Source organism: Gallinula chloropus (assembly GCF_964237585.1).
Source record: "Gallinula chloropus genome assembly, chromosome: 1".
In the NCBI taxonomy this organism is placed as follows: Eukaryota; Metazoa; Chordata; class Aves; order Gruiformes; family Rallidae; genus Gallinula; species Gallinula chloropus.
In genome coordinates, this window is record NC_140085.1 from 180,944,671 (window position 1) to 181,233,028 (window position 288,358).

Genomic DNA, 288,358 nt, shown 5'->3' on the forward strand with positions numbered 1-288,358 from the left:
GTTTTAGTGTCACCTGGGGTTCCCAGGACACTTGGAGTTTAATGCTCTGTAGCACGGACATGAGTGTTGCCTCCTGTAGGCTCCTCCTAGCCCCTTAGACTCCTCCTAGTCTAGCGGAGGCCAGTCTTAGACAGCATACATATGAGCCAGCGTGTGCCAGATCAATCTAGGACAAAGGCTCAGTCTCTGGCCCTATTTTACTTTGTATTGTAGATGCTATATAGACATTAAAGCATTTGGGCTTCCTAAGCATCAGAATGCCAGTGTATTCAGCCTCCTGAAATAAGCAACCCCTCACCAAATCTCAAACTTTCCCAAATCCTCCATAAGAACTTTATCTCAGTATTTGTATTTTTCTGGACCCACCAGAATGATCCTGTGAATTCTATCTGATGGTTTCTGTTTACAGCTGTCTAACATCCCTAACTGGACACAGTGCCGTGGTACATTGGCCATTGCTAGCAGGCAAGAACCCACACAGCTGCTGGCTCCCTTCCCTCCCCACCAGTGGGACAGGGGAGAACACAGGAAAAAGAGTGAGAAAATTCATCTGTCAAAATGCAGGGGTTTTGTCAGTAAAGCTCTGTTGCCTCCAGCTACTAACAACATTTCTTTCTTTATTTTGTGGGACATCAAAAGATAGAAAATGATCTTTCTTTTCCTTTAAGAAAATCCTTCAGTGCACATGTGAAATATTAAGAATCACCATAATTCCTCCCTCATCTGTGTTTTTCATTAAATTACAATGGCAAGACAAAATAACTTTGGTAGAGGAACATTCTATATTGACCCTGCATTTCCCACGTAGCAACACCATGACCTACACACAAAATGAGAAATACTGGAGATTCTTTCTCACTATAAATGATACTTAGAATCTCAGCCAGCCACCTCATCAGAATGTCTGAAGGGATAAAACTTTCTTCTATTAAATGGTATTTAAAAAAAGAGTATTTAATACAATGTAATATCCCCTATCTTTCCTTTGCTGAAAATACCTCTTCATTCTTCATTATTTCACTGTTGGTTTATGGATTTTAAGGTTTTGCATTTTTAACTTTTTTTCCACAACCACAGACAGCTTTTTCATTAAAAGCTAAGATTAATTTAATCCGAGGAGACTAGAAGCCTAAAGCCTGGAGCAAAGCATCAAACTGCAGGAGACTTTTGAGAAAGACAGCCAGGACAGGCTAGCTTTCCTACAGCCCACTCTGTTTTTCCCAGGAGCCAGCAAATGGTATTAGGCGGCCTTGACTGCCGCTAGCTAAAATACTTAGTGCTACAGCTGAGTATGATGCTCAGGGGTTCATATACACACTTTTCTCCCTGGGTATTCTGGCTAAGTAGGTAAGACACACAGCTGAATACACTGCAGAGCATATACATGTAATTGATCATTGGGAATATCTTCCTGGATTTTAGGGCAAGAACAAGGGATGGCAAATATACCTGTGTGTCTATAATTAACGTTACTTGTAGGTTTTTATACCATAACACTGATTTTTTTTTAAAAATTGCATTTTTAAAGACGCATTTTACTTTATCGAGGTTTTTCTGGCTGACTGTTCTAGCTTGCTGTACAATTAGTTGTGAACAGAAAACCTTAAAGTAGACAAGTAACGTTCATCTTGACTTTTAAAATACTTGATTTGAAACAGGCTTACGGAAAGCAAACTATCTGGGTGTAGAGCAAACCCACAAAACATGAATATGAATGGATGCTGTATTATCACTTTTCACAGAAAATATTTCCCTACAAGCAAGATTGCTCTTTTGTGAGGACAGTGTGTTCTGCAGGACTGAAATCACTAATTGTTACAGATCAGGATGCTGAGGAAGAGAAATTTCTCTCTTCCCTGGAGAGGTAGCCCCAAAAGGAGGGTGAAATGTCAACATCTGGCCATGATTTATTCTTGTTTAGATTTAGGTCTGGAATTTATCAGGCTCAGCAGAAAGAATGCCATTAGCTTTGACAAGTGCGTGCGTGCGCCTGTGTTGGGTAATCTATTTAGGAGATGTAAAATGCTGCACACACTTCCCATTTTATTGCAAAAAGCCAAAATTGACGGTACTTGTCAAAAACTATCATCTTCCACTCTCTAAAAGAAAATCGACCCTTGCTTTCTCTACAGTATCCTTCAGCATTAGAACAGGTCCACCTCGCCTTTAGCTAATACTACTTCAGTAGAAGAAAGTGGAGATTGAAAATATAATTGACCTGACGTCCAGAACTTGCTATATTGAGGTCCTGAAGTACTGCCTGAAAATTATTGCTACATTTTAGGAGTATTCTTATGCCTGGAGAGTGCTATGCATATCTATACTACTATATAAATAATACTAAATAATAAAACAGGGCTATTTTAAAGGTCTGATGTTATAAAAACAGTCAGCTACAAATGACTGTTTTAAAAATGCCTGCAACAATTCTATTGGAAAAGGCAGTATGAACTGGTAAACTACAAAAATGCTGTCAGAAGCAAAGAACTCTTACACCTATTTGGACCAAAAGGAAAAAGTCCTTGAGAATCATAGCATCATAGAATGGTCTGGGTTGGAAGGGACCCCAAGGATCACAGAGCTTCAACCCCCTTGCCACAGGCAGGGACCCCAACCTCCAGGACTGGATCTAGACAAGGTTGCCCAGGGCCCCATCCAACCTGGCCTTGAACATTTCCACCACCTCTCTGGGCAGCCTGTTCCAGCACCTCACCACTCTCTCTGTAAAAAACTTCCCTCTAATATCTAATCTAAACCTTCCTTCCTTTAGTTTTAATCCATTCCCCCTTGTCCTGCCATCGTCTACCCTTTTCAAAGGTTGATTCCCCTCCTGTTTGTATGCTCCCTTCAGGGTCTGGAAGGCTGCAATGAGGTCCCCCCGCAGCCTTCTCTTCTCCAGGCTGAACAAGCCCAGCTCCCCCAGCCTCTCTTTGTAGGGGAGGTGCTCCAGCCCTCTAACCATCCTTGTGGCCTCCTCTGAACCCTCTCCAACAGTTCTACATCTTTCTTGTATTGGGGGCCCCAGATCTGGACACAGGACTCCAGATGGGGCCTCACAAGAGCAGAGTAGAGAGGGACAATCACCTCCCTGTCCCTGCTGGCCACCACTCTTCTGATGGAGCCCAGGATACCATTGGCCTTGTGAGCTGCAAGAGCACACTGCTGGCTCATGTTAAGTTTCTCATCCACCACAATCCCCAAGTCCTTCTCAGCAGAGCTACTCTCAAGGAGAAATCTGACAGTATTAAAAAAGCATTTGTAACATTCCTGAATATATCTTTTTAATAGCTTTGTGGGGTTTTTTAAGCAAAGGAGATTTACTTGTGCATAAATTATTTTAACACTCTCATTCACAAGAGATACCTGAGCCTTTTGCCATATATACCATTTTCTTCAAGGAATAATTGTAGTCTTGTAATTCTTGAAGGCCATAATTAGTTCCAGTTTAGGATTTTGTATAATATAGTACCCTGTGGCACCTAGTCAACCAAAGGTGTCATACAGACTATGACCGTAGTATCTAGAAAGAACATTACATCCTTTATCGTTTAATGTTTCAGAATACGTTGCTACTTAAAGAAATTAGTAAAAGTCCACAGCTCATGCCTCTTTTGGCTTTGATAATATATTGCAGTAATTAATACAAACGCTTTTAGGAGCAAGGAACTCTTCCAGCCTCTAATCCTGGTGCAGTGGCTGGCAAGATTTATTCCTTATTCATTTGTATGCACATGACAATTCAGTAGGGCTCAAGTACTGACTCTTACTGGTTTTATATGATATGCCTTATAGTTTCCTTGATAACTCTCAATTATACTCTCTTTTCTGCCTGACCTAAGAAACTTTCATCTGCCACATGAAACTTTAGTCCCTGCCATTCTAATGTCACCCATCAGGTGCTGCACTCAGAGGTACTTTGGAAATTCTCAGTGGTAAAGAAGGAATGGTAAAAGGCCCCCCTTCTTGTTATCAGTTTCACAAGCTTTAGTCTGGTGTCTGTTTCTAGATTCTCCTTCACTCCTGAGAGAAATTCTTCCCAGCATCAATCACGGTATATTGGAGCACAGACTGTTTAGGAAAGTCATTCACAGGAAAAGTACAGAGACAACTTAACTTCAACAGCATAATAAATATGGACAACATTGCAACACATTAATGGAGACGGTATGTTGAAACACACCAGTGTTTAGGATTAACACAGCAATGGACAGATTGTCCTTACCACCACCATCCTGTGCACAGCGCAGCACACAGCTGTGCCACATTGAGAGGAGATTCAGGAGAGAACCACGACCAAAGACCCAGCTGCTTTCATTGCTCCACTGCTTGCTTCCAGGTGAAAAAACCTATGGTCTTTCTCCCCTAGCAAAGCATGTGTTTTCCTTGGGTTTATCACCTAGTTTGCTCTGCTTATATGCTTCCTGAGTGTCACTGTCCACAAAGTACTAGTACTAGCATAACTAGTAATAAAGACATTCAGAGCAGTTTTTCATGTCAGAGCTTGCTTAGACGTATGTGGAGGAACCATAGGATGATCCAGTGTCTTTAAAAGCCGAATTTTGCTACCCTTTACAATGATGTAAGGTGTTTCCTGAGTGCATTGATGATAACTTCCTTGGAAAGGTGACCAAGGAGCTGCCAAGGGATGATGCTCTTCTGGATCTGATATTTACTGTCCAGCAGTGGGTCTATCTTGGAGCCATCTGGTATTGGCTCTATCGGACATGGGGGAATCTTCTATCAGCTTCTTTCAGAAGCCACCCCTAGAATCCCCCTGGTATCAAGACCCTTCCAGGAAAACCCAACACATCTGGAAAAATACAGGTTGTTTAGCCTCACCTCAATCCATGGGAAGGTGGTGAAGCAAATAATTCCTGGTGGACAGCTAACCATAAGCCAGCATACGTTTGGGGTTCCTCACCCTGCTCTATTTCACATGGATTTTATGCAGTACCACTTCAGTTGACTGTGTAAATTATGTTTGCATACCTGCATATTAGAGGCATTCTTCTAAACTACTTTGAGTTTTGGTGGTCCAGAATTGCAAAGCACTGTTAAAATTCATTACACATTACTGATGTTCTGTTGATTTTTGTCCACTGAGTCTTTCAAGTTGTTCAAAGTGATGTAGCTATTGTGGGTTTAGAGCCACCCACATGTACTTCCTACAGTTACCAGGCCAAACACACATGGGTGCTAAAACGAGTAACTCCCACTTTACTGTCCCACTGGACTTAAAGATGCAACATTTATGAGTAGGTACTTCTTGTTGCAGAAGCTGGGAAAAAATCCCCATCATTTTCTGCAGTCTTTGATGTCATAGATTTGCCTCTTACTTTCTCCTAGTCTTGGTTTTTTTATTTCCTGATGTTATCGACAAACGAGACACTCACGCGGGGAGTGTGATTAGCAGCAGTTTATTCAGAGAGAAAGAAACAGCGCTGGGCGGGGGGAGACCTAAGTCTCACCACTCCGCGCCGTAGAGGGGTAGGATACAAGTATTTATACTCTTTAATAAACAAAGCAATCTATTTTCCAGTTATTCATTCATTTCTGTGATTAGCCAAGCAAAGTTCATATTCATTTTTCTTCGTCTTCTTGTACAATCATTAAACAGACTTTTTCATTCTTCCTTATCGATGACCCTGGTGTAAGATGTATTTCGCACATGGTTTCCTTTCACACTAGTGTGGTCACAAACTATTTTATTGGATGTTTTCCAAATCCGCCTCGTCTTCTTTCTCTTCCTCTGATCGCTCGTTCCATTTCATAAGCAAAGCATAATACAAAATAAGCTTAATATTAACTTCGAAATATTTTACCTTTAACTCGTACAAGCATAAAAAGAATCATTCCCTCCTCCTGCAAGCAGAAAAGCTTCTAAAGCATTCCGTTTATGATCATTCATCCAAACCTCGTACTATTTCAACTATTATCGGAAGAATCAGCAAACGTTCACTTGTCCCTTAGTTGGCCCCTCTCCCATATTTGGTCATCTTTAACAGCAAGCTCATACATTGGCTACTTAATTTCTATGGTTTTCACTTCTAAGTTACCTATAACTCAATTCCATGTCTCGTTAGCAACTAACAATATACGTTACACAATCATTCTTACAAAATCAGAACGTTACAACTTGTTTCAAGGTACATGTGGTTTACTGAACAAAGGCTCATCTATCACACCTGACATTTCAGTTTTCTCCTCTCTAAAAAATGTCTCTTCTCTTACAGCTGAATATCTTTTAACAAAGAGCATTACATCATCAGGAGAGACCCCGGATTTTTTTTTTTAAAGCAATTTGAAGCAAAATGCAAAAGGGGAAAATTAATGAAAAAAGCCAAACCAACCCCACCCTGAATTCCAATACTTTGTTTATTATTTTTTAAAATGAGTTTGTGGATCAAAAAAGTAGTAAGTGACATGTTATTCTGCATTACTTTTATGCAAATCAAAGAATAAATAATGATTACATGGGAACATTTTTATTGATTTTAAAATAGGTTTCAAGATTACAAGAAATTCAGTTCCACAGAAGGTTTAACATTAATCATATATGACTGTGTATGTTCAGAGAGGAAGCAAAAAGGAATGTATTTCTTCCCAAATGGATCATCATACAACTTCCAATGACTTCTATGCTGTAGGAAGTTAAATTTATGCGTCTAATATTAAAGAAATGTTGCAAGTGGTCAGCTCACTTTTATGGCAAGTACTTTCAAAAGATCCTTAGAGATGAATTAAAGCAGCTGCCTTTTGGTGTTGCAGGATTGACAACTATTAATCAGATACAGAAAACCATGACATGTGCTCAGCCCATGCCTCAGAAGAGCAATGGTTGTTTGAAATAGTTGGTAAGAAGAGTTAATTCCCTTTGTTGAGTCACACCGCTTGGCAATCTGCAGACCATTCAACTCCATTACTGCCAGAGAGGAGAGAAGGAAAGACAGTGTAAAGGTAAAAGCAGGGTTGTTATCCTGCTGTACTGAAAAAAATCAAGCCTTTTACATTTTCTGGTGTAGGACTAACGGTGATTGACAGCCTCTTTGTTTCAGCAGAGCCAACTGTCATCCTGTCAGCATTTTCAGAAAATCAAAATATGTGGAAACATATACAGACATCAACTAGGGTGCAAACATATAAACATTAAAAAGCATTTTTAGTACTTTCACTTGCTTTTTCCAGATGAATTTTTATCATTTACATGTTTTCCCCCTTTCTAAAATCCTATATTCTGAGGATGGACCCCTGCCCAAGTGTTTTCCCTGCCTCTTATCCTATTTTTAATGCAGAAATAATCTCTTATTCCATATTCTCCATAAGCCCACACCCCAATTATCGGTTGTTTTAGGACCGAGGAGGAGCAGCCACCTCCAGACTTCCAGCTCCTCAAACTGGTCAGGAGGACAAATGATGAAACACCGGCCTCCAACCCAGCGCCAGGCCGGTGTGGGCCTGGCCTCGCCCGTGACTGATTCCACTCCCCGCCGCCCGGGCAGCTCCCACACAACCATCCCCTGCCACACCGAAGCCGTGACGCACGAAGCCAACAGCGAGGTGGGACGCACGGTACTGCGTCACACACCGCACCCCTCGCACCGAAGATTGGCGAGAGGACTTGTTTCCGGGTCCGTCCTTCCAACTGGTTTGTCCCTCTGGGCGGCCCGTAGCGCTTTCCCCTCCCTCCATCCATCCATCCATCATGGAAGGAGCCGCGGCCTCCTCTGAAGGCTTGCGCTATGCCGAGTACACCAGGGTCCCTAAGGGCGCCGGCAAGGGCCAAGCCGAGCTGGACCGAGGGCTGGTGAGCACGCCGGGGGCTGGGGAGGGGCGGGGAGGCAGCACATCCCGCGAGTGGCGCCCAAGGAAAGGGGAAGGCATCAGCCTGCTGTGCCACTCCTCCTCATCCTTCTCCTTCTCCACCCTCCTGCTGCCCGCGGAGCTGGGGTGGGGGTTCTCCCTTCCCTTCGGCGGCACCGCGCCTAGTGATGTCCTCAGGGGCCTGGGTAGCGGTTACCCTCCGCGCACCCCGGGCTCCCTCCACCCGCCCTCCTTCCCGGTCCAGGGCTTGCACACCCCCGCGGGGTAACGTGTGTGAGCTCCAGGGCAGCGGGGCGGGGGGTGGGGCCGCGGGGGCCAGGCGTGCCTCGTCTCCCGTGGGCACGGAGGTGTCCCCCCGGCTTCGGGCCGTGCGTGGCCCTGGGGGCGCGGCTGGGCAGCGGGGTACGCGGGAGTGCTGCAGCCCCCGCGTAGGGCAGGCAGAGGCCTCAGATGTCGTTCCCCTGCCGTAAAGAGGCCGGAGCGTGCACGGCTCTGTAGAGATGCTCGGGGAAGTTGATGCTCACCTGGCAGCTCGTCGTGTGGGAGAGGTGGATGGGCGTCGGGGCGGGGGCAGGAGGCCTCTAAAGGTTCCTGTGGCATTCCGGGCTCTAGTGGGAAGGGTGCTGTAACCATGTCCTTTTCCTTTGCTCTGGACACTTTGGCTAGTTTGTGGAAAAGTGAGTTTACGTTGAAGTTGTGGAAAATACATGGAGGACTGTTTAAAGCATTGGGTAGTGAAGGCTTCATGGTTTTAAAACGGCTTTAAATTTGTACTTGTCACTCTTTATTGTGTATGTGCTGTTGCTCCTACAACATTTATTTTTTTAAAGCACAGTTTTTAAAATCATAGTTTTCTAGGCTACTTATTTATTTTTACTACAGCCTGGGACTTTTATTGTTTCCTCAGGTGAATCTTTGTGTGTATTTAAGGGACTTCTGGAGATCATGTAGTCCGACCCCCTCCTGCCAGAGCAGGATCACCTAAAGCAGGTTGTATAGGACAGCATCCAGTCTGGTGTTGAATATCTCCAGAGATGGAGACTTGACAAGCTCTCTAAGCAGCCTGTCCCAGTGCTTGCCACCCTCATTGAAGTTTGTGCCCATTGCCTCTTGCCCTGACACTGGAGACCACTGGGCACTCCATCCTCCTGACACCCACCCCTCAAGTATTTATAAGCATTTTATAATCTTAAGAACTTTGATACTTCTTACTATCATATCTGTGTAGTCTCCCTGTGGAATGGTACCAGGGAAATTCCTAGTGGATTTTGTGGAGTCTTTGTGTCTTCTTACTTGTCCAGGATAAAAATTCTGGATTGCTGCAATTTCCTATCAAAATGTATTCTTTAGCCAGGCCCGGAGAAGAATACAGTGCTTTGCAGGCATATCTACACTGTAAACTGTTAGTGTGTGGTTGACAGTAGAAACTATTTTAGAGTTTCTCTAGAAGCCAAAAACCAGGGCAGTGGTATTACATAGGTATTGTAAAAAGTGATTGTACCGATGCTGACTGGATTCCCAACTGAGGAATTCAGAAGAAGGTCAAGTTGTGTATCCTAAAAATCAGCCAGACAGAAATAGCAAGATCAACTGCAGTACTGTGCATCTATTCCTCTGACACCACACGGGGTTAATGAGGCCTTTTTGCCACAGTAGCAGGAAAGAGTAGCAGAAGCAGCAAAGTCCCAACAGCAGCATGCGTCTCTCAGCACTGAGAGAGCTCTCTCTTCAATATCCCCATCTTGAATCTTGGTCATAAGATGTCCTGCATGGTACCCACACTTGATCTTGGTCACTTTTGTAGTTGTTTTACAAAAGCGTTTGTGTGAGTGACAGAATAACAACAGTGGAAGCATAAAGAGCCTGTTCTCAAAGATACTGGCAAGAAACCTATGTTAATTAATGTGTGCTCAAGAAGATGATTTGAATGCCTTATGGTAACTCTTCTGTTAGCCAGTGTGTTGCTCAGGTACCATTACCTATGAAAAATTGTCAGATACTTTGCATGTAGTTTTATATGCAAATCTAAAAAGCTGATATGAAATAAATGATACAAGTTGACATGAGAATTAGGGGAGTATGGAGAACAGCACCCATCCAGAATTCCTTTAAATTCATTATGAAAAAGTAAATTAAATTTCATGGGAAGGTAAGACTGGAAGGAAAGCATTAGATTATGAAATCAAATCTGTTGCAGATAGTTTATGACATAATCCCACTTCAAAATGTATCTGGCTCCATGTAGAGTTAATTAGGTGATTTGCTGTGAAACAGTCTTCCAATAACCTGCAGTACCTACTTTCCTGAGGAAGAGAAGCCTTATTTCAGCTTCCATACCAAACAGTCATTTATTTCAGGTCAAGAATTTTTATTTAAGGGAAAAAGTAGTTCCAGAAATATTTTCATACAGTTGGTTAATATACTTGGGTATCCTACTTGTTAGTGGCACACAGCTCTTAAGAAGGTTTGATTTTATTTTTTTTTTTTTAAAAAAACCCAAGGTTTTTAGTTAAGCAAGCAATTTACACTTGTGTACTTATCTCCTTGTAAGTCTATACTTCATACTTACCTGTGATTAAGCATGTACTAAAACCAAAATGTTATCCAACACATGAGAACAAGTGATTATTTTCTCGGTGCTTTTTATTCTGTTACAATGTAGCTTTCTGAGGCAAAAGACAGTGGAGCTGTGTGTCTGAAAACTAGTTGTGAGAAGGGCAAAATACTTTCTGTTTGACCCAGAAGGGTTTTTTCACTCATTATGTTAGAAAAACCGCTGTATAAAACACAAATCCTGTGCAAGCAGGTATATTTTAACGTTCATAAAGGTGGTTGTTGTAGCTTGTGGTTAGCTGCAGTAGTGTTGGGCTGAAACTTTAAAATAATGCATTTGGAATTCGTTTTAGAAATTTTAACTGAAATGCTGCAAATTATGAGAGTCGTGGGTTTGGATTTTTTCCAGTATGATTATTGTCAGAGGCTCTGGATTAGACAGAATATCTTGTTCTTCCCTGTTTCTTCTGCTAAAAAAATAAAGCTGCTGGGAAATTATGTATGAAGGATTAGGCCCCAGGTGTCTGTATACTAACAGTGTATGGTGTATACCTCTAAACATTCTGTGTGTTAATTAATATGCTTTGTCCTCTTGTTTGCCAAACACTTTGGTAAGTCAGATCTTGAAGTTATTTTTCTAATGTAGGTGTTTCTTGTACACATTTCTGAAAAAAAAAAATTAAAAATCAGGCTTTGCACATTTAGCCAAACTTTGTAGTATTCTTTTTTTGATCCAAGAGTGTTACTGAAAACCAAAATACATAGTAAAATTAAAATACTGAGATCAGCAGAACAGTATAGGGTTGATGACTAACCTTAGGGAGCTGATTCATTGAATAAATAAAGGGACAGATGTTACTTTTTAATCTTTTATTTCTTTATTTTTCCCTCTTGGATCTTAACAGAATGCTTTCATTTAAAACCTACATCTTAGAAATTTCTTAATGGCTTTTTTTTGGAGGGGGAGGGAAAGGTCAATTCTGTCATAATTGAAAGCCAGTGAGTATTTATTTATTCTCTTAGCCTTTATGAATCTGAAATGAAATGCATTTTCAAGCAACAAGAGCAAAAATGTTTGTAGAGATAGTTGTATTAGTATTCTATAAATTAACTGATCCCTTCCACAGTGATAGTGAGTTGCTTTCATTTAATACTGACATGAAAGGAGTGCATTTAATTAAAGCTTTGCACGTTACACTCTGCATTTCAAAGCACCAGACTAACCTTGACTTATTCTTCTAAATAATCGACTGAGTTAAGTGAGCATGGAAAAGGAAATTGAGTCAAGCTGGACTAAAAGGACCTACTGGTTATTGCTTGAAGTTGCTGCTAATTCTGTGAGAGAGGCTGTGTCAGAAAAAGACAGACCACGGGATCTGTCTTACACTGTATCAGGTTCAATTTGTATTGCATGTGTATAGTTAGGAGATGTTCCCACTGTAAAAAGGAATTCAAGGTGCTTTGGCATGGCAAGTTACAGCTTCTTGGTTACTAAGTGGCAAGTGGCTTTTATCTAACCCACCCATAATGGAAATAAGGTGAATAACCTTAAACTAAGGTAACTTTTCTTGTGGTTGTATCTCACTTGAAAACATGGCCAGTCTTTGATGCCTCTCTGGCTTGAGCTCCCCATCAATTTTACCTAGTTCTCTGGCTTGTCTTTGTATTCCTGTTGATCCTGTGTACTGCTCCTATTCTAGAGCTGCTGCCATGCTGCTGGGTTTGGTTTTTTTTTTATTTTAACCTGCTTTTTTCCACTAGCTTTCCACTAACTGCTGGTGCTTTCCACCAGGATTGACAGAACGCATCCCAGTGGACACGGCTGACTATCGAAGGCCCTCAGGGGTGTCTACATTGTGATCCCAGACTACTGTGCAAAAACACTGCAGCTATTTCTGCACTGAACAGGCAGAGTCCAGCTGTTACTTGTTAACCTTACCTGGGATGAGGTGTCTGCTGCTAATGTCCTGTTGTAACCTCCATACTTTGTTGTAAACTGCTGACTTAAACCACCTTTTTGGTGGCAAAGCAGGTATAACTTAATTTGGACAGGCACAGGCTAATAAATACTTTTTTTTTTTTTTGCCACTGTGATCTATTTCACACATTATTGAGCTCTTAATTGACTGTAGCTGCTTAGTAAAAGAATCTCGCTGTCACTCTGAACAAGTCAAGGAAAAGTCTGTATTGAATATAAATCTGTCATCATAAACCACGGAACAGAATAATACAGCATTTCTGTAAGGGTAGGATAGGATCTTTCCAGAGATGTTGTGGCTGTGTCTGGTTAGTGTCTAAACAGAGGAATTAGAAGAAATTTTTAGAAGGTTTTGAATGCTGAGAGCCTGTGAATACTGATTTGCGAGAAAAATGGAAAGATTTTTAGTTTAGTGAGGAGAGGAACAGTATGCTTCACTGTTTTATATCCTCTACCATCTAAGGTAACATACTTACATTCTTTCATGGTCTAAAGATGAAGGGAAATTTTGTGGAACTGAAAGGAACAACAGACATAAAACTGCTACGTTATTTTTACGTTCTGAAATGAATGCTAATGTCGAGACTGAAGACTCCACTGAGATGAAAGAGTTAGGTTACAAAAATGGGATAGAGAGGCAGATTTTTAAGGCCAAAACTCCTCTGGTCTTAACTTCAGAGTTACAGAGTTAGGGGGGACCTAACTAGCTACAGAGTTAGGGGGGACCTAATTAAAGTCTGTAATTATCTGAAGCAGGGGATGCAGGGGGAATCAGCCAGCCCCTTTTCAGTGGTCTGTGGGGATAGGACAAGGGGCAATGGCTGCAAATTGGAGCACAGGAAGTTCCGCACCAACATGCGGAAGAACTCTTTCGCAGTGAGGGTGACAGAGCCCTGGGACAGGCTGCCCAGGGAGGTGGTGGAGTCTCCTTCTCTGGAGATATTCAAGACCTGCCTGGATGCCTATCTGAGTGATATGTCCTAGGGAGCTGCTTTGGCAGGGGGGTTGGACCTGATGATCTCTCGAGGTCCCTTCCAACCCCTACAATTCTACGATTCTCTATGATTCTGTGATCTACAATGTTATTTTATGCAAATACTTTGGATAACCCTGTCCAGGTAGGTGGGAAGTAGGTACTTAGTTAAAACTTTCAGGATCTAGAAAGTAAATATAGAATAATACAGCTTTGTAGATGCGCTCAAAGCAGGCTACCACTTTTTCTGTGCTGAGCTCATTACTACAGACAGGAAACATGGAGAGTAGCCTTCTGTAGCCACAGGAGCTTCTGTCATGTTGTAGAGTAGCCCATTTGCTGAGAAAGCTGTCAACCTGTTTTGCCGCCCCTACTAAGCCGGCTCAAGAAGACTTTAAAACCGGTATTTTCCAACTCTTGCCCTACTCCTCCTCTGTGTAGCGATGAGGTTAGGTACAAAGAAAGAGAATTTTAGCCCCAGTAATCTTAGTAGCCAAGGCAGTTCTAAATGGTGATTGTCCCTCTCTACTCTGCCCTCGTGAGGCCCCATCTGGAGTCCTGTGTCCAGGTCTGGGGCCAAATGTGAAAGGTGGAAGACACTAATGCACCTTTGTGGCTGTAGCTGTGGGATAGGGCTGAGTCCTCTGAAGCAGTACCAGGAGTCAGCTGGGATCAGGGGGTCTGTCTTAAGTGGGTGAGCCTAAGTAGGGCGTTTGAGTTAATATTCCAGTACCATTTTCAGGCAACGTTTTGATGAAATTCCCAGTGAAGATCTTTGCAAAGCAATGGCAATGCCCTTTGGTTTTGATTTGGTTTGAGGTTTTTTTTAAATGTTTTTGTAATAAACTGGTCAGCCTCCTCTCACAGATAAGTAGTGATAGGACAAGAGGGAATGGCTGCAAGTTGTGCCAGGGAAGGTTCAGATTAGAAACTAGGAGAAATATTTTATCAGAAAGAGTGGTCAGTCATTGGAATGAGTTGTCCAGGGAGGTGGTGGACTCACCGTCTTTCGGGGTGTTCAGGGAAAGGCTGGATGAGGTACTTGGGGGGTACTTGGGGACATGGTTTAGTTAGTAGTATATAGGTGGTAAGGGGACGGTTGGACTAGATGATCTTGGAGGTGTTTTCCAACATTAATGATTCTGTGATACTTTCCATTAAGGCAAGCATTTTCAGATTGTGTTTAACTAGTCTGTACCAGTAATTTTGGCTAATCCTGAATTTTCATTTGCCTTATGTTTTTATCATTACATACTGTGAGATGCTTAGTAACGGATTTACTGGTGGATAATTCCATCAGTTTGTTCACTGATTTACTGATGGGTAATTCCAAGTTCCACCTGATGCACTGGTGTGGGTGAATGGGACAGAGCTATAAAATTATACATGAAATGACCAAGTCAGACATGCTGTTAAAAGAAAGTTATTTATTTAAAATAAAAATTTGCACTTTATTCTGATTATTTGTTTTCTGCTTTAGGCCAGAACTATGATAGCAGTTGGACTTGGCGTTGCAACTGTTGCATTTGCAGGTAAGCTAAATTACCAGCTTAGTGTGGAACTGCCACTTGTCAGCTGCTGATTTCAGCAGGGTTAGTGATGTGGTTATGAATTTGAAGGTCACTTGAGAGTTCTGTGGAGAACTGTGTCCAGTTATCATTGCTGTCCCTTCAAAATCCTCCATGCATTTTCCAAACGTATTTTTGACAAGTCACAGCTGGAGCAACAAGTTTTGCAAGGTGGAGCCTTTTCAGTACAGAGGAGTGCAACAGGATTTTGTGATACGAAGGCTGACAAATTCAAATAGGAAAAGCCAGAAGGTTTTGGTGGCTACAGTGATTTTTATCATATTAAGCTGTCCCCATAGTACATTATTTTTTACCTGAAATCTTTGCATCTCAACTGTATGATCTTCTGAAAAATAGGTTCTAGTCTCAACACAAGCTATGGGTTTAACATGATTTATGCCCTAGTTTACTCAGAGTAGGTGACTGTGGTCTGTTCTTGTTTTGAAATGCACAAATCGATGTGTGTCATTCTGACCATATAGAAGGTATGTGCGAACACATACACCAAGAGCAGGTGGAATAGAACAAGCTGCACCAAATGTCAGCGGGTGTTTGGTAGGTACAGTTGTGGCTTTTGGGTTTTTGTCATTAGGAGAAGGGTCTATGGCAATGGATGCCCATTAAACAGGTGTGTTTTCTGTGTGTTTCTTTATAAGCAGAAGAGGAATGCGCTTAGAATTTATTCTGCTGTTTGAGCTGAAGAGTTAATGATAGCTAGCCCAGAAGTGGTAAAAGAAAGCATTGTGAAGAAGGTGAGGTAATAAGTACATCACAGCACTTCAGCAGTCATACTGGTAGTGGTTTTAAACTGTGTGTTAACATAGACACAGGATTAGATGATTAAAATAACCTATGGATACATTGTGTAGTTTAACAGTGAAAGTAAGATGCTATTTAGATGAAGCAGAGCTATGTTTTATAAAACGTTTTTCCATTGTGTATAATGGTAAGTTACATTGCTGATGAATAGTTAGTCAAAACAGTAACTGGGGAGAGGGGACTTCCAAAGAAAATCCTCCAAGTAACATGGCACAAACCTAGATTCTGAAGTCGATAGACCTGCTTTGTGCTTCTGAGAACACAGTCTGCCAAAGTTCCCTCTAGCCTCTACTAGCTGTAGATGCTCAATGCCAGCAGGGAGCTGAATGGCCCTGAATCCCATAAGGTCTTTCTGTAACAAAATAAAATTGCAGTACTTACAAAATGTGTGATTAATCATACAACATCACAGCAAGAAACATGTAGTACATAGATTTCTTTCTTTGAAGACGTAACCTTTGAACAGTATTTAATAAATAATGTACATGCAAAGCTAATGTTGGATACTGCCCTTTTTCTTAAAGTTCACAACGCAGATATATTCATTTATCATATTGAAGTGCATTTAAATCTATTTATTTTGTGAGCAAACACAATAAACTTTTGCAGCCCATGACTAGATTTTTAATGAAATATATTAAACTTTTCCTCCTCCCTTCCACAATACTAGGAAGATTGAAAGATGTAAAGCATACCATGTTTACTGTGGGACTATGAGTGGGCAGGATCCAAAAACAGCTGTTGAGGGAACATCTCAAAAAGCAACAAAGTGTAGCAGTGTCATACAGCAAATAGATGAGACAAAAAGGTGATTAACGAGGAAGGAATTTGATTTTATTTTCTTTTTAAACCAAAATTCTTTCTGCTGTAAGCTGATGAACTTAAATTGGAGACTTTTTTTTTTTCCTTCTAGTGAATGTTGGTTATCATTTCATTTAAGTTCAGTCTTTTTCAGGTCGTTATGCTTTCCACCTTTGGAAACCATTGGAGCAGGCAATCACAGAGACAGCGAAGAGGATTTCAACTTCTGTAAGTTTAGAGGTTACTTTATAATAAATACATAATTTTAAGGTTTTGAGTATGTAAAAAGGAGACATTTTTGATAAATATGGTAAATCCCAGTTAGATTTTTTTTTTTCAGGATACTCCTTCCTGTGTATGTTCTGACATACTGTCTAATTTATTTTAAACCAGTGTAGATGAAGCTACATTAAAAGACATTTGTGAGTTTGATAAATAGTTCTGATTTTCCTGGTGATGTTCCACGTTTCAGAATTCTTTGCATTAAGTGCATGATTAATTGTTCAAATGCGCTGTGAGAAAATAGCTAATGCTTAGATTACAATGTGATGACATTCAGTGTCATTTTAGGAATCACAGAATCTCAGAATATTATGAGTTGGAAGGGACCTTGAAAGATCATCTAGTCCAACCCCTAGACTAAATCACACAGGAACACATCCAGGCGGGTTTGAATGTCTCCAGAGAAGGAGACTCCACAACCTCTCTGGGCAGCCTGTTCCAGTGCTCTGTCACCCTCACAGTGAAACAGTTCCTCCCTATATTCACATGGAACTTGCTATGCTCCAGCTTGCCCCTGTTTCCCCTTGTCCTGTCATTGGCCATCACTGAGAGGAGCCTGGCTCTGTCCTCCCGACTCTCACCCTTCACATATTTATAAATATTAATAAGGTCACCCCTCGGTCTCCTCCAAGCTAAAGAGCCTCACTCCCTCAGCCTTTCCTCATAAGGAAGATGTTCCACTCCCTTAATAATCTTGGTGGCCCTGCACTGGACTCTCAAGGAGTCCTGTGTCCTTCCTGAACTGAGGGGCCCAGAAATGGACACAATATTCCAGGTGCAGTGTCACCAGGGCAGAGTAGAGGGGGAGGAGAAGTTCTTGACCTACTAACCATGCCCCAGGATGCCATTGGCCTTCTTAGCCACGTGGGGCACATTGCTGGCTCATGGTCATCCTGCTATCCACCAGGACCCCCAGGTCCCTCTCACCTATGCTGCTCTCCAACAGGCCAGTCCCCAAACAATGCTGGTACCTGGGGTTGTTCTTCCCTAGATGCAAGACCCTACACTTGCCCTTGTTAAATGTCACCAAATTTCTCCCTGCCCAGCTCTCCAGCCTGTCTAAGTCTTGCTGAACGGCAGCACAGCCCTCTGGTGTGTCAGCTACCCCTCCCAGTTTTGTGTCATCATCAGACTTGCTGACTGTACTCTCTATTCCCTCATCCAGGTTATCAGTAAAAATGTTGAATAGTACAGGTCCCAGTACTGACCCCTGAGGGACTCCACTAGATACAGGCCTCCAGACAGACTCCGTCCCATTGATCAAAACTTGCTGGCTTCTTCCCTTCAACCAGCTCTCAATCCACCTCACTACCATCCAGATCACACTTCTTCAGTTTAGCCAAGAGGATGCTGTGGGAGATGCTTTACTGAGGTCAGGGTAGACCACATCTACTACCCTACCAGCATCTATCTGCAAGAAGCTAAGAATAAAATAATTTAGTCATTTTTCTTTCAGATTCAGTGTTAAAAAACAGAATATGTGTTAAAAATCAAGAATACAAATTGATAAACTTCTAGGAACCATTGCTACCATATAGGTGGGGGAGCTTGTTTTCTTGTTCACATGTGAGGGTTTTTTTGGGTTTTGTTTTTTTTTTTTCTCTGAATATGTTGAACTTCTTTGTTTTGCCCAACATATTTAAAAAGTATAATAATGAGGTAAAAAATCAAGAGATAAGAGTGTTGTGAGAGGAGCATATGTAGGGAATACCCAAGAGCATTTGCTTTTTGCTTCAGCAGCTATGCTGTCCTGTGCTAAATAAATAAATATGTTCTGTTCCTGTTTGATTAACGAAATTCCCAGTGAGGTAGATGACTGCTTGTGGCAGCGTGTTCTTTCAGAGTTCACAGTCTGTGAATACTCACCCACAGTGGAAGGAATACAATTCCCCTCTCAATGCTGATGGGTAGATGTGAGTTGAGGGAGTAGTTGGAGTAGTTGTTGCAGATTATTTCCTGAAAAATATATTAAAGGTTGCTGCTTTTTTTTTTTAAGGGATCATTAGCATTGTACCTATTTTTGTGAAGCCATTTGCAACACAGAGCTTGTCTCTATATTGCCTATGCAGTAGATAGACAAGGACAAGACACTGGGGTCCAAATTCATTTGCCATCTGTACTCCTTGTTCATGTTCTTTTTTTTTTTTTTTTTTCCTTTTCAAGGTAATTTTTTAGGAGATTCCCAAGATTCCCAGATCGGCAGAGGGGACTTTAAATGATGCAAGTTAAATTGCTTTTATATGCTGCAGATACAGCCTGACTTGCAGGCTTGCTTAGAAGTAGCTAGCAATAAGGACATGTGGCTTCGGAGTAGGGAGTGCTTCAGTCTTTACCCTCTCTCCCCAGCAGTTTTACTCCAGCATTTCTCCATCTATCCATTTGTAGACACAGGTTAGAGAAGAATCTAAACTCAGAAGTGTTCATGTAAGAAAGCAGGCAGTGATACTTTCTAAGGAATTGAAATATGACATGCTGCTGCACAGAGGTGGCTGTTCCTAGGAAACTGTGCCCCTCAGTACTGGTACACTGGCTGAGCCAAGCTCATTACTGGTCTATTTCATTTTTACCAAAGTAGATTTCAGAGTCCTGCAGAATTGATGAACAGCCATAAAAAGCCACCCAGGAGCTTCTGCATTCTCAGTGTTCCTAGTCCCTGGAGCTGTGTCCCCTTGTCTGCTTTCACATCCTGCCTGACAGCCTAGAATTGTACATGCATCTCCAGTGGAGTGTCCCCTTTCTCTTACTCTGCTTCTGAACTTGAAAATGCAGATTTTCAGTATAACACGAGATCTGCTGAAGACAGTAAAAACTCTGTCGTATGGTTTGGTGTTAACTTCTATGTATTTGTCAGCTTTAGATTTACAGTAATACTGTTTTTCTTCCACATAGTCCTAATTCTTTGCCAAGATGATTTGTTTGTTTAAAACAGCAGAGAAGACATTAGGTACAAAGATCCTGTGTAAGTGCTTATCATGCAGATTTCTTATTTTAGTGGCCTTACATGAATTTCTTTGGGGAATTTGAAGCTGCTGAGTATAATCTGTGGATTAGCACTTTCATCACGTTTCTTTACACGTATTGCCCTCTACGCTGAGAAAGGAGATCAAGCAATTAGTACCTCTTCCTATCCTCACTGTAAAAAAAAAAGAAAAATCTCATGTAACATTTAGTGGCTAAGCTAAGTGTTACTTTGCTGGTTTCCTGTGGAGTTCAGAGGTGCCTAGCCTGGCCACTGTCATTTTCAGTGGTTACTCTGGCTTTCTAGAATCAAAATCTGTGCCTCGTTACTTCCTTTTTTGAGAGACTGAAGCACCTGCCTGTTTAAAAGCCAGGCTGTTTTCTATGTAATCCCCACTCTTCCTCTCCCTGTTTGCAGTAACAATAACAATTCCCATTCTTTGCAGTCACACAAGGTAATCCAGGTGATCCTTTCTTCCCGCTCACTCATAAATGATGTGCACAAGGTCAAGTTGAGCAATTATGGAGTGATCATTTAAAATGTGTGCTTGCTGCATCTTGAGTATTTGACACTTTCTATTTGCTTACCTAAATAAATTGCATGTATACTCAACAACTGCACTTTAGTCAAAAATAGTAAGCAGATGCAAGTAAAAGTGTTAGGTTTTATTCTGAATGTCTACCTCTCGTTTAACTTACAGCAGTTAAATATGTACTCTTAAATATAAGCTGTCAATGCTACTGTAATTTAGTCCTGAAATTTTCTACCATCTTCTTAGTGGAGAAAGACACAGGAGGAAATACTGTCATTTCCCCTCTATGACAAGTCATAATGCTCATTTCATGAGAAACCCTTTTTTAGTTTGAGCCTACTTCTGTTGCTGGTGTCATGAATGCCAGTGACACTGTCTTGTTTCTGTGTGTAGTGATTAAGAGTCTGTTGCCAGTAGAAAGTGCATAGTGCTAAGTGGTCATTTGGCTTTTCTTGCTCAGACTGACCTTATCCTGTTAATTAGAATGTTAATGCTTCCCTAAAATGGGAAATTAAAAAAAACAAACCAAAACAAATATTTCACTAGGATTCCTTACCTTTCTTTGTGGAAACATTGACATTGAAAGTTGAAAGATAAATGGAAGATATTGAAAACAGGGACAGCAATTTCAGACAAAATGAACTGTCAAAATACAAAAATCACATATTCATGAAAATTTCATGCTCCAAAAGAAATGAGGGTCTTCTGTAGAACTTGATTAGAGATTTTTTTGCACTGTGTTTTCCTTACTGGATCCTATTCTGCTCAGGCTCACAGAGTTCTGAATTGAGAGATAAGGGTAGCAACCATCTTTCTATCTTTCACTGAAAATAAAACTTGCAGAGAAAAATGGAATTTTCGGTCCATTTTATAACTGTTTTTCTAGCTAAAGTCAAGGAAGTTAAAGTTGCCCTTGGCAATTTTTAGGTTTTGTTATAACACAGCTTCTAAATAGCTTGGTATTGGAATTATTTTTTTTTTATTTCTGATACTAGATTTATTTTTTTCCCCCGTGTTTGTTACGTTTTCAGTGGAGAACTGCATGGTTGGTGGAACAGCACATGAAGTTTTCAGAAAAATTCACTCCATATAATAAGATATATGGTTTTGGTTATGGGATTTTGAATATCTCTTACCTGGCCTGAAACAGTGATTATGCTTTCCTGTGCTATGCTGGGAAAAGTATCTTGAAGATGTCACAATCAAAATGGATTGGATTTTCTTAGCTGAGTGCTTTTGTGAAAATTTGCAAGAGTGAGTAGACATTTGCAGAGCAATTCCAAGCATTTTCTGTTCCCTCATGTTGTCCAACCTCTAAATAGCGTTTGTTCAGGATGCGGAATTTGCTGAACAGTAGCAACATGCAAGGAAATAAGTAAATTAAATGGTAGCCCCTCCACCCACACCAAAGAGTACAAAGAAATAGAGAGCTCATTTCAATGAATTTTTTTTCCAGAATTTGGTTGGAAAAGCCGAGGCTAATAAATAAGAAAGGAGTGTCTTATAACTGCCTGCTCATTGATGAGTTCTCATAGCAGAAAAATGTCTTGAGTAGTGGTTCATTTCAGTCATGTTGGTGACAGCTGACATGGCTTCATTAAGGGGAAATTGTGCCTGACAAATCTGGTGGCCTTCTATGATGGAGACAACAGAAGGATGATGGACATCATCTTCCTGGACTTGTGCAAGGCATTTGACACTGTCCATTACGACATCCTTGTCTCTAAATGGGAGAGGTGTGGATTTGACCGATGGGCCACTTGGTGGATAAGGAACGGTCTGGATGCTCACACTCAAACAGTTGAGGTCAACAGTTCATTGTCCGTCCATGTGGAGGTCTGTGACGAGTGTGTTCCTCAGGGGTCAGTACTGGGATTGGCACTGTTCAACATCACTGTCAGTGACATGGACAGTGGGATTGAGTGCACCCTCAGCAAGTTTGCTGATAACACCAAGTAGTCTGGTGTGGTTGATGCGCTGGAGGGAAGGGATGCCATCCAGAGGGACCTGGACAGGCTGGAGAGATGGGCCCAGGTAAACTGTATGAAATTCAACAAGGCCAAGTGTAAGGTTCTGCATGTCAGTCAGCACAGTCCCAAGCACAACTACAGGCTGGGCGGAGAATGGATTGAGAGCAGCCCTGAGGAGAAGGACTTGGGGGTGCTAATTGATGACAAGCTCAACATGATCTGTCAGCGTGTGCTAGCAGCTCAGAAGGCTGTAAACATATCTTGGGCTGCATCAAGAATAGTGTGGCCAGCAGGTCAAGGGAGGTGATTCTGCCCCTCTACTCTGCTTCACCTGGAGTACTGTGTCTAGCTCTGGGGTCCCCAGTATAGGCAAGACATGGAGCTGTTGGAGTGAGTCCAGAGGAGGGCCACAAAGGTAATCAGAGGTCTGGAGCCCCTCTTCTATGAAGACAGGTTGAGAGAGTTGGGCTTGTTCAGCCTGGAAAAGAGAAGACTCTGGGGAAACCTAGTTACAGCCTACCAATGCTTAAAGGGTTCCTACAGGAAAGTGGGAGAGAGACTGTTCACCAGGGAGCGCAGTGATAGGACAAGGGACAATGGCTTTAACCTGAAAGGCGGTAGATTTAGAGTAGACATTAGGAAGAAATTCTTTACTGTGAGGCACTGGAACCGGTTGCCGTGAGAGAGGTGGAAGCCCCATCCCTAGAAGTGTGTAAGGCCAGGTTAGATGGGGCTTTGGGCAACCTGGTGTAGCGGAGGGTGTTCCTGCCCATGGCAGGGGAGTTGGAACTAGATGATCTTTGAGGTCCCTTTCAACCCAAAGCAGTCTGTGATTCTATGATTTCATAGTTCAGGCATTACTTAGAGTTTACAACTAGGAGGAAGGATTGCTTTAATTTGAATACCATGCAAAAGTTCTTTCATCAGGGAACAAGAGATTTACCAAGATGTTTTGTAAAATGAAGGCTCAGTATTTCTTCCCCTTATCCTGACCATTGGGAAAAATAGCTTTTATGTTTATTTTCCTTTGGCTTTAAATCCTGTTTAGGATCAAGATCTTAATTTGAGAATTGGTGAATCTTGCTCTGTGTTTCACTTCTGAGAAGAAAATGGATTTTCTTGATGACCAATTCAACAAACTGTTTTTGCTCATGTGCCAAAGGACGCAGACAGCTAAATTTCTTTTTTTTTTTTTTTTTTTACTCTTGGAAATTAACTGAATCACAGCTTCCTGACGTTAGAACAGTGCCAAGGAAGAAGGCATTAAAACATGAAAAAGTATTTCTGAATTTAAGCCTACAGCCATCCCTCCCTATTCTCGTATTTCAAATAGTATTTTAGATGAAATATCCCAAGAACAGAGACGAGCTGTGTTAGAGATAATTCAAATATTGCTCTTCTTTACATGAACAGTGAACCAGTGTCCTCTTGTATTAGAGTTGTATGCCAGTGTTGAGGGGCAGGGAAGAATTAACCTTTCCAGAAATCCATCTGTACCTAAGCTGCTTTGGGAGAAATTCTGGAAAATCTTTCAGAGGACGTTAAAGTGTGCTTTTCTCTCCTGGCTGTAGTAATTGTTCGGCGGCGTTGCAAATTTCTGTGCAGTTCTCCCTCCTCAAGGGTGTTATCTGGTAGCCATTAAATCATTAGCATAAATTCCTCTCAGAGGACTGCAGGAGCCTGTCTGTTCCCTCAGCGTTACATATTCTAACCTGTACTGTCGGTGTGCACTATAACAGGCCTGCTTTGTGTTACCCTGTAGCTATAGCAGCAGCTTCTCAACGGATCTTTGTTGTAGGCACGACACGTCCACGGTCGCTTCAGCTTTGATACCCGTCGTGTTGTGGTAGCGGTTGTTTTGTGTATGGTTTGTGATGGGGATAAAGAAAGATAAAATTAGTTTCAGATCATAGCAGCACACCAGAAAAAAAAGTCTTTTCTGTGGCTGTGCATGACTTTGTGGTAGCAATAGGTGAAGTATTTCTGAACCAGGCTGTTGGGTGAATGTCGCTCCTAAGCTTAATTAAAGGCTTTGCTTGGATATCCTACACAGAGCTCTTTAAATGCTCTAATGCTTTTGAAATTAAATAAGAGAGCTTGTGTAAACATAAGGCAAAATTCTCACTGAATATGAATGGATGTATTTAGTGAGAAAAGTGTTTTATTAAGGGCCAGGCACATTTTTACTTGGGGGTAAAAGGAACACTTAAAACTAAGCTCAGTTCTCAGGCCAGACTTCCCTTTGATAGCAACAAAAGAAGCATATTTTTCCCTAGTTGATAGGTTTTGCATGGAGGAGAAAACTTCAGTCTTCTTGAGTGATTTGTGTGTGCCACTTCCCAAAGGCAGGCTGTCTTAGAGCTACATCTGCTGCCTCCGTGACTTGTACAGCTTATACTACTATTTGTGTAGCAGTGGGCTAGTCACTAATTCTTCATACAGAAACTTTTACAGTGAGGAGATCACTGCTGACCATCAGTAGTGGTTCAGTAACTCTTGTTTGTTTCTGTTGTTATTATTTAAAACATATCTATGGTTGACATATGCTTTCAACCCATTCCCAATTACAATTAATTGTAACAATTTGCTCTCATCTCCATCTTCTTCTTTTTAATGTTCTTTTTCCATTCATGTTTTTCTTCCCCTCCCTAAAACAGTGGCTAAAGTCTCACATGCCAGTGAGTTTAAAAAAACCCTAACCCCAGATCCTGTATCTAATCTTCAGCAGTCATCGATGTGTTAGGAAGGATGCGAAGGCAAACATTGGTTAGGATTTTCCCATATACTGTGCTACTTTCAAGTGTTCTCCAGCTCAGTGATTGCCTGAAGTAGAGGTTGTGGCTTTATGCTTTTTTTTAGTATTTTTGTTACTCTTTCATTCATTTTTTGGTTTTCCTTCAAAGAACTCTTGATACCTTTTTTTGAAGTTTCTTTATGTGAAAAAAACATACTGACACTTTATCACTATATCTCTTGGGTTTTGGGGTTTTTTTTTTACCTAGTTTCTTTGTAGACCTATCTGGACTTCAGGATGATTGTACATAGTTCTTTGGATGCCAAAATATTGTGACTTTTGCCATTTTTCTAGTGCTTATTTACCAAAGGTCTTCTAATAAGTTTTCCCCATTCCCTCCCTTGCCCACTCCAACACACACAATGTACCACTTTATGCTAGTATGTACTTTGATTCTGGACTCTTTTGCCTGAGGGCAGGATTTTAATGGTTGTAGCTATTAATATCTCTTATTAGCAGTAAAAGAGAGTAAAAACACAGATAGTTATCTTTAAGTTGTTTTTTGTAGGTGTTAACACTTGGGAGAAGTCCTTTCATGCTGTCTGGTTTGTAGTCATTCCGTGTCTTCAAAATAAATTATAGATTAATCTAATACTCTGAACGAGGTCATATAAATATGATTTAGGTCCTGACACCTTGTACATTAAACTAATTATTGCTTGTTTTTCCTTTCTTCTTTTTAGAGTCTTTCATCATACTATAAAGGAGGATTTGAACAGAAAATGAGTAGGCGAGAAGCCAGTCTTATTTTAGGTGTGAGGTAGGTGTGTTGCATTAATATTTGTTTGGTAAGTACTGAATGGAGAAAATGCATATTGCCAAAGTTGTAACTTTAAAAAAATATATATTTCTAATGGTTTATAAGCCATTTGAATACTCTTCTTAAGCTAAAAATCAAACAATGAAATGCTAGTAAGACATGCGACTTGTATTTGGCTTGAAGGCACGGTAGCATGTTGCTGTAGAGAATTGGTGCTCTAGAAATAATCAGAATAGCACATACCGTGCTAATTAGTGTGATCACATGTCCTGGTCTCAAAACCCCCCCTTGAGATAAGTAATATTGTAGATTAATAAATGAGGAAAACAAATCAATTTCGCTTATGCTTTTCCTAAGTCAGTAATAGAGTAGGTAAGGGAAATAATTTCCAGCCCAAGTAATCAGCAGATTTTCCAACATATTTTTTTAAAAACATCTGGACAGCCCATGGTAGCACACACCTTATTTTTTTTCTGTAAAGCAGGGAGTGAGTTTGAGGCATTTCCAGATGAGAGGAAGAGATAGGTAGATTTCTTTGTTATGGTTTATGTCACATCTGAATCTTAAGATTAAAAAAACCCCAAAAAAAACTCTTGAGGGGAAAAAAAAAAAGACAAAACAAAAACAGGACAATGGCTTTAATTATTCCCAAAAGAAACTATTTCAGATGGTGAAAACAGGAATTTAACATCATGTTTCAGTGTGCTACCTGTGTTTACTTCTAGCGTAATGGAGGTTGTGCAGATTTAGCATTCATTTTAAGAAATTGTAAAATAAACTATTACACTTATTTGCAATTTATTTCCTTTGACCTTTAAGTTTGATAATGTATTAACAATTTCACTTTATAAGGGCAAATTCAGTGATATTCTGGAGTAGCACACATGGCAGTCGCAATACTGAGCCTGAACACTGCTCATGCACGTGCCTGAAGTTTTATCATGTCTGAAACTGGTCCCTTTTTAATAGTGTGAGTCTGCAGTGGGAACAGTGATGCTGCTTCATGTTCTTGGACTCAGTCTTGTAAACACCATTCTTGATCAGATTTGAAGAAAATTCTTAATGTTTAAAGGATTGAGCCTTTAATTGTATGGAAGCATGGCTAAGAACTTTATAGGAAATTTTCACTTTGTCTATAAACACTTTTCCAGACCAGCTTTAACTCACTGATTAATGTATTTATTTATATATATATATATAATTATGTATATAAAATAAATAAATGATTTATATATATATAGATATAAAATTAAAAAGAAATACCAGGAGGTAAAAGACCCCTGAGTTTTGAAGTGCTATAGAAAATGCCAGAGAATGCACAAATGAGATCTGTCTAGGCCCTGATCTTATTATTGTAACACCTGTCCTCTGTGTCATCACTTCCAAGTCATATTAAATTTTGAGGCAACTGCTTTCTTCGTTATTTCAAGTGCTGAGTATGCATGGGCAGTATAAATAATAAAGACAAGCCATGATAAAGGTGAGTATTTAATGGTAGCTTTTAAATTTTAAATATATTGGCCCATTACACATTCCAAATGTTATTGGCTATTATCTTGTAAGATTGTGGGGGGCTTGGAAGAAACATGCATGTGCATTATTTATATTTAAACTATGTAAAAGCTGTAGAGCACTGTATTGGAAATATTGACTGATTTTAAGTTTTATTGTTCTTTTATTAGTTGTTATGAAGCAGCACTGATTACTGAAATTCAGTATAAACATAGCAATAATTTTAACAACTATGTGCTCTGTAGAAGGAACTTCTGATGGGAGAGATGGAGGAATGTCTGAGATGACATGACAGTTGAAAATGTTAGGAATGTTTTTCAAGTATTAGGTAAACTAGATGCTAGAAAAATATAGCTATCCTAGGTATAATGGTTTATAACTATCAATCCTCAGTGCTGAACTTCTGCAGTTATAAATTATGTCTGAAATAATAAGTTAAAATTCTAGATAGAAATTAATAGAATTTTCCTTATTTCACCATTTCCTCTCTAAAAAAAAAAATGCATACATTTTATATCCATAGGAAAACTTTGTTTATATACAAAATTTATATGCATACCTTCAAAAGTTTGTTGTTATTCTTAAAGCAAATGACATAAGAAAAATCAGACTATTACATTTTAAAAATGCACAGTACATTGCACAAATGTACAAACACAAATGTATTTCAGTTTTAATTGTTGTGGCCTTTGCATTTTTTTAATTTATTTTTAAGTGCCACTTACTGCACGGGTATATCATATGATCAAAAGACCACTGAAGTTTGGAGGGATCTCAGGAGGTTTCTAGTTGTACCTGCTGCTGCTCAAAGCAGGGCCACCAGTGGGGTCCAAGCTGAGTGCTCAAGACTTTGTCCAGGGGGGCTTGAAGGACTCCCAAGCATGTACAATGCACATCCTCTCTGGGCAACCTGGGTCACTGCTGGACTGTCTTTGGGGTTTAGAAGCATTATGTCCAGCCCTCACCTCCCTTCTCAATTTTTGCCCATTTTCTCTCAACCTCCCACCACACAGGAGAGTGGAGAACCTGGACCCATGTTCTCTATGACTTCCCTGTAGCTGGAGAGGAGGCTGTCTCACCTCAGAGGGTGAGTTCTCCAGCTTCCAACTGTTGTAGTGGCTGTTGCTTAATCTGCTGTGGTTGGCCAACATCTCTCTTGTACATACATCCCAAAACTGAATGCAGCAGCTAGATGAGGTTGACTGAGAAGAGCTGTTTCTGTTGATCTGTCACAGAGTCACAGAATTAAAGGGTTTGGAAGGGACCTCCAGACCATGCTTGTTCATACCACCCAGGAAGTCTTTCTTTGCTGCCAGGGCAGCAGATGTGATTTTGGCAATAAAGAGTTTTTTGGTAGTGATTAAGAATCTTTAGAGAGCAGTTGGACTGCGGGATAAGCAGTATCTCATAAACTAAGCAAGTTTGGTGTAAAACCTCGTTTTCATGGCTGCTTCTTGGATCTTGCTTGTGTGGTTTCTATAATGCGCACCTGCAGCTTCTCCAGTTACGCTTTGGCCATCTGACTTCCTAAATGTGGTATATCAACTCCCCTTTTTATTGTTAAACAAAAGCTTTACAAATCAAACTCTAAATGTTTGTTATATTTAGCTGTCTGAAAAGAAATAGTTTTATTTTTGTGTTTATATAATTTAAAGCCTTTCACCCTCTGTTTAATTCTTACGTTCTGGGTTATTTTCTGTTCCATCCAAGTATTCTGTTCTTAGGCAGTTCTGGGAACTATTTTTGTAACATACCCTAATTTCCCTGTGACAGAATAATAATTAGAGGTTGTTTACTTCAGGAATATAGTTAGGCTGATACCTTGTGCTCAAACTGTATCTACAAAAAAGATTAATTAATTGAATCATCAGTGACTAAGAAGTTACCTGAAGTGAAAAACACTGCTTCATTTCTGCATGCTAACAGATTATGAAAAACTAAACTACTTTTAGAATGCGTAAGGTTGGAAGGGACCTTTGGAGGTCATCTAGTCCAACTCCCCTGCAGTAAGCAGGGACATCAAGCCTGACCTTGAGTATCTCCAGGGATGGGGCCTCCACTACCTCTCTGGGCAACCTGTTCCAGTGATCTACCACCCTCATATTGAAGAACTTTTTCCTCATGTCCAACCTAAATCTCCCCTTTTTGAGTTTAAAACCATTACCCCTCATCGTAGTGCTACATTCCATCATGAACAGTTCTTCCCTCGCTTTCTTACATAAGGCACCTTTCAGGTACTGGAAGGCTGCTATAAGGTCTCCCTGGAGCCTTGTTTTCTCCAAGCAGAACAAACCCAACTCTCTCAGCCTGTCCTCATAGGTGCTCCAGCCCTTTGATCATTTTTGTGGGCCTCCTCTGTATGTACTCCCAACAGGTCCATGTCCTTCTTGTGCTGAGGGCTCCAGAGCTGGACACAGTACTCCAGGCGAGGTCTCACCAGAGCAGAGCAGAGGCACAGAATCACCTCTCTTGATCTGCTGGCCACACTCCTTTTGATGCAGCCCAGGATGTGGTTGGCCTTCAAACTATGCTGTTGCAGACAATAGCCTTAGTGTGTTAGCATACGGTGTTCATAAGTGGTTATTTGTCTGGTAAGGTACATATTTAATTTAGACTGAGTACATATTTTATGTATCTGTCATTGAAGGAAACAACATTATGTAGCACTTGTAAATCAGCGTGTCCCTGAACGTAGCACATTGAACAGCTTTGCAAAAATAACAAATACAGGATTATTTTTTTTTTACAGCCCCAGCAGAATGAATTATTTATAGCAGCTATAAAAATATTTACAGTAGAATAAAATGTGATAATATTAAATATTTCTTTTTTTGTCACTAGTTATAAAAATACTTATTATCCAGGAGGAAAACAATATGTTTTCTGCATTTAATGATAAGAATAACTAGCTAGATACACCCTAGAGCTGCCTCAGTTGGGTTTTTTGTTTGGTTTTTTTTTTGGGGGGGGGTTTAATTGTTTATTTTAAATGGATGGATGTCATGTGTTTAAAAAAAAAACAAACCCCAAAACTGAAAGATAGTAATATGTGTTAAATGCACAGGCTTTTAAAAAATGTCCTTCTTGGTGTGTCACACACGCCTTTATTGTCACTTCCTCAGAGATGCAGTTTTATGCTTCGTCCACAAGATGGTGAAAATCTCAAGTTTTAATTATTTTTGAAACCAGTGTAAGCTCTTAATTTATAGCCCGAGTGCAGTGGCATTTATGGTAAGCACTTCAATTTATTTTTGCAGTCCGTCTGCTGGCAAGGCCAAAATCAGAACAGCCCATAGAAGAATCATGATTTTGAATCATCCTGATAAAGGTAAATAATTATTACTTTTCTTATCCAGAGCTGGAAGGGACTTAAATAAGCTCCTTGAAGTTTACTGATTGTGTAAATAACCACGCTGATTGCAGATGTATGTTGTTTATTTATAAACTTGAGCCCTTGTGTGTCTTCTCTCAGATAAATGAGGCTTTATGAACCAGAGTTTTACCCATCTTTCTTTAATGTTGTTTTCTAGATATGTGCTGTTTCAGTTAAAACTCTGAGCTCAGGCACCAGGGTTCCACACTTCAAAAAAAACTTACACAAAAAATAAGAAAAAATTTGCTCAAACATTTTTACATTAAACTGGCATTCCTGTTTTGAACTGAGATGGACTGGTCACATATATAAAAGCAACTTTCTGTAGGGAAATGTTCTGTAGTCACTAAGTCCATCATTGATGAATTCCAGACTTCCTGGAATTCGCTTGGAAAAAATGTAAAGCCGGGCGCTGTTGCTTTGCTGGCCAGGTTTTTAATGTAAATTTATCTTACAGAAAGGCTATTATTATAACTTTAACTACACTACAGCTGGTTGAGAAAGCAAGCCCATATGTTCATTGCTGTTTCTACTTTAAAATAACAGATGGTGAAGAGTTGCACTGTATTTCAGAAGTCAAAAGGGGAAATCGGAGGGTTTTTATATCTTCTTGACAGAATTACAGGGCTCCCTGCCAGCACCCCATATTCAGAAAATGAAAAAATAACTGTGACCACTGGCCATGGGAAGTCATTAGATGATGCTTTGCTTTTCTGTCTTCACCCCTCAGTTGTCCTGCTTAATCAGTTTCACACTTACATTGTTGTACTGACATACAAGCTGCAGAGACATAGAAAAGAAATTGTTCTGCATTTCTAATGTATTATGATGCTCAAAGGCCTCTTAACTACTGGAGAACCGATTAGGTCAAAAGTTTTTAATAATGAACTTCTAAGTTTATTGTAGAAGCACTTTGAGTTGTGGGCTGGAACCCTGAATCTCCATGTGGATGTTGAGTAGACCTAAAGAGGCAGTTTGCTCTTACAGCTGTAATGCACCTGCAATTGGGCACAGTGTAGGTCTGGATGGATGTAGTGAGCTCTCCTGAGTGCTGTTAAGAAGGAGCATTTTCTCAGTAGGAACACCAGTTGAAGGGATTTGTGCCTCTCTGCTGCCCCTGCAGCTCTTCTGGCATGGCCATAGAAAAAAAAAATCCCAACAACTTGTGTAATGTCTTCAGCTGCAGAGCGAGGGCCTGGAGTAATCTTGAACATGTGGCATCACAGAGAGACTTGTTTGCTTATGTGTATAAGTTGATTTCTTCTGGCTGTGGGTAGCACAGATGTGCTTTTAAAATAATACTCCATATTAGAATGTTATTTTAAAAGAATGCTTTGCCAGCTGGAGTTGATAGAAGAAATGTCAGTAGTTGCAGATTTTTAAAGTTACATATAATCAGAGTTTCAAAATGTTAGAGAATTATTATAAATAAGTAAATATATGTAAATCTGCATAGTAACTTCCCCAGTGAGCACTACTAAAATGGTTTCTCATTAACCTTTACAGTTCAGTTTTAAGGGTGGGTTTTTTTTTTATTAATCCATTGTATGGTAATTTATCAGTTACTAATTTTGTGAAAGAACACTTGCTCTCAGAAAATGAGGAAGACAGGCATCTTTTGGACTTGCCCTAATTATAAACAAACACTTTGGCAATCATGAGATTGAATTTTCTCTCATCGAAGGGCTGCAAAATTAATATGGCACTTAAAGATGTAAATGTAGGGAAAACACTTCCAGCAGATTGGAATTTACTTTAAGATCCTGCTCTCTAGGCATGTCTAAAATCAACACACATTAAAAAGTACTTGGGACACGTTGTTTATTGCAGTTTGTAGTCCTTACTGTTTGTTTGCTCGTCCTGTCTGCTCTTTGAAAGAAGTGACACTTGGTGTAGCAAATCATATTCCTTGCTAAAAAATCCTATTCCTGGTTTTAAACAAATCAATAAAAAGAATATTAATTTTCCAGTAGCACATTTGCTTCCCTTCCCTTGCCCTGTTTCACTTTCCTCCTGTGAGGCTTAACTATTAGGGCTACATTCAAACAAAACCAAACCATGTACAAGGGAACTTAATATTTTTTCCAGTATTTTATATCCACCATGAAATTACTTTAAAATTACTTGTTTTCCTGCAGGAATGTCCTAAAGAAGCCTTAAAGCAAGCCTTGCCTTTTCAGTTTTATTTATATATGTCTGCAGCTAGTTTTGCTTGTTTCTTCTGTCATTGTCTTTTCTGATGAATAGAATGAATGAAAAATCATGAACAGATGCCTTGGAAAAGGCCATTCAGTGCACAGTACTGCTGGAATCACATTTCCATGTAAAAAATACAGGTGTGTTATAATAAGTAGTAAGTTACTGACAGACCTGGTAATGTTTTTTGGTGACTGTAGGCAGATGGTTGGCACTCAAGGGGAGACTAAAAAAAACCAAAACCCAAACACAAAATGATCACTGAACAGTAATCAGATTGTTAGATGGAGCGTAAAGCAATGACGGTGTTCAGAATGAGAAGTTAGAAGGCATACCATGTTTGAATAACTTCAATGTGATGATTTCTGGCTGGTGATTCGAAGCATCTAGCACAGGATAGGCGGTGGAGTGTGAGTGTGTGCACACACCTAATGATTCTTTGTCAAAACCGTTAATAAAATTTTACCTCTTAGGTTTTGGGGTGCATGGAAACAATAGCTATTAGCTTGGGATGAATGTTCAAGGCAGCTGACCTTGCATACATTTGCAGCAGCATTGCACTGCAAGTCTAAATCACACTGATGTAAAGTGATTTCAGATTTCACTCTGCGCTGAGACAAATTGTTCAGCGTTTTTCTTCAGTGACTTCAGTTTTGATTACATTTCCCATGTTTCCTTATCAATTAGTTTACTTCATATCAATGTCATTTTTTAAGCAGTTATATGAAAAAGATCTATTTAGGATGGAGGAGCTAATAAGAGTGAGTAATAATGGGATGCTGCAAGTGAAGTAGTTGAGTACTTCATACTGATGTGTAAATGGTATTCCTTTCCCTTTTCTGTTCTCAGGTGGCTCACCTTACTTGGCAACAAAAATAAATGAAGCAAAAGACTTGCTGGAATCCGGTGCCAAAAATTGAAAATCGAAGCCTTGGATCGTAAGAGATGCAGCAGATACACTGTGCAGCAGCTTTCATATCTACTTGCTCCACACAGTTTCTTAACACTGCATTGATTATTCCTATTTATTGTCATAATTAAAAGCTTAAGGTTATTTAAAAGCAAACTGAAATCTTTTTACAGTTTTGTAAAGTTACCTACAGTAATGCCTCTGTGAGGAGCAGGGAGTTGGACTTGATGATCCTGATGGGTCCCTTCCAACTCGTGATTATATGTCTCAATTTTAGTATATTTTTACTGAATTATGATCTATTACAACCTTTGAAAGTCTTCTGTTATTGTCTGTGTTTTTCTTTAGAAGCAGTTTCTTCTTTCAGTAACTTTCAGAGCTTTTATAAAATATAGAAAATAGTCTGAAATACAGGCTTTTTCTTCACTCGTGAAGACCTGACCATTGCCATGAGTGTGGTTTGAGAGGTGCTGCTCAGAACAAAGTGACTAACAGGACTACAGGCTGCGTTTTCCATTGCCTGTGTCTATGGGCCTTGGAGATATGAAGGATGAGTCTTGGTTTTGGTTAGTTCTTTTGCCTAGTAACAGATCTCCGAAATGGTCCAACGGCTTTTTGGAGACACTTGGTCACAGAGTGCGTTTATTGTGTAGAAACTGGGGTTGTGCTGTAGGTAGGTCCATGTGGCATGGAGTCAGATGGATTTCATAGCCTGTAGTTGTCTAGGTCAATCAGGTTACGTCAGCCTGGTAAAAGGCTGATGTAGCAGGGAACAAGCATGGCTGTCATCAATGACTGATGACAGTTGCTTTGCTTACAGCTCTGGGTGGACTTACTGGGTTAGTTCTCCAGTAATTCTCACATCTTGGCATTATGCTCCATTTCCCAAAGTATCATATGTACCTCCTTCTGTAGCAAGCTAGTGACCTAGTGCTGGCTTCAGGGAATACTGAAGCCACGGATCTCTGGCTTTAAAGAGATCAAGTTTTAATTGACAGTAAATGTGTGTAGATGTTATGTGGGGCTGCTGCAAATTCCTACTGGAAAGTTGGCTGCAGATGAATTAACTCTTCTAAAGAGGAGGAGGATGATGATGAGATGAGACATTAGTCTAGTGGATTCAGTGCAAGACTAAAAAACTTTCTAGTATCCATTCAAACTCTGATTGAGGTACAACAAACAACTGAAAGTGCTACAAATGTAAGATTTAGCCACTTTCCTCTGGCTAAATAACCTAGAAAATGGGATATCTAAGAGCAGTTAAATAATTAAAGCATCCAATATATTACCCGCCAGAATGTGCACTTGTCTGTTTATGCAGTGGTAGATATCCAGATTGTACTAATTTTTCCTTGAAAAGAAGATATGTGAATATATATTTATCATGGTCTTCCCACTTCGTCGCAATTCCCTTACTTCCATTAAAGGGAGATCAAAAAAGTTCAATCTAATCCCGAAAGGAAACGCTACTGTTAGGTAAATTAGAGGCTTCTTGACAACTGGAGTGGCAGGACACATGACACAACTTGACTGGATAAAGCAAAAAGGGCTGCAGGGAAAAACCTGCCTGGGAAGGGGCGTACGCTGCTTAAGTACTACATACTTGCATCACTTAACAAATGCCCTAATACAAGAAAATGTTTAATTTAAAGATAACTTTATTCTGATACAATAGAATCATAGAATGGTCTGGGTTGGAAGGGACCCCAAGGATCATAGAGCTCCAACCCCCTGCCACAAGCAGCAGCTCACCACTATCTGTAAAGAACTTCCCCCTAATATCTAATATAAACCTTTCCTCCTTTAGCTTTAATCCATTCCCCCTTGTCCTGCCATCGTCTACCCTTTTCAAAAGTTGATTCCCCTCCTGTTTGTATGTTCCCTTCAGGTACTGGAAGGCTGCAATGAGATCTCCCCGCAGCCTTCTCTTCTCCAGGCTGAACAAGCCCAGCTCCCTCAGCCTCTCTTCAGAGGGGAGGTGCTCCAGCCCTCTAATCATCTTTGTGGCTCCTCTGAACCCTCTCCAACAGTTCCACATCTTGCTTGTATTGTGGGCCCCAGATCTGGACACAGGACTCCAGATGAGACCTCACAAGGGCAGAGCAGAGAGGGACAATCACCTCCCTGTCCCTGCTGGCCACCCCTCTCCTGATGGAGCCCAGGATACCATTGGCCCTACGAGCTGCAAGAGCACACTGCTGGCTCATGTTAAGTTTCTCATCCACCATGACACCCAAGTCCTTCTCAGCAGGGCTACTCTCAAGGAGCTCTTCTCCCAGTCTGTATCTATGTCTGGGATTCTTCTGGCCCAAGTGCAAGACCTTACACTTGGCAGTGTTGAACCTCATTAGGTTAATTAGTATGAACTGTGTTTTGTTAAGGGAGTAGCCACAAATTAATGCACATTTCAGATTAGTTACTCCTTTCATTATCATTTCAGTATGTTTTAGCAACCAAAAAACAAATCATGAAGGTTTTTGTGTTGTGAGGTAAGAAGGGGGATGGCCGTATTGTCCCTCATTTTCTTAAACTGAGTCTGTAAGTGATCTGAGTCGTTGTTCAAAAGCAAAACTGATGTGTATGTAGGTAGCAAAAAATGTTCCCTCTAATGATTTTTGAACACTGGATATTGTTGTCATATGATTGCCCTAATTTTATTTTTTTTCTCCTGAGTAGAAGTGAGATATAAAGAGCTATCCTAAAGTATCAGTTGAAAAAAATGCATTAAAAATGGCTACTTGTTCTGTTCTTAAAAATTAACTTCCCATGCCTTTGTAAGAAGAACGAGTTTTATTTTTGTGAGATTGTGCTGTTGATAATTTTCTTCCTGATCTAATTATTTTTATCTGATTATTTTGGAAGAAACACATTTTTCTTTGCTTTCAGCTATGAGAGAAATTGTCCTTAATAAAAATAAAACTAAGTTCTGTTTCTGCTGTACTCCCATCTTTTTCAGAGCAGACTACTGACCAATTAACAAATCTGACAAATTAACAAATTAAAAAAATTCAACAAATTAACTTTGACCATTAGGATCTTTTGGAAAGTGCTGTAAAATGAGGGAAGTTAATGACTAGTGGTTGTCAAAACATCATTACTGTTGGTGCGGTGAGGTAACGTCACACATACATACTGCTATTGTATCCATGGAAGCAACTCATTCGTCTCGCCTGTTTACTGGCAAACTTTGCTTTACCTACTAAGTGGTGTTTGGAAGGGTGAAGATAGGACAGGCAGAGGAAAGACACAGCATGGGAAGTCATGTAAATGCTCCTCAGATTCTTGCTTCTGATGGTTGGTGCAGAGTGAGGAACGTCTTTGGAGACTACCCAGGCCTGGTTTAATGGGCAACTGGATTAGGAAGAACAAGCTACTTGTTTTTTTAAATAGCACAGCCTATTAATTTAACATTATAAGTATTTAGCCTCTTGAGACTACGTTCTTTACTTGCCAGGTGCAGAACTTCTTTTAAGAGAACTGCAGAGAGGTTGATTTATTCTGGTGCAATTTTTGTCCATCCAGATCACCAGCAGTGAAGTAGTTTGTGTGTGTGTGTGTGTACGCTTTAACATTGAGAAAGCTTTCATCTGTAACTTCTTAACTGGGGAATTCCCAGGTAGTTTCCTACTTGCATGATAACCAGGCCCAGGCATCCTCTCTAACTTCAGAAGTCAGGCAAGACTGGGTTTATTAATTTAGCATTACTGTGGGCACTTCCCAGTTTGTTTAATGAAGCGCAGCTTGCTCATCTGCCTGGTCTTTGCTCTTAAGTCTGTAGGGGTTTTCTCTGAAATTCCACTTTTTACCCTTGCCACAGCAGGTTTAGGTATAGGTCCACAGAAAGACACGGTGAAATCTGGGTATCTGCCTGCATGAGTACCACCTTCAAAGGCTTTGCTGGCCTAGAATGAGATTGGGGTAGAGCGGAGACCTACAAACGATTCACAAAACCTTTGTCTGATCCCAGTAATTTTAAAGGCAAAAATTACCTTTCCTATGTACTTAGATTTCTGCATAGGTATAAAACTGCTTCCTTCTTGACAGGTCTCTGCTTAGTTTAAGGCTTTTCTTATCCTTGAAGCCACAGTTGTGATTGTAGGGTGTGGCCAATGCATCTTCAGCCTTTGTGTAAAAATTACTATCTGCCCTGGAACTCAGATGAGGCTGTTGATGGAGCTGGGCTGAGGAGGTGATGGCACATGCCCCACTTAGTGCTGAAGTTGTACCTCGCTGCAGAACAGAAGGTTCATAAAGCCTGCAAGATCTTAAGGGCCCAAATAGCGAGCTCCAGTCCCTGCTTCTGGGTCAGTTTAAAACATCTAATGGTGCCAAAAGAACTTCAAGAAGCCACCACAAAAGGCATTGCTAACTTCTTTGGGAGCACCACTTTCCATATGTCAAGCTTTAGGGTCTTCCCTTTCATTCACACTCTTCTGTGAGCATCTGCCTGTGTGTCTGTCCTTGACAAGCAGCACGATAGATTGGCACTAAATTGCCAGCTACAGATTCCAGAACTTTTTAGCTGAATGGTGATAAAATTAACATTTTCCTTGTGTCATCAACGGCAGCTTTTGGCATGGAGGTTGCCAAGATCCACTTGTTTCTGAATCGGCAACATCAGTGATGCCAACAGAATCTTGGGACTTCTGACTTCTGTCATTTCAACAGTTGCTTTCAAGCTACAGAACATATGTACATGTATGTATGTGCACATGTGCTTTTGCACATGCACACAGCTTTTCAGGAGCCCGTGAGGAATTTTGCATCCCTGCAGGGCCACACTTATTTTAAAATAACATTTTTCTTGATTTTTTTTTTTTGATTTACCATTAAATTTTCACATCAGAGCATTATAATTTGAGAGTGAGAAAAAAATTTTCTTCTCCATGAGTATATGCGATTTCTGACATACTTTAAAGACAGAAAAAATAATGCCAAATTAAATTACAGGTCTTAATTTAATTATTGTAGCGTAAATAGGAAGTTAATTAAAGAAACAGCAAAGCAGCATGCACCATCCAAACGTCTCCAATTTATGCTCTTTATTGAGTTTCTTCATGCCCAGTTTTGCTCTGGAGTGAGCACATACAACGAGTCTTTTAAAAGAACATTGGCACTGTTCTTCTGCCACCATTGTACTGTATGAGTACAGGCTATTTTGTTTTTACAGATCCACATTCCCAAGCTTTTTGGAATGAGGAGACTATAAACCTTCACAGAAAACAAATAAATGCTAGAGCTCTTTGGGTTGCTGCCCAAATAAAATTTTCTATTTGCAAATGATTAAAATTTCAGCTACGTTTAACATCTGCTTTTGTATTTTACTTCTGGTTTGTAAGTTTATTCACTTGCTCAGGGCAATGAGTAGGTGGGAGGGGATTTTAGATCATTATCTGATGTCTTACTGATTGTTGGTGTTCCCTGAACCATGGGGTAAGAAACTCCTCTCATGACTAACTTGAACTATCAGCCTAGATAGCGATACACCTGCTTCCTTTAATGCTAGGAAACCACAAAGCTGTATTTAGGTTGAGAAACACCATTTTGACAATCATCCGAGGAATATGCTTCAACAGTTAGTCATGGTACACAGAATAATTCCTGTACAGCTTCAAGTGACATTAAAACACCCCTACTGTGCTACTACAGTTTCCTTATTTACATACTAACTTATGCAAGGAGAGGTTAATTAGTTGGTGTGGAGAAGGGCTGTGGGGGTTTTTGTGGTTTTGGGTTTTTTTTTTTAAATATAGCAGATATTGCATCTCATAAACTCTTTTAAAGAGTGTGAAAGTTTTTTTCCAGAATGGTTCCTCTCCAAAATAGTTGTATGACTTAAAACACTCTGTACAGCCTAGTTCTGGGTGCAGGGATTTCTCCAGACCATTGGAATTACAGAATCAAAGAATCACTAGGTTGGAAAATTTATGTGAGCTCCTGGGATGTTCTTCACCTCTGGCAGATGAGTAAACATTTTGTGTTACAAGGAATCGTAGAGATCTTAAACACTGCAGTGAGTTCAATATAAAGAAAGAAACCTTAAAAGATATGTATGATTTAGTGGCCAAGGCAAAAGGTCTGGATGGCTGTGATCAGGAGGTAGTGGTTAAGGGGTTGTACTTGACTCAGAAGCTGATTAAATGACTGGAGCATTTCCCCTGTGAGGAAAGACTGAAAGAACTGGGGCTGTTCAGTCTTGAGAAAAGAAGGCTGAGAGGGGATCTGATCAATGTTTATAAATATCTCAAGTGTGGGACACATGGGGAAATAGTCAGCATCTTTTCAGTGGTCTGTGGGGACAGGACAAGGGGCAATGGCTGCAAGTTGGAGCACAGGAAGTTCCACACCAACATGCAGAAGAACTTTTTCACAGTGAGGGCGACTGAGCACTGGAATAGGCTGCCCAGGGAGGTGGTGGAGTCTCCATCTCTGGAGATATTCAAGACCCACCGGGATGTCTCCCTGTGCGACCTGTCCTAGGGAACCTGCTTTGGCAGGGGGTTGGACCTCATGATCTCTGGAGGTCCCTTCCAACTCCTACAATTCTGTGTGTGATCTGTCCTGGGACCTCTCCTATTTAACAGTATTATTAGCGACCTGGAGGGACCTTGGGCACAGCAAGAACATCAGCCAGGTGTGTGCCCAGGCAGCAGAGAAAGATTTCTCGAGTTGTATGAGCACAAGCATGGTCATAGGTCAACAGAAACAGTTCTTCTCAGTCAACCTCATCTAGCTGCTGCAGTCAGTTTTGGGACATCTGTATAGGAAAGATGTTGACCAACAACAGCAGGTCCAGAAAAGGCCACCATGATGGTTGAGGACTGGAGCATTCACCCTTTGACAGAGGCTGAGGGAGCGGGGCTTCTTCACACTGGAGAAGAGAAGGCTGCCAGGGACCTCACAACAGCCTCCCCTGCATCTAGAGGGAGGTCATAAAGAACATGGGGTCAAGCTCTCCACACTCCTGCTGGGTGGGAGGTTGAGAAAAAATGGGCAAAGATTGGAAGGGAGGTGAGGGCTGGACATAATGCTTTTACTCACCAAAGACAGTCCATCAGTGACCCAGGTTGCCCAGAGAGGATGTGCATTCTGCATCCTTGGGAGTCCTTCAAGCCCCCATGGAAAAAGTCCTGAGCAACCTGCTCAGACCCCACTGGTGGCCCTGCTTTGAGCAGCAGCAGGTACAACTAAGTTGCATTGACCTGTCCCATGAGTTTTAATGGGAAAGTCAGATGGCAGAGGTATAATAGCAGAACAGTTGTAGGGGGGGAAGTATCCTATAGTAGTTTCTGTGGGTGGGTTTTGTTTGCTTGCTTTTCATGAAGTACATTTATGGCCTCAGCTGAACTTTGAAGCATAGTTACAACAGTCTCAAATGTTTGGAGAGCTGTACAAAATAAAATACTGATATTTTAATAGCACTCCATGGTGGTGTCCTGGAGCCAACACTCCAGAGGACTCTGAACCCAGTCTTGGTGTCACTGGTTGGGTCAAGTCTTCTCTTCTCAATGCCAGGTGGTGGGAAGCTCTCTAGTCTCCACTGGGCTGAGAGCAAAGACGTTCTGCCTTGTAAAACTGCCAGTGGCCTAAACAGACAGAAATATCTCCTCAAATCATGAGCACCTAGTTAGCGGGTTCAGCAGCCGGCCAGCGCATAATTGTTTAGTGCTTCCCTCGCTGGCGTCAGTGGGAATTAACTGCGGTAGAATTGCTGTAGGGGACAAATTGATCAGCAAAAAAGAGGCTTAAAGATCTGAGTGCTGAAGTTACTGACAGCAGTTCAGGTTTCCCAAATTAAGCAGAGGGCTACAAGACTCCCGGTTAGATTTTCTTTACTCACAGTTGGGGAAGAAGCATTTTCCTCTTTGGGAAAAGAGTCCTTTGCAAGCCCTTGTTTGTGATGTTTCTCCTGATCTTACGGTATTATTTAACCATCAGCTGACATTACTCTACATGGTGCATAGATACTGTTTCTTCAGGGGCCCTAAATCTCTGGAGAGTGAGCTGGAAGCCAGGTGGTGTGCCACAGAGCAACATCTGCAGCTTGCTTAGGTGCTCGGTTGACATCTCCATATGCCACTTAAATATTTCAGTAAATGATGAGTCAGCTTTGGACTCTTCTACCACCTCCTTCATTGAGAATATAATCCCGCAGATGTTTCTGGGGCTCCTACCTTCCCTTCAAGCCACCTTCTTGCTAACAGTGAAAATGCACTCGCTATCCATCTTTTCCTCCATGCAGTCACTCTACCTCCAGTAATCAATAATTCATAAGCTTGCAGGAGGTGCACCAAAATGATTTTAGCTACCTCCAACTTTTTTGGACAGAAGGATAATAAAAATGATTTCACAGTAACTAAAGGAAGTCAGTTCACTGGTGAAAGCACTCAAATATAACTTATTAGCTATTCAGGAGGAAGGTTTCACTAAAGGTACAATGCATTTATGTAGTAAAGTGCAGCTCCGCTCCCAAAAAATGACTACGTAAATAAGCGCTTGTCACATCTTATTTTTGTTGATTTTTTTTCCTTCTCCTTCTAAATTTGTTTTCTGCTGTTAACTATACTGCTGCCACGAGTTTAACGGTGAGGTATTGGGATCCCAGTCCGAGCAGAGTTAATTGCCAGGGATTTACACTTGGCTGCTGCCGCTGACGAGGCAGTGCTACAGGCATTCATTCAAGAGAGAAGGCACAAATGGGTGTTACCCATGGCACAATCTGACACCAGAAACTTTCTGAGCATGATGTTTGAGGTTAAAAGATCAGGTAGATTAAAAGGTCATATTTTAAATCTGGGGAAAAAAGTTGTTAACCGAGAATTCTGAGATAAATCCATAAAATGCCTTAAACTCTTGATTTCCACTGGATATAACAGTGTAGATGCCAGCGTGTCCAGTGATGGATCCAGCATCACCTCAACTCCAACAGCATCTGCAGAACATCTGCTTTCTCTTGGGCACAGGGGAGACTTAAGCCTACCAATGTGCACCAGCAAAACATAGTTTGGGGGAAACAGAGGTGAAATCAAGCAAAAATTTAGCTGCAGTACTTTTCATAACCGAGGTGAAGAAGCAGCTGTGGAGGAGTTTGCAGAGTAGAAATCTGACTGCAGACATCAGAATTCAAGACTCTTTTTATCTATTTTGGATCTGGCTGTTAGCACCTTGGTACTTGTATACAAAGAATACTTGATAGCACAATCACAAAAGCAATAAACAGCCTTACAAAGGCATAGATCTAAGGTGACTCCTTCAAGTAGAATCTTACTTTAAGCAGGATTTCAATGTCACGTATCATAATTGCATCTAATATTAGAGACTGAGTTAATGCAACACAATGTCAATGACAATATAAAGACACAGAGAAGATAACTTTAAAACTTTGGGGGGGATGGAAGCAAAGATTACACTCTAACAAAGACTTCTGTAGACTTCACAAATCTTTTTCAGCAACACTCGGGATGATTTTTTTTTTCCCCTCCTGAGCTTCTGGACACTTTAACTGTGTTTCCATTTTGATACTGGAATCTGCCTGGAATCTCTAAATGTGATTTATTTTAGGTAATATTTTTTTCCCTTCCTCACACTTGCAAATCTCTCTACTGCTAAGCACTGAAGTTGCATATGTAAAGCTGGTTAGCAAGTTGATTACATTACCAGCTGCTGAGAATTAAATAAGAAAAGGTTTACTTCTTTCCCTCAGCAACACACCCCCCAAAAAGGGATATGATGTAAAAGGTGTGAAGTGAGATACTTTTGGCACTATCACAGGCTGAATGCAGAATAAAACCAGCAGACCTTCCCCTAAATGATGAGGGATTGCTATCAGATTTTCTGTGGACAAGGGTTGCAGCAGCATGACCTGATTATACCAATTTACTATCACGTAGCAACTGAAAGCCCCCTTGACTGGCACACGGTCCTCCCTTGCACTAGTGCTTGTGAGGGGACTGTAATTTTAATGAACCATGTAACCACGTGGTCTCTGGCTTGCACTGATGGGAATGAATAGGGGCATGCACATATGCTGGAGAGGAGCAGCCTTTGGCAGTGGCTCTTAGATCTGCTTATGCCAAATCACAAGCTGGCATCCTCCCCGTGCTTCATGACGGTGGTTTGGCTAGTGTGTAATCTCAAGTCCTCCACCCAAGCAATGGACACTTGCCTTTTTATGCTCAGCTGAAATCTGGAATTTTTAAGTGCCAAAAGCAGAGAGAGCCCCTTACAAAAGCCATGTGACCAAAGGAAGTTAAGAAACTCTGCAGAGGTGAATGCAGCAGCAGTAGTGAGAAAGCGCCAGGGGTTGGGCACTGAAGCACATAAGCTTTCCTGGGCTTTCTCTACTTATTTAAACAGCTTTCTTCCCCAAATCCCCCTCCATCCCACCCACCCCCACCCTCCACAGGAATCCCTCAACAACCCAGAGGTCCAAATAGCATCAGTCATACTCCAGTCTCACTGGTTTGTAAGGAAGGCCAGGTTGCTGGAGCTGAAGCTGAGGAAAGCTTTAAAGGTGACCCTACTGGAGCCTGACAATGCCTGAATTGCCAGGATCTCCTGTGATAGATATGAAGTCCCGTTTTGTTTCAGTGGGCTGCAATTCTAATGAAGCTTTGGATGTCAGCAGTTATAACTATTCCTAATTAGTCCTTCCACTTCTGGGAGGAAGGAAGGAAGGAATCCATAATATGAAACGAATTCTAATGAGGGACAAAACTCTCCTCCAAAGAAAAAACGCTCCGAGAGCTGCAGAGACTTGCCCCACTGGGACCTGGCTGACACTTTAGCTTAACACTCAAGAGTTTAAGTGACCCTACAGAATATAAATTAACTTATGCTACTTCGGTGTTAGCTGTTGTGAAGCCAGTGCTTGGGAAAGTTGACCTGTTTATTCAAGTTGACTTGAAGCTTAGCTGAAAAAACACACATTTTTTGTTAGATTGGGAGCAGAGGTGGGGACGGCACATAATTTGGTTATGTATTGTTAACATCTTATTTCAAAAGCCTGGTCACAGATGACAAGGAAACAGAAATAGCAGAGTGCTGCTGTGTCCTTGCTGCCTGGTGAGCTCAGGGCTACAGGACATCCCCAGGTGAGGATGGTGAACTTGCAAGCAGATGACTTTACAGCCCTGAAAATGGACCTTCTGATACAAGCTGATATTACCGATATACTTAATATATATACAAGCATCATCTTTTAAAACCCAATTTAAAAGTTGAAAACATGACAACTTGAAAGCTCTTAATGGTGCCAATGGGTAGACTGTGTGATTCTGAAGCAGAAAAGATCCATACTGAGTCCTTACAAAAGATGAGGGGGGGGAAGGCAACACCATTAGTTTACAATATTCCCCAAAATTCTGCAAAAAAGCGTGAACATAAAATGCTTTCAAATTTTTGAATGACTCAGTGTGTCATAAAACTACAGAGGAGAGAATGACTTCATAAAATACAGAGGCATCATTTCAATTAAATAACTCATCCATGCCTGGAAAAGCCACTCTCTGATTCACATTTTCCTCTACTGTATCAACCCAGCAGAGGCCAGTAATAATTCCCATTGCAAATATCCAGCTTTACTTTCATAAAGGTAAACTAAAGAATGCAGGGGTTTTCCCATCCTCCTTTGTGCCTGCTTTTGTATCCCTGCTTGCGCTTGTGAAAAAACATTGGGCAGGTGGAAAGGCTCTTCATCTCTGATACGTGGTACCCCGTAGCTATTCCCTGGCAGCCTTGTAGAAAGAAGGCTGCCTTGCTTCTGTTGCTTTATGAAATACTCAGGTTTTGGTTTTAGTTTTCCTGCAACCAGCAAATTGCTAATGCCTCTGAGTGGCAGACAGGACTACCTGATTCTCATTGCTACAGTTGTACCACCAATGCCCAGGGCTGAAGAGAACTTTTAACAGCATGAAAGACAGGCTGAATACCCCTAGGCGGTAGATTTGGGTTTGGATGTGGGGGTTTTTTTTCATGAGGACTTTGTTTCATTTTCTTTCATATCATATATTATTCTTAGGCTTGAGAGTGGGCAAAAATAGGTGTTTGCTGTTCTTTTGATATTTTTTTTTAAAGAGAAATTCTCTTCTCCCTGCAAACAGGATTGACAGGGTGAACCAAGGGGGTTCTCTTCACTTTTCTTCATCAGCCTGCTGCACACCTTTGTGGAGGTTCAGAAAACTTCTGATCCTAGTTAAGCACTGTGTGGTAACAGCTGTAATGTATCTGGAAATCCTAATAACCCACTCCAAGTTACAGAAGGCAAACCCCACAGAAATTATCTGAGAATTAGAGCTGTGGCGTCGCACGTATTTTACATCTATCAAATGTGAATAATGAAAACCAGCAACCATTGCTCTTGACTGTATAAAGAGTGTGCATGAGCCCGTAAGCACTTTAAACAAGAAATATAGTGCCAAAGTCACGTCTGCTATAATGTCCTCAGATTCATTGGATTTATAGCAGGGATTAATTTGCTTCATAATGTTTGAAGACTGGAGGAAAAAATGACTTAAAGCTTTCTGCCAGAAATTCCAATCAGTATCGAAGACATGAATGAATAATACTAAACTTTTTCTTTTTTTTTCCAAAAACCCCAACCCTCCTCTTACCCACCTCAAGGTTTAAATGGACGTTTTTAATCTGTTTTTCCTCTCTATGCAGTTGCTTTGCATAGTGAAAGTTTTACTAGCACAGTTTGGCAAAACAGACTTTACGCCCAGGCACAAGTGCTAAGAGGAAACAATTTGTGAAATTTTGCATGAACTGTCCAAATGATGTCCATATCCACTGAGATAATGGCAAGAGAAGAGCTATTGTGATTAAACTCAGCTCAAATACTCTGCAGTAACTATTTGCGTAACTAGAGTAAGAAGAAATATTAGTGAAATAAGTAGAAGAAAGGAAATGGCAGTCTGCTTGTAGATACATCTTTTTAGAGCAAAAATAGAAACTAATTTGTACACTTGAATTATTCTACTGTGAACTACTCAGATTTGTCCCAGTGTAATGGATTAAGATGAAGATCTGATAGGTTGTTACAAAATGTGTGCTCTCATTTGAAACCTATTCCAAACAAAATAGAAACCTTTTTTTTTAACATGTCAGTTATGAAATCAGTGGCCAGTTGCCTGGTGCTAAGAGAGAAGAGGGAAACCTTGATGATTAAGTTAGGTGAGTATGGTACAATAAATTATTCAGCAAAACTGTTGCAACATCACAGAATCACAGAATTGTAGGGGTTGGAAGGGAACTCCAGAGATCATTGAGTCCAACCCCCCTGCCAAAGCAGGTTCCTTAGGATAGGTCGCACAGGTAGGTGTCCAGACAGGTCTTGAATATCTCTAGAGAAGGAGACTCCACACCCCCCGTGGGCAGCCTGTTCCAGTGCTCTGTCAACATCTATAAAGGCAACAAGCTTTAGTTTCTGGCCTGATGCTATGATAAAGAAAGCGCAATCTTCTGTATTGTCCATCTCCTACAGATTCGTTTTTCATGACCATAATTGAAAAAATTACTGGGAATTGCTTCGGTATTGTCTTTCTGGGATTGGGTTTTACCAATCTGCTGAATAATTTACACTGAAGCGAGTGGTTTCTCTAAATACTTTTGACCCTTAAGGTGAAATAACCCCATGCATAATCTTCAATGCAAATGTTTATAGCTGCGAAACAATTTTCCAATGCAGCTGGCCATTTTTATATCTTGAAAAACTAGTAATGATACAAACAGTTGATTGTGGTTTACAATGGCAATAAACCTCTCAGTATTGGTTGTTACCAAAATAAACTGCCATTCTGTTAAATGTTAAATAACAACTCATAAACTGCTGAAAACAACCAATTTCTTGTGGATTATTGCCTGAATAAATTTTAGTAGGAAGTGCAGATCATGAAGTTTGGATCAGCAGATCAGGCCTAAGGAGAGTTTATGTATTTTAAAAAGCTGAAGGATCTCCAGAATATGATGCAAATGGTAATGCACACTAAGCAATTTTAAAATGTCGTATTTCCTGATATTTTTTTTAAAAAAAAACCTTTATCTTTAGACACAAACTATCTGTTTTCCATTGTTTCTTTGGGTGCTGAAACACTCTATCAATACCAGCATATTAAGCCCACCAAGAAGGCAGAGGAGAGCCTGGTCAGATACAAAGCATCTGCACAGAAGCAGATGGGCTAGTATCTGTGTTGGAATAATTACTATGGCTAATCTCGAAAGCAAAAATGCCATCAAGCATTCACAACACCGGCGCCATCTTCCCAACAGTGAGTGACAGAAGACGTCTTCACCATAGCAACGAGTGTTATCTCCTAAGAATAACATTAACCTCCCTTGTTGCTAGTTTTAAATCCTTGAGTATAAACAGCAGTTGCAAGGCATGTGTGCCTTGATTGTGCATTTTCATTACTTAATACGTACTGAGAGTGTATTAGCTGAAGTAGGACTAAAAAAGACATCACCAGAAGAGGAAGCAATTAAAGGGATGGAAATACAACCATTAATAATCCCGGCCTGAGAACACGATCAGGGAGAGGTCTTCTATGCATGCTCATGAAAATCAAACCTCTGCACGAAGAAGCCTGGCAGAGAGTGCTCTTCAATAGCACATCCTCCTCCCCCTCAATCCTCAGGTTGATTTTGAACATCATAGAATGGTGGGAAAAGAGAGCAAAGAGGAGAAAGGGAGAGGGGGTTATTTCTAATTCTCTCCTTCTCCCTCTGCACCTCCCTCCCCACACACCCTTCTCTCTGGAAGGGCTGAAATCCAGGAAACTTGAACAAAATATTTTCTCTATTTTAAATTGCTGCATTATGCATTTTTTCAGAATGTCACCAAAGCTTTTTTTGAGAAAAGCAGATGAAATTCCCCTCATAATAGCCCTGTAGGCTATGGTGATATCCTGGGAGTGCCATAAAGATGCCATTAAGAGACATTTCATTTTGTCCTCCGGAGGCTCTACACTTATCTATTTTGACTTAAACTCTTTCTTCCATTTCTGCAAGAGAGGAACATGACACAGGAGTTGCACAAAATGAACTCAGATCAGGGAAGACAGATTGTAAATCGAGACTTGCTAGAGCTAAATCATGTTCTCTCTCTTGATCTCTTATCTGATAACTTTTATCCAAAAGGGTATTGAGGAAGTTAATTGCAACTGCTAAGTTGAATCTTTAGGAAATATTCTCAGAGCATTCTCTCCCCTGTTCCCCAAACCCTATGTGTCGGTTTTTTTCAAAGCTTCAGGTTCAAAATGGTTATCTTGAGAATTGTAACCTCCTTATCCTTTCCCATGGAACTGTTCAGGTGGAGAAGAAAACTGTAGCTTTTAATTTGCAAGATTTAGGAATCCAGAGAAGCAAAGCACAAGGGGTAAAAGGAAGTGGTTTTCTGAATTCAAACACTCACTGTACTTGGCAAACTAAAGACAAAGGTAAAAAAGGATGGCTTATTTTCAGAGACTAAAGTATTATCGATAGTCTTAGATTAGAAACAGGCTGAAATTTAGGTTGTAAACTTCTAATTACCTTGTATGGTACAGCTTCTAGATATATTATCTTGAAAAGGTGAGCCCTATATGCACCTTCTTTGACTTTGAGAGAGTCACTCATATTTTGTGCCCTCAGCAGGTCCTATGTGGGCACTTATGGCATAGCTTTAGGCCTACAAAAGCAAGTATGACTATTGATAAAGACAGTGGGAGACATAGTTTGCCTCTGAAAGTAAGTATCATAAAGCTCTTGATGGGAACACATCACAACATATGCTTTGCCAGTGTGCATTTTAATATTCTCATGTCACCAAACTAACAGCAGAACCTGTTGTTGCTTAATTGAAAGACCACAGGCATCAGCTGACACATGACTGAAGGAAGACAAAAATGTAATCAATAGCTGTTGGGAAAGGTTGTATCACGCTTAAAAGGAGAGTCCTTCCTTCCAGGCAGGGAATGCGATGCACTGAAAATCCCACAAGACTACTGCTGGTTTAAATGTGAGTAAAAGTCTGTAGCTGCATTATGGACATGTTGAACTGAGACAATCTAAGCTCAGATCCTAGAAACATCCTTTCCACTGCTGCCCTCTCTGCAGCTGGCACAATGAGGCTGCATGCAGTGGGTTTCTAGTGCTGAAGACATCTGGTGCTGGAGATTCTGCATCCAGGTGCAACCAGAATCACCTACAGCCTTGCAGAGCATCACAGTCCAGAACCACCTTGTCAGTGGAAAGAGCAATGGATGGCCCCTAACCTTTACCTCTCCAACCACAACTGATCTTGCATCTGCTGTCGTGCTGCTCCCTCTGCAAATGATTGGAAACATCCTTTCTGCTCTGTGCCCTGTGAGGAAAGAGAAAATCCTCTAAAAATTCCAAATATAGAGCTCTCAGATCCTGGCCAAACTCTTGATGAAACATATTAGATGTTTTGCAATACCAAGGATCTTCACTGTTAGTTGTGCTTTGAGGATGCCTAGAGGATTGGCCGCTGCACAAAACATTTTATCAGGTGTGGGTGTCTTTCAAAGCAAAATGGGAAGTGTTCCTTTGATATTTTTGTGTTTAGCTCCCTTCCCTTGCAGAGGGGCTCAAGCACAGCTCTTACCTGTCTTTGAGAATTCCCACAGAATATGTCTCATGTTGAGGAAAGGGATGGGAAGTCTTGAGTTTGGTTCTCTGCTTGAAAAACTGTTTGCTTAAAACACAGTAGCAACCCTTGAAACAAGAAGAGGAAAAGCAGCTTCCACCACATGACAAAAGACCTGCCTCTCTTGTTGACATTTGTTACCTGCACAACTCACTTGCATCTCTCTCCTTTGCAAGGACCTACTGGGAAGTCCTGTTTGATCCACCACATGTGAAGGGGTTTTCCACATATGCTGGGGTTCTGCTACACACAGTGTGCACCCGTGAAGTGCTTAATCCTGGTGACACTGGCTAACCAGCAGTGGCAAGCCCTAGCCGTACGCACGGGAGCGGTTGGTGTGCCTGCGGTGACACAGGCTAAATACAGTTCATAGGAAGGAAGAGTCCCCATCTATTTGACACCAAGGCAAGAACAAACAGCTTCTAACATTTTGCACACTTAAAATCAAGTAAATTACCAGCTCGCTGACAGCTTCAGCAGTGGCATCAAAACTGATTGGATGCAGCATCTGAATTTGAGTATTATCTGCTTCAAAATCTAATGACTTTGTATTTTAATGTGGTAAAGAAGTGGAGAAGAGTCTGGATACTGAGACAGTGGGTGTGTAGTGATCTTGATTGCTCAGGAGTACATTACGGCTATGGACATATGGGGAGGGAAAGGCATCCCTAAAACATTTTCATCATATGCCAGAGGGAGAGGGTAGAAAAGTATTCAGCAGTACCACTAGATCCATTCATCAAGTTTTTCCCTCTTTCACCTCAACACTGTGTACAGTTAACGGCAGCAGCCACACAGGTAAGCATTGGAACTGGCATAAGGCACAAGAGATGTGTAAGTGTCTGGTCAAACATGTCTCATTCACGCTGGAGCACCTCCCCTACAAAGAGAGGCTGGGGGAGCTGGGTTTGTTCAGCCTGGAGAAGAGAAGGCTGCGGGGGGATCTCATTGCAGCCTTCCAGTACCTGAAGGGACCATACAAACCGGAGGGGAATCAACTTTTTAAAAGGGTAGACATTGGCAGGACAAGGGGGAATGGATTAAAGCTAAAGGAGGGAAGGTTTAGATTAGATATTAGGGGGAAGTTCTTTACTGAGAGAGGGGTGAGGTGCTAGAATGGGCTGCCCAGAGAGGTGGTGAATGCCCCATCCCTGGAGATGTTCAAGGCCAGCTTGGACGGGGCCCTGGGCAACCTTGTCTAGATCATGCCTGGACATTGGTGTCCCTGCCTATGACACAGGCATTGGAACTGTATGATCCTTGGGGTCCCTTCCAACCCAGATCATTCTATGATTCTATGAATTGTGTACATGGGGAAGCACACCCATTGCATTCATTGATCCCAAGAGGAGCTCTGTAGAAGTCATAATTTTTTTCCTAGGTGCCACTGTAGTTTGTATATTCACCTCCAGTATCCATTTAATTTTTGAACGATAGTAGTGTCTGGCGTAGCTACTGATGAGGCATTAAACAGAGTATTACTTTCACAGCACTGCTGGCATCCACAGGACATTTGGACAAGAGCATGCTATTGTTTACAAGTCAAGCAAAATGGCTAGCTCACAAAACCAGCAACAGGTAGGGAGGATGTGCAGGAAGCAGAGGAGGTGGTATAAAAAGTAAGCAGTGTGAAGCAAGAAAGAAATAAATATTTTTTTCTAAAGACACATTTTCTAAAGAAGAAAGAAGATTATCTAACCTTTATTACAAAGAATTTTCCTTTTGGCATTTTTCTTTTTTTCTGAACATGGCAGAGCAGAGCTCCACTGTGAAATCTAGCAAAAGAAGAGAGCTTTGATGACAGATAAATGTAGTATTTTGTTTGCTCAGTATCTAAAGAGCTGTTCTAAGAGTAAGGTTAGAGGTCATTAAACAAATGCACCTCCTTTTGTTTTGAAAACACTTAATGGCACATAAATTTAATATTTTGCACTGACAGTTTCTTCTGTGTTGTATTTTATACTCACAGTTTCTTCATACAAAGCAATCAGCACTTTGGGTGTTTTCTTTACATGCAAGTGCAATCAAGACAAAATAAACAAAATCACTGAAACTGTTTTTACAGAGTTATATTGCACTAGAGCACTGGCAGTAGCAAGTGGAAGCTCTTTGTGAGGAAAGTGCTGGATAGGTGTTAATGTAACACCATTTTCTGACCACTATTTTCTTCCTACACTCTGAAGCAGGTAGAAGTTTTTCAAAAGGTGGGGTCCCTGAGCCAGCCACATTCTCCTCTATATCTGCAAGTAGACAATGAAAAGCACAGGCTGGACTATGTGTGTTTCCCACCACACCTTACTATTTTTACTGGCCAGTTCTTCCCTTAGGGCTCACCACCCTCTATATGTGGAAGGATGCTCCGTGCTGCCTCAGTGCCATGCCATGCAGCTCATCCAGTTGCAACTTCATCTTGTTTAAGCCCCATCAAAGGTAGGTGGAAAAACCCTTGGAAACTTGCACATCCACCTAGGGACTCCTGAATTTGTAAGGCAGGTGACCCACCAGACTGAGCCAGTGGTCCTGCCTACCCAGTCCCCCATAGTGGTACATGTGTATGCCACAACTACATGCCAGTCAAAGGCACACCAGCTAGTGGGCTTCCAGTGGGGTCCCAGTAAGCAAAGGGTTTTGCTTTGGAAGACAACTTTATATCCCTTTTCTATTTTCATCCATTTGCTCTGTCTACAGCTGTTCTCATCATCTTTACAATTGCCCCATACCATTGCTCTGCTGGATTTCAGAGTGTGGCTGTGGAAGAGGTCTGACATGTCCTGTGGCATACAGGATGGAAGCAGAAATGTATCCTCAGGACCGTTCCAAATTACCCTCATTTTGTGAAGCTGTCAGAAACTGCAGTAATAGCCTTGCTGTGGAAAGGGAGCTTTGAATGGCAGTTTGTTTTATGACTCTTAATTTATTTCTCCTTCAGTTGTTGGTCTCATGACTGACTCCTCCTTCCCTCTCCCACTCACGCTGTGCGGTGTCGTTCTGCAACAGCTTTCCTTCCATTTCACTGTACGCAGCCTCATAATTTTTACCACTGTGAAATGCTTTGGCATATAGGCAGTGAGGAAAAATCTGTGTAACGAGCCTGATGCCTTAGAAATATTTTGTGTGTTCCTCTGCAGAGCACAGGAAGCGTTTTCAGAGGGAAAGTGTTCAGTGGGAAAAAAAATGCATCGCTGTATGTCACATGAACACAGTTTGGGAGCAACGGATTCCTGCACAAATCGTAATGAAGCATAATAAACAATGGACTGGCTAGCAACCTGTGTGAGAAGCCACAGCTGAGCTGCCATGAGTCTTGGTAGGAAAGGGACAGGAAAGAGAGAGGGAGGGAGAAAACAGGAGCCCTCAGACTCTTCCAAGCATATGGCACCCTGCCTTTCTCATTCACACACTCGGACAGTGTGTGACACAGATATCTCTGCAAACCCTGAATCCACGCTTGAATGAAGCAACAAGCTGTGATGGAGATGCTCCTGCTTGGCCTTTTCTCAGGTCTTGCTTGGAAACGCTCTCCTGCAGACACAGCTGATGCTGAGCCAAGGTGAGATGGTAATTTTCTTCCATTCCCTCCACCCACTGCATTGCCTGCCTGATGGGGGTGCCACCATGGCCACTCTGGGGTGGGGAAGAAGGCCCTTCTTCCACCTCCCCTCTTGCTGTGACACGGTACCCACCCTTCTCTGCACTGTACCTGCCCAAATAGCACTTTCCTCAGGAGAAAAAGGTGGTGTGGGCAATGGGAGTAGCCATGGACTATCTCTGAAGCAACCTGAAAGTTCTTGGCTGGTGTGAGAGCATGTCTCACTTGCCCATCAAATGATGGGAAGGGAGGTCAAAAGAGCTCAGTTGGAAACAACTGCCAAGGATAGCAAATTCTTACAAATTAGTGTGCCTTTGGGGAAGGAGGAAGGCAGTGCAATTTTGATGAGAAAGCCTGCTTGCATTTTGGGTTTAATCATGCAAGGTGCTGAGTATTTCAGTCCTCATTCATGTTGATGGGAACTGACTGTCCTCAGGCTACCTGGCAGGCATGGTTGCTAGGTCAGTTCTCATTCCCCTCTCCCCCGCAGCCTGTCACTTCACTTCCTAAAGAATGTCTTATTTGATGTCATCGGTGGCACAGGGAATTAATGAGGTTTTCTTTCAGAGTCTTCCCATTTATCCCCAGAAAAATCAGAGGGACAGATGTTTCCCTCTGCTAGAAAATAAACCTCTAGAAAGATGAAGAAAAATAGCTGGTTGGATGCTAGCACCACCTTTTATTTCTCAGAGCAGAGAGGGATTTGAACCTTCTTTGGATCATTGCAAGCAGTGCTGAAAATAAGGGGCAACTGCTGGGTGTTTGACTGCCCTTATGAACTGAGACTCTTCTTTCCTTTTAAAAAGTATTGCCAGCCTTCAGGGAGCACCTCTGAGCAGCGACCATGCCGTTCCTCAAGAAATGGATGCAAGGCATACTTAATGTCAATGACATCTTAATCATATGGTCTTTGAAAAGTGAAAAGGCCAGGACAAGCACTTCTGTTAGCATGAGAATGATAGCGTTTGGTAAGTAGGGACTGCATACATCTACTTAAGATGCTCATATGCTGAGCTGTGCAATTCACAAAATGTAAATGGGGTGCTTATCAGATGGATTATTTTCCAGAAGCACAGGCAAAATTACAGTAATTATTTTTCCTCCTGCCACATTATCTGTATTCCCAAGAAACTTTATAACTTCATACTGAAAATAAATAAATATTTACTTAAAAGATCAGAACAGCTGAGTAAAGGTTCCCTTCACTTCCCAGAAAATCAGCATTTCTTGTGAACAGAAAGCTGTTCCTGGAAGCACAAGCGTTTCACAGGGAGGGGTAGGAACAGGTATCATCAGTGAAAACTTTCTTCATGGAGATCACTAGATATTACTCTAGATTTTTAAGAAGCTAAAGTTGTCCTAAATTCCCACTTCTTTGACATTATCTTGGGTGAGAAACAAGTTATCCCTACTCTTCTTCCTTCAGCAACTGAGAGCTTAAGGCTCAGCTTCTCAGATGTAACCACCAAAGTTATTGCCTGGGAATAATCAATATAAAGGATCTGCCATTTTAATGTGAAATAAAGATTCATCTGCTTTGTCAAACCACAGCTTTTTTATCCCCTAAGCCTGCTTACATGCATGCATTTGTTTGCATTTTGTGATTCACAAAGAATAAATCTAAAGGGCTGGCTTTAACTTAAAAAAAAGCACCTGCCAGGGCTAGTTCAGCTCACCGAACTGTGTAAATCACAGTGTAATTCTAACACCAACTGGCACTACAGCATCTCAGAGCTCCATAGACAAGAAACAAACAAACTGTATAACACCCCCATCCATCTCAAATGAAAGCATTTTAACCTGGTTTAGGTTTTATTCTTTATTTCTTTATTCTTGCATATGAAAAGCAAAAATTTTCTTGGGCACTTGTATCCATCCTTACTCTAGCAAGATAGAACATGCCTACAGTCTTTACTGTGGTTATCCTCAAAATTTCCACCACGTGTAGGAAGAGCTATTTTGTTATAACCAAGAAACTGAACTGCAGGAAAGGTAGAAGACTTCTCTTGTTGCCACTTTGAAAAGTCATAAAGGGTCCAGAGTTCAAGCCATGAATTCAAGCCAGAACCTTTTCACTTCTTTTCAAGAAGTTAGATTTGAAAGAAAATGGGTCACAGCATCTCCCATCCTTGACCTGGGCATAATTCAGTGTCTTCATGGGGTATGTCCGGATCTAAGATGTCTGAAACAGCTTCAGATTGTTCACTTCATTCATTACACTGTTCACCATGAGCTGTGAGGACAGAAACAAACAGCTGGGTGGTGCTACGCGCTTTTGCAAAAAAGCCACAAGGACATCTATTCCCTCAGCAATAGCAACAGGATCTGAGACTACACCTAATTCCTAGGAGGCTGCTTCTGAAGTAACCTTCTTCCCATAAAATACAAGCATGCACCACAACTGTGTTAACGTGCAGGTGTTTGGTAGCTGGGCAGAGACCTTATAATGGGAGCTATGTCATGCCCAAAACACCCATTTGAGCCTCAATAAGCAGTCCAACTTCAGTCAGTACATCCCATGCCCTAAGTCTGAGGAAGTGTCTCGAGAAATGTTCCTGTCCTGTAACACACACATGCAAATAGTTGGAAAATATCTCAAAAGATACCAAGTAGATAACTGAGCTCCATGACTGCACCACCACATAAGCTCCTTGAAAGAGCAGCAAAGGGTGAAAATTGCTGATGGCAATTTCCACAGTAGAGTAATTTAGCTCAGAGGCAAAGAGAGTGGTGAAGGAGAGAGAATATATATGTCAGCGTGGGAGAGGGTGAGTTTGTACAAGAAGGAGTGCATTAGAGTATGTGTGAGTATGGAGGAGGGTTAGAAGTGAGTTTCTCAGAATTAGGGCAAATTCTGCATTCGTAGTAGACCTTGCAGAGAAGTTGCATGTGTGCATATGTATGTGTGCACACACATGTTTGGGCTTGATCATCTTGGGTCCTTGGTGTTTTTTAAGACAGTCCTCTGAAATATATTGCTATGTCTTGTAAGTGTAGGTTAAAAAAACCCCAAAACCAAACCAGCACCTCAAAGGTGGGTTCAAGGACAGCTGAGGACTCAAACCCCAGAAGATTTAGCAGGGATTTGGAAAATACATCTATAAGTAGCAAGATTCTTTCTTTTTTCAGGGGGTGAAAAGATGGAGAAGGGGAGATGGCAAAGAGGGACTGTTGCTATAATTGCCGTTTGGAAAGAGCCTGGTGCATAGGCAATAGTTTTCAAAAGAGGAAATACAGGTTGGGTGGGTGTTCCACCTCCATCACTGAGCAGAGGAAGACATGTAGAGGGTCCTGTGTCACTGAGAATAAGGAGTAGGAGTTAAATTAGCACAGATGCCTCCTTCTACCCTCTCACCACACCAGTGTGTTCACTGGATGCACACAGGAGCACACTACTTCTAAAAAATCAAAGGTTGAACTAGTGAGAATTTATGTTCTACAGCAATTTAGGAGAAAATATCTCTTTATTGAGATATGAAGTGAAGTAAATCCAAGGTCTTTATGCACACTGCATCTCCAAAATATATGCCAGGCAAACAGAGTCAGATGTTTAGACGCTGGTTCCTACACATTGCTGGTTTCCCTGGTAATCCACTCTAGCAGTATTCCAGCTTTGAGACTCCTAAACACAAATTTTTGGGCTCATTTCCAGTCACTTATCTTTCCAGCGGGAACAGTCTATTTCTTACTTCTCCCACTTAGGCACAGCAATTTATACTTCTGATTCATGCTGTGGAGGACTGAGGGGAAGCTTTTATAGTGGTAATACCAATTGTCCCCTATCCCACTGTAACTTTAAAATGCTTAGCACAACCTCGGGAGGTGTGGGAATGCATGACAGGAAAATTAAGTGTTCATGTAGGTATCAGAATTGCCCTTTACATTTCCCTTGGCCCCCAAAAATCATGTTTACAAACCAAAATCTTTTCTAATTAAGAAAACACCTCACAAGGCCACATTTCACTTTTAAAGATATTTCCTTTGCCCCCATTTCTGAAAGTGTTGCGGAGCGAAGCAAATATATTCTCAGTGGTCATTGATTGTAACGAGTCACTGATCTCTCGGTCAGTAGCTAAAAGACTTTACTCTGACCACATTAACCTATGGATGAATCTAACTGTACGTTACATTGTCTGTAGTTCCTTTTCCCTTGTAGCGATTCAGTGCATCATTGGCTAAGAATGAACAAAGTTTATTGGGATAGTTTGTGTGGAATGGTTATGTTCACCAGTTTTTCCACAGTTAGAAACTCCTAGCACCAGTAGTCCCTGCAACCAGTGTTAGGTTCATGTAAAGGATTAAGCAAGCCCATCATTTCTTAATTTTGTCCTTTTGCATTACTTCTGTAAGGGAAATGGAATACAATCCTGAGATTTGGGCTGGCTGCATGCTGACTTTACGGGGCACAACCAAGCTATTGGAGATTAATGTTTCTCTCAAGATGTTTTTTTTTTTTTCTATTATGGTCTTCTCTTGGAGTGGAAACCATCTGGGATTGACTGTTCTAATGGAACTTGATTTCTAGGAGCTTTACAGCTTTACTACATACATGTGGCAATAACTACTTGCAAAATAAAGGCTGTGTGGATTGTGTTTTACCAAAATGATTTGAGTATTTGTGATAGATTCTCAACTGTTCAAGTTTTGATTGTCATTTCACTCTACACAGAAAAAAATATAGGGAAGGATCAGCATTGTGTAGCTGAGATAAACACCTCTTGATCTCCCAAAAACTGCATAATTGTTTCCCATTGTTGAAATGTCCTCTTGACTGTGGACTATCACAATCTCTACATATAAATTTTTAAACTGGTTCAAAGCATTAGGCCACAAGCTGCCAGCATCTCTTTGGAATAATTTAATGGTAATGAAGATAAAGATAGCACTCAAAATAACCCCTTTAAGATGCCAAATCATTAACACACACTTGCATAAATTCCACTTCCAAATGAAAGCTATTTTACAAGATCCTGAAAACTTTTGCATGTTAGAACCCAAGTACATTTATGCACAACTCAGAATGACACTGTATAAGATAAAAAAGTGAATGAAAAGACAGCAAGGCTCATAGACCAAAAGCTACAAGAACGCCAATGTGCTCTTTGACTATGGATGAAATTAGTATTTTTATAGACTGGAGAAATAAATGGGAATTCTGGGTCTCAATTTCCACCTTGGCTCTGGAAGGCAGATATGGTCCACATTAACCTAAGCTAAATCCCACAGAAATGAACTTGTGGCTGCCTTCAATGAGGATGACTAAGCTGCTATCATACTGCTGGTGAATGAAGACTGGAGAGCTACTCAGCTGGCTTCACACAGGAGTGCATACGTCTCCCTAATAAAGGCATCGACATCTGGGTAACTGCAGAGTCTCTCAGCTTAATTTACTGACTCACTTTTCCATTCCCTGTAGTGGGAACACAGGCACCCTGCTCACACACCAGCCCATACCTTTGGGAATGTAAACTAGAACCTCATCCTGTGCAGAACCTGCATCTCTTTGAGCCAGGTAAGCAAAGGCTTCTGCTGTGTCTCTGTGACCAGCTCCTTGTAGACATGGATGGGTTTGGAAATCACCTGCAAGATATTGCATTGTGAGAGACTGGATGCTGTGCCATGCAGTCCCCATGGCCTGACTGCACAAGAGAGCACTGGGCATTAAGGTTCAGGTCCTGAGATCCCTTTCTCACCAAAGAGTCTTTATATACCTGCCCTTGACTGATGGTCAGGAGGGAAGACACAGACATGCAAGTGTCCAGTCTGCCTCAAGGCTGCTGAGCCATTCTCTGTTTAATTTAGGTGGGACGAGTGGCTCAGTGAACGTGGCTGAGCTGGGCTTCTGGGTAATCCATAGATGAGCTCCAGCTCAGTCCTTCAGAAGAAAGCTGAGGACTTCGGGGAGCGCTCTGTCATGAAGATGTTTCTCAGTTGCTCTGTGGCCTTGGGAAGAGCTTTCTGAGTTTCTTCCAAAGCTCTCTCAGCCAACTCTTCTGATTTTCCATATTAGACTCAGATACTGGCTTCTTGATTGATGGCAGTGAAGAAGGACACCAGCTTCTCTGGAGACTAAGGTTTGACCCTCATATTTAGATATATTGAATCTTTGCAGACCGGTTTGCTTTACAACTGCTTGCATATTGTATCTTGAGAAAAGAAAGACTCAGGCTATTTTGCACGTGGGGACTAGTTCAAACCAGTGTGTTGATAACAGCGAGGTTGTGATCAGCCTACTTAGGAGGCAGTAGATTGCCATTGAAGTTAGTGCAACCAGCTCTGTAATAACTTTATATGTCAATCTACCATGCCCAGTTACATCCAGACTTACCATTAAAATTACATTCATTCATCAGACTGTCATTACCTGGGATGACACTGCTGATGTTGGTTGGAAGACCTCCTTATCCTCACAGAGCTGAGCTCTTTCAATACAAGGAGGCAACATGAAATTAAACTGTGTGGTTCAAAACCAAAGGAAATACTTCTTCACAGTAAGCAGTCTAGCTGTGTAGCTCCTTGCTGTATGGCACAACAGATGCCAAAAATTTGCATTAGTTCCCAAAAGAAATGGAATAAATTAATGGGAGAAAAATTAATTAAGGGATAATAAACACATGGGCACCAGCTCTGGAAGCCACTGCTTGGTATGGGTCCCGGGATGGTTACGACTTTGTCTAACCCATTATGTCTGCATTTATAATTCCCCTCTTTGAGAACAATACTGTCCACAAACAAAGCTCCATTTCAGCCTTGCAAGATTTTGCAAGATACATTTTTTTCCAGTTTCCAATGTAGAGAAAACCGAGGGGACACTGGAGAGGAACAGTGTTTGCCTGGCGCCAGCATCACAAACCCATTGCTGCAGGGCATGGGCAAAGCAGGCGCCAGGGTCAGAATTATTGCCATGCCTGATGCATCAACATTACAGCCTGAGAGTCAGAGGTGTGCACATGTGTGCAGATCCCAGTCCTGCACTCTTTTCTGGGAAGCCACAGGAGTGAAAAACTGCAACAACTGGGTTTTAAAAAAGCCTCACTGGATCTAAGTTAGGGTCCAAATTCCTGTTTAGCCAATTGCATTGTTCTCTCAGGGTTTCTTTGTATTTTCTGACCGCCTCCTGACAGAACAACCAGCTGCTGTCTGGCATTGTATTTTCACATGTACGTTTTTGGGGGTTTTTTGGACATCCAGGATCATTTTTGTGTGTCTGTGACATTTTGTCATGGAACATGAAAGCTACCTGTGTCCCTTCCACATCAGTGTAGATCTCAGTGTGGCTGTCTAATCACTTGACAACTTTATCTGCCTACCTTACAGCAATCCTCTTCTTACTGTCAATACTTGGGACAGGTCAATCACTTTGAAAAAAAAGTTTCAGATTAAATCTATGGAATGGGAGGGAGTTTACATGATTTGGGCTAACAGAACTGTATAGGGGCATTAACTATTTAACTATTTTTAGAAAGTGTTTTCTTTTAAGATGCATTTACGCTACGTATCTATGTAGCGTTTTTTCCCTAAGTGTCTGGGATTGGAAGCAGTATGAAAAGTCATTTCATGTTTAAAATGACACTCTATTCTCCTGGCTGGTGATAAACATGGAATTTGACGCTGGGGAAATGCTCCCCTATTAATCTGATCAGCTTTTTTGTTTGGTTGGGTTTTAATCTGTCCCTTTAGAAACATTCTGGTAACCCCTTGGACATATTTTTTTTTCCTTTTCCTCCTCAGAGATCCTGAGATGATATTGAGTTACTTGGGAAATTAGATTTGTCAGCTTTATTTCTGGTTGCTGTCTACATTAATTTTATAATTAAAACCCAAAGATGTGTGTCTAATATGTATGAATCTACAAAAAGCAGAAAGGGGAAGTATGCCTAAGCCCATACAAAAGAAGTAGTTTGACACGTGTCAGCGTTACATTTCAGTGCAAGGAAGGAAGTAGGGTTTTGGCAAAGAGCTCAGAGAGTATGGAGGCAAACCAAGCAAAAACTCATGAATCTGAAAATTAGCCTGTGAAGTGTTTGTAGTCACAGTCGGTTTTTTTGCTAAAACATTCAAATACAAATTATTGGATTGCAGATTTTGTATGCACTATGGATTTTTCTCATTTCTATATCTATTACATATGCTACATTTTGTACTTAAAGCTGGGATAGGGAAGGAGAACAAAGTTCAGTCGGCGAACTCCTCTCCTACCCACATCCTCTCAACCATGTTTTCCCCTGATTCTGATCATTCAAAAAAAAAATTAAACAAAGGGAAACACGTTTTGCCCTCCTTTCCTCTATGCTATAATGCCTGGCATTATTATTCATCACATACATTACAGCGAGGTATTTGCTTTGTCTGCAGCACCACGACCTTTGTGTGACTTACCTCTTTCGGAGGTGGTGGGGATAAATCACTGCCTGCCTGCCTGCGTGTGTTGGCAGTGGCAGTGTTCTCTGCTGACTGATACCTTCCCGGAGTCTTGCTGCTTTCGTGGGGAAGCACCAGCAAGGTGGTACAGATTTAGGGGCACCCCAGGCAACAGTAATTGTGGTCCCCATCACTGGAAATCTTGCTTCAAGTGGCAATACTTACCAGGTGTTCCCTTGTTTCACTAAAATCTGAAGGCTGGGAGAAGGCTGATGAGCTGTGGCCTCACATTTCCAGTGAGCCACAGATGAAGATGGGCTTGAAATTCAACACCCTCTTAACGAGGTGGCAATGCAGGATCCTGGACCAGACTGACCACTAGATCTATCTGCTTGAGAGCCTAAACTGGGATGAGATAAAATCCCTGCCCCAGACACGCTCCAGCCCTGTGTGTCTGGAATAAAGTTAGCACTGGCTGGATATTGTAACCCTTGATTTTCTAGCAGCTGCCTGTGGAGAAGACTAAGTGCATTTTCCTTAAGCTTCCTCCCCTTCAACTAACTGCAGTATTACACACCTTGTCATGATGCCTGAAAAGCAAAGTGTCCTCTGTGAATAGTGGCAGCTATTTCTCCTTTTCCAGCACAGCTGGACTGTGAAGACAAGGTACAGCCCTGTCTGAATGGGACCTCTTGAACTAAGGCTGGATTTTCCCCTTACCTGCTGAATGCCAGACTGAAGTTTTGTAGCTACTTCCACAGTCGTATGGCAGGAGCCTTGAATTGCCCTTGTTCTCTTGCATTTAGGTGCTGTAGTGGTGTCAGTGCCTGAAACTAGGCAATCCATGATCTCAGGCATCATAGTTTTGGGTTCTTATTTCTTGTATTTGAATAAAATTTAAGTAACTGAGATCTTTTGGTCCATCAGAAAAGACTAATATTATGTATTTATATAAATCTTTATGGGTTCTCAATTAGGGTTGCTGGTCCTTACTGCTTTGTAAGATTGGACAGGTTGCCATTTACATGTAGATTTGCCCTATAGCTATTTTGTTATGTGGTTTGGTAGACATTCTTCCTTTGCAGTTCCCCTCTATCCATATGACTTCTAGTGAAATAAACAGGATGTATATAAAGAACAAATAAACAGGTGTGATGTGCTGAGGAGATAAAAGAGGTATAGTCCACATGAATGGTCTTGAGACCTTACGCAGACACATATGCAGACCCACACCAATCTGCAGACAAGATGAGAGGAGATAAAGGTCAGAATTAAGAAGACCTGAAGAGATACCTCCTTTGAAGCACAGGAAGAATGTCTTACCCATCCATGTGCTACACTTCAAGGCCTGGATTTTTTGTGTTTCCTTATGTTACGCAGAACTCAAGTGAGTGATTCTCAGACTTTGAATTCAGAGGACCATGGTTATCAATCATGGCTACACAAAGGTATGATTCAAAGACTTCTGAGTAGTATCTGAAAACTCAGCAGTGGGTGGCCATAAGAGTGCTGAGCAGTGAAGTGTGCACCTATATCTGTCTCTGGAGGATCAGTCTGGCGTGTATCCTCAGAAAATGCTGGATAGATAAAACCTTGCACAAAGTGATGGAAACTGGGGCACTATGACATTTTGCTTATCCAACAGTTTAGCAGATAAAATGTTCACCTGGACAAGGAAAAAATAGGCTCTGTAACAGAGCATGAAGTGGTCACAAGATGTTTTGGGAAGTTATTTCAGTGGCTAAAATCTCTCACATCATTAGTTCTATGTCCACATTCCAGTGGAAAACCTGGTATCGATGGTTTTTAAAAGCAAATTCTTGGTAGGAAACATACACTGTTTAGCTGCATTTTGGAGTATTGCTGAGTAGCTTTAATATCACTTTTGGCCAAAGATTCCCTTGCTTGTATTTTTGGTGACAGCTCTCAGACACTCAGTGGTTCAGAAAGAGAAGTGGCAGTGCCCTACCCCAAGTCTGTGCACTGTCAAATAATACATCTGTCATAAACAAGAACTTTTCAGTAGTGAGAGTGAGTTATACTTCTTTGACGTGGCACCAAATGGTAATTTCCCAACATCTCTGCTGGGAGAAGAGCCTTGGTACTCACATGCAGCTTTAAACTTGTCCATCTCCTGCTCAGCTGCAAAACCGAGACCTTGTGTACCATGAGTTATTTTCTTTGTTACTCAGCTCTTGATGTGTGCTGCTTAGCTGGGCTCATGTGGGATTTTTTTTTGCCAGCCTAAACCTTCTCATTCGGTTTGTTTCACAATGCATCAAATAAAGAGAGTTAATGAAAACCTTACTTTAGATTAGTTACACAGAACAGTAGCATTGATCTTGGGATTGCTCGCAAGGGACTTTTTTGTAACCTTCCCAAAGCTTTGAATTACTCACATGACTTAAACTCTGGAACAGCTTTTGATTTTCTGTGAATGTTATTGTGTGCCTGGGTTGGGGAACTTGGGGCAGGTATGAGCCAAATCGGTTAGGCAGCTGGAAACTTACCGTGGTTATTTCTGGACACTTTTTTGCCACTCCATGTCCTTTGGAAACTGGCAAACAAAGTCATTTCAAGGCTTTTAGAAAATTTAGGAAGAAAGTGTCCAGGTTCTTTTTTCAATTAGGATCCACTCAGTCTTGCTGCAGATATTTCATCATTTTCTGTTTACAATACAGCTAATTAACGGCCTGCCACAAGGCCTGAGCTACCTCAAACTTTTCAGAGGAAGAAGCCATGTAGAAAGAAGAAATCCAGAAGAAGACAGCCTAGATGGTACCATATCACTCAACCTAGCACCTGGGAGCAATAACTAGAGTGTATTGGGCTGGACAGAGGCCATACAAACGTAGGTATGATGTCTCCTGTGGCCAAACTATGCTGTTCACTGCTAGTGTGCATGTCTCTGCACAGTACTGTGTGACAGCTGTGTCACTAGTTAGTCTTTAATTAAGGCTCTTCACCCAGACCCATCCAGTTTACCTTCCATTGCTTTTCCTCAAGGCCCTGTATGACAGAAATCTCATCAAACAAAGAAAATGAAGTCTGAAGCATGAACATGTACAGATTACTTGCTGGTTGCATGACCAACATATGTCACTGAACTTCTGATTGTCTGCCTGAATTTTATTGCTGTAAGTAAAAGCTCTGCACTGCAGAAAAGCAACAGCTCTGTGTTGCACAAATGATGCCCCCGTTCCATTTCACCTGGGCACGCACCTCCATGTTCTTCTTTGGACGTTTGAACTTCACGGACCACAAAAATCAAAGAAAGGCTGTAAATCCCATGTTATTCCTGCTTTTGACTGTAACCTTTTGAAACAATAGGTATTTCAGATTCTGCATTGAAATCTCTTCAAGGAGGAAGAGCAGTGAAGTGCTCATAAAGGATAATACTTGTTTCATTGTTGCTCCATTTCCCCGTACTAACCTTTGTTTTAAGAGCATCTCATGGCTATAAACTACAGAGGATTTTCTTTAGACTTAAAAATCACCTCAAAACATTCTGTCTGAACATAGCATGAGCTCTTTTTCTGTCTATGCAATAGGATGAACCTCTTTGCCAGCTACATAGTTCCAAATTTCCTTGCTCATTGTGAAGGTTAAGGGGTAAGAATGGGGTCACAAAGGCATGCTTCTTCATTTGTATTTCAAGAAAGGCTGCTTTCTCCTTCTTGGTCTTTGGATAACTTCCCATTAGGACAGTAGGATATCCACTCTACAGATCAGAGATCAATTCCAGCTATGAAACTAAACTTTTAACTAGCAGAAGTTCTGTGGCCTCAAATCAGGGTCAAATGTACATTCTGCAGATGCCTCCTTCCCCTGCAGTTTGCACAGATGAGACAAGCACTTCATAGGGATGGAAATGAAATGGCAGGTGATTTCCGTACACCTCTGCTGGGACAATATTAGATGCCTTCCTTGTCCTGCCCTGTGGACAAATAAAAAGCCTGTTTCCAGAGCTGTCAATCAAGAACCTCTCAGGGTAGGAAATGTATTTTAGAAAACTTCTGCTGTTGAGCCACCATCTGGCTTCCTTCTCTGTCAATATGTTTTATTGTGCAAAACGGGTTCCCAGTATCATCCTGCAAAGGAGTTCCTGTCTTGCAATTCTTTGTTAGACAAATCAGCCTCAGACTGGTGGCATGATGTTTACCCATGTTCTTCTGAAGGCAAAAGTGTAAATTCTGCATTGAGGAGGCTTTAGATTTTTTGTCTTCATCTAACCTAGTGACAAGGCCCACTGAGGTGAGAGCCAGTCACAGTGGAGGGGTAGAAATGATATGTGGAATTAAGTTCTGACTGCCTGGCAAATACTTGCTTTTCATAAGCAATATATGTCCTTGATAGCCTCCAAGGACAAGAAAAGGGTTTTTTTGCTACCATCACCATTCTTTATCAACCAGACAACTATAGAGCTAGGGCTGCACATCTTTTCTTGGGGGGGGGGGGGGGGGGCTCCTCTAGTAGTATTTGAGTAGCTTATTTCTGGGATAGAGCCAACTGCAGAGTGATTTGGGAAGGTTCCTCTTTTAAGTCTCAGGCCCAACACTTTTGTGAACCAACTCCATGATCAGAACTGCTAAGGAAAATCCCAAAGCCTCACTCATTCAATACTATACCTAATAACGATTTTAACTGTAAAATCTTATCACTTTTTCTTTCCTGTTCCCCCTCTTAGTTTATAACAGGCTTCAGGGATGTCCTGGGATTTGTGTGGATTTTTTTTGATGGAACGCCAGGTTCTAACAAAATCCCTCCAGTCTCTATTTTTAATCCTATTTTATGGTCTTCTGTTGCTCCACTCCCATTCCTCTCACAAGCGTACCATGTCTCCCCCCCTGTGAAATGCAAGTCAGCTTTTAACGTCAGCAACCAGATCTGCAGAGTGTACAAGTTTTCCACCCTCCTCCCCAGACACGAACAGGCTCATCAGCTCTATTCAGTAAGGAGCAGTGATGAAAACAAAAATGTGCCAGAGGGTTAATTTTTAAATATAACGCCTCTCATATGAGAACAGATTTTTGGGGAAGGTTAAAAAAAAAAAAAGGTGGAGGGGGCAGAAAACTTACCTAGTTAACTGTATAATACTATTTTACAGAGCTATTTTAGAGCAACTACTTGAGAATTAATCTCTTTCTGGCCTTAAGAGTCCGGGAGTAGCCCTTTAAATTCATAGCCTATCTTCTTCCAAATTAACTGGTCTTTGCAGACAAGCCCTTGGCTAACTTATTCTAAAACTCTAAAATAGACAAACCAGTGTCAACACCAATGCCCAAGGGCCTAACTCAGCCAGCTTTTCACATTAAAGGCATTATGCCTTGTCTGCATCAGACTTTTAAAATGTATCAGCTAATATGTGCTAATGACACGCATTTAAACCCTAGTCTAGACAAAGCCTGTGCGATTGCCCTCTGAATGCTTGATGCGATCAGTTAACATCCTGACAGCAGATCTGATTACCACATTTTAATCATGTAAAGCTATAAACACCATAGAATTATCCAGATTTTCCTCATAGCAAAGAACGAACCCTAAAGGCTGTGCATGGGATCTAAGCCCCAAAACACCCTCACTGTGTGGATCTTTGCCCTTGCACAAACAAGCCTATCAGTGGGGATGGAAAATCTAAGCTTTGGCATACGGGAACACATATATGTGGAGGACATATATGTGGAGGAATCTGTTAAGGAATCTGGAAGGATTCTGATTCTGCACCTGGGAAGGGGCAGCCCTGGCTACACATGCAAACTGAAGGATCAGATGCTGGAGGCCAGTCATGCTGAGAGGGAATTGGGGGTCTTGGTCGACAGCAAGTTAAATATGAACCAACAGTGTGCCCAGGCAGCCAGGGGTCCAACGGTATCCTGGGGTGCATCAAGTACGGCATTGCCAGGTGGTCCAGGGAGGGGATTGTCCTGCTCTACGCTGCACTGGTGTGGCTTAACCTTGAGTACTGGGTGCAATTTTGGGTGCCACAGTACCAGAGGGACACAAAACTATTGCAGAGTGTCCAGAGTAGGGCAATGAGGATGGTGAAGGGTGTGGAGGAGAATTCTTATGAGGAGAGGCTGACGTCCCTTCCAAGGTTTGTACAGCCTGGAGAAAAGGAGACTGAGGGGAAACCACATCACGGTCTATGGCTTCCAGATGAAGAGGAGTGAAGGAGCAGGTGCTGATCGCCTCTCTTTGGTGACCAGTGATAAAACCTGAGGGAACAGTATGAGGTTGCAACAGGGGAGTTTTAGGCTGGATGTTAGGAAGAGGTTCTTCACTGAGAGGGTAGTCGGGCACTGGCACAGGCTCCCCAGGGAAGTGGTCACAGCACTGAGCCTGGCTGAGTTCAGGAAGCATCTGGATGATGCACTCAGTCCCATGCTCTGACTTGGCTGGTCCTGTGTGGATCCAGGAGTGTGACATGGTGATCCTTCTGTGTCCTTTCCAACTCAGGATATTCCATGATTCTGTGATTCTGTGATGAAGAAGGCGACCTAACAGTGATTACTTTGACAGTTGTTATTAGCTAATAGTCTAATAGGAACAAAAGGCAGAGAACTGCATAAGAGCAGAGATGTGACTTAATGTCTCTATACAGCATTGATCGGGCTAATACACATTAACAGCTTTTCCTGTACCTTTTAAAAGCAGGTGTTGAAAAATTGGAAAGGATATTAAAAAAAAAAAAAGAATGCAATGATTTGAGGAAAATAAAGGAAATGCTTTATGGCAAAACACTTAAAAACTCAATCTGTTTAGTTTATGAGCAAGAATACTGAGAAGTAAATAGGCTAGAATATATAAATATCTTCACAGGGAGAAGATTTGCAGTACTAAAGGATTATTTAATCTTGCAGAGTAAAGCAAAACTGGCTAGAAGCAGCCAGAAAAAAATCAAGTTAGGAAGTAAGGACACAGTTTTGACAATGCTAATCTCTTGTAACAAACTATCAAGCAAAAAAAGTATCTTTTCTATCACTTGATAACTTTGATTATGGCTGGATGCTTTTATGGGAGATGTATTTTAATCCACCATATGCTACTGGGATCATTACAGAATTAACTGTGACATGGCTAAGATACGAGCAGTCCAAGTGGATGATGGGTTCTGTTGGGTTTTTTTAGACTTCAATATTATGTATATAAAAGCACATAAATTGGCAAGAAGTACTTACCAGCCAGAAGTCTGAGCAAATGTTTATAATATGGCTGTGGTAGGATTGCAGGAGTGTTCTCTGCTGAGTTTAAGGGAATACACATTTTTTTTCTCTTGCTGCCCCACAAATATTGAGAGGGAGTGTGACAGCAAACTCAGCCCATTAAGTCTGAACAGGGACAGTGTTTATTACCCCATGTAAGGCAAAGTAATTAATCAAAGGTGCATCCATTTGGTTTTCTCTACAAATGAGGATTCCACATATTCAGTGCAATGCATTTATGTAGTCAGAAGATCTGCACCTTGGAAGCATGATTTCTTGGTTTGGGTGCTTTTTCGGTTGACTTGTGTTTGAAAGAGGCAGTTTTAAGTCAGGAAGTAGTTACCCTTTGCAGCCTGAGAAGTTACAATGACTGTGCTCCCAGAGAGTCTGGGAGAATGGTTTCCTTTGGACCTCATTCTTCTTTATGGGCACTTCATGGCAATAAATGTAGGGAGATTTCTGTTTTCCTGAGCATCTCAGCAGTTGCTTCCAGAGGAGACTGACTACCAGACAAGAAGGAATTTACTTGCTGTTTGAGGGAAAAAAAATGGGTAAAAGAGATGCAGATCTTATCAGGGTAACCAGAGTGACAAGCCAAGGGACAGGAAAACTTGTACCCTTTCACAGGAAAAAGATGATAAAAGCCTCAAGCTTTCAATGCTAAACTCCAAGATGCATTTATTAAGCTCTTGTTGTGGCAAAATGGACAGAGTGTGATGCAAAATGGACATCATCCCTGTATCAGACCTAGTTACTACTGGAAGTACAGAAAGAATTTATCTCCCAAACCAACCAATTCTCCTTTCCTTCTTCCTCCAAACCTCATTCCCTGAATCAAATCACATCAGCACAGAACATTTTTGTCATACTAATACTGACTGTCAAAGCCATTCTGATTTGAAATAAAACAATGCTTGCAAGACCAGAATTTTGACTTAAACAAACCACACAGAATGCTTTTATGACAAATTTTCTGGCTTTAGGTTCCATAGCATTTACAGTATATGATGTGAAACTAAATGTGGCATAGTTTGATACAGGATTTTCTCTAAATCTCAGTATAGCTGTTCCTCAAGTGAATGTGATGCTCTGGCAGTCATGAACATGCAAGTTTTACCCGAAATATACACACTTCAATAAACAATTAGGCTCCACTGTGTGCAATAGCGTAAGGCAATATTGGAAATGTCCTTTTTAAGTAATGGGGTTAATGTAGTCTTCATCAAACATTGCTATCTGTTGTGGGCATAAAATGCAGTTTAACAGAGAGGTTACCCTTGAACACGCAGGGTGAAATGCACATTTCTCCAAGAGGTTTTGCGCAGCCTATCTCTTAAGCCTTCAAGTGGGAATCAAATACATTTCAGTAAGAGGCGGCCCTCCAAACTGATGAGTCAACCCTGCCACTACTCCAAGACAATTCAAAGCCAAGGATGAGGTAAAAAATTCTCCTGGAAGAACAGGAGGTCAGGCCAACTGAGCTTACCTCCCTGCAAAATACCCTTGTCGTATTTGGTCAGTTGGAAAACAAACCTGCAGTTTCACTAGTTGTATTTTTGGTAAGGGGAGATACTGCTGTAACTTTCAGCCATAATTTGAAGTTGTATGCCAGGCTATTACATAGTCTGACCTCTTGAGCTCATGGTTAGCCTGGTGGTGTGGTGTTTCTTTGGCCTATCCTTTAAAATTTTTTCCCACTACCATTGTCAGGCTCCTGCTAATAGAAAACCTTTTTGAGTCTTTGCAAAATGTGTGTCTTTCTCAACCTGAATTGGAGAAACTTGTTTCAGGTCTTGCACTGCCTCATTTCACAAAGTACCACTTGGCCACCTCAACATCTTTCTGGAGGAGAGCATGCTGAGTTCTGCTGCAACTGAGCAAGCCTCTATTCCAGTTATCATGACAAAATAACAGAGAAAAGCTAGTTTTCTCTTTCAACATACTGACTTCTTTTATTATAGGTAGGTGGCATCACCTCATGTTATTTTCACAAGTTGCTTTGCTCCAATGCCCAACAGTGCTTAGTATCACTACTCAAAGGCATGTCCCCAGTGGTTTACACCCATCCTCAAATGATATGCTTCATATGGAGTACATCTTTCTTGGCCATGATGGCATCAGATTGACTACTGCTCAGTCAAACTGGCTAGAGAGTACATCACCAGAATTTAACACTGGCTTGCAGAATATCACTGCCATCTCCATATAACTGTAACATATCTGCAAGAGATGCCTTTCAAAGGTGTCTTCCTTGATATTCATCCCATTGTATCACTTCAGGACCCCCAGCCAGATTCCCCAGGGGTCATCAGAAGGATATTTCAGCAGCTAAGTGATAGATCTGAGCATTTTAATCCAATCTCCCTCAAAGCCAATGAGCAGACAGTGTTAAAGCCTGTTCTGGGGCCCAACCTGATCCTCCTGAGGAACTCACTGAGTTTCAAGGTCTCAGCTGATACGTTGCAATCCTGCAGGATGGCTGCATGCTATACTTAAAGTTTAGATCTTCTATAGTGACATTTAAAGGCTGATGGAGAAGGTTGTCTTTGAACAGGGTCTAGACTAAAAACTCATTCTCCTAAAGCACTCATATCCTATATAGAGAGAAGAAAAACCCTGGAAGGAAAAGGGAAGAGAAAACACATACAGAGCAAATACAGTAATTAGCTGACAAGGTCCTGTCAGTTTTGAGATACTTTGTGGCTGTCTGGGATGGGAGTGGTTTTGTGGGAGAGGAGATGAGTTAAAAGAAATGAAAAAAAAAAAAAGAAAAGAGGACACAAGACAAACAGGGAAAACAGGGAGGACAGAATATAATGAATAAGTATGTCATGAAGAAAGCTGAGGTGAAAGTTTTCTCACATCCTTTTTCCCCAGCCTAAGTGCCACCCATACACATTTATGTTACAGTACTTAAATAAGAGCTGTCAGACCTAACACATTTTTGCCTGAATTATTCATAAATCTGCACGATCACAAGAGAAGAAAGAGTTGCTATTTGGATTAAACTAGTTAATTTTCATTAACATAACTGGCATATAATTACTAGTTTCACCCGAGTGACTTACGTTAACACAGGTTCTGTAGCAACCATAATAGAGATATATGTTCTTTAAAACAACTTTTGTGTGTACTGGCTGAAAGCATAATTTTCTCCCATAATAGAGCTGCTAAGCCTCTTTCTTTTTCCCTTCTGTACACAATTAATGTTTCATTTAATATTTCTATATTCCAGGTAGATGCCAGGAAAGAAATAGGTCCTAAAGCAGTGATCACTAACAGCCAAGTATGAGAGTTCCTTCATGACTAATTGCATTTGACACTAATTGCTGTTTATTGAAGAACCTGAGTGAAACATCACCCTGACATGTATCTGGATACTCCCTGCATCTGTTGCAATTTGCCACGTTTCCTGCTGTTGGTGCCGCAATTTATAGGGCCAGATCTTTTGTGGCCAGCTCCTCTGCCCACATAGAGGTGGAACTAGGAGGGGGCTTGGTTGGCACACGCAGTTCTTCAGCCTTCGCTGGCACTTGCTGCTGGGCTGTGTATTTGACAGTTAATGCTAAATGATAATTCACATCAATGTCCCATCCTAAGGGACACCACCAAAAGTGAGTTATTCCATTCCTTGCCTGGCCAAAGGCCAGGAGCTTTCAATGTGAGCTAGAAGGAGTAACTGATTGGATGCATCCCGACTACCCAGCACAACACTGAGAATGAGAAATTTGAAGGTGTTAATTTTTAACCTGGCTGCTTGTCTAAAAAAAAATTAATTAAATCTGTTCAGCTAAGCAAAACTCCATGCTGGTGCTTTCTCTAGCAATGATTTTAATTTTAGCTAGGATTTCAAGCACTTTTTTTTTTTTTAAATCTAATTTAACCAAGTCATCTACAATTAATAGTTTAGCTAGGAGAAAGATAAGTGCCAGGAGGATCTTGTTGAGTGAGTAAAAATTCAAAAACATCAGAAGAAAATCTTGTACAAACAATATGGTAGAAGTCATATTTATTGATAAAAATTAATATATCTGCTATAAAATTTGTAACAGTAATGCAACTGAATATTTATTTTTATGCATAAACCTGAATGTTACATACCAAATACAATACAGTAACACTGGTTTCCTCCTTATTTACATGTTTATGAAAATTGATATGCAATCCATGTTAAAAGAACTTGTAATGGAGAATAGTTACATTAGAAAAATAATATTCTTGATAAAGCATTCTTGAGGACTCCAATCACATTTTCAGGCCTCTTTCAATAAGGCAAAAAATCCCTGGTACAGCATATAACTTAATTTACAAAATACAATAACTTCAGACACATCTTCAAGTTTTCTTTTGGTATGTTTTTCTTCACTGTAAAATTACTCAGTTTTCTTACTAAACAGAAAGAACTTTCAATAACGAAACTTAATGAGTTCTACTACATATTACATATACATCGCTGTAGCTTAGCGACCATAACCGGGCAATCTTTCTCCTTAACTGTTTGCTCAATGAGCTTTTCTTAGATGCAGGACATGTAGTATTTTGAAATCATTATGACTGTGGAATCTTTCTTCAGTTTTCATAGGAAACAGATCTGTCACGTTTTGAATTATTTTTTTAAAGTTTTATTTTATTTTAGGAACTGGTGCACTACTACATTTCCACTCACAAGAGAACGTCACAAATGTAACTAAAAATTAGGCTTGGATAACTCTGAAATCATACTACTATGTGCCCAAACCCAAATTTCTTACTTTAATACTTTATAACCCTGCCATGCTCTAGGAATTCTTCTTCTGCATAGCTTCATTACCAGTCCCAGTCAGATAGTTTTAATTCCTTCAAAGGCACAAAACTTCCACCTCTTTTCCAGTGTTGCTCCTACACCAGTGAATTCTTGCTTAAACATGCGTGGCAGTCTCATCAAAAGCATTTCTATCTCATTTGCAGAGATCTGAGAAAGAGAGAAAGGTAAAATTATAGTTGGAAAGCTGCTCTGTAGATGGGAAAGAGGAAATATGGAGAAGAGAAATATGGGTGAGTGAGGGGGATCAGGGAAATTCAGGGCAGATGAAATCCAGTAACCATTAGTATTTTTTTAACCTCAGCCTGACATGATTTTCCAGATTCCAAAGCAAGTGCAGATTCCTTGCAGGAATGATTTTGCCTCTGTAAGTGTCATCCCACTGTAAAAGAATTACTACTGCTATTTGTGAGGGCTGTTGCCACTCAGTGTTGTATGAAGTCCACCTGAGAACTACAGTTACAGGTAATCTTGTGAGGAATAGGAAGCAAATGAGACCTTATACTCATTTCTTATTCCATGGTCTCTTGAATCCTTCTCTTTCCAGCTGCATCAATTTTTCTCTTTCAAAAATCCTAACAGAGGGACTTTATTTTCAATTAACTAACTTTTATTACTTAGGGCTGACTATCCATGGAGCCATCTTCTCCCAGTCTGGCTCAGGTCAGGATCCCCAGAAAACTAGGCAGTGAAGTTCCTCACTCAGCATTGCTCAGAAAGTATTTATGGTCTTGAAACCTTAACAACTGGCCACCATCCTGATGGGGAATATGCTCTTATTGCAGATAACACCTCCACAAAGGCAGCTTCTTTGGTTTAATCAGTAGGGAAGTCAAGAAATGAATCATTTTATCCTATTGCTACTTCTTCTAAAGCAATGGCCGTGGAAGGAACAGTCAAGAAATCTATGTTATCCACAGGTATCTCCATAGTTTGATAGACCTCTCTGGCAATAATGATATTTCTGTGTACTCATATCAGTAGGATCCTTCCATGGTGAAGGGCTTTATTTTTTAAAGCAGCATATAAACATAAAATATGCTAATTACACCTCATTCCACCCAAGGGAGGTGAGAAAATATCTATCACCTCTTATTTTCCTGAAGAGGTTAGTGCGGCAGAAAGATTAAGTGATTTGTTATGGGTGATGCTGAAAATCAGTGTTGGAGGCAGAGTAATCAGTAAGCCCCAGAGTAATCAGGTCCATCTTTTATGTACTCTCATGGCAGTAACACATAGCTGGTTACCTTTGGGTAATGTATCTGAGCTCTATACCGAGCCCTCAGCCCACATGGGGTATGCTGACCTTATCATTCCTGTTCAGGTGAGGAATGACAGGCTAACTATGGAAAGTAATTGAAATTAATCTCTGAGATTGCATCTCTGGATTGCGCTATTAAAAAGTAATTTGTTGCTACAAGCAAGTTACTTCCAAAATAAACCAGTGAGGTCAAATTTTGTGTCTTGTGTTTATTATGCAGCAGGTAGCCCAAGTGGTAGCTGCACAGGCTGGTACCTCCATGTACCTTGGGCAAGGGGCACCTTGGAGCGATGGAGACAATGCTCCTTCCATGAAGCCTTGCAGAAGCACCAGGCTACTCACATGAATAGAAATTCAGGGTCCTAAGGAGGGCTCACAGCAGTGAAGGGGGATAAAGAGTTCAGTGGGCAGAAGCAATGAGCAGCAAGGCTGGAGCCCAAGGAGCCTGTATGTTAAACAATTCTCTTGTCTACTCAAGAGGTAGAGAGCTGAAGTGCTCAGCAAAGGGAAAAAGCAGTTGAACCACAGCCAACTGCTGTGTGTTAAGGAAGGACTGGAAAGGTGGCTGAGGAGATTGGGCAGACTGGGTGCTGCAGGAACTGGGGACAAAATGAAGGAAAGTGTAGACGTGGCAGAGGCGAGGAGTAAAGAAGCAGAAGAGAAATGGTTTCTCTGTGAAGCTGTGAAAGTACTGGTTCTTGATAAAATCAGATTTAAAAAACACTAATTGAAATTCACCGATTTCTCTTGTCTTTCTATTGTCCTCATCCCTTACTCCTTTTCCATTGTGGGTAACAGTGGACTGTAAAGCACTAGAAAATTTGAGCTGTCATGGCCTGCAGGTAGTGCCTAAGAACTTCATTGTCTTTTTCTCCGTGCTTATTTCCCGTGGGCTTCTAGCTCAGGATCTCCTCTGCTTTTAGCTACACATTTTCCATAGAAACAGAAGAAGGGTCCCAGAGGCATAAAGCAGACCACTGAAGCAGCTCATCACAGCAATTGGAAGGGGATCTTGGCTACGGGTGGCTGAAGGAAATCTTCAGGAAGAAAATGTTACCAGCATCAATGATCACCACACAAGGAGTGCAGCTTGCATTCTGAGTCCAGGTGGACACCATAGCTGCATCCTGCTTCTGTGTTGCAAGAAGATGTGAGCCAGCACCATCATCCCCATGTCCAGTGGAAGTACTGGCAGATGTGGATCAGAGCTGTGTCTAACTGCAGGGCAACCCTTTCATCTGTGAAGTATATCATGCAGTGTAGTGCCCTGCAGAGCCGTTGTTTAGCACTTAGAGTAGCATTCAGCTGGTCGAAGGTGGATATTTTACATCTGAGCTTCTCACCCTTGACTTCCTTAATATTCAGTGGATAGGAGTAAGCACTTTTGGGGCTTGATTTCATCTCATCTTACAGTCAATATCTAAAAGTAAGGCAAAGAATCTTATCCTACAGGTATGTGTTGACTATGGACTCTAGTAACTGATGTATTAAAACCCACTTTGCACATTGTAGTGTGTTGGCCTCTCCTTTATGTTGACCACACCTTCTCTGAATTTAGCAGGAGGGTCAGCCAATTCTTTTCTGAGGTCCTCTCTGCTTCCACATGGAGACAAAGGGCATGCTTCAATGTCTGTTCGGGTATCCATGAAAGTTCATGTTTAGTCTGACCAATGACTATCAGCTTTTAGAAGAATAAGAAATCATCTACAAAAACTCTGTGCAGTTAAATGGCAGAGAACTTGCCTCCTCTTCTGCTTTCGTTCTCCTCAGCTGTATTTCAGGATTGTGTATCATAAAATCAGCTGCTAGCCCCTGCCATTTAATGCTCTGCTCTTCTTTCTCATGAAGAATACCTAAGCAGCTCTACACAAGCATGTGCACTGTGATTTGCGAATGAATAAAGACTGCAAACCCCCAAGCCCCATATCCCATTATCTTTCTAATGGAAACGCACAAAGAGTTTAACCTGCAGTAAAGAATAATACAATATTTCTATAGAGAAAACAGATTTTGATTAAATTTTTTTACCCTAGAGTCCAACTGCTGCATATAAGACCAAAGATATTCTATATTGGCTCCAAAAGGGTGGACGTGAAGAAATGTGGATATGATACCTGGATTAAAAACAAATGCACACAAAGTATTGAAATTACCTCAGGTAATATATCATTAAAATAAACAAGATAATTCCAAATAATCTGTTCTTGCAGGTTTTTCAGTATGAATTATGATTCTTATTTTTCTTACACAACCCAATAAACACAACGAAATGGCACATTTTTAATACAGTCATAATAACATGGTAAACACAATAGCTCATCTTCAGGAATGACAGCAGTTAGCAAGTAAGTGACCAAGATAATATACTGATGAATAAAGGAATTTCTAAACAAAGACTTGCTGGAAGCATTTCAACTACCAATTTTATGCTTGATTTACCAATATAAAATTGTGGATATTGTAATGGTAAAATTATTGCTTTTTTCCCCTTCACTGGATGTTCTGTTGTGAAAACGTTTCATATAATTGTGTCAGAAATCTCACTCCCTCAAATTTTTCTAGTAATTACGCTGATGCTGGTTATGAAAAGTGTTTAATCCATATTATCCCTAACTGCTGCTGAAGAAAACACAAATGCTTTATGACATATTTACTTTATTTTCTTTTAAAAGAGAGCCAGTCCTGTCTGTCTTCTTTGTTATTTGCAGGATTGTTGCAAAAGGTATGGGAATAAAAGTGATTTAGGAGGAGTAAGGATGATTGTGTGATTCTGTGGTTCAGTGAAGGATCTAAGTCTAGAGATTTTTTTTTCCTGCAGTGAAAATCAAGTGACAGCACAATAATGATGACCAGAGAAAACAAGATTTGGGGCATCGGAATTGCAATTAAAAGCTCTATCCAATTTATCCTCTTCTAAGCAAACAGTGAAAATACAAAATGGCATGTGTGTTACTTACTGTTTGGGGAGAGTTGAACTGTAAGGATCACAGCAAATATTTTCAACTCTGTTTGGATGGGTTTCTTAGCTGAAACACCCTAAGGGAAGTTCCTTATATTTAAAGCACAAACACCAGGATTAAAAATGCTTACAAATGACAAAAATGGGTCACTGTATCTTGTGTACTGCAGGCCATACTGCTTTCTTGATGCTGAATGAATTAGGATAATCTTGGATTTCATTTCTCCCCAAATGCTAGCCATGGTTGAAAATGATAAGTAAAATTTGACTGATTTTAAACAGGCTTTGCAAAGAGCACTTTTTTTCCTCCCACATTTTTCTAACAGCATTTACAAACTTGTAATCCTGGAAAGGGAGGGTCGTGTAGTTAATTTTATACTACGGCAAGTCCAACCAGCAGTTGCCTTATTTGTTCTGTGTGTGACCATAAGAACACACACTAAAACTCAGGAAGCAAAAGCTTGGGTGGGTTGACTGGAAATCCAGTTTGTATTCAAATCACATTTTACTAGTTGCATTGCATTTGTTAAATGTGTTCCCAAGGCTTCTCAATTCAGGATGTTCAAAGCTAGCTCTTTCATATAATGTAAATAAAAAGTAATTTTAAAATGTTTTGTAGTTATTTACTGGAGTTCCATGATAACTTTTTAGTAATTTTGTTTTCATTTGCTATTCTTTTGCAATATTTTTTATTGACTTTTCCAAGACAATATTGACGTTTGTAAAATATAGACAAACTTTGTGAGTGGTTGGAGGCGAGGCCCGTTTTTCCCTTGCCAGGTCTGGCCATGCCTCTGAAGAAGGCATCAAATCCATCTTGAGCAATATCTTTTGCCTTTGACCTGGAACAATGATCCAGTTGTGGGGGTATTAGGACCAGCAATATCTGGACTGAGATTACACCGTTTATCTGAGTGTGCCACTGGGCAGCTGGTGGATGAGACCCACTTTGGGACACTGCCACCTCTTGTTACAGTCAAATAATGAGTGACCTAGAAAAAAAAAGTACTTTATTCTGTTCCTAAAATCCCAGCCTTGCTGCCATTCTCAAAGAAGTTATCTTTGAACAGATAAAATACTGTCCATTGCAATTCAAAGTTCAAAATTTCATTATAACAAGCAAAATTATATAAATTTATACATTTCTGTACATCTCACTGTTCCACAGTCAGAGGAGGTTTGTGTACTAAACCTTGTAAACGTTTAAATACATTCTTCACTTTTAAATGACCTTTTTGGTCTGAACTGTCTGAATCGATGTCCTGGCAATAAACCAGCAACTTTCCTGGTACTTAGCAGATGCAAATGAGCTGCATTTAAACAAATTAAGGTAGTTTCAGAACTATCACCTACCGAGATGCTGCTGATTTTGTGAAAAGACTGAACCAGAGAAATGAAACCTGGCCTCTCAGGTCAGCATTCTGGTGACTGGCAACCATGCCTTAGGGAGCACTTTGGACCCCAGGGCTTTAGGCTCCTTAAAAATCTGCCCCACTGAAGCCAAATGCAAATCACACCTGGATATAAATGGGCCGTGTTCCCTCTGAGGGTAGTATGGGTACAGCCAGCACTCCTGAGTGGTACCCATTAGCTGGCCCACCGCCTGTAAGCTTGAGCTTTTGGGCAGTCTTAAAGAGTTTATTTTAAAGATTTTATTCTAAGTAAAGGAGATGACAGTCCTTGTGGTACTCTTTATAAATATTCATATTGTTAATTCCCTCACCTAATCTCAAAACCATAAATCTGGCTTGCTTAATACAGCCAGTATACGTGGGGGTATTTTTGCTTGGTAGTTTGCTAATGTTATTTCCATCCCCTTCTCCTTCACCACTTTGTGTAATGATCAGCTAATGAATTATACAATTCTAGCCTGCTAAATCTTGATGTAAATAAAGTCTTCGTACAGCTATGCTGCAAGTCTAAGTGCACATCCTGCAATTTTCTTCATACTTGAAATCTTTTCATTAAACTCTGCAGAATTTTTCAGGAAGGAAAAGTTCACTTGCATTTTAGGATTTCTCATACTAAAATTCATTATGAATACAGATTTTAAAAAAATCTTAAAAAAAAAATATTAGCTCAGAGTTGCATGTAAATACATATGCAAAACAAAAACTTGTTAAAAGACTTTTTATTTTCAAAAGACTTCTGTTGGATTATCTTACCTATTAGTAGTGCCTCTTTCTCTGATTTTAGACCTGGGCTTCGTTTTTCTGAATTTTTTTCTCTGTCTTGGTTGACCAGTGCTACTGTCAATACATTGATTTCCTATAAAGTTTAAAAAAACAAAACAGGTGGTCATGTAGATTTGATTTACTTCAATTAGACCTGTCTGCTTCCTTTCAAATCTATAAAAAAGATCATTACTTTAATTCACATCTAAAGACAAGACAGTTATAAATAATTGATTTGTTTGCAGAATATTAAGACACTTTTTGAAGTACCTTTATGCTAAGAGCTACCAGGAAGAGAAATTCTGCTTGTGGAGTAAGTAATAACTTTGTACCTAGTGCTCCTTCATTATAACAGCTTGAACGATGCGCCATAAAGTGTGGGGATGGTCAGAAAACTCACATTTTCTAGCTATTAAAGCTGTAAACAAAGACTGCCTTTAGGGAACATGGATGGAAACATTCAGCTACAGCTATAAGAGTAAATTCACCAGTCACTAGAAATGTTTCTAGCTACTGGAGCACAAACATCTGCCCTGTAATACTCTCCAACCAGTGCTGGCATGGTGTTGGCCCCTGTCCCAAACAACTCCCGGGCATGTTTGGGGGGTCAGCACATTTCAGGGACCATTCCTAACAGGACGTTTGCATACAGGTACCTCATTCTGAGGCCTGAAATAAAGCCAGCCTTGAGGGCAAACCCATCAAGGCTTCAGCTTTGAGCTGCTTTTCTGCAACCAGGGGGCCTGAACTGTCTGTTTCTTGGCCAAGCTATCACAGGTCAGATGCTCCATCAGAAGTACGCAGGTGGTTGTGTGACACAGATTGCTCTTCTCCTGGGTATATATGAAGTAAACAAAATATCTCTATTTCAGAGAGATGTAAGTGGCCTTAAAGTGCATTTCACAATATTCAAGCCTATACACAGGCCGTTTCCATGGAGCAACTGATATGCAGTAGCTCGTTCCTTAGTGAGGCAGTGACTCACACTGCTGCATCTGCTCTGTGAAATGCTCAGCAGTTGCATGCAAAACCTTGGAGGCAGAGAGCATGGAGCTGCAGATATGGCGATATGAGGTGGCACTGCACAGGAATGGGGCTCTTGTTCTGGTTTGGGGGAGCCAAGGTAAGCAGCTAGAGCTTGCATGGGACTGGGCAGCTTTAAATGCAAGCAGATTTGGACTCTTCCATGTAATGATGCAGCCCATCTAGAACACGCACTGGATGCCTTGCTCCAAAATTCTGGGCAAACATTTTTGGCAAGAAAAGAGACACTGGGCTTGGGTTGCTCTAGGGCATTTCTGGAGGTGTGAATAATCCACCCTAAAAAAAAGCAAAACCCTCTAAAATATGTCAAATATGCCTCTATATAGATGAGTAAAGGCTCTGCAATCTGTAAGACTGGTAAAAAGAGTCAGGCACTTCCTCATTCTCAATTAAAAAAATAAAATATAGCACACACACACACACACACCCCCCCCCCCCCAAAACCAATGGTGATGTACTCCCTGCTCTTCATAGGCTGGCTCCAAGGAGCAGCTGCCCCATATGCCATGGCTGAACGCCTAGCTGCATCACAGGTTCAAATGTTGCCTCACATTGTGAAAAGGAACAAATTTCCATGGGCCAGCTAAGAAACTTTACGTGTATTTCAGTGACATACACGCTTACATCCACCCTTAGGTGCCAGCAACAATGGGCTCTGGCAGACTAGCCCACAGTGGAGGAGGAGCAAGATGCGTTGAGTTCCTCATCGTTCGCTGTGGTTGTAGTGACCAGCTGAGGCACATCTCCTGGCCAGAGACCTATGTCAAGTTGTGTACATGTAAGCTAGTCAGCCCTTGTTGCCTTTTTAGTCAGTAGAAATGAAATAGCATTTTATTCATGTATTTTAGTTATTTACTTCAGGTTGAAATAAATTGGACCTTAGAGGCACCTATTTTATATTCCTCATTGGCTGCAAAGGGAAACTTACAGCACAGATTTAGACACCTGCAGGTAGGAGGGAGTCTGCAGTTCAAGGGTTGCAGTGTTCCCCTCTTAAAGTAATGGTGTGCCTGAGATTTCTGGCAGCTACATCACCTTAATGCTAACACAGGGCACATTATAGCAGCAGGAGTATACTCTAAGTTGTCCAGTACTTTGATTCCCTCCTGATATGGCCAAAGGCTAATGCAAATACTCATCTGCTGCTGGTCATGACACCCAAGAACACTGAGAGAAAATCCAGGCAAGAAAAAAAAATGAGAAGTGTTCACATGAATTTCTCCATAAGGGCAGTAATGACAAGGGGGTTACAGATCAGAAGACAGAGCTGGATGACAGATTTCATGATACTGCAGCAGAAGAGCAGAGCAACATATGCCACCAGAGCTTGTATAGGTTAAGATGTAACTTTTGACTCCATCAGAGATAGAAAAGCGGTCTAAAAATAACAATTCCAGAGAGGGGAAGGAGAGAGAAGAGAGATATGTATTTGATATAACAGGCCCCAAACACAACACACTAGCAGCTTCAGATGGGATTAGAAGTTTTGTCAAGCAGTGATGCAAAGAAAGAAACTATATTCCCATTGGGAGCAACGAACAGATGGATTCTCATTTAATGCCTAGATTTGAGCCTGTGCAGAACATTTTGTATGATTTATAGGGCAGCGTAAAGGGATGCTAAAGGGAGTCACATCAAGTCTTCCTTAACTGTGCGTTGGTACAGAGGATAAAGGAGTAAAAAATTGGTTATGGGGGAGCCTGTGGAAACTAAGAGTGGCAAAGATAGCTACTCAGCAAACGACTGGCTTGAGAAGAAGATTGCAGGTTCTTGGAGGTGTGAAAAGGGGAGGTTTCTGCCATCCAAAACTGCCTGCCTCACAGAAGATGATAAATTAGACCACTCTGATGTATTCAGCTGCCAAAATAAGCTTGCACAGGCCATGGGAAAATCCAGGGTGTGCATGGACATATATAGGATTCAGGAGCAATGTTGGTAAGAATTAATAGTGATTTAAGAGAAATGGGCATAACTGTGTCTAAAAAATGAGTGTGAAATTCACCCAGAGACTAGGCTAATTATAGTATAAGTGAAAACCTTAAATATCTGACTACAAAGTACAGATACTAATCTGGTACCTATGAAGCCTCTACAACAAATCCTCACACAGCTAATTTGCACATTTTTAGAGGCACTGCTTCTGCCAACCCACAGAAGATAGACTTTTAAGAGCACAAAGGTGAATGAGGCAATAACTAATTGGAAACAAACAGTTGGGTTACCTCTCTGTCATGAAAAAAAAGCTACCAATCACCAGATGCCTGAGGAAAATTACTTAATAAATACTACATTATGGTATTTCCTTTCTTTCCTGGAGACCATTCTTTATTTGGCAAATTATATTTTCTGAGGGCCTAAGCAGTCTCCTTCAGCAGGTTTCATTATAAAAGGAATATTTTGTTACCATCTGTCAGTTACTGCATTAAAGGACAAGAACGCAGCTGAGCATGTGTGAAATGACCTTGCAAGAACTAAATACAGTATGTGGAAGGCTTAATCCAGGTTAAATCACACCCGGAGATCATTAGGGACCTGGCCCTATTCATTATTCACAAATTATGTCAGGTATCGGAGAACATGGAGGCCCGATTTGATGCTGACAGTTCCAGAGCTGCTCAGCATGAATGCAACTGTTCCGTGTGATGCTCTCACCACTGCCAGCTTGGAGCTTTTCCCTGCAAATGACACTTTCATCCTTCAGCAGATGATGAAAAGATATGAATTTCCCTCGTGGGCTTGACAAACCCTATGACAAACCCAACGTTTTTATTTGGGGCTCCCTGCTTTTGAACAAGGGACGGAAAGACAGAGAAAGTGTCTTTTTTGGAAAACTTTCAGGAGAACTTCCCAGATAAAACAGGGGATGGCATACGAAAAATTTTCTCACATGGACTGTTCATTTCCACAAGCAGACCTCTGACACCACCACTGACGCAGAGCTGATGGCTGTGGAGAGTCGTACATGGCAGTTTTGTGCATGGATGTACACCTTAGCCACGTACCAGCTGTAAGGTGGGAACAGAACTTGTGTTTGAGTCATACTCTCATATACTCTGGCTTCTTTTGGAAGCAAATGCAGAGGCATGGGCAACTGAATTGCTCCAAAAGGTCTCACCGTCCACCTACCACAGAGAAGCTGGGTCCTACACTGAAAACACAGCAAAGAGTGTGACTCCTGAGAGAGCTGCATTTGCCAGAGGGAGGCACAGAAGTCGTGAAGAGTAGAAGAGATGTGGTGACCTACAGGCGATAGTCACAGGTACTGTAAGAGCAAAGGGCTAGTCCAGGGGACTAGCAGACCAGAACACCCCAGACATTTTAGCTGGATGGCTCAGGTCTTTCAGTCCTTCACTGGTTTCTTTTTTCTCTCTATGGGAAAGTATGATATTAAATAAAAAGTACTCAATCCAGACATTACTTATTCTCTACAGGCCAGTCTTGCACCAGTACAAAAAAAGCAGCATAATATAAAATGCCTGCTTTTGCCTGGGGCTTCCCTCTTTAGGAAAAAACATTTCTCTTGTACCAAAAATGTTTTCTGATCCTGGAAACTTATGCTCGCCAACATCCTTAAAAATAGAGGGACTGAGGATTTGTCATTCCCCATAAATGATGACCAAGAGCTGAGCAGGATTTGAGCAGCAGCTGCCATACCTGGAAAGTACTCCTGCTGGAGTGCAGCTCCCCATCACTCGATGTTCAGGATTCTCCTTGAAAGGCTGAATATGGGTTTTAATGAATGTGACATTGAAGACACCTGGCGTGTGATCAGGATGCAAATCACAAATATACAAAGAGCTGAAATATTCTCTCCGCTATCTAGGTAATACAAATATTTGATAATTACCTTTAAATCTAGGGGGAATTATGACTACTTGCATACTGTCTTCAAAGACCTTTGTTGTAGTACATGTGATTCTGCAGAATTGTGTGATGAGAGGGTAAAAATAATATTCTGCCTTCTGAAAAACCCAGTTAGAAAAAATCCTACCAGACTCTGGAAGAATTCGCAGGGTATACTGGTGTTTGTATTATATGCACAAAGCCAATTGTCTGAGGCATTGAAACAGTAGCAGAAGAAGGAAAGACTAGATGTTGGACAGAGAAGGCATATGACAGAACAACTGCTGAATGTTGTTAGATGTAAGGGATACACGATGCTTTCTCATCAGCCAGGGGATTTATGAGATACAATGAGTAGGAGGAAGAAAACCCCGATATTTCAGAAACATAAGCAAAAAACTTGCAGGCTATTAGCAGCAGGCCAGAGAGATGCTGTAAGCTTTTAAAGAAAAGGTAGTTTTATTATTCTTATAGAAGAAAGAACCATGTACATATACCAAATTTTTAGTCCTTTAAACTCCTGAAAGGCATACGTGTACCTGTTCTAAGTCCACTGATCTGGGCTTAGAATGCAGATGTGCTGGCCCAAACTATGTACTGACAGCCAGGCAGATCTCATGATTCTACTGCAACCACAGGTATTCACATGGCCTGACACATGAAGACTGCACATTTTTCATTTATTTTCATTTACCTGGGGTCTCTTAAAGTCCTGTATAGATGCATTTGCTTTGTTGGCCTTTTTAAAAATGTACTGCAGACCCTCATCTGAAAATTTAATCTTGCTGTTTTAATGTGAATGGAGCTTAATTCAATTTCCAATCAAGTGAATGGAAGCCTTGCAATAGTTTCAATGCACGTCAAGTCAGGCATCTTAAATTTATGGGGACAAGCAAGGTTGAGGTACAGGACAACTTCTACCAGCTTAACATCATTGTCAGCTGAGAATGGGCTACTGTCCTTGTCTATGTTGTAATCCATGGTGAATACAAAATTCTTCAATTCAAGTTGAGCTAAACTACAATAAAACAGCTGATTTAAATTTAACTTAAATCAAATTTCCCTGCAAATGCAGTAATGTATGAATACGCTTACAGATGCGATTGTGATTCAGATGATCACAGGTTCACAGAATCACTCAGGTGACCTTGGGAGGTCTCTAGTCCAACCTCCCACTCAAAGCAGGATCACCCACGGGGTCAGAGCTCATGGATGTGCAACAAGAGGTAATAGTCCAATGGCTGGATAAGCCTCAGCAGTTTCTCTGCAACATCCCAGTTCTGTGCCCTCATCAAACAACATGTGGGATGTATCATCAGCAGATGTGTGCCTCTGTTCCTTGCAGAAGGGATTTTCTAACCACCACTTGCTGCTTCCTCTTTCTACTTGTGATTAAAGTCTTATCTCCATGAGCACAAAAAAGGACAGAGGTACCATCACAGATGGAGAAATCTGGATAACATGCTAAGAGAAAAGAAAGTCCCCTGATCCAGCTCCGCCCAGGGCTGTCACAGGAGAGCATAAGCCCCACGACACCTATCAAGAACAGACAAAAGAAATGCTCTCTGGCTCATCTTACAGACCAAGGGGGCACTGTCTTCAGGGGCATGGGACTTGTGGGATCCAAGGGAAGATAATCTTGGTATTGTACAAGACATAGCTAAGGGTCCCTAGCAGGGAAAGAGAAGGCAAGAGAAAGGAGGGATCATGGGGGTTTGGGAAAGGGGTAAAAGTTCACATGAAAACAGGTTGCCAGTCAGTACACTTTCTGGCTATCCCATGACCTGATGATCGCATTACACTCATCAAATTCAATTTATAACTCTTTCCCTGGTTGAGGGACTCTCTATTCATTCAGTGTGTATGGGGTGTGCATGCAGAGTGTGTGTGTATGCTGCTCTGTAACCACTGGTGAGCACCAAGTCAGACTAACCACTGAGCAGGTTAAGAAGCTTAGGAGCCTTGTATCAAAGTGGCCATAGGTCTGGGATGGATCCAGGATTGACCAGAGAGCCCAAGGAGACTGTGCGTGATCTACTCAGTGGGTCCAAGTCAGTAACCAGAGACATGAGGTCTGAAAAGACCTGTTTGTAAGCAGGAGGCATATCCCAGTTGCTGGAGGGATCCACATTGTATATATGTAAAAGTCTGCATACACGTTTCCTACTAATGGACCTTTATCCCAATCAGCTAGAAAGGAGAGCAAGATGAGTGCTGTTTATGAATGCCAAGCTTATACTGAACTGTGTGGCAGCCACGTGTATCCATGTGATGCATGTGTTGTGCATGTGTGCCTGTGCAACATGCCTGAGGGGAATTCCTGCTCAGCCTTGTGGCAGGTTGGTTGCATGGAGCTATGACGACATTGCATGTGTCAGGCTGCAGTATTCATCTACCAACAGCAGCAATGTTTGGTTTGGGCTCTAATTTTTCCTTTAATGGAGCCTGTTCCCCTTCATGGGCTGCTATGGCTCTGTGCTCTGATGTGACGTGTGGAAATTCAGTTGATTGTCTGAACTCGGAAAGCAACAAAAAATTCCCCAGGAATATGGTGTGTGTTACACAGCTCTTCTTTCTGCATGTCCTCTTACAGTGACTGTTCCTGACTCTCTGCTGACTATTCCTCTAAAAATAGTCTAATGACTAGAAAATTGCTCATAATCTTTGATTAATAATTCTTTTGTTACCACAAATGAATTGATCTTGTGCTAGAAAATTAACCGCTTCTTAGAAATATACTTCACATGTCCTGGTTCCTCACAGCCTAAAAGCTGATGTCAGTAAAGCGGCCAACATTGAGTTAGGTGGTCTTGCTCACACAGTATCTATTGTAGAAGTTTCTTGGCCTTTTCTATGTGCACTGGGATAACTCAGTTTACAGCAACAAATTACACTGCTGCAACATGTATTAAAAAATAAAAAATAAGGTAAGGAATGAGGCATCCAACCATCTGCCCAAAACCAGAGCTCTCACAAGAGGCCTGCGCTACTTTGAGAGTTAGCACCAGGTCAACAATTCAGTAATAAAACACCTTAGGTTTTGGTGCTTTTGCCCAGGGTCTCAGAGGATCTTTCTCTTTCTACTACCTAACTAGTGATGCAGAAGAACGTATTTGCCATATGCTACACTGCTGGTGAATGTGATGGGTCTATTATTAGAAATGATACAGACCAGGTGTCACCTTTTCATTCAGATCAAGCCTAAACTTGATAACTTATTTTGTGCTATGCGAGAGACCAGTGTTGGTTTTGTCAGCCACAGTACACTGTAATTACTTTCAAAGTACACTAATACAGAAATTTACTTTTAAAGTACGCTAATATAAAATTTACCAGAACTGTAAATTTAAGAGTGCTCTGGTATTAACAAAATAAACAATTGAAAACTGACTTGAAAAATTATCTGGTATTAAAATTACAGGAACAACAATGAAGAAAAATTAGAACATCAAATATAAGACCTTGCAAACGAAGCACTTGAAACACACCTCTATGCATCTAAGATTAGTTTGTCTGATTTATCCTACATGATAGAAATGTTTTCAGGAGTGAAGATTAATTGTATTATGGTGCTCTTGACATCCTATTTTTCCGATCCATTTGGCAGAGAGATGCTTTTAACTTTTTCATTACAAAGCTTTTACTATTATAACTTTCACCTGCTGAGTTTAGGCAACTAGCAATAATCTGAAAACGATTTCTCATTGAAACTATCTCTTTATATTGTTCTCATTGTATTTGAGCACATCTATTTTATGGGAACGTACATATGCAATATGCGGATGACTAATATGAAAGTTACTTCATGCTTATTTTTAAAAGTATGATCAGGTTGCTTCATTTTCTAAAGCTGGATTTATGTGTAGGTTCCTGATGACTTAAAACAGATGTTTTATGTGACGTGAAGGTGGTTGTTTTGCAAGGGAAAAGGTAATTGTCATTTTGCACAGTTTGTGTTAGGGAACTGCAGCAAGTCAATGGTTGGCTGAACAAAAGCACTGCCTGCCCACCAGCTCTGCCCCCAGGAGGAGATACTTCATGTTTACTTGAGGCTGAGAACTTGTGAAAGCCCTTTCAAAATGGTCTTTAACACAAATATTGCTCAAGCAATCTCCTAGGGAATGATGCACTTCTAAAAGAAAGTTAAAGAGAGAGAAAAGGAAAAAAAAGGCAATTCATTTCCTTTTTGAGATGTGTAGAATTGCTTTGAAAATGTCTTTGTTGAAATAAAAAGAAGTAATTGGCTGGGGGGTGGTGGAATCAACCTTAAATGTTTATGAGAGTGAATGGTTTTCCGCCAGGATTTGTATTTTAAAGATACTAATCGTAGGTATCTGAAAACCCAGGACAACTCCCATATTCACAGGAATCTCTGCATCCAAATAGATCAAAAGTACTTGAAAAAAAAAAAAAAAAAAACCCATTTTTGGACCTTATTCCTTTACATTGGTTCTTGATTAGGATGAAGAACTCTTCTTCCAAGAAGACTGTCTCCTGGGGAAACTGAAGTTTCTTTCTTGCTCCTGTCACTTTTTGCTGTCTGTTCCTTGAAGGACTTTAGCAGGTTGGAGGGGGCGTGAATGTGATGTACAACCCCCAAGACTGCAGTAGCAGGCTTGTGGCTGAAGCAGAGGTGGCCCATCATCCTTCAGGTGGTTGCGGGGGGTGTCAGTGCTCTGACAAGCCAATCTGCATTGTACACTGTGTGGGTTAAGCACACAGTGGTGTATGTATAAGGCTGAATGTTATTCCTCACTAGAAATGATGGAATGACTCCTGTATGCGTGCGCAGTATAAATACTCTGGGAAAATGCTTTGGGATGAAAGACTGCACATAATGATCAGATATTATTAAAATGTCAGGTAGTTCTGGGCCCTGAAGAACTGTCTCCCCGTGGAACTCATAAGAAATTTAAAGTCAAAAAACTTTTGTGATTTGCTGAGTGGGTGGCTGAATGAGTTTTATCCTCTCTTCTCCTCCCTCAGATGACAGAAATTCACTCCAATCAAAAGCCAAGTTACAATGCCACTCTGACACTTTTAATTAGGGATAAGGGAAGTCATGTGATTTCTTAACAAAGGAGCTACTGCAATAGCCCAGATCTGCTTCAGGTAGCACAGTCCATGCCAGAATATATCTTGGCCTGCTGTAGCTGTTTGGTCCCCATAGGGCCAGATCATTGCTGAGACTGCAGAGACCACGGTACAGCCAGCAGAGAGATCTGCACCGCGCTGATGAAACTCTACTGCTTTCCTCTAACATGCAGAACCAGGGTTGGGGCAGCCCAGGGCAGAACTCAGGGGGCACTCGATCTATCAGTGTGCAAGAACTTCCGAAGGCTGAGCAGGCTCTTTCATAACATGGTCCTAAACAGCCACTTAAGCTCCTGTTATTTTTCAAGCCTCGCGGTATCGAATTCATGAGGTGGTCATTCCTCATGCCTGCTGTGCTAAGTAGGAAAGCTGCTGATCTGCGAACAGTCATAGCTGCTTGAATTTATCATACTCCACACACTTTAAATTGAAGGAAATGAGAAGAAATGAATGATGGAAGGGCTACAAATAAATGCCTGGAATGGAAGAAGGAGAGCAGGGAGTAGAAAGAGGCATGGTGATGCCTCACTCCCTGGTCTCGACCACACCAGGACAGAAGAACCTAAATACAGGCAGTAAATGGCTCTCTAATTCACCAGGGCTTTACATCCTTCTCCAGTCAAGGTACAGGGTCCTCACACCTTCTTCCAGCAGTGTTAACACAGCCATGATGAGAAATCAAACGCCACATCTCTCTCTCTTCAGGGGGCTGTCCCCATGCCTGCATTGCCCCCATCCTTCCTGCTTATTCTCTTAAGGCAGCTGACTGCATTTGTTAAATGAATTAGTTGACCTAATAGAATCTTACAAAGAGGAGCAGTTAACAACAGAGGAGTTGGAGAGGGCACGTAGCCCATGCTCTTTTTTGGAAATGCAGCTTTGAATCTTCTCTGGTTGATGAAAGAGGCAAACCCCAACTTGTGGCCTCCCCTCTGGGTGATGTCACCCCTGAGCTCCTGGGTAAGGAAAGGCTGCCAGGACCCCCTCCGTAGCCTCAAACTCACCAAGCTGTCATCGCCTCACTTTGTGCAGCACCCACTCTCTCCCATGTGCTCCAGAAATGCTGCTGCAAGGCCAGAGGACCTACTCAGTGACTCATATTGGCTTGCTTAGGCTGAGTTTCACACCTTACAAACCTGGGAAGCTCATCTAGAAAATAAGCACATATGACATGTGCAAGCGCCACATTGGGGTTTTATGGCATGTAATTTTAGGCCCAAATTGCTCTTGCACTAGCCACGGTGAGCACATTTTTTATCAACAAGCCTATGTGGTTCTGAGAACAAGTCTTTAGAAGGACGGGATAGTCAGGAAATGGCTGTTGCACTTGCAAGGAAGTGAAATAAAAAAATGAATGATCACTTGGGATCTTCATCAATAAAGTTGACCAACTTTTGTCCTGTAGTCTTGAATCACTGGGTTGATTTGAGCAGTCATTGCTTGAGTTCCCTCTTGTCTTTCTGTGTTCAAGGGCTCTTTTTATCTCACCTGGCTCGATGTGAGGCAGTCACACAGCATGGAATTGCCCCATCCTATGGCAGGTGTTTATTAACACTGACATGGGACATTCTCAGCAGGTATCCTTGGGTGCTTCCATTAAAGGTTTTCATAGTGATGTACAAGACTTGAACTCTGATGAGTTTGGCAGAATTACAGACTTCTCTAAAAGCTGAAGCTTTTGAAATCTTTGCTTGGTTTGCCGCAAAAATGAGCCTCATTTAAGAGCTGTCTTTACTTGTCATTAGTAAATATCATCAGTGATTAACCACACTATGTGAAAAGAGAAGACTAAGGTGCAGTTAGGAATAACATCACTTTTGGTGTAGGATAAAGTGAGCAATTCAATAAAATGGTTTAAATATTACACCCCGGGTATCCTCCTCCTCAGAGTCAGGGATCATCTGGTAACTGCTTGGAAAGCAGATACAGAGGGGAAAATGTAGAGCAAGTATCAACTGTAAGATGCTTGGTTGAACTTGAGAAATCCTCTGATAACAGCTTCAAGCATTCAAATGGAAAAATGCATCCCTGCTTAATATTATTGATTTCGTGTCTGGAGAAAAACCCACAGAATATTGTGTCCAGGCCGCTGGAGATGCTAACTGGAGCCAGACAGACCAATGAGGTCAAAGTCATTACTTTGGTGAAACAATGGAACTCAAACAGAACAAAAAGCTGGTAAAAACCCCCTGTGAAATCAGCTACACTTTCTGAAATTTATTAATTTTATTTTGCCTTGGCGATAATGAAGTCTTTTGGGGAAATCCTAGCTTTTTAACCTGATGGAAATGTAGTTATTGACTTCAACAGTGAAGACTTTACCATGCAATTGAAAACTGGGCATTCAAAATGCTTGTGCAACCATGATCCATCTCTTGCTTTGGTCTGAATTCGGAGGACTGATACCCCTGACTACATTTTATGGTGCTTTTATCAAGGGTAGGAGTTATTCACAGGAGCTATCGAAGGAAAGCAGATACCTGTCAAGGGAGAGCGCCAAACTCCTGAAAAAAGATCACTGACTGCTTCTTAAGTGAGGCTTGTGTACACAAATCTCCCTTACTCAATTAACAATAGAGGGATACCACAGATGTTAACCTTCCCACCCCCAAAATAGGGATATATTCCCCAAGGCTATATAACTGTATTTCCATGCAGTGCCCTCTGTATACTGAAATCAGCAGTGAGCAAAATGAGATCTCTGATCAAAGCACAAATTAACCTGTATACAAGAAGCTCCATAGAAAGCCACTGAACTTACAGGAACAGTAGAAAAATAAATTGCCTTTATAGAGTTAGCCATGAAACATGTGATTAGCATTTTCAGTTTGCAAAACATTCTCTGCTTGAGCACACCTCCTAAGCAAGATTTTTTTTCAGCGTTGGGACTAATCAGGTCCCAAGAGTTTGGGAACATCCTGGAAGAGGATTACATCTGAAATTATAATTATCCATTGGCCATTATTTTCTCTTCAGTTACGGCAGAGATGTGTATCAAATATGGTTATATACAGCAATGAAGAAGAAATTAAAAGGGGGGGTTGGGGTGTGCAGATTAGAAGCAAGAAGCAATCTTTTCCTAACCGTGGGGCTGAAGGAAATGAATGCTCAGTGACAGCACCTCTGGCAGTCCTGGGTGTTGAAGTCTCTGTTAACACCAGGCCTGGAGCTCGGGCTCTATGTACTGCTTGAGCCTGACATTTGCCCTTTCCTGACGTGGAGTAGAGCTGGGAAATGTCAACAGGCATAACAAATATTGCTGCATGTACCTGGCAAGTCACTCATGAAACACCCTTATGACTGTTTACAGAGCCTTGTAAGATGGCTTTGCTTTCTGGAAATAACAGATGTACTGGCAATACACTGAAATTTGGGGTTTTTTCAACCCAGATTTTTGTGTGAATTGCCACATCAGCCTCTACTTAACTGAGCTCAATTCTCCTACAAAAACAAAAGAAAAAGCCTTGAAGATTCATCCATTTATGGGTTAGGCTTATTTCAAGAGGGATTTTTCTCCAAAGGTCTAAGCAGGTATTTTCATCTGTATCTGCTTTTTCTAAGAAAATAATCTCCTGGTTTTATGTTAAGAAAACATATTTTCTAATGTAAAATATGATGCTGACCAGTGCCATCAGCAGAAAGCCGGACTGCAGACAATAAAGTTTTTAAGATTACAGTATGGGCTTTCTTGATATGTATGCAGTGTGTCTGTAGTTTCTACTGTCCTTTCTAGGAGCCTGATCTTCTGTAGAGTAAGTAATCTAAATATGCTATAGTGTGAAGACTAGATTGTATGCTCGGTGTATAGACATACGTTGCCATTTTTCCTTACCAACACCTCCCACTATTGCTCTCCATGTAAACGCATTTCATTTGCTGAATTCAACCTGTCAACTGTAACAAATATGTCCTAATCCTATTATATGCATCACAGTTCACTAACTACCACGCAGGACCCAGCAAGCCTTTTTCTCTTTGATCATCCCAGACTTGTGCACTGGCCAAGGGCAAGAACCATGAAGTCTGCTGAGAACAAATGTGGAGAGACAACCTGCAAGGCACAACACCTGAGCACATTGATATAAATGACAATTGTTTAAAAGGTACCTCAACTTCCATTTTACAAAGTTCATTACTGTAGCAAATGCTTTAACATCACTTTTTTCCCTCTGTTTCTCTATTTCCATTTGTGCTGCTGTGATTTCTCTGATTTCATGGTGGCATAATTGTTGAATATATGTCTGAAACTGTGACTCAATAATTGTAGCTGTCTGGTCTCCCTTTTCACCATTAATTTTATTGACTTCTTTTCTTAGGAGACTAATATTGCTGTGAGATCATCAGGGGAAGAGCTCATGGAAAAGAGGTGTAGAAAATAGAGTTTCTGTCCCATGGGAAATTCAGACATTTGAACAATCCTTAAAATTGCAAACTGGAACAAAATATTACATTTTGAAAAACTGACCATTAACCAAAGATTCTGAAATATTTGGGTTTAGATATCTGGGAATGATATACTGAAACACTCTCTTTGAACCATATACATGTTTCATTTTAATGCTACTCCAAACTTTTTATTATATAAAAATAAAACTTTCAGACTCTTCTGTTTTATCCAGTTACATATGAGAGAGAATGGTAAAAGTTGAACCTTTCAGGTAATTTCCCTTCAAAACATTTCAATCCTGGAAAAAAATTGGGTTTTTTCCAGATTTTTTAAGAGGAAGGAAATTCTTTTAGAAATTTTCTAAGCCTTACATTTCTAAATTCCTTTTGGAAACCTGCAACCAGCTGCTGTACAAAGACAAGTTTTTAGGTAGCAAATGTGAGCATTTCAAGATCATCAGTGGATTAATGTCTTTATTTCAGTTTGCAAACAGAATCTTTCATAGGGGCCATGAGACACTGTGCAGACAGACTGCAATTGCAGATTTGTTGGAGCTATCAGACAATATTGAATGTCTCCCGTCCAAATGCTGAGAGCTATGAGGCTCTATCGACTTCACTGCAGAAGCAGGCCACAATGAATGAGATTCGGGAAAGGATTAAAAAAGAGAGGATAACATTTCCTTATCACAAAAACAGTCCACAAAAGTTTGAGCCTTTCATTCAGGTTTAAAATACTACTGCTTTCCCGGGCTGTGCCACTAGACAACACATTGACTAAAATAGATGTTAAGATATATTAGTGTTCAGGCTGTTGCTAGTTCTCTTGGCTAGGAGGAAGGTATTGTATATAATCAGTTTAATTTTCATATGTTTATGGCACAACACAAAGCTGCACAGTTTGGATGACAAACATGGCAGGAAAGTTTTCCTTTTTCCTCTCTCCCCCCTCATCCAAATTGCTGTTTTGATTGCAATCATTAAGGGAATAATAAGGGAATAACACCAGCAATTTTTTTTTTTTTTTGCAGCAGGTTTAAAAAAAAAACCCCATGACCTTAACAAGTCCTTTAACGATTTTGGACAAAATAATGACTCAATGAATTAATTTAGTCCTCTTGTACAAATTAACTGTTTCCAAATTATGCCCGTATAGGAATTGCTTCACTCAGAACTGAAATATGGCCAGGCTTGCTCAGCAGCAAGGTGGCAGCCACAGAGACAAATGGTGTAACTTTGTAGCTTGAGCAACCCTGGACAGGACACTAAGGCAAAGCATTTCTCTTGCAGTCGTTTCCATGGTATCTTTAGCACCCACATACAGCAAGTAGAACATCGGTTGTTAAAGTCTCATCCAAATAAATCCTACAAAGTAAATTGCATGGAACCCAATTTATCTACCTCGAAATGAAGTTTGCTGGGATTTGAACCTGTGGCTCCAGGAAAATAAATAATAATAAGAAAACCCCACCCAGGAAAAACACCCAGGCGTTTCAAACCAGATGTACAAATCATTCAGCCATTCTATAAGCTTTAAGACATAAATAGTAAATTTGAGACCATTTGCATTCATATATATTTATATAAATCTATACATAGCTGTACCTACATTTGCCTGAGATTCATCATGCCCATTGATTTCTGCTAATTCCTTGGCGCTTTTTAACTGCAAAGAGTAAACAAAAAACAAAACAAAATAAACCAAGCACATTACTTGAGTATTTCACACAGTTATCTTTGATTTATTTGAAGGAGCATTTTATAAAGCTTCCAATGAGAAAAACAGATGGAGCATATAATTCTAATGAGTTTTTGCTCAAACCATTTTGAAACCAACATACTTAAGGCTTGATAGGTTGGGGAAAAAAAAAGGAAAATAATAAGACTGGGTCATTATTTTTTAAATAATAAGATTAGAAAGTAGTTTCAAGGCATAAAAAGTGCACAGAATTGGCTCTCAAGAATAATAAACGATTTCATTTCCCATTCTTGTTGCTATTAATTTAAACTTTACAATATTTGCAAGTTGCCACTAGCTAAATAGTGTTTTGCTAATGGTTACTTCTGAATGATATATTTTGAGCTGTTTAAGATGCCAAAGTGCTACTGTACATTCACATCCTGAGGAAGCATCTAAATAACTGACATGGCTCCTGGGTATGACAGAAAAGGAGGTGAGGAGAAGAAAAGCTCTTTGATTTACCCAATGGCAAGAAGAACTGAGGAGACACTGCCAATTCCAAAGATATGATCTGAACTAAAACTTCCCCCCCTGCCTCCATCCCGAATTAGCTTTTTCGGGAAAATCCAGATTGCACAGTGGACTGTAAAAATCATTTAAATCATTTGCAGGAAATTTAAGGGATGTCCTAGGTCATGTCTTGAGCCACAGTGAAATAAATATGCAGTCAATTATCCTGTGATTGAGCAAACACAGAAAGGGGGAGACAGCACAGCTCTTCTGAGCCTATAATCCATGGATGTTCATGCATTTAAATGACCTAACCAGAACCATTTGCTCTTTAAGAAAAATCTCTGAAGAGTCATGCTTTTATTCTAACAACTCAGAGTAGATACATGAGTTTGGGTGAGATGGGTAACAACAAACAGAACTTCTGCATTTGTTGTTTTTTGCCAAAACAGCTGGGATTGATTTAACTTCATGATACAGCTATGATCCTGAATGACAAGAGTCCTAAAATCCGGGTGAATAGGAACACTATTATGTTTTGATTAGGTATCTGACTCAGAAGCGTTGGTGGACTAACACCCTAGCACATCTAGGTTGCCTCCAAAAACTTTTTGCTGTGTGGCAGGTACAGTTAAACTGTGTATGATTCAGTTCCCAGCTTCTCAGTTTCCCATCTGATAACTAAGGTCTCTGTGCACCTTACTGTGCTGGGTTGTAAATTGCAGCAGTTCAGGAATTGCTGCTCAAGCCACTAAACCAGCCCTGATGGAGAGGGAAGGAGGTAGAAATCTCTGGTAATGCAGTGTAAAGGACAGCTGGGAACTGCGAACTCATTAGGGATCCTGGTTCAGTTCGCTGATGCTCATCTTTTGATACCCCCAAAAGTCTGCAGTTCATACTGACAGTAGGGTCATGCATTTCCAATGATTACTGCACGATTTCCCTGCACTCAAAAAAATAACTGTCCTGTGAAACCACCTCACTGTGAGGATGGCTGGTAGGAATGAACCCAGATAGCTACCTCCAGCCAAGCACCAAAGCTAGGGATTTCTGCATCACAGTGTGACCAAAAGAGCTGTTTCCTGAGTTTGCTGTTTCTTCATTAAAGAAATCCACCTCTTGTGAGCAGTCATGTTGAGATCAACTGAATATGAGGTCAGGAGAGTGTGCTCAGGTAGGTAAAACTGCTCTGAATGTTAATGCCATGTCCTGAGTGTCTGAGGCGTGCTGTTCATTACTTACCTGTCTCCTTTCCTTTTCCAGGCTGATAAAGTGCCATCACCCCTTGGTGACTGCCAGCTTCTTGGACAATGTTCCACATGTGTTCTGCTGTCATCCAGACACTACTCTGATGTGAGAGTGGGATCTAGCCTACACTGGTCTGGCACCTACATGATCAATCTCCCACCACCATCGCCCTGGCACCAGTCCACTGATTAATTTAATGCAGACAGGACACTTGAGCATTTCCCTCACTGTTATTGTCTGCCATACTCTGAAAATGATGGCAGAGCTCAGGTAAGAAGGTGCTAGCATCCCCATCTGCAGTAGGACCACTGCAGAAGGAGGTGGAGGTGAACTAGAAGAAAACTTTAATGGCTGTAAATGTGCGGCCGCATTCCCACAGGCTAAAGGGGTAAAGTCCCTTTTTTCCCCAATATTATTTTCCTCTAAATTCAGACTGAAATTATATTCATTACTCATATCCTTTGCAGTGAAATATTGGAATAGGAACCTCAGGAAAACATAATGTAGGAAAAACAGGACCTGCCTTACCACCTAGGCAGGTTCCACCACAGATTGGTGGAGAGCGTGATGTCACCAGCAGAGAATATGCTGAGGCAACACACTGAGCTAGTGGAAGTAACTACCCTTAGAGGGAAGGAGAAAGGTTCAGGACTTAGAATTCTGTCTCCAATGCATCTAATGCCGTGGTTGGGGTAGGTCTGACTCAAACCAGTGGGTCTGAAACCCTCTGACAACTGGAGCTGGCAGCCACAGGAGAGATTTGATCCAGAAGCCTTTTGGCTACAATGATGCAATGTGGAGCATGAGCAAATGGGATGCCTCCCAGCAGGATGTTCCATCCTGGATGTGGATGGGTTGGTGAAACTGGATCAGCAAGAGAAATGCTGAGCCAGCCTATGTGCTCAGCCACAGCTGCACCTCTCCGTGCAAACATGCCCGTGGTGAGGCAGGTCAGGATCCCTTTGCCAGCTTGAGATGAAAGGGCAGATTTTAGCAAACATATCACAAAAACGAGCTATACAATCCAGGCGGGAGCCCAGTGCTATTTATTTTTTAAAGAAGTGTTCATATTTACTTGACTCTGCTGGATGATTTTCAATACCCATTGTGGATAAAACACACAGATGAGCTGTGGTGCTTGTAAAGGAAAACTGTGAGCCTTGGCAAGTGGGGGTCATTACTGCCAGGGCTTCTGCAATTCTGGAAAGTTTTGGAACTGGTTCAAGGGTTGTTGGAGAAGCACACTAGCTGTGTAGCGCTCCTTAGGAATTCTGGCTACTTACAGTCTTGGCCTTAGGCTTGTTTCAGAACTAATTCTCAAGAGAAATGCAGATCCATCCTGCCTTTCTTCCAGCTACCGTTTCGCCTGTCTGCCTAGCATGAGTGCACATTTGATTCGCAATTAGTAGGAGTCTGCAGAGACTCAAAAGTCATCCCTGGTGGTCCCTCCTGGGGTCGAGCATTGTAAGATCTTCCGATATATTTTTGCAGCATTTAATTGCCACCAAGACATAAAAAAAAACCTTTATGCATTTGGTTTCTTTTTTTTTCTTAAGTATTTTATAGCACTATACCTTTAATGCCATATAAAACTGTAAATGAGATGCAATTAATTCATGAGATCTGGTGGATTCTGTTTATAAAGATCCTGTCATTACAAAATCCATTCTTCCTCATGATGCTTTGTGTAATACAGTCTTGCACTAGTTCTCATTTAAAAGGTTATCTTTGTAACCGTTAAGTGCTAAGAACATGTATCTGAACATAAAAGCTTTATTTTTTTCCCCCAGAATCTAAATTATTAGTTTCTAGAATCTATTTGTCACAAGACACGTTCAAAGGCAAATGTCAGACGGTGGAACAATGCCACGGATTTCATAACGAGCATTAAAAAAATCTGAAATAAGCATAATTTTCCCAACATGTCCATTAAATGTATAAATCTGTCTGTGGACCTATTCAGGCATGCCTGCTGAAAAACATCGAACACAAGAATCATCTGCGTTTTGAATCTCTGCCATCTAGGCAATTCAGCTCCCACAGTCTGTACACTGCAAACACTTAACCAAGTCACTAAATACTTTAGCTCAAAGTTTATATAGAAAGGATCAAAATACAGGTCTTAAAGCAGAGACTGTGCTGGCGTGGCACAGGTGGGGATTTGTGATTTCATTGTGTCCGAGCCACTGTGCTTGTATGGGCAGCATGTATTTGTATGTGTTGAGCTTGCTCACAGCACTCTGTCTCATCTCCAGACTTGCAATTTAGCACTAGATTTTTATTCTCACTGTGTTAACTATCCATCTTAACATGCTTATAAAGCAATGCTGTCAAATGAACTTCTCAGTGTCATAGAACATCTCAATATCAAGGAAGGTATGATAATCAGATTTACAGAGGGTTGCTTCTCGCTGCTTAAATAAGTGCATTAATAACTACTTTTCTTTATGACATTATGAGAAAGGTTTTTTGTATAAACTTATTTGCATGAGTAACGCTGGAGATGCCAAGCTCTGTTCCTTCAATACTAGTCTTAAAAGAAAGTGCTGGTTTGTTTCAGATATATTTGTTTTTCAGGCATATTTAACTCTCCCAACATTTTTAATTTTTTTTAATTCAGAGCAAAATCACACTTCACTGATATTTATGCAGAATAAAGTAAGAGGAACTGTTAGTCAAGACATAAAATTCAATATTAGACAGCATAAAATAAGGGTCCCTTTTCTCTCTGTTTCCTCCAACTCCATGTAAGCCTCAGCTGCATTAGCAAATGCTAAACAGAGCAGACACACGGGCCACATAAGGTTGTGTCTTGCTCACAGCACAGGCTGTGGTCAGACTCCCATGGATTCTGGAGATGAAGCCATGAGTTCTCCATCCCTTTAGCATGCCTAAGCCAGCATTTTCTCCCACCAGAAACACTCACCTGTTCCTGCAGGACTTTAAGCATCGCTTGTGTATGTGTTTGCTCTTCCTTGGCTTGCTCCAGTTCGGATTTTTTGTTATTTAATTCTTCCTGTATGCTCAGCAATTGCTGCACAAACAAAAGGAGTTTCTGGTTAGCATCGTCTGGATCCAAAGCGGGTTTAAATCCTCAGCTTGATAAATCCTCATTTCAAACAATGCTTCGCGGTCTGCTCCTACATTTATTATTGTTGCATAATCTGCTGTGTCTAAATGGACCAGAGGTAAATTATTTTCATCTGCATCTCCTTCTGCAGCAGTGCTCCACGAGTAATGCATCTGTTAATGTGTGTTAAGCTATTTGTTACATTAAAGTAGAAACTCCTGGTACAGTATATCACCCACAGAGCAACTGTCACATTCATCTGAACCAAAATCTTATTTGTAGAAGTATATGAGGTGGTTTTAATAACACTAGGGTAAACACTATGGTACATAAATAATTTAAAAGCACAGCTCTTTAATATAATTAGTCATTGGCCCACAGCCATTTTCATTCTATGCAAAGCAATATTCTGGAAAGCTTTCACCATGAGTTGCCAAGAAGACAAAAGCTTGCCCCCCACCACCCTTGTGCTATTTTATTAAATCAAGAAGACTGATGCCCTACAATCAATATATCAGCCAAGAAGACTGCTGATCTGAACTGTCAAAACAAAAAGCTATGATATAACCAAAGCCTATTTTTAGAATGAGAATTCTGGGATGTAGGGACATCTTTAATAGCCCATATTCCCTGGTCTTGGCTGCTTTTTGGTTCTGCCTGGCTTTATTGTGACTGTCGAGAACAGGTCAGTAGAGTTAATTAAATCTGAAATTATTATATATTTTTGTATTGATGTGATGAATGTTAGACACTGGTAAAGATCAGTGGGAGACAAAAGGGAGATTGAAAAGGAGTTTATGGTGCTTTCCTTTGGTGATCAAGAAAGGTAACTCTGATTCACAGGGGCAACATACTGCTTGTAAGCACACTCCTTTTGAATGCCAGGCTGGATGGGGCCCTGGGCAACCTTGTGTAGATCCAGGCCTGGAGGTTGATGGCCCTGCCTGTGGCATGGGGGTTGGAACCCTATGATCCTTGGGGTCCCTTCCAACCCAGACCCTTCTATGATTCTGTGATTGATTCTATGAATCCGTGATGGATTCTATCGCTACCTGAACCAGCAATTGCTTTACTAACTTGCATTACCGATCTAACCATGTATCTAAGCATCTAAGGCTTGGTTTATACTTGTGCTTAGAACTGGTAATGCTGATTCAGACTGATGTTGAAATTACAGATAGCAAGCCTAGAAATAGTCCCTGTCCTTGTTGCATTGCACTGTAAGTCCGAGGCATCAAAGGACCTGGTGCCAGTAACATTTCCAAAGCTGTTTGGAAACAGATGACATTACAGGGACTGATGGAACTACTGGTAGTGTATTTCTGTTGCAGGTGAACACCAGTATTATGGATTAATTCAGCCACTGAAATAAAAAAAACATGTAGGTATATGTCTGATTATATCTAGTGCACTCCATGGTCCAGCCGGGTAGCTTTTTGATGGTTCTTGACTCCTGGACTAGTCCCTGGGAACTTTCAAGAGGCATTCAGGTATTTGTATTCACTCCACCACAAAGTATGAGTATTTAAAATCTCAAGATTTTGCATAGGTGTGTTCACTGAAGTTCCTGCCCAACCAACTTTTGAGTGAGAAGTTCTACATTAGCATTACCTGACCAGAGATGGCTTGCAATCTCAGTCCTGTGTTCATTTTGCCTGTTGGGTACTACCTTCTACATCTTCAGAAGATACACTGAATTTGTGTATACTGCCATAAGTTACACACTGATACCTACGCAGGTCCTTAGCAGAGTTACAGCTTTCCAGGCATTTCATAACTTTTTGCTCAAAAGGGACCATTTAGTGACTTCATGTACCTTCCTGCTATTACAGATCATTAAGCTTCATGCACAATAGCTCTAATTGATGCCTGCAATTTAGAAAGAAGGGATTCCAATCCTTGGAAGAGAAGCAGAGCATTACAAAACACCAGAAAAATATCATAAACCTTTTCAAGGGTCACTTGCTGAGACACCTGAGTTTGGTAAGCAGATGTGTCACGTAATAGGATCTAGTGGAATGTCTTCTCCTTCCTGGCCGTGACCTGTTTGACCTCACACACCTGAACACTGTAAGGGTTTTGAAGTGAAAGGAGCCTTTGCCCCCCACCTCAGAGTCTTCTCTGAGCAGCCATGCCCCACCAGTGTGGCCACCCTCTGACGATTCAAAGGGAAGAGCCAAAATGAACGAAATATTCTTGCACAAAGCCCAGAATGAGTGTAGTCAATTATGTACTAGGGAAGTCCTTCTTGTCTCCAGGCAATCACCTGAAACCTGGAAGCATGATATTTAATTCTTGTCATTATTTCAGTGCAGTGCTACAAGTACTAGGGAATCTGGGGAGGACCTCACAAGAGATCTTGTTTGCTCCACAGACTCTGAAGGAAGGGAATAGCCATGCATATCCGAGGAGAATATCACCACCACCCAGACTACACCTTCACCCTGGTTCAGAGATTTCGCTCCAGCTTCAGGGAGAAACCCTAGAGTCCCTCCTACTGAACAATAGAAAGTCACATTTGGAATGAGTTTTCAGTCCATCTCTGCCTTTTCACTACTGAATAACTGTTACAAATGTGAACCCAAGTTTCACTTATGGATTGAACTGATACTTCTGCCAGAATTGGTATTTCCTTCCCCAGCCTACCCACCTCATCCACATGGTTCTTCCATGGCCAAGTTCTACATACCACAGATCAGCTCACAAACTTCCACTGTTTTATTTTCACATCTCCCACTGTGATCTCCCACTGTGATTTAGACTAATTATATCCCTTTTCCTTTAATCATGACTTATTTCTGGTTTGTGTTTGAGGCGATTTTTCCATAACTGCCCAAGCATGGGAGGAATTGGTGTGGAAGACACTTTCTGAGAGCACAAGAGAGACAGAGAGAGAAGATCCCTCCATTCTGCATCTTTGTACATGTCTCTGGACCAACCAGCAACACAAATCCCAGTAAAACATCCAACATGCTCTGTTTCCTTGTGGCAAGAGGGTGTGCATCGTGGTTTCAGTATGAGCTGCAAAGCACTTGATAGGAGATAAAACCTTCCAGCAGTCTTAATGGTTAAAATGTCAACTACTGCAGGCTTACTGTGTGTGCACAGGCTCACATTTTCAAATACAGCACGCAGGTCTTATTGGCATGGGGGTGACAGACAGAGTTTCTGTAACTAAGGTACCATATTCCCAGTCACATATAAGACTTTTCATTCACAGAACTGGGACCTTCCCATCTAACCTTCAGAGGTGTCAGAAATGTTTAAAGCGTGTAGCCATCCCCAGGAGGTTTAACTTTCTTCCTTTTTCCTCTCCCTCATATTTATCTCTAAAAGCTGCAGAACCCACTCATTTTCCATGGGTCACGTTCTGAGATTTCCTTCTCCCGAGTGGTTCGCACTGCCACCAGGAAGTTGTAACAAGGAGTCACGCCTGCCAAACAGTGTATTTTTACCTTCTAGCTTCAGTTTGGAAAATGAAGAAATAGCTTTGGCTGAGAAAAAAAAAAAATCAGCCCAAGACAGACGAACAGCCTGAAAAATTTCAGCACAAACACGTGATGTTTGGCAAAATTAGAAGCAAATGGGAAGAGGATCTTATACTGGCAGGAATGAGGCAAGTTTCATAACAGGGACTGCTGTCATGCCTGCTTATTATCAGACAGCCTCTCTATAAAAAGTCTAATGAACGCTGCCAAGATGATGGTATTTAATTATTCAAAATTATTTTGTTTTTCACATAAACGTGCTTTTTAAAAATTGATCCTGTAGATATTTCTTCTGCCCTTCAGATTACTTGCAAGTTAACACCGTCATCAATTACAAGAAAAAATTGTTCTTGCATTTAATGTTTGTGCTGCCTTATACTGTTCCACCTATTTGCAATCTCACCCAGCATTTCTGACAGACCTTTCCCACGTGCTCACCCACCCACGCATCATTTGCTACCCCACTTCCCACCTGCTATATCCTGCTGGCTTGTCTCACAGCTACTGCCAGCACAGCTAGCAAATTGTCCCTTCCTTCAATCTTGTCTCACCTCTCTGGCCATTTCCTTTAAGCCTCAATGTCCCAATTCTGCGGCCCAGGATGGCATTCAGAAAACAGTCTCCTACTTTCCTCAGGCAAAGGAGTGACTTCTTGGTTACACAGCCAAGAAATACCTGGTTCATTCTTTGTTGTTTACCAGTGGTCCTCAGTGTGCAATTCTTTGGATCTCTGAGGGTTTTGCAAAGTAATGCAAGGGTCTCTTCCCTGAGCCAAAATCCCAGAGTCAGGAAGCAGAAGAGCATCTCATAGTGCCCACTGCAGCTCTGAGGAACTTGGAGAGAGACACCTGCATGGCCTGGAGCTCCACCAGCACCAGTCTGGAAGCTACATGCAACCAAATCCGTTTGTTGCCAAGGCCGCCAGGTTGGCCCTAAGAGATGAAGAGATGTAATGACAGACTAGTAGACATCACTGACATCCTCTTCCTGACATTTCCAGAGAAGAGACAGGAAAGGAGAAAGAATTAACCTACAGGTTGTCTCTCCAGAGATCAATCAATGCATTTTAGACAAAAAAACCCCAACAAAAAACCAAGCCGATGTCAGATCGCTTGTTTCAAGTGGCAGGTCTGGAGCTGCTCTGCATAGAAATGTTAAATACCACTCTCCAGTGTTAAGCTTCCTTCATTCATAAGGACCAAATCCTCCCTGCACATAAGTGGGTAGCTTATTTCTTTATGTGGGGGGTGGAGGATGTGTGTGTTTTGTTTTGTTTTTTCGCACATTCCCACCTCCAATGCCGAATCTCTGTCAGAGACAGTTCAGTACCGCCCATATTGCGTAGTTCTCAAAAGTGCAGACAGAAAATTACCATCTTAAACCAATCTTCACAGCTTCTGAAACATTAAATATAGATGGCATTATTGAAACCAGCTGAATTACTCAGACTGCGTACAATGCGGTGCCAGTGTGGCCAAGAATGCTAACAACCGCACAACACACAGTGCCTCAAAATATATGAGAAGCCCTAAAGGGAAAGTAATAGCTTGCTGTTGTGCAGCCATGAAATATTCCTTCTCTTCCCTCTCCTTCTCCCTGCCCACAGCTCTTCATTGCTCCCCAAAAGGCAGTGTTAACATGTGTGCATTTTAATATAAATTATGGAAGTATGGTCACACATCGAACCTAGCAGGACAGAGGAGGGTCTCGGAAGGAAAGCATGGTTTCCAGCATTAAACCATCAACTTAGCATGCTACGAAAAGGGAGGCAGATTGGAAGAGACCACAGAGCCTGAGGCTGTACTGAAGATACTGTAAGGCTGACAGAATAATGAAAAAGCAAAACCAGCCTTTGCCACAAGTTCAGCAGTTATACTGCTGAATAGTCCTGCCTCTGCTATTTTGGTTATGGTTTTCTCTAGGGCTGTTTGAAATAAAGTGTGTAAAGGTTGCAAAGACCTTGAAGTAAAGAAGAGCAGACAAAAGAACACCTCTGAGGGGGAAGTACTGACTTTGTTCACAGGTTGTGCAGGCGGTTTCAGCAAACCCAACCTGCCCAGCCATGGGAAGGAGGCATGGATTGGTGCCTATTCCTTGTGTATCCAGAAAAAAATCTGTAGCAAACTCTTCTGAAATGAGAATATCAATCACAGACAGATGGTCTTAAACAGACTAACTGAGCGTGCTTAGTTGGATGGCCATCTTCTTAGACACCTTGTGAACACAGGTGAACTGATATATCCTCTCTGTATTATGTTTGGGGGCAGCATACTAGTCCCCACTTACTACCTGTAAGGAATATATCCCTGTATAGGAGAAACAGGGAGATCCAATTCACTAGGTAGGTACCTAAAATGAAGGCAAAACTTACGTGCCTCAAATAGGTAGGCTGTATCCCGACCAAGGTTACTTTTTTCAGATCTGATGAAACCAAGGCTTCCACACTAAGCAGTACCCCACAGAAGCAGTTTTCACTCATGTAAACGTGCAGTCCTTCCCCTTAAACAAAACTAGAATCAGAGATCCAAAAACTATGAAATCACAGGCACTGAAAGGACTCCAGAGTTCACCTAAAATTTAAAACACCCTAGTTATTTCAGAGGTTTTATTCTCTCCCCCACCCCCTGCTTCATGTTTCTGTGTCTTTTCTAACTTTATTTTATAGAAAGAGAAAGAAGTTAGTGTTTGCCAAATGAAAAAGGAAAAAAAAATATCCAGGATTCTGTGATTCTGTGAAAATAAGTGCTTCAAAATTCTTAGAAGCTGTTCACAGATACAGAGGGGAAGGATGGGAAATATTTCTTTTCAGAACACTCCTTAGCTAGAAGGAAAAGAAACAATGAATCACAATGAAATCTCAGGTACAAAACCAGTTGTAAAATAAAAACACAAATCCCTTGTCCAGTACTTCCATGGACTGTCTGGAAGAATGTTTTTCTCTTATTCTAAGACAGACAAGATTTCATATCACAAACGGCCAGCACATGGCAGGCTTGAATAATGAGAAAGTGACTTCCCAGCTGAGCAAATATGCATTAGTAACAAGACGCTGATGAGGCCAGACAAATCACCAAGGAAACAGGAGAATGTGAAAGACAAGTCAAAGAAGCTTTAGAAATGAACCCTCAAGGAAGTTAGCCATGTTGCAGCAGTAAGGGCAACATACAAGCCATTCTAATGTATGACAAGGCATCCTCTTTATTAAAATAAAGAGGATGATTGTGGATTTTTTTAAGGGAGTATAAAGAAATATGGTGTAGTAGGGCAATGTTTCTCATCCCTCCAAGCTCTTGGGGACCGCTTATGTCATAGTATGGGAATGGCATTGCTTGGGTGGATCATGGGGTCCACAATGACAGTAAGGTCCAATCACTGACTGCCCTTCCCTGGGCTGGTGAAGAGCTGCACAAGCACAGCTCCTGCTTGTTGGGTATCCACCAGCAAAGTGAGTGTTCCTGGCTCTTTGGCCAGAGGAAAAGACCATGCTGAACATGTTAACTCTCCGTGTTAACAACTGCTGAGGAGGCTGGGGAGCTGACGGGTGAGTGCAAATGGTGGCACTACCAAAGAACTCGGTCTAGCTGCTTATGGAGATGTTTGCCACACTCCCCTCCCACTGCTGTTAGACTGACTGCAGAGGTCCTACAGATTTACAGCACTCCGAGTATAAGCAGACAGGAGTGAACCCAAGAAATACGTCAAATGAGAAAACAGACAGATGGACACGCTCTAACTACCTAAAGGGAAGTTACAGAGAAGATGGAGACAAACTCTTCTTTGGTAAAGGGTGAATAGACACATTCATCAAAAAATATTTGTATTATATATAAGGAAAATATTCCACAGTGAGGTTGGCTATCCACTTGAACAAGGACTCACAAAGAAGCTGTGGACTGTCCATCCTTTGAGGTATGGAGAACATAGCCAGATAAGGCCCTGAGCAAAACCAAGACAAGTCCAGAGCTGACCTTGTTTCAAGCACAGGGATGATGTACTCCAGATGTCCCTTCTGACTGAAATTATTCTATGCTTCTAAAACATACCTAACAGATATCAGATAATTAGATCGCAATGTATTGTGTTTCTATGTGCCATAGTAATTCAGACACACCAACTGCAAGAGGCAGTTTTTGGCGTTGGATAGCAGATGTAAAGAAAACATGGATTGTACACTGAATAGCATAAGACCTTGTTCAAAATTACTTTGTTAAGTAATTTTTAAGTGTATTTCTTACTCCAGTCAAGAAAGACAAATTCTGTTAGGTCACTTATGGACTGTTGCAGCAAAAGACCCAGGTCCTTAGGGACCTTATTGAATCAATCCCTTCTCTTGAAAATTAACTTATTCAATTTACTGATACTTAGTGCTAACATCAAGGATCCCTCTCTGGGATCTAATTTTCAGGGCAAATTACACAAGGTCTTTGATTTTGATGGTGCTCTGTGGAGGTGGGAAGTCTGACCAAAGCCCATTATACCTCATCAATAAAGTTCCCTCCTACCTCTGCTAGATGAGGTGACAACATGTTACACAGCCCTTAACTTCATGCTCTTACACTCTGCTCTGATCCTGAGCAAAGGGAGATGCCTGGTCCCAAATGAGTATCACATTCCTCTTGCCCTCATATCCGTCCTACAAGGCAACCAGTTGGCACCTGGCACAAGGCATAGGCAAAAGAAGGCATGATCATCCATTCATACCAATATCCTCCAGCCTTTCACCTGTGCCTGCACGTTGTGGATACCTCCTCACCAGACAATGGTACTTCAAGTGTACAATCTCAGCTCTTCTTTCATGGGACTGCAAATGAGTATGATACAGCATGCTTTTTCCTCAACAAACCAAACTAGATTTTTAAAATTTTGATTTTCCTGTATTTTATTAAGAGAGGAAAAAAAAGACCTGATCCATTTTAATTAGAGGAAGAATGACATTAGGGATGAGAATTGATTTGGCCAGTGTTATTGCCATTTAACATAGTTCCTAGTAGTTCAAGTGGAGATCCTAGTAATGAAAGTATCACATGTATTTGGAAACTAGGGAATTAGCAAGCCAATGCTGGTATTTAGGATCTTTTAATGAATACATGTAAGATCACTAAACCATTAAACTTATGAGATCTGTCCTTCAGCACCACTAGACCAAGCCAACATGTTAACAAATATGCTTCTTGATTTCTTTCATATTTTAAATAAAATGTGTGCACCCCATTATTTCTCTCCAAAGAATTATATATTCTTGCTGCCAATCTCTAGCTTTACTGGTGGTAGCAGGCAAAAAGATGTTACCCGCCACCATCTCACCAGTAGAACAGCTGTTGAGAATATGGTGCTTAAAGCATCTGTGGTCCCTTATTTACACTTCCTCTAATATTGTCAAAGTGGTAGTGGCAGAAGTGGGAAATAATTAAACACTACTTTCAATAAGGAAAGGTTGTTAAACACAGAGGAGAACCCATTTGGCTTGTCTGAGATCTGGTAAATAATTGGAACTTAATTGCCAGCTGCTCTTTTTTTTTTAATATAATCAGAAAGAGCAAGTATTGTCTGGAAGTTTGAACATGGACAGTATTGTATGGAGCCTTGAAATAGAGAATACTTGTGGGAATATTCCTCAGTCTTGGGAGCAGACATATAACTTAACCAGGTTCTAAACATCAACCAAATGTTGAGAGAAAAAGACACAGGCCTGGAAGTGAACATAGGGATACTGGATCCGGTCCCTGTCACTTTTCTTGTATCCATTCCATATAAATTTATCAGTGTTGATCAATATTGTCACTACTACTCCAGTGCCACCTTTATAGGAAAACAGAAAGATCTAACTGGAATTCATACTGTAAGAGTAGTAATAAAAAATCCCACCTTAAATATTCTGGTCTGTTTATTCAGCAGGTAAAATGCAAAATAGAATGTGTAAGGTTGGAAGGGACCTTTAAAGGTCATTTGCTCCAAACTCCCTGCAGTAAGCTGGGACATCTTCACTAGACCAGGTTGCGCCATCAAGCCTGACCTTGAATATCTCCAGCGATGAAGTCTCTACTACATATCTAGGCAACTTGTTCCAGTGATCCACTACTCTCATACTGAAGAACTTTTTCCTCATATCCAACCTAAATCTCCCCTTTTTGAGTTTAAAACCATTACCCTTCATTCTATTGCTACATTCCCTCATGAACAGTTCTTCCACAGCTTTCTTATAGGCACCTTTCAGGTACTGGAAGGCCGCTATAAGGTCTCCCTGGACCCTTCTCTTCTCCAAGCTGAACAAGCCCAACTCTCAGCTTGTCTTCATGGGAGAGGTGCTCTAACCCTCTTACCATTTTTGTGGCCCTCCTCTGGACATGCTCCAACAGGTCCACGTCCTTCTTGTGTTGAGGGCTCTAAAGCTGGACACAGTACTCCAGGTGAGGTCTCACCAGAGCAGAGCTGAGGGACAGAATCACCTCTCTTGGTCTACTGACCACACTCCTTTTCATATAGCCCAGGATGCAGTTGGCCTTCTGGGCTGCAGATGCAGATTGGTGGCTCATGTCCAGAGCCGCCCAATACAAAGGACAACGTTTTTTATTTCTTTTATTTACTCTTCTCTGTAATACTACGTTTCACACAATTTTCACAGAATTTTAGGGGTTGGAAGGCTATAGTTGTGCATAAGCACATTGGGTGGATTATGTGCTGAATACGTTTGGTGAGCAAAAGGTAGGTGGATAAAAAATGACTACAAATCTTCTCTACATTTTGACTATTTTAATAAATACAGCCATAACATGCTCCATCTATTCAACAATTATATTAATTTCAGTGCTAAACTGCTACTAAAACCTGTATATTTAAAGGCAAATAGTTGCTATAATGATCATGGCAATCACATGGCACCAGTCAGCAATTCTCAGCCATCAGCACATGTGTCTGAGACTTCTGACATTTCAGAAAGTTTGTATGTGAGGAAAATGAATGGCTGTGACAGTTAACAATATCTGCAGAGGATGTGAAAGCCACAGACCTAAATGCCATCTGAGCCTTACTGGAATTTAATAGGTGGCAGATTGGTTAGAAGAGTGATGCGAGGAAAAAAAAGCGCTCACTATACCCTAACCTATTAGCTACTGAAACCTCCTGGACAGAAACATGCTCTTCCTTCCTGCTTCCACTGAAGGAAAGTAGGCCATGGGAATAACCAGTTCTTACATTAATTGCGTGAAATAAAAACCTACTTTTCATATAGGGTAGGAAATACCTGAGCAATACCGTATTTGCTTGTTGGAAAAAAATCCCTGCTAGTTCAGTGAAGAAGACATCTGAAAACAGACTAGTTCTGCCCCAGTGGCAGGGGATATTAGAAACCCATTTCATTTCAAAGCCAGAGCAGTGAGGCCAACACTAGCTACTTCTGGCTTTTCTACTCAGAATGTACTGTACATTAAAGGTGTATAATCTTGCTTAAAAAAACCCTAAGAGGTGACCCTTATGCCACCTCACCTAGACAAAAGTGCTCCTAATCTGCCTCACAGTGACTGTACTGTGGAAGCTGTGTTCACTCCACAGTCCTTGTCACCAAATATGTACCCATCCTACTTCAAGGGAGCAGTAAGTATAAGGAGGGAGCTGCATGGAAGCTCTTCTCACCCTCCCAACCACAATGGTGAGGCATGTCACAGACCAAAGTGTCCTTCCCTGGATGAACACTGAAAGGCCGAAATCATTGCTAGTCATCTGGCATTTATCAGAGCCCTTGAAAAGAGGTGTCTATGTCTCAGATGTATGTGCTATTTATTTTACATGCTCAATTATTAGTAAACTGCAAAAGACAGTCCTCAGTGGGTAGGAAATGTCAGGAGCAATGTGGCCTTTGCAGTAGGACCTCGAGTTGCATATTGAACAGCAAGGACAGGAAGGAATTGAATAGGTGATGATTAACTGCGTATTTTCTGTCCGCAGCACTGAACAGGGAAGGGTCTCTGAGGTATACAAAGCAAAACACACAAGCAGTAGTTCTGGCAGTCCTCAGGTTTGAAATCTGCATTCATATTTGAGTGAAATTGATATTGTTTGGGGAGAAAAAAGAAGACAAGACAAAAGAGGACTTTCATCCTACCGCATCAGTGACAGCTGTGTGGGTCATCAACAGAGCCAGAATATGTTCAGTTTCTTGCTGAGAAATCCCGAGCTGACAGTCGATGGCACCCACAGGAGTGTATCAGCCTTTATGTCAGTCCTATGCCTACCACCCACAACTGTTCCTATTGTTCTTGCTTTCCACCCGAGCACATAATTTAGAAGAGGCACCCTGCATCCCCATCTCATGTAATAACCCCATGGCTAGTCTTTAATGCATCACCGCCAATGAAGGGGAGCTTGTGCTGTCATTGTGTGTTAGGAGTATGAATCTGAGCTCAGATAATGAATCAGGCCCCTTAGGGAATGGGGGCAATGAGGTGCCTCTTAAATGTCCCAGATACACCTGAGCCTGTGCAATAACAGAACTGTAGGCACTGCATACATTTTCTGGAGAAAACATAGGTGGAAGCATGGTTTCAGTGGGGTTTTCTGGATGACATTCTTGCCTACAGGGGCTTAAATTAAGCCCATCATGCTCAGAAAGATGTGAGAGGAAAGAACACAATCACAAACTTACATGATGCAATGAAGCTCCATACAGAATTACCAGTCTATTAGCAAATAAACTAGTTCAGGAATCAGTACAGCTATGCAAGCATGGCCCCATACGTTGGCTAGTTAAGCCTGATGAAAAGGTGGAACTAACTTGTTCAATGAGAGAGACATGCTAATGGATGTGTACTCTGTAGAACTTAATGAATAAAACATTACACCAATGACTGTGCTATGGAGGTGGCTTATGAACAACCCTGGATGACCAGTAAAAATCTAAAATCAGAGGCATGGAGAACCTCTCCTATGAAAGTAGGCTGGAAGTTGTGTTGTTCAGCCTGGAGAAGGCTCCAGGGAGACCTTAGAGCAGCTTTCCAGTACAGGGGCCTACAGGAAAGATGGAGAGGGTCTGTTTACAAAGGTAGAGTGATAAGGCAAGGGCTAATGGCTTTAGAAAAGTCCGAAAGAGGGTAAATTTAGATTAAACATTAGGAAGAAATTCTTACCTGTGAGGGGGGTGAGGGCCTGGCACAGGTTGCCCAGAGAAGCTGTGGCTGCCTCCTCCCTGGCAGTGTTCAAGGCTAGGTTGGATGGGGCTTTGGGCACCCTGGTCTAGTGGAGGTGTCCCTGCCTATGGCAGTTTGGTTGGAACTAGACAAACTTTGAGGTCTCCTCTCCTCTCCTCTCCTCTCCTCTCTCCTCTCCTCTCCTCTCCTCTCCTCTCCTCTCCTCTCCTCTCCTCTCCTCTCCTCTCCTCTCCTCTCCTCTCCTCTCCTCTCCTCTCCTCTCCTCTCCTCTCCTCTCCTCTCCTCTCCTCTCCTCTCCTCTCCTCTCCTCTCCTCTCCTCTCCTCTCCTCTCCTCTCCTCTCCTCTCCTCTCCTCTCCTCTCCTCTCCTCTCCATTCTATAAAATTAACTTGGATATGCACTAATGAATGCCATCTCCTATGTGGCAATCTGACATTTTTCAAAAGCAAGTAACATTATCAATTTTAGGGGGATTTTATATAGGGTGTGGAAACCACATCATTAATTCAATAGCAACTCACTGTAGAATTCTGAGTTCTTGTTTCAAAGCATAAAGGTGGCAAGTGCATGTCTTTGGTGGACAACAAACAAGAAAAGCAGAGTTTTGATGCTTTGTTGTTGGAATGGCTGAAATGTTTTGATGAGGGGTTTTTTTCAAAAGAATTTTGCATGCTACTCCACAGGGAATATGCTAACCTAAATGGTTAAAATCTGGAGAAATTATATACCCACTGAAAACCGAGTCTTGTAATGGCAAGCATTGAGCAACACTACTGGGTGATGTTTTCTGTGGTACCTATGGGCACGTATCTGGTGAAACATTTCAGACAGAGAGACAAGATGTAAAAAATTGTTACAATTGTGCTGTGGAGTATTGTAAAAATAGTTACAACTAAAACATCCTTCCTTCTCATCACATACTTTGTTAGAGAATACGAAATACTGCTAGAAAAACAGCCGTTCAAAAAGTGATCTGCTTGGTATGTGTGTTCTCATATAGAAATAAATTGAAGGCAATACCACCTATGCAGCAGTGACAAGTTAATTCAATTTCCATCTCAAAATCAGGTAAAGTGTATCTCATTTGTTACCATGGATACAAGACATTACTTCCATTTGTTTGAGATCTCACAGTGGGTATGAAATTAAACTGTGACACAGTTTTATGGAGGAAGTTGACTAAACCCCCCATAAGTTCAATGTCATTAGTCCAAAGGATTTTCTTTTTTAGGCACACTAAATAAGCAGGTTGCTACTACTGCTTATAAGGTATACTTCACAAGCAAACATCTGTGTGATTTTGCTGATTTTACTTTGGATCAGTAGGAGTGATGGACGAGAAAATAAACATCTATTTCATCAGTCCTGCAAATGTGGGAAAGAATGTCCAGATGGTAGAAGTACATTAAAAATACATTGATGTTGTGTTATTTGCTATTGTTTGGCACCAAATATGTTTACAATTTTTTTTTTAGATTCTGAAAAGCCATCCACTTCTTTTCAGATAAATTTGCTTTTCAGGCTGCCACTCAAATCACTTGCTCTCTAGTTTTCAAAGTCAGAACAAGAAGAGGTCTGTGAAAAAGCATGGGACAATGAAGAAGCAAGAATGCTGACATACATGTAGGGTTCAGGAATTCAATGGCATTCCATTTACCTTTTCTGGAATTAATTTTAATATATACAAAAGGATAAAAGGGAATACAGGTCTCTTGTGAAATTATTACTACTCAAGTCCTGGCTATATGTTTAATATTTCATAGAGAGACCAATTTCCATAGATGCTGAGCACCTGCTATACTGATGGATTTCAGCTAACGTTGTCATCTCTCAACATTTACAAAACCAAGCAGAGATAAAATAGAGTCTACCTAAATCAAAGGTTTATTTCTAAATATTCATGCATGAACTGCATGAAAAGTACAAAGGTTATGGGATGTCATGACTATGGCTAATCATTGATCTCCAAAGCCATCATCCAGCTGCTTAATTGACTGATAATTTCCCACCAAATATTCTGAACTCCACCTCCAGTGTTTCTGTGTTGCTGCCCTCCTCAGCATATTGTCAGACCATATTATCTGCAATGTCTTCTCCAGCTCCTTGGGCCATCTCTAATTATATCCCATTGGGAGTTAGTAGGTCTGACCCCAAGGTGACAAACTAGAAAAATTCAGTACCTCACAGCAAAATTGTCACGAACATGGAAACTCTAAAAGGAATAGGACCTACAATGTCCATTGCTAGTTGAACAGAGAGGTAAGTCAGTCACTCTCTGTTATCGACTTGCATTATTAACATTTGCTTGAAATAACAATAGAAACCTATTTATATTCTACCAGTTGATTATTCTTCATCCAGACCCCAGGTAGGAAATTATAATGATGCAAAACGAGCGTTAGGGCTCTAGCATTTTGATTTAGTAGTATTTTGTGCCCACTTTTCATTGATTTTAATGGAGAATTAACACCAGGCTGAAATTTAGCACAATATTTATATATGCAGTTAGATTTAATGAACCCAGTGATCTTTAAGTATCCATTTATATAAGGATAAGATTGTGAATAGACCTCAAGCATGTCTAAAGTATACTGAAACCTCAAGTATTTCTGATTAATAACTTTATTCCTAAATTCAGGACAGATTTTATTACTGAATTGTCAATGACTTATTTTTTCTTTTTATTTTCCTTTTCTTTTTGCTTTATGCTTTTTAAATTTTTTTTCCTGTTTTGTTTTGTTGGGGTTTTTTTGGGGGGGTGTCAGAATTACTCCATCATACCATACATCATCCCAATTTGGAACAACAATTTGAAGGGCTTTATGTTCATATAAACACACATGTAGGCTTGTCTTTTGCTGTGTTGTTTGGTGTTAGGTGAGATTTGCAGACTTGTTGGACTTGACGTGCAGTGTGAGAGCAATGCAATTCCTAATCCAACTAGGCAGCTCATATTTGCAAGAATAAAAAAGCAGTTCAGTGCAATCTGGAAATGGGCATAGCTTGGCCACTTCCGGAATCTAAAATTGGGGAATGATAGAGGAACACACGTGTTCCTTCAGGGCTCAGATGCTGGAGGCCAAATTAATCTCTGCAGTGACATCTTGAGAAGCTCCATTCCAGATGGGAACTCAATCCATTCTCGTGGTGAGCCACTACCCTAGTGCTCTGCAATGTAGTGGCTGAATCCAGGGCAGAAATGAAGTTGGACACATCTATGTTTAATGAGAGCTGCTTAGAATGTCAGACGAAGCAGCAGGAGCAGTCTGGATGTGCTTGGCAAGATTTGTCCTGCACAACTTCAGGAGCATATGGACAAATAATGGATAAGATAAAAAACTTTGCTGCTGTATTAAACCACTTAAAAATTGCCCGAGTGAAAAGGTTACATCCATGGGTCAGCATAAATGATAAAACCTCTGGAGATAGCAATCACGTTACTGTCCTCTTGAAAGTTGGCAGGAGGGTCATCTGGAGGAGCTGCAGTTTTCTCAGCCATCCTCAAACAAGAGTCAGCAGAAAAAAAGACAAAGTAGAGAAGTAGAGATGCATCTAAAGCTACAGATGAATGCAAATGAAGGGACCGCAGAGCACTGCATATACTATACTGGACAAACTTTCTTGAATTCTTGATGCAGAATTAGTGCCATTGGATTAAATGAGGAGTGTAACAAGGGATATACTGAAGTAATTTGCTCCTAAATGCAACATACATAAGGAGTTTCCTGGAATGATTGATAGGCTTACAATTTATGAATTTCTATAACGACTATCCCTAAGTATGTCCCCAATTCCTCTGCCCCCACCTTTCCCCCATCTAAAATCCATAGGATTTTGACTCTGAAAAGAAACAAAGACCTTGATAGTTAATAGTCTTGAGTACAGCACATCCTCCTTGTACCACTTTTCCTTAAAAGACCCAAGCTTTTCTTCTGTAGCAATACCTGCTGCATGCCTTGCATTGTCTGCTGAAGGAACTGCAGCTGCTGGTCCTTTGTAAGGCTTTCTTCCGTTCGAAAAAGCTGTCCTTTCTCCTGTTTCAGGAGCTCCACTTCATTCCTATAAGCATCCAGCTGCCATCGCAGACTATCGTTCTCTTCCTTTAGCGCGTACGCCTGGGCGGCTAGAGCTAAGAGAAAATGAAAATGTGAAGATATCAGTAAAATGGATTGTTTCCTTACAAATAATGCAGAGGACATTGTCAGGGGAGATGATGATACAGCTGAAAGCCAGTGAGACATTTCGGAGCTGAGACAAGACCCAGCGGAGCTGAAAATGATTAGGTTCTGGCATAGAGTGTAGCTAGGAGGTTATTTCCTGGGATGGAAGGAGCCATAAAGCGACCCTGGATAATTCAAATGCTACTTGCAATCTGGCTGCTAAATTTAAGCTTATAGTTTAGGAAGAAACTGGCATGCAGTCCAAGGGCAATGCACCTACCAACTTTACAACATCTTCCCAGTGATGTTATAGGAACCAATACAACCATTTAGTGTTTATCTAGTGTAGCGGCCAGATGTTCCAATCAGATCCGAGCTAAGGAATTTTGACTACGTAAAGTTGGTGGATTTAATCCCATGAGATAGGAAGTACAGAAATTCCTCTCCAAACTTGCTATGAACTATTTCGTAGCAATGGTTATGAGGAACCATTTAGACAGAAAAATGATGTAATAGAGTAAAATTATATAAAATGCAAATGCTTAAAAAAAGTGTTGGCACTACAAGAACATTACTACATTAAAGGCATTGAAAGACACTTAAGTAATTTCCTTAGGAAGCTCCATTTGGCCCCTTTTCAATTTAGAATGGCATTTTTATTATCATAACTGATAGCAGGTGTTTGTGAAGAAATCGATTAGTATGCAGGGATGGAAATTACATTTGCCAAATGACTTGCACAGTCTGCAATATAAGCTAAAATTTGTGTAGCAAAAGGCAGAAGGCTATAAAGCATGTACTAGGAACATTATTTAAATAAATTATCGGAACATAAATACATATAGGGAAGTGTGGCATTCATTACTTTAGGGATGTGGTTATCATCCTATAGAAGAACCCACTCCTGGTAGTATTTGTACTTGGCAGTAGCAGTGGTCATTTGGCACAGCAAACTGCCATACTATACTATTTTCCTTCTTGGAACCTGGTAACACAACAACATTACAGAGCAGCTGTAATTAAAAAACAACAATCTACCATAGCCAATTCTATCAACATTTGGTAACTGAAGCACATAACTGATTTACATTCCTGATTAAATGATTTCAGGCTTGGTATCACAGAATTCTTTCTTGCCCACCTACAATAGCAATGTGGTTAAACTCCAAATTACAGGAAATTGTCTATTAATTCCATTTGATGTTAGCTCTCTCTTGACTAGACCTTCCGCAGTTAAAGAGTCCCCTGTTCCCCATGATAACATGATTCAACACGTTTGTGAAATTATATCAACACTTAGGTAGAATGTCACAATATTTCATTACCAACAAAAATGTTTAATCTTTGGTAGGAGAAAAATCTACCTTTTTCTCAGATAACTTTTACTAATTTTAAAATAGTACAAATGCACTATCTAAAATAAAGTACAGTTAGTTACTATTCACGGATTGGTTACTGCGCTTCATTCGGATATTCTGCAGAATCTCTCTGGAAGATTTAGCAACAGTTACATTATTGTTACATCAAATAAAATTGTTCTGAAAAGCATGTAATCGTCCTTCCATGACAAAATTTACCCTCAAGAAATGGCAATGATGAGTCCAATGGGCAAATAAAAGGATGATTTTTTTTTTTAAGAGCCAACTAGCTATAATATAAGAAAAGAAAAAATAAAAATAAAAAAGAGGCCAAACAAATAAAAATCTTTAGTCCTCTTTATGAGTAGGACTAAATAGTTTTGGTTGGAAGGGTCATTAAAAGATCATCTACTTCCAAGCCCCCTGCCATGGGCAGGATACCCTCCACTAGACCAGGTTGCCCAAAGCCCCATCCAGCCTGGCCTTGAACACTGCCAGAGAGGGGGCAGCCACAGCTTCTCTGGGCAACCTGTGCCAGGGCTTCACCCCCCTCACAGGGAAGAATTTCTCCCTAATGTCTAATCTAAATCTATTCTCTTTGAGTCTAAAGCTGTTGCCCCTTGCTCTGTCACTACAGGTGTGGGCCCAAGTCTCTCTGTCATTTGTATTCTCTTACTCCTACAATTAGACTCTCTCATGACCTTTTTAGTTGTTTTTGATTTTTTGTTTTGCTTTAAATGTAGTATTTCCAGCTAGAAACTGACCACCCTTCTGCTCTCTGAGATCATGAAAGGAGACCATCATGGACATACTTGTTTTTTCACAGTGGCTTGAGAACAGAAATTAATCTGCTAACCTAAGTCTGCTGCACAAGAAGGGTGTAAAGCCTGTGGTTTTGTTAATAGTCATCCCCACTGAAATGTGGATTAGGATCCAGATTCCACTGAGGTTCAGGCTGTCCTTCCTGGAAAGGCTGATTTTGTGTATTTTTTGGGTCACACTACAGCCCAGTTGTAGAACTCCTTCTTTTTGTCTCCTACTTAACTTCAGGCTACTGAGTAGCACCTGAGACAGCATGAGAAGTCTGCTACAAGGGCAGTGAGTCTGGGAAAACAGATATGGCTATAACATATTGCAAAAGTAAGTCACCTCTAGGTGATGAACCTATTAGGGTTGAAAAAATAACTCATGCAAATAGAACAAGTCACAGTACATATGAGCAGAGAAGGTAATGGTCTGTTTTTCCTGTGGAAACACAATACAGCCTTTTTACTGCTAAAAAAAAATCAGAGTAGTACCTCTGAATGTCAGAATTTTATTTCATTCTTTTAAAATTATATTCAGTATACAGTATTAAAACCTATATGACAATAATTACATTGCAGTAGTACCAAAAATTCCCATCCAAGAATGGGTGCCCTGTTATTTTAGATCGCAGACAACAGAAGAAAAAGGCTGTTTGGAAGAGGTTACAATCTATTTTAAGACAAAATGGAAAAATCTTGACCAACCTACAGTGAGATAATAAGAATACAGCAGAGAGAAGTCTGCGATATTAGGCAGGGTTCCCTGAAGTGTACAATTTCTTATCAACACTAGAATACACCCTAGTGATCTTCCTAGCCGTTTATAATAGGCAATTAAAGACAGAGTCCAAGGTAGAAACATGTCCTTAAATAATGAGGATGCAACATACATAGAAGCAGTGTAACAGAATACTAAATTGTCACAAGCTTTTAAAAGAAATAATTATAGATAAGAGTCCACAAACAATATGGCATTAAAATCATGTAGTTTCTTTGCTATTTAATTTAAAGCTACAGATAGTTGGTTCCTAAAATGTGTGGACAGAGTGGCTAGCAGAAGAGGACACTAAGTCAGAGACAGTCCTCTGGGGGCTCTAGGGGCTCCAGCTCATTCAACACCGAGTAGCTGTCTTAAACAAAATAAAAAACCATCTTTCTCTTGATCTAACATAACTATAATTTGAAGACATTTATATTTTAGTACAGTAGAATTACAATATTTCTGGATTCAGACTAAGACTTTTGATTCCAAATACAATATCTATTATATAGAAAAAGAATTATAATCTATTTTTTATTATATTTCATTTATTAAAATTACATCTAATAATACATAATTTATTACATATATAAAGAAAGGCACTTAATGGAATACTAAATTAAAATCAGAAGATAATTTGGAGGGAAAAGGGTATCTGCGTTATAAAAACTAAATATTTTTCAAAGTTTTACAGAAACTTCTGCTATGACTTCATTGATATAGCTGATGAATATAGATTTAGTTGAAAAAAGTTTACTCAGCTCATCACCAACACTATTTCTCAAGCTCTTTTAACTTTAGTAGTTCAGATAAGCATCTACAAAATCCCACCCTGAGACATGCTAAAAAAAATTTTAGGTTAAAAAGACAAAGATTACTGAAAGCATATATGGAAGACCTATATACAATGAAGCTATATCAGAAGAAAACTCCAACAAGAATCCCAAATAACTGCCTGTGCCATAAGCAGAGGAAAATATTCCTACCTAAACAAACACAGCTGGAAACCAGCTCAACGTACACTTTGCAGCATTTTCACTGAGGGATGCAAAATGATACCTGCCAGTCTCAACTGGCAGCTGGAGGAAGATTAGACATAGGTAAGTGGAGGAAATGTTCCCACTGATATTTTCAGGTCATCTAAGAAGTTAGCACTTTCTTGAGCTGAGGCAGCAGGAATGCAGCAACAGCCTCGGTGGCAAGATAGATAGACCATGTTGGGCACCCAGGCTAGACCCAAGGCAAAAAGACACTCATTTTAAAACAAGACTGACTGATCACAAATCTGCTGAAGTTTAAGGACATCCTCATTGACTGATGTGTCAGAAGAAACAATTAACTTTGTTTTTCTAGGGCATCTAGCTCAGATAGTTAGGAGTGTGCTTTCTTTATGAGTAGGACTGATCTGTACCTTTTACTTTTAGCTGGTACTCTGTCACTACATTTAACCTAATACCTAATAGTGCCTGCTGGAACCAATGTAGACTAAATATTCACAGGTGATACAGGGTAATTGTAGTATCTTATTTCTCACATCATGACATTCCGGCCAGGAAATAAAGTGAATACCCCAGATCTCTGAATGCATTTTATTGAGGAAATTAGGGAGAATCTAAGAATCTACCAGTTTTATTAATGCACATTTGGGCTGTGCATTTCTCATTAGATGATGCCTTAATAACATGACGGTTAATATTAATGGCAGACTACTAATTTGCATACTGGGGACACTGAGTCGAAATGCATGGGCACTAGTTTATCTCAAGAGTCTGAGGCAATCGGGAAGCAGTATCTTTTTTTTTTAAATTGCTTCCTCTATACGTGTATAAAAATGATCACAGAACCAAAAAACTGTGATTATTTGTCTATTATCAGAATTTTGGTCTCTTCTAGTCTCTGTAGCAGAATTTCTCAGTGCTTTGGAACACTAGCCAATGTATTGATACAGCGAGGCTAATGCAAAAAGGTGAGGAGCATATTCCCAAACCTTGCTATCTGAGTTCTACTAATGCCATTAACCTAATTTCTTGACTTAAAAAATAAGGTTTAAAAAGATGTAATGCTCCTTTTGATAACATCAATAAGAAAAGCATCAAAAACTGTCAAAATGATGGTTGTTATTATGGTAATTTTTTGCGTCACTCCCATTGCAAAGCATTTACAATGTCAAAAAAAGCCTCTTGCAAGACACAGCTACTTCTTCAAAGAGTCTTCAGCTTGAGAGACTGAACAAATGTGAGAGGAGAGAAATAGGAACACAAAGTTCACAACTATAAACACAAATAATAAAAGTTATCCTTAGCTTCTAGCTAGCTTGCTGTTTTTCAAATAGATGAACTGTGAAGCAGTACAACCATCAGAAAATCATCAAGGAAAACCGTTTCTGAAGGATCTGGAAAATGATCAGCTATGTCTTGATGCTGTAGAAAACAGGACAAACTATACAACAGTGACATTTGTCATTCATAAGGAAGATAGTCTTAGCAGAAGTATGAAGGGGAGTGTCTTAGGAGATGTCTTGTGCACTATCTTGAGAAAGGGGTCAAGTGAAGGCTAAAGAAAAGGAACTCCTGGAAGTCAAACATGACAAAGGTTTGCGTATGAATTTTGACAGAATAAAGGCAATGGTCAGATTCTAGGAAGAGGTAGGTGGAACAAAGTAGAATTCTGGACCTGAGTTCATATGCAAAGGAAGGGAAAGGAAGTGTGGTAGGACTCCACGTGGTAGCACAAGAAAGGTGGTGGCATTTTTAACAGCTACTGAGTGTAAGGAAGAAAAGTTCAGAAGTGAGTAAAGGGCTCAATTTCATGTTGAATGGCAAGTCAGGAAATTATGGCATTAAGACTGGGGCTACCTTGAAAGAAAAAACTTCCATTTCCATAGACAAGATGGAACCACTGGACACTCATTGATTTTTACCATGTAAGTGCTGCAGCCCACAGGAAATTAATCCTTGTGCTACAGCCTGAGAGATCTACTGTAGCAGGGGACATGTGAGGTGATGCCTTGAAGGACGTGGGGAGGTTGGTTTTGCAGGAGTCTGGGCGGTAGTGGGAAGGAAGGCACAACTCTTGTTGCAGTTGGAAAGCTGGATGGCCTCTGAGATAGGGACGTGCACTGAGCAACCAGAGAAGCATGAACCTGTATCTCCACTGTGAACCGTCAAAGCTGAGCCCGTCTCTGTATTGTCCCCTAATTGTCAGCTCCTGGCAGAATTAAAGCTGAGGCCCTTATGACTTAGAACTGCCCAAGTATAGAACCACTTGTCTCACAGCTGACTTTTGTAAACCCTACAATAAAACCTGAGCTCTGAGAACAGATTTTAGTTACATGTGCTCTGTGCCTAGTACAAAGACTTTTGGGAAAGCAACCCTTTGGTGGCATCTTCGAGAAGCTTTCTGGAAGAGTCAGACTAAGCTACACCTTCACCACTTTGAGGCACTGCCTCAGCACACTCTGCAACAACGTCAGGCCTCTGAGACCTCCAAAGTTTAAAGTGCCTTTGATCTATTGTCTTCCTAGAGGACACTTTCTTTTCTCTATGAACAGTTAATAAATGCCTGATCATGAGAAACAATAGCACTCAGACGTCAATGATGGGTGCATAGAAATATGTCTGCTACTGTCAGATAAAGGCAACATTATTCCTACACTGCATCTTTAATAAATGCCTTTTCCATTGTTCTCCCATGTTTCCACAAAAATAGACTCTGTCATTTGGCTTTAAAAAAAAATAAATCCTTTGGTTAGAGCTTGAAAGCAGACGGCTAACTAGCCTAAATAAACTCTGAAAACAGAATTAGAATGGTATAAAAATAAATAATTTGGGGCAATTACAAGCCAACCCAGCCATGAACAACTTTTTCTTTCCCCCTTCAGACATAATGTAACCAAAGAATGAAGCAATTTCCACATTTTCTTTCCCTGACATTAGGCACATTTCATTTGACTCTCTCAATACCTGCAAAAGTAAACTCTGAGGGCACTAATTATCCTATATGTGAAGAGGTTATTGTCATTAATGTTAGTGCGAGTAAGGGTCTGCACCCTGAGAGGGGGATTTACTTTTTTATAAAATCTGCTTGATTCAGGTGCAGTTAAGTCCTTCCCCCACCATGCAGCCTATGCTCAATGCAGAGAAGCTCATTATACCAGTAACATTCATGATGATACCAGATGTTCAAAATGAATACTCATGAGAATTATTTTCAGGCTTCTCATTCACACAAAACTTGCTGGCGAACAATTAGTAAATGGAAAGATGCTGCCAAAAAAAAAAAGAAAAAAAGAAAAAAAGAAAAAAAACAAAAAAAGAAAAAAGAAAAAAAAAAGACAAGAAGAAAAGAAAAAAGAAAAATTGTGTCATCATTTAACTGCGATTTTGTCCATTCCACCCTGTTCAGACAGATGTAACCATCAAGAAACCAGAGTTTCTCTGATGAGAGATTTTTCTCAGTTTACAAAACTTCTTTCTGTGCAGCAGACTTCCCCAATAGCACGCTGTTCTTTCCCAGGTTTACCACACATGTGGCTCACCAGTAATTTATTTCTTGTGTAATGAAGCATATCTCTTCCCAAATAGCAAAGAAGATGTAGGGAAAGGGAGGGCAGATTACAGTTCAGCTGGGCCTAATAACAAAAAACATCACGCAAATGCTGGCTCTGCAGTGGACTAAGAATGCCCCAGAGAGCAGCGCTGCCAGCTCCTGTGGTGTTATGATGAGTTTCACAATATCTGACATTTCATTTAAAGCCCTAGAGAGATCATTAACTGAAAACCTCTGCTTTAAGTTTCTGGACTAGTGACTTCCCAACTTTCTAGACTGTGGATCTATACCAGCTCTCTGCATTTCACCACGCTCTCACAAATTGACTTTTAATTTTAAAAAAAACCCCAAACCAACAAAGAAAGAACTAATAAGGGAATTTAATCTGTTTTAGCCAGTCCTGGAATAAGGAACCAACTTTCTCTAAAAGGCAAAAAAGATAGAAAACTCATTTCCCATTCAAGCCAAACTTTCTAGCCCTCTGTACCTTACTGTTTTGCATCTGTACTAGTTCTCCTCCTTCAGCTCCAAATGCATGAGACCATCTCTTTCTTCATTTGTAATTCCCACTTGTCTGACATTTCCAGATGTTGCTCTCTTCCCTGGCTCATACTTATTTTGCAGTACATTCTCCAGTCCCCTCTTACCAGGTACCATTCTAGGTAAATTGCAGCATTAAGTGTTTTTGGACTTTTCCTACAAAAATGTCACATTGCGTTACCAAAATGCATATTTAGGATTTGGAAGAGACCACCTTGTTCTAGTAATATCAAAGCTTGTCACATTTTAGGTCTATTTTACTTGACAGCATCTCTTTGGAGAACAGGAATCTACCTAGCTCATAAATGATATTTTGACAGTTCCAAGTTAATCTGCCCATGGAGACTAGTTTCTCCAGGTCACCTCTTCAAAGCAAAGGGCCCTTGTTTCCTCTCCTTTTTGGATTGAGTTTTTTTCTACTACCAGCCATGATATGAACCAAGCCCAACAGAGTTAGCTCTGCAGAGACAGCTATGATGGGTGGGCTGTTTGTTGGGTTGGTTGTTGCATTGCCTTTTGTGCTTGGTTCTACTCTTGAACTAGGGGTGTAGGAAGCAAGCCATCATAAGAAAATTGCAGGGGTATAACTTTGATCAAAAATAGTATCAATTCTCAGGTATTTTCAAAATTCAGTAAAAATCACTCCTTCTCAATGCTTATTAGAGTATTTGGTTTGTGATTAGATGAATATTTGAGATACTTACGCTTTATGTTTACTAATAACAGCTGCTTTATTTAAATATAATTAATCAAGCAGTGAATCTCTTTTAGAGGCTCTGCTTTTCTTCTCCTAATTGAGAAATAGGCCTATTGCAACATTTTTACAGAGATCAGGGTTTAAAGAAGCCAGCAAAGATGGGACTTTTTCTTCTGATATTAAATAATTATTCTATTCCTGCAACACAAAAAATGAACTGCGGAGATTTTAGTCTCAAGGTGGAAGGAACATGTTCACTGAAGAAAAGTGCTGGTTACTGGGGAGATGCCAAGAGGCATTGAAGACCCTCTCCCACATCAGTAATGGAAAAAAACTGCTTGTATTAAGGGTGCTTTGCAACTGAGGGTACAGACATCTGAACTCTCCATGGCACAAGAGATGCTGATGAATGCTCAGAGTTTCATATATATTATGTTATTCTTATGTATATTGCATAAATGATTTGTATGTGTGTGTCTACATTTGACAAATTACTTTAGGATATTCATACATCATTGTATATAGGTAAACCTCTGTATAGGTGGGTTACTCATGGTTATGTCTTAGGCATCAAAGTAATTACCATGTTTTTATTCAGACTTTAACAATAAACACTAGCATGTCCAAGACACATGGCTGTATTGCCACTGTTGGCATTTGAAGTAGGAATTGCATTCAGGCTCAGCAGCACTGTGACAACTGGAAAAAAAATCTGTAGGATTGATACAAATATGAAGAAAATATCATTGCTACTTGGACACAGACTTGTCAATGTGCACATGAATTTCTCAATTTTGTCACATTCATTAGGGAAGAAAGGGCTGATCTGAATGTTTTAAGTGACTGTAATGTTTTGAATTGTTTTCATTTATAATAGGCAAATGTTTTTTTCATAAAAGTGTTTTCGATGAATGTGAGGATAAACCGCCTTTGTATAAAATTCTCTTGCACCTTAGATCACAGGAGAACATTTGTCCATCTATGTCTCTGACCTTGTACTGGATTGGAGGGCTGAGATAATTTTTCTTTTAAAATTGTGCATAACACTGAAATACCTGCCTACTCACTTCGGTCTTAGATAAAAATGCATCCTTAATATAAGATTCAGTTTTTACCCCCTCAGAAGGCAAAAGCAAATAAGCACACGGGGGTTGGACTCGATGATCTCTGGAGGTCCCTTCCAACCCCTATGATTCTGTGAAGCTTGCAATTTCTTGACTCTCATACAGAACATTTATTGAGCCATTTGTCCTTTGCATGAATGGAATGGTGTCCAGAAGAGCTGTATCTGTACCTTGTTTTCCCTGGTCCATCCTGCCTTCTGCATATTCATTATCTGTAAATAGAAGCCACTGAGCTTCTCCACATTTTAAGTATGTTTAGTAGGTACTTTCTCAGCTACTGAAAGATAAAATGTGTTGCAGACTTGCATATGACAGGGTTCTACAGAGCTTAGTGGTGCTTCCAGTCCTTTCAGAAATAATTTACTGAAATTTGCAAAAAAATGTGTAACTGTGAAGCGTTAACTGTGAAATACTCTGTGTACCAGACTTTCTGGGTAAGCCACTGCTTGGGACTTTGTATCTGTGGGTGTTGAGCAAAAGGTAAGCGCAAACACTACAAGCAGCACGCAGTAGCTTGTGGGATCAAGGTCTAACAGCACAGACATCTCAAAACCTATCAACAAAACATGATGAGACAGATGACTATCTGATAATAGAACAACATGGAGAGAGCTATTGCTTTTTATCATGTTCTTCCTCAACTGTTAAAAGTGCTCACTTGTCTCCAGAGCTCAGACAAATTTAAGAGGGAAGACAGTCCATATCTGACACATGACAAAGAAGGAATGAAGATACCGATGTTGTGGAGTAGCAACAACCCAAATCTCTTCCAAGAGATCCTTGGTTGACATGTGAGGTTGGCACTTGGCAGTTGTAGAATCAGCTCAGCAATCACTGTAAAGATATGCCTGGCACAGTTCTTGCACTTGATGCGACTTGCCATGCATCAAATATAGGGACAGTTGAATGAAACCCAAAAGGATTGAAAACTTTTTGACCATTGAAAGGAAAAGAAAAAAAAAAGGGGGGGGGGGGGGGTGGCAACCCCCGCCCCCCAAATATCGAAACAAAACAAACCATGCTTCTTTTAATATGGAAGCAGCAAGTACTCCTCCTTTAGGGCTCTATACGATGGGTAATAATTAATGGGTGCAATCCGGAACATAGGAAGTTCCATGTGAATATAAGGAGGAACTTTTTCACTGTGAGGGAGATGGAGCATTGGAACAGTCTGCCAAGAGAGGTTGTGGAGTATCCTTCTCTGGAGACTCTGTTCCTGTGTGATTTAGTCTAGGTGATCCTGCTCTGGCAGAGTGGTTGGACTAGATGATATTTTGAGGTCCTTTTCAACTCCTAATGTTCTGTGACTCTGTGATTCTGCATTCAAGGAGTCACATGCTGGTATTTCAGTCAGTTATTTTACACTTGAAATGGCTTTTCTTTTTTCTCTTTTCCCTCTGCCATGAACCTAAACCCAAGTAAAACTAAAAGAAGATCACTCACCTCCAAGTAGCTTTGAATCCACTTGGCTTTCAACTTGAACCAAATCCTTCAACATATTAGTCATGAAAATGCTATACAATGGGTACATGTCATTGGTAAGAATCGTATGTTCTTGAGATGGTCTTTAAGCCAAAACCTAAGAGCCGGACAGGAAGAAATTCCTCTGAATCTAAGCTTCATTCACCAACTACTAGTAGTTTAGGGAGTTTCTGTGGCCAACCAGCTTGAAGCATGAGTTCTGCTGGGTGTGTTTTTAACTGCTGGCATGCAACCACAGCACAGACTGCCAGTCAGAAGGACAGGCACAGGAACAAGAAGCTGCAAGCTTTGAAAAAGAGGCTTTTAATGCTTTGGAAACTTCACCCAGCCTTGCATGTCTCATTTCTTTTCTGCCCAGAGAAACAGTGGCTGCCCCATCCCTGGAGGTGTTCAAGGCCAGGTTGGATGGGGTCCTGGGCAATCTTATCTAGATCATGCCTGGAGGTTGTTGGCACTGCCTGTGGCAGGGGGTTGGAACTCTATGATCCTTGGGGTCCCTTCCAACCCAGACCATTCTATGATTCTATGATTTTATGACATAAGGATGATCCCCAAACCTGCAGTTATGACTTGAGAAGGTTCTACTGACGCTGGAAAAGACTCTGCTTTCTGATCATTATCTCCTCTGACACTTTAGCAATGGCTGATGTTTCTTGGATTTAAAGGCAGATAAGAAGTTACCTAAATCTCCACCTCAAGCAATATCTGCAAGCTTCTCTAGTATGTTGGGGTGAAAAGGGTTTCTAAAAACAAGAGGGCATGAAGGGCAGCATAATTAAGGAAACCTAAACCCAAGAGCTTAGTTTAAACAATGGTAAAAATGATCTTGCGTAGGAGGTCAGAAATAGGGTTTATGATGAAGTCAGTTTTGAAGAAAACTGTTCTTAATGCTCTGTTCAGAATCAACCATCTTCACTGTTACAAACAGGGCTCATTCTCTTGAAGGCTAAATATGAGAGTAAGAGCACAAAAGCTTTGAATTGAAGAGGGCACTATAAGGAAGGTCATTTTATAGAAAGCATGAAATGTAATTTGGAGAAGAATACTAATACCAGCTATATCAGATTGTGAGGAAGCTGAAAACAGCATATGTTCTAATATGGTCTTTTATTGATTTTGCTGCCAACATCCCACTTCAACAATGTTACAGCCACACTTCAGGATTCTTAATGGAGGGGGATGGAGAAAATCAATATACAGAGCTTGCTTCTGCTCCCATTGAAGTCAATGTGAGTTCCATTATTAACTGCAATGAGCACAGGACAGAGTTCAGACTGTTTTGTCACTTTGCGTTTGTTTTTTCTTTACCTTTTTATTTAACCTCCTCAGGGGCAATGTGTACTGTTATGCTATGTTTTAGAGAAGTCCCATTTAAATAGGGCAATTCCCTATCAAACTGGAAGTCTACACATTCAGAAATTATGCCCTGCTTTATGCAACCTAATGAAAAATTATAGCCTGTACCCTGGACTGGGAAAGTTATAATAAAAGATAGAGGATTTGAAATAAATTCTAATAACAAAATCATTTCTTTCTTAAATATATTTTCATTCAGATACAAAGCAAATAAAAACAGTTTAGCTTTCACTGACTTGTAAAATACTGCTTCAATGTGCATTGTTTGCCTTATTACAAATAGGGGGGTGAACCCAAACTTCTTTTCACTACCACTTTAATGCTATTTACACAGAATGAAATATGCTAAAATTACCTCCAAAAATTATAAGCATCATCTTCATTCCAACAATATGCTGTTAATTTTGTTCTAGCATGAACGCAAAACATATTTTAACATGCTGTCAAAATGAGATACTAAGAATGTCAATAAAATGACACTAAAATAAATGTAAATTTAGATTGCTGTCACAAGTGGCTGCTTGGTTTTGTGAAGATGTTAGGTTGCTATAGTATTTTCCATAGCAACTTTGCATCTTATTACATAAATAATCCCTCAGTGTCCTTAAAGCTTACTAAAAACAGGATTAAATCTATTCTCATATGTAATGATCTTGCATAAAACCTTATCAGTATGAAATACCCAGAAAACATGATAAAATGTAATCTAGATAATAGTATTTCTGGCAGTTGAAAAGCATCAAAGCACAACAGACTTGTTTTGTAGTAAACGGGACAGCCTCCTAAAACCCATATTAGGGAAATGCCTTTGAAGTGTTTCCTCTAAAAATTTAAAGTTAGATTAACCCCCTCACTGCCATGTCCACAGGAGCAGCACAGGCGTTCATCCCAAAGCCAATCTGTTCTGCACAATCCAGAGGAACCCTCCAAGTACCTGGGACAGGACAAGGCTGTCTCTATTCCCTATGGAAGACAGCCTTGACAACCACCTTCAACTCCGCTTCATCAAGGTATTTCTGCTCAATTCAGCTGCACAAGAAGCATTATTAGAGCCAAATGGACTTAAAACCAGGGGCATAAAATTAGGACCCTGCCTACATGCTTCCTGGATTTCAGACTATTTTTGTAAAAGCTGTGGGAAAAATGGAATGCATTTTAAGGCACGAAATTGGAGTCTGCCTGATGATAACAGCTCTGAACTGGCATGCTGTGAAAGACACTAGAGCAGACTTTTCCCAGCATAGGGGTGAGTAATCATCTTGTGCTGCTTTCTAGTGATCATCCCTGATGGTCCCAGGGAGCAGAGCTGATTGTCTGTGGTGTCCAGAGCATTTCCATTCAAAGAGAAGTTACTCCACTCACAATGCTCAAAAGGATTGTTTGGCTGTCTTCTCTGGCCAGAGAAGGGACTGTGTCAGTACAGTGGCAATTCAGAGCTTCAGATGTTAAATATGTTCTTTTCTTCATGCTTGCTTATAAATTCTGGTTCACAGTATCTGTTAACAGGGTTTATTTCTTCATATGATTTTATATGTTTATTACCACAGGGCTGATTATGACAGCAGCTGCTGATGGCTTTGAAATGTTACTGGAGGAAAAAAGCAATGCTAGACTGTAAATTTCTAAAGTAAACACATTTTCTTATTTTACATTATCTTCATCACAAGTGTTTACAAGGAAAAATGAAAAATTATAGGCTTGTTAAATATCAGCATCACAGTAACAAAATCTGATGCCAAAAAGCTATAGAATGGAGAGGTAAAAAATTAAAATCAGACTTATGTTTCATACAAAATTTCCCATAAAACCCAGAAGATAAGATTTATAAGAAAAGAAGGGAGAAATATAGCCAGGATCAGGAAGAAGAGGAAGATCTGACAAGAGTTCTACCGTAACACTGGACCAGCCAGAAGAAAAAGAAGAGCAAAGCTCAGCTCCACACAGCTGGGGCTCAGCAATTTCTATTGAAAGTTGTAACAAGCTATATAAAGCTTTCCTACCAGTTTAATCCAGCTATAAAACAGTTTTCATTTCACATGTGCATCTCTGCATTCACACAAGCCTTAGAGAATGAAAAAAAGGACTGAGTTGCAGAGAAAGGATGAACATGCATCACACAGATCACTTTGGTGTTGTTTCAGGCTTTCCTTGAAGACTTGCCAGGCTTGCAACTTTTAAGATAAACCTACAAACAAAATCCCAAAGTCTGTTTTATGCTGTGAGCACCAGGGTGCAATTTTCAATACTGACTTTCATAAGGACTTACACTCTTCTTTGAGATGGGACTGCCCACTATTCAGCCTGTCTCCTATGGCAAGTGACTTAGCTGATGCTGCAAAACACAACAGATCTGTTCAGGAGAGCACTTAAAAGATCCAGGGTACTGTTCAAGACACACTGGGCTTCGATGTTTAAATATGGTGACTATTTTAGGTATATTTGAGAATCCTGCCATAGAGGATGTCCGTCCTGACTTGGAAGGCAGCACTAATCCTACATGTTCAAACCAGGCTTATGCTACAAAACTTGCAATTTTTTACTGGCACACAGTCTCCAAGATGGTTTGAGGTTATTTCACCACAGGGAATATAAAGGTGGTGAAGGGATCTATAGGCAAGACTGTTCAGACAGAGAGACCCCTGTATCAAGGTGCTTAATACCCACATGAACAGGTCAGGCAGTGGATGAGTGAAAGGAAGCACTGTTACCTCAATTTGATAGTAGGGAACAAACGTAACACAAATTCATTGATTAGTCCTGGCAGGGGGTATGTAGCTGGGATTTGACCCAGAGCTCTGGGATCTCAGTCAAAAGCCTTAATCACACGATCATCCTTCCTGTGTCCCTCTGCAAGCACAATTCACTAAAGCAATTCTGAGGTGCCAGCTGCAGCCTCTCAGTGAAACCAGGTTTCCTAGAAATAATGCTACTTCGCAGAGGACTGCAAAAGGAAGAGATTAACCCACCCCCCTTAAAGTAAAATTACAGGTACCTTCTAGGCATAAACCAAACTTCAGCTCTTTTCTACAACATGCAGCTTCATTTCACTAATTCTTAAAATTACTTCAGAAGCTTTTACAAGTGGATCCTTGCTCCCGGTGCCAGCAGGTGGGAGACGAAGCATACTGATTGTTCTGAAGATTTTTGTATATCATCTATATCATCTAGACTCCAGCACTAGATCTCTTTTGTTTTTTTCCCCGAGCTAATGCTTCAATAGCTGCACCTTGACTTTCAAATGTATTAAGTGAGTTGCCAGTCATCTTTATTATTTTTTTCTTAGCAATCTCCTGGCTTTACTTCAGCAATCCTCTTGTACCTTTCAAACTTCAAAATCCACGTTGCAGAAAAATCACTGTTTGAAGGCTGAAATTTGGAGGAATAAAATCATTCTAAATGAATAGTTGATCCCACAGGTGAGATTCGGTCAGTCTCAGGTCAGCATTTTGCCAGCTTTCCCTGTAGAGTAAATGACCTTTTGTCTGTGAAACCAGGAGGATTTCCTATAAGCTAAGGATGTTTGCTAGTTCAGCCAACTTACTCTTTTCCCTTGGGGGGTCTTCAAGGGATCCTGGCAGCAGTTTGAGATGTTCTCCAAAAGAAAAAGCAGGTAGTAATGCCTTTCTTTTCCTTAAAGGTTGCACATGATAGAAAAGGGCACTAAGTCTTCTAAAGGAGAATGACCTGTAAAACACCTCGAGGAGCAGAAGGTCTTTGGAGGTAGTGCCCCAACCCTACAGCATGGACTCGAGGGTGGAAGTCAGGTCCAGGAGACTAATAGTCACCATTCTCATTCCAGCTCTGCCACTGAATCACTGCTACGAGTAAATCAAGTACACGAACAACTAGGAGAAAAGCAATCGGCAGGTGAAGGAGGAAGATTTGAGTCTAGAAGGGAGTGACACACTTTGCAACAAAGTCCCCCTGGATCTGTTCTGCACTGTCACAGGTAGCAAACCCAAACAAACAGCTATTAGTAGATTTCTAATACCCACCACAACTCAATCACATTCCTTGCAGAATGTGCAGAAAATATGCGAGCTGCTCTTGCTAACAGCTTTTTCGTGGTCTACCCCAACCCCCCAGATCTTACTGCATACAAGGGCCTCAGTTCACTGTAATATGCCTCTTTAAGTCTCTATAAGCATTCAGGTACCAACATCCTTTTGCCAGCCTCAACCTTGTTGCAGTGAGTTTTCAAATGTTGGGGTGGGAATTCACTGTTGTGGGTTTTTTTAGGGCGATGAATAGGTTTCTATTCAGAACTCCTAGAGGAGAGTTTTCTTTCTAACCAGTCTAGCTGTGAGGAAATATGACACACTCAGCAACATACTATCTGGATGCTCACAGAAGTGGAGTTATTTCTGAATGAAAAAAGCTTAACAGAAGATATTCCACTGGGAGACTAATGAAACTACACTTTACCAAGACAGAATGAGGTCTTAGGACCCATTTTTAAATTGTTGAATTAATTGAGCCTTCTTGTACTGGGGTGATTTGACTAGGTGAACTAGTGAGAAAAGACCTGAAACAGGTGTTGGAACCTGGGGGAATCTCCGTCACTTCTTGTAGCTTTTGAGATGGTCACATCCCAGGAGTGTTGTTCCCACTGTCAAGTAGGGCAGGCTGATAAATAATGTTCTCAAGAAAATTGTTGAGATTGACAAGCAGCCCAGAACTCTGGAACTATCCAAACCAATTCGTTATGTCATGTTGCTTCAGCCAAGCAAAACGCTGTCAGGTTTAGACTTTTAAACCATTATGTGTTCACGCTGTCCTTGAATTGAAGAGGAACGGTATCTTCTTTGTGTTATTCAAGCCTTGCCCTTCCCATGGTTAAGCATTTAGACAAACATTTTAAGAAAATGGGTTAAAAATAAAGTGACAATGTTTTCTTACTGTACAGAATTGTTTCTTTGTGATAAAAGATTTTTTAAAAGGCATTCTTTGTAGAACAGAGGTTACTGTGAATACAAATAGCCACTCCAGTGAAATAAAGAGGTGATTCTGGAATGACACACTCAAAAAGAAAGAAAAAAAAAAGAAAAAGGCAGGTAACACAAATAGAAATTTTACAAAAAAAGCTAAAAGAAAAAAGGAAGAATCATACCTCTGTACATAAAAATAAAAAAAAAATTGCTATTCTCTCCCTTTCTTTTCATTTACCAATGTTTTATACCCAGTAACATTTTTGATTTAACTCCAAGTTCCCTCTGTTGTCAAGGACAGAAGAGTCAAATCTACTTGCTTTATTTGAGAGTGTAGTGTTGGAAGAAGAAAACTATAAAATTAATTTTAGAACTGCGTGTCTCTACATATGCAGCAGGCTGGTTCAAATCCACTTAGAACAAGAGGATGATGAATGGTACAATGGAGAATGACAGACAAGTACTCAAGTGGATTCATACCACTAAATTTTGATTTAATATGTTACACAGTACTGGGTTTAGTACTGTTACCACTGAGGGGGCACAAGTTCCCCCATTGTTAAATTTCAAATAAACTGAAGTTGTTTGGGATGGAACCCTATAGAAAACTCAGATAACAAAACATTCAATAGAAACGGCCCTATTCATGAAAGAAAACCAAACACACTTTCCTGTTTGTGATTTTACAAAAAGAATGACCCACATAGCTCTGCTTTAAGCATGCATATGTTAAAACTCGCTGCATTGATTAGTATGACAGTGCAAAACATCTTTACTCCTCTTCTGGAGTGCAGGGTGTGGGTATTTCTGGCCCTACCTTCCTGTTGTTAATTCTAATGACTTCCCTCCATAGGAGTGGGCAGTGTCATGGTAAAATGATTAGACATTCATAAAAATCTCTGATTGCTAGCAGTGCTTTGTCTGCAGACACTCACTGGCTGTCTCAGCTCCAAACAGTTGCTAATGGTGCCTAGAAAATTCAAACCCACACAATTAGCCAAGCAAAAATTAAGGTTGCCCTTTACAGGTTTTCTCATTTCATCTTCCTTCCAGGAAAAAACACTAGATGTCTCCTCAAGAGAGATGCTGTAGTAAGAATTTCTGTCCTAGAATGACACTCCTTTCATTGGTCTTTACTTCTGAAACCATTCCACCTCACAAAGCACTTTGTCACAGAAGGAGACAAAAAGTTCTTTCTGTAAACTTGAATTCATACTTCTGTGCAGGCACACAAGGAAGTGAAACCACTGAACAGATTAAATTCTTTATTAATACGGTGCCTGTATGCAAAGGCCTAGATCAAAACCATTCTCATCATTATACTTTCAGTTTCTTTCCATATTGCTATCTCCTCCTTTATCTTCCTTCAATGTGATTGCTGAATGGTAGTTCCCAGTCAGGCTCTGGCTTCAGCCTCTGTAACATTTGTTTCTGAAGATGAGTGTTTAGACAGGCACCCCCATGTTAGCTACTCACAACTTTATTAATTGGCCAATGTCAAGAAATCAGTTACCAGTCAGTAATTTAGGTGGCTTCTGAGCCACTTCTTGGAGTGTCCACTCTGGATAGCAAAGTATTTGTAGAAGACCAAAAAAACCTGCTTTGCTTTGCACCTATTACTGTCTTTCATGACATGCATCTAATGAAAGTCAAATTAATGCAAGATACAATATCATATTGTGAAAAATGTAACATTAAAAGTTGATTCCACAAAACATGCAGTTAAAATGGTATAGCATATTTGTCAGAGAGCTTATACATTACTACGTATTTGCTGAAAAGAGAGGTAAAGCTTAGAGAATACTGACCAAAACAGAACTACATTTGGGCTCATAATAAGATATTGTTACAACCAAGAAATGAAAGACTGTTATGCAAGACTGCAGAGAGCATGCTAAAGAAACATAATGCTTCCAGCCAAGGGCAGAACTGGCAAATTTTCATCATTATAGATCATAGCAGGTGACAGACACCTCCTAGAGACAGCTTGCATCATTCCAATAATTAATTTATGAGGGTTTAAAATAAGATACTGTCTTATATAATCGGCCATTAATATGTCACTTCTCACATGTAAGTTTTTGTTTGCTTTAAAAAAAACACCCAACAGCTGTATATATTTGATGTTACATATATATGTAGTCTTTACCTGAATCATCTACTCTCAGCTTTTTACTTGGATTGTCACCACTGTCATCATCGGACATTTCCATCTCCTCTTCCCGACGGATTCCCATGAGCTGTTCACTGTGAGCATTTCGGAGCTCCTAAAACCCAAAATGACCTTTTGTCAGTATTAACTTCCGTAAAGTCATTATGTATTATTTAGTATCTGTTTTTAATACTGCTCTGATTTTAATTATACATCATTTATCATTGTAATCATATTTATTTGTATATGAATATTTATAACAACAGTAGCACAGGGAATTTTTCCTGTGAAAGAACCGAGTTTATCAAAGGTAACACTCAGGGAAAACAAGATAGAAAGTGAGTCTCCACACTGAGTGATCTTCACTTTTACTAAATATAGCAGAATGCTTTAACAGCAGGGATAATGCTTAAAACTGTGCATAAAGCAGGCTGATAAAGAGATTGTCAGCCTGCTTAAGGTATAGATAATTCTTGCCTCTCTCTGCCACTCGGGGTAGAATTCGTCTGGCCAAGCGCAGGTGCCTCCATCAAACAAAGCCATCTTAACAACACCTTAGTAGTGCTTAGCCCTCCCTGATGATGGTAAAGGGAGCCAAGAGCAGCCAGTGCAGTCAACACGCTCTATATTGTAAGCACCTGATGCTGGGCAAAGGAATCTCACCCACATCGCCTCGGTTTCAAAAGACCCAGCCCAGCAAACGCGGTCCTGAAAATATCTGTGTCTTGATCCAAACTGAGTGCCAGCGCACAGCCAGGTCTCTGGGCGACCGCGGCAAGAGCGGGTGGGCAGGCAGGCAGGCAGGCAGGCAGGGAGCCTGTGCACATGTCACTCGGTAAATGATCAGCAGGCATGCGGGCTTTGTGGGAGTCTAGACGGCCTTTGTTCTGGGTAGAAAAGCTGGCGCGGGTGTAGCGGCTGGCTTTTTAATGGCAGCGCCGAGAAGATTGAGAGGACTCTATTTTGTCCTAATAATCCTGTCAGGTGTAACACGGGGATGCTGCACCGTGATTAGTGTAGGCCTTTTCAGTCCGCAGACAGCTAATTTTTCTGCCGACAAAGAGCCTAATTCCCAAAGAGGTGGTTTGAAATCTTTGAAACAAGGAAGAGTCGCACCGGAGGAGGAGACGGCATCGAGGTGTCCGACCACTGCTCCGTGCAATTAACAATAAGCTGTCAGAGAGGGACTGGGTGAAAAAAGGGAAGGCGTTTCTCTTGAGCCCTACCCTTGGTTCATCGGCAGATCTCAAATACTCTGATAAATGCATATGTGACCATTAATTCCAGCAAAGGCAAGGAGGCTAATTAGTGGGCGTTTTACATAAGGATGATTTCAAATTATAAAAAGAAAAAAAAAAAGCTATTAAGAAGGTAAATTGTCAACCAGTGTCTCATGCAATCAGAGGCACCTCTGGAAGAAATTAGCAAGCCATTCCGTAATTCTTTATTGGAAAAGGCCAGCTATACTTTTTCCTGGGGAAATATACCGCATACATGAGCAGATATCTGCTTACATTTACTCCCTCCTCAGGGGATAAATGTCCTTGATGCACCAATGTATACATTATCAGCAAAGCCAATAATCATTCACTGAGAATGTTTATGTATATAAGTGCTCGGTTTGGGTTTCTAGAAAAGCTTTCTTAAAGTCAGAAAAAAAGATAAGGTGATCAGGTAATTAAGCAAAATAGCAAACAATGTCACGGTTAGAAAATATGATTTAAATCAAAGACACCATTTGGTATATTTCCATCAGACAATGTGTCTGAAAGCCCTGTAATTTCTAAGTTGTATTGCTTCAGCAAGAGCCTTCACATGATTGTGAACTGGTTTTGTTGTCCTCTTCTTAGAAAAACAAAAGGCAAGCAGTGAATTTATATTTATGAGAAGTTCAACTCTTACACATTTCAGGTTCTTAAAGTGTTAGAAGCCAGCAAATGAATGACATAACACATCCCTTTACCGAAAGTTAGTTTAAGATGGGATGGTCTTATTATAATTGAAATAAGCTACTAGAAAATCATATTTTCATGCTTCTTTAAATGATAAGACAAGAATCAATCCCCAAGTTCCCAACTTCGAATTGAACAAAGGCTTTATCCACTACTTATATGAAATATTTGTGAACAAAATGCAAAATACAGTTTGTACCAATAAATTATGCCAACATTTTATTTTAAGTGTCCCATTATTGTGAAGTCGTTTGGTATTCACCATAATAGCACTGATAATAAAGAATTCATTTGGTATTCATGTGGATGTTACATTTAGTGCCATTGGTATTCAACTGTAATTTAGCATTAGTTAATGGGCACTTAAAACGTTATCCAAATGATTTATATCACAGCACTTTAGTGTTTCTCAAACTAAGTGTACAACACTTATTTTACAAGTGTACTACAAAATAATTAAATAAGTGCATCTTACCTTCTAAAGTTTTTATTCTGAGACAGAGAAAAATCTTTTAGAGGACTGTGATACTAACAATCAACATACTACATGGAGGTAAACCAAGTATATGTAAGTTGCTCGTATTAAAAAAAAAAAGAAGAAAGAAAGAAAGAAAAGGAAGACAGCGGTACTTACTTTTTAAAATACAGGCTCATAGCGTATATACTGAATTAAAAACGAAAGCTGGATGACCAAAACACAGGATGAGGTCTATCGCTTCCTTTGCTGCCACTCACAGCAAGGGGAGTCAGAATCCCATTTCCTCTGCTCATGCATGTGACAGTCACATGCATGGTCCCACATTGCTAGCTCTGTGTGGTGGTATGGTCACATTTGTTCTGGTTTCTTTGCAAGCATAATACTTAGAATCAATACAAGGGATGTATCTATTTTTTAAAAGGTAAGCATAAAACAAATGGGAAGGAGTATGTCATAATTCTGGACTTAAGTCGTTACTTAGGAAAGAAATTCTCTTTTAATTTCAGGCAAAGTCATCTTAAAATGACTCTATGCTGGCACAAGGAGAAAGAAAAAATTCTGTCCTACAGAATACTTCTTTTAAAAACAGATCACGATGACTCCTAAAAAGATATTTTCCAGAAATAATTCTTAATTCTATCGTCAGTTGAAAATATTTTTCCTAATTTCACTACTTCAGTTCATTATTTTAGATAGTAAACATAATCCTCCAATGACTTCCCAAATCTTGCATGGAAAATAAAAACACATTGCTCTCTGTCTTAGTGTTATTTAATGACTATTATCATAATGAGAGCAATGGGAGCAATTCATACTGTAGATGAGATTGTATAACGGCCAGTTGATTAACAGCTAAAACGGTAGCCGTAAATATTGCTGAATACACTATGTCCAGCTACAATCACACTCGTTCTGTGTCAATCCAGCTGTGAGATGATGGATAGAAAGTAATAATAAAATCACCAACCTCAGAATGCTTTCGCCAAATGTCTATGTTCTTTCGCTGGGCTTTCGAGAAATGGTCCCAAGCTTTTTGTCTGGTAGAAGCGTTGAAAACGGCGACAATCTGCTCAACTTTGGTGAACAAGGAAGTCAAACAAGACAAGCAATTTATGTTGTGATCACTATAGAGAAGCAAAGCAAAGACACTAGGAGTCTATGGATGATGTCATTACTGAAACAACATCATCAATATCCATCCAATGATGTGTCTTTTGTACTTACATTTTAGCAATGTTGGAGATGTCTCCCTTCAAGTCTGACTCCATAACTTTAGTCTACACAACTTATACTATGTACCAAAAACCACTCATGCAGCTGCTTTCCCAGCGATGCCTGCTGCAACCCTCCACACAGCCACCTGCCTTCCCACATGTGGCTATAGGTGTGTGACTACAGAAATGATACATGTTCCCCAGTGGCAGCTGTGTACAGATGAGCAGGCTGTACAAATGAAAGCGTGAAAGACAAGCAGGCTCTGCTCTGAAGGGTGGCTGCCTGAGAGTGGGAATTTGCCAGCAGAAGGGAAGGGCTGAACCATACGTTAGTGTTGTAGCATGCTCTAGCTGCAGCTGCTGCTTCTCTGCTATTTAATGTAAACAGGCTCACCTGGGGTAGATCGTTCTGTCCTCTGTCCATGGCCTATGTATGTTTACATACATGAACAGTTGCTTTTTTATGCATATAAGATGAAGAATAAATGTGAAATGGGCTTCCCTTGTTCAAGTCTAATGAATTTGTTCTGAGCCAGAGGTCAATGTTTAGGGTTATTATGAACCTGAAGCTTTTAGCTGTTTGTTCATCCTAATTCAGAACCTTTACTCCTAACATTCTTTTTGTTATCTTTGCATCAGTTACAAGCAATGTCCTTCCACAACAGTGACCCACCTAAAAATGATTTGGCCAAGACATAAATTACCCTGATCCCAGCACAGATAACTGAAGGACCGCCAAAAATCTAGATTTTCTACAAACAACCTGGGCTGTGCTCCTGAGTGAGCAGCAGTACTGATCTATGAAGTCAAACTGAAAAATGCTTCAACTCTTTGACGAGGTTCTTGGCTATTTATCTCTTGAGATTTCTGGGCTGAAATAACATCCGCTGTTTTGTAAAGCGGCAGATTGCAGTACCTCCCTCCCTCTCTTTCACTGAGAAATGGTGGCAGGAGTGCTATAATGCTGGTGTCTCATCAAGTTGATCAGTGGCTGCTTTCCTTCTCCCCTCAATTCACAGACATCGAGGATCTTACTATACGTAACTATCTCTCTTTCCTAAACCAGTGATCTCACCTAGTAAGTCAGTTATGTATCTTTCATCTCTAGATCTGAGAGTTAACCTCACTCATTTGATTCAGAACACCTTTCTTTTATTGTCTTTTGGTTTTACTACTTTTGCAGGCTCTCTTCAGATTCAGGAAGGTTATAACATTTTTGAATCACATATGGAACTTTTTCTTTGCAATCATCAGGGTTAGTTAATTAACTTCTAAAGACATGGTAAATAAATGTAGTCTTTTAAAATTAATACTTATATGCAGTTTATAATAAAGAAGGTGCCTCAAAACTACCAGGACGCTTTGATCCATTTGTGATCTATTCAAGTTTTAATAGCAGATGTGATAATTTCAGCCTATTAAAACTTGCTTGGAATGAAGGGTGGATGCATCAAGGAAGTTATGCTGTATATTTATTCAATTAATTTGAAAAGAATGAAAATGCTAAAGCACTTTATTATTACGTGTATAGAAACTGAGGCTAGAATTTAATTACTAGCATTGTGTTGATGACCCAGGTGCTCAGAAAATCTTACTTAATTAACAATCTGTTTTTAGTTTGCAAGTGGAAATTCAAGTGGAAAAGATTCACAAAGGTATGAGGAAGAGCTGGTTTGCCATTTTCCACTAATAGGTATTAATAAGATCATCTGAATTTTGAAAAACATTTGAACTTTAAAGTGTTTAATTTCCATTCTGTGAACAGGTGCTAAGATTTATCAAAAGTCATTATCTGATCATTTCATAATCTCTCCTCAATGGAAACACAAGATAGGAAGATGTCAAAGAGTTTTTCTTGCATAACTGCAGTAGACAAAATGAACAGAAAAAGCATCTCCTTCACTTACCTAACTTCCAGGAATTAAAAAAAAAATAAATAATGGAGGTAGGATACTGCTAAAAATTAAGTCATTTAAAGAACAACTGTGCAACAGAGAGCTAAGGATAATAGAAAAAGGGAAATGCAGAGGAGAATATTAAAGTAGTACATATCAAAGGCCAACATCCCACTACTCTGTTAAAAGAAAATGTTGATGTACACAGAGCAATTCCAGTATACACAACAACCGAGGCTCTGAAGTGTTGCAAACACCCACAGGTAACACCCAACATAAAAGGTCTCCAAGCAATACATTAGAGCTGAAGACCAGCTGAGGCCATGGTTTGACAGTATAAGAAAGTGGCTTCCCATCTTTTTGTAGTCCATCTAAACCCTATATTCATGTGTTACGAGATGGCAGTCTAATATAAACCCGTCCTGCCAGTTCATAGTTGTTCATAGGTTATTTCGTGTTGCATCAAGACGCATTTGTTCTCCCACAAAAAGACCTGGAAGCCTGAAGTTGGCATAACTTCTGTTCTCTGGGTAACTAGAAGATAAGAAATAATGAACCCATACCTAAGCAGGTTCAAATTTATATGAGAAAGTGATCCAGCAGCACACAGCCCATAAGGATGGTAGATTTATCCCTAAGGGGAAGCCAGGAAAGTTTATAATAGCTGAGAAAGTCTCCAGTTAATTCATTTTTCCTCCATGTCTGGGTAAAATTTGGTCAAAGAGGGGCCCAGATTTTGGGCTAATATCTGCAGAATCTGAGTGAAACAGGTGTTCTCAGTCTTGGTGCTGACCATGGTTTTCAGACTACTTCCTCACCTCCAGAACAAAATTTCCAAAATGAAATAACAGATCAGATCTGTCTCTCTAAGGGACCCTGAACTCTAGGATGCACTGTACTGTCAACTGTAACTGGTAAGTAGAATTATTAAGTAACATGAAATATTCATTGTCAAACATCTGTTGGCAAGTTCTATGCTATATCAAATTTTCATTGACCATATGCAAAGCTGTTTCCTTACTAAATTAAAGTTTAAAAAATTACATTGTTCTGGAAGGGTCCATACCACGTCATTGTCTTTCCTATCAGTATAACTTAACAGGATGTAAATAATTGCATCTTTCCTAACAACTTATTCTGTGTCTGGTAATTTATGTGGCATGTTTCAGAAAAGGATTATTATCTAATTGCTTTTCTGCTGAGTTATAAATAACCAAAAAGACCCAAACAACTAAGCCTGGAGTGATATACAAGCATCAATGTTTAACAAAAGCAGTATGATTACAATACACTTTATTAGAGGTGCCAGCACATTGTAAACGTATTAAAAGAAAGTTTAAACCTTGGTTTCAGTTGCCATAAACTATGCTACCAGAATAGGGTATTGTCAACAAATGTAAGTGCAAAACCAACAAGAACAACAACAACCCGTTGAACAATGCCTGCAGAAGTTGCATACAAGGTTGGATTAAAGGGAAAACTAGAATATCTCCAGGGCAAGGGAATACTTGACATAGGATATTTAAAAATGATGCTACTAGAGAAGAAGAGAAATAAATGAGAACCAAACTATAGCCTCATCTGTAAATTAAGAGGTAGAGAGAAAACTTTTACTCTCCATTATATTTGTCAAGCAGGCTATTTTAAATACATGATTAAGTGGAGGATGAAATTTCTCCTTGGGTTCAGGAGGCAAGACGTAGTCAATTTTTCCTTTGGTTATTATATTGTCAGCTGCCGTGTATACATGATTATTTTTAACTTCTTCTATGCAGTAACAAAGAACACCAGAAACTAAACATTTTACAATGCCTTACTAAAATAAAGAAACACAATAGAAGCTGAAACACAATGTGTTAAAATAAAAACAACAGTCTTCGCTAACAGACAAAATAATCAAATTTCATGTAGAATTTCACTCCCTATTCCACCAATTAGGGATACAGGATGAAAAGGGCTTTGCACTAAATTGCTGTAAGTGCAAGAGTAGAATATATGGCAATTTAGCTCAGAAAAATTCTGTAAGAGTGCGACAGTTGACATGCAGGGTAAAAGAAAAATTCCACCCATAAAATTACAGTGTAAAGGAAACTGTTACAGTAAATGTATAACATGCTTTTCAAATATAGATTCGCAGCACAGAGAGGATACTGAGTTGGCATGGTTTGGGTCAGAAGCCTTGTTGCTGAATTCTGAGTAAGCGGGAGTCTGCCAATCGATTTGGCTCCAAGCCCAGCAAACCAAGGAATTACAGTAGTCAAGGCTACATGCTTTAAGTGAGTGAATTAAGAGTCCCCAGGTCAGTTTTGGATAGGAAAGAGAAAATTTCTGGCCACAGTCCCAAAAGGCATTTGGTGGCGTACTGAACAGATCTTAGCATTAAGTCCAAGGCTAAACCTGCACGTCGGCAAATGGCATGTGACATCAATAAGGGAAACGGTAGGCAGATTGCAGAGTAATGAAATAAGCATATATAGTTTTTTAACGAATCTGGGCCAGCCTCAGTGTTTTGGTTATGATGCTGTTTACTTCCAGAAAAGAATTTGCCTGTCACACATTTACAGTTGAAAAGCTGCTGCTCCTGCTTGTTACCCAATGCATGTGCCATAGAGGGAGAAGCAGAAGAGATGGAAATCAACTGGCAGAAGAGGGAACCATAAAAGTTGGAAATGTCACCCTGGAGAAGACTGCAGATAATGCAATGGATGTGGACTAAAGTAAGGCATACTGTTGGTCATCAGCTGGATACAGAAGCAAATGCCATTATAGATTAAAGAAGACATAGATTTTGACAGCCATGCAAAACGACTCATCTGCCCCATATAAATAGCATCCTCGTTTAGTTTTGTGGATTTCTTTTAAAAATCAAAACAAATAAACAAAAATGAGAAAAGAAATCCATGGTTATCAAAAAGAAGGTGAATTGTGGCTGCAGCTCCATCAAAGAAGAGGAGGCTACTGTTTGGTCTACTTGAAATCTGGGTAGCTGTAGGTTCCTTAAGACATAGTCTTAAGACAGGGCATGATAAAAGAGAAAACCATGGGACTTCTCTATTTTATCCCCAGATTCCACCTTTTTGGACAGAGCAAGAGAACAGTGACTCCAGTGATTTATATCCCAAATCATTTTGCCGTGCGGGAAGTCAGCTTGCAAGGCTGCCATCCCTCAACTTGCCCTATTGCCAATGAGTACATCTGTACTAGTGATCAAAACCAGCCAGGGACCATTCTCATTCCCTGAAACCAACTGGCACAATGTGCTGAGTGCCTCTGCAGCAGGCAACCCTTCTCTCTCCCTAAAAGATGTTTTTGGAGAAACTGCTTGGCCTGTACCAAACCCTAAACTACCCATATCATGTAGAAAAATGGTAACTGGCCCAGAGCAACTCTTGGTTGAACAGTATGGACAAGCCTTCCCTAGCTCAGTTTAATTTACTCCTATAGACAGTGGGGTCATCTTTTATAAGCAGCCTTGCTCCCTTCCTGACTCAGGGCTCCTGGTGTTGCAGAGCACCATGACAAGGTTTATCAGAAGAATAAGAATGTTTCCCTGTCCTATCGACCCTGTGTCACCTATCTGAACACTAGAAAGAATGAGAAACCAGTCTAAGTGTGCTGTCCCTAAATTATATTACATTACATTATTTCTACATTTCCCATTGATCTGGCCTATGGTGTTTGAGACCAGGAGGAAACACGTCTGTGTTGATGGTGGATTCCTCTTCCATCTGAAGAGGATGGTCCTACTCAGTCTCCTCAGGTTAGTAAGAGGATTAGTGAATGTTGTACACCTAATGCAGGAAGAAATATTTTTTTTCATAGTACAACAATCAGATTCTTCCATGTAGAAGAAATAAAAAATAAAAGCTACCTCTACCACAGCACAAATTATAATCCTTGGTCTTGCACAAACCTCGAACCTCGGTGTCATCAGCTATTGTTTTCCTTTCTTCCTCCAGCTAAGAAACCCAGTGAGGAAGGGGGAAAGAAGCAGCATTATGGGGATACTGAAAAGGCCTTATTTTCAGGATTTATACTGAAACCTGCGTAGTAACTTGTCTGAGATACGTATATTAACAATTAAACAGTTCAAGAAATGGAAGAACACTCCATAAATAAATAAACCCCCCAAAAACACAGATTAAAGAAAGCCCTGCAAGGTATTGCTAGAAAATCTGTCTAAAAAATAAGCTTTGAAAATCTTTTAGGTTGTGAAACGTGGTTTAATTTACAACGAAGAAACTGACAGCTTGGTGTAACAGCAAGTGCTGGCACCGTGCCATGTGATAAATCACTTGGACTCAACAAGACCACTTCACCTCCATGTCATTTCTCAACAAACAGGAACCTGACATCAGGCCAGCACAACACAGTAGGGCAGGTACAAATGTACAGTACCTGCTCTTTTAATGCCACCATCTTATACTACAGAACAGACTTTATGAACCTTGTGTTGACATCCAGTAAAAAAAATAAAAATCCACTCACCCACCCCCACCTCACTCAGTCAAAGGAAGATTAAGTGAATGCTGCTTTCTTCATCAGTTTGACAAGATTATAAACCATCCCCAACCCACTGCATTTAATTAGCTGTTCTCATTATTATTTATGGTTAGGCAGACCTTTTTTTTTTTTTTTTTTTTTTTTCTCAGATTTAAAAGTAGCAAAAGTAGGAACAAGTATTTTTGGTAAGGCTGTCCAAAATAAGAACCCTAAGGGAACTCTAAGATGAAGGAACATCATACATGTGACTGAACTCTGGCAGGTCCAGTTAAGTGAAAGGACTGTCTCCAAGTAATAATTGTCCAGGGATTATGCAGAGTTGAATGTTCCTAGGAGATCAGGAGGGCTATGTTTGTTTCAAACATGGTTTCTTTTTCTGAAGAAAAAGAATAGTGAGATGGATGAGGAGGCTTCAACAGCCATAGCCTCCTCTGGTAATCAAAATAAAAAAATTGTCTCACACATTTTATGTGGGAACATTTGCTTCTCCATTTGTTGCCATCCCTTATGTTCCCTCGCCTGCCATGACTTGTCCCCTTATCTCTTTGATTAAAGCTTCCAGTCTCATCTTCCTTCTATATTTTTTCTCCCTCATTCTGTGTGTGTCCATCTTTCCCACCCACATAGTCTATCCCTTTCCAAAATTCTTTTCCTGCCCCCAGAACATCTCTGTCATCATCACAAACTACAACATTTGGGGCAAATGCAGTGATTTGACATGAAACTAGGCTAGTGTTTTAACTGGTCTATTTTCATGGGGTTATTCATGTTCATATCTGTAAGTTTTATTCATTCACTTACAAGCAGCCTGGACATTTTTAGATGTGCAGGCCACATGATATACCAAACCAACTTGGAAAACTTTTTGTGTGAAAACTTCATCTTTCCTTTCTTCCTTCAACATCTTACTCTAATCCCTTATTGTTCATTTCCAACATTTACAGTTCCGTTCTGGAAAGCATCAGGCCCTTACCTCCATCTCTACTCAGCAAGGCAGCTCAAAATCAGATTTCCATGTGATTTAAGTACATGTTTCTTTGCTTTGAACCTTGCTTCATCATCTAGGTGATGCTCTGGGATCCAGGTAAGTGGCGTGAGTTGTCAAAATGGGACCTTAGACTGAAATCTCTTGGGAGGCAGTGCTTTTGTTTTGCTATAAAATACTATGCATATTTAATGGCCTAATTAAAAAAAAATCTTACAAACAACAGGAGAAGAGCTTCTGCTGAAATTCTGCCCACACTTAAATCAATACCAAGATTCCTATTGACTTGTAGTGAAGGCTACAGACAATGGAAGGAGCGAAGAAATTCAAAGAAAATGAAACACAAAGGAAAAATCTATTTGAAACACTACAGGTTGCCACCACAAAGGATTATACTGCCAGAAAGTGGGGAGGAATTGTAAGAATGCAAGGTAAAATAGAAATGGAGTTTTTCATCTCTTTTCTCTGCCACTGTCACAGCATCCTGGATAGAAATGGTTTTGAGAACATGTGTACATGAGACAAAAAATGGGAGGACAAGCAAAAAAGAACAGAGATACCCAGCTGAGCTTTACTGGCCAAATTATCAGTACAGAAGCAAGCAAAGAGCACACCAACTAAATGAGCTAATCAAAAGGGACTGGATGGATTGTGGAGGTTATTTTGTATTTAATTTTTTTTTTTTAGAAGCACATCAAGGTAGAAAGTAATAGTGGCAACTAATGACATGAATGATTAATGTTTTTATTTGTATTATAGTGGCATTCTATGACACCAACTGAGATCTGGGCTGCACTGTAAAAACACATTATATGACTCAATCTCTTTCACAAAGAGCTTAATGATGACCTAAAAATTGCACATAAAGTAAGCTCATATTTTTGAATTAGTCACTGGCAAACGAAAGAAAGACTATAAGACTGGACAATTAAAGAGCAGGAAAATCCTTTTAAAAGTTGTTATTAATGCAGAGCAATTCAAAGAATACTCAAAAAGCATGAATGTATATAAAAAGCCTGACTGCTACGAGAATTTTAACCAGCATGCTTTCAATATCTGTAATGAAACTGGCTTCATTTTTAGTACCATGAGAATACACTAAAAAGTAGAAGGATTATTGGGAGAAAGGACTGCAGTACTGAATTTAAAGCAAATCAGGTAAGATGATTTTGGTAATCACCATCATGTCAATGCAAATTCTACCTATTCTAAAGTAAGAGAGCAACTTTTCAAGTGACCCTGTGATGAGAAAAACAAAACTGATCCCAATACTTTCTTGAAGAAAGCTCAAAAAGGATTTTTGACTTTTTTCTTCCTTTTTTTCATATTAAAAAAAATGAGATTCTCTCTGTGAAGGCACTGATAATGTTAAAACAGATTCAATCATATCCAGAACGATCAGAGAATGAATATGAACAAACCTGAAGATTGGAGACTTTCATTCAGTCTGCTGAGAATGCATTTTCACCAGAATTATTTAACTTTTTTTCTTCTTTTTTTGGGGGGGGGGGGAGGGGTGGGAAGAGGGGAATTTATAGCAGATGCCTACTGCGTATTTGATAAAAAGTCAGTGTACTCTAATATGCCATTCAAGTCCTTCAATAGGAAGGGAGGGAAAACTCGAGGTGACAATCCTGACCTTCCCAAGGAGGAGAACATGACACGACCACGGTCTCCTCCCCAACCCTTTGATCTTTCTTAATGGATGGCCCTACTGAATCAGCTGCAAGTTGTATCTAGCCTCATATCCTGTGTCACAAATAAAAGGGCTAAGGATGCTTAGCAACAAGCTAAGCAGGTAAACAGCCTAATCTCCTAATTCTGTGTTTCTTTGGTTTCAGGACAAGTATCTTGTTGGTTTTACTTCCCATGTACACCTATGCACGCAATGCGAGAGTGCGGGGAAGAAAACAAGTGGCAGAAAGAAGTGGCAGGCATCCTGTATACTGAGCTGTGGAGTGAAAACTAGTTTCTCTCAACACCAAGATGGAAAGAATATCTACACAATGATGGAAACTGGATAAAGCAGTTCAGATTTTCAGATCTTTTTCAAAAAATCAAAGCAGGCAACGGCAGCTAGAGTTGGCATAAAATTCTGGCTAATGGTGCTATGTGCTTGCTTTCGATGGTTCCTAATACTCCAGCACCTCCAGGGGCCTCTGTTTCCCTCCTCACTCATGTCAGCACAGTGCCATACTGCACCTATATGGGAGCTGTGAGACACAGAGCATCATAGCATATCTCTCTGATCAGAGCTCCTTGCAAAGCTGGCATACTACTCACAAACATATAGCTTTTTCTCTGCACCACTGTGGTTTTTGTGGCAAAGGTACACTGGAAATCACAGTGCTCTTCCTGACCCTCTCAGAAGTCATTCTTCAGGCAAAGTAGGAGACGCTCACACGCTGTCTCTTTCCTTCTTTGAAAGAATTAATAATGACATTTTTTACCACAGACACGAATCCTTGTATTATAAAACTTTGTAAGTGGCCAAAAGTATAAGGTTTTGGTCCCTGACCACAATTAGTACTGTACTAAGAAAAGGATGAAAATATTTTTTTTTTAGTTAATGGAAAAATCTACTTTACAATTTACAAATACTACAGCAGTACTACCGAAGATTGCACCCCATCTCTTTTTAACTGTGTTAAATTTTGTCAGAGTTTTGCTTTTACTGCTTATTATGATGACATGCTATTTAGTATCTGAAATGGAAAAAAAGACATGTCAGTATGTAGTTTGTCCACAAGGTCCCCTGGAAATATCAAGATGACCTACTGGCCATGAATACTGTGGGTTGGGGATCATAGAATCATAGGATCATAGAATGCATTGGGTTGGAAGGGACGTTTAAAGGCCATCTAGTTCAACCCACCTGCAGTAAGCAGGGACATCTTCACTAGATCAGGTGGCACAGCGCCCAATCACGCCTGACCTTGAATTCCTCCAGGGGCCTCCATTACCTCTCTGGGCAACGTGTTCCAGTGATTACCGCCCTCATATCGAAGAATGTTTTCCTCATATCCAACCTAAGTCTATCTTTTTCTAGTTTAAAACCACCGCCCCTCATTCTCATGCTACATGGATTGCCACTGGATAGCCTAATGCCAAGATTAGGGTTGTCACTTAGCCGTTGCAAATGAAATTCAGGATGGCAACCCTTAGATATGTCTAAGTGATTTGGGGGGTGGTGGTGGTGGTGGTGTCTATATTCTGTTTTCAAAAGTTGTTTGCTGAGAGTCAATGAGCTAATTACTGCTTGCCAAGGTAGGGTGAGAACCTGCAGCACATCTCTTTTCCCTGATGCCAGCTAATGCACGAAGGAATCCCAGGGTCACTGGGAACTGGCTTGCCTTTCCAGCAACCTCACATCCACCAGGAGGTAAAGACATCCATGATTAGTTATGCTGGAATCAATGACTCTGTAGGTTTATACTTCAGCTTGCCCTGTGGGATGAACCATCTGTCTATCCACACCTTCAGACCCGCATTTTGACTCTCAGGCCTTTTATGCAAGTTGTAAGACCCTGGTGATTATCAGTAATCAACTAGTGGGTTAAAAACTCAGGCAACAAAGTACAGGGGAAGACTTCACGCTTGGCTATCCGTATAAGGCCCTTGGCTTAGCTAGCTTTTAGACTACACATACACATCTCCTTGATGGGGTTGTGCCACAGATGCAGCTGTTATCTCTGTTCAGTGTAGTGTTGCAGGAGGCAGGGAGACATCTCCCTTCAGCTGGCATCATTCCGAATCAGGTCAGTATGGTCAGTATCACCTTTCAGAGCACCCAGCCTCATCATTTAGAGCACTTTTGGGAGGAAGGAGGCTGGAGTTCTGTTCCTTCTTTGACATTCAGGGTATTTAAACATATCTTTCCAAAAGATCTTCCTGATCAGTACTGAAATTCCCTGAAAGTCAATGAGAGAATGAAAGTGAAGGCCATCATGCACAAGGAAGTAATCTTATTTGCATACTGGGATGCTTCTACCCTTTTGTGTATCTGACTTGAGATATCAAATTAATTTTTTAATACATGATTTTGGATCTTCAATCACCTATAGGTGCATTTGAAAATATTGTCAAGGGGAGACTGCACTAAAAAGTCTGAAACCTCAGTAAGAAGTAGATGAAGTTTGCAGTGCATGGAGGAGAAAGTCAGAGGAGGGAACTGCAGCTTTGGTCTAGTCTAAACAGCACTATGTGGATGTGTCTAAGACTTCAATTTTTCTTAAACATGAGGATCAATAGCTATAAGCCTTAGGCTGAAAAGGTGATTTGGGAGGAGATGAAACAGAGATGCATGGAAAGTCATGGAGAAATGTCACATGTAACTGTGCTGTGGAAGTAAAAAGGAAGAATTTAGAAATCAACTACCCAAAATGCGGGGAAATACACATTTTATGCACAGATTCAAAACTAGAAAACCAAGTAATTTAAGAAAAAATGGAAGTGGACATTTTTCTCTCCTTATCCATTAAATAATTGAAGAAGAACCGTAACAAGGCTGAGACTCCTTGTGGAAGTTAAATCAAGGGCAGTAAAATGACGGTGTGACAGCAGTAATGCACATTATTTCACAGATTATCCTGGCATGAGTATCTTGGTCAGGTAATTAATTCACATGTTGAACACTTGACCCAAATTTTTAGGGGTAATCCGCTTGGTAATCTTCTAAATACCTCCAGGCAGAAATTTCAATACCTGTATTTCTTTAGTAGTTGGGCCATCAACTGAAATGTTCTGGCCACGCTAATCCTTATTAATAAGAAAGTATTTTATACTGAGAACTACACAGACAGTGTGTGTGTTCCAGGTGAGTGCACATGAAGCCCATTTTCTTAATGTATTTTCTTCTTCACTCCCCATAACATTTGCGGCTACAATGGTGCCATTTTAATTTAACTCCAAGTTCTATCCTTACGCTGTGTCCTGCTGTATCAAGACTACATACAGTAAGTGGGATTAATCCACTCTGAACAAGGCATGTAAAGAGGTGGACATCTGGCTCTGAGCTAGGGCTCCTGCAAATCCTCTATGGACAGGAGAGGGAAAAAAAAGGCATCTCCAAGGGATGATTCATCTCAGTGGAAGAGCACCATGAGGTTGGTCTGATGACTCATTCCCTGGAAATGTTTACTTGTCTCTGCTGACTGCAAAGAAGAACCAGAATGATCACCTCAGAGTTGGACATCTGACCTAGTTCATGACAGAGGAATGCCACATGGTATTTTAAAAATACTGTAATATTTATCTCAAATGGCCACACAGCTGCAGCATTACACTAGACTTTTGGATCCTTACTGCAAAACAGCAGAAGTGGGTTCTTTGCCACTCTGCAGAATTTAATCAACCACACACTCCTCTTCTGAACATCTAGTATTTTCAAATTCTTCTTCATAAAACAAGGGACATATTGCAACAGGCTTTACAGGACTGTGGGAAAACAATAGAAAAGGACACAGGAAAACATTCCTCAGCTCAACTCAAACACAGGAAATTTCTTGAAAAAGGGAAGCTCATTTCACAGTCTCTGTGTTTAGCAATCTTAGGCATATACACGTGTAAAGCAAAAACCATCTCCCATCTGTTCGTAGCAAGTTTGTAGTGAATTTTAATAGGACACATTAACGCTAATAATGGCTAATGTTTATGATGTTTATAAAATAACCAATGTGGAGCATCTGGAAAGCTCATAAAAGTTGTTCTTATAAAATCCAGAGTGTAACACCTTTCTCTGAGACTGTTTATTTGCTGACCTTGTCCTCCTAGGCTGATCTGTCAGAAACTCTCTTCTTCCAGGTAATGCTGTGACTGTGGCACTTGTGAAACTCGTGTTTTGAAGCCAGACCTGTCTCTGGGTTTTTAAGTTCAGCATTCAGCACATTACAGGAACAAACCAGATAGCCAAAACTGTAACTTTCTACCTGAAACTACAGGGATCCCTATTTCCAAGTGACAGATGTTCTACAACAGTTGGTGACAAACGGGCTAATTTAGACTGATTTAACTAAAGTTCAGCCTGCTGACAGTGGGGAATTTTTTTCTTTAAATGCAGCTGAAGAAGGCATTTCTGAATGCTAGGGCTGGCTGCTGCACACAAAACTACCGAGGCCCCGGTGTGAACTGAACAGCATGGCCATGTGTGGTGCCTGCATCTCTGCTCCTCACACTGCCTTTTGGATGCTGAGATGGAAGATGACATTGCCTCACAAATTACCAAGGGAATTAACTGGTCTTAAAAATTTACTCACTGAATGTACATCCTCAAAACTAAAATGCCTTTGGGCCCAGAATCTTTCCTTCTAAGTTCAGGCATACAAGCTCTTATATTAAAAGGACACGTGCCCTGGGGCGAATTGATTTTCTGAGATGCTGAGCTCTCCACCACATATGCAGAAAGCTTCCCAGAGGCTGCTCTTCAAACCCAGGCAAGTCCATCCAAGCCTCTGCCTTCAGCCCTAACTTCTGAAGGATGACCATTAATGGACCAGAAAAATAACAGAGAAAAACCTTTAGGGCTTTTTTTTTTTTTTTTAATGTAATTTAGGTGTGATTCAGAAATTACATGTAACAATGGCAATGTCCTCCACCTGGTATGTTGCCTTAGGTTTTGTTTTAACTTGTGTATTGGAACCATCTTCAGGCTCCACCCTTCTAAGTATCATAAAGCCTCTTGTTTGAGCAGTCATAGTAGATACATTAAAAAACAGCAACAACAAAAATAGTTCTCTCCTCTCCTCTCCTCTCCTCTCCTCTCCTCTCCTCTCCTCTCCTCTCCTCTCCTCTCCTCTCCTCTCCTCTCCTCTCCTCTCCTCTCCTCTCCTCTCCTCTCCTCTCCTCTCCTCTCCTCTCCTCTCCTCTCCTCTCCTCTCCTCTCCTCTCCTCTCCTCTCCTCTCCTCTCCTCTCCTCTCCTCTCCTCTCCTCTCCTCTCCTCTCCTCTCCTCTCCTCTCCTCTCCTCTCCTCTCCTCTCCTCTCCTCTCCTCTCCTCTCCTCTCCTCTCCTCTCCTCTCCCTTCGAAGAGCACTTCTAGGCAAGTATCCCAATTATTGTTTTATGAGGGAACCTCATTAAGGGAACTTCATTGATTATATTTCTGTTCTAAGGAAATAGCTGCCAGCATTAAATATTTCAGGCAATTTATCTGCCAAATTAATACTGGCATTGTATCAGCCAAGCAGTCCCAATGCCAGCAGCAGTACAGCATATTCTTCTATGTGGGGGTGGCCTGTATGCTGCGAATATATCCCTAAAAGTTGCTGAATCCTACTTCATTTTACCTAAGCCCAGGCTAAAAATATAACCTAATTGTCCTCTATTCTGTAATTGGCCTAGTTAACTAGCTGCAATGCACAGGCTACATATCACTTGTCTCCACAAAAGCATGCTCTTTGCTCAGAGCAGGGAGACTTCTGTCTGGTCCGTTCCTGAAGCGTTCTGTCTCAGCAACTGTAGACATTATGCATAGAGCACATCTTTGTCTATTAATAAAAGAACTACTGAAACTTTGCTCACCTTGAGAAATAAGCTCTTAGGAATCGTCCTTGTTCCTCCAAATTGCCATAGAGTATGGAGTAGGATATGAAGTAGAATATGACTGCATTGCAACTACTTACCCCCAAACAAACAAACAAAATGATAAAAAAAAAAACCAACACTACCACCACCACCACCATCACTACAACACCACTGGACAAAAAGGGGTTACTTACATTGAGTGAGGATCCCTGTTAAGGCATTTTTGAAACTCTCCTTGGCTTGCTCCATCTCTTGCTCATGAGCGGCCTTTTCATTCATGAGCCGGCGGACGTGGCTGTTGGCCGACTGCACCATCGAGTAAAATTGGTTTGCAGAGCGACGATTCACCTCACCTCGCTCGATCCAGGTAAGCAGCACTGTGATGGCCTCTGAAAACTTGCTATCATCTAAAACAATCAAAGCACAGGTTTTAAGTTGCAGACATAAATATCCTGTTGAGAACACATTTTCTGCTCCGTGTCACATTAAAATCACCATAAATCCTGCTCGCAGTATATCATTTTGGGCAACTTTTGGGTCCTTTGTTCTATCAGACGTAGGAAGACATAACGCCATGAGAAGCTACATAAATCTTCCTTCAAGACTTGTCTTCTGCTTATTTTAATAGCCTTCCCAAGCTAAAAGCAACCTCACCACCATCACCCCCTCCCCTTTCCCTGTGGCCTGGTCCTTGCTTTCACCACGTCCTCCTTAAGCCATTCAGTGCTATGGAATGACCTTATAGTGAGAGTGAGGAGGCCTCTGTGTTACCGGCTCCACTGAAGAAACGAGATGTGTCTGCATTAGTCTGCTCGGCCGAAAGCTCAGTCTGAGCTCAGCCGTACTTTTGTCAACAGATTTCACTAACATCACATTCTTAATTAATGAACAATGACGAGGCTGAACAATTCCTCCTCAAAGCACTGATTAATTACAAGGAACTGCTTTGAGCAGATGATGTGTCTGTATTTGTTTTGTGTTGTTTGTCTATGTTTTGTTTTACATAATTATTTTAAAGGATTCCTGACGAATCCAGGCAAACACCTGGATTACAGCTTTATGTTTACCATTCAGGTAACTTGGGTTATATTTCTCTGCAGAAAAATCACCAAAACCGGTGGCTAGATTTTATGCACTCCATCCCCAAGTAATCTTCTTTCCTCTGACAGTGCTCTCAGACTCCTCAGAAGACTCTTACTGCAGCATCCATTACACTTCTGGCTTCACCAGGATTAAGAGGACACATTTCTTTTTAAGTCCCATTTAGGCTGAACTGCAAGAAAATGTTATTACAACAGAGTGTCTTCCTGTGGAACCGTTTTTGTGCAATTCGGTCTCATTTTTCCCCAGGATTTTATTCTATAAAACTTCCGCTTCCCAACGAATCATTTTAAACACCTCATCTAGTCCTTGTTGGTTGGAGTTCCTTTTATATATTTTAGATGGTAGGCACACCTTTCAATAGGAGAAGGTATGCAGTTATGGTAGGGAGAAGCAGCATAGTTATAACCAAAAAGACACTTAAAATGAATATTGGAAAATATTAAACCCAACCAACTGTGTTACAGGATAGAGAGATGTGAAGCATAGTTTGTAAGACTCTGTTTTCCATGTGCAAAGAATAATGAAATGCTAATTCTTAGGTGACGATTCAGGCTTTTATTCTGAATTAGTAATCACTTGCCTAAAAGGCAAGAAGCCTAAAGTACAGAGAGGACAAGTGACATGCTCTGTGCCCACGGCCTGCGAAGAATAGATTTTACATCGCCTGATCTTTAGCATCTTATTAACTGAATCGTGCTTTCAGCTGCAGCAATAAGATTTTCTCTCCACAGCTGGATAGTCATGTTCACCCAAGATCCCTGAAAAAAATCTGCAAAATAAGAGCATTGTAACACCCTCCTTTTGTTTGATGATGTATGTGTTGTGACTTTACATTAACATGTGATTCACCATCATCATTCATTAAGTCATTGCCTCCGGGAAGGGTCAGATGGGTATCTTTTCTTTCCCCTTGGATTAGACTCCACTTCTGAGCTTTGCTGGACAAGGCAGGTATATATTAGGTGTTCCTGGTGAGTGACATTAGATGAATGTCAGAAAAGCCAAATGGAAACAAGACTTGTGCAAAGCCCCTTCGTTGCAAGAAAATGCCAGGATAAGGCTTGGGAAAAATCTTCAGCCTGATGAAATGCATCAGAGCTGGATGTCATGGATCCAATACATCCAAGAACTCATCCCCGAAACATAATGTTTATTATAATTACAGTAGTCAATAAGAATAACCTGTAATGGCTTCTAGCAATGTTAGCATGCAATTTCCAAGAGTCTGCACATTCAGGTCACCCAGTGGATGGCACTAGCCTGTTAACACCAAGGATGTGGCTGATTGTGAGCAGAGAGTAACTACAGCTGAATGTTCCTTTTTTTATCTTGTAGACATCATTATCTATATCATCACACATAATTTATCACCCAACACTGAAGTACCATTTAGAGTAAATTATCCCATTCAATCTAGGTCAAGACATAAACAGCCAAGTTGGGAGAAATGATACTCAGAAGCACCTCTGAAGAGGTACACTGTGACCTGTGAAGAAAGAGCGTGTGGCGCTGAGAAAAAATCCTTCACAGAGATGCACAAGGAAAAGCATTTGCACAGAAACATTCTCCCTTTTTCTTGCTTTAATCTCTCCTCGGTACATGTTGGCATGTTGTTTTGCTATAAAGCCTGTATGAAATGAAAACAGCCTCCCCTTGTTTTGTTTTTATCGGGCACAGTTGGTGTCTGTAAGGGATGTTCATAAACATGCCATCCTTCTGCCACATAGATTTGAGCCATTTAAAAGGACATGCTGAAAACCTGTTCTCAACATACTATACTCCCAGGGAGATGCAGAGATCTGCGGGCCTCTTATAGTTAATTCATGGCTCTATTCTAGGAGGAAAAAAATCCTTTCATTGGTACACATCAGCATCTTCATTGATTACATAATTAGAAGATGCATTAAAAAATGCTAGAGGGTAATATATGCACAACAGGAGCACATTAGTTAATAAAATCTTTTCTCTACAGTTTTAAAATTTCCTTATTTCACATTCATTTCTAACTTTTATATTCTTGAGTTGACTACTGAGTGACTGGCATAAGGTAACTCACCCTGAATTAATTTTCTTCACCCAGAATGCAGTGACTCTGTCTGAGTAATCAAAAGTTCACTTAGAAAATCAGATTTTTATACCAGACCGTTCATTTATTTTTTTTATTTAGTAGATAAATAGTGGAAGAAAAGCAGCAATGGAATCTAATTTAAGCAGAGCATGAGCTGCCTTATGATTGCAGCCATTCATTAAAAAAATAAAACAAAACTCCTAATTCTGTTCAAAATTATTCCCTTGCGGTAGGATGCACATAAATATATACAGTTTAAAAACATATTCTTAAAATAGATTCCATTATATAAGACATGCTCCCAGATGTAATTGTTCTTTTAAAATGAGCACGTGGCCAACTGTTTCTTGCATTTAAAGCTTTTTTTCTCCTCTAGGTTACAACACGTTTTAAGCAAATAATGTTGGATTCATCTCCTTTATGCCAACATCTCTTTTAGTAAGCCCACTGTCCCAGTACAGTCACTAGAAAGAGATGGACACTCGGACAGGCTTCCTCAGTCCTGTTGTAGTCCTGTCTATTAGAGGGTGAACTGTGCCCCAGAAGCACCTGCTTCCCTCAACTGGCTGCAAAGGGACACTGGGGTAACCTGTTCATATATAGACATCTCTGCAACAGTCATCTACACTTGGTCGATCGAAGTAACCCCAGCCATTACACACGTGCACCAGGAACAGAACACCTACCCAGTACTGGGTGTTCATCTGCTATGTTGCTTTGATATTACCCATCTATTGAGGACGGTTTGCTGGGTGCCTGTTGATAGAGATTTCCAGGTGCTACTAGACTCAGTCACAGGCCTCTAGAGATAAGATATTTCAAATTCCTCTAATATCAACTGAAGGTATTTGGCACTTAAATCCAAGCTCGCAACTTAGATGAAATGAAATATAAAGAAAAGAAAATGCATCCCTAGAGCTGCCTGGGAAATTGTCAACAGGAATACTTATTTAGAAAAAAAAAAAAAAAAGAAAAGAGTAATTGTTGACAAATGTTAAAATGTTTTACATTTTTCTGCTCATAATTTGACCACCTCTAAGCAGCTCCAACTATAACAAGAACTGATGCAAAATGGTATACTGGGAAAATGTGTTTGAAGCAGAGATTTATCTTTCAGCATATGTCTTCCCCTGATGTAACACAGGGCAGAATTAATCTCAGAGTAATCCTAAATGTTGTGACTATTTATTTCTCAATGTTAAGCACCTCCATAAGGTGCTTTCACAACTTGGGTGATGGTGTCTAAGGCTTCAGCCATTAGATAGGAGATAGACTAATCCATCACTCTGAAGCCAAGCATTACTATAATTTTTACATTCATAGATATATTCTAAATGCAATTAAATGTATGCTGTATTTTGAGATCAACCTTGTATGCTGAACTTCTAGCTAGAAACAGCTCAAACACTGGGTTACAGTTGCTTTTCACCTTGTCAGTATCTTCCCAAACTCGTTTGAAAGGTATCTGTGATAATTCACTCAATATTTGGAGTCTGTCTAAACCACAGCAGTCCTTCTGTGCTGTCCGGGCCATGGTGCTGTCCAGATCAGCATATACTGTCTCTTGTCTCTAATCTTGCTCCCCTAATGCAATCTCCTAGGCGTGCAAGGAGGTGATGAAAAAGACAGAGCAGCTGTTCTTTATCCTGATGAGTATACCTACAAAGATCCTGTGCTGGCTGAGTATGTTTTGGGCTTCATTAATGACCTCATTTATCTCTGGGCCTGCCGTAGGATGGGAAGGGGCAGATGTGCCCTTATGCTAAACTCTGCCCTGACCAGTAGAAATCGAGTTAATGAGTGCCCCTTGCAGGTCTTCTTGTGAGGACTGAGAATGACTGTGTTGCAGGGCACGTAGAGAGGGGGCTAGAGCCATGGGACATCTCTTTGCCTCTGACTGACAGCCTGTCCTCTGTCAGCTGTAGCTGTGACACAAGAAGATGTGGTGTCCCCTGCCTCATGCCCACATGCTCAACACTACCCAGTTGCTCACAGTTGCTCTGCCCTTGGGTCTGCCATGAACTGCTCGTCTGGTCACACTCCACTTCCAGTTTGTCAAACTGGGTCCAGTTCAGCGATGGCAGGAAAGAGATAGAGCCCAGTTCAGGATGCAAACTTTTTCACTCCGTACAGCTGCAGTCAGGGGAGGCAGTATGGCCAAGGTTACTAATGACCTGACTTCTGATTTAGTAATTTATTAGACCATGTCTAAGATTTCTAGACCACAAGCACTGAATTCAATACAAAAAATAATAAACCACAGGAGCTGGCTGCTGTGGGGGAATCAGGTCAAGAAAAAGGCTTACTAGCCTCTCTCATCAGCAGGTTCAGCCCAGTTCCCCTGTGCATCAGGAACAATTTGCTTCCCAGTGCACACCACTTTTTGGTACCACAACGACGACCTATTTTTTCTCTTGGCTTAAGAGCTTCTCCGGCACACAGTGCCTGCCACTGACCTAGAAACACAACTCTTCAGCTACTAGTCTGACTTTCTTTTTTTTTTCCCCCTGCTCAACTACCTTACATAATTGTGCCACGCAACACACACATCAGTCTGGTGCTTTTGGGATTAATAACATTTTTAACCCAATGGCACTGAATAATAAGTGAGGATCAGGGAATACCAATCCTTACTGCCAAAGGGTTATATTAAAGAATGATTAATATCCACCTTACTATTTCCTAAATAGCCTTAACTGTATGTTATAACCAAGAAACTTTTCCAGTTATGTAATAAGTGACTAGCTGAAACTAGATTTGATAAAAATATGCATACATGTTTACTAAAAGATTTCTTAAAAGGTGCTCTCTGCTCACCGTATGAACAAACTTTTTCTTCTAAATTAAATCACACAAGATTCTTCCAGAGATGGGTGTTTCATGTGAGACACAGAAATCCATTATCTTATCCTGCTGATGCCATTATTTCCAATAAAACGTAATTATGAGGGTATTGAGTTTCCTCCCTATTTCTCAACATCACGCCGCAAACTTTCAGATCGGTGAGCTGCAATTTCCCAGTTCATAGTAATTAACTTGAGTCATTTTGCAGTGTGGTATATTTAATCAAGTGGGTTTATATTAAACCCGTAACATTTGCATTGATACAATACAGATTAGGTGAAGGAGGACACTGTTAGTAATACACTTAATGGTGATCGTACTTCTTGCAGGCTTTCAGAGGGAGGTGCCCAGGGAATTGGGTTACCAGCCTGCCAATAGCTGAACCCACCTCACACTCCTCTTCTGCCAGTGGATAAAAAAGTGCCCTTGCACCGTGCCTGCTCGTAGTCCCTGTGCAAAGCTCTTAGAGCCAGATGTATTGTGTCACAGCAGATGTCAGCAGCATATGGAAGAAGGAATGAGAAAATGATGATCTAAAAACAGGAAGGGTGAGTGAACAGACTTGATGCTGAAGCGTCAAAACATGTCTGTTGTAGGGCTCTGTCCTGATATACTACTAATAAAAAAAGATTGCACTAAAAAAAGGACTGGAGTCCTTTCAGCAGCAACTAAACCTAGCACTGAGTGGATTTGCTCAGAGGATCTCAGCTTTGCCTCCCGTTCTGACGTAGCCCTGAACTGAATTTGATCCTTTCGTGTGTGAGACTTGCCTCTTTGGATAACCGCAATGCATCTGCAGCGCCCCACAAGTCTGGCTCCTGAGTGCAGAGTGATAATGAAAGCAGCGTGGTTTTCTTCTCAGTGAAATATCCTATTTCCCGAGCAATTAAATGTTGTTTATATTTCAAATGATGTGCAAGTGTTGAGATTGTCAGGCTCAATGTTACCTGTGTCTTGCACAAGATGCATCCCCGGTTAGTTCACTCTAGTGTAACTGCCATCTATTTATTTAAATTTCCAATCTGTTCTCTCTTCAGGGGATAATACAGTGCCTGGCAAAGAAGCAGCTTCTCAATTTTTCAAATTATAATTTTTTAAATGGAAAACCACATGAATAACTTTTCTGTTCTGATAAAGAAACACTGTATTTAAAAGGGAGGTGAATTCCAGGTTATTGTATATAACTAGAAGGTATTTATGTCTCCTTTGCCCAAAAAACCCACAGATAATCAGATATGAAGAGATGTCTTTGTTAGATGATGGAACTGTTTTACTACCTGCTGCAAATAAGACAGATGCAGTATTTTAAAGAAGCTTATTTGCAAGAAGTGATTTCTGAAGATGATACCATTAGGTACAGATATGCTTGAATTAAGAATACCATAACGTTCAAAATTCTACTTTGAAACACAAATGTCATAAGAACAGAGATTAAAATGTTTTGTTCCAATGCAACTGACAGAGCAATGCTCCACTTAAGGATAAAGGGTTCAGCCTGTCTCCAGTTGTGCAATGTTCTGGGCACCACATTACTCAACCGTTTATAGAGCAACCAGGAAAACAGATGCTGGAGTATGCAAATTTGATCCTAAATATCTACCAACGCATCTCACTGTGCAGTAATAATGCATCTAATTTAATACTGAGAAATTAAAATCTCAAAGACACATGCCAAACAAAATGCTGCTGTGAACTGGAAGACAAGAAGGTCATGGTTTTATAATGTAATAGCAGAAGAAAAAATATTCTGCTGTTTTTTTCAGAGTAAGAACTCAAAGACTAATTAAGGAGGCATTTTACATTTACACATCACCGTAAAAGACCTTGGTTTCCCAGAACTCACATATATGAATTCACTGAGATACTTCCTGAAGGAAACACAGATTTTTACCTAAGGCAGGATGATGTCAGAAAGGAGGTCGCAAGTTTTATTAACCTAACTTTTGTCTTAGCTGCTATCTTATTCTGTGACCATCAAAGAATGGTTTGATGAAATGACTTGCAATATCATGACAAATTTTGAAATATTTGGATCAAACTTAAATTTGAAGAGTACCTTTTGAAAAAGTGCAATTTTATTTTACCATTTTAAACAAATGGTGCCTTTGTCTTATTTTGTTTTTTTTTCCTTCAAATCTACTGTAGTTGTTTGGAAGGTAAAAAAAAAATCCAAATAAAAAGAATTTGTCGTGCAAAATTAAATAGCTGTTTTATTTTCCCAACCTTAAACTGATCAGCATGTCCCTGGTTCAAGAAGGAGCTCATACTCTTCCCTGTGTTATCCATCTAGTTTGAATGATAGAGCTCATTTAATTCTGAGAATCCAGCTCAGGTCTCTTCTGCCTTCTATGTGCTGGATTCATAATAAAGAGTTGATCTCTCTCACGGGAGTGCATGAAGCAAAGTTAAATCAAATATTTTGTGACAAGTCATCTTTCCAGTGCAAGAAATCTCCTTGGCTTCTCCTCCTTTTGGCTTTGGCTGTGATCAGCTGAGAACATCTCTACTAAGTTATCAATGCAGCTCAAAATGTGTTTAATCAATGAGGCTTGGTAGTGTAGACCTATATTTTTAGAGCTACAGGCTCTAATTCATGAGACCTACAGCCAAGATACTGGCAACATGTCATTGCCACATAGTGAAAAGCACTAATAACAAAGTGCAATAGGTGTATAGGGAGAGAAATAACATCACTTGGGGAAAAGAGAAGTGAACACACACACTTGACTAACAACATGAAAGGTGCAGAAAAAAATTGCCACATTGCCAGCAAGGAAAAAGTTATAAAGGATTTCATTTGCAGGACCCTGAAGACCTTAATGGGGAAAAAATAATCAAACCAAACCCAAAAACAAAGGAAAAAGCAAATGGAAAAAGAAAGGAAGGAAAAGGAGGAAGATATCCATAAAATAGCACCACTGTCTAAAATGGGAAGTGGGGAGAAGTTGCACTGGTCAACAGTTTGATGGGTTTCTCTTACTTCTGCATAAATCAAATGCTCAGACCAAGCTTCTTGCAAATAGGAAGGGATTTGAGATAGTCCACAGAGATCAGGGAATGAAGAGCAAGTCACAGACCCTGATGCTTTTGCAGGCATGCATGGGCTCTCATGTAGTAAGTTCCCAGTTAGTGCATTTTGAGAGACCAGTTCTTTTTTTCTATGAAGCTCCACACCAGTAGAAGCAACCTGGCTGAAATTTTATGATTAACTTTTGTTTCCAACTGGCATAAAAGATTCCTGTATACTCTCTCACCCACGCTTCTTTACAGTGGTTACTACTGTAGCGGGAGACTTCAGCACGCAACAGGAATAGGAATATGCTGACAACACTGGGGTGAGAGTTTCCAGCCAAGTCTGGTACACAAAACCAATGATTTCTTTAAGTCTTATGCTGCAGTTTGCAGAAGGTGAAAAAAGATATTGTCACCTCTGTTATAGACTCAATAAATATCTAGACAACAACAGAGGACTGGCTGATGAGCCTAGTTCATCTCTGCTCACCGTCACATTTCCAAGGTTATTTTGACAACAAAAGTTGCTTGGATTCAGACCAAGTTGTCTACATCTGTGATTGCAAAGCAGTATCTTGGGATGACAGATGTTTAGCTATTTTGGCTTGCTTTTCAGCTAGTGCTGCTCAGTGAAGTTCTGGAGACACTGCAGGAGACACGTTGGGCACCTGCAGCTCTGTCTCATGAGCTGGCAGCAGAGCTCAGGAGCTATTGAAGTGGGTACCATGGGGAGGGCATGACTTGCCATAAGAAAACAACTGCAAAGCATCTGCTCAAACACCAATCTTTCAAGGTAAATCCTGCCAAGGCAGATATATTTTGATGCTTCTTTTCTTTAGAATGAACTGTCCAGGCTTTTGCAGCAGTGCAAATCTGTTAATATTGACAGACCTGAGATACTGAACCCAAGTTTTATTTATAGATATACATGTGAGTCTGTGTGTGCACGTGTGCGTGTGTGTGTCTGTGTGCATTTACATATATCTATCTTCTATTAGCTTCAGTGAAGTCCACACTTAAATTGTGAATGTATGATGACAAGAACTGCCCTTTGCCAAAGTTTTCTTTAGTGGTGCTTTACTTATGTTTTTAGGATGATGGAACTATTTTTTTAAGCAATAAATAATAAAGCTACCATTTAAATAATAAAGTTACTATTTTTGTTTGTTGATTATTTATAATTCTGCATGTTTCTGAAAGTTTATGTTTATTTCCAGAAAAATAGTCATGTACAAGGTGTTGGTCTATACCGTGCTCAAATATTCTTACATTAAACTTGTGCATACATGCCATGTTCTGGTGAAATGTCCCTCAGGAGAACCAAAGCTCTAAATACTTGTAGTAAGTTTTAATTAAGTATGGAAACTTCCCAGAATGAAAAGAAAAACCCTTCTAAATATAGACATCTTAAACATCTTGCAAAAATCCACATTCACGTGCCTCAAGCAATGGCTAACCATAAGGAAGAAATTGTCCAGACTTCTTGCATTTTCTGGCTTAGTTCAGGAAACCTCTCGGCTTTACTACATAAAGGAAAACTTCCCTATAAAAGATTAACTCCTAAAATATTCAATTGAGATCAGATTCTGGGAACAGATGGATCTAAATCTCTCTACTGTATTGTACAACATCTAGAAGAGCTGGTCTGAAAGCTACGTAAGAATTAAAAGTTCTTATATTCAGGCATCTTTTCTCCTTTTCTCATTGCCTATCAATACATCTGGGTTATTTTACCAATCTTCTGGTTACTTAGTGAATTATTTAATAGAGGACTGTATGTGGTGAGAATATCAGTCAGCCAAACTAATAAGAGACAGAGGTAACAGTGACAACTATCAGCGACCAATGCAGTACTCAAAGAGACAGTAGGGTGCATCTCTGCTCCACTGCTCCATCGATGCAACACTTTGCACTGCCCTTCTTCAGCTTCCCAAATATGTTTCATTGTTAGAAGAGAGACCCGTGTGTTGACAGCTAGATAGCCTAAGTCTAATCGAGATAATTCTGAAAGAGTGGCAAGAATCACAGTTTCTTGTGACCTGGCACACAGTAAAGTAACGTGCTCGGCCACCACGTGGGGAAAGAATGCCAAACACAATCGCTAAACACTTAACAAAAACAAATACAACCCTAAGGGGTGCAAGGAGTTGTTTGTCTGATCTTCTTAAAAATTCTTAACCATGAAAAAATTTATTTCTTTGCTTCTTATTTTCTATATTAACTATTAAAGACAGTAATCTTCAAGATGCTCCCACGGAAAACATTAGGCTGGTGAGTATACCTTGAAAAAAAAAGTAAGAAAGCAAATGCATACCAAAACAAGACGTTATCTTGCACAAGTAATTTTAACCCTAAAGAGGGAATGAAAGAATGGATGGTGTGTGTCAGAGATAAGTTGTACCACTGCACCTAAGGGCCACATTAAAATGCAGCTCATGAGGGCAATTTAAATGCCAGGAACTGGGACAGTTGCATACATCTAATATAGTAACCTATCAGTCAGGGGAATAAAGAGATTTTAAGAATCAGGCCTCTAATATGAAGGATGTTTGTAACAGGTTGTCTTACCACGACAAGGTAGATGACAACAGCAACTGAGCAGAAAACCCCCCAACAAAACCAACCACTGCAATATCCTGAAACTCCTGGTTTAGCTGTCAAAGCACAGCTAAATGGACAGAGGTTATACATTTCAAGCAAGCAGGTGAGTGTCATTACCACTGGCATAGAAATGGCAGAGGAATGGGGGAAGGCTAACAGGGCAAGTAATGAAATACATCGGAGAGAAATCGGCTCCCATGCTCTGATTTCTGGATGGCTCCCACTCTTAAGGAACAATACACTGAAAAGTATCAAATGCTGCTTACCTTTCAATTTTTCAGCCAGCAAAGCAGCTTCGTGTTCGGAATAATGCATTATTGCTGGGGGAGAAGGAGGGCGCAGTCTGTCTTCTTCCATTTTACGTCTGTGGCGTTCTTCTCGGGCCAGCATTCTTTGTTTGCATTCCCATTCATAAAAGTCATCTCTTGCCTGAGCAAAATCAACATGAAGGCGACCTGAATCCTTTTTGTCTGTGCTAGATCCTAATCTCATGCGGTAACCTGAAACCAACAAGCAGAACTAACTGTTGCAGGACTTCTTGGTTTGGTTTTTTTCTTTCTTTCTTTTTCATTATCCTTTTTCCCCCTCAAGTGCAGTTAAGTAAAAATGTACATTAACAGATTCCCACATATCTACACAGGATGTATTGATCCTTGTATTTTCACAGCAAGATAAACCTCCATCCGCTCATTTTTTTCTCACAATTTACTGCATTGCCTATCAACATAGTAGATGGGCTGAAAAAGTTGACCCAAAGGTGCAGAATCTATATTCCTGTTTAGAAATCTCTCAAAATACATTATTTTTCTATGTGATGTTCCCAACCTTTATAAACGCAAAGGCCAGCTAAACAAATAAATGACTATTAAGAAAGCATCTGTTTTGGTCTCAATGTCAAGTCCTTCTTCCCCTGGTCCTGTTGAGACCATGTGCAGTTTAGTGCTTTTCTCCAGACTGCCAAAGGCATTGGAAAAATGGGGAAAGGCTGAATTTTGTTAAAAAAACATGACCATGGGTGAATGAGAAAATTGTGCTACGTACATTCCTGGGCTACAAAGAGGGTGGTGTCATATCTGCATTGATGCCAGATCTCAAATTTTGAGGCTTTCCAATTGCAAACACTACTTCCCAGTTCCCTGTTGGAAATACCCTGGCAGCAAATATAAACCACCTACAAATGAATTAAGTTCAGCATTCTTTAAAGTAACTCCAAAAGTGTGAATGGATTTATTAGATATTTCCAAGGCCCCTTTAAGAACAGATAATGAAATGTGCCTCATCTTTAGCGATGTTCCGCCTATTTAGAATTTGGTCAATGTATCATATGCTAAAGCTAGCAAACTGCAAAGGCTTTAAGTTAGGGCTACACAGCAGTGCAACAGGGCCCTGCTCTGAGTTAAAACCCTTGACTACTGCCAGAGGGCAAAGAAATCACGCCAAAGCTATAAAAGAAGCTTTTGTGACCATACTGTGGATGAACATATGCTATCATTTTTTTCAAGTTTTATTTCCAAGGCTGAAAGATACTTGCAGAGCAGTTTCCTCAACTTTCAAAACGTTGAGAAAGTGTGAGAAAATACTACGTAGAAAGATGCAAACAGGGCCTCCAGATGCAGGTAAAATTAGTCAGTCTGCACTGGGCTGGCTCTAATTTCTCCATACAAACCCACTGCAGTAGCCTCAGAAGCAGAGCAGTCCAGCAGAGACTTCTCCAATCATGGGATGCTGCGGAGATGAGCTCTGTGCTGAGCTGGCATATAGGAGGCCCTTCAGAAACACAAACTACTGCAACCACTGTGTAATAACTCCAGGGGCAGGAAGCTCCTGTTCAAAACAGCAGGAAAAAATGAAGTTTGCTGCTTTTAAACAGCAATTAAAGAGAACCCATCTTTCAGTCTTGTGGTTTGCCTGTGGTTTGAAGAGCTCCAGCACCTCACCACCATGGTTAAAATTCAGTTTTGAACTCTCTCTGGGGACAGCAAACCTAAGCCTTGTGTAGTAGATTAGGAGCATCTTTGCAAAAATGTGTACCTAGGCATTTTGCTTTACTGCTGGAAAACATTCCTGCTGTGTGAATACAAGGGACTGTGTGCTACAGCACGTACGAGACAATAGACATTAAATACCCATATATGTGGTGATCCCTCAAAAAACCCAACAATACGGATGCCTTTTGTTTTGGCATTTTCCTTTTAAAGATCTTGTGGAGTTCAACAAAAGTATCCTATCAGTGAGGAAGAAGTATGACTGTCATTTTCCTGCAAGGCCTCCAAACTCGGATGAAAAACTCATACCAAGGGTTTCAGGGGTCTCTCAAAGCCAGAAGGCATGAAAAACTTCCATGGAATCTATCAAATCTGTTCTTCAAGGTTCACAGGCTTGGGGTGAAGCAGGAATGAGTATTGCAAGAAGGGCAAACGAGGTGATTGTTATTTTAAAGCTCTTCCATTTTGCTCTCTTTTACTCAGAGAAGTAAACATTACTTTATTCCCACCCCATGTAGAATACTGCATCCAACTGTGGAGTCCCAAATACAAGAAATGCATGGAGCTGTTGGATTGAGTCCTGAGGAAGGCCATGAAGATGATCAGAGGGCTCGAGGACCTCTCCTATGAGGACAGGCTGAGAGTTGAGCTTGTTCATCTTGGAGAAGGGAAGGATCCAGGGTCACCTTACTGCAGCCTTCCAGTACCTGAAGAAGCCTACAGGAAAACTGGAGAGGGACCATTTACAGGGGTGTGGTGTAATAGGAGAAGGGGTAATGGATTTAAACTGAATGAGGGTAGATTAAAATTTAGAATTAGGAAGAAATTGTTCCCTGTGAGGGTGGTGAGGCCCTGGCACAGGTTGCCCAGAGAAGCTGTGGCTGGCCCCTCCCTGGCAGTGTTCAAGGCCAGGTTGGATGGGGCTTTGGACAGCCTGGTCTAGTGGTGGGTGTCATGCCCATGGCACTGGCTTGGAACTAGATGTTCTTTGAGGTCCCTACCAACTCAAACCAGTCTGTAATTCTATGATTCTATGATATATGAAATATATGGCTTTAGTCACAAGGTGTTGAAGGGAAGAATTACAGATACATCATATTCAGTGAGCCATAAAAGAAGAAGAGTGTGGGTAACCTTTCAGAGCTTGGCCCAGAACTATTGAAGAGGTAATTATGCTTATCCACAGAGGTGTAGGCATGAAGAAGTCAGCCAAAAGGGGTCAGTGGTGCAGCTACCCTGATAACCGTGACAAATGTTAACCCCCCCAGTGTGACTTGCCAGCTGCATTCCTCAAATAGTGATTGCTCTGTGCCAAAATAGCATTATCAGCAATGTGAAAGGACACTGCCAAGGTGCCAGGTCTTGAAGACCTAAAATTAGATCTCCCAGCTGCGCTGTACTTTCCAGGAAGACACAATCTCTCTTCCTCTCCCATTGGCAGGAGCACACTGGGCACAGACAGACCAATAAATTCAGCACTGTAGGAAGTAAGACCCACTTTGGACTGGGCTGCGTGGGCACCAGCACAGTTGAGTTTTACTAAACTTGCCTTTGGGGTTATTTTTAAGTCAGTGGGAATAATGGAATAAAACACAGAAGACTGTAAATTGCAGACCATAACCCAGTACCCTGTGTAGCACCAAATGGTTCTTTTTAGGTAACAGTTTAAGTGCTTCCAAATTAGCAGGTTTTTTAAATTGCCCATAAATCATACTGGGAAAAAAATCTAATTGCCTGTTTAACTCTTAAGACTGATGACAGTCAGCCAGCCAGGTGGTTTACAGCAGCCAGAAACCTTGAATAACCTGGGTTGAAAGGGGCCTTGGATGTCACCTAGTCCAATCCTCCCCTCAGTGCAGGATCGATTTCAACATCAGATAATGTTGCTCTGGTCTTCGTATCTTTGTTTTAAGGAAAAAGCAATTCCTTTGGCATGGCTTCTTGCACCCTCCTAAATCAGACTTTGCAGACACTTCAGGACCATCAGCCTTGCCAGTGATGAACAGACTTTTTGGTGGGTTGATAGCCAGTAAGCTGTTGTGTAGCAAGGGGTGCACAACTGCCAGGTCCAATTTTGTATATGGGATCCTCGGGCACCCATTTGGGTTGGCAACTGTGGACTGTGGACCATCTGGGAGGCTTGCTCTTTTCCAATACTGTGTCTCCTTATTGGTGTTTGAGGGTATCTGAATGTATGAGAGAACCACCTGCCATTGCTCCCCTTGATGCTGGGGCAACAAATTGCCCTCATAAAACCTTTTCCCCATCTCTTTGCTCAGGACTGCAGCTAACACTATCTGTGTGCCTGGCTTGTAATTTTTAATTTCAGATTAGCACACAACAGGAGAGGGAAAGACTTTGGGAACTTGCCAAGAGCCTCACTTTAAAGGAGCAGCAACAGGAAAAATTAATGAAGGTGCTAAATAAAAATCAAACACAGCATTTCCATATCACAGGTCCAGTCAAAACTCCCTGGCTTGACTTACCTTTGAGTGTTGCTATATTGGGGACCAGCCAACAGCTGCTTCTAACTGGGGATTGAGATCAGAGTGTTGATGATGATCAGTGAATACATAAAATAAAAGCAGTAAACAGTACCAAATGGAAACCCACAGGGGAAAATACCAGCACGGGAGAAATGTATACTCAGGCTTTTGAGGTATAAACGGGTCTGTCCCAAGTTATATGTTTGCTCTGTATTTTCAAGTCCAGCACCATCAATATTTGTAGGAGTTAACTGAATTGTCAGTCACAAAAGTACATATAGTTTGGAGAAAGAGCTTTCTCATGGGCTGGTATGTTGATTTTAGAAATTTGTTACCTCAGGAAATAAAAATGTAACTTGCAGGGCTAAATGAAAACTGCCCTTCCTCAAGTCAGCTTTTTTATTATAGTCTTTTACTCATCTCCCAGTCTCCTTTTCATACATTTACTTGGGAATAGAAAGGGAAAAAATCACTGATTAAATTATTTGATGGATTTTGTAATCACTTGCACTATTCTGATGATAAGTACGGGATAAATACTAAGTTTGATGAGATTAGATGGAGTAGACAGATAAAACTGATTAGGTAGACAAAATTATCATTATATCACAGATATCAAAGGCGTGACTCTCCCCTAATGTACCACGCATACTATATTAACTTTTGTACGTCTCTTTTGTATCTGTCAGGGAAAAGAAAATGCCTTACCAATATGCTTTTCATATGTAAGAACACACTATGTTTGAAAATGGAATAAAGACTGGTTCAAACCTCCCAACATTTCAGTACAAATAAAACGTGTCCCTGCTTCATGCCAGACCTCCCTGCTCTGTGGTGCTGGGGAGCTCCCTGTTTCATCTGAGGAGTTCAGTGCTGGAGGTAAAAAGAAGTGAAACCTGGCACTCCCCTTATTCTGAATGCACATTCAAGTGTGTTAAGGAGGATGCAACAGGCAGCACAGGAAATTTCCAACTAATCATCAAATCCAGCCCTCCGTGATTTAAGGCATATAAAACTAAAAACAAACTTGACTTGGAGTGAAGCAAAGAGTGCAGTCAACTGCTGAGAAGCAGGAAACGGAGCTAGAGGGACACTGGCTCTAGCCCAGAGTGGCAGCCTGTACACTTTTCCTTGCTCTCTTTCTTGCCACTGCTTTGTTTGTTATATACAGTAATTCCAGCTCCTACTGAATTTGGTGTGCTCCTCCTCTGCTCTGCCACTTGTGAAGACAGGGCTCCCGAGGCAGAAGTTGGAAGGCTGGAAATGTGCTACTTCTTAATGCCATATAGATGTCTGTAATCTACCTCAGCAAGCTACAGTGTTATGAAACCAGTGAGTGAATAAACAAATAAGCAGGAAGGATGGACAATTGGAAGAGAAGATGAGGAAGGGGGAAGAAATTAAATGAAAATAAAAAAAAAAAAGGAAGAAAAACCAGAAAAAAACCCAGTGTGGAATGAAAATCTGGGAAGAAAACTGAAAACACAGCCATATTTAAAAAAATACTTATATAGACCTCATAAAACTCAATTTTCTGTTGCTCTTCAAACTGATACTTAAAGCAAGCATCCAAGTTACAAGAAAACCCCTCACAAACCCAAACACAAAAGCCTTTGTGAAACAAAGGAACTAGTTTTTTCCTGACCACATAGCTCAAAAGTTCAGGTGTTCATTTCTTTCTGTCTTTTATTTTAAGGTGTGTCTGATGGTGATTTGAGAGACCTCTTGTTTCTAGCTGCATGAGCTTCCTATGGAGATGTACAGGACATAGGGGTTCTGTCCTTACTGCTTAAGAGAAGATCATCAGGGTGGGAGCTCAATCATCAGCTGCCTCCCAGTCTCCACTTTGGATGGTGCCACTGGGTCCCTTCAAGGTCACCCTACACAGGGTGGGTGGCTACAAGCCTGTATGGGTCAGCATGTCTTGACCAAGGAGCAGACCCTGGCCCTTGTTCATTTAAGAACAGTTTGTGTGTGGGGTGAAAGTGTTACACTAACCTAGTGGGGCAAAACATAGATTGTGGGTCTCCTCAGGATGCAGAAAGAAATGAATCAGCCTGGGGAGACAAACATACAGGGGATGGGATCCAGCTGAGAAAGATGAAGGCCTCAGTTAGGAAGCCAGTCCTTATATGAAAGAGCCTGTAACTTAAAGAGTGCACTGAGTCGCTGAAGCCTGATAAGTGAAAGCAGAACCATTTTTATCCCTTTTTTTTCTGTTTTTTGCCTGTTCCTTTGTTCAAAGAAAAAAAAAGGCAAAAAAAAAGAAATTAAAAAACAGAAAAAAAAAAAAAGAATTCTGAAATTGCACACCTGAGTTTCTGTGGCACTTGTCCTGGGAGGCAACAGACGTAGCCCACAGATGGGGCTCAGAATCTAACCCATGCGGTAGCTGAATGCATGCACACATAAAGGCAGACTTTATTCAGACTGCACTGCAAATCTATAAAAATATGCCAATGAAACTGCCAGCCTATCAGAGAAATTGGCACTGGAAAACAGCAGCATACCTGGACTAGTGCCCTCCTCTTTCCACAACCCGTGAGCAAAACTATATAAACCGGTGTAAATCGAAAATAAGATTGTTCTGTAGTGAATTTTGGGATCTGTTGCATTGTTGTGGGATAGCAGGAAATTGCTCCCAGGTAAGCAACATACAAAACCACGCACAAACCTTGGCAGACACAGAGAAATACAGAATTGCCCCTTGCCACTCCAACCTACAGCCACTGAGCTCAAGAAAGACTTGCTGAGATAAAAGCTAAGAAAATAAGCAAGCATTAGCATCACAAAATACAAATGAGAAGCAAGGAAAATCCATTAAAGAATGTGAAGTACCAGAAAGGTAAATGGCTTTATCAACCATGAACTCCTCTGCAAAACGAATGTGACAAAAATTCTTCTTGCTTTTCCGAATTGCTGTTATATCTCCACACTGTTCAAAGACTTCCTGAATAATTTCCTCCGTCGCGTTTTCTGGTAATCCTCCAACAAACACTGTTTTACACCCAGGAGGTCTCTCTCTTGTTGAAGGTGGTGGAAGATCTGAGTCAAAACAGAAATCACATTGGAATACAGAATTTGTCTTTTGATCCATCGGTTCTGTTCATTCCCTTAATCAGTTCTGGGCAGCAACAGTTATTTGACACAGCATAGAGGCAAGAAGGAGAAGCAAAATAATTCAATATTTCAGAGATTGTCCAAAATTGATTACTTGAATCTAAACTCTCTTAATTTTTATATGGTGTTTCATACATTAATTCCTGCCACTGTAAGATGTTCTTTAGGACAAATGGTAAGGTCTAAAAGGATCTTTCTTTTCCCTGCACAGACACACAAAAATTGTAAAATGTTCGGTTTCAGCGCAGGGGAGCTCCTGCAACTGGTGTGACCCTGAGCAAAGATCTCAGGCACTGGTCCTGTACATTCAAAACCTGAACTTCACTACAACTGGTTCATACCCACCACTTGCTACACTCGCCAAGTGTGTGAGTCCACCGGAAGCCAGCCCATGCTGCCTACGCCCTGGGTACTTGGGTTGGACACCTTTCCCTGATCTTAGATATAATTTAATTTCTGCCTCAAGAGTACAAGATCACAGCAAACAGAAAAAGAAAGTGGGAAACACGACAAAGTGACAGCATGATGAAAACTCTCTGCCGGTTATCTGTTTTGTCTTGTTGCCAGATAATGGAGCGGACGCCAGCACACAGGAAGGATAACCTCGCTGTTTACAAGTGCTCATGAGGTGGAGTAGCTAGAGATGCTATTTTTAGGTGTGGTGTGTGTGTGTTTATGTATATATATAAAAATAATATATATGTACACCTAAATTAGGAAAATATTACATTTTTGAACACTGTTTAGAAAATATACTCTGTCATAACAGAGTATGTTTAGATGTAGATTACTAGATCATTCCTCTAAAAATAATTCCCTACGAAGGAATCTGATAGATAAGACTTAGTTTTTTGGCCCTTTAAGACATTAAATGGGGTTACAACCTGAAAATATACATACATATATATATTTTCACGCAGAGCCAGTGTGCTTAAACCATAATCCAGGTACATTGCAAATCAAGAGCACCAGACTATTTACTTAATTTTCCCTTCTGCCTTCTGAGTGATAGTGACAGCCACTGGTCTGATGCCTCTGAGACTAAACTCCTGGGGCTAGCATACACAAATTCAGGCTTTGTGTCTGAGCTGGTGGCTCCGTGGAAAGAGTTTTTTGTTTGCACAGAGTCCCAGGAGAGGCAGAAAAAAGCCTGGTCCTGGCTCTTGAAGAACAGAAAGAGTTCATCTGCATGCTTCTCCTCCCCAAAAATGACAAAAGAGGAGCCGTAATCCACCTTTCCCTCCTCCTCCTCCAGGCAGGGATGAGAGCCAGTCAGTATTTGGGTGCAAGGTGCTGTGTTTGGGGACACAAGCCCATACTGGTCCCATCTATCTGCAGGTACCTGAAGGAGTGCATGAAGATGGTCAGCACTTGTACAAGTAACAGTAACAACTGTTACTTTTTGTGATACTCCAAAGGAAAAACAGATTTCTACTGAGTAGTGCAGATATTCAGGCTCTGTTAATTTTATTTTATTTTATACTGACGGCGTAATTCTTTTTACATGACCTTGCAGAGAGGTGAACAAGCATCCTCTGATGCCACATTATACACACAGAGCAGGACTTAGAAGGTAACATACTCGCCTATACTATACTTAAAACCATCATTTTTATGAGATAAAAAATATTTCGTGCAATATATTTAGGAAAAAACCCAACATTCTATCATCAAATCCACTTACTTGGGTTTGGAGGGAAGAGCGTGCAGCTTTTGCAGTGAATTATTTCTTTGACTACAGGCACATCTGTTGGTGGTGGTGGCGGCACTAACCCCATGCCTGGTATCATTGGGTTAATCGGAGTGATTCCAGTCATCATGCTAAGGCTTGGATCAAAGCCTGGTACACAGATTGAATCTGTAAATATATAACATAAAATCCTGGCTTATAAATCTTGAAACCACTTGTTACTGTTTTCTTGCTCAGTTCCGCTTTAGGCTTCTTTTTTCCTCCCCCACTCTCCCCCCATCCCCAAGCATCCCTCTTAAATAAAAAGGGGAAGGGAAAAGGAAAAAGGGAAAAGGGAAAAAACAGAGCAATAAGGAGGAGAGAGGGCAAGGGTGGGGAAGAGGCAGAGGGAGGGAGAGGGAGGTTCAATTTCAGTGAAAAAAATAAACTATGCATAAAGAAGGGAATGTTACATAATTTAAAATATTAATATGACTGAGTAAAGCACAGCACATTAAAGTGTAAAACCATGCACCATGAATATCTGTTATTATCTGGAATGCAATTTTCTGTTTCATAATGCCACTGTGGTGTTTACATTGCCTTCTGACCGGAGTATACAAAGAATATAATTTAACATTGATATGCCCTCTCCATCTAATTGTCAGGCTGATTTATCGCAACATAGCCTTCTCACATAAGTGACTTTGATTTACGAACACTACAGAGAAAGATCCATTTCTGGCTGTTTTATAGAAGCATAGTTAGCCAAGACTTTGAACCATTTTACCCTGGAATATAAAGTTTCAGCTGCTTAGAACGAGGTCTTTTTGAACCTTGGAATTAATTCCTTCTTGCCCTGTTATTCAATCGGATTAGTAGATTCTCTTCAACACATGTATTATTAAAATATACCACTGCAGCCCCATAAAGTAAAATGCATATTTGGCAAATGTTACTCCTTCTCCTTCCTGATCTCTTTGCCAAGACTTCCATACGTATTATTTAAAGCTGAAAGATTTACTGGGGAGCACCAGTGCTGTAACACCAAGAATTGTAATAAGCAGATGTTTCAGATGAGATGAGAGCCAACTTCTGAAATTTGCTTTCGTTAAAAACAAGGCTTTGGGTTTCTTGAGACATAATGAATAAAATATTTTGAGAGACCGATGTCTTTGTTGGCATAACACTACTGCTATTTGGCATCATCTATTATTTAAAAGAAGAGAGTTGCTTTGGTGTTCTACAGGTTTTCTGCTGAGTTTTCTGGCTAGCAACTGGAAAGTATTTAATGATACATGTAAACGTGGGGTTTGCTAGCTCAGGAGCTTGTTTGTTTTGAAGAAGCAAAGAGGGAAACAACTCCTTCCCTAGGATTTTATGTATAAGCATATATATGTGTATTTAGGAAGTTTGAACCAGATTTGTTACACGGCGGCATGATCAATGAAATGTGACCAGAGAGGCCTGTTTCTTCATCCTAAAGCTGCTGTTGAGAAGGTTTGTGGCCTTCGGTCAGCCTTCTGACCTTTCTGTATCTTTATTTCTGCATCTGCAAAGCAGGTGCAGTGATATTCACTTACTGGTGAGGAAAAGCTTGCATTTTTTTATGTCATTTTGCAGGTATGAAACACCACAGGGGCTGAAAATTAGCATTATGATTCCTTTGAAACATCCATAATCATCTTCTCTGAGAAAGACAACGGAGAATCTCTACTCCAATAGAGCTCATATCTGTCTCGGTCGCATGCTCCCTGCTCTCTGTGCACTGACTGTGAGCCTTCATCACTTTCAGGCAGTTCTGTACAACAAGCATAGCAAGTGCACAGCAAGCAAGGATTTGCTTTAGGCTTATTGAAGACTAGTATTAATGAAAACTCATGATACTACATTACTTTTTTATTTTTTAATAAGTGGGCTTATGAAAAAGGATTTGCTCTGGGTGTGATGTGTGTTCTTCAGTATCGATGTATTTGCATTGCTTTTCAGAATAAGCTTTGAAACTTGGAGCCTGTCATTTATGCCATGGGATGCAGTGGTGGCCGTGTTAAATATTCATGGCTAGTGAATGCTGGGAGATAAAGTCAAAGGTGAAAGGGTGACATAAAATTCAAAGAAGTCCTTAGGCTATGCTAATTTGCTTGATCTCATTTTTAAAAGTCAGACTTCTGACAGCCAGAGTGATCCATCCTGTGCAGCGCTCCCCTGCTGCGGGTGGAAGTCCATCATTACTGCTCACTGCTCAAGCAGCCTGATGAGCTCCATGGCACAGAAAGTAGAGCACCACAACAGTGCACAGTGTCATACCAATCTTTTCCTAGGATCAAGGAAAACTGGGACTGGAAAGATGCCAAGGGAGGCATGTCATCCATCCATCTGGACAAACGTAAGATCAGCTACAGTCCTAGCTATTTGATTGCATACTAAACCCAATATCCATAGCAGACCCACAGCATTCTGAACCAAGTATGGAGCAGGAGGATAGACAAGAAGATAGACAGAAGGCCAAGTTCTCCCTGCCTTGTCAGCATTTTTCAGATCTTATGTGACAGTCAAGGTAAAACATCATCACCTGGTAACTGCTACCACAAGTTGTATTTAACCATTGCTGTTCTCTCTTTAAGGCAACTAGTAGATATGTTTCAGCTTCCTACAGGAGTCATGAACTGAAACAACAACAAACTCTGCCCAAACCACAGACACATGCTCTTCCTCAAAGGAAGGATGGCAGATTTCAATAAGGTCCAGTTTTCTGAATATTCCTTTGGCAGTGGTGAAGACACAGAGAAAAACAAATCTAAGGGTTCTGGCAACAAGGACACTCATGCCCACAAACACTGCTGATATGACCACAAAAGGGAGCTGAGAGGAAGAGCTTTTAGGTTGCGTGCCAGTCAAAGCAGGTTTGAGATTTAAGTAGAAGAAAATTATTTGCCACTAATTCCTGCCACGTTCAAGGAAATGTGACTTTGTGAGTAACTTTGCCTGTGTTAAATAAGTACATGGCTTTGTCATCAGTTTCTTTTACAGTTGGAATCAATCTCCAACAGCATGAGCACAGTGCTGGGGGCCAACACTCTCCAAACGTCCTTCTAGGTATGCTGGGACTCCATGCCTCCAGAAGGTGATTATGTTGAGGTATATTGAAGAGGACTGAGTCAATAATTCTTGAAATGCAATTCTGTATCTTGCAGGCACTAATCCAAACCCCACTAAGGTCAATGGCAAGACTATTGAAGGCATGGACAGCTTTTAACCAGGCCCAGGTTTGCTTTCTCTGTCCTCTTTAATCCATTGCATCAGTTTCCCAATGTGTTAAATAGAGAATGAAATGCTTTCATACATCACTGAGAGGATGCACAAGTACCATTTATAGAGCATCCTGGAAATGAAACTAATTTTCTGAGTACTAAAAACTATCACTGTGTATGCAGTGATAGAAAATACAGCAGGATTTTTGTACAGTGAAGATCTTGTTCAGATACCCGAGCGAGATTGGTGGTGCTTGCATCTACAGAGAAGCTGATGCATGCCACCAGCATATTGCTGACAAACCCTGAAGAAAGCCTACAGATGGATTTCCAAAGGAAATCCTGGTCTGGACTCTGAGATGCAGACAAAAAGGAATTGATAAAGTCACTGGAAAGGAAAGGCAATAAATTTGCTGCATCTGCAATAGGATATCCAGAAAAATCCCAAGTTTAACTATATTAATGCTACCGAGTGGTGCAATAATAGAAGTTCGATATATAGCTCTTGTCTAGGGATAGGGGACGATCATCCATCAGCATCACCACTGCAGTCTGCTTCAGGTCCTGGCATAAGGCCTATTTGGAACAGGACCAGGACACCAGAGTTAGAGCTCAAGACAACTCCTGTTGAATTTCCTGGCAAGTTTGTTGGTCTTTGGAATCAAAGATACTCATAGAGGTATGCAGAACTTAAAAAAAAAAAAAAGGGAATCAGCCCTGATCACCCTACAAATGTACAGGTTTTTAAATAATCCATTTGAATATAAGATTGTTAAGCTATTGTAGACATGAATATGCTACATGAAACACAGATAGATACATTTACATACTACGCATCTGAAGAGTCAAAAAAGTAGTATTTTACACTTTCAATGATTATAGCATTATTTTTAAGGGATCTTTATATAGATTTATGAAGCTAGGTAAGGGTTTATGATCTCAGAATTATAAAAACCAACTTGGCAGAAGAAGGTTTACATATGAAAAATGTTAATAACTACTTACTAAATGAAGTCATTAAAATGAAAAGTAATGAAAGATGATAAAGAATGGAAAAGCACATGTTGCTCAAGTTAAGGTCCCTGCGAATAACACATATAAGGCTTGAATATTCACACATTTGTACAGACAAGTAAAAAGCACTGAACATCAGTATTTTCAACTCCATGTTCTGCCTAAATTTGGCAAAATGAGTTAATTCCTTTTTTATCTAGTAAGAAATTGGCATGGTGGAGAACAATGAAAACCTCTGAAGAAGAAATATCTGGAATTGGCAGTCAGAGAAGTGAGAAGAAAAATCTTAGAACACTCTAAAGCTCCTTTTCCTTTCATATACAATATAGGAAGAACAAAACATTTCACATGCAATCTCTGGGTCAGGACAAAGTAGAACAATAAAATCCCTTTAAGGATCACTGTATCCTAACACAATACATAGTGTAAAATAATTGCTTCTGTTAGTCTGAATTTTGGGAGTGCAGGAGCAACTTTGTCAAACGTAAAAATAGTCACACAATCTTGGGGAAGCATCCCCCCTTTCCTTTGGCAAGAGTTGCTGTCTGAATCGCCTTCTGTTTTTGCCCAAATAACACGGACATATAGTCCAGCTGACTGTGCTTTTAGGAACTGCACTCACCGATACTAAGTTACCACCCCATTTCCACCAGCCCTTACCACAAGTTATGTATCTGCTCAATATTACTTTTAAAGGGTACAATCCACTATAGCACCTCCAGTATTAGCCCCTGGGCATGTCATTTGTTTTGCCTGCAACTGCCAATTATTTCTGTGGTGGTTTATGACAGCTGCCAAGTTGTATTTCTGTTGGATGCATAAGAACACCCATGTGTGCAAACACAGACTTGTTTGTGTCCCTCTACTCGCACACATGGAAGGTTTCCACCACGGACAACCAGTAGCCTGACGGTGGCTATGGTGCTCAGATGTGCTGGTTGAACATACAGAGAGCTGATGAGTGGTAAAAACAACGATCTGAACGCAAAATAGCTAATCATAACAAAAAAAAAAAATCACATTGAAAAGGTCCCCATGGCCTTGGAGAGATAATTTTACACCTAAGAAAAACAGTCTATTTTTTGCTAGGGTTGAAAGACAAAAAAAGATCTGGTTCCAGGAATCAAGTTGCCTGCCAACATGCACTGTGAGGATTAGGACAGTCCAGGCAGCAGCTGGTAATAAATGTAGTAAGATGCTTGTTAAGCTTTGGTTTCTGTGGAGAAAAAAAGTAAAAGCTTCTGGGGACTAGAGATTTGATTATGTACTTCAGAAACACCATTGCTGAGTATTTCAAGACTGAACACAGATTTGATTTCAAAAAGCTGAGATTTAAGTCTTCCTGAAAAAGTCTGCCTCCCCTAAAACAAATGCATATGCTTTATTTATACGGGAGTACATATTACTTGGCAGTAGAAAGAAAGAGTAGCATTTTTATTTTCTCCAAATGAAGGAAGAACCTTGTTTAAAAAAAAAGGTTATTCTCAAATTCTTGTGTTTTTATTCAAAATTCTTTCTCAAAACTCCACAGTTTGCCAGTGTCACTAGCTTCCTGTTAGTCTCCCTTTCCTGTATCAATTAATCATGAATATTCACCTGCAAGCTAGAGATCAAGGTTGGGACACTGTTTTCCCTGGTCATTAAATCTTATGATCTTGTGGGTTTCAGGAAGCTTTTGGTAGAGGTGACTCATATGGGGTTTTTGCAATGTAACAAGCCTTTCTTACTGGAATAAAACCATAAAAGTGGGAGTGGGAATAGGACACCAGATCACTGATGTCCCAAGGAGATGTGCTAATTTAATTTCCTGTCAGTCCTGCTGGAAGCCCCAGTTGTGGAGCACTGCTACAAGCCCTAAAGATCCAGACCTTGGAACACAGCAGCATGGCAGCCACCAGCATCTTCCAGTACATTTCCTTGTACAGTTTAGGCACCATTAAACTTACAGACTTCTCTGTTTCTAAAATACATGCTGGATTGTCTGGTAAACTTCCAGACACATTCGAATAAACAAAGGTTGGGGTAAGATAAAGTCTGACAGTTGACCAGCAAAGTCACTATGACCCTGCCCCAAAACAAGGACCAGCTGACTGTGGCCAGTAGCAGATGCCCAGGGAAAAAGTAATAGGTAGGTAAAGAGCAAACTATTTTTATCTTCTATACATTGGGTGCTTACAGACTGCCATCAGTAGAGATCACAACTGAACAATCCTGGAGAGTCCTGGTAACTGAGGGCAGTAACTGAGAAGGAGAATGTGCTTCCTTTGCTTTGCTGAAGCAGCACCCTAAACCTAACACCTTCTAGTTCTTTCATCCTGAGAAATTGTGAATAGCCAGCCGATCCGATTGCACCTTATTGACAAGATTACAGATTTTCTTTCTGTTTGTATATTTTGCCACCTGTTTGGTATGTGATCTTTGTCTCTGCAGAGCTGATGCATGATGCAGTTCCATGGAACCTCTGACTGTGGCCCCTTTTAAAATCCTAAGAAGGTAACAACATGGGAAGAGATGTCATTGTATGTGCTCACCTTGCCCTGAATTTTTTAAAAAATAAATACTAAAGACATGGGCAGATACCCTTAAATGAATGCTGTATGAACCTAATTGATGAAGTGCCATGTGGGTTGTTTTGGGTTTGCATGGCAAGGTTTTCAGGGGTTTAGGGGAGGGGGCTACAGGAGTGACTTCTGTGAGAAGCTGCTAGAAGATTCCCCCATGTCTTATAGAACCAGTGCCAGCTGGCTCCAAGATGGACTCTCTGCTGACCAAAGCTAAGCCAGTCAGCAATGGTGGTAGTTAAAAAGGTAAAAAAACCCCAAACTCAAGTGGCAGGTTTTTTGCCACCAGATAAAGGAGTGAGAAGATGTGAGAAACTCTGCAGACACACAGGTCAGTGAAGAAGAAGGGGGAGGAGGTGTTTCAGGCACTGGAACAGAGATTCTCCTGCAGCCTGTGGAGAAGACCATGTTGAAACAGGTTGTGCCCCTGCAGCCCATGGAAGATGATTTGGAATAGTCATTCTACCTACAGCCAGTGGAGGACCCCATGGTGGAGCAGGTGGAGGCACATGAAGGAGGTCATGACTCTGTGGGAAGCCTGCACTGCAGCAGGACCTGCAGCTTGTGGAGAGAGGAGTCCACACTGGACCAGGTTTGCTGGCAGGACTTGTGACCCTGGGAGGAACCCATGCTGGAGAGTTTGTGAAGAACTGCAGCTCCCATGGGAATGACTCATGATGGAGAAGCTGGTGGAGGACTATTTCCTGTGAGAGGGACCCCACGTTGGAGTAGGGGAAGAGTGTGAGTCCTCCCCCTAAGGAGGAAGGAGCAACAGAGATGGTGTGTGATGAACTGTCTCCAACTCCCATTCTCCATTCACCTGAGCTGCCTGGGGCAAGGAGGTAGAGAAATCAGGAGTGAAGTTGAGCCTGAAAAGAAGGGAGGTGTGAGGGGAGGTGTTTCTAAGATTTGGTTTTATTTCTCATTTTCCTGCTCTGTTTTGATTGGGTAATGAATTTTAATCCTTGTTGAGGGGAATTGGTGACTGATATCTCCCTGTCCCTATCTCGCCTCATGAGCCTTTTGTTAAATTTTCTCTTCCATGCCCAGCTGAGGAGGGCAGTGACAGAGCAGCTTTGGGGACACCTGGCCTCCAGCTAGGGTCAGCCCACCACAGGGCGTAGGATTCCTGCAGGAACAGGAGTAAGGCAAGTATAATCAACATGTTTGTGTGGGCATGCACACCTTCACTTGTATGTGGGAGTGGAAAAGTGTGACTGAAGGAGCACAGGAAATCACCTCCTTGACCTCCAGCTTTGTCAGTTGGCCAAGGCATACATCTTAAAACCATTCAGCAAGAGCTACATTCTGTGAAACAGAGGCTGGACTGTAGCAGACCAAGTCTATGGGAATTTTGACAAAAATGAGGGGTGAAGGGAATCCAAATTAATGTTTCTCATTAATAATCAACCAAGTGATAATTTACATGAACTCTACAGTAACTGCCAGACCCACTCCATAAACAAAGCCCTTGTAGCATCATCAAAACACTTGCAACTTGAAAATTACTTCTATGAGACATATATCACTGACAAAGCTTTAGGGCTGTTATTATTGTACTTTTGCTCTTTTGAAGAAAGCACTGTGTGCACGGAGGAACAGTTTACAGCAAACAATCCCAAAATGTGAGATGCTGTTCCTCAGAGCTGGCTGTGCTGTAGCTCAAAACACTAAAAGGGAATCTGGCCTCCTCTTGATCCCTGCCCACAAAATTACACAACAAACACTGTATTTAGAGCAATATAGATGACAAAAACTAAATTAAAGAAAACCACCTTCTCTTTTTACAAGCAAATCATGGGGTGAATCACTCCTGGTTCATCCTTTATTGCTGCCACGCTTGGCACAACAGGACCCCAATCTTGTTTAGAGCTTCTAATGCAATGCAAATAATAGGAAAGAATAGCAAATAATAATAATAATAATAATAGAACAAAGTGTTATCACAATAGATGCCACTCTCCTCCTAGGATGCAACTTCACTGCTGTTGTGTAAAAAAAAAAAGCAATCTGCAGTGTTACTGTGATGTTACTTCCATTACTCTTTCTGCCTATGGATAGCCACAAGTGCCATTTTGGCCTCTAAGGGGTCTCCGACACCATCTGCCCGTGGTCAATCTATTTAGTTTCCCCTTAGACTGGCTCTGCAAAGAAGTACCTGACAGGCAAGCTTGAGAATGAGCTGAAAAATTCAGGGCTTGATGTTGAGGGAGTCTGATGATGGTTTGTCAGTTTTTCACATCTGACAGCTGCATGTGTAAGAAGCTAGAGTCAGAAAAAAATTGACTAATCTTAGTCTCCATCCACAATCAGCTGCTCTTCCATGTGTAAAACCCCATTGCCAAGGGATGGAGAGGGGGTAGGGGGGAAGAAAAGCAGAAAAGTATTGAAGAAGGAAAAAAGTAAAGAGAAAAAAAATCAAAATAAATACAGGGAAGAAGATGAAGGAGAGGGAAAGATAAATAGACATCAGTACCATCTGGAACCTGTAGCATGGGTCCACAGGGTGTTTTGAACCTGTGCTGTATTTTTGAAGAATTCATGAGTTCATAGCACCTCACAACATCCACAGTGCTGACCTTCCTAAAGTCCCCGCTGCTTAAGACCCACTCCACAACGTGCTTCTTCCATCTCCTCATCAATAAATCGCTTCCTCATATGGGGTCAGTCACAAGTTCATTGTGAAGAAAATAACAGCCCTGCAAATTCTGCACGCTGCCACCTGATCCCCAGTTAATAGCTCTGAAACTGGTTTGTAAAAATATGGGGCTGGCCAATTTGCCAGATGCAATGTAATACATTTCTTATAGAATGGAAAATGTGTGCAGCTCTGTTTCCTGACTTTCAGAAGTCTTTGTGCACTCACTTCAGGCTGCTTGGGATAACCCTCTCCAGTTTCACACCCCTCTTCGTTCCACTTCTCCAGTTTTGGCCTCATCACAATGAGTCTAGTTCAGTAAGTCGAATTTTAGTCAAATAAAGTAGCTTCTCTAAGCTCACTCCATTGAAAGCTGACCAATCTCTTTGCACAATAAACCTCTTCCTAAAGTAAAACTTTGCTATGTTCCTTGAAAACGAGATCACCTTTCCCCTCAAAGCTCCAGAAGATGAGAAAAGAATCAAATAAAACATGACTATATGGCCTAGGAACTGTCAATGTGTTGGTTTTTTTTTCATTACTTGCTATCTAGGAAAGTGCTGTATTCCAGAAAGTTTGAGAGGCATTTGTAAGGCACAAAAAGAAGAAAAGGGTATGGGAAGATAAAAGCACCTAAGTAGATATAAATGAATATTGAAAAGAAGTTGGAGAAATAGGAAAAATTTAAATTCCCAAGCTAGGCTAATACTGAAATATAACCCTTGTAATAGATGAAACATAAAAGCCTTCAGTATGTAAAAGACAGTAAAATACCATCTTCTAGATATTAATGTGACCTCAGAGAAAATGTGGGGGAAAAAAATGAAATTCAGACATTTCATTGGACATTTCCCAGATGAAAACAAAAGGCACTAACTTTTCTCGTGAATCATGAAAGAAGTTCTGGCTCTTGATCTGGCATTGCTCTGTTGATCCTTGAATCTGTGGAATGAATACAAACACTCTCCTTGCCTGGTTCCAGGGTCACAGGAGTAACAAGCACCTTGCTGAAACCAGAATGAAGCTGTACAGTCCAGAAAGGCATATTACCTGCATGAGTGTCTTCTTGCACAAACACAAGAAAAAAATGGGGTCTGCCAGACAGAGGGATTCTCCTCTAGCCCAGAAACCTGCCTTAACAGCAGACCCCTGGACAATTTTGTTTAGTACCAGAACAGGACAATCCTGGAGCAAAACCTCTATGTAATGATCTCCCGTTCTCTAACAGTCTGCAGCTCAGGAGCTTCCTAAGACAGAGGAACTTCTGTGTTTCTTTCAGGTTTAATTTTGAATGAAAACACCAATGAGCTTTATTGCATGGGATGTATTTCTCTTGGTGTCATTACTGGAGATGACAGGAAGTTTTCCTGTGAAATCAGCTGGAAAATCTTTAGTGAGGATATTTTCAAACTTTTAACCAAGTTCTTCTATCTGCACAGGTCTCCTTTAAAAAGCCTGAGCCAGCAGGCATAAGAAAGACTTAAATTGTAATGTTAAATGATTGTTCCTGGTACTATTTTCCTGGTTTCTTTCATGCTAATCATTTAAATAGAAGGGTCCAAATTCCTAAAACCCTTGTATCTTTAAACCAAAGAGTACTGGAAGTAGGAAAAGTATACTAGATGTCATAAAGATTTGTTGGCTGTCAGTTATTGCAGAAAGAAATCTTGATATTTTGTATTATCCTTTACTAGAACTATTTGACCTCTGTGCAGTTTATGGCAGTATCTTGTAGGACAGTATTTGAATGCTCTGGGCATGGGCATAATACCTGCTGGATTTTAATTTGATTAATTAACTGTTGAGCAAGTAATAAAGTGGTAGTTGATGAATTAATAAACTGTTTATTGGTTAAAAATTAACCAAGAATCCTATCTTGAGAAATACTACGCAACATAAAACAGAAGCCAGAGTTGATAGCAGGAAGTAATGTGCCTGAGTGTCTATAAAAAGAGCTGTCTTAATTAAACTCCAATGCACTGTGACAAAGCTATTTTGCTAGATTTTTGCTTTAAAAGCTATCTAGCACCTCAGCAAACTGGAAACATTCCTACGTAGTTAGCCCTCATTGCAAACGCAGAGTGTTACCACAGCTCCTCAGGACCATGAGAAACAGTGAAGCCACTTAGGTATCTCAGCTAAAGGCACACTCAGGCCATGGGCAGCTTGTCTCCCTACAAATCATAGAACCATAAAATGTGTTAGGTTGGAAGCACCTTTGAAGGCCATCTAGTCCAACCTCCCTGCCGTAAGCAGAAGGATTTGTGAGTTCAGAGAGGTCTCAGCTAGGTATGGCCTGAGGTCTTGGAAGCAGCATGGTGATGGAAAGAGTGAGCTCTGGTGACTTGGGAGCTTGCATATAGACATAGATAACAGAGGATATAAAATCAGACATAAGTGACTTAACAGGCATTTTTCCTGGAGGAGTATGGGATGAAAGATGTATAAACCACAAGAACAGCAAGAAACATCCAATGAATGATTCCTTCTACACTCAAAAGAGGAAGAAGAGCAAAAATCCCCAACATGGAATTGAGGATCTGCCTGAGCACTGTGGCTCCTATTCTTCAGCTTTAGATAACCTGCAACATCTCTGGTTTTGGCTAGAAATCTTCCAGATGCCAGAAGGAAGGGTAATAAAGTGTGCTAGAGAAAAACTGTGTGGCTTACAAAACACCAGATTTTTAAAAATCTTTCCATTGTTACATCTGTGATTTGACCTGTGTTCTCAACCTCAAACAGATTGGATAAAGAAAAGATTAAATAAATATTAGACACAAACTTCCATGTTAGCACTGTCTTGACCTGCATCTGACAAGTTCATGACTGCAATACTTGCTTGAGCTGAAAGTGTTTGGAATATTAGTTTTTGGAATATCTCTTCATTATTTAGGGCTTCCTTTAACTACCTCCCCCCTTCTCTAACTTCACAGGTGTCACGGTTTAGCCCTGGCCAACCATTAAGCAACATGCAGTCCATGAGAATTGGAAGATGGGAAGTGGGATAACTTGTGGGTTGAAACAGTTCAACAGGACACACCAAAAAAAGGGAGGGGGAAAAAATACACAAAACAAGTAATGAACAGCACAGTTTCTCTCCACCTGAAGTTGACGCTGCACAAGCCTCCCCTCAGGTGCCACACCAAGTCCCCAGCTACCATGCAAGACCCCCAGCTGTAAACGGAATATGACATCATATGGTATGGACTATTCCTTTGGCCTTTCCTGGCTATGTGACCTCCCAGTTTCCTGGGTGCCCCCCAGGGTGCCCTTCTCATTGGCAGGACAGTGTGAGAAGCTGAAAAGTCTTTGACTGCTTGGCAACAACTAAAACGATCAATGTGTTATCAACATTGCTCTCATCCTAACCTCCCCAAAACAGCATTACAGCAGCTACAAGAAAGAAAGTTAACTCTATCCCTGCCAAGATGAGGACAACAGGGTTTGAAAATTTCCTGATGCATTTGCTGAAAATTCAAGATGATGTTTCCATCATCTTCAACTTCCCTTTCCATCTATGAATCCAAGGGCTTGGTAACAGATATTAGTGATATAAGCACAATGGTCCTCTGGGCTCTCTGAAGTGCCTGTTCTAGGCAGCCAGACTCTGTGGTCAAATGGCCATCAATGGTTGCAACTAGAGTAGTCTTCATGGGTAGCAGAGAAATCCCAAATGGAATACCCTTAACTTCATAATAAACAATTTCCTGTCTTCAACACGCTGTTTGAACACAGTAATTATGCCATTGACCAATTTAGAAAAGGGTTGACATTAAAATAATCTCAAGAGAGTGTGCATCATGCTAAGGTAAATAAGGGTAGTCCATACGTCTGAAAGCTGTTATTTCAGCCTTTCAAGAATCTTAGACATTTCTGCATCCTTTGACATCTGGGTCACAACCACAAAGTTTTCCAGCACAAGTACAATAATTATAACATTATGACTAGTTTTTCTCAGCTCATCACCGTTCCTTTTGCATCTCCTACAGAGCAGAAAACCCTTTTCTCTACCATCTGGGCATATCTCTAGTACAAGGAAGGTCATCAGCAGCTAGAGATGCCAGAGTAGCCAGCTGCTCTGCAGGCCTCCCTCCCCAGGGCCTCAGTACCGGAGCCATTATCAATGGAACAGTGCGGACTAATAATCCTTGATTTTGGCAAATAGCCCAGGGGCAGCCAGCTGGGATGGGTTAAATTGTCCCGAGGTTCTTTTAAGTTACTCTGGGAGCTCTACAGGGCAGTACATAGAACTGGGTTAATGCTTTTGGCCCCCAGTGACTCCTTCCATCTCTCCTGTCTCTCCCAGCAAGGGGAAATGCACGCCTCAACTAATAATAAACCAACGCCGAGCATGTGGAGAACACCATGCCAAGTATCAAACAGCTGGGGCTCTCTGGCCAGCCATTAGCTAGTCCAATCACAGCATCGCCTGGAGTCTTCAAACAAAGAAGTGAAATAAGGTGGGTATAAAAGAAACTCCCAAATCAACTGGAAAAAATAATAAATCTTGGAACATTTGTATAAAGCTTTTGTGTCTTGTCAAAGAGTTTATTATGACATAGCTTTTTCTTCCTAATAAACCCAAACTTCTCACCACGTTCTTCACCAAAAAAGGGATTAAAAAGATGAGAAATGCTTGCAGGAAGAAGAAGAGATCTCTCCAAGAACACTTGCTTCTCTGTACCTCCAAAATAGCTTAAAATACAGGCATTGCTCTTGGCTGTCTTTCAGCATTGGGAAAAAAAGGGTTATATTTTTCTTTAGAAAGTAACAATCTTGACAACATTCTTACAATGTTATATTTTCATTATTCAGTTTAACAGGGAAACGATCTTGTTTGAAAAGAAATCAGGACTCTTTATAAATGAACAGCATACTTCAGGAAGCAGAATGAGACGCTGTGTGCACAAAATTAGTTCAACTTGTATCCCGTTTAAGGAAGAAACCAGGCTTTGTATCTCTCGTGCATAACACATTTTAATTTATATTATATTAGTGGTTGTGTACAAAACTTGTAACTTAAAATTCTTGCTGCTAGAAACTTTCATCTGTAATTTCTGGCAGCTTGCACCAAGGGTTCATCTAATATTTCAGAGCAGCAAACTAAAGGCATAGCAATTTCACACACACTCACACACCAACCCCACCACTTAGAAATGAAATTAGCCTTTTTGGTATTTGCAATTTATTATCAGAAGCCTCTACATGTGACACACTGACAGTGCTTTCAAGAAGCATTTTTATAAATGCAGGTTTATAAATACTAAGGAGACAAGAGACGTTCATTATTTTAAGAAGGATCTTTTTTTCTTCCAAATTAAAGATAAAACTAAATGATGTCAGATGGAATTTGTTTAAAATTATAATAATTTTTTATCCTATTTTTAGGGAAGATATATTTCTTTGTAACATTTATGGGCTAGAAAATGTTATCCACATTAAGATGCTTCTTTTGCCTCATCATTTCCAGAGCTAGGGTTCCGTCAATGTATTTTTAATAAAAGGATTTTTTTCAGAGCCTTTTACATCAACCATAAAAACAGGGATGAAAACTGGAATAGTTTTATTCTCAGTTCAAAGATCCATGATAGTATTGCTCTTAATAGATTTTTAGCATCTTTTTCCAATATGAAGAAGAAATTCCAACCCCGACGTCCTTCATGGTGTTTTTCAAGCATTTTTTTTAAAGGTGTCAAACTACAGCCTCCAGTAATATAAAAACAATGCACAAAGCTTGCATCATGCAAATGTATTGGGGAAAAAAGTGTAGTTGTGTTTGACATGCAATGTACAGTAAGTGCACCATAATTGAGCAACGCTCAATAAATAGCGTGTAATTATTTAAGCTTGCAAAAAGTCTTTGGTAAGGTCCTTCCCAAGAAGCTGTCAAAGAAACTGTGCAGGCATAAAGTGAGATGCAGAGTCTTGTCATGACTGATACAGATCAGAAGCTGGCCAAAGAGATGGGAAAAGCAAGAATAGGAAGATGGGAAAAACAAGCACTTTACATCTAAGAGGAGTGTGATGGGTGGTAACATCTTGATAATTGCATTGAAAAGACAGGGGATAATGATATAGCAAACCCTACAAAAGACATGTAATTGATTGTCTGAAAAAAATATATATATATGTATGGAGAGGCATTTTGTAGGAACCAAACACAAGGAAGGCACATGAGCACAAGGACATCAGTGCTAACAAATCCCAGAGGAGGCTCTTTGCAGAGGATGGGCTGAACGGCTCATGCAGGAAAGATCTGGCAGTGTGGCACTGCATCAGAGGGGGCAGGGGTATCAATTAAAGTTAGCCTGGGTAAGAGACATGTGAAAAACGTATGGGACAAACACTGCAGGCCTCCTAGAAAAGCCAGACTCTCACCTGACATACCATGTTCTCAATCAGTCACCCTGTCCTCCCCAAGCAATATATAAGCACAGCAAAAATAGGATGAGTATCATCAGGAACATTATAAAGTAGCTCATAGGAACCACCACTGAAAAAAGCCTTGGATTGCTCACTGGGGAGAAGAGGCAGTTATGTAGGAGCATTACAAAGCTCATGAATTTTACAGAGGGGGTAGGTGGACAGGTTCTGTGGACTCTGATCCATGACACAAAACTGGGAAGCATGTAGTGAAATATATAAAGAGATTGTAAATGAGAACAGGTAGGCGGAAGCACTTTTAATTGCAACAAGCAATTACTCCCATGGAACTCCATGTTATACAAAACTTAACTGAAGCAAGACCTTATCAGAATTAAAATATAAAGAAAGAAATACAGACAAAACCACACATAGAAATACATCATAGACCTTACACAACAAAAGCGTTCAACAATAAAACAGGAGGCAGGGCCACTAAGGTCATCTATTATTAAAATTGTCTGACACTTTCTATTACGACACCCTGTTGTCATTGGCTTTCAGCTTTGCCAATCATTAACAGTTTGGATGGAAATTTTACACGTCAAGTATCTGCCTGAGGCTGAAATACTCTGGAAAATTTTAGTCTGAACAATTCAACTGCTGTACAAACAGAGCCACAGAAAAGTACTTTTTTTTTTTTATTCCATGTCAAAAAAATTGGTGTTCTGTCTTAGTAGTTGTAGCCCCTCCAGACTTCGGAGGGAGGATGTAATATTTCAGAGGTGAAAGGCCTTCACACTGTAGCAGTAGTATTTGCCATTCTCTTTAAACTCTACCCCAAAATTCAGGAAAATTATGCCTTTGAAGAAAATTATATTCGCTCATACTCTGAAAAAAATTGATCTATTTTTGGCTTTAACAGCTGAAATCACAAAGGATTATATCTTCCATGAATGTGTCCGATTATGTTCAAGCCTCCACTCTGCAACCAGGGAAAGAGTTAAAGCAGAAAGAGTTCAGCTATTGTTAACGTTTGAAATTATTTGTTCCAGCTTTCTAAAACTTGAAACCTAAAGTTGCCTTCTACATCTGTTCTCTTTTTGCCTTCAGTCTGCAAAGTTTCCAGCTTAGCCAGCGAGGATGGATCTAACCTTGTGACACTTGCTGAGATCAGAGTGGTTAAATCAGAACATTGTCTGAGAAGCTTGATTCTCCTAAAAGCCTGTCAGGTCTGGAGCAGCTAATTGGGTCTTGCCCCATATGTTCTGCCTGTGATTTTTCCAGCAACTGAACACAGAGAGCAACAGAGCCAGCACGCAGATTTTTCCCAGGTTTTTCTATTCTTGTCTCCTCATTTATGGGGAAGAATATGTTTCATGCTGATCATAGGATATGTTTGCAAAGTTCTGAAATTTTGGCTTTTTTTTGCTTTTGCTGGTTGTTTCATTTGAAACATCTCCACTCCTCGGGAGCTTTGAAAGGAAACAAACCTTTCAGGCTATAACCTATATAGTGATTAGGATGTATTTAGTCCGCTCTGAAACAACTGTTAGCTCACCACCCAACATCAGTTTCACCGGGGAAGCAGAAAACAGCTTTTCAAGCAGTAAGTGAGGACCAGGTGGCAGGTACCCCAAGGCCAAAGAGAAGGCAGGTCAGAACTGACCACATCACCTGCATTGCCCTCCCCTCCATCAGGAGCAACTCAGCGCTACAATGGACACAGGAAAGGGCATTTGAGGGCCTGTTGGTGGGCGAGGAGGTAAGGGAAGGTGACTGGCAGTGCAATCAGCCTGGCTGGCATAGGGAGGATGGCTTAAATGCAGCTGGGCTGGCTGAATTTGCTAGATTTGTGTCTTTTTATTTTTTATTTTTTTCATACCAGCTGAACTGTTTAGCTCTGCGGGTCATGTTCTCAGCTGTACTACAGCTGTACGCAGGGAAGCTTAGTGAAGAGGCTTTTAGCACCCAGGACTGTCCGTGACTGCTTTGTCCTTCGATTTGTGCTGAAGTGGCCTCAGGACTGTTTTGGGTTTTGTAGGGCTGTGGCACTTAAAAAAGGCTGCTAGTGAGCCACAGCCTTGCCACCCTGCTCTGCGTAATGCCAGCCCTAAGCGACCTTCGCCATGCTGGTGAATTTTCAGCCGTTCACATTTTAGGCAGATTTATAGCTTCTTTGCACTTCTGAAGTGGGACAGAAGGACCAGGTTAGGGAAGGTCCTTTCTAAGTCTAGCATACATACTTCTAACCCAACCGATAAATTTGCTGTTGGAAGAGGTTTCCAACTGGCTCCTTTGGTCTTTGGGTTGCAGCACTGAGGGGATTTATGTTTCACACCATGTACTGTAGTTCCAGATATTTAAATCAAGAATGTACTCGTCCGAGCTTCACAGGAAAGTATACCACTTCAGATAGAATTATGGCCAGCATCTTTATGTTTTGTTGTCACTTAAGCATTAAACAGCTCCATGCTGCCTTGTATAATTCTCAAAACAGTCAGGTTTCTCAGATTAAATGCCAGTCTCACATTATGAAACAGGTTGTGTGCCTGAGAACTAAATCACAAAATAACTATGGTCCTAGGCCAGGAATTCATATGTATTATTTTTGCACTTACCTTGCCCAGCACTTCCAGATTATAGATTTTATGTTATCATGAACAGCCATGGTCATGGTACCCCTCAAAACATGAATCGACGTCATTCTGAATCACAGATGAGATATAGCCCATCCATCAAAAAAACACCCGACGTGGCAGAAGTAATGCAAAACCTTTCCCACTTTATCTGCCACTTTATAAATCTGACTGCACTTGTCTGAATCCTTTTCCCTAGGGCTTGTTAAATTTCAGCAGAATTCTCCTTCATGTTGTGAACTGAATATGAAAAAGCAACGCGACCAAACTGATACTCAGCAAAGCTAAAATGCATAGTAACGCTGATTCAGATGGTAAACAAACCACAGCTTATTAGCATGATTTTCTAAGAAAAAAGTGTAGGGGTGGGAAAGAAAAAACAAAAAAAGCCTCTTCAGGAAAGAAAGAAAGAATATCATATATCTTGAAACAGAAAAGGAAGGATAAAAGAGAGATGACTGATACAAGCAAAGATAAAAATGTAAAACACCCAGCAACTCCTTCTTTGACATCCCTCTTTGAAGGCAGTCTACTGCAGAGCAGAATATTCTAAAATAAATAGTTTGGACTGCACTTTGCATCCAGTTCCACCAGTGTGACTCCGCTGCTACTAGCAGGGCTGTGCCAGGGTCCCAGGTGGCAAGGATGAAAACAGAAACTCATTATGGAATGAGAAATGTAAGAATGCTTTGGTGAGAGCGCATTCCCTGCAGAGTGCCACACAAGTAAAAAGAACATTTAAATAATACTGGCCCTTGATCCTCTCAAAAGCTAAGAGCACATTTATTCAGCTTGAATTCCAAAACCCAACCACAGTTTATAAAACGCGCTTGATCCTTGTGTAAGACCCTTTGGCATTTTCTTTCACAGAAAAGCTCTCCAGATGTTATTTTTACAGTTCATCTTAAGTAAATGTATGTGTTTAGCTAAACAGGCTTAAATGCACGAGCCACCTAAGAGAACAATGATGAAATGCTTCACTTGATTTACGGACCAACTGTCAAACTCTTGTTTATGAACATCTGGCTGGGAAGGTGATTTGAAAAGTTCTCTTGTCAGTAAATATCAGCACAGTAAGCTCTCTCCTCCTTACAGACAGCTCTAAATTGTAAATGTAATTAGTGGAGAAATGGCATCGGCGTGTGCATCTGAAGTCACGTTCAAATTACCCATGCGCACAAAACATCCATTTTACAGCACTGCTAATGTGTAATGTGTGATCATTCTCCACTTCTTAATTAACAAAATACACAAAATATTGGGTTCGGAACCTGGGAGTTGCTTTCCCTACAAGCTACACAAGTAAGTAGAAGACTGTCATGACAGCCCTTCCAAGGAAGCTCATGCTCCTCCCTGACAACTTCTCAGCAGTCACCATGGCCTGGATTTGTTAGCCCAGCTTTCTCCCCCACCCCCGTACCTGCTCCTTCTAGCTTTGTCACACAGGTCCAGAAGGAGCTCCTGGGAGAGAGGAACCTTACCCATCCTCTGCCCACCTCCGTCTGTTTCTTAGCAGTTTCTGCAGTTTCCCATGAACACAACAGCTTGCAAGGGCCTAAATGCCACAGCAACACACCCAATTCAAAGGCTGATATAACCTAAAATCTATAAAGTAAGGATAAGCCCAGAAAAACTGACGTTCTCTCTCCTGCTGTTTTATGACAACATGATGACTCTGAGATGACACAATCCAGGAACAACTTCTGTTAATTCAATTCTAGTTCTAAAGCAACAGTCTACTTTCATCCCAGGTCTAATCTAATATCGGGGAACGATGAGGGGTTTTGTGAGGAATTTCTTTGTTCACTGAGAAACAAAGCAGCAGCTTTATTGCAGAAATTGACTGTCAGCTGAAAGGGAGAGAACACCAATCCGGGAACTCACTATGAATAAATTCAGAGAGATTCATATCACCCACACCAAAACATCTAACCATGACACCTCAGACAGGAGCCTTTTCACCTCCTCATATGGTTTATGGAAAAGGTGGAAGATTGTGTACAGTGATTCAGTCTTCCCACAGTAATCTTTGCATCCCCTGAAGGAGATTCCTATCTCTTTCCAAAAGCTATGACAGCAGCCTACTGCCATCAAATTCCTTTGTCACTCCTGCTGCACATCCAGTAACAAGGAGGCAGAACTTTGACATGTTTCTTTGCCATAAAGAAACTACTGGGAAATTACCTCATTAAATAAACAACAAAAAGGAATTACATTTTAAACTCAGCTTTAGTAAAAAAACTTAATGTTAACCAGAGAAGTGACTTAGAAAGAATAGTCTTGCTCTGGTTATGTCACATTAAAAAAAAGTGTTATATTCTTCAGTGGCTCTGCATATAACACACAGCCAAGACATCTACTGACCTGGCCAGGATATTCAGACATGCTTAAAAAAATGAAGAGTTTAACCACACAAAAACTTCACAAAAGCCATTGACTAGTGTATTGGATTTGCATGGCAAGGTTTTGGTAGCAGGGGGAGTGGGTGGCTACGATCCTTATGGATCCATTCCAACTCATTGTATTCTATGATTCTCTGATTCTAAACTTCCCCTGTGTCTGATAAAGTGAACGCCAGAGAGCTCTGAGACGGACCCACCACTGGTCAAGGCTGAGCCATCAGTGGCAGTGGTAGTGCCCCGTATAGTTAATTAGGGGGGGGAAATCTGCACAACACCAGGAGGAATTGCAGTGGGAGAGAGGAGTGAGAATATGGGTGGGGAACAACTCCGCAGACACCCAGGTCAGTGAGAAGAAGGGGGAGGAAGTGCTCCAGGTGCTGGAGCAGAGATTCCCCTGCAGCCTGTGGAGAAGACCATGGTGAGGCAGGCTGTGTGTCTGGAGCCCATGGATGATGAGGAATAGAGATTCCACCTGCAGACGATGGAGGATCCAACACTGGAGTGGGTAGAGACAGATAAAGGGCACTATGACCCCACAGGAAGCCCATGCTGGAGCAAGCTCCTGGCAGTACCTGGAGAGAGGAGACTACACTGGAACAGGTCTTCTGGCAGGACTTGTGACCCCGTGGGGGATCCACGCTGTAGCAGACTGGTCCTCAAGGTCTGCACCCATGTGAGGGACCCACACTGGGGCAGTTGGTGAAGTGCTGCAGCCCCATGAGGACTCATGTTGGAGAAGTTGGTGGAGGACTGACTCCCATGAGAGGGAGCCCCACATGGGGCAGGGGAAGAGTGTGAGGAGTCCTACCCCCGAGGAGCAGCAGAGACAACATAAGATGAACTGACCACAACCCCTACTGCCCATCCCCCTGTGCCACTGGGGGAGAGAGAGAAATCAGGAGTGAGAAGGGAGGTGTGAGGGGAGGTGTTTGAAAGATTTGGGTTTATTTCTCATTATCCTACTCTGATTTGATTGGTAGTAAATTATTTTTTGCCCAAGTCTAGTTTGTTTTGCCTGTGAGAGTTATTGGTGAGTGATCTCTCCCTGTCCTTATCCTGACCCATAAGCCTTTCATTACATTTTCTCTCCCCTGTCCAGCTGAGGAGGGCAGTGACACAGTGGCTTTGGGGGGCACCTGGCCTCCAACCAGGTCAGCCCACCACAACCAGAAATGTGTTGCAAAAGGGACATGATGAAAAATGTGTCAGACAGAAATGGAACAGCAGTCCATTTTGAACAAAGCAAAAGGGATTTAGGAGATAGGGAGCACAAGAAGAGAAGCTGGAGCTATTTTTTAAGACACTGTGGTTATAAATGATAAGAAAAATAAGTATGGATGCAGCATATTTGTTTCAATTTTCAGAAGTTTTTGACAAGTTTCCATAGGAGAGATTAATGGCCAAGAGCCACAGAACAAGAATAAAGAAATAAAAAAGTCTTCTGAGTATATAAACTAGCTCAAATTATTGTTGTGCCCTTAGAAGAAGACTACCCTCCTTAGACAGGAGATCTTTTCTTTACAGCCATAAACTGGCCATTATCATGTGGGTCTGGACTTAGAGGGCTACTTTAGGAATAATGTCACACATTTGTAGTAGTATTGCTGTAGCTGCAATGGTATAAAATCAGAAGCAAGATAAAGTTTACGGGCCAGTAGTGTCAGGAAAAAAAAACCCCAAAGCTCATGTTCAGGTCTGAGATAGAAGCAGTGAACCTCCAAGCTAAACACAAGTAGGGAGCACATCCTTTGAGTTCAATTAGAGATGTTAGGTAGACAAAAGAGCTGTTTGACACCTGTAGAAGAGAAGGGAATATTCAAAGGGAAGTGGTGACATGATGGCTATCCTGTAAAAAAAAAAAAATACAGAGGGAAGCCTGTGGCAGATGAAAAGATTAATAAAGGGAGGAAAATTACAATGTGCTACAAAGCTACTCCTTCCTTTGAATTCACCTTTTTTCACTGTCTGGTGTAATTAAAGTTTTAGTCCCCTGGTTGCCTCAGACCACCGGAGGGACGGTGCATATTTATCCAGCCATGTGAGTTGGTCCAAGAGGAGATGTGACTTTAACCCACAAACCTTGCCTCATGCAAGAAGGCACACGGGTGTACGGACTGCTCCTTAGAAATGCGCAGCACTTGCTTCCTTGCTCCATGGGTAAGGTATATATTGGAGGAGATGTCTGTGACCCTGCCTCTTCTCCCCCCTTTTTGCACTTGCAAAGCATGATTTGTTACAGCACACAGTCCCTGAGGTCAGGGCAGCACCGGCTGTGAGTGGACCTGGGCATTAAATGAGGGGGTTAATTATATGTGATGGAAAAGACTTTTTTTTTTTTTGTTGTTCTGTTTTCTGGCTTTTCTAATCTAAAAGACAGATGAGGCCTGGTTTTTTATGGTCAGATTAATTTTTCTTTATTTTACTAACACAAAGCAAAAAAAAAAATGTCTTGTTCCTCCTGGCTCTGCAGACTTGAACAAGTGGAAGAGGGAAACTGGGTCCTATTCTGGTCTGTATTATTAACAGAGGGGCTCTCTCTGCCTAACCCTGAGATCACTCTCTTCTCTTATGTTCATCACCATAACTCCGGGGGGGACAATCACGGCTCCAACTTCAATATTTGGCCAGCAAGATTTTACTACTGGATTTTACTGTTGCCAGAATGAAAACAGGTTTGTTACCCTTTAAATCCCCAAATGGGTTTGCAGAGCGGGCAGTACTTGCAAGCCTGTAAACTCTCTCTATATGCAGCAGTTAAATAACATGGACTTTCCCGATATTTTCAATCTCTAACAGAACCGTAAAAGGAAACTGTGACGTGTTGTCATCTTTCGATCATAAAAGCATGGTGAGCAATAAAAAGAGTCCTCTGGAGGACTTCTTTAGTTCATGCTTACTATATACATATGTGGATGAGGCATTAAGTACAGTATCTCAAGGTTACAGATGAAACAAATCTTGGAAGCACAACAAATAACAGGTCATGTAATCAAGTCTAGTGAGATATGTCTCTCATGCAATGCGGCCCACAGAGGCCAGATGCCACTCTGCGTTGGAAAATGTGAAATAATTGGACTAGAATAAGACAACCTAGGAAATTTGTGAAAAGGCATGCTGTCTTTGAATTCTAACAAGAAAACACTGAGAAAATATTACTAGATCCACAACCTGATGCCTATTATCAATAAGAAGGAAGAATTACAGTATTATATGGTAACATTGGTGAGAATGTGCAGACGTGTGGTACTGTTTGTTACATAATCCTTAAAATAATGGAGTCCCTCCGTTACTACTTAAGTTAGCCAAGAGATCTCAATGCCCGTTAGTAGGTGTCTGTGGCATTACAGAGATTGCATTCAAATCTATGCTAATGCATTGTTGATGGAAAACTAGAGATCTCTGCCTGTTAAAGGAGTTGTGGTAAAAAAGCCCTCCACTGAGAACTCGGGGCCTCAAATCCCTGGATGAATAGTTGGAAGGATGGTTAGTTCTCATGTCCCCGATGAGCTCAACTGCTGAGATAAAACACTGGAAGAGAATCAGTCCCTAAGGGATGCCAAATGGTGTATATGAGTCATTAGTTATCATCATTTTGTTTTCTTAGCACGGCACCTTTACATTTCTATGGCACGCACACGTGTAGAGACACATGCCACTCCATCAGGCAGCGCCGGAGCAGTTTGTTATAGGGAAATATATAGTGGGATCCTTCAGAGAGATGTATGCTCCCTCCTGAGGCCCACTGCTAGTAACTTCCATTCATATATAACGGTCTCCTGGCCTTCAAAATATTTGTCATGATGATTACACACAAGACTGTTTCTGCAGAACTGGATGGTTTAGGTTTGTTTTATCTTAATTCCATCTTAGATTTCACTTGGACAACAGTAACAAAAGCCAACAGAAACGCAGGCTGTCTGCTCTTTTTGAAGGGAAAATGTGAGATACATGTTCCAAATCATATTTAGATTTTAAAACTCAGAATTAACACCTTGAATTGCAGCCAGAAATGATCTTAGTCTTGAAGCTGAAAGTCCTTAATCTTGGGAGTCGATAAATCAGTCATGACATGCCTGAACCAACTATGGTTTATTACAAAATCAGGCTTGATTATCTACTTGAGGTAATTAGACAGACCAGAACAAAAAGATACAAAGTTAAAAGGCAACATATGTAGGAAGAACTGGAAGAGATATTCCACTTAGACAGGCTGGTGAATGAACTTGCAATTGAGATTTTTTACATATACTGAATTCCGGCTAATAACATAAAGGGACCCCGCAATATTTATAATAAGCAATTTATTAAATCGGCTCATCTTGGAGCTATTCACCTGCAGATTCCCATTCCCTGCCTCCTGCACACAGGCCTGATATCCAGGTGCTGCATCCAAACTCTCTCACAACCCATGACCCTTCTCTAAGTCCCTAGGAGAATATACTTGGAATAATATACTTGATAATACTTGAAAAGTATTAAAAGCACAGGAAAGAAAAAAAGGTGCTACCAAATCTATTACATTAAAGGACAGCAGCACTGTGGTTTGGTATAAAAATCAAGGAATTAATTGAAAAAGAAATCTGATCACTTCTTTCTTTCCTGTCCTCTTGATTTTGGTAAGTATACTGTTATTTTTAAGAAATATTTAATTTATTTATGATACTGGCTATTCTAGCAGATAAATTTGCAGGACATTGTGCAATGTCTTAAAAATACTTCTAAAAAGCCTGCTTTAAGTGCCAAAATTATTATTAAAAGGCCCCAGGAAAAAAAAAAGTTTTGATGCTTATTCCTGGAAAGGGCTCAGTCATACAATTTCAAGTACAGATCAGGTCTTGAACCAGGCAGTTTCCAATAGAAAGGTTAATTAGATTTGACAGATGCTGCTCAAAATGGGGGTAAAACTTAAACACTACCGTTGTTACCATATTGTACATTAATTTCCAGTGAAATGGACCATTTGAAATGCAATTGTCTCAGGAAGAACAAAAGAAGTTGGAGAAGCATCTAACTTGCCCTCTACATCCATTGTAGCCTGGACATCTCTCTTCTGAAACACAGCTCGTGATGCCAGATCTTCACAAAAATGTGACAATAAGCACATCTGCACCTTCTCCTGTGGTCCTGCCTCCTAACAAAGCCCTTTCCTTTTCTCTCACTCCCCTTTTCTCTAATCTCTAATATGCTGCTGTGATTCTCTAAAAATCACAGCAGCATAGTCTAAGAGAAAGAGCAGGCAGGAACTATCTGCCTGTTCCTAATGTGCGCAGTAGAGTTCGGCTGTTTCTCACCACCTGACTCAGAATATCAGATAAAAAAGAGTTAAACCACATTTTCACTTACCACCATATTGCTGCTGTGCCAGGATACCTATAAAAAAAGCCACATAATAGGCAGGCAGCTCTGTAATCACTGCTGCTTTTCATGCCAATCACTATTATCCCATTGTTTCCATGCAGTCCCTTACCTACCTGGTTTGCCTACGTGAAAGAAAACAGACCATGTGCAATTTGGGCCAGGATTGATTCTTAAGTGTTCAAACAGTGTTTAACTTACTGGAGCTCTCTATCTCTAAGCCTTTCCTGAACACAAACCCCCAAATAATTACTAAATAATGCAGGCATTGTAGTCCGGAGGAGGAGATTGTTTATAAAGGAAAATCAGCTAGGGTTAAGAGAAGAGGTTTTTAGGGAAAAAAAAAACCCTGAATAACAAATGTGCATATACAGGAAAGGCAGAGAGAGTTATCCTTGTTACACAAACAGACCTATAAAATTCCCAAAGCCACAGTAACAGAATATCTTTAATATTTGGGCAGAACACAATCTAAATGCATGCTGCAGAGTACCAGAGCATATTGTATGCATTAAGTTTAATTATCTTTCACCTCCACGTCCACTAACAGAACTACTCCAGTGACCAGATGCTTCCCATTACAGAGACATTACTCAGGGCTGGTGATGTCACGCACATCATTTGTCACCACTGGAGTATGGGAAGATGGGGTAAATTCACTATTTATCTGAATGTAAGTCAACATTAGCAAACTATTATGCTATAAGCTCCCTCGCATGCCCAGGCATTAGGCTTGCTGAAGTCCAACTTGATTCTTCAATGCGGACCATCAAAAGGCATTTTTCCACACTGATCGCCTCTGGTGATATTTCACAGTCAGACTCCTGCAGTGGAGTGGATGGGCATCTTTATGCACTTTGTGAGACCTAATTCTCATGCAATAAGCAAAGGGCATTTGAAGGACAGGCGGCAGAAAGGAAATAAAACCATGCCCTTCATCCCGAAGTAAAATGTAGAAAGCAATCTTCTGTTACTTGCTCTCCAGGGGCCAGGATCTAAGCATCAGCCTAACCCGTACAAGCAGAGATCGAGCCTGACTAGGGAAGAACAAAAGATTTTATAGCCCTTGATTTGGGGTGGCTGCCTGGGGATTCATTCATATTCAAGTCTTCCCCTCCCAAGGAAGTCTTGCTCAGCCACTCCCCCAGGCAACACCATCTGTGCCATCCTGATCACTGTGCTCTCCTGAGCGTACTCTGCACGGACAGAGTTAAGAGTCCTCTTGGGACTGCCGTGCCAACCTCCTGCAGACCATCCACACAACCTGTTAGCAGCTTTGGCTTTAGGGCTTCAGATAGCACCACCTCCACCTTGCCACCCAGACACCAGGAGTGTGTTCAGCAGGCCACCTTCAAGCAGTCTGTCATTAACAGGCTTCCCCTGCACCCCCCGCGGCACAACCCCTCTCCCCCCACCCCAGCAAATACACAACCCGGTATTCATACCCTCTTTGACTAATCGTTAAAACAATTGATTTGCTCTTTCTGTTAATTTCTATCCACAATAACTCCATTTTCCCACGAGTAAACTGCACATCACAAGGGGATTACACTGGATTCCTCACGTCGGCTAAGGAACCTGGCATCCTTGGATAGGGAATGATGTTTGAATAGGAAAGTGCTGCAGAAGTGAAGAGTCAGTAGCAAACGGTTCCAAATAGCCTCTTGGCTTACTTTATGCAGCGGGATGCTCGTAATTACTCACGGGCTTTCTTGTCTAGAATAAATAAACACATGGCAAATAGTGGGAATGGAGGCTTTCCAAAGTGAGATAAAAGATGGGGAAAACTTTTGCAAATATAAAATATTTCCTTATGTTGCTTTAGTGTAACTTCAAATAAAAACATGACAAACAGATTTTTGGTGGTATAATTGCCAACTGCCGGGAATTAAAAAAAAACAACTCACAACCAAGCCACAAAAGGCCTAAACATCCAAACAATATGACTTCCATCATAAATTTATTCTGATATTTTGAGACAGTTAGAAGAGTTCTGCCAAATAGTAATCAGTCTGTTTTCCTAAACTGTTAACTGGCCTGGATAATAGTCTAACAATAGAGACAAACAGGACATATTCCAGAAAAAAACTCTCATCCCACATACAGTACAAGCTTTGCATTTAGTAATTCCCTTTATGTGCCCTTGCTCACCTCTGAGCCTTGTTTATTTCGGACATTCAACGCCTCATATCGTGGTAAAAAGCACTATTTATCTTCAAGCACCAAGCAGATTTTAATCATTATCTTCATCCTTGGCCTCAATTAAGGTCTAATATAGAGGAGGCACTTGAATGACCTAAGAGGTACACTTAACCCTGAATAGTGTGTCAAAGGCACTTAGAGTTTCTGCCACATTTCCTCTGGCCATCGAATCTCTCCCTGCTTTTTCTGTTGTAACCTGACTGTGCTTGTTCCTAGCACTTTAATGTCCCCTGGTGTGAAGTCTCCTTGAGTAACACTCACATGATAGAAAGTGTGATTAACTCTGCAGGCGCTTTTCAGGTCAATGAAAAAAACCTACTTGTTACACTAATATATAATACTTCTTTAGAGATGTTCCCAGTAGCTCTACATATTGGGATTCCCACAGTACCTACTGTCTTTCACTCTTGCTGCTCTCCTGTGTCTCAATAATAAAAATACATAGTTTTACCTGGGTACAATCTCGTCTCTAATCCTTTACAGTACATTTCACAACTCTCTTAATTATTCTGATTGGTCATTCAGATAATTTAAATGGTAAATCTTTTCCTCTTGAATAAGATGCAGTGTTTCTGTAGTGAAGGCTATAAAAGTAAAGTACGGAGGAATTAGAATAAAATTAGGAAACTGATCTGATTTTCCTCTTTATGTTTTTCTTGCTCCACAGGCTGGCTGGCTTGTTAATGAAACACAATGTATAAAACAGATTGGGAAGCCATAATAGATGAAAAGATGCCTTCCAAATACCTTGTCACCTTGAAAGGTTTGCAAAACCTATGGAAAACTCTGTAGATTTTATGAAGGTTTTTTGTATCTTCCTTTATTGGCAGGTACCAATCCAGTGCAGCATTCAGAGCAAGGAGAAGCATGGTGCCACCACGCCCCTGAACTCTTCCAGCAGCTACTTGTGGTCTGCAGCTTACAGGAGCAGGGCAACAAGAGTGTGTGGAGCTGCCTGTGGACTTCAAAGTTTACATCTGGGAAATGTGTTGAGGTGCCAGGATGGGGGCAGAGAAGGGCGATGAAGCTGGTAAAGGATTTGGAGCACAAGTCTTAAGAAATTTCATTCACTGAAATGTATTGAGGTCTGGCATAGGAACAGGCTGCACAGAGAGGTGGTGGAGTCACCATTCCTGGAAGTGTTCAAAAAACACATAGACGTGGCACTCCAGGACATGGTGGTATTGGACTGATGGTTGGACTTGATCATCTTAGGTCTTAAAGACCTTAAAGATTCTACGATTCTATGAAAGTGTTAAACTTCAGTCACAAATTATTGGATGTGAAGGTGTCTTTCCTAAAATGAAAGGTTACTATCTTAAGGTCATAGCATAAGTGGCTTATTTTAAAACTTTTGTGGATAGACCTTGTAATCAATTAACAGGAGCTCTGTGTTAATTACAGAAAAGGAAGTTGCATTTTGTTAAGCATGTCTTGGATGATTTGAGCTAGGTGCTCACTGGCACATTGGTTCAGTGGCTAAGCAATGAAGTGTAGAAAAAGGAAGCTTTAATAGGTAACAGGATAGCACGGGTAAAATGAAATGAGACTGTCAGATGGCTATCAGTGGCTCTGAACCCCCTGTAATGGCGAAGGCACAGAAGAAGAATACACATGGGAGTTGGTACAGTCTTCCGGACATCTGACTTCTTAAAGTCTTCAGCACTGCTTAATGTACAGTCTTTATTTGGGGAACTGCTGAATATAATCAAATATACCTTGATTTCCTACTTTATTTGATTTTTCTTCATCAACGGTACAAAAATAGTACACAACAAGAAGAATGAGGGATATGTTTGCAATTTAGTCAGCATATGACGATCTGCAGCCGACAATAACTCATAAAGCATGCCTCATCTATTTTATGGTAGAAAGACACTGCAGCTTAAAGGACTTTTCTATAGCCAAGGCAGACTGGTGAGGGAATTCTTAAGTCTGAGTCCATTCCTGATTTTTCTCAAATAACCCCTAGGTCTTGTCCTCTGCATAAGAATCGGTGACCTCTTGAGATACTGGAATGAGTAGGAAAAGGAAAAGCCATCATGCTAGTCCATCCCCTGATTTGACCATCACATGAAAAAATGCTTGAGACTAACTGGCATCTGAGTGTAGTTGCTGCTTTTAGTTGTTTAACTGGAATCTGAATATAATGGTTGCTTTTATTTACAATCTTTATTCTGAAGAAAGAGGGACTTTGAATATTATGTCTCCAGACATGGAAGTCTTAAGCTAGTAAAATTCTGGGAGGAATATTTAACCTCGTTTTGTGATTTAGAAGTCTCTAGATTGAAATTTCCCAATTTTTTCCATTATCAAAAAGTAGTCTGGGGTTACAGTTTCAGGACTGCAGCCACATAATTATTGCAGGTGCTGCTTCCAAAGGTGAAGTTTTGCTGAGTTATGACTTCATCTAGAAATAACCTGTAGTTTGGGGAACCCTGTTCTATACATTAATGATCAAGAGGAAAGCCCATCAGAGGGAGAAGCACTTCAGCACTGATTTGCCTCGTACATCTCTCCCCATGATGTATCTGATACTCAGCACTGTCAAAAGCACAATCCTGAGCGAGGTGACCTGATTGGAACTGACAGCTCTTATGTTCCACTGAAATCAGGTCAAGAGACAAGTATGTGGGGAAAGCAAAGACAAACAGAAAAACATAAAGGTTGATGTAAGTGTCTAATATTTCACAAACTCTGGTGTCTAAAAAATACACGCCTGAGGCCACAAAAATTGTGTATGTTTTATCTATACCTTTCCATAAGCAAGCTGTTAGGCTTCAAAACTTCCCAGACTCATGGTTTCACTAGCATTTTGTACAAGTGATCAAAGCCTAACCTCAGCAAAAAACAAGACTGGAGGCCACTGAAAATTTTAATATCTTGAGGCTGAGGCATGTTGGCTGGACTCACATGGAAAAGCGTGCCTTAAGAATTAATCTGTAAATAAGTAGAGGGCATCAGTTTTCAGGCATACCCTTGACTTCCAGGCAGATTTATGACTTTCTTCTTGGATACCTGCCCTGTGCTGTTTTAACTAAGCCTAAAAGAATTACCACTTATGTAGCACTCTTCATCTTCATTTATACAAGGGAACTTTTTGAAATATTTATTTTTTGACTAACAAAAGGTTCCGTCATCTAAGTCATTGTGGAGAAAAACAACTCAAAATTGCCTCATGTTTTCCAGAGAAATGGTTCATTAGCGAAAGGAGAACTAAACTGAACTGGAGAAGTAAATGATTTTCCTGGCAGGATGTCTTCCTTTCGGAAACAGGTGACTTGATACCATTTGCTGAAACAAACAACACTCAACTCGGAAATGTTAAATTTGCCTTTTAAAATGTACCAATGCAAATTCAAAATACAACATTCTCATTTGGCCTAGAAGTCACTGAGTTTTTCTGCTAGTCCTAAAATATAACAAAACAGCAGACCTGAATGTATTTGAAAGATGTTTTTGAATCAGAGTTGTTGAGTACATAAAGAAGACTCTGATCTCAAAAAAGTTAAGTACAAACTATCCTTCCCCTCTTACCTGACCACGTTTCTCAAGCTCTTGAAGTGTAGAAAACAGAAATTTTAAGGCCAGGATAATTCAAAAGCAGTTTAGAAGATCTTATCCAACCTTTCAAAAATTTTGTTTGTTTTACTCTGGGCTGAGATCAACCATGAGAAATCTCAGCCCAAAAGGCAATTTTTTTTTTTTTTTAAAAAGATACATTATAACCTGCTGAAAGGGGGATGTTTAGAAGGAAATGTTTTTAATCCATAGCTATTCCACATCAATCTTTAACACTTTAACTACTGCATTATTAAAATACAGTTTATTGTATGAATTATGTATATTTAATGTAGAAATGCATATATTGCTGTATATGTAATGCAGTAGTCAAATATTATGGAAAAAGGTAAGCTTTCTGAATAACAATAAGTATAAGCAAAATATATGTAGAAAGAGAAGAGCTATTATGCAACTATTAACAAGAATCCATCTTTGCAAATGAAAGGCTCTGACATTTGCCCAGATCAAAAATCCAATTTTAAAGCACTGGGAGATAAGGAATTAAATAGAGTGCAGATATAATCCAGACTGGTATTAAAAGGTTAGCAGTGCTTAAAATTGATTAGTTACCAAGACCAGACAGCCTGCATCCCAGGCTGTGAGAAGAGTATTGGCCAGATGTTGTGGAAGCTTTAGTTGTCATTTTAACAAACTCTCAGGCTAGGCAAGAACTTCACAGATTGCAAAGCAGGGAGCATAACTCTGTTAAAAGGCAGGCATCCCAGCATGTCACACAGCAGCAAAGCTAACAACAGTTGGGAAAAAAAACCCCACCATCAAAAACCTTTAAAAAGACTTAATGGATCATATGGGCACCATATCTATGGCAACGAAGCACAAAACATTTGACATTGCCCTGTATGACATCTATGTCTCTAAATTAGAGAGATATGGATTCAACGCATGGACCACTTGGTGGAAAAAGCTCTGGCTGGACGGTTGCATTCAAACACTTGTGGTCAATGGCTCAATGTCCAAATGGAGAGCAACGATGAGTGGTGTTCCTCAGCAGCCAGTGTTGGCACCAGCACTGTTTAACATGTTTGCTGGAGACACAGACAGTGGGATTGAGTCCACCCTCAGCAAGTTCACCAGTGACATCAAGCTTTTGGTGCAGTTGAAACGCCAGAGGGATGGGATGCCATCCAGAGGGACCTTGACAGGTTTAAGAGGTGGGCCTGTGTGAACTGCTTGAATTTCAACAAGGACAAGTGCAAGGTCCTGCACGTGGGTCAGGCAATGTCAAGCACAACTACAGTCTGGGCGAAGAATGGTTTGAGAGCAGCCCTAAGGAGAAGGGTTTGGGGGTGTTGGTGGATGAAAACCTCACTGAGCCAGTAACGTGGGTAGCATCAAAAGCAGTGTGACCAGTAAGTTGAGGGAGGTGATTCTGCCCCTCTACTCTGCTCTCATGAGACTATCTGGAAAATCACATCCAGCTCTGGGGTCCCCAGTACAATAAAGACATGGAGCTGTTAAAGTGAGTCCATAGGAGGCCCACAAAGGTCATCAGAGGCACCTCTGCTATGAAGACAGGCTGAGAGAGCTGGAGTTATTCAGCCTGGAAAAAAGAAGGCTTCAGGGAGACCTTATTGAGATCTTCGGTACCTGAACTGGGTCTACAGGAAAGATGGAGAGGGAATGTCTACAAGGGCATGGAGTGACAGGATGGGTAATGGCTTTAAGCTGAAAGAGGGTAGATTTATATTAGATAGAAGGGAGAAATTATTCACTGAGGGTGGTGAGGCCGTGGTATATGCTAAGAGAAGCTGTGGCTGGCTGCCCCCTCCCTGGCAGTGTTCAAGACCAGTTTGGATGGGGCTTTGGGCAACCTGGTCTAATAGAGGGTTAAATTATGAAATTTAGGAATTAGGAACCAGTTTGTCTCGGGAAAGAAAGTCTATGAATAGAAAAGCCCATTGGAAATTGCAGGATCAGAGAACAAAAAGATGTGTCAGGATATAGATGAGTACAATGCAACAAATTTCAAAGTATGGTGGGTTATGTAAAGATATCTAAGAAAGTTCACACTCTTAAAGATTAATCTAAGTTACCTATTGTTTTCCTAGCTGTCATCCAGGCAGGACAACAAGAATAAAACTAATTTTAGACAGATAAAAAGTTAGCGCTGGGACATGGACATGTCATTGTCATCTCTGAGAAAGGTCACAGATGACAGTAGCAAAAGTAGTATGCGACTGCTGACAAGGATGAGTTCATTACTAGGAGAGCAAAAAAAAAAATGAAAAAGACAGAAAGATTTAAGGACTAGTTAGATATTTGTTGAACACGTGTTTTGGGTTTGTAAGGCAAGGTTTTGGTAGCAGGGGGAGGCTGCAGGGGTGGCTTCTGTGATAAATTGCTAGAAGCTTCCCCCATGTCCGGTAGAGCCACTGCCAGCCGGCTCCAAGATGGACCTGCTGCTGACCAAGGCTGAGCCCATCAGTGACAGTGGGAGCACCTCTGGGATAAAACAGTTTAGTAGGAAAAACAAACATGAAGGGCAGTTTTTTCCCACCAGAAAAAGGAGTGAGAAGATGTGAGAAACTCTGCAGACACACAGGCCAGTAAAGAAGAAGACCCCACACTGCAGCAGGTGGGGAGACATAAAGAACATTGTGACCCCATGGGAAGACCATGCTGGAGCAGGCTCCTGGCAGGTCCTGCAGACTGGGGTGAGAAGGGCCCACACCAGAGCAGGTTTGCTGGGGAAACTTGTGACTCCATGAGGGAGCCATACTGGAGCAGGCTGGTCCTCAAGGTCTGCACCTTATGGAAACCACACTGGGGCAGTTCATGAAGAACTGAAGCCAGTGGGAAGGACTCACAAAGGAGAATTTAATGGACGACTGTCTTCCATGAGAGGGATCCCATGTTGGAGCAGGGCAAGAGCGTGAGAAGTCCTCCTCCTGAGGCAGAAGGAGTGACAAAGACAACATGTGATGAACCGACTGCAACCCCCATTCCCTGTCGCCCTGTTCCGCTCAGGGGGAGGAGGCAGAAAAAGCGGGACTGAAGGTGAGCCTGGAAAGAAGGGAGGTGTGGGGGAAGGTGTTTTTAAGATTTGTTTTTATTTCTCATGATGTTATTCTGATTTGATTGGGTAATGAATTAGATGAGTTTTGTTCCCTGTTGAGTCTGTTTTGCCTGTGACAGTAATTGGTGAGTGATCTCTCCCGGTCCTTATCTTGACTCCTAAGCCTTTCATTTTCTCTCCCCTGTCCAGCTGCAGAGGGGAGTGATAGAGTGGCTTTGGTGGGCACAGGGCTTCCAGCCAGGGTCAACCCACCACTACATGGTGATGTAAAGTCTCACTGAATGGAAATAGAGTAAATATATTATAGCTATTAAGTCTGTACGTCTTTTTCGTGGCAAATTGTGGGTTTGTCATTATGGATTTGCCATGAAAAAAAATGTGTCAAAAACTTATGAATTATAATGAAGTATCAAAGCAGCTATTTGAAAATACAAGAGATTCTCAAACAAAGGAAAGCAAAAAGGAAAGAAAAGAACTTATTCTGCACCAATAGAGGAATCACGCAGCACTTCAGTAATTAATATTTATTACATATAGCACCTTTCATACATTGAAAATGCCGAACAAATACCAGCTGACCTGTACAACACTCCTACAATATGTGATACTCATAATTATGGAAATTAGAGTTGGGAGCTGGCAATAAATAAAGTCCTGGAGATCCTCCCTTGTGGGGAAAAGCATCGCACGAGATGAGACTGCCATGTAGGGACTGCATAGCACACCTGAGGACTCAATGTACACCAAAACTGGAGAGGCAGAGAGGAAGACAAAAAGGTGGTCAAACTTTCCTGGGATATGCAACTAAGAAGCTTACAAATGAAAGCAGCACAAGCTGATTTTGCCATGTGGCTATATTCAGGTTCAGAGGTAATTTCATTTAAGTTGAACGAAGCAGCTGCAGGCACAGCCCCTGTCAGAAAATGGAAAAAACTGTTTCCCTGCCACTAAATAGAATCATAAAATGTTCTGAGTTGGAAGGGACTCACAATGATCATTGAATCTAACTTCTGACTCCACACAGGACAACCTGAAAGTTAAACCATACACCAAAATGCTTCTTGAACACCAGCAGGCTTTGGGCCACAACCACTTCCCTGAGGAGCTCGTTCCAGTGCTTGACCACCTTCACAGTGAAGAACTTTTTCCTCATAACTAATCTTAATATCCTCTGATGCATCTTTAAGCGATTCCCTCACATCCTATCATCAGACACCAGAGAGAAGACATCAGCAGCACTCTTCCTACTCAGCTTCAGGAGGAAGTTGTAAACAGCAGTGAGATCTCCCCTCAGCTTCCTCTTCCCTAAGTTGAACAAACCTTGTATCCTCACTTGCATCTCTTTGCTCTTGCCGTCTAGTCCTCTCACCATCTTTGTTGTCTCCCCTTGGACACGCTAATATTTTTATATCCTTCTTACCACAAACAACACTCAAGGTGAGGCTGCAGTAAAGCTGAGTAAAATCACTTCTTTTGATCAGTTAAGTGCACTGTGTTAAATGCACTCCAGGTTGGCCCTTTTGGCCACAAAGGCACATTGTTGACTCATCTTGATCTTACAGAATCATAGATAGAATGCTTTGGGTTGGAAGGAACCTCAAAGATCATCTAGTTCCAACCCCCTGCCATGGACAGGGACACCCTTCACTAGACCAGGTTGCCCAAAGCCCCCATCCAACCTGGCCTTGAATACTTCCAGGGATGGGGCTTTCACAACCTCTCCAGGCAACCTGTTCCAATGCCTCCCCACTCTCAAAGTAAAGAATTTCTTCCTAACATCTTATCTGAATCTACTCTCTTTTAGTTTAAAGCCATTCCCTCTTGTCCTATCATCACACTCCCCAATTATCATCACCCAGAAAACCCAAATCCCTTTTTGCAGAGCTGCACCGCAGCCTTTTGTCCCCCAGGTCCACCCGTACATTTGGGATTATACCATCCCATGTGCAGAACCCGGTATTTGCCCTGGTTACACATCATACGGCTGGTCATTGCCAGAATGACCTAATATAGAGAACTTGATCCAGGTCTCTATATTAGGCCTCTCTACCCTCAAGGGAATCAACGGCTCCTCCTAATTCGGTATCACCTGCAAACTTAGTGTTGACTCAACTCCTGCATCCAGATAATTGATAAAAAACGTTGAAGAGAACTGCCTCCTGAGGGGTGGATGGCTGTGCTTGTTTCTTTTAATCGGGAGCATGGGGTTAAAGCCAGAGACCAAGAGTCAGTTCACAGCCTCCACCAGCTAAACACTCAGCTTGAGGCGGATTCATTATAAATCAGCTTTCTTGCAGCTTAGTTTACCTGCCTGTAAGACAGGTAATTCAGAGCCAGACCATCAGCTGTGAACTGGCACAGCTCCACTTGTTTCCCAGTGTCAGAAGGGGACATATTTGGCCAAAACTAAGCATCATACATCCCTGGTGAGGCAGCCAGATTGATTTTCATCATGACCTGGCTCACTGCATCTATGACTACATGGACGGGTGGAGACGTGACAGGATGCTGCTCTGATCCAGATGTCGCACAGCTCTTCTTAAGCTGAAGTGGCAGTGTAGCTTCCAGAGGGGATCTGTCATATGTCTGGCACATGGTTTGTGTCTATCGGGCACCCACCCATATAAAAAGAAATTTTCTCCATCTCACTGGAGCAACAAAGTTTTATTAATCCAAATTAATTTGGCCTCTACTGTTGTCAATGAAGTCTGGTATGTCCTGGCTTGTCTAAGAAACATTGCTGGTTTCAAAATACTATTTTTATTTTTGTTAGAATAAGTGGTCCCCTGCAAGGCTTTCCTAAACTATGTTTGGGAAGTGGAATGACAAAATCAAACAAGAACAACCTCTTGAAATTCAATTTGTGGAGTCAGGCAGAAAGTAAATAAGCACACACCTGATACAGAAGCTTCACTTCACTAATACCAATTCAGCATATGAATTGAACAGGCTTCATGTTTTTCTGCCCAATTAACATAACTTCAAAATCTTGCTCTGGTCATGAGTTCCCAGCCCAGGGTATTCCTTGACAGAACCTCAAGACATCCTGCTTGAACAGAGAAACAGAAATAAATGTTTCTCTTCTGTGACCTGCCTCCTGGTCTTGACCCAGCATAAGGATTGATGGCTTAGGTGTTTAATTTCCCCAAAGAGTTTTAGATTTTCCACAAGGTTAAAATATAATATGGATGATATACCTACTACAAGAAGAGACTAATACATGGTATGCAATATTAATCACAGCTGAAGTTTTCAGAATATAAAAATACAATATCCTCACAAATAATTTCATATATTTTTAAAGGACACGAAGAATTCATGGATGGTACAAGAGATCTCTTCAACAAAGAAAAATCTTACCAGTCACAAGCTGCTGTCCAGCTAGTCCTACTGGAACCATCCCCAAGTTATTCATAGCTGTGGCCCAAGCTGTTGGATCAGTGACTGACATGTTAAGTTGTGTGGTATCTATAGCTATACTTCCCAAACCATCAGCTGCTGCAAGAAAAGAAACCTACTGTAAGTAGAAAAGTCAGTGCTCCAGGATATTTACCAAAAGCCTTCAGTGAAAATGAGACATCACAACCACTGCTTATTTTGATTTTCTTTTGTTTCTTAATTATGATTCATCTTTTAGACCACTGACAGTAGTGCTTGTATTGTATAGTAAAACATAAAGCCATTGGAAACATTCCACAGGCATAAAATGAAAAAAGAGTGCTTCAGGCTGATTAACTGGAAAACCTTTTCACCATGAGGACATTCATGCAGTGGCACAGGCTGTGCAGTCGCCATCATTGGCAGCTTTAAAGACTCAACTTGATAAAGCCCCAAGCAGCTGGTCTGATCCTATGACTGGTCCTGCTTTTGGTAAGAGGTTGGACTGGACATCAACTGAGGTCCCTCCCAACCTGAACGAATCCTCTGATTTAATAATAAAAAATATAAATCCTTTAATTTAATTATAAAAAATCCCATGTAACTTATCAGAAAGTTGCAAGAACCAAACGCCTTCCAAAGAAGGATCTGTTTTCCATGTGGTCCAATTTTTTTTTTTTTTTTGGTAAAAGATTTCAGAATACATCAGCCCCTAAGTAAAAACAGGTCAGAACGAATCAATTCACTATTGCAAAATATTAAGTTTCATTCTAAAAACAAAAGAGAATTATCATGACTATGGACAAAATAAGCTGAGCCCAGGTATGGATTTTCTTGGGTAGGGAAAGGAAAAGTGGGTCAGATGGTGAAGGGATGGGACCTTCCTGACACTGAACCTCCAAATACAAGGTATGACTACACATTTGTGCTTTCCCCATCCCTGGTCGAAACTGCTATCAGGTTGAACCTTTCCATCTGTTTTCTTGCAGCCTTTGCAGACCTGAGATATTTACCTGCAGCCATTGCTTTTCCCCAGTTCCTTTTGCTCCTGTTAGACTTCTTCAGCTAGGAATAATTAACTACTGTATTATCAGCATCTTGAAATGGGATGTCACCAAATGCAGGGCCCATACACAGCTCATTAGGCTCTGAAAGAGAAAAGACAATATCAGTGCTGCAGTCACAACACAGTTGCCAAACAACACACTGCTTTGGGAATCCAATGGAAGCTCCTGCCCACTCCCGCTGGATCATCAGCCCTAGCCTCCTTGCACTCATTTAGGGGCCACGGTAGAAGTGTTTCAGGAACACTCATCCTTGCCTGCCCAACAAACAGTGCCATGCATGAACCTGTCAGACAGCTGAAAGGCCCTTCACAAATTAGGTCTTATCAGTAGCTACACAGCCTCCTCGCCATAAAGGCATCAGCTGAAAGAACATATTAAGGGATGAATATGATTTTTTTTTTAAACTCTTAACAATTAACTGATGTTGCAAGTTTCAAGGAAATGGTCTCCTGAGAGGAAAAGGGAAAAAAAAATACTCAGCAATGACTTATAGAATGGATCCTGCAGAGACGTAGACAAAGTAAGAAAACCTAACAAGCTGAGGAAGATGCCTGCGTCTTAACTAACGCTGTATTTTTGTCTCACAAAGGTTAGGTAGTTAGCTCAAAGCAAAGGTGGAGTATTTCCTTCTAGCTAAACCACACTGCTTTCATCAGGTATCTGTCAGACCATGAATTTTACATAAGGGTAGCTCCTTGCTGCTGTTATTGTTGTGTGTGAAGCTCACCATGTTAGTGCATTGCTGATCAGAAAGGAGACTAAATGAGAGAATGGGTAAGAATTGTGATGGAAGACTGAACTCTCAGCACTCACTACAGAGAGAGCAAATGCTGGGGTGATGATCACAGATACATGCCCATGTTAGCCTTTGTCCATGTGACTATGGGCAAAGGTGGGGGGTGGTGTGTGTGTGCATTTTTTGGCTGGTCAGTAGCCTACAGGTTCTTTGGTACTACTGGCCAACAACTGACTAATTGCTTACAAGTGTTCAGGCAGGTCATTAATGCCATGCAGGTGCATCTCAGCCCTAACAGATTTGTGCTGTCTTAAAAAAGTATTTGAAAGACCTTAATAAAGAAGTTACCACCATGAAAGCCCTAAGAACTCATCTTTAGAAAAGACACAATTAACAAGATTACACTATATTTTAGCTCAGTACCTCCCACACATATTTTTTTTTTCATGTGATATGCATAAAAAAACAAGCCAGAAAGTTTTATATTATAGTTCCATGCACAGATCACTTCATAGGGATATGACTGTATCAACAGCTGTAAAAGTGAAGAAAGAGTCAGGATCAGACAAAGCTGAACATTTTTTAGCATGTTGTAATTTTCATGTAACCAGTATACTAGGTTAAAAAGCATTTTGTTCAAGTCTAAAGTGGTTCTATTTAAAAGTCAATATTTATCAACTCTTAATATTTCAATTTGCAATTCCATTTCTTATTTGATCTCCACTATTCATTATACATAACATAAAAAAAAAAATCATGATAAAATTAGCTTTTAAATGACATCTATAAACACCAAACCAACACTGAACAAAAGTCCTCTGCAGGGAATGTGACTAACATAAGGCAAGCCACCCAAGATTTATGTCAAGTTTTTAAAAACTGGATGTCTCCTGTTCAGCTCCTTAAACGCATACTTAGCTCTTTCCACTCAGGCTATAAACTTCTGACCACAAACATCTATTTCAAGGTTAGAGCCAGCTGAATTATACCTTGTCAATAAGTTATTTCTCACACAGTACAGCCCCCCTCTATCTTTATGAATCATTCCCAAATCAATCCTGATTTACAAACATATGCTGAATAATCCGGAGAGTGGTTCACTTCTTCCCATGACCGGCAGCCTTGTTGCTTTGATGTAGGAAGGCACATCTGAAGACCAAGAGCCATGAAATGCCTCTTCAAACCTTGCTGTGTGCTAGTTGCTTGTCCCCATAATGCATCACCCTGATTACTGGGGAGGAAGGAGGTGCTACCCCATGGTTTTGGGATGAAGGCATTTCAAAGAGGTATGGATTACTGGGATAAGGGGTAGGAAATGGGTGTTGGACTCCCTCTACCACCCTCTCTCCCCCTGTTTTACTGCCTTGTGAAGTGTGTGCTGGGTGACATAATGAGGTCTCCTGGAAAACTCTACAGTCTCTTCCTCCCAGACCCACATTGCATTTGTACCAGCTCTGCCAGAAGTGCAAACTGGTCCACGGAGAATCAAACACTGGGCTCGACAAATGCACCTCAGCCTCCTGGGAATGAGTAAGTGACTTTTCTGGTGTTTGCCTTCTACAGGGTTGTCCACATATTTAAAATTTTGGTGTACTTTCACAAATTAGCCACAAGTGTTTGTTAAAGTCCGTGCAGAGGAGGAAGGACATAACACCATGAATATGAAATGAAGAGGAATCAGTGGGTTAATTGGTGAAAGTCCTGTTGTTCTATGCCACCAGTTCTGCCCAATGTGCCATGAAAGTCTTTCCTCAAAACATACTCATAACCCACACTGGCTCTGGGCAGCTTTGCTTTCTCTCTGACCATCAAGCCTACTGTTCCATCAGCAGGACTTGGATGCAGTGCAGGCTGAACCAGGGGAAAAAAGCCACAAAAGAGCACGTGAGGAGCTTGAAGGGAACTAGTCCTATCTAACCAAGAACTGCTGCAGGCTATTTTGTCAGTGGAAGAGAGCTGAATAACAAGTATAAATGCACCTATGAGCACGGAATAATTTGCAGCAAGCTGTAGGCAGAACTAATGCTACATCCTGAAGGACACAGCCTGTAGAAACTAACTCTCTTAAAAAGAAAAATACTAATTGCGAACATCCCTTGTACTGACAACTCACCAGTTACAGTAACACAGAGCAACATAATATGGCTAAAATAATCTCATAGGCATTTCACACCTGATTTAGACTCAAACACTGGCTTTTGTTTAAAAGCTTTTGAAAATTCGGATGGGGGGTCATTAATACTCAAAGTAAAATCAGCTTTGGATGAATTTCAGCGTTTCTTTGTACAGCTCAGACGCTGCACTATTATACCCTTCAGGACACTGGAAACAAAACAAGCCAGGAAAACAAATAAACCCACTCACTGGGTCATATAAAATACCAAGCGCTGTGTATGATGAGAAATACATCTACTAGTAAAGAGTCTTGCTTTCTTAATGATGAAAGGGATCACTGTGATAGTGGTTAAACAGGCAGGAAAGTGTAAGCTTATGTGGGGATCGTGTGTATCCTGAGCAGACATTAATCAACACCATTTCACCGATGCTGCACCTTTAGAAAGCATTCCTGATTTATAGCTCATTACTATTCCTCTGGGCATTAATGATCTTAAGATATATGTAAAAGAAATCTGTATTTATAAACACTTGTGCATGGGAGTAGCTTTACTCCAGGGGAGTAACTTCAGGTGAAAATAAAGCCATAATCCTGATTTACAAGAGAAAATGTATAAAGTCTTCTGAGTGTTGCTGGTTCTTAAGGTTGAGGCAGGGGTGAGGGGGTAGCAGAGATGTTAGTACGAACTCGAAAGCTTCTGATTAACAAAATTTTAATGCTGAACAGCATGAAGCAATTCCACAGGCCACTTTTTGTGGTCTCTCTTTTTGCAGGCACAATGCAATTATCAGTCCTCGGATGGTGGATTGTGGGAGACATTTAAACTTTCCTCAGACAGGTTGTCAGGAAGATAAAGCACCCTCAAGTTCATACCAATGAGCATTTCTCAGTCATAGCAGTCATAGCAGATTGTACTTAGTACGCATATTTTATACCAGGCAATTAAATGCAGTTACCCAAATGAATACAGAAGTCGGTTATATATTGTGCATCAATTATCACAGGCAATGAATGCCATGAGACAAAGAAATTAACACAACATAAAACTAATTCAATAACACAGCAGATTGCAGAGTTAAAATCCTACCCTTTAGATATCCATAACACCACAGACAATGAATTACGACACAGAGTGAAGCTGATGAGATGCACCACCATAATGTAGGCTCTGTCAAGTGCCCGGGTCAACAGCCAGCCCCGGGATGCAAGGAAAAGGTTCTCTGCCCAGCACTGACACCGACCTCCTGGGTAATGTTCAGTCATTTCACCTCTTTGTCTAATTTTAGTGAGCACTAAGTCCTTCAAGGAAAAGACCGATGCCGTCAACCTTTTGAAACCTAGGACTACAAGTTGCAAAGACATTACATGTTATTTGTGTTGGTTCTCAAGACAACACGGATAGGCAGGAGCAGTGTGGTATCTCATGTACTGTTACATCTAGGAGAGTTCTCCAGTTCTTACAAGAACAGCATGTGCAAAATGTTTGTTACCGTTCACTGTGATTCATAGGACAGCGGTCATTAGGTTGGTCACATTCCACCTGACCTGCCAAAGTACAGGTCATTTACCAGGCTAGCTCCAGCTGTCTTCTAAAATATATCAAGTGTTTTGGACTGGTTCTTCCCACTGTTTTTATTTCTCCAGCTGCAGGCAGGACTCCCAGTAAAGAAGGAAGAAAAGGCAGACAAGGATTTATTGTCAGTAACTATCCATTTTTTCCTGACTATTTTAGGATGAAGAAGAAAGCAGGGAGTAGCAACAATTAAAAGTACACTTTTGGGCCACAGCCAGCCTACCTGTAGCACATTAATAAAATAAAAATAACATGTCCAATGTGACTCTGAACATGTCTTTTATTAATAATATTGTTTCAAGAAGAAGATTATGTCATACTTTTACGTGCTTAGTGATATGTCAACACTTAGAAAAACCCACCTAAATTCTGAAATTCAAAAGGAACTGAAGGAAAACACATTTCTTGCAAAAAATAAAAAAAACCCAAACCAACCAAACACCCCTTTACTAATTCAATTTAAAAAATACATGAAGTGCCAGAGCATTTTTGAAAAAGTGTCTTATATTCTGAGATGAGACCCTAACTTAGGTATTTAATATACTCTTCTCTGCACAGCTCTACTGAAGAGAAACCAGCTGCTTTCCAGGCTCTCCAGAGAGTTGGTCACCCTGTTTTGTCTGTCACATCTTCTTACAGGAGGTCTTTCAAAGCAAAGCTTGATTCTGTAGGAATTGGCGCTTCCCTTAAGAAAACAGCTTCATTAGCCATAAGCCAGTGGAGATAAGCAGAGTCTGACCCTTAGAGCCTAACTCAAAACTCTGGTTATGTGTTCACTTACATAATTCATCTCATGTTTTTGTCTCATGAATGAATTATGACATATTGGCTCATTCTAAATTATGCCATTAAAAAATAGTCATCTTATAAACTTATAAAACATATGCTGCAGCATTAAGAGATTTCACTATGTACGTTGGATACGTAGGAGTTTACGTCGCTACAAAGGAACCGTTTCACCAGTTTTCACTGAAAAACAGTTAACGAAGTAAATCATGGCCATCCTGATAGGACTAGGACTACTTAGGGAAAAAAATCACAATATATTAACAGTTTCCTTCTAAATTTAACAAAGCAAATTTGCACAAAACGCATTTTCTGGAAGAAAACTGCTCATTTGAGATGCTGCATTACTTAAATCCTCTGCCCTGGCACTTCTTGAAGATAACACAAAGGCCAGATTTCCCTCAGAAAACAGAACACTGGAAGATTTTAAGAGTGAAAAAAAAAAAAAAAGAAAATAAAACAAAGGTCTTCAAGATAAACAGGTGTTCTCTGGCAATGCTCCTTGAAAGGTCACCCATCAATATTTCAAGCTAAATCCTGAATTTTACTGGCATCTCAGAGCAAAGCCTTAACAGGTTACAAATGTGCTTTCTCTTTTCTGTGTATTTTAGCAGCTGCATTCTGAATATGCTGAAGTCTATAAATAACAGAATCTGGAGGCACATTAAGCAAAGCATTACAGAGGTCCAGCTTAGTGATTGAAAAAGCATGTGCAGTTCCAAAATCATCTGGATGAGGGGGGAAAAAAGGCAACTTTGCAGGCTAGCAATGCAGAACAGCCTCAGTAAAAACAGGTCTGATTATTCCTTGAACACAAAACGCTGTTGTGAATTGATGATTGCATCTCTGCTTTTCACTCGGTCGAGACAACTGGCAAATGTGAATCACTTGCTTCCTATTTAGGAGAGCAGCGCCTTACTGAATGAATTAGGCCAACACTTCCTTTAAATTTTTGCATTTTAGGAATTCACATTTAACAAAAACAACAAAAAGATTCTTAAATCTTCTAATTGCTTTCAGCAGTATTTTAATACTAGGACTTGCATTACACCATTTCTTCCTAAAGGCCACCCTTTAGAAACTTGACACCACACATTACTATATTTCAGACAACAGAGAAAGCACCCAGAGCAGGTCTTGAGCAAACAGAGTTAAATACTTAAATGTTCTCGTGAGAGGTGATGGAATGCCTCCTTGATGCCATACAGTACCTGAGACAGTCATATGTGGGCTGTATATGTTATTTCTTATCTAACTGGGCTTGAGGGAACACACAGAATCATAGAATCATTTAGGTTGGAAAAGACCTTTAAGATCAAGTTGAACCACAGCCTAACCCTGCCTAGTCCATCTCTAGACCATGTCCTTAAGCACTTCATCTATACACCTTTTAAATACCTCCAGGGATGGTGACTCCATCACCTCCCTGGGCAGCCTGTTCCAATGCTTGACTACTTTTCAGTAAAGAAATTCTTCCTGATATCTAACCTAAGTCTCCCCTGGTACAATTTGAAACTATTTCCTCTCGTCCTATCACTTGTCACCTGAGAGAAGAGACAGACACCCACGTCTCTACACCCTCTTTGCAGGTAGTTGTAGAGAGCAATAAGGCTTCCCCTCAGCCTCCTTTTCTCAACTCAAGAGTAAACAGTTCCAGTTCCATCAGCCACTCCTCACAGGACTTGTGCTCCAGACCCTTCACCAGCTTCATTGCCCTTCTCTGGACATGCTCCAGCATTTCACTGTCCTTTTTGTAGTGAAGGTCCCAAAACTGGAAACAGTACTTGAAGTGCATCCTCACCAGAGCTGAATATAATTGAACAATCACTTCCCTACTCCAGCTAGTCACACTATTCCTGATACAAGCCAGGATACTGTTGGCCTTCTTAGCCACCTGGGCACAAGGCCAGCACATGTTCGGCTGGCTGTCCACTAACACCACCAGGTCCTTTTCCTCCAGGAAGCTCTCCAGCCACTCTGCCCCAAGCCTGTAGCATTGCCTGGGGTTATTGCAACCGAAGTGCAGGACCCAGCACTTGGCCTTGTTGAACCCCATAAAGTTGACCTCTGCCCATCAATCCAGTCTGTCCAGGTCAAAACACCTATATAAATGCACCACGCTTATCACAAACCTTCTCTGACTCTACCATGCAACGTACTTACCACATGTTTACTAGAGCTATTTCAATCAGTACTGCAATAAAAAGGGTTGTCTGTTTTTTTTTTAAGAAAAGCAGATGAAAAAGTGGGGGCGGGGGTGGAGAGGAAAGACCAAAGCAACCCAGGACACACTTACAGAAACAGCATTTCAGCTTCCTGGTTAATCTGAAGTGAAATCACTCCCATGCCACCTCCTAAAAAATTGAACAGCTTGACGGGTAAGCCCTGTCTGTGGCAGAGCCCCAGAGATGGTATCAGACAGTTCATCAGAGGCAGGGGAGCCACGGTGCTGAATTTCCAAATGAATGCAGACTGCTCTCTCCTAGGCCCAGAAGACCAGGAGACAGTTGAGTTTCACATAGCAACATTATGTATGGAAAACCTATTTTAAGCAACTTTTTAGAAGTTTCTAAAATGCATTCATTATCATTTTTCTTCTCTTTCGAAGCCTGTATAATTGAACTCCTGAGTTAAAGCAGCCTGTCTTTTCAGGCAGAGATTCATGGGGAAAAAAAAATCCTTGTCAATCAAACTATTTTCATATTTTTAAAATACACTTTTATCATTGGACAAAATTGTGACAAGAGGTGACATCTAAGTGTCCTTGGTTATGTGCCTGGGTGATCTGCAAAGCACTTTTTCACCAATTACTGCACTGATCTAAAGTCATATTGATCAAAATTTTATGCAAGACCATCAAATATTCTCTCAGTGATGGCTGCTAAGCGAAACCCTGGAAAAGAGGTTTAGGCTTGTTTTATTTGTTTTATTTCAAGGTTTCCTGTGATAAATTCTGCTTAAGCGAAAAACTCACTATCTCTTCCATCAACTTCCATCTGTCCTCGCTCCAAAAGCTGCCATCCCCTCTTAGCACATCACACTCCGGATCTTTTCTTCAGCTACAAGCTCTGAATAGGTAGTGTGCTTTCTGGTCTCATTTATCTTGTATTCCTTCCATTCCTCTTAGTATATCTGCTGTTCTTCATTTACTTCACAATACTCTTTCTTGTTTTCCATTGTAACTGTTATTTTTTTGTTTCCATCCATCGACTCCACACTTCCCCTTACACCGAGACACATTTCTTGCCTTAGTCTTCCACAGGCCATTCTTCATCCAAATATCTCTTCACAGCCAAGACAGTATTGCCTGATAGACTGCTGTTTCATTAGGGGAGGGAAGGATTCATCCCACCTAACTTCAGCCCATGCAGACATCTATGCTTGAGTTTTCCTGCTGCCCTCATTGCCAACAGGGAGAACCAGATACTTATGACAGCCTGTTTCGAAGCCCTACCTCACTAGCCAACGAAATACACCATGGAGGTACACACGTCCCTTGTCTGGCTAAAAGTCCACGCTGCAATTTTGGATGTGGACATCTGCTTCAACAGACACCCATGGGTTGAGATGAGCTGGGTTGAGTAAATTGTGCTTTAGGAGCCCAGCCACTGCTCAGCTACCTGCACGCCGTATGAATCCCAAAAAGATACTCAGTCCCTAAGGACTCAGCTCCCACTCCTGTCCTTTTCCTGCCTGATAACTCCAGCACAGAAAACCTCAGGAGAACAGAAATCATGACTCAGTTTGCAGCAACTAATGAGAATGTCCCCAAATATAGATACATATGGGTATTTAGAGAGAGAGATGGCTTGCTTTCTGTTTTTTTTTTTTTTTCTTCTGCCCATCACCAGTGAATATGCCAACATATGACTATTAGTGTTTGACAACGGGAGCTGCCCACTCAAACACATTTCCTACAACTGTGATGCCCTGCATCTGCCTGTTCTCTGAAGGGAGAACTTGTACTGGCCCTTTTCTTCACATGCCCAAACAAATCCTTTCTCCTCAGCCCCATTTCTTTCCCAGACACTGAACTCCCCAATCCTTGCAGCTCCCATGGTTTCTGGTGCGTAAATGAGGGGAACAAAGAAGATTTCCCATCTTTCACAGGACAAAGCAGAGCTTCCAGGCTCTTTGTGCTACCTCACACCCATTAGCTTTCAGCAGTTTGTTGCTAGGTGGAGCCAGTAATTGTGTCTGTTTTCTGAGCAGTTTGGGATCACAAACAAGTTACTGTAGAGCTGCAGACTTAGGAATGTCACATACTCTGTGGGTGGGCTCTTCTTCATGGGACACTTGGACAACTTCTTTCTCCTCCACTTGAGGGAGAAGCAATCCCATATTTAACACCAGAACAGATCAGGTGAACAGCAGTTACTGTGTATCAGCTATAATCAGGCAACAAAAATTATTTTGAGGCTTCTCCCTTGAAGCTGTTAGGCGGTCAGGGCAGATAAGGCTTGAGCTGCAGATCGTGGTGAATATAATGATGTTAAAAGCCCTCCCTCCCCACAGGTGGTCCTGCTGTATCTTTACTCAGCCAACAACCTTTCCGCTTTCCTTTCTCTGAAACGCTTTCTTGTATGTGCATTCGCTTTCTCCAGTTTCAATGATATCTCTCCAGGGCAGGAAATCATGTGGATTTTCCCTCAGGCAGGGCTAAAACCTACTAGAGACCCACTGCTCCTTGGGCTGATGCTGCCTTTAGCCAGGAGCCCCTCGGGCAGGGATGTCTGCAGCCAGTGATGCTCTGAGATCCAGAGGAGCAGCCGCCCTCCTGCCAAGCTGCTGCAGAGCACCTCATGCATCCAGGATTTTGTCCCTTTCAAGATGCTACTGTGATGTAAAATTAGGAACACTGATGATGATGGTGTCCCTTTCTATAGTCATGCAGGCCCTCCACCCCTTTCAGATAGTTAATAATCCTTTCACCCACTCTTTTCTGAAGGATTCTAAGTTTGTTTGTCTTGCCGTATTTGAATTATAAGCTCTTCAGGGCAGAGAATTTGCCTTTATCTATGTTGGTAAAGTACAATGTAAATTTACTGCGCTATATAAATATTTTCTAATAACAAGGGCAATAACAAGAATAATGTATTTACTTTACTGTAATACAGTATTTCCACGCTTGAAGATACAATCAGAAACAACACAAAGTAAACAACAGGACCGAAAGATTTGCAGAATCTTTAACTGTGAAGCAGGAGCCATGAAGTCACCGTGTGAAACTTCAGTAAATTAGTGACTTATTTTCATAAATAGCTGTTGTTACTGCTGTAAAAACCCTTGCAAATTGGCCCTCTGGGAAACATAAAGCAGACCGTAACCAGTGTAAACCAGCAGAACACTGCTTCACCTGTGTATTGTAAGGGTCACAAATGGCCTGCTAGTTATTTTTTAAACAAATGCAATGTTAATACTTCCACTGCAACATTATGAATAAAGCATTTGGCCTGTAGCTACGAGTATGGTAACCAATGGCTTTTGACTTGTTTGTTTATACTGTCATCCAGAAAACTTATCTACCATGCTCTCCTAGGACTAAATGTTGGCTTCACCCCTTGAATGTGCAGAGGATGTAGCCTGTGTAAAGTGCATTGGGGTGCAGCAGTTTCCATCAGCTTCCTCCATGTAGCTTTGAAGGCCATGGCTTGCCACCCTCCCTACAGCAGCACAGAGCTTTTCTGGCACATGGGAGAGAGAACGGGTTGCCAGGGTCAGTGTCTGTGCCTCTTTCCCACCACCTCTGTTCATGTTGTTAATGGTTCGTTGTCCTTGCAAGTGCCAAGGTATCAATCAAAATAATTGTGATGATGCAAGGGATTAAACCGACAGGAGTATGAACCGTCCTTGTTTATCCAGTGGTACTGCTGGAGATGCAAAGCAGACACACGTAGAGAACAATGCCCCATCCTTTGAATTTACAGTCTGAATAGAAAACAGTTTGCAAGACCGGCGTATTTCTGTCTAAAATATATGGTTTAATTTAGGAGTGCCTGTGTGACACTATTGGCCCATGATATATAAGTAGTCAGGGTAAATGACCTCCACGTACCTTCTTGCCTGAAGCTCAAAGCAACAGCAAGTGTAGCGGTTTGAATGGGTCCCATTTATTATTCTTTTAATTGCTTCCTAATATTTCTTTCTGTTAGAAAGACTAATAGACCCCTTCTATCTCCAAATGTCTTCCAAACTATTCAAAACCATGGTTCAGCCAAAACAAATAAGGGGTCTTCAATTCTCTAGAAATGGAAAAACAGCTGGACAGGGATCCAGGAGATTCCTGTTCCTCAAATAGCTCTGTAATAGACAGGTAATTTAAAGTCTGTGCTTTGATCCCCCACCCATGAAATAGTTTGATAATACTTTCTTTATCCCACAGTTTATTCATCTTGCCTAGTCAGGCTGTTCTCTGCTTATGGGGTATGTCCAGCATCACAGGACCATGACCTGGGCCTGCAGATAACACAGGATCACATTAGGTCGAGGAATATGTTTTTTTCCTAACAAAAATCAAATCCAAAGCAGAGCAGAACAAACAAAAAGAGACACTGATCATAATTTCTTATGGAATCACTGTCTATCTGAATGTGGAGAAAATAGCAAGTTTCCTTTAAAAGGACTCGCAATGAAATTCACACTCTGTCAGGTGTAAATTACAGCCTGTATCTCATCTTGTTCTATCTACAGCTCCTTTCTTAGTCATGCATAGCAGCAGTGCACAAAAATATTTCCTGCATGTGATCAAGCGATATGGGCACATAAGATGCAAACAAAATATGAGACTTTAAAAAAAATTGTTTACTGGTATCGTAAAAGAAAACTAAAAGTTTGTAATCATGTCACTCCTCAACCAGATAACTGACTTGCTTGGGAACAGAATTGTGCTTGGGAACACAATTCAAATAACTCTATGAAATATTTTCTTTAAGAAGTTACAGGGAACTGAGGTAGCTAAAAATAAATGACACAAAAAAACCCCCCCAATCCTGGGAATATGATTATATTATGCAATCACACATACAGTAGATCACTTAATTTAAGTCCTGATCATAACAGAGCTGCCCAGCAAAATAGCACAGGACATAATGCTTTTCATCTTCCCCCTCACCTCCCCCTGTGTTTTACACAAGACCTAACGATTGCATATATTTTATGACATCTAATAGCTTAGATGCCGAAAAATATATGCAGGAAAATATCTATATACTATACTAAATGCTGCAGAAACACAGTTTCATCCATGTTCATCTCAGAAGCGATGAACTCCTCCTCAAGTCCCAACCCTGAACTCCAATCCGAAGGTTGGTGACGCTGCAAATGCATCACTGGCACAGTCTGAAGTGTCCCCAATTTCGGGAGGAGTCACCAGATGGAACTGTAGCACACTGTTGTGTTGGTCCATGTTTCAGGGCACAAACAAGATTCTGGCATTGGTAGAAATTCAGTGTTGCTAATGTGCAGGACAAATGTGGCTAGGGGCAAGGGAACAGCATCTTCAGTTTAATTAAATGCCTGAACTAGGAAATTCTCTCCTTTAAGTTGGCAGTTTCCTTTCAATCAGGAATAGTTTAAAAAGTCTTAATTGTCAAGCTATCTACACAAAGACTATACCTAAGCTTTACTGATTAGCTCTCCAAATGCTTATCAGCTGGTGAAGCCTTGATGCCTGCCACAGCTCAGAGGAGAAGCAATAATTTTGCAGATGGTAATCAAACCCCTTCATTGGGCACTCAAGTTAAAAATTTCCTTGCTCAAACAGCGCATGAATAAAAAGCTTTGTATGGTTTCTCAGCAAATGAAAAGAGATGCCATACATGTTATAAATAGCTACAGACCCTTTTAAGAACCTGCAGACAAGGTACCTGATTTTTCTGTCATCTTTGGTACTTTCCAGGATAAGGCAATCAAACTTTGACCCTTAGCTTCCTAGAAATCACCATCTGGGCCAGTAAACTCAGCTTAACTGTGGTCCATGCATGTTTCTAAGGGGTTTTAATGGTAGAAAGCTTCATGCTCTGTCTCGTCTCAGTGGTACTAAGATTCACATATGCAGATCCATTGCTGAGACTGGCCTGGCCTCTGCTAGCAATAATTGAAGCATATTAAGAGACTTGGCAGAAAAAAAAAATAGCCAAATTTGAAATGTCAAGAGACAGATCCATCTAGTTTCACATCCTGTTGTTATAATATACCTTAATTACAGTTAATTAGGAGATATTGTTCCTGGTGGAAGAGCATCTGACACAGCTTTTGTGGGTGATTAAACATAGAACAGAATCGGATGCATTTGTTGAATGCAGGATGTTTATTATGACTGTACAACTCTATCTACAGCATCATTCCTATTACATAGCAAAACAAAAGAAAGCCACAGGCCAAAAATATTTCCCTTGACTCATGATGCTTTAGTATTCCCTGTTGTCTTCCTAAATTTTCTGCTGCTAGCCCCTTAGGACTCTAGCACATGATCCAGCTCCCACTGAAGTTAATCAGAGAGTTCTCAGTTGGCTTTGGCTGAGCCACATCAGATGATCCTAAATGAACATCAGATAGAGGAAAGAGGCAAAGGAAAAGAAGCGCTACAGGGATTGACCTCTGTGGAAAAACAATGCAGGTGGATGCAATGTCAATGAGGACTCTGATGCCATTTGTGAAAGAGCAATCTTTGATTTATTGGAGGAGTGCGATTAGTCAGAAGCCTTTCCTCATGCAGTATGAAATATGGAAAGTGGAAACCCAGACAAAGCCATGAGCTCAGCTTCTGCTGGTGTCAATCAGGTTTGCTCACACTCATTGATCTCTGGCTATATATGACGCTGCTGGGCTGCCTGAGATCACTGCTCATGCCTAGAATAGAAATGGCAGGATTGGTTTTATCACTGAAGAGTAAGCAGTGTGTGTCTTCTGCCTGTAAAGTAACCAAATTAACATATATGCAGTAATCTTTTCTCTCAGTTTAGAAAAAAAAAGAAAGAAAAAAAAGAAGCAGCATTACTGGCTAGATTACTCGTACAAGAAAAAGTCTTGTTTTTCACAAACTCTATGCACACTGTCTTCCTAAATGCTCCTTTACACTGAATTGCAACAATTGTGATAAATCATTTGCTATTTACTCTTTAGTGCAACTACATGCTTTGGGCAAAGATTTTTTTATTAAATCATTATTTATTTATTTTTAAAATCCAAACCCACTCTTTTAACCCATTTTTCCATTCCCAGTGATGGATTTTATCTTTGATATGTGATCCAGCTATTTAACTACCTTTCACCACTTCTCCCATGAATTGTTTATACAGCAACTTGGCAGCATAATTTGCATATCACAGGAAAGATCCCATTACATGTTCCCAGAGGTGCGGTTTCACCAGCTTTATCACTTTCTGCCACCTATGCATATCCCCGAAGCACAGTGTCTAGTTAATCCAGAAAGACGCATCTTGGCTGCCAATAGTAATTAAACATTAATGGTGCAGTTACAAAATTTTCAGTCACTCAAAACTTATCTCCCCATTGTCTTTGATAAATATAATACCTAAAAAAGATACTTATCTTTTCATGCAAACTTTCCTGCAGCAGGAAAATCACCGAGCGCTACCTTTATTGTATTCTGTTCAGCTGTTGCAGACCTGACTTAAAATAATTAGACAAGGAACAAATGTGCAAAGAGAGAAAAGTCAAAACTAAGGGAAATGTGCTTAAAAGCAGAGTAACTCAATGTTCCACAGAAGACCAGGAGAAGACTTGGGGCTGGATACTGAATTTGCACTCCAGGCTCTTATTTGGTGACCAAAGGGGACAATATCTAATTGGAAATTTTTGTTGATGGAAAGCACATGTTTGAGTATATTCCAGATTATTTTTCACCCATTGTATGGAGCATTAAAAACTCAAAACAAAAAAAATGACAGCAGCATATCACTGGGAGGAACCCTTACTCCAAAAGCACTTCCAGCAACATTAAAGCATACAACCACTGGGGATCAGGGGACAGAAATTAAAAGGAAGCCTGATCCCCACCACAGTAAAGCACCAACAAATTTCCTAGCACAAATCATTGCTACCTCCAGATACTTTCCCAATAAGCAGGCAAACAGTCCTGTGCCTTTGAAAAGAGTCACCCAACATACATTTGGAGAAAAAAAAACTTATCGTAGGTACCAAAACTTGCTATCTGCAATTGTTCCTGTGTAAATCCACCTCGCAGTGAAAGACTATGAAGAAGAAATTTCAGAAAGGCAAACTCAGTTTGGGTAAAACTTGGAGTCTGAGATATAAAATAGACTAAGAAGAACAGTCTCCTTAGAAAGTACCCCAGGCAACCACAGTAATACAACCCATCGGTTGCAGACAGTTTAAAATCTGCCCCAGCATCTTTCTCTCTAGCAATACAACAATCCCACAAAATCCCTAATACCACAGAAGACTGGAAGACAGAGAAGAGGTCAATTTACTGACTAAAATAACGGACTATTGAGTCAGTAGCCTTCGAGTCACAAAGTCAACTTCAATGAACAATGATCGAAACTTGTTATCATCCCATAGCCTGAGAGCACGTTACATAGCGCAATAGCTGGCAGTCACAGTGACAGAGGGAAAGGCAGATTAAGCACAGCTGTCCCCTCAGGTCCAGGGACAGCCTGGTGGGCAGGAAGGAAAAGCTGAGCTGTTCCTGCCTGTTTAAAAGACAGCACTTAGTTTTCGAGCCTGTCAGCATGATCCTTTTTGAACACATTGTGTTTACTGACATGTCACCCTGACATTTTGCTTTAGTAGTACAAAGAAGGAAAAAAAAAAAACCAAATCCAAAAAACAAGAGGGAAGGTTATAAAATCAAATATGATGTTTTCTGCATGTTAAAAGAAGTACTGCTCCCATAGAGACCTGGAAGCTCAAGCCACTGCAACGCTGTGCCAGTACATGAAAACCAAAAAATGGAACTGACCTGGGTTTCACGGTTCAAGCGTGCCGTGGCAGGGATCCCGACACTACTTCCAAATTCAACACTCCAATAAACACAGTTGTAGTTTCTTGAAGTGGATGCTTTTAATGCAATCTGAAAAGGGTGAGAGAAAGGGCATACTCCCGAAGCCTATATTTCTTAGGTAGAAATAATTCTGCCTGGAGAAGCCCGGCTTGCGACTCTTTGCTATTAAGACTGTACGGGAGAGAGGGAGCGTCTTTGAGTTCACATACTTAACGCTCAGTGGTGTGTCCACGGAGTGGCAGGAAATAAACAACAGTGAGGAGGGGTTAACCAGAGACCTGCTGGCTAAAATCTATATGCCTGGAAACACAAGGGAGAGGGTTACAGGGTTGGATATAGTTTAACTGTTTCTAACAGGGGAGCTCAGCCACAGAGCTACCAGGCACAAAAACGCCTGTCACAAACTGTACCCACATCCCATCTCCCCCTCTAAACCCCAAACAGCAGTTGTGCCTGTCATGTCAGTCTTTCTGATCCAGAAAATGCTGCTATTCCCCGCATAGAACACCAGTGTAAAACAGCAAGTAGAAAGAGAGGCCAGAGAGATGAAATAAACCACCAGAAAACCTAAAACCCATCTACCTTACCCCAAGATGTATTCTTCATCTTATTTCCTAAAACAGGTCTGTGCCTTCTGGAGAAATGCCACCATCTGGCCATAACTGCATTATGGGAGCAGCCACGCAGTAGGTCAGATGTGAGTAAAAATATCTCTAGCCCAGTCTGAGATGGTAGAAAATGCCTTCACATGGAGCATGACTACCGAAATTTCACCTCTGCTCCAACAGATTTCCCCTTTCTCCACCACTGATGCAGCAGGCAGGAAAGAGAAGGGCTTGTTGAAGTCATCAGCAGTGGACACAGCCCTTGGTCTAGAGTTGGGCACAGAGCACACCACAAGTCAGAAAGTCCAGACATGGGATGAGCTTGAGAGGACAACAGAGGGAAGCTGTCCGTTACACTTGGAAATGTGCAGAACAAGAAGCAGCAAAATAATACTTTTAAAGAACTTGTTCAGCTGCAAGATGTAAAGGAGACAGAAGACAGTTTCCAGAAGATCTGCCACAACCACTGACACTGTCAGAAATCAGTTGAAGACATTTTTCTAACAGTCTTCACGGTAACTTTTCTGAGAAAGGCCTGGGGTACTGGCCCCTTGCCCCCCACAACCCCTCCCCACCCCCCCCCATCCCACCAAGCAACCCACAACAAAATCCCCAACTTTGAAACAGAATTACTGGGCAATGGTAATGAAGAAACAGTCGTAGGAATGGAGATGCATAGTGTAAAGCATAATGTAGTACTGTGGCTGTATGCATTTTTGGGTACAGAGTATTTATAGATGCTAACCCTGGCAATTTCATATCTCTAGGTATTTATTCTATGCTTGTAAAATGAAATGGCATTTTTCATTCCATCTTGACTGGAAGAGAGAATACATTTAGGTTATAAATTGTTTAGAATTACTTGTTAATGCCATCGGCTTTTCCATATCTGCTTGTAGGAGGGACAGGAGGGAGACAGATAATGCTTTACACGTAAAATCATAGAGGAGGAAACCAGAGAGCAAGCTTTGTTTTCAACATGTTTAAACTGTTCAAATGACAGGAATCGGTTGCCTTGGAAGCAGATCTGCAGCTGAATGAAACCTTTCACCTGTCCAACATATGAAATATTTATTATCTGAGGGTGACTAGAGATTCAATAAAGCCAGACATACAATGCAGAAAGCACACCCTGGCTCATCACCTCCATGAATTTCACAGGTCCTATGGCAGCCAGATTAGATTTTGCCACAGAAGAGAGGGAAGTGGGCTCAGTTGGGTGTAAGGAAAAATAAAAGTGGAGAAAAGCAACATCTTAACTTTGTGTTCAATTTAACCAGGTTGGTGAAGAAAAGTGCTGATGCTCCTCCAATATCGTGTTTAGTAAGTCTGCAAAATGTTATTGTTTTCAATTAGAGAGAAGAGTCCACTCTCTCTTCAGATAATTACTTTTCCAATAAATTATTCTTGGCCACTTGTTTCCCCATAAAAATTGCCCAGTGTTTTTCTCTTCCAGACGTTCTTGGCTTGGGGTTTTTCTCCTTCTCTTTTGTGTGGGTTGGTATTAATTTATTATAGGGCTGAAACTTGGCAGTGATCCAGGCACAGCGATCTGAAAAATGTTCATACTAAAATTCAGTGATGGGCTTCCTTGTTTATTTTATCTCAGAGCCTCCCTGAGAATTTGGTCTTGCAAAATGAAGCACAGTAGATGCACAAGTGGGCATGTAATCCAGTTTGCTTTTTTTTTTTCAGGAAAAAGACTTGAGACATTTCTGCTGCTGCAGACACAACTCTGAATATGAACAAAAGCCAGAGCGGTTACTTTAAAAAGTGGTAATTTTTTTGCATAGCTGTTTTTAGCAGAGTATTACACTTCGAAAGAACCTTGACGTTTTTGATCTTTATCATACTCATTTTTTTCCCTTAAAAAATTCTGGATTTCCCAGGCCTCTGGCATCCTTATTATCACTGAACAGCTTTAACATCTGCATTCAAGAGGTGTTGAAATCATCTAATTAAGCTAAGAGGTAAAAATAAAGATTAAAGTCCAATGTCATCATATCCAAAATTATACCACAGTAAAGTACAATATTTCTGCTAACTCTGTGTGTCTGCGTGAAGCTACTGAGAACTTGCAGAGAGTTAACACACAACAATAAAATATGATCACTCCTTTCAGTTCATGCTGCTTCCTTATCACACTCCACTTGGCAATTGCATGAAGATTTTAGCAGTAAATATTGGATCAGATAACATCATTTCGAGTCGGGATTGCAGGCTCCTGGGTGCTGCACAGAACTGATCCTGCCCTAACAATTACAATGGAAGTGAGACATGAGCACAAAACAGAGAGGTTAGGAGGGGAGGAAGAAGAGCACAAGAAAAGACGTGATGCGGTATTTGAATGATGCCATTATACAAACTGCACAACTACCTTTTGAAACCAATGTGCACTCTGCTGGAAAACAGGAACCCTTAGCTTCACGGTGGCAGGTAACCTTTATGCTTAACCTCTCTTACAACACAACAGACCTTAAAATACTAACCAATCCTCTGTTATGGTGTTTTGGCACTAGCCCTGTGCCTTAACAGAGTGCATCCGGGCAGGAGTGATTCCTCATCTCCAGCACGTAACAGTTCCATGCTCAGGACAGCAGGCTCTTTCTAGACTCTGCCTTAATTTTTGTTGATTTGGTGCAAATCCTTTTCTCCATGCCTGTTACAGTCCCTTTGCCCTCTCACAGCGTGCCATGCTTACGCTTTCCCAGCAAGTTTACAGGAGAGAGGTTGCTAGGCTCCAAGTGCACCAAAAAGCGCAGAACGTGCCTTCTTTCCTGCCTTTCCATATGCCTGGAATACCCCCCTCCTTTCCCACCATGGTACATCAAGTACCTTCCCGCTCTTTCAGAAAGCCGAGAATCCATCTGTTCGGCAAAGCGCTCCATCTGCAACGACAGCGAGTCCAGTGATGTGCTGCCAATATTTCAACAAAGGGCTCCTCTAAGCCCAGTCCCCTGAGTCGGTAACACAGCCCACGTCCCCAGGGTGGGGATGCTCGCAGACAGGAGGCGTGCGGGACTGGCGGACTCTATTCATTTGGTTTTCCCATTTCAACAAAATTGCTTTCCCATATCCAAGGAACAAGGCAGCAGCATTTGGCAAACGCGTTCCTGTTACATGCCTCCTACCAGAAACATTCATACTTGGGTCTTGGAAAGGAAAAAAAAATCCCAAAACATCCGCTTTGTTGAGAGTTGTGCTGTTCACCTGGAAAAAAATACAAGGGATGAAGATGGTAGGGAGGGATTTGAATCCCTTTCGGAGACTGAAGAGGACCATATCTGTGTCAAGCAACTTAGAGAAAGGGCCCCAGAAACAAAGAAATCATGTCAAATTCTCCTTTTGACACCGTGCTAAGTGAAGGGCTGAGCTTTGCAAACACGACTGGTAAGTCTGGGGACAGGGGTGAGGGAAGACAGCTCATCCTGAAGGCAGGCAGCTTTTCAGTGCAGCACTTCTGGCATTCACACTTCTGTTATCAGATCTGAATACACATCATATAAATTGTTGGAAACACAGAAGATGAATTTCAGATAGTGATGTTCCAGCTGAAGTTTTCTAACCCTACATTTTAGTTAAAGATGCATAAAATAGGGTACATCATAATCTTTAGAATCCTCAGATGTTCAGAGGGGGACACCAAGGATGGTGAAGGTTCTGGAGGGGAAGTCTTACAAGGAGAGGCTGAAGTCCCTTGGTTTGTTCAGCCTGGATAAAAGGAGACTGAAGGGAAACCTCATCAGGGTTTATGGTTTCCAGATGAGGGGGAGCAAAGGGGCAGGTGCCAATCTCGATATAGTGACCATGAGGGAACAGCATGAAGCTGAGACAAGGGAGGTTTAGGTTGGATGTTAGGAAGAAATTTATACTGAGAGGGTGGTTGGACACTGGAACAGGAGCCCCAGGGAAGTGGTCACAACACCAAACCTGCCCGAGTTCAAGAAGTGTCTGGACAATATGTACGTATGCATATATGTCTAGACATGTGTATGTATAAATATGTGCATGTTGGTTGCTTTTACAAACTTCGGCTGCTTCATTCGCTTCACACACTGTTCTGTCTCAGGCATTTTACAAGCCCAGGCTTGATAGTTTTTCAGGAGTGATTTATACAGGAGCTGGTACGGGCAGGCCTGGGTGCTCTGACTGCGTGTGCTTTGGATCGCCCACTTCCTCTGTCGCTATTTATCAGCTGCGCAGCATTAGGTTTATGGCAAGTCGCAATTGCATATAAATGGCCGTCTGTTAAATTACATTAAACTCCCACGGTTTTCAAAGGTGATAGCGTAATATATTATTTGCTATTTTTTTTAAATCAGCGATTCCTTAAATGATTTGAGGGTTTTCTTAAAAAACAGGAGAACTCTTTGCACCTGGAACACATAACTTACACTACTTCAACTCTTTTATCTTGACGTGTTTTTTAAATTGCATGTAAGGAGAAAAAAAGCAACAGCTTGGACTCAACAATTCAGTATATCCATGATAGCAGTTTGCTTCAAGCAGCAGGTTTTTCAGGGTAAAAAAAGATGTTTAAAGCAGATGAGGTTTTTTGGTTTTGAAAAAGATTAGCATCAGTGGGTGCCATCACATAGTTTAGCTCAATAGCATTAATCTATAATACATGTGCAAATTATCACACTAAATAATCTGTGTTTACATGTTGGCAAGTTATTTCAAAAAAATATTGTCTGGGTTTGTCTACCTTGGCTGCAACATGTATAGCAAAGTGTCAAGTTCTCTTACCTAAAAATGCAGGCAGCACTAATGCGCCTGTCCTACGATGAGAGAAATACCGATCCTTATCAAGCAAAGCGCAGCAGCACATTTTGAAGCTCACCCATCTATAGCAAAACACTTTGGAACATGTTTATGTTTAAAGCAGTTGTTGAATAGGCAGAGATTAAGCATGTGCTCAGTCGGTCTGTTGAGCTGGGACCTGTTTTAGGCTTCCACAAGGCAATCCGAACTGCTCAGAGCTGTTCTGCACAGCCACCAAGCTGGCCCCAGCGCCTTCAGGTCCTCAGCAAAATAGGTTTAAGGAATGTGCTATTTGAAAGATAACAAAAGGCAAGCAGACCCCAAATCCAAACACCACTGGAAACCTTCCCTCCCAGCAAGGCAAGACAAAAGCTTCTGAAACAGAGTGTTGATATGGCCCAGGAGGGCTGGAGCACCGCTCACCTAAGGCACACATACAGCCCCAGAAATCCTATGGGCTAAATTAGTAAGGCAGAACAGCATGGGTAGAATGTAAGGGTCATTATTTCCCTTTCACAGACAATAAAATGAGGCACAGAAAAAAAGAAAATAAAAAAAAGTTACCTGCTAAAGCAAAGCTATGACAGGAATTTGAAATGAATCCAGATCAGATCTGCTGAATACTAGACTGATTCTCCAACCATCAGACCAGCATCCCTCATGGCTTTGAAATAAGCATTCAAAGCATAATTAAAGTAATTTCTATGTCCATCATGTTAGCCAGGCAAGGAATTAAAAGTGCTTTACAAAGAATTGTCCAAGTTACTTGTCACAACAGAGAAGAGCTGGACCAGTGAAGGTGATTCAGGGTGCTTGTCAGTCATAAGAGCATTTTACTCTTCCAAATAGGTGTTAATTGCATTCTCATTTTTCTCTATTTTATTCCAAACCTCTTAAAATCTCATCCCAGTTTCACTTAGTTTGGCAAAGCATCTTATTGGTCTTTCACTTAGATTTTGGTAAAGTATCAGTTTTCTCTTTACTTTTTGGTCCCAAAGAGACCGCATCACACAGAAAGCCAGTTTGTTTTCCCAGGCCAAGCTCTTTGTAATCTTACAGCCGTCAACTGTTTAAATGCAGGTGAACAAGAATGTGACTTCCCATAAAAAAAAGTCAGCTCACCCTTTGTTTTGGAAAGAAAAGCTCCTGCCCTTACCAATGTCGGAGTAAGCAGGAACACAAAGCCACCAGCCCTGACTTGAAAACAGACAGGTTGTGTTGAACTACAAGTAGTCCAAAAAGTTTATGAGTGGGATGGTTTACACCATGCCATGACTTTGAAACAGTCTATACTTTCAGTTTTGTGAGGAGATACCCATCGTATGAGCAAAGCTGGGAACTACATGACAGAGCTACCAGCTAAATTGTGTTTCCTCTAGCACTCACACTTCAATTCTCCTAGCTGTGTCTGCTGCTGTGCCACTCATAGAATCACAGAATCATCAAGGTTGGAAAAGACCTTCTAGATCAAGTCCAACTGTCAGCCCTACACCAACATAACCACTAAAGGATATTGCAAAGTGCCACGTCTACCCGGTTTTTGAACACACCCAGGGACAGTGACTTCACCACCTCCCTCAATATCCTATTTTAATACTTCACCACTCTTTTACTGAAGAAATTTTTCCTAATATCCAATCTGAACCTCCACTGGCACAACTTTAGACCGTTTTTTCTTGTCCTAGTCACTAGTCACTAGGGAGAAGAGGCCGACACTCACCTCACTACAACCTCTTTCAGGTAGCTGTAGAGGTCTTAGTGCCCTGTGTCCCCACCAATCTGAGCCCTGCTCTCCACAGATGACACAACCCTCTGCTGGAATGAAACCCAGTGATCTAGTCACTAGTTTCTGCTGGAGCCGCACTGCAACATCTCCCTGTTTGCAAAGAGAGGGAAGACACCATCCAAATGCATGAGCAGAAGTATCTTGTACTAAAACTCTTGGGTGAACATGTCAGTCAGATCCTTTAAGCTGACCACAAACTTGAAAACTGAGAATCTAATTGCTGCTGATAGGAGCAAGTCAGTAACACAAGAAATATTCCAGTGGTGAGCTCCGCCAACTAAAGAGTGTCAAACTCCTCTCTTCCCTTCCTCTCTCTGAGCAAAGACCTGTTTCCCAAAGGATGGATCTGTTTCCAAAAGCACACATCAGCAATGAAGCTGGACGCCAACACTGCATGCAATTAAAGTCCTGGCTGCAGCACAATTTCATCTCAAACGCACACCTGAAGGATCCAATCCCCCTTGTTTTTCTTTACGGTCCTTGAATATCATGTCCCTCCAATGCAGAATCTTTAAGTCAAGCCTCTGTAAACTGCCTTCTAATAAACAGATATGTGTGCGTGTGCACAAACACATAACCAACAGACCAACCAACCACCTAACCAGCAAAGGAACACTGTATATTTATTTATATTTAGCCTTCAGGGTACCCTGTTTCAACTGATCTTCAAGTATTTTCTTCACGTTCCCTCAAACTTTCTTACTGCTTCAACTCTGTGTACAGCTGCTTCTTCATGAGGCAATTTCGTTGCTCAGTTAACTACCGCATTAATCAGGTGAATATGTCTCCCTAGTATATCTAACAATTGCTCATTAAATCAGGTCTCCAATACTGTTGAAAAATAATTAAAAACCTGTTTCCAATAAACAAGCTATAATGTCATTAAGGACAAAACAGTGTGTAGGAAATGTATTGGAAACGCAGGGACAGAAAATCCTGACCAGGCACAGACTGGGCAGAATTAGTTGAATAACAAATTAATTGCTAGTAGTGTCAGGCAAACAGTGAAAAGAAAGTTATAAATATTCACTTCAAATTAACAATGAATTTATTGTGGCTGAACACAAGCTCCTTTTATATTTGCTTCCTACAAATAGTCATGCAAAGCAAATTCGAAGCTTGTACACTCCATGATTTGCTTCCAGAATAGGACGCATAATTGATATGGGATTTACACAGCTTGACAAAGCAAGGGAAGCCGGGCTCCCAAAATCCTTTGGAGCCAGCACACAAAGGTAATTAAATAAACTGGTGAAGGAACTGCCTCCCTGCACCTTCTTTGGCTAGCACCAAGCACGAGGATACCTAATTACAGTTCTGTCAGCAACTGAGGTGATGAAAGAAATCTGCCATCGAGCAATTCAAACAAAAAATAAGCTAGAGATAATAATACTTCCATAGGAAGAACAAGAGGCTGAATTTGTCAAGTAAATGATTCACTTTGCTTTAATTGCTACACAGAGTGAATTGACGGTGATACCTCAGTGACCGGATAAAATATGTCATTTTCTCCCCACCCAGTGAACCATGCAGCACTGAACAGATGAGTTGACTTTCCCTGACTGCATTAAAGGAGAACAACTGGAAAAGATTTGAAATTCAGTTTGTAAATCAAGCAGTTTCACATCAGCTCCAAGTCAATCACTCTGTCTCCATGTCAGTCACTGACAGCAGAGGGAACTTAGCAGTAATGAGCATTTATATTTTGCAATTCCTCTATATGTGTTTAGTTAAGATAGTGGTGGTTAATCTACAGTTCCACTTAATTAAATATGGTTAAAATTATACTTTAAGCATCATCTCGTATCTTGCTAGCACAATTACAATCTACAACTCTCCATCTTACATCAACCACTAATTTGCTGTCTGGCAGCGTAATTTCTCATTACAAAGCATTCATCTTCAACAAGTCAAGGTGTGCCGAGTGCTCCTAATGCTATAGCAGCCACTCGCCCCAGTGAAACTGGGGCCCCAGAATGAAGAAGCAACAGCTATCTTCCCCTTCCAGACACCAGAAGTAATCCCATGGCATGCAACAGAAGCCATATAAATATATTATACACATATAGTCTTGGAAGGGTTCTTTTAAAGCATGAGTATGACGAGGAGGTGTGTGTTGAGGACACACTGTAATCGTACTAAGCAGTCAGAGAACAAGTAGTGGAAACTATTTAGCTATACAGAAAAGCAGTGACCAGACAACAGAGATGATTATCAGATCCACAGAGTTAGCAAATAGAGAAAAAAGGGGGGAAATCTGCACTCATTATAGCTGAACCTCTCCCCCTGCTCGCGAAAGCAAACGGTTCTTGTAGAGTAGTGGAAAGAAAAGGTAAAGGAGAACAGTCTGACAAAGGAAGCATGGATAGAAGTGAGATATTTATGTTGATTTTTGTATCTGGCTGCTCTTTCTACATTACTGCAAGGCTTAGCTCTGCATTGCTCTCTGCTTACTCGACACTCCAGGCAGCAGTAATTTCCTAGCCACAGAATAATGCTTCTACAGCTGGCTGGGGTGCTCCTGTGCTCTCTGTCCTGTGGGTTAAAGTAGACCTTTTTCTTCCAGGTAGGGTTTTGTGCCTGCACTTCACATGTAAAGATTCTACCTGCTGACTTTTGGACAATCCTAGTCCCTTTGGAAGGCATGAATATATATAAGCATTATTTTAACAGACATAGTGTATGCTCATATGTAAACAAAACCATCTGTGATGACATCTCTTCTGAAGTTTGCTATTCAATAAGATGGGGGGGGAACATATCCTTCCAAAGGGGACCTAAATCCACTGCTTTTGGTAATTCCTTATGTCCTAAAGATGAATAAGTACCAATCATCATCTGTCATAACCTGCAACATCTTGAGAATGTTGTATTTCTGTGCAATGGTTATTTAGATATTAAAGCACATAGATACTTAGAATATTATACATTTCTAAACAAAATCATTAATGTCACCAATTTTTTCACAACAAGCAGGTAGCCAATAAAAATGAAATAAATTTTTAAGTAGTCCTTTTCCAATAGAAAACTGTGTGTGCAAAACATCAACATTTTTATCATGAAAATGCTTCAGAAATGCTCCATGGAAGAAAAGTTTTTCCAGTCTCTCCAAAATTACGGTCTTGGCTGCTTACAGTTAAGCTATACAAACCCCTTTGTTTTGTGAAGCCAAAGCTTTATTCCTTAAAAGCTTTATTCAGGAGCCAAGAAAGCCAGTATTCAGAAAAAAAGTAAGAGTGAAACTTAACCAATCTGGTCACAATTATTTCATTGTCTTTTTCAATCTTCGAATGATCTGTATATGGCACAGATAAACAGCCCTGTTGGCTAAGTAAATAATACAGATGAAATCCATTTGGCTTTAACTGTACATGTTTCTCACAAGAAACATCAGCTTTTCCTTCTCCCCAGGAAGGTGAAACCGTGTGAGATCTGTCCCAAATCAAAAAGAAAAAAAAATTGCTAGTTATCAAAAAGAATTTTCAACAACACAGGATGATGTGGTGAGCAGGAATAACCATGTACAGCGTTTATGCCACACCATTCCAGTTCTGTGGTAGTTTTACTCTGTTTTTCAGAGAAGGGCATAAACATCTATTCAGATGCAACTAGCCTGAGAAAAAACACAGCCTTCCTTCTCACTTTAAGGTTTCTGATCATCATTCTCTTCCCAGGTTATTTTGTACCTAATAGCAGTATTAGTGGGTGACTGGAGAGACTGGAGTCTCTTCATGATTGCAATCCAGTTGAGCTTACAGATTTAAAGAATTTTTTTTCTTAGCCTGACATGTTTGTCCTGTTTCCAGGTTTCTACTATAGAACATATCTATCCAAGTCCCCTGTGCCGGTTTTGGTAGGGATAGAGTTAATTTTCTTCATAGTAGCTCATGTGGTGCCATGGTTTGGATTTGTGACCAGAACAGTGCTGGTAACACAAGGATGTTTGCATTACTGCTGAGCAATGCTTGCACAGTCAAGGCCTCTTCTGCTTCTTACACCACCCCACCAATGAGTTGGCTGAGGGTGCAGAAGACAACAAGGCAACACAGCTGACCCCAACTGACCAAAGGGATATTCCATATCGTATGACATCATGCTCAGCATATAAAGGTAGGCAGAGAAGAAGGAAGGGGAAAGATGTTCAGAGTGATGGCATATGTTTTCCCAAGTTACCATTACATTCCCTGTTTTGCTTCGCCTTGTGCGTGTGGCTTTTGCTTTACCTATTAAGCTGTCTTTATTTCAATACAGGATTTTCTGGCTTTTACCCTTCTGATTCTCTTCCCCATTCTACCAGGGGTGAGTGAGCAGCTGTGTGGGGCTTAGATGAGAACCAGAGTTAAAACACATTTGTATAAAACCTATTGTTCATATTCCATATATACATATTCTATATACATATTCCACCCTTTGTTGTAATGTGCCATAAAACATACTGTATGTTGGATAAGAGGTCATTCTCCTGTGCTATAAGACATTCTGACATGTAAAATTCATTGAACAGACTAAACTGGGCCAAATTAACTGACCATAATGCTAAGCATTTTGTTGAACTTCAAAGAAAGTTTTGGTTCATAAAATATTTCATGATTATGTTTAAGGTTTTGTAAGTTATCTAGCTTGAAGTTTAAACAAATATTTCAAGTAGGAATGTATAGCTTCTAAATTTGCAAAAGCAAATCTGAGATATTTCACTGGGAATTTTTAAAAACATTGTTAAATTTCAAACAGAATCAGTTTTAATTGTCAGCTTTTGACAAAAGAAAGTAAAAGTTCTGACTTTAATAAATTGCCAGGCAAAATATTCTGCGGCTAAGGTATTGCAAAAGCACACTGCACAAAAGACATATTTTCACAAAGACACAGATTAAAAGGCCAAGATGCTAATATTTATACAGAAAAGACGATCTATCTGTGACAGCAATAACATTTATTAGACTTGAGCTTATTTTCAGTGTGGATGCAGGCATGTTTTAATATTCCAAACAACTATAGAATGCTTTTATTTGCTTTATTCATTTGAAAAAAAAAAAAAAGAGAAGAAAACACTGCAAATATATATATTATTCATGGATATAGATATCTCAGCTCATAAAGGCAGTGAGCTCTCAGCACATATTTTCTACCTGGTATTATAACCCAAATGTATAAAATGCATAGTTCCAGAGAAAAGTACATGGTTTTGCAGTTCACTGAATCCTTTCTTTAACAACCTTTCCATTTCTCATTTGCTTACACAAATGAGAGCAAACCCAGCAGCTTCTGAAAACACACAGAACATTTCAACTTTATTTAAGAGTTAGATGAAAGCAGCAAACTACATTAACAGAATTTATAGAAGCAGAGAACCACAGAACAATGCAGGCTGGAGGGCACCCTTGGCAAACCCACACTCTAAGCGTGACCCAGCTTACATCCAGTTGCTCAAGACCATCAGGTTCAAATAGCCCCACGAATGGAGAGTTCACAGCATCTCTCTGAAACCTGCTCCAACGTTCGACCACCTTGCTGTGACTTCCACTCCCCCCCACCTTAATATCCAGCTGGGATTTCCCATGTTGCAACTTGTGTCCATTCCCTCTCTCATCATTGTCCCATTTCAAGAAAAAAACCTGGTTTAATCTTCCTTATATCCCTATTAGATCATTTAAGATAACATTTAAATCCCAAAGACAACATTTAGATCTTTTCTCAAAAATTTTTCCCCAAGGCCAGATTCAGTTGGCAAAGTTGTTTCTCTCATATCATGTGCTCCATCAACATACAAGGAATCTCTGAAGTGTTTATTATAAACATACAAGTGATGTTCAAAATGCCAGCCAAGCCATCTGACAGATTATCATCTATGTCAAAGGACTTCTGATCAAGTCCTTTTTTTCCATGTGCACTTGAATGAACAACAAGGAAGGCAGGAGGAGAGGAATGATTAATTACATCACAGAGCTGTTTAGTTTTGGCATCTCTTTTTTCCATTTAAAGATTTTTCATCAAAATTCATAATTGGAACTTAAGCATCTCGGTTCTTGTTATATTAGAGGCTATACACTGATGGCTCCAAAGAGAAGTATCTGAATGTCCTGATACGTAATTTGGTTTAAAATTAAATGGTACATTACACCTATCTGTTCTACAGCAGGAGTGGAAATCTTTAGATTTAATTTGCTAAGTCTTCTGTTTTTTCCTGGTTACTGCACCCAGCGACGAAAGTACACAGTGTACAAATAGCTGGTAAGTGTGAGAGCACATAGCCACACTGCTGGCAAAACACTCATTATTGAATTCTTATTAAAGTTCTAACGCTTAGATACATCTTAACTTTCAGCTTTCAGCACTGGGATTCATCTATACCTCTGTGTACCTTTACTCTTTGGACATTTCATGATTTCTCATGAGAATATAAAGAAAAGGAAGCTGTTTATACACACATCAGATGCAGAAATTGATTCACTTTCCCAACAGAAGTGTGAACTAATAGAATGGTGAAATTGTGAATCACATATTCTGTAGCTTAAAGACAAGCTGATCAAGTCATAAAATAAAATATCTCCCTAGAGACACTGAAACCCAGCAGAGCATATTAGAGCATTTTTTTTTCCAATGCACTATATGTTTTGAGTCAAACTTAGAATAACGCAATCTCTTCTGTCGTCATGACATAGTGGCTTGACTGCTTTTTAAAAGTTCAGCCACCACACAGGGAATTTGCAAAGTGTTTCTTCAGAAACAACACAAAGCCTTCCACCATCAACCAAAACCCATGTTTCTTTGTTCCCATTCCCTTGAAGCAAGAAGAACACTCACTAGCTATTAGATATGAAGTGGCTCTAAGTCATCAGTATTTCACTTTTTCAAGGATCTTTCTTCTTTTTTTTTTTTCCCCCTAGTGTTTTGAGGGCAGGCAGCCAGCAACATTTGCTGTGTGACAGACATCTGCAAGAAATGTGAACACATACAAAATTCCAGCTTTCAGACAACTCAGGCTAAATTACTAACTTGAAGTTTCAATATAAGCCTGCTGCTATGTGCAGCAAAGACACAGCACAAATAAAGGAAATGCTCTCTGCTAGAGATCAGCAAATTGTCTCTGCTGATTTCTCACTTTCTTTGACTAATTATTCCTTGAATTTGCTGCACCTTCTGCAATTCTGTGATCCAGTGAATATTTGCCTAATAAAAGGTCTCCTGTAAAAAAGAAGGGTTTTTTTCAGTAGATAATTCTGATAAATTTGGGTAAAATTAGGAATAAAAAGGGCTCCAGCCCTTGAGACATGGAAATTTGAACAGAAAAAGTGCATTGTGGTCTCTAGCACTACTTCGAGGTGATGTGGATGAGAAGATTTCATAAACTTCCAGACCAAAATAGAGATAAGACCTTGAAAGAAAGGAAGAAAAATCTTAATGTGATTTCTCAGGAAGAGGTCTTCCAGTCAACGAGGAAGATCTCCAAAGGCTGAGAAATGTAATTAGAGTAGCTGAATCTTTAGTAGGCTTGCAGAGACAGAGATATCCTTATCCCTTTAAAAGTTCTTAAGACTTTTTGTAGTTGCATTTCCATTAAGTTTTTTTGAAACAGCTGGCATTATGGGAAAGCTTACCTGGGAAGTGGTGTGTGGTAGATCCCTGCCCTTTGTGTACATAGAAAGTGCAAGTAGACACACCAAGAGCATGCCACAGTTAAGTCAGTCAGAGAAGGGAATAGCTCAGAAAGATTACTTACCAGGGAAAGAACACAAACCAGAACCATAAGACTGGATGATGTGAGAAAAAAAAACAAACAAGAAGAAATAAATTTGTGAGCCGAAAGTGCAGACATTAGAGCAGAGGCTCTCCAAACAAACGAGGTCATCCATGCCAGAAGTATGGAGGGAGGATCCCATGTCCTGTAGGAGTTCAACTGAAAGATGGATTGGGAAGAGGAAAAATTCCAAATGAGATGTAGGAATGATGACAGAGGGAGAACACAACCATAAAAGAAAAGGGAGGAGAAAGGGTCAATGAGACTGGAGTAAAATTAAAGCAAGGTGCTTCTGAATGTTGTTATGGCTATTATATAAATTACATACATTATTCAGCACTTAGAGACCTCCTTCAAGAACTGCATTATTGAAATAAATATAAAACTGCTGAGGTGCTCCACAAACACAAACTTGGGTAATGTACCTGCCCTGTAACTTTTACCATCAAACTGAGCTTGGTAAATCTCATCCATTCAGCCATAAATAAGTGCCCAAACCTCTGCCAGATCGGCACTATTTCCAAATTTCAGCTATATTTACACTCCCACAGTTAGCAGCTGACAAGTCATATATGAGGGAAATTGCCTCCGTCTAAAAAAGAGCTGCTGTCAGAGCTGCTCTGTTCCACATGGAAATAATTCAAAGGAGTTGTCACAAAAGAGCAGCTATGCTCAGAATAGTTACCACAATGGCCATTTTTACTCAATACCTATTCCAGTACTTTTGCACTAGTTTTGTTCAGCTAGTGAGTTAAGTATCAGAGATGAGTTTTCTTTCTTTCGTTTTTTTAAAAACTCCTCATATCTCCATGAGGCTAGCAGAAAAAAAAAAAAGATGGAAAAGAAGCAGTCTATGGCTCTACCATGAAACAAACTATTTCCTAGAATTACAAGGTGGTTTGGGTTAGAAGCAACCTCAAAGACCATCTAGTTCCAACATCCTGGCTATGGGCAGGGATACCCTGCACTAGATCAGGATGCACAAATCCCCATCCTACCTGACCTTGAATACTTAAAACTTTTTAACATTTTCCTGGGATCCAGCAGGATTAAGGTAGAGCTCCAGACACAAGCAGGCAAGCATTGCCCAGGGATGGCCCCTGCCTACTTTATCAGGGCCTGATAAGTGTTGTCAATGCCTGAAAAGGACATGGGCCACTCTAATAATAGTAGCCTCACCCTATGCCTTGGCAATGCAAAGCTGGTGGAGGAGGGTAGACACCTCCTTGCATTTCATTAGCCACCACCTTCACACCCAATACTGGCAACAAATGCAGCTCCCACTCTACCAGGTCTCTCTGTGTTTCCTTTTTCTAAATCTTTCTTCCTCTTCCTCCTTGGGAGAACTGAGAAGGTGAGGCAGCATCACCATGAATGAATGGGGAGGATAGGCTGTCTTTTATGAGCTGGAGTGATGGTTGATAGTGACAATAGGTCTGAGAGCCCTAGGCAATGTGTGCTCAGAGACTGATATCCCAAAAGGAGGGTTCAGAGGGAGAGGGATTTTCTCACAGGAAAGGAAAAGCCTCAAGCCCCCACTAATAGCCTGCTACTGTCTACTGCAGGTATCATCCCTCAGCCCCATGAGTTCTGCAAATCTCTTCAATCATTTTCCCCAGCTGCTCTTACCCACTTGGCTACACATGTTCCCGAGCTGACGTCTTCGTCTGTCTTTGGGAGCCCACCTATTGCCTCAAACCCTTCTCCCTTATGCTCTGCATCTGGAGCCCACACTGCTGCAGACACTGTCTACAGGTGCCAGAAAACCTTGCACTAGTCCCTCATAGTGATGGTCATTTGAATGGCACACCTGTCCCTCTTCAGCTAGGCATAGAGGCACGAGATGATGAAAAGGCTCTGTGTTCTCCACATTCAGTTTGAAGCCTTTGCAGTGAGATGGCACTGGGCACAGGAGATACTAAATTACAGTCACACCACCCAAAATGGCACTTCATGTTTTCATAAATCCTGAAAGGAAATCTTTACAGTTTTGCTTTGAAAGTAATTTAAGTAACTGCTTTATTCCCTAATCTAAGGAAAGGGAATACCATAAATGTCACAGTAATTTTAGTTACTTGCAAAAACATTTGTAAAGATTTTAATATCATCTAGTATATGTGAACAGTATCGCCCTAAGTAAGTGAATCCATAAAGAACAGGTTTTATTATAAGGTAATATTAACCTTGGTGGAATAATCAGTATTCCTGAATCACCTCCGGCTTGGTTAATGGAGATACTTCTTCCAGACAAACCTATGATAAAAAAATTATAGCAACACTGAAGACACTGTATGAATTTGGGACAGCTTCAGAGATTTGGATCCACTGAAATTATCAGAGTGGAATGAAATATAATACTTCCTGTGTGCCAAATATTCTGTCTGGTTTTGTTTGGTTGACATAACAACCCAAAATTCAAGTACCCGTTCTTCTCAAAGCAGCACCTCACAATTTCGGCACGAATGATGTTATACCTATATATAGATTGCTACACCAGCTTTTGGACTGTGCTGTGACACAGGTCATCACAGCTGTAAAACAGGCTGAATAAACTTGAAAAGAAAACATGGACAGAAATCCTGCTTTGCTGAACAGCATGCCCAGTAATGCTCTCAGCTTCAACACATGATGCCAAAACTCCAAGGTTCTGCAAAATTCCCACCCTGCTGCCACAACCACCTGCCAGAGCAGTTCTTGTCAGGACATCACACTCAAACTCTGCTAGCAGGAGCTATCTTCTGTGCATTTATTAAACTGTCTGCAAATTTGACATTTAACCTTCATCTGAGTATGGCATCCAAGTGGCTTTCTGTTTCCCTCTTCTAAATTTTAGACTCGGGGTGATCACTCAAGGGGCTTGAGGACTTCCAGTTCATCTGCTTGTAATACGGGTAGTCAGGGTGGGAGGAAAGAGGAGCCAAACAAATCTGTACATTTATTTATTTATTTACTCTAGGCTGGCACCCCTCCTGCAAAGCATCCAGTGCCTGTCTTGGCTCACTCGCACAGGTTTCCCAAGCAGTGATAGAATGATATGGACATAAATCTTGGCATTTTTTCACCACTGTCCAAAACGTTCTCAACATCAACAGTGAATATTGTCCAACATAATCAGACATTGAGTAATGTGAAGCTAAAATAAGACAGAGGGGCCAAACAATAATAGCCAAGGCTCCCCTCCATAAATGGAGCCAGTCCATGAACTGAACCAGATGTACAAAATGCTCTCACAACCTGCCTCAACGCATTAAATCCGCACCCTCCTACCCGAGAGCTCTGGTAGGGTTTGTCTGTTGTGCATTCAGCAACCTCCCTCCAAATGTTTAGCTCTCTTGTTAATTTTCTACTTCATATGACAGCTAATAAGTAGAAGCAAGCATGCCCAGGGTTTGTGGCCAGTAGTGGCTTACAGCTGTCAGGAGGAAGAGCATCACTGTGTTTAAATCTATGTGGTGCTCTAATATATACCTTTCTCTGTATGCCTTATTCTGACCACGCTCTACTCTTAGCCAAGACGTGAGCCAAGAAACACTCTTTGCAGGCTGGAATGAAAAAAAAAAACCCTCAAAAAAACCCTAAACAAAGCCACAGAGCATTGTTAGTGCCTGGATAAACAGCCATTAATTATTTAGGTGTGCATTCCAGTCCCAGTCTGCCTGGCTCCAAAAGGGGACCTGGGACACATGTTCTGGACCATGCTCTAAATGGGAAGCGCTCAGTAATTTTACAGAATGGTGATGCATGAAAGAGCTTTTAAGGCAAATATTGAAGGGTCCACCAAAGTCTTTGCCAAGCTTTGAACACCAGCAGATCTGTGCTATAGCAGGGAAGTTTGACGTGGGTATTTCAGAGGGTAATAGATAATGCCCTCCAGGACACCTACCATTGAAAAGATACGTCACCATAAAACCATTTTAGCCAAAATAGTTGTACTCATTGCAATGCAAGCACATTGAGAAAACCTGAGAAACCCTGCTGAAATACACTTTGTTGCGTATGGAAACTAGGAATGAGCCATACACAAGCTGATACCTGCCATCAGATGAGCAGCAGTGAGACAGGAGATGTTTAAAACCCTCAGGCCAGTGCTTCAACCTCTATATACATGTGCTTGCTTTTTTTTTTCAGGGATGATACTACAGACTTAGTTCTGTTAAGGTTGACCATTCTTTGCAGAGCAACATAGAAAAAAACCCAACTTCTTTTTGCTCTTGCTGCTTCTTCTGCCCCAACCTACTACTTTTCTAATAGGGACTGCTGCACCTACTGAATTTGTATGGCTGCATTACAAATGAACTCTATTTTCTGTAAATTAGAAAACAGCAAGCTAGCAAGCTGCATGTGGTTATTATTTTGTATCTCTATCCACTTTTTGGCCTTCATTTTCTGCAGAACATATCTGTTGGAACTTTTTGACATCCATTTTAAGTCTAGCAAATATCATAAAGCAGCTGAGACAAGTTGCCTCTTTCACTTAGACATTACGTCAGCCTGCCCTCTCCTGAAAGAATAAAAAATTTATTATGATTAATACAAAAGGCATTACAGATTGAGCATTTTGAGAACATTGGAACAGATTAAAATTTAAAATAATAACATACCTAATAGCTTTCTCTACTTTGGGGATCTGGAGGGTTATACTGATGATCTTAGAAATGACATTAAAATATATTCTTATAGAATTTGCATTTAAGCCTAGTGCAAAATCCAAGTGAAAAGCATGCTAAATTCAGATTATAGTCTTTTTAAACTCAACATGGGCAGGATATTTCTATCATGAAGCACTGCCTGGGTAACCTGGAGCCTTGCTTGTATTTTACTGATGCCATGAGAAGTTATAACCCTTCGGGAATGATCAGCAGTCATGTTAGTCCTGCTTGATCAATGTCAACTGAACTTGGCATGGATCAGCCACGGTGTGGGACAGAGCTGTGAGCAGCCTCACTGGGACCCTCTTTCCCCAGGGCTCAGCAGCACCATTTGCACTCAGGCCCTTCCCTCACTCCCCACCTGTGCTAGGTTGCAGCCATAATGGCCCTGGCCCTGGCCCAGTCTCTTGTTCATCCCAGCCCCTATTGGGGCACTGTGGGGCTGCCACCTTGGAGCAAGGACAGTGGCCCTGCCATCCCATCTCTCTCTGTGGAGCGTCCCTGGCCTGGGGATATGTGGAGACATCCCATATTTCCTGTATTATCCCAAATTTCTGTAATGTTTTAGAAAGGCTCTACACTCATGTCTTTCTTTTTTTCCCTTTGGTAAAGGCCAGCACTTTATCAGCCTAATACACTTTCTGGAAGGCTGGACTGAAAAATACCAAAGGTATCTATCACTTAATTCAAGTTGTTTTACACGCTGACCACAGCCCAGAGAAATCAGAGATTATTGCTCACTCACTGAGTGAGCAGTAAAGGCAGGCTGCGGCCACAGCCCTTGGCATGGAGAAGCGTTTGCTGGACAGAAATGTCCAAGTCTTCCCTCAGCCTGTCCTGCTGTGACAGGAGGAGGAAGATGGAGCCTTTTTGGAAGTAAGGCTGTGCAAGATAAACCAGATGATACCTGTTCCAGACCACAAATGCCCAGTGGAAAATGCTGGTGAGGGACTCCTTAAGCATCTGTTTATACCGTGGTGAAGAGAAATATGAATTAGCATGAAGGACTTCAATTTCAATAGCATATGCTGGAGGCTTTATGTTGCCTTGAAATAATAAAAGATAAATTCTAAACAAGGACATTTTTTGAACTCAGTAAGAATTGCATTTAGCTTGCAGGAATTTTATATTGTACCTAATCTTGAAAGATAACATAAAATTTACCACAGAACTTAAAATTAGCTGTTTTTTCTTTATGAATGACACCATTTCCTCATTATGCTTCTTATTCACAAACAGGGTAACATGAAAACAAATATACCTGGTAGCTTAAAATGATTCATTTTGCAATCCAGAGAACACTTAGAAGCAAATTCAGCTGGGAGAAACAGTTTATTTCGGAAAAAGAGGGAAGCTGAGGCCTGTTTAAGAACATTTTACCAGAGACAAAAAAAAAAAAAAAAAAAAAAAACCCAAACCATGAAAAAAAGGAACACTTGCCTAAATTGTCACACTAGCTTACTGAAATAAAAATAGCTGTAAAAAATAATCTACAGCACAGAACAAAGGGAAATGGATTACAGTTTTGCAATTAATATACATTAGATGATTAGGGAGAAAAAAAGAAGGAGAAAAAAATCAATATTATGCAGAGTAAAGAAGTAATGGCTATATGAGCATGGCAAGCTGAAGAGGAATCTCAGAAATGACATTGGTCCTTTGCTGGACAGAAATTATAGAAATGCCAATAAAGATGCTGGAAAGCTAAACATTCTCAATAAACACATCAGTTCTGCCTTTGGCAGTGAGAATCAGCTCCTCTGAAATATACCCTTCCACACTCTTCCTTTGTCCCTCTGCCAAATGCACTTCTTTATTCTAGTTTTGTGCTGGTCCATTTGGGTTTTCAAGTGATGTTTTGATGGGCAGCTTTTCCTTCTTTATTGTCCTATCGTTTCCTTAAACTTTCCTTCTCTGTGTTAGCATTTGATAAGTGAACATGAAATAACTCTACAGAGTAGTCATCTCAGTGGTATTCTTAAGAGATGCCTGAAACCCTTCCATCATTGTCCTCGACCCACCCCTGCCATGATACATAGGTACAATTTATTTAACGTCTTTCATGTTGTAATTCATTCTCCGCTATGATAAGTACTTTCTTTCCTGTTGGTAGCTTGGAAACATGTTGAACAGCAGCTGTATCAGCATTTTTGTATAAAAAGCTGGCTTAGGAGGTCTTGAACCACCAACATGGATTTTCAATTATTCTTAGAATACCAGAGAAATTCTGGAGCAGTGGAAAAAAACTAAAACTATGTCAGTTTTTTTTAAAAGGTAAACAGGATGACTGAGGTCTGCACAGGCCTATCAGACCTTCATCAATTCCAAACAAAAAGCCAGAGTGCTTGCTATCAGATTTCATGCCATAAAGCTATTCTTAATTGTGCCCAAACAAGCTTCACTGATGACAGGGATTTCCTGAACACAACCACAGAAAAATCCTGATGGATTTGGTCAAAGCAAAAAACATCCTGGAACTTGGACCAATTTGAAAAAAGGCATAAAACAACCATCACACATTTATAAATAACTAAAAAAAAAACCCCAAACCCTCACATACTCTTATCCTCACTGGTTCCTTTGTGTTTCCTCCCGCCCCCTAACATTAGTGTTCTTTTCACTTAGATTTAAGTGGGCTAAAACTATAAAGGAGTTTAACTGTATAATTACATAGCAAAAAACCCAATCCCATTTGATGTTTTAGTATGTCTTTGAGAACACCATGCTTTTATTTTTAAAACATTTCTGTACATGCTGGATAGTTTGTCTGCCTACGGTCAACAAGTAAAGTTTTTACAAATGCATGGAACAAAGCATGCCCTTTTTGGTTCAACCTTAATTCTTCAGGAAATCCAAAGCTTTTAGGTGTAAGAGAGGGGAAAGAACACTATGCATGTTTCTTCTCTGATTGCTTCGATGTATTTTTTGGTACATATTTCATATTCATCTAAGGAGCTACAAAATTATCAAAGTAATGAGGGCAAACAAAAATGGTTCTTTCAAAAAGTGTGTTTTGAGGGAATATTTTGTCATTATTTGGTGAGGATTTTTTTAGGAAAAAGTGAAATAATCACTGCTGAAAGAAAGGAAGATTCATACAATGCTTCATGGGCTGTTACTCATAGTTACAGTAAACTTTTGCAGTATATATCTGTATTAAGATAGACTGTAACATACGGGTTACCTTTTGGCTTCAATGTTTTAGTATGCTGAACATTATTTTCCTTCCCAGCTGAAACCATCTGCCTCCTATTTATGATTAATTCAAAAAGGTGATTCTCGACATGTTCAAAGGCTGTGTTTAGGAAGCATTATTTCCTCATAACAGTCACAGACCGCTAAGCAGATTTACAACCTTGTACATAAGTTATCCTTGCTAATCTTTGCTTAAGAGTAAGTTGAGTCTGATATGAGAGCTAAGCAGCTTTCAGGACTGCATTGAGTTACACTTCATTGCTCATGGTGATATTTTTTTCCTGCTAAATGATCAAACTCAATCTAGGAGTTGGAGGGGGGGAAAGAAAGACCAAAGACGACAGAAAGAAGGCAGGCCTAGGTTTCACTCAATCCTCTGTAAAGCAGAACAATTTCCTGATCCACCAATGGTTTCTGTGTTGAACTGGGCTGCAGAGAAGTTCAAGAACCTTGCACGAGAAGGACTTCGAGAGGGAGACACTAAAAACTTATTGCAGGTAATAGCACGATATATTTATAATTCATGCTTTCCAAAGCATTTAGGAGACTGCCCCATAACTGTGAAAGTCACTGAAAATTTATAGTAAAATATTTTACCTTCTTTCTTTAATTATTCTTCAAAACTTCTCTTCTAGAAAGAAAATACGAAGCATCAAATTCTACTTTCTTGTCACTAAGTATGGATGATTTGTAGAAACAAGAAAAATGTTCTAGCATGGACTGGTCTATAAATTGAAGTAAAGCCAGCCTCTCACTCAGACTGCTCCTCTTAGCAAGATATTTAAAAAGGGAAAAAAATTTTAGTGTACAACTTTCAAAAGAATCCTGTTCCCTATAAAAGAAAATAATCGAAATAACCTCCCTACCCATAGCTGCTCAGGCAAAAAGTAGAGGACATGGAAGAAGCATTCACACCCAGGGCAGACCTGAGCTCTCTCAGGTCAGTGAAGATGCAACTCTCCAAGTAGAAATTCCTGCCCAGTAACATCCTGTCTCCAGACATGAGCTGTATGGATCCAGGATCAGCTAGCAGTGGCTAGCACACAGGGAAAGAGCAGCTAACTCTAGACTAGATACAGCACCACACTTTTAGATCTCCGTGTATCACATTCAGCCCTGGATTACACCTGGAACAGCTCATAGGAAGCCAATAGAAAATGTTCTCTCCAAATGACACTACCTAAATGCTTTGCCTTGCCAGCTGTTTGTAAGAGTATCAGCCCCATCTCTGTTGTATGTGAAAAAGAGACATGTCATTCCCTACAACATTCGTTGACCAACTATTCTGGGCAAACACCAGGAGTAAAACTCTTAGTAACACCTTGTATTACAAGACAAATCTTGAAGCCACCACACCAGATTTTTTTGTAGAAATACCATCTTTTTTTTTTGCAATCACATACCACTGGAAATTTACTCTGCCCTGTACAACTACCATGCATATGTACATACATCCCGACAGTCGGTGGTGGACCTGCCAAAGTCCTGTCCCTCCAGCTAGCGTTTGACAGGCTGTGAAGAGAGGCCTTGAAATCAGAGCTGCTGCGCAGCTCGGCTTGCTGATAACTGATCTATATGAGATAGCATGACAAAATGTGAACAATAGTGCTTGACATCCCACATGTTATCACATGCCAGAAATGTTTGGAGGGTGGAACAGAATGACATAAAAAGAAATTATGTGGAGCATACTTTTCTTTCCACGCTAGGCAAGTGACATTGTTTTGGCAGCTCAGTCTGACACAATAAGTACAGTATCCTATGTATTTTCTAATTTGAAGAGATACACTAATCTGACGGAAAAAAGTATTGATTTCATTTCAGTTCAGCTGGAGTTGCATATATTTAAATGCAAAATACACGTAATTTGGGCTTCTTTGCTTATAAATAATCTCATAGACTAAACCCCAGACTATCACACTTGTCTCTGTAATCCCTCCACCTGAATTTTATCAGCAGATTTAAAATAAACATGTATTAAAGCAAGAATATGTATAATGATGGGTTGGGTTTTATTTTTGTAAAAGCAATAATTGATAAACACAGAGCTTTTTTTCCAAACCAACAATTGATAGCACTTTGCAGCCTCTCAGAGAAACAAGTGGCTAAAGCAGACACTGCAAAGTCTCAATTGCCAGGGATCAATAGTCCTGGGATATGGTTTATGCGCAGAAAAAAGCTTTGTTTCCTTCTCCATTAGGGACCTGACTACTCTAACAATTAGACCACAGAAAAGAGCAGAGGGAAAACAGGAACCACTCTTCTTTTTCCCTATGGAAATAATAACAAAAAAAAGCTTTGCTTTCCTTGGCAGAGGTCGTTGGTTATTTTCCCCTGCATTTCTCAGGTTTTAATTGTTTGGAATTTGTTTTGGTTTTTTTTCCCCCATTTCTTTTCCAGCTCCAACCTCAGTCTGAGAAAAATCTAGAGCTCCACCCAAATGGCTGTTTTCCTACTTAAACATACTCAGGATTCACTTTTCTCACAACTTTTTCTTTCATCTACTCCACTCTTGTGTGTTCCGGAGGAGTCCTTATTCCTCTTTGCACCTCGCAGGAAGCAAACGCTTTAAGAAGAACATCACAAAGGCTTCTTCTCAGTTGACTCTGTCAATATATAGACCCCGTGCCACCCCTGACTGGGCTATGATTGTATTCCTTTGCTTTCTGTCAGCAGAAACAACAGCCATTTATCCCCTTGCCCCTCGCACCTGCTTTTTTACCTACACCACACTAACTACATGGCAATGGATGAGCTGTGTACGCACTAACTCAGGAAGTCATTTGGTAAAATTAACATTTAGAAGCAGGCACCAGTAGTTATTTCACACATTATTAACTTATATTACAATTCAAATAAGCTTACAGCTGGCAAAAAAAGTCTCTTCTGTAAAGTGATCTCAAACATAATAGGCTTAATCAGAGATAAATTAAATTAGTCAGTCATGCATACTACAGCATATTAGCACTGAGTAGTTATTAAATACATTTTCTGTTATCAGTTGTGCAGGCAATATTGTAGGCAAACAAAGTGCATGAGAAACCAGTAAATAAACTTTGTGTTTGGGAGGCTACATGTTTGACATTTCCTGGGTTTTATCAAAATGTTACACGATCTTTACTACTATAACTGGCACCAGGTTAAGTCCCCATAAATGATTCAACTTCACTCCCAGGCAATTAGCCAAAAGCAGAGCAGACAGAACTAATGAATACCTAGACAGCAGATGTTCAGCGTGGTTTTGTGTTTTGGAGGGGATTTCTTCCATGGCAATTTTCAGAAAGAAAAAAGCACGCACAAATGAGTCATAGCTGGTACACAATTGATAAAGAGGAGACAGGCGACGTTTCTATTTGTTATAAATTTAATCTTTGTGTTTAGGGCTTTTCAAAATTTATTTTCTTCCTTCACTTCCATTACTACGGTTTGAAAAGGTCTTGTAATTGTGTGCAAATATTGAAAAGCATTGCTCTTGCCTTGCTGCTATCATAATTTCCTTTTGTATTGCTGTTACAGCAGCCAGCAGCATCACCTTCATCTCCAGCTAAAAATTTGTGTGAAAAAGAATGCAACACAAAGATCACTCATGCTCGTTTTACAAGAGGAATCGTTACTCTGCTGATAGAATCCTAAAACCGCACCTTGCTCTTTCATCCATCCTTCAGAAACCTATCAGTACAGTGTCTGGAAACATCATAACTTGCTGAGCCTGACCCAGAAGACTTGGGAGCACACCTGACATTGTCTAGCACTCTGCACATTTAAAACTCAATGTAAGGTGACAAGAACATTAAGCTGCCCACAGAGCAAAATGTGAAACTAATCAGTATCTGTTCTGAGCCACAGGTACAATAATTGGAAAATTAAAGTGCCTGTGAACTGCTAGGGCTGGCTGCATCAAAAACCAACACCTTGAAATGATTAATGAAGACAAATGTATGCAACTATTTCTATTGACAACAACTTCAGACAATTGCAGGCTAAAAGAATAACACTATAGTTCTCATTTATTTTCTTCAAAAGCTCGCCCCTTTGAGGATCTCTTGTTAGGAAACCTGTAAGCACTCACTGGTTAAAAGGAGGGAAGTTTCTTGAACTCAGAGATGTGAAAAACACAGGTCCTTTGCTGCACATATATTAACCATCACCTGTGCCAGATGAAGGGCATCAGTCATGACAGCAGCATTCGCCATCAGGCCCTTCACCTGAAAATGCTAAGTTGACCTGTAAAAGCAAAGTGATTCAACTAATACGCGACAGCAGCACTCAACAGACCTCTTAAGAGAGTAATTTGTGGCAATATTGTTTCAAAATCTACCTTTCTTCTTTAGCGTTCCCACCGCATCCATCAGTGACACGGTCAGTTCGCTCACTCCAACAGGCTGTCCGAACGTGCACCGCCATGGACAGAGCGACTGCAGCTCCTGCAGCAGCCCTGAACCGCGTGAGGCAGAAGGCTCCAACTCTTAGGCGTGAGAGATGGAATGGGATTAAAGAAATTCTTTTAAAGAGTAAATGGTGTGTGTGTGTATACACACACACATATATGTAAAAAGAAAAAAAAAAAAGGTGCATTTTTGGGGGTTTCACCTCTCCCTCTTTAAAGTACTGATTTAAAAAAAAATATTCTTTGTGTCTTCCAGGACGTCATAATCAAGTCCTAAGCAGAAAAGAGCATAGAATCATAGAATGGTTTGGTCTGGAAGGGACCTTAAAGCTCATTAAGTTCCAATCCCCTGCCATGGTCAGGGATACCTTCCACTAGACCAGGCTGCTAAAGGCCCCATCCAACCAGGGAGGGGGCAGCCACTACCCAGGGCCTCACCCCCTCTCAGGGAAGAATTTTTTCCTAATATCTAATTGAAATCTACTCCTTTCCAATTTAAGAATGGAAAAAAGATTAAAAAGTATCTATTTTCAAAGAGAATTTATTGAACTTTATAGAGACAATCCTGACTCCCAAGGTTAGCAGGGTTTTCACAGTATCTCTTAGGTCAAAGCACGTCATATGCTTGGGAGTCTCATTGGAAAGAAAATTAGCATTAGAGCCAAGGACTATCCGTCAGGTTTGGAGAAGAAAAAAGGTTTCACCACAATGAAGGTAATCTGAAATATGAACAACCGGTTCTGCATTCAGAGTACGTTATGACTATGCAATTATACATATATTCAGAAGCTAGGCAATGTAACAAGCCGCCGTGCCTTTATCGGGCACAAACGGATGCAGTTGTACTATCCTCAGAGCTGCATCCACTTCTACATTCTCTCCCCAAACACTTCCCACCGCCTTCTCTTAGCGAGGTAGGGCTCAGTCTGCTTCAGCCCAGCCCTCTTCAAGCGAGGCTCTTAACAAAAGCACCAAGACTGGTTTGCAGCAGACAAGCAGAATTTCCTCACGTTTGTTTATTTCTATTTCCATTAGAAGGGGTGTTTTGAATGAAAAGGCACTTGTGATGATGCAGCTGTCTGAAGGCAGGATGTTCTCAGCGTTATGTCTTCTGCCCTTTTCACTTCCCCACAATGGAAAATTACAAAGGATTGTTAAAAAAAAAAATCATACACATATTTAAAGTAGTGTTGGGAAAAAAGAGACTGTGACAAAGAAATGTCTCTGTGCAGATACAGGTCTACATTGTAATTCTGGCCAATAGAGGAGACAGAGATGGGAAATTTAATTTAACTTCTAAAGTATAAGAAATCTGGTTTTATTCTGCAACTCCACAAGCATTTCTCGCACAACCTTGTACAATCTCTGAGGTAAACCACACAAACCTCCTTGTGATTTTGAATATTATGGGGGCAAAACTTGAGCTACTGTGAGAAACTTCACACAAGTCTTCCAAGGATGCTGAGAACAGAGTTTAGGAATATTTGGTTGACTGAACGCTGGCTGAACATCTAGGCCTAGACAACTGGGATCAATGGCACAAGTCCAGCTGCAGACTGGTCTCTAGTAGTGCGCCCCAGGTGATACTGGGGCCAGTGCTGCTCAGCATCTTCATTAATGACCTGGATGACGAGACAGGGTGCATCCTCAGCAGGTTTATAAAGGATACAAAGCTGGGAGGAGTAACTGGTACACCAGAGGGTCACACAGCCATCCAGAGGGACATGGACGGGCTGGAGAAATGGGCCAACAAGAGCCTCATGCAGTTCAGCAAAGGAAGATGTCAAGTCCTGCCCCTGGGGAGGAATAACCCCAGGCACCAGTATATGTGCAGTGGTGAGTGGCTGGAAAGCTGCTGGGAGACCCGAGGCACAGGATGACAATGAGCCAGAAATCTCCCCTTGCAGCAAAAGGCCTTCTGGACTGTGTTAGGCAGATGGTCACCAGCAGGTCAAGGGACGTGATCCTTGCCCTCTGCTTAGCACTGATGAAACACATCTAGAGTGCTGGGTCAAATGCTGGGCTCCTCAGTACCAGCAGACATGGGTATACTGGAGTAAGTCCAGAAAATTACCATAGAGATTATCTTTGATATGAGAAGAGGCTGAGACAGCTGAGACTGTTCAATCTGGGGAAGAGGTTCAGGAGATCATACCAACATGTACAAATACCTTGGGGAAGGAGGGTAAAGATGCTTGAACCACACTCTTTTCAGTGGTCTCCAGTAATAGGACAAGACACAAAAGACACAAACTGAAATACAGAAAATTCCATATAAACATAAGAAATTAAGAAGTAACCTTTTTAAAATGTGAGAATGAAGCAAGTGCTTTTTATTGCTTAGCTGGTGATCGTCCTGAATGTCTTCTGACTGAATATAAAAGAAAAGCCACAATGCTTTCCCAGTACACAAAGTGGGAGCAGTGAGCAAAGTGCAGAGAGCAGCAAGCAGAGATCTCCCTGAAGAATTTTTGCACAGACATTTACAGAACACAGTGTGTATGTAGAAAGTGAAAAACAAGACTTAGTCAGTGGAAGGAGAAAAACATGCCACAAAAAAGGGGTAAAAAACAGAAGTGAGGAATACTGAAGGTGGATGTGGGGGGAACAGAATACAAAAGGTGCACTCAAAGGTAAAACATGCACTCTGACATCTCTTCCACCTAAATAAAAACAGGAAATAAGGAAAGACTGGTTGGCTTTTATCACACTCTTTTCTTGAGCATTCACATGCCAAAAGGTTAGGTATTCAGAGATGCAATTTCATAAGATCTATCAAATGTACTGGATTCACAAAGTCATGATTTACAAACTTTAAACTACAGATTGCTCCGTTTAAAAGCTATGGAAAAAAAAATGCACTGTCACAAGTATACAGACACAACCTCCCAGCCATCCCTGACAGGTGGTTTCCATTAAGTAGCATATGAATAAAAATCTAGCCTCACAAAAGGAAAACCTCATCCCTCGAAATTCATCCTGAAGCTCGCATCCTATCATCACTACAGCTCTCATGTCCTACTCAGAGTTAATAACAAGCAATAGATTAAAAAGCTCTGAACATACACTTGGTATCCCCCTTTTCCTTTATTTTGTGGCACTCCCTCTGCTCTCAGTCACAGGGTAAGACTTACAGGAAGAGATTCTTCTCACACACAGATATTGCAAACCTGATAGTCTGATTTCCATTATTCGGTTTGATTCCTGTCGCCTCTCTGCATCCATCCTCACTGAAACTTACATTTCTTAACATCCATTCCCCAATGTAACTCCCTTATTATTCACAAGCATATCACTGGCTTCATTTTGCACATGTTCTGTTTCTCCTATCCTAGCTAAAACCTCTTTTAAAGAATATCTTTACTTCTCACTCCTTAAATTTGTTCTTTACCCTTGAGGAGCATTTCTTGTTATTAACTATAATATATTTTTCAAAATCACCTGAAATACTCCTCAAAACCTCACGTTCCACATTTCCTATTTTATGTCTGACATGCCTGTACTCTTAGATTCAAGAATTATAGAGTACCCCAGGGTTCTGATAAGAAGTATTCAGTGAAATGCTGTAGGAACGCTGCAGGATAAAAAAATCCACTATATAAACAGAGCCTGGACAGTTCATCAAACTACAACAATCATACATTCTCTTAGCATAAACAGTAAGTAAACTGCCTTATGCATACAGGTTTTACTGCCTACTTCCAATGACTCTATCTTATTTTCACTATCAATAAAAAATATGGATTTGGGGAGGCATAAACTGAGTTTAATAAAGATTTAATTTTTTTTTTAAAATCTCATAAAATGATGGCTTTACTAAGCAAATGCATTGATTTTGAATGAGGTGAAATAGTGAACACCACTACAATGCTTATGAACATGTAGGTAGGCAAAGGTAATGCCAGGATTTCCCCTAAAAATCCCTGGTTTTCACTGGTTTCAGAATTTGGCTTGCACACTATCACTGTAGACTACATTTGGCAAAGAGGACTGCAGCCTGGGTGTTTTCTTGCCACAAATAGATTTTCAAAACAATTTAAATCTGGGTCATTTTTCTGTGGTTAACAGTGCAAAGGACATTTTCTATGCTTGTTAGTGATCTTCAGAAAAAGGGCTCTGACTTTTAAAAACACCAAACTTGGCAAGTGATAAATCCATAGAATTGCACAGTCAAATCACTTGGGGTATCCTGAAGGCAAACTCAGCTAAAAATAGACAAAGAGAGTTTGACTTCACCACTTTTTTTTTTTTGTAAGCAATATTTACAGTTCTTTTTATATGTGAGGCTTGCAAAATTTATCTCCATTCTCCAAAAGAGATTTAAAGTGCGTTTTGGCATGCTTTTTAGCATACAGTCCTTTAGCAATGCAGGGGTTGTAAGGGTGCATTGGAGCAATGACACCAGAGAAAAATGACCCTCAACATCTCAGCCTGTGGTTTTGCTAATTTGCATTGACAAACCCACTTTCAACACAGTTTTAGTGCTAAGAATGGGGCACTTTAATGTCTATGTTTAGCCTTACCCCTGCTGTCCACTGGTGGCTTCACATGAATCGTCTCATGTTATATGCAAAAGAATGGTGAGGGGATTAATTCCCATCTCTGAGTAATCGCACTGGGATCTGAAAAGGGTCTGGACATTTCTCAACGTGCATCTTTACTAGTAGTATGAAAGGACTGGCAAATAAAATCAGGCCACTGTTTACACTTCTGCTATCCTGCTGATTTCAAACCCTGTAGTCTCCCTGACAGCTGTGCAGACTTTCTGTCTTCAGCACATTTGCATAGGAGACAATGATTTAAAAGTAATAAATGACTTTGTAGGCATTGTGGAAAAGGAAAGAGAAACTAGTTTCCTCTCCTGCTGTTATACTCCTATGCTCTCCGTACGAATAAAAAGCCTGAATTTACTGTGGATAGTGAAGTGGATGTGACTCTACAGAAAAAGGGAAAGCACCTCTCATAAAATATGACATTTTACCAGGTGACATGCAAAATACAAATAGATATCCAAACCTCCAGCTCCTGAATGCAAAAAGTAGGTCAGTTATACATATTATAGCTGTTAACTGTCCATTTTTCCTGCCTGGCTCTGTAACTGAGGTAGCAGAAGTGGACACATGCCTATAACCCCTTTACTCAATACTCAGCTTACCCATGGTATCACAAAACCATCACCTCTGTTGGTACAAGCTAAAATGTCAAACTCTGTGTTGGGACTAATCAGGTGTAAGCCCATGATCCCTCTTCTGCTACTCTTCACTTCAAGGGCAGTGACCTCAGAGTATTATCATTGAATTACCAAGCAATAATTCAATATTGCAAGGTCTTAAACTGCTGCAATTAAGACCTACCAGGTCTGCTAAGCCTGAACTCTGGACCCTTTTGTAAAGATGTCTTTTAAGAAAGTCTAGTGATTCTGCTATGATGGAGAGAGCCAGCAGCTATGGAAAAGTATCCAGGTGCAGCTGTATTTGTATTTCAGTAGATGCAGAGGTGAGTGCCAAACTGGCTGCCAACAAGAGGAAGATGTGATACCAGGGAGGGTTCTAGCAGGCTGAATGACTTAGAGCCACCACCAGTGAACTGGGTTTGCAAGGCCAAGTTTTGGTAGGGCAGGGGCTACTGGGGTGGTTTCTATAAGAAGCTGCCAGAAGCTTCCCCCATGTCTGATAGAGTCAATGCCAGCTGGCTCCAAGATGGATCAGCTGTTGGCCAATCCCATCAATGATGGCAATAGTGCCTCTGGGAGAGCATAGTTACGCATGGAGAAAAAAAAAAAACCCTAACACTAAACACCAGGAGCAATTGCAGTGGGAGAGAGGAGTGAGACTACATGAGAGGAAAAATTCTACAGGCACCCAGGTCAGTGAAAAAGGGGGGCAGGAGGTGCTCCAGGCTCCAGACCAGAGATTCCCCGGCAGCGTGTGGAGAGGACCATGGTGAAGCAGGCTGTTCTCATGCAGCCCATGGAGGTTGATGGTGAAGCAGATATATTCACCTGAAGCCTGTGGAGGACCTCATGATGGAAAGGAGGTTGTGATTCTGTGAGAAGCCCACACTGGAACAAGTTCCTGGCAGGACCTGTGGCTCTATGGAGAGAGAAGCCCATTCTGGAGCAGGTTGGCTGACAGGGCTTGTGACCTCACTGGGGATCCATGCTGGAGCAGTCTGCTCCTGCAAGTCTGCACCCTATGGAAGGGACCAATGCTGGGACAGTTAGTGAAGATCTGTAGCTTGTGGGAAGGACTCACATTGGAGAAGTTGGTGGAGCACTGTCTTCCGTCAGAGGGACACCAGGCTGGAGCAGGGGAAGAGTATGAGGAGTCCTCCTCCTGAGGAGGAAGGAGTGGCAAAGACAACATGATGAACTGACCTGGACCCCCATTGCCCATCACCCTGTGCCTCTAGCAGGGAGGAGGGAGAGAAATCAGGAGTGAAGTTGAGCCTGGAACAAAAGGAGGTGCGAGGAGAGGTGTTTCTAACATTTGTTTTTATTTCCCATTACTTGTTTTGCTTGTTATTTTGTTTTTGTTTTTGTTTTTTTTTTCTCCCAGTCTGTTTTGCCCATGAGGGTAATTGGTGAGGGATCTCTCCCTGTCCTTATATCGACCCAGGAGCCTTTTGTTACGTTTTCTCTCCCCTGCCCAGCTGAGGATGGCATTGAAAGGGTGGCTTTGGAGGGCACTGAGATCAGTCCACCACAACCAGAGACCTGCAGTCCTTAAGATCTATCTGCTTGGCTCTATAGCAGAGATGGATGGACGGATGGATGGATGGATGGATGGATGGATGGATGGATGGATGGACGGAGAGAATTCAGTGACAGCTCTGGGATTCTGACATCTCTGATGGTGAGAAGGACAGGTGCGTGTCATAATAAAAAAGACCTTGCACAAAAGGCTTTGGCAGCTCCAAGTGGATTTTCTGGTGGAGTATTTACTTGATGCCTTTAAGAGCAAGAACTGTTAAGACTACTGGAAAAGGGGTCTTTCAGTACAGAAACAGGATAGCTGAGGAGTATTTTGGAAGAGATGGTGGTCATGCCTTGTGAAAGAGAAGCTTTTAAGGGGATGGTTGTGGCTGGCTACTTTTCAGTGTCATATGAAAGCTTAATCTTTCTGGTGAGGTTGGACTGGATTAGGTGGTTTGTTCAGGGCTGGCAGCAATGTTTTTGCAACCAGTGCCAAGGCTGGAATAAACTGGCACACAGCTATACCAAAATGAATTAAAAAGCCCAGATATTCAGGAGCTCCAGCAGCCTTGTGGGGTTTATGTTTTCATAAAAATTACTTCAGTAACAATTTTTCCAAGCAATAGGAAAAAGAGCTTTGCAAATAGATCTTTCTTAATATATGTAAAATAGCAGCATTTAAACGTTAACATTTTATCTCTAGGCTGTATCAAGCTGTACTTAATGCTTGCACTGCAACAGAAAGAGTTCATTTAGGAATGTGTTTTTTCGCTATGACAAGTGGCACAAACATACAACGAATCGCATGCAGTGTATGGAATTACAGAGATCTGCACCTGAACAGTCATACAGGGACTCTTTGGAGTCTTCTGAGACTACAGTGATTTCTACAGCTAGCTCTGGGTTTTTAAAAATTAATCCATACTAAGACAGCACTTATTCCATCATTGGGTAGGTTTGGTATAGGATAATCACAGATGCATCAATTAGTGGGAATAATTGGTCTAAATTTGTAGTAGGATAAGTTAGTAGCACGACTTTCAAAGGGGTGCACATTACACGCAACCCTCATAAATTTCAGTGTTGAGATGTTGAGGTTAAACACCTGCAGAAGGCACAGAACAGTGCTTTGGGCGGTTAATTTTGGTGTTCATATATCCATATGAACTGCAAAATGAGAATAGACAACTAAAAATATCTTAATACGGCACAGTGCCAAAAACAATGAGACAGAAACATTTTTCTGGTGAGATTACTTTACAGTCATTTAAAAGGAATAGTTTAAAAAGTAGCAAGAAATTAATGATTGCAGGCAAGTTATGTTGCAAATGTGCTTTTCCTTAGCAAGTTGTCACTGTGCACAGAGGTGAAATATATACCTGCAAGCAAAGAAAATACATGCTGTATTTTTAAATATTATGTTTATGTTTTATTATGTCCTATTTTTCAAATGCTGTTAAAATTATCTAGCATAAAACTAATATTTATTCCTCTATTATGAGTACCAAGCTACACTGCAAAACCAGGACTTACAGCTATACAAACACATCTTATTTCATGTACACAAAGAGAAATATGTCTTCCCAATACTGGTTGGGAATGCAGTCCAAGTGTGTGGTCATCAAGCTTTAAATCAGAGCCTTACACCAGGAGGTATGTAAACCATTTAATCTTCTATTATTATTATTATTATTATTTCTTAAATTATTTGTCAGTAACCCCCCTTTTTTTTTTTCCTTTTTCACTTCTGATATTCTGCCACTTGTAGAAATGCCCTGGTTTGTGCTCAGTTATTTTTTAAGGTAAATAAATAAGCAAATAAATAAAAAGAAAACTCACTCTAGAAGTGGTGATTTGTTAGGGAGAGACAGAATATACCCAAGAGAACCAAACTGCAGAACATTCGCCTTCTCCATAATGAATCTCCAGATCCTAGGCAATTGCAATTACAGTACCCTTCCACAGCAGGAACTCCTGTTGTTATTGATACCTTTTATAGTCCATGTCATGTAGAGAGGCTCCCAGAAGGTTTGATATTGTAAGAGCAAAGCAGGCTGGATTGAAAAATGGAAGTGGGTTGAAAAGCCTGACATTTCTGCTTGCCTCCCCTTAGAAACAACTTCTGATACATCGAGATGTGAAGATTACGGGGGGAGTACGTTATGGCAGTGGGCTGGTTGAACTGATAAAAACAATCCCATCTGAAAACAGGGATTGTGCTCTTGCACCTTGAACTGCAACAAAAGAAAACTATACATTAAATATTGTACTTAAACCACTTTGGTGACATGCGTATTTAAGATTGAATAACGCTGTAGAACTGTAATTGTCGTTTAAAACTTCACCAACCATGAAGGCTGACATTTTCCATGTGAGGTATCTGCCTCAGGCTGTTCTCCCTCACCTATCCTCCCTGGTCGCCCTGCTCCCAGCAGATCAAAAATTAAAATCAACTTGTGCTAGTTCATCTAAACAATTGGGTTGTTTCTGAGAACAAAGTTGACAGAGATATTTTTTTCTTTATATTTTCTTTTGCTAAAATGTTCCACTGTCTCCAGAAAAAAAACATGCATATTGAGCAGGGTCAAATAAGGCTGAGTTTGAGAGAGTCTATTCAAATTTGTCTGCTTTGAGATGGAGTTTAAGAAATGTTCTTTGTTTGTCCTTGCCAGAGAATTCATACACATTCACACATACAGAATTTTGGTAGTGCCAAATTCTCCACAGATGATGGAGACACACTTGAGTATGCCCCAGTCCATGATGCTCCAGTCCTTGAATTGCATCTTCATGTATTAAACTGACTTTATTTCAGGCCCTATTTTGATTGTGGGCACTACCTCTGAGACCACAATGACTTTTCCTAATTTGTACCCACTCTTTTCCCTGCAGGGATGTTTGGCTGCCATAGGAGAAAAGGATTCGCTAGATAGACTTCATGTGTCCTAGCTTTTGCTTCCTAAAAAAGGAGACATTGCGATTTGTAACAGACTTTACAGTCAATGAGGGCTATCTGATCTTAGACGTGTATTTTATATCTGTCTGATCTTAGCTGTGTATTTGATGATGGTATGAGTTGACCCTGGAAAGGCTTATTTCTCTTCAGAGAATACAAAAGCAGCTCTGAGATGTTAGCTCAAATATCAGTGTCTATGTTTCAGATGACTCAAATAGGATAGAGAAAACCTACTCATCCTGATTGTGTGCCAAGAGGTAAATAGCAAATGGGAGAGGGATCAAAGTGAATGTAAGCTGTAAGAAGAAGAAGACAGAAGAGGACAGGAAAAAGAAAAAAAGGGATGGGGGGTGGGTAAGAAATGTTTGAGTGGCAAAATAACCATCAGCTTGGAAGGTATAAAAATCAAACAAGTCTGTAAGTAATGGTTACATGTCTCTCTTCAGAGCCTGGAATTGATCCTGGAGAGCTTAAGTTCTCACATTTCTCTGTTTTTACAAAATACCTCTGAAATTCACAAGGAAAATGACTGTCTTAGTCCTCCTATAATGTCAGGTGTCCATGGATGGCAGACAGATTATTATTACCATCAGTTGCTCCACCAACTCATATGGGAGAGGTACAAACTGTGAATCCAGGTACTTTAATTTACAGTCAGCCAGTGAGAGGTAATGTGTAAAATACCTTTTCTTAGTTTGTATTTTAGAAGAAAATAGACTAAAGGAGTCAAGTCAAGCTCTCAGGATGTAGACAATACCCCAACGTAGGCATTTTCTCTTGATCCCAATGGTATACAATTATGCATACGATTGTATGTTAATGTCTGTTGAATTCAACAGTTCAGTACAGGTTACTTTTATTAACTAGGTTTAGGTTGAAAAATGAAGATAACTTTATTTCCTGCAGAACTCATAGGCAGAATCACAGAACCACAGAATTACAAGGTTGGAAAAGACCTTTAAGATCAAGTCTAACCGTTCCTGTCCTATGCTAAACCATATCCATATCCCTAAGTACCTCATCTACCCTTTTTTTAAACACATCCAGGGATGGTGACTCAACCCGCACCCTGGGCAGCCTGTTCCAGGCCCTGACAAATCTTTCAGTGAAAATTTTTTTCCTAACATCTAATCTGACCCTGCCCTGGAGCAGCTTTGTGCCATTTCCCCTTTTCCTATCTCCTGTCACCTGGCTGAAGAGACTATAGCCCACCTCTAGACTACCTCCTTTCAGGTAATTGTAGTGACTGTAATTGTAGGTGCTGATAAGGTCTCCCCTCAGTCTCCTCTTCTCCAGGCTAAACATCCCCAGCTCCCTCAGGCTCATATGATTTGCCCTCCAGCCCCTTCACCACCCTGGTTGCCCTTCTCTGGACTCACTTGAGGATCTCAATATCCTTCTTAGGGTGAGGAGCCCAGAACTGGATGCAGTACTTAAGGTGTGGCCTCACAATGCCGAGTACAAGACCAAAAGTATTTTGGGAATAGGAGTATGTTATGGTAATGGGATTTCTCTAGGGAGAGTTAGTTTCTGCATTTGGTAGTTGAAAGTTATCTCTGGGCTGTTAGATGAGCTACACAAAACAGGCGACATCATTCTGAGTTGGATAGGATTGAAATCACCATCCAATCTGTGTGGAACAAATCAAATGCTATAAAAACGTCCTGTACTCTAAAACACCAAAAATACCCAGAAAAATCAATATCCCAGCCTAGACACCAAAAATAGGACAATGCATTTGGTAAAGCTCAACTGGGACAGACGTGTGCTGGAATTTTCAGTGTTTCACTCCTCACATTAACCTTAGGGATGGTTAATTTCCAGGTGACTGAAATTGGTTCAACTTCTGCTAACCATGCCTTTATTTTCCATCTGCAAATGATAGAAAAAAAAATCTTTATTCCACTATTTTTCTGCCACATCTGATCTGACAGTGATTTTTTAATTTTTTTTGAAAGCAGGAATTTATCCAAGCAGCACGTGACAACTCTCCTATTGCTTAATATGCTGTGTTAATCAATATCTGTGTGACACTATGAGTGGGGGTCATCTTGCTGAACACTGGACATTTGCAAAGCGGATACTTACACTTGAGGCACTTGTCTGGGGTTCTTTATACAGGCACAAGACAGAAATAAGTAGGTTTGGGCAGTCAATTAATCTGACCTATTTTAGATGTGCCCGTTTCTCACCTCTAGCTATGCTGAGAACTTCAGGCAAGTACTGCCGTTGTAGACAACTGCATTAGGAAGGTCCAAATGGGAGAAAAATGAAACCCACCTGTCACTCTTTCAAACAGGGAGGCCAAATTATTTACAATTAAATGGGTTTACACAGAAGTGACTTTGTCTCAGATTTTTAACGTTTTCATACACCTTATGATTTTCTGCTGCTTTTTTCCCTTGTTGTCCTTATCTTAGACAGATTTAGGATATCGAACATGCACAGATAAGCCTCCATGACTACCTACTTTGACAGATACACAGATAAGAATGTACTGTTAAAGTGATTTAGCAAGGTTGAGGTATTTAGGAACAGCTTTAAAGGTGCTTCAAAAGTAGTTTAGTACCACAAAGGCATCATTAAAGTATTTACGGGGGGAGGGGTGTGTGTGTGTGTTTCTGCTTCTTAAGGGGGGGCCTGGGGTGGAGAAGGAAGAAAGGAAGCAAGGAAGAAAGAAAAGGGATATAAATGCAAACCCTCAGCATTAACTCAATGCCAAAAATAAGACATGAAGAACTGGAGTATGCCCAGGAAATTTCCAGTGTAATTACTACTAATACACATCTATAATTTCTATAATTACAATTACTTTTTCTACTATAATTTATTCTTTTCTAATTTTTCTTATTAAACATAATCCCTTGAAATGTCTGCTATTTTCTGTACACCATTAAGAGGTTCATGTAACCTAGAAAATGGAATGTTGAGAAATACTTTATTTTTTCTCCTCAGCTTCCTAATTGAGTGACTGGATTGTCACCACAACTACTCTATTAGTAAAGATTGGGGATCATGAGATGTTTGTAAGCCACATCTTTAAATAAACAATGTATTTTCAGTAAGCAGAGGCAATTAAGCTGTCCACACTCAAAAAAACCCTCCCAAAACTAAAAAACAAAACAAATCCCAAAACAAAACAGGACTGCATATTATTGAAAAAAGCCCACAAGTGAGATAGAGCTTTGCAGATAAATATTAATTTATTTCTTTATAGGGACCAAGCTGCTCTGATTTTGCAGTATCTCAATTTTATTAAGCTTCCAAGGACACACAAACTCTAATAGACTTTAGGAAGAAATTCTTTTCTATAACAGTCATGAGGCAGTGTTCAGGGCCAGGTTGGATGGGGCTTTGGGCAACCTGGTCTAGTGGAAGGTGTCCCTGCCTACGGCAAGGGGGTTGGAACTGGATGATCTTTGAGGTCCCTTCCAACCCAAACCCTTCTATGATTCTATGATTTCACTTTACCCTGTGAATGAAGAAGGTCACTTGCTTCATTCTTCCATCACTGTTCTCTGCTAAGAGAGTTTACAAGTGGGCCACTTCCGGCCAGACTTAAGAAGTTTTTCATACACCTTTTAGTGCATCTGCTTTTTACTCAGCCTTATCTTTTCAAACAGAGAACACTGTACAAAGCAAAACTGAAAACAGATGCTTCTTTGTTTTTGTTGAACTCTCTCAGTTTCTCCGGCTCCATGACCTCTGCAGAAAACTGCTGCAAAGGATGGCCTGAAAAATGCGTATGGCTTATGCACAACACAAATATGTTTAGAGGGTGCTGGTATGACCAATGACAATTTTATTTCATGTATTTATTGCATTCTTTTAAGTTCTGTTTACCTCAAAGGTCCTTGCCTAGACAAGAAATGAAAGAAGTCTAGAAAACCAGAGCTACTCTAAATTTTCTGGTATGGTATCTTTCATCTCAGTCCACAGCAAATATCATGCTCAGCTGGAGAATATGTATCAGGTACTAAACACAGCCAGAAAGCCCAGGAATTGCTTGTGAACACCGAGGGTCTTTATTTTCTAAATACTCCCCCATCAAATAGCTTTTTCCAATTCGATATAATTTTTAAATTCTGATAGAAGTACTCAACTTGCATTCATTTTGAAGCAACTCTTACTTCTGTACAAGACACACAGCATTTGAAGCTATAACTTCAAGTAACTGATATTCTGTTACAAGTATATAAATTATTGTTACAGATTTGTAGATGCCAAATTTCTAATCTAAGCACTGTCAGTAACACCGAACAAGAATCTGTAAAATCTTTTGTACTAAAAGCTGGAATCCTTCAGAACCTTAAAAATGTTAGTCCCTGGGGGAAAACATAAATCTTAGAGTTCTATAAGGCTTCACTGTTCAAATTTATGGCTACGCAAACATGATGCACCTACATAAAAGATGCTCCTAAGAGAAAAGGGAGGATCTTCTGTTAGCCCTGAATACATGTGACAACAGTCACTACATACGTGATGTGACGGTAAGGTCAAGATTTTCATATTTTCTGTGAGAGTAGTCTAACTAATCACAGGTGATGCAAAAGTCAACATTTTTTACAGGGTACCAGGAGTTGTACACTGATGCATATATAGGGAATATAAGAGATACACTTGGAATTTATTTCTTTCACCATGAAAGTGGGGCAAAATCCTATATCTTACTTGATGATGGAAGGGAGTTATTAATTTTTTTCTGTAATGTTGCTGGAAAAAAGGTACAGACACAGTCCACAAAAGTTTTATGAACACTCTTATTTACACTGTGCTTAAAAAGAAACAACATCTGTGACTGCTTTATAGTTTCTTTGTTTGCAGACTAAATTTATCTGGTTTACAGGTTCCTTCTGCTGAAACATAAAATCCATCACAGCGCTGTGTTCGGTATTTGCCCTTTTGCTAATAAATACCTGGTCAGGCGACAACAATTGAGGAGGCTCGCAGTTCTTCAAAGCAGGAATGCAAAGGCAAGGAGGCATGATTTAAGATATGGGAAAATTAATTTCCATAGCACAGCTGACAGTAAATGATACTTCCTGGTGTGGGTGCTGTAGCTCCTTCAGAAGTACTGTGTGCGGAACTTCTCGGTTGCTACGCTGGAGGTCTCGGTTCAAAGCCTGGGACAAGCACTGACCACTACGGTGGTGTCCTTTTTGCTCTCATGTTTCTAAACTCACGGTGCACATGGCTGGAGTAACCAAGCCACCTACACAAAATCCTGATGTCATCCAGCTCTGGCACAATGCAGGATTGGACTAATAGGCCACAAAACACCTATGTGTCCAGTGTGGATGAAAGGACCCTGTCTGCTCTGCAAGCAAGCCAATCTTCTGCATGTCTATGCACGTACATACATGCATACTCACACAAAGATGAGAACCTTTAGCTTCCCAGCAGTAAATCTTGCTAAAAACACTACTTGAACGGAGTCAGCAGTGCAGTTGGTCCTCACTTCACTTTTCTCTTTGATGCAGTTACATAGTAATAGGTAAATGGAACAACTCCACTACTTCAATAAATTTGTTACCATGGAGCACATTTCTGGGAAAAATTACTTAAGCAGCCCAAAACCTTTATCAAACTTTCTCCTTGATGCTGGGATCTTACCAGGCAGCTCATGGCCTACTATGAATTGAAAGAAAGCTGCTTTGTGCTGTTTTCCAGCTGTGATCTTTACCCATGCGTTAAGAAAGGTTTGGGACATGTTGCAAAACATCCCAGTGCCTCAAAGCCTAAGACAAGAAGCACCAACACAGGATGACAGATGTCTTTTCATGAAAGACTTGACATACAGAGTAAAAGGGCAACACAGGTTGGCAAAGGGATAAATATAAGATGGCATGGCTCATCTTTGCATTTAGATGAGCAGTCAGGTCTGATGCTCTGAAGCCACGGGGGACAGATGACAACGTGAGGTCTGCTGCCCTGTAAAACTGACTGTGAGGGTTTTGCCCTTGATGAGGTTCTGGCATGTATTGTCTCTGTAAGAAAGAAGGTATGTATATCTGTGTGTGTGTGTTTATACACACAAGCGCACCCAAAGATCTGAAGGCTGCACTGAGATGACTGAGATGCATTTCAGTCACTCATTTATTCCCTGCTGAACATTCTGGACGGTCAGAAATTGCCAGTTGTACTTCTTCAGGGGTTTCAGAGGAGCAAAGCCAAAACGATTGACACTGCTCAGGCCTGGGGCTGTGCTGCTGCATTCCAGAATGCCCGCAGGGATGTTCTAGCTACAAAGTCACCTTGGAGGCAAAGGACATGAACTCATCTCTCAGGACTCTGGCCATTTTTCAATGGGTTTTGACAAGGAGTCCCAATTAATAAAATCATATTTTGCCATTATGACTGTTTTGGTATCTTTATTTGCAGATTCCAGTATAATTGTATTTTCCTGCCAATTAAATTCAGTTCAGAAGCCTCTTTACTCTTTCTATTGATCTTTCTTCCTCTTCAAAATTGCCTTTATTCACTCCCAGTACAGAATGGGTTAAAAATCTGTTACACTTTTGATACTCGTGGTGACATGCACCATGTTTTTGCTTGGGCAACATCCCAGGACAACCCATGTATTCGTGTAGCTGCATCTTGAAAATGGACTCTTTTCCCTCTGGCCATCTCTAGAAATCTTCAGTTGCCTGGGATGGATGCAATTGAGTCTAGCCTTAGTAGGAGAGGAAGAAGCAGCATGAACAGGCACTGGGATACTCTTTTGTATTGTATCCTTATCCAATAGCAAGAAAACTTTTAAGTAGTATTAATACAATTACCTTGTGTGGACTTCAACTGAACATACCTATTCAGCAGCTTAGGAAATACCAAAAAACCTTCTTCACTCTTCCATTTCTCAGGGGCTGAGTTCTATGTATTCAGCGTGCCAAGTTCTACATCTTCTGCTCATTCCCAGGTAATTCCAAGGCAATGGGACTAGTAAGATTTCTACAACAATGCTTGACTTACTGGGTGATTGACATGTGTTGCCCCCTAGACATGCTCATTGTATGACTCTCCCTTAAGCATACTCTTGATTTCAGATCACACATGGTCCAAAAACTTTGGAACAAGTCTAGTTTGCTTGGCCTCCATGTCTATTTCTGAATTCCTTGATTTTGCACTTCTTAGCCAGGAAACATAGAAATTATGCTATAGTCCACGGCACCATAGCTACAAACCAAGATAGAACTAATGTTCTCGTGTGGACCGAGATTGTTCCCTTCCCTTGTTCTTAAAGGTGATCAAACACCACACATTCCAGGTGCAATATTTCCAGTTCATCAATCTGGCATATTCAAGACAGGTTGAGAAACTTCTGCCTAGTTCTGATAGCACACAGTAATTGTGTGAGCCCGATATGCCCAATCTTGTCCTTCACCTTGGTTGTGCAACAGCTAGTGCATTGGCATACACCGCTGAGAATGATTTTGGCTTTGTAAACAGAACGTGCAGAACTAGTCTATTGACAGGTAAAAAGGAATAGAGAGCTCACGTTTAGCAATGTTGACTCTGCTGTGCTAACACAAATACAATACAAGGGGAGGAAAAACCCTTTATTTTTATTGTTAGCATTTGAAGATAGCATACTGAATACGCTCTGGGATTAGATCTCCTGAGTCAAACAGCATTGTATTTACCAACACTTTTCAGAGAAGAACGGCCTTTTAAGTGATGCTTAGCAACACGAATCCTCCATTCTGTTCTATTAGTTTTAACACTCTTCACATTTACCTTTCAGTTTGAGTGCAAAATACACAGGAGAAGAATTCCATTCATACTCCGACTGTCAGCACGTTCAGATACAGCAGTAGGCACAGGAAGCCCTTCTGCAACTTTGATCTTGTGGTCAAAGTCTGTCTAGACCAAAACTCAAAGCCTCCCAAACCTACAACTGATATCTGTGATCTTTATATGGATGTGTTTTTCAGTGCTATTAATGAGCTTACAGATTGTCCAGAAACAGGTAAATGTAGGGACTGCAGGATGGACAACAAGCTTCCAAAGACCACATGAACCACAACCTATGAGATGTTATGCATCCACATATCCCACAGAAATAGAGAGTGCTCTGCTAATCAAAGTCGCTGAGAGCTGAATTTGTACTCATAGGACTTCAGAAACCCAACAAAGAACATGAGTCCCAATCTTGAAAAAAAGATAAACACATTCAGCTAATTCACTTCTACCTAGAAATCCAGGAGGTCTGTACCTCAAAAGATAGCCTGAGTTAAGTAGATGTAGGCTATTAGTAAGTACAACAGCAAAAAGTGAGCCATTGCTTCCTATTCTGGATCTCTTCTATGGAGCATGAGTGGCCAAAATTCTTGTTTATTTTCACCTACGACTTTTCTGATTTAAATGTAGGTGCCCAATATTTACATTTATATCAGATAGTATATGTATAATGGAAAAAAATTAGAGAAGTAGAAGAAATGAAAGATTTTTCCTGCATTCAGAGGCTAGTCTACACACATAGTGGCAGAGACAACCATGGGTCTGAAGAGTTAAATCAAAATTCTTCCTCCACTGAAGTTTCACATATTTTCATTTTGTTCCTTACCATATAATTGGACTTGTGTTACTACAAGCCATGTTTATTAGGACTGTCACGTGTGTCTGCTGTATGTTTTAAAACAATTCTTTACCAGATAAACTAAAACTCAACTACTTTGATCAGGATTAAACCATGAAATCGGAGTTCACACATAATACTTAACCTAAATAAAGAATTCATGGGAAACAGAATCTTGCTATCATAATATTTATTGGAAAGGTACATAGGAAGAAAAAATCCATACGTGTTTCTCAGGAAAGCATAATTTCCCAATGGATACCACTCTATTTGACTTGAATCTAAACTAACACTGTAGATTCTAATAGCACTTGGCAAGCTGCAGACACATCATTTTTTAACTTAGACTTACGTTTGAATTACCTGGAACTCAAATTTCCAATGTGACCTTTTCAGGGTTTTGTTTAGGAACAAAAAGAGTTCTCCCCAGAGAGAGAAAATACCTTTTAGAGAACAAGATATATTGTTGAAGGTGGAGGCTAAAAGAGTACAGTGCTGCTGCTAGTCTAGAATTAGAGAAAACAATGGCTATGTACGTAAGCTTTGTTACCTTCAGCTGACAAAAGAGAATATAATTTTTTACATTTAAAGCCAAATTTCTCATCTTTTGTACTGTGTTTTCAAGTACATATTTATTCTCCCTATGTCTGAAGCTTGTAAAATGCAGGAAGGTGCGGGGGGTCTGCCCACAATAATGGACAAGCTAAAGATGTACATGCCAAACAGAATGTTTTTGTGTGTTCAGTTCTGCAAGGAGTTTTGCACCAAAGGGCTTAATCAATGAGAGCCAAAGCATTTCTCACCTCTCAGAACAGATGCCAGAGTCTCTAATGACCATCTAAAATTCCAGCATATTAAGACCTCTGGTCAGTACATTTTTTTTTATTCCTCCCCCCTCCTGCTCCCGTTTGCTTATAGAAGTGCAGCAAATCTGACTTGCAAAGTGCAATATCCTGTTCTGCTGTGTAACCACATCTATACTGGAGCTATAGACTGTTCTTGTTCCTCATTTCCTTTATCCTCTGGTAAGCTGCACAGACTGGCTTTTAAACTGCCTTTTCACTGCCAAGTTCAGAAATATACAACAGGAAATTTCAACTGCATATTTACATAGAAAAAAGTGGAGAGCATGGGAGAGCCAAAGGCCACTTTGAGCCTTTTTGTAGTGTGTGCAAAGCCACAAGTGGGGAAAAAAAGCCAGAAAAGATATGGCATCTAATTGCTAAATACTTACTCAATGTAATCATCATTTATTGAGGAAGAAGATGAAGAAGAGTTAAAATATTTACTACACGTTATAGTATTATTTACTATAGATGTGATTTAATGTTGATTTGGGGGAAGAAGTCTGCTATGTCAGATAAAGATCAGTTTACTTTACTCAAACTGGTCATGCCCTTAATTTTCCACAAAGGCACATTTCAAAATACCCCATAGCATCAAATGGCTTTTCCTTTGAGCTAGTCCTTTCCCTTTTGTTCACCCAAAGTGCCTGATCGAGTGAGTGGTTCACTGTTCAACATGCCATTCTGATCCAAGTGACCAAAGACACATTAATACAGTCTTTCCTCTACTGTACCACCAGAGTTATGCCAAAAGGGTGCAAAGAATCACTGTGTTCACACTGATCTCCCTTATCACTTATCAGCCTGAAAACCACTCTGCACAGAGTAGGAACTGGAAAGGGAGGAGACAGAGATCATCTCTGGGCACCTGACGAACTCTGGTCAGAAATCCATGCAGGCAATAAAACCACCATCCTTGGAAAGACTCTGAACCATCCTTGAGGTTTCTAAAGTACATTTTTCCAACCTATGAAGGTTTTGCCTGGGAGGAGAAAACTGGGGCTGTTGTGCTATTCGCAACATGAAGTACACAACATGGAAAAATTTGGAAAATGAAGGGGAGCTACCAGCCTGTGCTCAGAGTGGTTGCAGGAATTAGCCAACATACCAATTAGTAGTGGATGCCTACAAAACATCACTTTTGTTCCATTTAATGGATCTAATTTATATGAAGTGTATTCAAAACATCACTTAAGGTTATTACCACATCTCTGAAATCATTTCATTCAACTGAATAACTGAAACGCTTTATGTACCTTTTATTAATGCATAAACATGATTAACTTGCACTTTACCCATCTGAAATATTAAAATGTTAAAACGAGCATAAAACCAGAAAATTACTGGACATTTCCTGGTTGCTTTTGAGTGAGATAGGCAGGTAGAATGAACCATGGCCAACCTGTGACCCTTCCCTTCAATACTAATGCCTGTAATGAAATCTGATGTCAATCAGAAGCCCTCATCAAAATGACCTGATCATTTGCCATCAGTACCTTCGAACAACACAACAACTGAAATAGGAAAGAAGTGTTTTGTTAAAGATTGTCCCAGCAAAGTGGCTGCCTTTATTGTTTATATCCAGCTCACGTGGCTAATGCTGCATCTGTTTTTGGTTGGCTACAATCAGATTAAATTTAGATCTAACATAAGGTACATACCACTATACAGTCAACTCCAGCTGAGGTTCCATGCAGTGTTGTTAGAAATACATTATTTTTCCAAAGATGCAGTGTGAAGGCAATGTTATAATGCTCTAATTCAACTGAAACTTCTCGTTCCTTTCCCAATAATATTTTCCAACACTGTGGTAACATGAATTACACTAATCCTCTCTGGGCCAGAAAAGAGTGCTTGAAGAATGAGCAGTATGAACTCAAGAATTGTGCTCCAGATCATTAAAAGGGAAAAAAGAAAAAAACAGCTCTTTTTTTTTTTTCTGAATAGCTGAACTAGGTAACGAAAGAGAAATGATACAGTGGGTGAGAGTGGAAAAAATGGGGAAGGAAAAAAAGTCTCTTTCAAACAATTTTGGAGAGGAAAAAAAAACCATGAAAGTAAATTTTACATTGATGTTCATGGGGCTGTGATATGGCCAGAAGCAGGTGTGCACTAAGTTCCATATGGAGGGTCTAGGATTACATTGTCTCCTTTCTGGTAGGCTTCAAAATGGCCCTTTGTCCAGTTACATGTAAATGCTCTTTGATTTACTGTTGCTTCAATTCTTACGTACTTTGCAGTACATGACATACTCACCCCTACAAGCAAACTGCTTGCCAGCAGATCATGTGGATTTGTTATTTGGCCACGTTAAGTTCTTTTTTAATAATAACATAAATGCATTTAAATTATGTATGCTGGTCTATGGCGGTAAAACTGTTCAGACAGGACACAGTCCCTTTTATCTTGCTAAAAAGAGAAACTTTTGATCCAATCTGATCACAGAAAACATCAACTGGTGTGCCAAGGGAATCCAGGGGGGCTGAACATACAGCTTCTTGGGAACGAAAGATGCTAATGTAAAAAAAAAACCCCATATGAACTCATCTAGAGACTTTTGTACCTCCAAAATCTTGATTTCACATCTGATGTTTTACCAATTTGCTGGTTCTTAGTTTTTCTCTGCTCTAATGTTTTGGGCAGTGCCAGACCAAGAGTCTCTCACTCCAGGCTCATTTCTGCAGAAAGCCAGCATCAGCCGCTTTCAGGTTGAGTAACGCTCCCACAGACTTGAGGTCTTAAAAGAATAGGAAAAACACGGATATTTAATCTCAGGAGAGTGCCTAGCGAATACTACTTGTGTTCTAACAACTGCTGGCTCAGAAAGAACTGTGGGCTCCTGAATGTTAACAGTGAGAAGAAACCACCAGCCTGCAAATGGATTTTGAAGCACAGCTCTCTCCAGGCTGCTTCTGGGCACCCGTGCCAGGAACTGCTAAAGCAGTGGACAAATCCTGCCCCATGCTAACAGCAGATGGGTCCGATGTGCCTCAAAGATCATGCTTGAACACCCTGCCTTGAACGGAGAGGGGAGAACAGCAGGTACAGAGACTCAGTTTCCCTGATCTATACTGCGCTACCCCTAATGCAAGCACGGAGTAAGAAAAGAAGGACACCCCCAGCATGGTAGTTACTTGAGCGTGTCAGAGACTCACTGGAGTCCTGTCTCAACCGCTGAATAATATCTACGAGAATAGCACAGAGAATAGCAGGTGCCTAACCCTGTTTGTACAACAAGAGAGATGCTGGGGGTGGGGGTGCATACCTCCTGCCCGCTGACAGCACATCTGCGATCCCCTTGCAGTGCACATCCTACAAATCCTGACCAAGCATTGCAGCATTCTCTTTGCAGTGCAGACTTCAGTTCAAAAGTCTTTTTCTGGCACTCGATTTACAGAATAGCTGGCCATTTGGCACTCTCTGCACCAGATGTTATCTTGTAAACTAAATGCACAAATGCTTATTCCATGCTCACAGTAAAAGAATAATCAGGGTTAGCACTTAATTCTGTGATTCGAAGTTAATAATATTTAGGATTTATAAATATGTAACAGAAGTATGTTAATTCTGTAACTGTACCAAAAAGAAACCTCTGCCAGGCACGTAGCTCTGGAATGAAGCAAAATGTGTCATAAAGATGCCTAACAATAAGGATTTAATTTATTAGCAGTTTTGGCAGAACGACTGCAAAGAAGATTGTGGTTGTGAAGCATCTTTGTCATTTGACAAAGGAGAGGCTGTTACTCAATATAACAACAATACTAGGTTTATTTTCTTTTAAGTATTCAAAAAAATCTCTCTCTGAATGATTTCCCAGATTAGATTGTACGTCACTAATCTCAAGGTGAATTTCACATTGCTAGTTAAATGATTTGAAGGGACCAGACACCAAGAAGCACTGCATCACAGATCCCGTTTTATTTATGAGGCCAGTTACAGCGTTGCAGTAATCAGAAGTTTCATAGAAGAAGGAGGAGTTCTCAGACCCCTGTTTGATAGAAGAATGATGAGGGCACTTTGTTTTCCTTTCTTTTACTCCTTCACTGTGGCTACTTCTATCCTAAGTGTGATAGATGGGAAAAACTAGACATCAAAACAGCAAAAGGTTAAATTAATCGTAAATCATTGCACACCATCAATTTATGTATTTATCCTACTCCGTGTATCTAAAGTTGAATAAAGTGCCTGGAGGTTTTTGGTTGAGCAGACTGAAGTAATGAAAACAATTTCCTAAAATAAAATATAAGCATTGTCAAGAGTTCTTAAATAGAAGTCCAGCAAGATTAGTTTTCATCTCAAAAAGGGCAGAAAATTGGTTTCTTCAGATCCCCAATCAAATGCGCCAATAAGTGAAATTTTGCCTATTGAAACGGAAAAGCAGAGTACTGAGAAATGTGATAATGCTGCAAGTTAAAAAGGTTTTATATAATAATCACTGCTGTCACCACAAGGTTAGTAGGACAATTTATATTAACTACACCAGCTTGTTCATCACTCCTCAACATTGTATTCATTCAAGACCAGTCTTTCTTTCCCACTAAATCAAATGTCGAAGATCAGTTATTGATTACGGCAGTTTTCAAGGATATACCATTCTCTCAAACTCATGTTTTGACAATTTTTGTTTTATTGAAAAAGAATAATATGAAGGAGATACTGAAATATTCATCGTCATAATTCAGATTCATCGAACAACTACAGGAAAAAGCCAATTTTTTAAAAAATTATTTTTTAACTATTTTTTTAGGAAAGACTCAAAGTATTAGACACAGCAATAGAAGTGAGCTGGTAAGAAATGCTACATATATGAAAATGTACAAGGGAAATGTATCCCTACTCAGTGATTTTTGATCTTGACCCCAAAACTGCATAATATTTGCCATTAAAAAGAAGCAGGTTTGGTTTTTAGCACCCCCTTTCCTACTGCAAGTCAGTAACATGTTTGGGAGAAAGAGGACAAACATTTTGCTGTGCATCTTGTTGTCTCAGCTGCTTCAAAGGCTTGTGGGGACTACCAAAATCCACTGATGCCCAGCACAAACCTTCATGATGTTCTAAAGTGAGCCAGAAGATGAATGCTGCCACGCAACAGGACATGGGGAATGGAGGTTACACTTTCCTATCAAATACTCTCTGCTGCACTGTGCTCAATGGCTGAAGCTGAGGATCAAATCTAACATATTGAAGACATCTCCCAGAAATTTACAACTGAAAGTCTTCTGCATTTGTTTTGATAACTGAATTAAAATTGCATGGTCTAGTTTCCAGAGAACTGGAAACACATGAACATAAAATAAGTGCCAGATGTCAGGCCAGCAGAAATACTAGGATGTGAAAGGAACATTCAGAAGAGCAGAAAAACTAATATACTTTTTATTCATCTACACTCACTGTGGAAGAAATTCAGGAAGCTCTCATGGTGGAAATTTTCAACTGCCACCCTCAAAAGATCTGTCCCCAAATGACACGCTAGTAAAAGGTATTATGGAGCAAGATAAGATCAGTAACTGGAATGTGGTATTAAACCATGAGTTCAAAAGGCAGTGAAAGATAAAGTGGCACAGCTATTAATTGCAGCATTTAAGTCTTTCCTAAAGACCACTCTGTTACCAGAGAATTGAACTGTGAAAAGTGTAAGACCAATTTCTTAAAAGGATTTGATATGGGATCTTAGGAACTGCATGTCCAAAAGAGACAAATTGCTAAAGACTATAATAAAGAACTGACTTAGTGAGCATATGGATAAAAAATAACAGTTAACAGAGTTTCTGTAAAGACAAAGTCATACCTCACCATCACACTGGCAATCCTTTAGGGAACTATTGTACATATGGATAATACCATCCAAATGGTCTCAAAAAATCCAATCACCTATAGGATAGGATTTAAGTCTTCAAAAGGATGGAAGCTTTATTTAAAGAAAAGAAACATAAAGTCATATCAATTTTAACAATGAACAGAGGTCCAGCAATGATGTTAGGAGGGGATTGTTGTTGCAACCTCACATATTGAACATATTTATTAGTCAAGTTTAAAGGGAGTAGCTAGTATGGTAACAAAGCTTGTAGATCACACTAATCTGGCATAGTAAAGACAAAGGCAAGTGGTTAGGTACTGCAGTAGGACTTAAAGCCATGTCAAAATGAGGGAGAAACAAGGATCAGCAGGAGCAGATCTATACAGTGAAACAACTGCTGAAGACAGCACATGATACATATTTCAGGATTCTGTTGAGGGTTTTTTTTAATTTAATTTGGACTCATTCCAGTCTGCTCCCATGGATTGAATGTCTGGGGACAGGGCACTCAAGCTGGACTACCAGAACTTATCTCTTGGTTTAATTACATCTGAAAGGCGTCAAGTCACAGAATCTCAGAACGTTAGGGGTTGGAAGGGACCTCGAAAGATCATCTAGTCCAACCCCCTGCCAGAGCAGGATCACCTAAACTAGATCACAGAGGAACACACCCAGGCGGGTTTTGAATGTCTCCAGAGAAGGAGACTCCACAACCTCTCTGAAGCCCAGATCTTCTTCACTGTGTACAAACACACAGTAAGCGGAGATGACCAGATTGGCTTCAGAAGCACTCTCCCCTTCCTGTGCCACTGGTACAGCCTCTATGAGCCTCAGGGATCAAGCAACAAAATAGCAGGTAAAAAGCAAAGACAGATAAATTCAGATGTGGAAAAAGCAAATAATAATGACTTTGTACACAGGGTGATGAAGTTTGAGTAGACTATTATAAGGCACAAATGACATCTCAGAGTCACAATGCTCATCCCCGCAAACAGCTTAACACTTAAGAAAGTAAATAAAATTACTAGGAAATAAAATAAATAGAAATATAATCTTCTCACTGTAAAAATTTCAGCCGGTTTCTCCAGCCTAAAAAGATACGGTAAAGTTGCAGAAACCAATATGAGTGTGGCAAGAGCACTCAATGGCATAGAGCAGCTTCTAAGTGCAAATAACTGTGTACATAGGGGTTTTTCAGCCCAGGAAAGAGGTGGCTGAGAATGGGATGTGACAGACATTCACAGAATCATTAGGAGGATGCAGAGGGTGGAAAGAACAACAAACTGTTTGGTCTGTCTGAAGATACAGAGAAGTGGGGCATATCAAGTGAAAGTAGTATGTAGTAGCTTCAGAGCTAGCAAAAACATGTGGTTCTTCATAAAGCACGTTGTTAAATCATGGGCAAGACATCACTAGTAGTTTACGTGCACTAAAAAGCTGACTGGACCAATTCATAGGAATGATAACCTGTCAAGAGCTATCACCCCTGGCTCAGCTAGTCTTCAAGAAACAAAGTGCTGCAATACAAAGCATTTTTTGGAAATAACCACACCTGCCTGGCCTCTTCTCTTGCTGTTTCCTAGGCATTAATTTCAGAGCTGAGGTCCGAGTATTGGGTTAAATGACTTTTGATCTGACCCTGTGTGGCTGTTCCTGCATTTGAATTAGTCTTTCAGTCACCAATCAATGGGACTAGTCCACTAAATAAAAAAAATCAGAAGTTGATTCTGAGTGGTAAAAAGTGGTTGACTCAACAGAAATTTGATTCCTTTTTATTTACTCTGGAACATGATATTGGACACTTAAGATTCATAACCCAAGTTTATGCTGGGGAAAGTGTTTATATGTCGCAGTCATACATGAAGATGATAGAAAATGGTAAATGTTACAGAAAGTAAATTTCTGGAAGCCTAAAGTTGTCTTTCAGCATTCAGAATTGTAATTTTTTCAATGTATTTATTCCTTCCCAATGAAATTTACTAGGAAGTGATCATGCTTTCAGCATGCCAAGATCAATTTGATTAAAATTTCATATACATGATGGAAAAAGAAATATGTCAGTAAAGCATGTCAGTTATTAATGACACACTCTAAATTATGGTAGGCTGAACACTCTCAGCAGGCTGGAGGATTTGATTGTAGTGTTTTGAGTCTGTCTTACAGAATTGCACATTTTGCCTTTTGGACAATATTTATTATACCTCAGAGAGCAAAACCAAATACTTTTACAAAAACAATCATTTAATAGTAGTTAATATTTTTTTTCTTTGTTTCTTTGTGGGCTTTTTGTTTCTTTGTTTGGGTGTTTTGGTTTTGTTGGTTGGTTTTTTTCTCTCTTTGCTTTCCTTTACAAATGCTTCCCTGTTTCAGGTCTTCCCTATTCTTTTCTCCTATCAAAGATGAATTTGGGAACAATTTGCAAAAGTTCCATTTTCCCCCTACCCTGTAAACCCACATGGTAATTACCCTAATCTAAAATGATCCAGTTTTGTAATGTGCTCATTTACAGCTTCAAATAAAATACTGCTATTTGGTGCCAGAGATGAGTTATTATAAAAAACATTTGGTTCCTGTATTTTGTGAACTGTGATTTTTTTCACATGTACAATGGAGTCCAAAAGACTGCATATGTTGGCTGGGTGTCACTAATGATAATAACTATTACTCCCAGCTGTTTTTTCTTTAAATACAGGACACAGCTGAAATAAGATCTGCATCTGCCACCATCTGGCTTCCCTACTTTTGAGGGAGAATCATATATGTCCTGATTAACTGAGAACACAATTACTTTAGTCAACAAGTCCCATACACAAACCAGCAAAACGTAAGTAAAAAATTATGACTATGTCTTGATGAAAATGGTTATTTCAAGCAAACTGGGGACTGGGGCATCCTGGGGTTATTTTTCCACCTTCTTTAACCATTGCCACTATCTAAAATTCTAGTTTCGTAGATTTCCTATTAACAAGCAGTTAATAAGGCAGCTGTCTATGGCTTCAGCAGCTCTATGTAAACTAAGCTATTATTTTGGAAGCAATGACATAACTCACAAGGAAA

The 288,358-nt window shown here is 40.6% G+C and overlaps 2 protein-coding genes across 2 annotated transcripts; one reads left to right on the forward strand and one right to left on the reverse strand.

The window, feature by feature from the left end:
* Positions 1-7,702: 7,702 nt before the first annotated feature.
* On the forward strand, positions 7,703-34,115 carry DNAJC15 (DnaJ heat shock protein family (Hsp40) member C15; the record flags this gene model as incomplete). The annotated part of the gene is made up of 6 exons (XM_084269155.1): positions 7,703-7,804; positions 14,806-14,857; positions 16,668-16,741; positions 25,734-25,810; positions 30,580-30,650; positions 33,741-34,115. 6 exons carry the CDS (start codon positions 7,703-7,705, stop codon positions 33,809-33,811), a joined length of 447 nt encoding a protein of 148 aa, XP_084125281.1. The 3' UTR covers positions 33,812-34,115.
* A 40,302-nt stretch (positions 34,116-74,417) lies between these two features.
* ENOX1 (ecto-NOX disulfide-thiol exchanger 1) lies at positions 74,418-216,136 on the reverse strand (the record flags this gene model as incomplete). Its single annotated transcript, XM_084274476.1, has 13 exons — positions 216,031-216,136; positions 177,660-177,833; positions 175,694-175,900; positions 168,651-168,884; positions 156,950-157,162; positions 141,606-141,712; positions 138,206-138,323; positions 118,242-118,426; positions 101,526-101,633; positions 96,770-96,826; positions 80,785-80,887; positions 77,689-77,774; positions 74,418-74,549 (listed from the first exon to the last, which is right to left on the reverse strand). Exons 1-13 carry the CDS (start codon positions 216,119-216,121, stop codon positions 74,418-74,420), a joined length of 1,815 nt encoding a protein of 604 aa, XP_084130602.1. The 5' UTR covers positions 216,122-216,136.
* Between the last annotated feature and the right edge of the window lie 72,222 nt (positions 216,137-288,358).